General features: G+C 41.0%; 5 protein-coding genes, 1 long non-coding RNA gene and 1 pseudogene across 7 annotated transcripts in view; 4 read left to right on the top strand and 3 right to left on the bottom strand.

Moving 5' to 3' along the window:
- Positions 1-62,139: 62,139 nt before the first annotated feature.
- On the top strand, positions 62,140-174,484 carry REC114 (REC114 meiotic recombination protein). Its single transcript, XM_040227380.1, has 6 exons — positions 62,140-62,313; positions 93,999-94,088; positions 155,916-155,999; positions 163,525-163,713; positions 170,790-170,867; positions 173,457-174,484. Exons 1-6 carry the CDS (start codon positions 62,155-62,157, stop codon positions 173,619-173,621), a joined length of 765 nt encoding a protein of 254 aa, XP_040083314.1. The 5' UTR covers positions 62,140-62,154; the 3' UTR covers positions 173,622-174,484.
- LOC120853500 lies at positions 85,152-85,456 on the bottom strand (annotated as a pseudogene).
- LOC120853499 (proteasome subunit alpha type-2-like) lies at positions 153,117-154,012 on the top strand. Its single transcript, XM_040227381.1, has one exon. The coding sequence runs from the start codon at positions 153,129-153,131 to the stop codon at positions 153,831-153,833; it is 705 nt and encodes a 234-aa protein (XP_040083315.1). The 5' UTR covers positions 153,117-153,128; the 3' UTR covers positions 153,834-154,012.
- On the bottom strand, positions 170,759-173,460 carry LOC120853501. Its single transcript, XR_005718791.1, has 3 exons — positions 173,370-173,460; positions 172,350-172,707; positions 170,759-171,820 (listed from the first exon to the last, which is right to left on the bottom strand). It is a non-coding gene; the product is annotated as an uncharacterized LOC120853501 (long non-coding RNA).
- On the bottom strand, positions 173,704-240,437 carry NPTN (neuroplastin). Of its 2 annotated transcripts, none has more exons than XM_040227377.1 (9): positions 240,255-240,436; positions 207,286-207,633; positions 202,240-202,411; positions 198,566-198,660; positions 186,601-186,734; positions 183,187-183,460; positions 176,124-176,145; positions 175,232-175,306; positions 173,704-174,709 (listed from the first exon to the last, which is right to left on the bottom strand). In XM_040227377.1, exons 1-8 carry the CDS (start codon positions 240,343-240,345, stop codon positions 175,246-175,248), a joined length of 1,197 nt encoding a protein of 398 aa, XP_040083311.1. In that variant the 5' UTR covers positions 240,346-240,436; the 3' UTR covers positions 173,704-174,709; positions 175,232-175,245. The 2 variants fall into 2 exon arrangements, with proteins under 2 accessions (XP_040083311.1, XP_040083312.1); XM_040227378.1 differs by having other exon boundaries at positions 173,706-174,709; positions 176,124-176,133; positions 240,255-240,437.
- Positions 240,438-270,338: 29,901 nt separating this feature from the next.
- On the top strand, positions 270,339-270,998 carry LOC120853496 (NADH dehydrogenase [ubiquinone] iron-sulfur protein 6, mitochondrial-like). Its single transcript, XM_040227376.1, is given in 2 exon segments — positions 270,339-270,717; positions 270,720-270,998. Coding segments are annotated over 2 exon segments (384 nt in total). The 5' UTR covers positions 270,339-270,416; the 3' UTR covers positions 270,803-270,998.
- A 15,393-nt stretch (positions 270,999-286,391) lies between these two features.
- CD276 (CD276 molecule) overlaps positions 286,392-288,358 on the top strand; it is a 34,017-nt gene continuing 32,050 nt past the window's right edge. Inside the window, 1 exon segment of the mRNA XM_040227655.1 lies at positions 286,392-286,778. Within this exon segment, the coding sequence (XP_040083589.1) occupies positions 286,392-286,778 (387 nt within the window).

The following is a 288,358-nucleotide window of genomic DNA, read 5'->3' as shown; positions in this document are numbered from 1 at the left end:
CCCCAGCTTCTACTTCAAGACCCACCAACCACCTCAGCCTTTACCTCCAGTGCCCTCTGCTCTCTTGTTCCAGCCTCACAATCTTTTTTGATTGTCAAATTGGAAACACCAGCCCTGGGTCAGTGCAGCCACCCACCTTCTCTGAGGTTCTGGCCTACAGCAGCCCTGCCAAGGTGGCCAGGGAGAAAGCCACACAGCCACCCAACTCTGTTCTCGCTCAAGTTCGTTGTCTAGATGCCTCAGTGCAATCTGCCTGGCAACCCTGTTGTGTTTTCCTATCTACCTTGTCTTCATCAGTTACCAGTTCCCTACAGTGTTCAACCTCTCCCTGCAGGATCCTTCCCACCCACATTTAAACCTAAGCACGTCTTTTCTCTCCAAAAAAGGTCCTCCCTGAACTCCACTGTCACTTTCTCTCCTGGCCCTAATCTTCTTAAAGGGTGGTCTTCACTTGCCTTCCTTTCTCAACTGCCACTCATGCCAGGCAAGCTTGGCCTTGGAGTACAAAATTAAGCAGGGCAAAGGCTGACAGAGTTTGGTCAAGAGAACGCGCATTGGTCATAGCAAACACTCTTTTCCAACAACACAAGAGATGACTACACATGGACATCACCAAATGGTCAATACCGAAATCAGATTGATTATATTCTTTGTAGCCAAAGATGGAGAAGCTCTATACAGCCAGCAAAAACAAGACTTGGATCTGACAGGGGCTCAGATCATGAGCTCCGTATTGAAAAATTCAGGCGTAAATTGAAGAAAGTAGGAAAAACCACTAGGTTATTCAGGTAGACCTAAATCAAATCCCTTATGTCTATATAGTGGAGGTGATGAATAGTATCAGGGGATTAGATCTGGTAGACAGAATGCCTGAAGAGCTATGGATGGAGATTCGTAACATTGTACAGGAGACAGTGACCAAAACCATTCCAAAGAGAAAGAAATGCAAGAAGGCAAAGTGGTTGTCTGAGGAAACTTTACAAATTGCTGAGGGAAGAAGGGAAGCAAAAGGCAAGGAAGAAAGGGAAAGATATACCCATCTGAATGCAGAATTCCGGAGAATAGCAAGAACGGGAAAGACTAGAGGTCTCTTCAATAAAATTGGAGATATCAAGGGAACATTTCATGCAAGGATGGACACAATAAAGAACAGAAGTGGTAAGAACCTAAGAGAAGAAGAAGAGATTAAGAAGAGGTGGGGAGAATGCACAAAAGAACTATACAAAAAAGATCTTAATGACCTGGATAACCACAATGGTGTGGTCACTTACCTAGAGCCAGACATCCTGGAATATGAAGTCAAGTGAGCCTTAAGAAGTATTACTACAAACAAGGCTAGTGGAAGTGATAGAATTCCAGCTGAGCTATTTCAAATCCTAAAAAGTGCTGTTTGAGTGTTGCACTCAATATGCCAGAAAAATTGGAAAACTCAGCAGTGGCCACAGGGCTGGAAAAGGTCAATTTTCATTCCGATCCCAAAGAAGAGCAATGCCAAAGAATGTTCAAACCACCATACAATTGTGCTCATTTCATATGCTAGCAAAGTAATGCTCAAAATCCTTCAAGCTAGGCTTCAGCAGTTCATGAACCCAGAACTTCCACATGTACAAGCTGGGTTTCGAAGAGGCAGAGGAACCAGAGATCAAATTGCCAGCATCCACTGGATCATAGAGAAAGCAAAGGAATTTCAGAAAAGCATCTACTTCTGCTTCGTTGACTGTACTAAAGCCTTTGACTGTGTGGATCATGACAAACTGTGGAAAATTCTTAAAGAGATGGAAATACCAGACCACCTTACTTATCTCCTGAGAAACCTGAATGCAGGCCAAAAAGTAACAGTTAGAACCTTACGTGGAACAACTGACTGGTTCCAAACTGGGAAAGGAGTATGTTAAAGCCGTGTATTGTCACCCTGCTTATTTAACTTCTATGCAGAGTACATCATGAGAAATGCTGGGCTGGATGAAGCACAAGCTAGAATCAAGATTGCTGGGAGAAATATCAAGAACCTCAGATAGACAGATGACACTACCCTAAAGGCAGAAAGTGAAGAGAAACTAAAGAGCCTCTTGATGAAGATGAAAGAGGAGAGTGAAAAAGCTGGCTTAAAACTCAACATTCAAAAACACTAAGATCATGGCATCTGGTCCCATCACTTCATGGCAACAGAAGGAGAAAAAGTGGAAGCAGTGACAAATTTTATTTTCTTGTGCTCCAAAATCACTGCAGGCAGTGACTGCAACCTCGAAGTTAAAAGGCACTTGTTCCTTGGAAGGAAAGCTATGACAAACCTAGATGCATATTAAAAAGCAGAGACATCACTTTGCCGATAAAGGTCCATATAGTCAAAGCTATGGTTTTTCCAGCAGTCATGTACAGATGTGAGAGTTGGAGCACTGAAGAATTGATACTTTTGACTTGTGGTGCTGGAGAAGACTCTTGAGAGTCCCTTGGGCTGCAAGAAAATCAAACCAGTTAGTCCTAAAGGAAATCAACCCTGAGTATTCATTGGAAGGACTGATGCTGAAGCTCCAATATTCGGCCACCTGATATGAAGAGCTGACTCATTAGAAAAGACCCTGATGCTGGGAAAGATTGAGGGCAGGAGGAGAAGAGAGTGATAGAGGATGAGCTGGCTAGAAAACATCACTGACTCAATGGATGTGAAGTTTTGCAAACTCCAGGAGATAGTGAAAGACTGGGGAGCCTGGCATGCTGCAGTCAATGGGGTCACAAAGAATCAGAAAGGACTGAGCAACTCAACAACAGCAACTACTGCTCATTCCTTAGCCCACAGACTGGGCTTCATTACACATTGTGTCTTCAGCAAGGCCAAATCTACCTTTCATTCCTGTTCCTATGTGGCCCCTGAGCATCGTGTGATGCTGCTGACCACTCATCCTCCCCCATTCTCCTCCCTTGACTTCAGAAATACATATTCTTCTGATTTTCTTTCTATATCTCTGGCCAGTCCTTGATTTCCCTTGTGAGGGAAGAAGGCCTTTTTTTCTGGCTCTTCACCTGTTGGCATTTTTCCTAAGTCAGTTGCCAGCCCTTTCTTCTCTTGTGTGATCTGTATCGCTGGACATTCACATCCAAGCCTTCCCATCCTTGCCTTCAGCCCAGACCGCTCCCCTGGACTCTAGACCTGTTTGACCAATGGCCTCTTGGATGTCTTACAAGTACCCCTCCACCTGCTCTTCTCCAAAGACCCTCTGTTCTTCCCGCTCTGTGAAGATGCCAACATCTTTCCAGTGGATAAAGCCAGAAACCTGGGCATCATTCCTGATGTCTTCCTCCACCCCCCACTTCCCACATCCAATCAGTTCAAAAATCTTGCTATTTTTCTGTTAGAAGTATCTCTCAAATATATCTACTTCTTACCATGCCCAATGACACAACTTCAGATTATTTCTTGCCTAGGCTATGGCAGCAGCCTCATAACTGTTCTCCCCGCATCCAGCCTTGTGTTATTAGAATCCATTATCCACAATGCTGCCAGAGTGGTTTTCCAAAATGTAAAAATGGCTATGTTTACTGAAGACTCTTCAGTGACTTCCTCTGGAATTAGGATAAAAACCCAAAGTCTCTAACTTGGTAAGCAAGCTGCTTTTTAGCTTGGCTGACAGTAATTCCCCAGTCTTCCCTCTCAGCAATGCCCTCCTTACCCTGGCACCCTCCACCCATGCACACTCGTAGGCTTTCAGCTTGTGGTGATGGGGACTCTGTTGTTAATGGCTGAGCTGGTGATTATGGAGATGTCAGTTGTTGATGATTATGGTGATAACTTTAAAACATTGCCCACCGCATTTCAAAGGCAATCTTTGGAGGCAGACCCCATTCCACAGTGCTCCCTTGCTCCTATCTCCTATTTGTTTATGGGTGCCTGTCTCAGGACCATCTCCCCTGGGGATTATTTTAGGAGTCTCTGGTCAGGACTGTTGTCCCATGTTGACTCTTAGATATCAGCCCGAAGCTGCATCCAATGTGCATCTCTTTCCAGCCTTGAGCTGGGCTCAGCATGTTGCTGAAGTAGCAGCAGTAGCAATGATGGTAGAGGAGCAAGGTGATACATGAGGATGCAGCTGTTGACAGGACTTGGTGGGGAGACAGACAAGATCTGCCAGGGGACTGTAGGAAAGGGCTCCAGCCAGCTGTCTCTGCTGTGACTCTCTGTGATCAGCCTGCAGGGTGCTTTGTCCTCAGAAGCTTCGCTCGGTAGCCCTGACTAGCCGACTACCCTCCGTACACGTTCAGGACTGGTGACCTAACCCACTTCACGGGGCACTTGGTTTGTCAGGCTAGGGACCTGAGACTCTTGGTGTGGACAACATTACCGTTTATTTGCATTTCTAAATATGCATGAAGGTGATTTTCCTAAAGTGGGGAAGGTGGTTGGGGTTAGGAAGAAAGGAGATGATGAAAAGGCATCTGCCCCTGTGATGATCTGAATACCGGTCCCCGAAGATAATCACGTCCTAATCCCTGGAACCTTGTGAATGTTACCTTACATGATAAAACACACTTGGGAGATCTTGAATGTGGGGAGATTGTTTTTCATTTTCTGGGCAGGCCCTAAAAGCAGCTCTTATAGTGTCCTTATATAAGAGAGAGGCCGAAGGGGATTGACGCAGAACAAAAGGACAACATGACCCTGAAGTATGGTGCTATGCTGCTGGCTTTGACTATGGAGGAAGGGCCCACGAGCCAAGAGACACAACGTGGCACTAGAAGTTGGAAAAGGCAAGGATTCTCCACTAGAGCCTCTGGAGGGAGTACGGCCCTGCCAACGTCAGCCCAGGGAAACTGCTTTTGGACTTCTGGCCTGCAGAGCTGTGGGAGAACAAAGGCATCTTATTTCAGGCTAGCGGGTTTGCGGTCATTTGTTCCAGCGGTGATGGGAAACGAATGCAGTCCCTTCCTCTCTGTCCCCACGCCCCTCCCCCACGTCTCCCTCTGGAGTTGGGCTAATCCCCTTGGTGTTAGCTGGGAGGCCAGATACTGGGTGGTAGAGGAAGCCCAGTGCACTCTGGCTCCAGGGAATGGTGGCTTTGGGAACTTGGGAAGGGAGATGCCTCCTCAGAGCGGTAATCACACACAGGTCACTGTCGGAATGGCTTTGCTGGCAGCAGGCACTGAACTAGGACAGGAGAGGAAGAATTCTGAAGAAGCCATATGGGGATTGTGGCTGCTGGGGTGATGCTTCAGCATATGTGGGCTCCCTTTTTGGAACTCCCAGAAATACTTGTGGCAGAGGAGGAAGAGGGCAGAGGTCCTGTAGGTGCCAGAAGAAAAACAGCAGGAACTCTGGGTGATGGATGTTAATGGAACTTTATTTATAGTCCCAGACGGGAGGGTTTGATAACATTTGTGTTCTGTAGCTCTTCCAGCTGACTACACCCTCCCTGCCTTTATCCAAGGTAGCTGATTAAGCAAATAATGACTTGCAAACCCTTCTCATCCCTTTCCCCCTTTTTCTATTTAGTTTTCATCTTTTCTTTATAGAGTTGAAGAAATGCTTTCTATATTGGGGAGAATACTCCCTTTTTCTATCATCTATTGCTATAAATACTTATTCCCCTCACCCTGTTTGTTATTTAACTTTTGTTATGGAGTGTTTGTCAGGCAGAAATTTTCATTTTTATGAAGTGAAGCGTATCAGACTTTGCTTTTATGATCTCTGACCTAGATAACATACTTAAAGAGCTCCTCCCCACCTCAAGAAATACTCACATTCTCTTGTCTGTAAATGCACCTTCATACACACGTATAACCCATCTTCCTCCATTAATTAGCAATGCCTCTTTTCTTATATACTACATTTCTATACACATTTCTGGAGTCTATATATGCTCCATGATTTCCTTTCCTTGTGCTATTCCTATATTATTTCTTGCCCACCCCATTACTGTAATGTACTATTCTCTCTCTCTCTTTTTTTTTTTTTTTGGTTAAAAAAAGGAATCTCTATCCTCTACTCCTCATCTCTTTTAGAATTCTTCTATTTCTTTTACCAGATTAACCATAAAATTATTTGATTATATTAAAAATCATGCTGGTACTTTGAATTTATAAATTAATTTAGGAGGGATATATGTATATATATATATATCTTTATATCATGGCAAGAGGAAGGTCTATCTCTATTTAAATCTTTTTTGTGTCTAAGGAGCATCCTATGGTTTCAGCCCTGGTACAGCCTTTTCTCTCATTTTTGTTTCTTTTTGTTCATTTCTGTCAAGTTTGGGGAGGGTAGTTTTGTAAACCTGCATTTAAGCTACCATGATTCCAGAAGCCTTTAGATTTGCGCTGAATTGAGGGCGAAGGCGGGGATGATAAGCTGAAGCTGTGGGTGTGGGTGAAATTCAGAAGGAGAGTAAATGCTAAATGAGAGCAACAGAAGCTTGCAAGGCTCCAGCATTTATGGGAAAAGTGAAAGCAGTGGATGTGAATGAGAGCAGGCATGTGGAAAGGAGAGGTGAGAAACCAGCAGAGAGGTGTCAAGTAAGTCAGAGGAAGGGAACATTTCAAGAATGGCATAGTCAGTAGAGGCCAGTGTTCTGGCAGATGGTGGAGAATGACTGTGGTGGAGCCGTGGGCTGTGTTGGTTGTAGTTGGTTACTGGTAAGGTAACCTTATCATTTAGTATTTAAACTGGGACACTTGGAGAAGACTCTTGGACAATAGGAATAAACCAGGATTATTCCTGGCAAACTGGAACACATGGTGAGCCTGGCTGGTGGTGACCTCTGAGAAAGGGGTCTCAGTTGATGATGGCCAGGGTGCCCAGGTGCATGGGTTGATGAGTCAAGACAGTAAGAGTAGATTCTCACTTCTTTTCAGAGGTTTGGGTAATGACTTATATGCTATATGGAAAAGAATCTGAAAAAGAATGGATACATGTATATGTATAACTGAGTCACTTTGCTGCACACCTGAAATTAACACAACATTGTAAATCAACTGTACTCCAATAAATTTTTTTTTTAAGTTTGGCCAGAAAAGTAAGGAGAGAGTTGGGTCTTAGCTGCAGGGAAATTAAGATTGGAAGAGGGTTCATTTGCTTGTTGGTTTTGGAGTCTTGAGGAATTTGTCTGGGTAGGAAAAGAATTTAGTAAAGAGGGAGAGATTGAAGATGCAAGATATAGGCATGATAAATAATAAAGAGAAGACATATAGGAGGGGATAGAAGGAATATTAACAGCCCATGCAAGACATGAGTTGAGCTTGGACGAGAAGACAGTTCTGGTATATGAGAGGCAAATAAAATAATGCATGACAAACCAGTGAAAAGTTGAGGTGCAGAGAGAGAATTTGAAGGAATTCATTTAACTTCTTAAGAGTAGTGGCTGAGAAGGAGGGGGGCAAATTGATATCAGGCCAAAAGCCTCCAAGGTGGCGCTAGTGGTAAAGAACCCGCCTGCCAGAGCAGGAGATGTAAGAGACTTGGGTTTGATCCCTGACCGGGGAAGAAGGTCATGGCAACCCCCTCCAGCATTCTTGCCTGGAGAATCCCCATGGACAGAGGAACCTGGTGGGCTACAGTCCATAGGGTCGCAAACAGCTGGACATGACTGAAGTGACTTAGCATGCAAGCATGCACACAAAAGCCTCCAAAAGGAAAGGACTGGAAACATCTAACTTCTTCCCTTTCGAGATCAACATGGTCAGACTCTCTCTACTAGATAAGAATTGTTCTGAATGAGGTCCACTGGTGGTGGGAATTGATAGGCTGTCCAAACTCAGAGCCAAGTGCTAAGTTGTCAGGGTTCTGGCTTGTGTGTGTATAGAGCTGGAAGCCCCTCCCTCCTAGGCGCTTTGGCACATGGAGGGCCTGCCTCCATTGGAGAACTACCTTAGAGATCTCTTAGAAACCTGGACAGTGAGGACGTCACTGCTTTGGTGGACAAAGATGCTGAGACTGTACAGGACCACGTTCTACAGGGACACGTTGGGAGTAGCAACAGATCAGAGGCTCCAGTGCTCTTATCACCTGGCCTTGGATGTACCACCCTTTCAAGGAATTTGCTTGAGCAATTCAGGGTGGAGGATGAACTCAAGAGAGATACTGTATTTCTTTTTACTTCAGATGGGTTTAAGTGGTTAAACAAAAATGCTTATGAAATGTTCATCTAATTCATACCCCAACTTGATAAAGCAGGTTCATGTAATAGAATGGTATGCAGCCATTCAAAATGATATTAGGAAAAAAAATGCTTTGATAAAATGAAAAAATATTCAGGATGTGTTCATTGAGAAACTAGTATAAACACGACAATCTGATTTTTGAGAAGAATATGTAATAGGTCTAACTATGAACAGATGTTAGACTGTAGGAATATATACCAGGTAGCAGTGTGTATTTCTGGGTGGTACAATGTGGAATCAAGGGTGATTTTTCTTTGTATTTACCTTTATTTTCTAAATTTCCTATGATGTGCTTGTATTGCATTTTTGTTGTTGTTGTTGTTGTTGTTGGTAAGTTAAATAGCACGGTTATTTTGTGAAAAAATTGCCAAGCAACAATAGGGCCACACCTGAGCCAGAGGGAGGAATCTGTTGAGGGGCTAGTGGATGCCGTTGGATGCACTCTCTCCAGCTGCCCTCAGCATCTCCTCTTTCCAAAGGGGAAACAACCTGGCCAAATTTAGCACTTTACCCAGCCCAGTGCTGCTGGGTGCCACCCATGGGACACGTCCTAGAGGAGCTGTCCCACATTGCCCATCTGGGGCTCCACAGACAGCCCATCATCCTTGAGCCAGCATCTTCAATCCAGATGCCATAAATGAAAATTTCTCCCTCCTCCCACCCCTGCAGATGACTATGCTGAGCCCAAGACCAAAGAGAGAGGAGGTTTTAGGAAGGCTGAAATATTCAAGGGATTGTTGGAAGGAATAGACTGCTGTTTGCTGTGCTTGTGACTCTGATTACATGAATGCTGTGTTTTCCCCATTGTACGAAGCCTTGGTTGGACCAACAGACTGTGGACAGAGGAGCAAGAACTCTGTTACAGTCAGATATCTTCCATAGCTATATGGGAAAAAGTCACATGGCCAGATCAGAACCCAGCACTCAGAGGAAAGGCCCTTTCAGTTCTAGCCAGAGTCCTTGGAGGGTCCTATTCAGCATCCATCCTTGAGCTGGATGGTGAGCATGCTTATTCTGCCTTGGGATGTTGGCCCATCCTCCACATATCAATGACTGTGACTCAGGAGAAGCCTTTGGGCAGTTGCTGGGTTCAGAGGCTTTGTTCCAGGTCAGCCTATTTGGAGTTACTTCCTACCTATATCTGGCTGGTGTGTGTCAGGGCATAGTTGATGGATATGAGTGGGACTCTACTGGGCCATATGGAAAGGCCTGGGGGTTACCTGGCCCCCTGTTCTTTCCAGACTTCTGAGGTTTGGAACACAATCAGATGTCACCACATTTCCCATAGGAAGCCTGTGAGGCAGCCACAGACCTCTGCTTGGTGCAACAGGGCTTGTCTCCCAGGAAAAGCACCTTTGCTGAACAATAGGAGGAGTGAAATGGGCAAGTGATGAGAGAGGGGCCTCCCCTGACCCACTCCGTGTGTGTGTGTGTGTGTGTGTGTGTGTGTATACTCAGTCATGCCCAACTCTCTGCAATCCCATGGACTGTAGCCTACCGGTCTCCTCTGTCCATGGGATTTCCCAGGCAAGAATACTGGAATGGGTTGCCATTTCCTACTTCAGGGGGTCTTCCTGACCCAGGGATCGAACCCAAGTCTCTTGCATCTCCTGCATTGGCAGGCAGATTCTTTAATCTGTGCCACCTGGGAAGCCCAAGCCATCTCCATGCCAATATGAAATTCTTTGTCATCTTTGTTACCCGCTAGCTCTCTCTGATCTTCCCACAAAGGCAGCGAAGGAAATGGGCAATGTATCCCTGACTCATGACAGGCATTCCATAAATATTTGTTGAATAAATAAATGAGTGTGGTAGTGAATTAACGGAGAAGGCAATGGCACCCCACACCAGTACTCTTGCCTGGAAAATCCCATGGACGGAGGAGCCTGGTAGGCTGCAGTCCATGGGGTCGCTGAGTCAGACATAACTGAGTGACTTCACTTTTCACTTTCATGCATTGGAGAAGGAAATGACAACCCACTCCAGTGTTCTTGCCTGAAGAATCCAAGGGACGGGGGAGCCTAGTGGGCTGCTGTCTATGGGGTTGCACAGAGTCGGACACGACTGAAGCGACTTAGCAGCAGTAGCAGCAGTGAATTAATCAATTACCTAATTTCGTGGGCACAGAGGCCTTATGTGGATGGACAAGGAGATGTATTCTTTTTAGGATGGAGACAGTATATAAAAATACCTATGGTTTTTGGCCAGGATTAAAAAGAAAGACTCAGATAAGGTTTGTGACTGTGATTCAAAACTTTCCTGTATTAGTCATTTATATGTATTAATCATGGTACTTTAAATAATCTTTCCTTGGCAGCAGAACCATAGATTATCACATCCAATCAAGTCTAAGTCTCAGATAAGAAAACTAAGGTCCAGAAAGAGAAGAGAATGTCCAAAGCCACCAGGCTGATGGAATGAAGTGTGATTTAAGCCTCTTGGCTCCCACCCTGCAGGGCTCTTCCCACCCTCAATGCCTGTGGGATTGGGGTCTTCGGCTCCAGGAACGCAGTTTCTCTTATGAATAAATGTTGGTTGAATGCTTACTAGATGTTGCATACCTACTGTGTGTCAAGCAAGTCACTAGATGCTAGTGATGTGATATAACAGTAACTAGATCGTGCCTTGATAAGAGAAGAGACAGGCAGTTATGATAAGGAAGGTGTACCCAGCAAGGGGAGCATAGACTTGGGGTGAATGTTTGGGGTGGGGAGCAGACACTCCTGTTGGATGGAGCCTGTTTAGGGCCACCTCCCTAGCAATCCAGCATCACTCTCTCTCCAGCTCTCTGAGAAGCCTGGCTCCACGAGCCCAGGCACCCAGATAAGAGTCACAGCTTGGAGTCTAAGGGGACAGATAAGTGAGGCAGGCTGCTCAGATGGCGGGGGCCTCAGGCAGGGGTGTCAGGCTCCTGAAAAGGAAAGGACCTGCTGTCCTGTTTGAGGGGACTTGGTGGGGGAGGTGTGGACCCCACAGTGGAGGCCTGAGCTCCATGGCCCTCTCAGCAGCCTCTTCCCACAGGCAGTCAAACTGGGTTCTGCTCTTCAACCTTGAATCCATTTTGTTTCAAAGCCAAAACTTCTCTGCTGCTGCTGCTGCTAAGTCACTTCAGTCGTGTCCGACTCTGTGTGACCCCATAGACGGCAGCCCACCAGGCTCCCCCGTCCCTGGGATAAACTTCTCTAGGAGGTCCTAGATGTCTCCTCATCTTTCTGCTCTCCTTTTTCACCTCCATCCTCCCATTTTCTGCCTCTCCCTCTGTCTTAACAACTTACCTGCTCCTGCCTTATCAGCTAATCCTGAGTTGTTCCCTCCAGCCTTCTCAGCCTTGTTTGGATATCTCCTGAAACCCATTCTCTTCTGGGGAGGTTTGGAGGCAGAGACAGAGATGGAAAAAGAGGAACACCCATGACCCTCCTCCTCCTCCTCCCAGCCCTAACAGGAGGGCTAACCAAGGCAGGGGTCTTTGTGTCAGTTGCATCCCCCCAGGACAAGGAAGACATATTCACACTAGGTCATGGTTTGTTGTTTAGTCATTAAGTCGTGTCTGACTCTTTGCAACCCCACGGACTGTAGCCCACCAGGCTCCTCCGTCCATGGGATTTCCCAGGCAAGAATACCAGAGTGGGTTGCTATTTCTTTCTCCAAGGGATCTTCCTGATCCAGGGGTCAAACACAGATCTCCTGTATTGGCAGGCGGATTCTTTACCGCAGAGCCACCAGGGAAGGTCACGGATTAGAGGTTAATAAAGAACATTTATAGGGGCTTTCCTGGTGGTCCAGTGGTTAAGGCTGCACTTCCATTGCAGGAGGTGTGGGTTCAGTCCCTGGTCAGGGAACTAAGATCTTACATGGCTTGGAGTGCAGTCAGATATGTATATACATATATTTATATTTATAAAGGGAAACCAGCAGGGGACATTGAGAAACAGCGTGAAGCAGCTTCCGCCCCTGGCCTGAAGGGGCAAATGGAAGGAGCAGCTGCTGAGCCTGGAGTGAGGATGTGTCCAAAGAGGGCCACTTGACAGAAGCTGTGGCCTCTCACAGAGGGACAGAGCCCACCCACAGTGGCCTGGCAGGGAGGATGCCCTGGAACAAATGCCCCAGCCTGCCCTCTGGTCTTCTGTGGTACCCTCCAGTGAACAAATCCAACCAGAGGCCAGAGGGCAAGGGGATCCCCTGATGCAGTCCACAAGGTCAGCTTCTCAGACATGCCACAGTAGGGTGGAGAAGTGTGGAGAGCGGGTCTGGAGGGACCAACTGAAGGTCTCCAGTTCATCTGACTGTGTGCAGGGCACACAGTGCCACGTGGGTCATCTCATTTAATGGCCATGACAGTGCTCTGAGCTATGCATTATCCCCATTTTAGAGAGAAGGAATCAGAAAGTCAGAGAAATTAAGGAACTTACCCTGATCCTCAGCTAGAATACAGATTTGAACCAAGGCAGCTTGGCACCTAGCTTGTTGTTCTGTCTATGTCTTTGCTCAGAATCTGTTGAAACCAGTCAGATAGAATTATCTGCAGTGATGGGAGTATTCTATAACCATGCTACCCAATGCAGTAGCCAGTAGCCACATATGGCTCTTAAGCATGTGAAATGTGGCTATGTGACTAAGTGAGAACCTGAGTTTTAAATTTCATTTCACTTTAATTCATTTTTGTTTACATGGCCACATATGGCTACCATGTTGGACCAAACCTTGCTCTGTGGACCTTTGGCTGTTGGATCCTGGAGGGAAGAATTGCTCCCCATGTCACTCTGCAGCTCATAAAATTTGGAGGAGGGTGGATTGACTGTCAAAGTCATGGTGCTGCCGGTTGGGGTAGACATGGACAGAGAAAAGATGAAGAGGCGTTCAGCTGCCCTTCCCCATCTCAGGCTGAAGAAACTCATCAGATACATCCCTCCACCTTCACCTAGGCAGGAACACTCTTGGAGACAAGAGAACTGTGGGTCAGCAATACATTGGGAGGCAGGGTACTAAGGGAAAGGGAACAAAGACATCTGGTCACCTTCCTCAGTTAGACACGCTGGCTGCGGTAGGTCTGCTATTCTGAGATTTTACTGATACTGCCACTTGGCCTGAGGCAGGCCCCTGAGCACTTTTCATGCTTCTTGATCAGGACTTCTTAACTAGGCTTCTAGGGTTCCACGCCTTGTTCCAGCGGAGTCTCCTGAAATTGTGTTCAAAGATTCAGACTTGCACATGCATCTTCGTCTCTAGGAGAAGGCCCACAGATTCATTGCATTCCCAAAGGCATCCGAGACACACAGATAGGTGTGGAGCCCCTCATGCTGGGAGCAGTGCCTCCTGCTGGCCGGCCACTTCCCTCGAGGCCCGCCCTCCCCTCTGTGTTTCTTCCACTCCTGGGGCTCTGCTGGCAGCCTGTCCCCAGAGCCAGCTGGGGCCGTGTGCCTCTCTGCTCACCTGGACACAGTGGCGCGCCTCTATCGACTGCCCTATTTAGGAGCTGCTGAACTGACTGCAGAAACCAGGTCTGCATCCACCCCCTCCAGAGGTGGCCAGGCTTTGAGGTGGGGTGTGAGCAAAAGTCCTCTGAATCTCTGGGCTTATAGGAAGAAGCCTGAGTCCTAGAGTCAAAAAAAGAATTGCGCTTCACCCTGGATCTGCGCCTCCTTGACTGACAAGTTGATGAACCTCCCCCAAAACTCTGTTTCCTCATCTTTAAAATGGGGGGAATAATGCCTCCCTACAGGGGCATTGTGAGAATTAGCTGAGGTAATGGTTCTATAGCGCCAGGCACTCGATAAATGTTAGCTGTTATCTGGCACAACTGGATCCAGAAATTTTCTCCACAGTATTCCTGGCAGGAGGCTGTCCAGCTCTACCCAGGGAGCTGCGGAGTCCTGCGGCAGCCCAGGCCCCATTTGGACAGCTCTGACTGTGAGAAAGTCCTTACGTCAGTCAGGAACTCTTTGAGTTGAAGTGACAGAAATTCAACTCAAATGGCTCGCCAAAAAAGGGAATTATTGTTTTAAGAAATTGGGAAGGATAGGAATGGAGGTGACCTCCAGGGCTCTAGAGAGCCGAATAATGTTGTCAGGACTTTCCTTCTCTCCCTTTGCAGCTCTTGACTCTGTTTTTCCGTGTAACTAGGGAGAAGGCAGTCAACAGCTCTCAGCATATATCATCACATCGCTGTGAACCAGAAGACAGCCTCTTTCTCCCAGTGACCACACATCAGTTCACAGGGAATGGTTAACACAGACCAGCCTTGAATGACATGCCTATCCAGAGCCAGTCGCTGTGAGCAGTGTGTGTGCTGCTTGCTCAGTCATGTCCAACTCTTTGAGACCCGATGGACTGTAGCCCACCAGGCTCCTTTGTCCATGGAATTCTCCAGGCAAGAATACTGGAGTAGGTAGCCATTCCTTTCTCCAGGGGATCTTCCAGACTCAGACTGAACCCCAGTGTCCTGTATTGCAGACAGACTCTTTACCATCTGAGCCACCAGGGAAGCCCCAGCTATGATTGGACAGGCCCTGTCACGTGACTGAGGGATGGGAGATGGTGTCCTCTGCATGGTAGCCATGTTGGAACTGTGTGGAATGTGGGAGGATAGGGTCCCCAAAGGGAGGAAGGCTGTTTCTAGAAACCTATGGAAAATCAGTGGATGCTCACTACTCTTCCTTACATCGGGCTTGATCTTTGTCCTTCTGACAGCCTTCTGTTCAGCACCAGCCTTAGCTCTGTCCTCCTGTCCTGCATAAGACAAGGCTGTTCACTCTGCACAACCAGTTCCTCAGAGACATGAAGGGTCATTATGGCCTGCCCAATCTTCTTTTCTCCAAGCATAGTTGTTCTAGCTCCTCCATCTCTCCGAGTACGATGGGTTTCCAACCCCCTTCCTCCTCTGCTCCTGGGCAGAAGGCAACAATCTGGCAGAATGGGGGCTGGGCTTGAGAAGTAGCTTTTGGAATACTGATGAAAATAATGGGGACTTTACTTTCCCTTTGTGCAGGTCACTAGCGTGATGTTTTCTTTAGCTGCACAAAGGGAGGAAGGACAATGAAGAGAGAGAAAGTGGGTGAGCAGAGGGAGGAGGGTGAACAGGAGAAAAGAGAGGAGAGGAGAGAGGAAGGGAGGCAGAGGAAGCAGAAGGAAAGGAGCAGGGTAAAGCAGTGATGGGGATGAAGCTTCAGCACTCTAGAAGCTCTCAGGCTGGAAAGGGCCATCAGTTCCTGTCAAAGGCACCCAGCTTGTATGGCACAGACTGGACATGCAGAAGGCTGGGAGGTATTCCCCTGACAATTCTGAGGAGGCTTCCTGGAAGAAGGAGTCTTGAAGAAAGAGACTGCCAAGCCTGAGCCTGGCTCTGGAAACCATCTCTGATGGCCCAACCAGAGAGAAGGGGGCAGGTGGCAGGAGGGGAAAGGGCTTCCTTCTCATTGCCCCCACCCTACAGCCCGTTGTTCTCCCATTCCCAATTGGGCTGCTCTGCAGAGGTCACCCCTAGGCTAATGAGAAATCTTCCTGAAGTTTAAAACCAATTAAGCAACAAACGTCTTCTGATTAGTTATTTCTCTTGATGTGAATTTTAATGAAGTATCTTCTTTCCCCTCCCTCCCTCCCAAGTACCCTGGGGGTTAACCAGCCTTTGGTCTGCCTTGAAGAGCCCTCGGGGGTGTCTGGAAAGGCTAAAGAGGAAGGAGAGAGGGGCTAGGATGGGGTCCAAACATTTTTTCACAGCACAGCACGCTCCTCCACCAGTCAGCCTGCATTTCCCCTAATATCTCAGAGCTCCACTGTGTCCTAAGGCAGAGGCTGCTCTCAGAGGGGAAGGGGCAACAGGTGTGAGGGGGCACCGAGAGACAGTGGAATAGAGAGATGGCGAGATACAGCCTTGAACCTCTGCCAGCTCACTCTAGTCAGAGACTGCACACAGCGTGTAAAGTTAGCCCATGACAAAAGCTAGAAGTGCCTTGTGAAAGGCGTATGACTAGGTGGGGAGTGCCAAGCTGTGGAGTGGCACAGAGCTGGGGCCGGGGCTGCAAGAGAGGGCAGAGTGGTGCAGTGGGCAGAACTCAGTTCTATGGGGACACGCTGAGCAGCTGTGAACAGAGGAACCTCCCATTCTGGCTGCTTCTCCTTCTGGAAATGTAGAGATGTGGAGATGCTGGCTATTGCTTGGCTTTCCCTTGGGGACTCCTGTGACCTTCCCATGAGAAAACCCAATGGAAAGTTTAGTGTAAGCCAAAAGGAGACTGGGGTAGGGTAGTGAGGATGTGGGAGATGGCAGGGCATTTCTTCTTTTCTGCCCTGAACCCTTAGCAGGAGGACCCCCAGGACAGCATCTGTTGGACCCTATTCAGTTACACACACAGGCAGCAAACTGAGGTCCAAATATGCAGTTCTGTCTTCAGTATGCAGGAGGACCAGCTGCAGAGTCTCAGGGTCTAGCTCTCTCCATCCAAAAATGGGTATCCTCTAGGACAGTCATCCCCAATCTTTTTGGCACCAGGGATCAGTTTTGTGGAAGATAATTTTTCCATGGACCGGAGAGAGGAGAATGGTTTCAGGATGACTTAAGCACATTACATGTATTGTACACTTTCTTTCTATTATTATTACATCAGCTCCACTTCAGATCATCAGGCATTAGATCCCAGAGGTTGGGGACCCCTGCTCTAGGACCCTCCCCTAGAACCTAAAGCCCCTGGGGGTAGCTGAGACCCAGAAGGGTGCTCAGGAGTCTTGCTGAGCCTGCCTGTTTAGCCCCACACTCCTGACCACTCCTTCAAGCTGAGCAGAAAAGCTCTTTATTAAAGGGTGAATAAAGTCCATGGTGTCTGCTGATGGAAGGGAAAGGAGAAGAGCCTCTTGGGAGCTGCTGACAAAAGAAATAAAGATGGACTTTTCTGCAGATCCCTCTTCCCTATCTCCCTTTGCCTCTCACTTCTCAGAGTACCTCTCTCTCCTCTTCCTCTCCTCTCTGCCTCTCTCCCTCCCATCCTTTCTTTGTTCCCCAGCCATGTTGGCTTTGAGGGACAACTGGCTGAGGAGGTCTGAGGGATCTGAGCAGGCCCTGGACTCCCAGGGAAAGTCTGGTGAATCTCACAGTGATTCCCTGAAAGTCAGCCCTGCTGCCCAGGTCAGAGGAAAGGCATCATTTCTGGCTCAGGTATGGAGTGATGACAAATGTAGAGTGGCCACCTCTAAGCCCAGCCCCTTTGGCTTCCGTCTTGGGTACCAGGAGCCAGCCTAGCCCAGAAGTTTGGCTTCCGACCAGGGCTCTGCAGCCCAGAACTGGGGCCGACTGTTCCAGGTCTGAGATTTCTCTGGACTTGGCCCTGTGTCACCACTGAGCACCTGAGCCTCTCTGGTTGGCTTCACTGCCCCAGCTTTCTGGAACATGCTGGCTCTGTCCTCCTCATGCAAGTAGTGATGGATGAGGGGATGGATTGGTCAGGTCTCTTGGTGGCAAGGGAACCCAGGTCATACTACCTTGGGCACAGAAGAGACTTTACTGGTAGATGGGCTGGTCCCAGGTTGTCCCTCATGAAAAGCTGGCTGGAGTCACATATGGGATACTGGCAAAACATTCCAACCCGAAGAAGCATTGAACAGTCAACCTAGAGGGAGCAGGAATACCACTGGGCCTCAGGGACATTGAGCTCAAGTCTTGAATGCTGCCAGGAATCAGGGGCCTTACGTCTTCATTCCTGTCTCTGCTCCGATCTGACTATAGATCAACTTCCTACACCTCCTGAGCTTCATCCCTAACAGCCTTAGCTCCTTGAAAGAGATGAAGTCTTTATCTCAGTACCAGTTCAAAAAGTCCCAGAAAAGACATCAGACTGGCTCAGCTTGGGTGTTCCAGAGCTCCTGCCTCTGGAGCTCTCAACTATGGCCAGTGGACCAGGTAACAAATGGCAGCTCCCATGGGAACCCTATGGTGGAAAGGGAGAAGGAGCAATTTGCTAGAAGTGGTGGGGCTCTGCCCAGAAACTGGGAGGAGGAATGGAGAGTAGGTACCTACTTCACCTGCCCTGTCACTAGCGGGCCTGTGGAATATATTTGCCGTTCCTGTTATAGAAGTTTTGTGAATGTTACTCTCACCAGCTCTGGTTAGGGCCACAGACAAGCTGGATGTATCCCCTTCTCTCCTTTACGACTCCTAACTTGTCAACTTGCCTCATGGACTGCTCTCACCCGTCACCCCACATGTTGGCCCTGGTGACCCACACCTGCCATCTTGCCCTGGCATCCTCTCATCTTAGTCAGCTTTACTTGAAAGTGAAAGTAGTTGCTCAGTAGTTGCTTAGTTGCTCTGTTGCGTCTGACTCTTTGCAACCCCACGGACTTTGTAACCCCATGGTCCATGAAATTCTCCAGGCAGGAATACTAAAGTGCGTTGCCAGTCCCTTCTCCAGGGGATCTTCCCAACCCAGGGATCAAAACTGGGTCTTCTGCATTGCAGGCAGATTCTTTACCAACTGAGCCACCAGCAGTTGGGATAAAATTCGAAGATAAAAGCCTAGGATTTGAAGTTTGCTATACCTGAGTTTTGGAGAAGGCAATGGCACCCCACTCCAGTACCAGTACTCTTGCCTGGAAAATCCCATGGACAGAGGAGCCTGGTAGGCTGTAGTCCATGGGGTCGCTAAGAGTTGGACACGACTGAGCGACTTCACTTTCACTTTTCACTTTCATGCATTGGAGAAGGAAATGGCAACCCACTCCATTGTTCTTGCCTGGAGAATCCCAGGGACGGGGGAGTCTGGTGGGCTTCCGTCTATGGGGTTGCACAGAGTCAGACACGACTGAAGCGGCTTAGCAGCAGCAGCATACCTGAGTTTGAATTAAGTGTCACCATTTACTACCTATCAGATTTTTTTTGGCAGTGCCGCATGGTTTGTGGGATCCTAGTTTCCTGACCAAGGAATGAACCTGGGTCCCTGTGGTAGAAAGGCAGAATACTAACCACTAGACCACCAGGGAATTCCCTATCTATTAGATCTTAATTTCTATGAGGTCCTGATTTCTCACCTTTAAAATGAAGAAGATAATAGTACCTAATCAATGGGGTTATGGTACAGGTTATAAGAGCTAGTGGATGTAGGCTCTGGGCACCAAGTAGGCACTTAATAAGTGATAGCCTGAAGAAAAGCCATGCCAAGGTGTAGAGTCTTCTCAGCTTGTTTTTCAAGCAGCAGGACCACTGTACCAGAGCAGGAGCGATTTGTGGCTGGTGGTAAGGCTGGCGGAATTATCTTCCAGTTCCAGGCTCCTGGAAGCAGGCTGGGGGAGGGAATTTCAATCCACCTCCCCAGCTGAGTTCACACACATCCTTTCAGGCCAACCCTGGGAAGCCCCTTGTTTGCTGAGAGAAGGCCAAAGCCAAGCTGATAGCTCTCAGGCCTGCCAGTGGCCTCAGGGAAAGGACTGATTCCCTAGAGTCTGTCCTGAGAGCAGAGTGGATCAGGGGCCCTGGACACCTCTGTCCAGAGTAAGCTTCAACTTCCAAATGTTTCAGGCCACAGTGCACGTGCATGCCAAGTTGCTTCAGTCATGTCCAACTCTTTGCAACCCTATGGACCGTAGCCTGCTACACTCCTCTGTCCATGGGATTCTCCAGGCAAGAATACTAGAGTGGGTTGCCATGCCCTTCTCCAGAGGATCTTCCTGACCCGTGTCTCTTACATCTGCTTCGGGCCGCAGAGAAAACGCTGAACACAGGGTCCCATGGGACCATGGTCTGCTTCTGTGTTCAAAGCAGCCTTGTGCATCAACACCAGCTGCTGCTTCTGAGGAGCTGACCCTGACCAGGTATGGGGTATTGGCAAAACACATCACCCCCTCTTGTTTGGGCCAGCATCCTTGAGCTTCTGGATTGTAAGCATAGAAGTGATGGGTGAGTGGAGTACAGCTAGGAGGATCAAAGATGTGAGCACACACATGAACCCACACACTGCCGGCCCTGTGTGCAGAGGGAAACAGATGGCCAGGACCAGAAGCCCTACCTGAAGCCTCCCAGATGCCTAATAATAGTAATTGAGCTGTATTTACAGGGCACTCACCATGTACAAGGCTCTGGGATAACCTCTTCGCCTTCATGATTTCCGTGAATACTTTCCATGACCCCTAGAAGTGGGCATTAATATCTCTGTTTTACAGATGAAGGAATAGAGGCTCGAGGGTTGAGTAACTTGACCAAGGTCATATGGAATGTGGCAGGGCTAGCTTTCAACCTCAGATCTTTCTGATTTCATAGCTCTGTTATCTTACTGCCCACCCTGTATTTTAATAGACACAGTTTTCCAAAGGAGAGATTCAGAGGGGTCAGAGCATCCTCAGGTCAAATGCATGGTTCTTAGAGGGAGATCTGGAGAGGACCAGCTTCAAAATCCTTGGAGGAAGTTGCTGAAAATGCAAATTTTGGTGTCCCATCCCCTCCCTCCAGGTACCCCCTTTCTCTGGGAATTGAGTCAATGGAGTTAGGGGCCTGGGAATATGCATTTTAGCAAGCTGCCAACTCCCACAAAAATATCTTCCTGTCTCATTATAAAATAATGATACTGCTCATTGTAAGATCTCTGAGTCCACGTGGGGCTCAGGACTCTGTGTTTGCAATACATGCTCCAGGAGATACCTATGTTCACTAAGAGTTTGAAAACATTTGTTCAGGGATTTGAACATGTGGCCTTTCTTAGGTCAGTCCCAGGGATCTCTACAGTTTGGAATTTGGGAGAAGGGTGCTCCTTAAGCTCCAGCAGACACGGTTGTTGCTATTCTTCAATCCCTAAGTCGTGTCTGACTCTCTGTGACCCATGGACTCTAGCCCACCAGGCTTCTCTGTCCTCCACTATCTCATGGAGTTTGCTCAGATTCATGTCCATTGAGTTGGTGATGCTATCTCAGCATCTCACCCTCCGTTGCCCCCTTCTCCTTTTGCCTTCAGTCTTGCCCAGCATCAGGGTCTTTTCCAGTGAGTAGGCACTGTAGACCCAGGAGCACAAGAAGGGCAGAGAGAGTAGTGAGCGCTGCTTAGAAAAGGCAGCTCAGCTGGGCTTCCCTGTCTCTGAGGGGGAAGCCGCAGCAGCTTCTGCAGGAGCCCATCCTCCTCTGCTTCTCTGCCCAGGACCCTCTCCCTGGGAAGCCTGGGGCCATTCCGTGGATCCCTCCATACTGAGCTCCTCCCACACCATTCTGCTAGACTCACAAAGCATCTCTTCCAAGAATGTCCTCCCCTGGGTAATTGGACCCTCAGGCCATTGACATTTAAAGAAATGTTCTTGACCTTTTCAGCAGTTCCATAAAATCACAAAATAGAACTCTAAATATTACTGCAGACTCCTACTTGCCCAGACCCTGGCAAAGACTCATTTTCCAGGCCAACTAAAGAATAAGAGAAAATAGCAGAATTGCCTGGAACAAAAAAGGGGCTCTTCTCAAAACATCTCCTATTTGGTAATCATCCCATTAGGGACTGTTGTTATCTGCATCGGAACCCTGTCCTCCCCTGCCACCAGCACCATCAACATGCTCCCCCCACCATCAGCATGCATGATCACCCTCAGTCTGTTCCCATCATCGCCGTAATTACAGCATTCCCTAAAATACAGAGGACTGATGCTCTTGAATCTCCACAGTGTGAAAAATCTGCTTGTCTTCTAGATATCTGATCCAGGACCTTTCCCCACTTCTCTTCTTCCCCCATTGATATGGAACCAAATGAAACAACGGATAGGGAAGGACCAACTATTGGCTTTAGAGGGAAACACAAGAGAGGATAGAACCTTGGGAGGAGAGAATGAATGTGTTAAAGACATTTTGAACAAAATCAAGAAAGTTTAAATGTAGATTAGATGTTAGCTCAGGAACATCGCTTACATTTACACAGGTCAGACTAAGATCAGAAATATAATTCATACGTTTCAAAAAAACGTTTTGTCATCTAAGAAGGAATCTGCAGTCTGCAGGTCAGATTCAGCTCTTGGCCTGCTTTTGTATGACCCTTGGACTTCCCTGGTGGCTCAGAGGGTAAAGAATCCGCCCGCAATTCGGCAGACCCAGGTTTGATCCCTGAGTTGGGAAGATCTCCTGGAGAAGGGAAAGGCTACCCACTCCAGTATTCTGGCCTGGAGAATTCCTTGGACTGTATAGTCCTTGGGGTCACAAAGAGTTGGACATGACTGAGCCACTTTCACTTGAGTCCTTTTACATTTTTAAATAACAGCTCCGTTGAGATGTAATTCACACACCATAAAGTTCACCTTCTTGGAGTGTACAATTCACTGGTTTTCAGTATAGTCACAGAATTATACAATCATGACCACTAATTACAGAATATTTTATCACCCTCAAAAGAAATCTGTACCTATTAACAGTCACTTCCCATCCCCCTATACCACCAGTCCCTGACAACCCGTTATCTACTTTCTGTCTGTATGAATTTACTTATTCTTGACATTTCATCTAAATGGAATCACACACCATGTGACCTGTTCTACCTGAATTCTTTTACTTAGCATAATGTTTTTTTTAATTTTTTATTTGGAGGAAAATTGCTTTACAGTTTTGTGATGGTTTCTGCTCTACAACAAAGCAAATTAGCTATAATTATATATGTTTTATTATATACAGCTACTCCTTGAAAGGAAAGTTATGACCAACCTAGATAATATATTCAAAAGCAGGTCCGTCTAGTCAAGGCTATGGTTTTTCCAGTGGTCATGTATGGATGTGAGAGCTGTACTGTGAAGAAAGCTGAGCACCAAAGAATTGATGCTTTTGAAATGTGGTGTTGGAGAAGACTCTTGAGAGTCCCTTGGACTGCAAAGAGATCCAACCAGTCCATTCTGAAGGAGATCAACCCTGGGTGTTCTTTGGAAGGACTGATGCTAAAGCTGAAACTCCAATACTTTGGTCACCTCATGCAAAGAGTTGACTCACTGGGCAAGACTCTGATGCTGGGAGAGATTGGGGGCAGGAGGAGAAGGGGACGACAGAGGATGAGATGGCTGGATGGCATCACTGACTAGATGGACGTGAGTTTGAGTGAACTCCGGGAGTTGGTGATGGACAGGGAGGCCTGGCATGCTGTAATTCATGGGGTTGCAAAGAGTCAGACACGACTGAGCGACTGAACTGAACTGATCTAATATATACATTATATATAATATAATATATAAACAGCTATATATATATTAGTTGTAATTATATATATGTCACTTCCCTCTTGAGCCTCCCTCACCTCCCTGAGTGAGATGAATGGAGAAACTAGCGTAGACTAGCATAGAAAATAGCATACACTACCACGTGTAAAATAGATAACTGGTGAGAAGTTGCTGTATAACATAGGGGGCCCAGCCTGGTGCGCTGTGATGATCTAGAATATAATGTTTTTAAGATTAATCCATGCTGTCGCATGTGCCGTATACATAGTACATATGAATAATATTCCATTCTATGGATATAGATGTCATGTTTTCTGAAATCACTTCTGACATTGCATGTGTGGGTATTTTCTTGGATACCAAATACATGTCAATTTTCCACACCAACAACAAACCATTCTTAGATACCAACTGCAGGTCCAGACTTCAATTCAGTTCTGATGCTAACTATCTAGAGTTAGCACAGACCTCACAGTTTAAGGTCTCAGTCCCACAAGACCACCCCCATTTTATATTACCTTATTTTTAAAGATTTATTTACCTTTGGCTGCGCTGGTACTTCGTTGCTGCATTGGGCTTTCTCTAGCTGCTGTGAGCAGGCCTCTCATTGTAGCAGTTTCTCTTATAGAGCACGGGCTCTAGGTGCACAAGCTTCAGTAGTTGCAGCTGGTGGACTTAGTTGCTCCTCAAGACTGCCTGCATTTTAGATGCCAGCCACAAATGAAGTGCCCGGGTTACTAACACTTCTGACTACAAATTCAGGAGCTGACCTCCCTCAGGTTTGGCAAGTCACCAGAACAACTCATAGAAGTCAGGAAAATGCTTTGCTTATAATAACTGGCTTATTAGAAAGGCTGCAAATGAACAGCCAATTGGAAAAATGCATAGAGCAAAGTATAGAGTATAGGCAGTGAGGCATAGAGCTTCCATGCCTTCTCTAGGGGGCACCATCTTCCCAGTAGGTCATTGTATTCACCAACCCAGAAGCTCTCTGAATCTCCTGGCTCAAGAATTTTTACACTGAGATCTCTAGCTTCTCTGTCCTCCCCAGAGGTCAGAGGATGGGGCTGAAAGTTTTCCCTCTCTAACCATGTGTTAGGTCTTTTTGATGACTAACCCCATCTTGAAGCTATCTAGGGATTCCCACTTTGAGTCACTTCATTAGCATAAAATCATGTGTGGTCTAAAAGGTCTATAAAGAACAACAAACTATCACTCAGGACATTTCAAGAGTTATAGGAGCTCTGTGCCAGGAACAGGGGACAAAGACCAAGTGCATTTTTTATCATACCACAACATATCACATTTTGATTATCCGTTCATCAGCAGAAGGACATTTGGATTATTTCTGCCTTCTGACTATTATCAATAATGCTGCTGTAAATATTCACACACAAGTTTTTGTGGGGACGTATGTTTTCCATTTTCTTAGGTATACATCAAAGAATAGAATTGCTGGGTCATGTTTCACTTTTTGAGGAACTGCCAAATTGTTTTCCAAAGTTTGTACCTTTTACATTCCAACCAGCAATGTGCGATGGTTCCAAATTCTCCACATCTGTGTCAACACGTATTATTGTCTTTCTTATTTTAGCTATCCCAGTGGCTATAAAGTGGTATCTCTTTGTGGTTGGCTTTTAAATTTTTAAAGGGTTATAAAAGCTACAACCCTAGTGGCTCAGTTGGTAAATAATCTGTCTACAATGTGGGAGAGCTGGGTTTGATCCCTGGGTCAGGAGGATCCCCTGGAGAAGGAAATGGCAACCCACTCCAGTATTCTTGCCTGGAGAATTCCATGGACAGAGGAACCCGGCCAGCTACAGTCCATGAGGTTGCAAAGAGTCAGACACAACTGAGTGACTAACACTTTCACTTTCAAAAGCAAGCAACAAACAAAAACAGACTATAGAATAGAAACTATATGCTATATTAGGCCATTTTCTTAATCTAGATTTTTACAAAAAAGGGTTTCACACCCTTTGTCTGAAATATTCTAAATTATCTAAGGAAAAAGTACAAATATCAGGAATTTAAATCTAAATTATTTAGCTAAACTTGAAATTTTATTTTAAATATTCCATCTTAAGTATTTTTATAAAATATTCATAATTTTATACAGCAGAAATTAAAAACAATATTGTACTATACTTCAATTAAAATTTTTTTCAAAAAAAATATTCATGAGTATTCCCTGGTGATCTAGTGCTTAGGACTCAGTGCTCTCACTGCTGGGGCCTGGGCTTGATCCCTGGTCCAGGGAACTAAGATCTCTCAAGCTGCAATGTACAGCCAAAAAAATCACAGTTTCAGCATTCACTGTTTTTCTAGTTGCTAAAGTTAAGAATCAGCATCATATTTCAGGGATATCACATCTAGATCTAACATAAAAATTTAAGAGTAACACAAATTATTTAATTTTGCAAAACATTCCTCTTTCACCATGTACAACTATTGCAACTACTGTGCAAATTCATGAATGACTCCAGAACTGTGAACTAGACTATAAAGAGAAGCAAGAAAATGATCTCTTGGCACTACTAGGATGGATGTTCATTGTGTAAAATCTACCACATTCATGCTCTCTAAGAGGAAGGATTTGACAAGTTAATTAATTTGTCTTTACTTAAGTGCTTCTGCTGCTAAAATCCTGTGGGCTTTTGGCAGTGGACGCATCTCCAACCTTAAGAGCAGTATAGTTCAGATGTCTACTGAGTATTCAAATGCGAACCTTTTACCTAGAGGTTCTAAGGCAAAAAGGGTGGATAAGTTATTCCCTGGGGCTTGAAATGTGTTAGTTGTAAGAGTGGATGTTAGGGCTTTGGGTTACTTGTGCCAGATCACAGTGCTGTGTCTACAGGGGTAGAGGTGCCCATGCATTCCTTAATGAATTTATGTTCTGTGTGTTTGAAATACGTGGAAACCTCTAAAGAACAGGGACTAGTTCAGATCTGAAAGTAATATTGTATTATTATATCAGAAGATATTGAGGTATTATTATTAATTTGGCTAGGTGTAATAAGGATCTTATGGTAATTTTTAAAAGTCATCTGCTAACACAAGTATTTATGGATGAAATGAAATGATGTCTTGGATTTGCTGTATAATACTGCAGCAAAAAAAAAAAAATCAGGGAGATAGAGGAAATAAAATTGGCAAAGTATTAATATTAATCATTGTTGAAACTGGGTGACGATGTGAGGGTTCATTTTACCATTCACTCTACTTTTATGTGTTTGAAATCTTTCCTAATACAAAGTTAAAATAAGGACAAGAGGATTGTGGGGGAGAAGGGAGGGTACAGAGAGGTTCCTGCCTCCTGGGTCACACGCTTCTCTGCAGAGTAGAGGAGGAAAGCAGCAAGGTCACCCAGGAAGGGGCCCAGATCCAAGTATCTTTCCTAACAACCAGCTTCATAAAAGCAGGATGATAGCACTTTAACCCAGTAAAGGACTAATTAATCCTTTCCAGTATTCCAGCGGTGCATGCCACCACCTGACAGATGGTATGGCAATTTTGATGTACACTGTTCTAACCCTCCTTTCCACAAAGAAGGCTCTATTTAGGATCAGGTTACACCAAGAAGGGGCTTCCCAGATGACTCAGATGGTAAAGAAACTCCCTGCAATGTAGGAGACCTTGGTTCGATCCCTGAGTCGGGAAGATCCCCTGGAGAAAGGAATGGCTAAGAAAGGAAAGTGTTCTTGCCTGGAGAATTCCATGGACAGAGGATCCTGGCGGGCTATAGTCCATGTGGTGGCAAAGAGTCAGACACGACTGAGGGAGTAGAACTTTCATTTTCTATACCAAGAAGACTGAGGATTAGGAGACCAAGCGTGCCTGGACTAACAGATGACAGAAGAGTTCCTGAGAACTTAGGGGTTGACTGCCTTGGTGGCTCTTTTCCATATAATTTTAAAAATTAGAAGACTCCTCTGGTGGTCCAGTGGTTGAGAATCCACTTTGCAATGTTGGGAACGCAGTTTTGATCCCTGGTCGGGAAACTGATGCTGTGCAGCAACTAAGCCTGAATAGCACAACAAGAGAGTCTGCGCACTGCAACGAAAGATCCCACATGCCACAGCTAAGACCCAATGCAGCCAAAAAAAAAGAAAATAGGATATAGTTCAGGAACCAAAAAAAGTATATAATCAACATCCATGCACCTGCCACTCAGCGTGGCAAATCTTTAACATTTTGCCATCTTTACTTGATATCTTTTTAATAAATTGAAATAAAATATTAGGGATACAGCTGAAGCCATTATGAACTGTCTCCAATTCTCTTCTCTTCCCTTTCTCCTCCAAGGTAACCACTAGCTTGAATTTGGTGTTCATCACTCCTATGAACGTTTCACACCTAAACTATTTAGGTATGTATCTAGATATAAATAATAATTAGCACTGAATTGCCTACTTTTAAATTTCAAGTATCTTTTGCCAATTCGCTTTTTTTCCACTCACATTTTTACAAGATTTATCTGTGTGGATCCTGATTATATCACAATTTATTCAGTTATTCTTCGGTTGACGGGCATTTATGTCAACTCAAACATTTCTCTAACACAAACTATGCTAAAATGAAAATCGTTGTACATGTTTTCTCATGCACCTGTATGCAGCTGGAATTTTATATCATCGGTAGTAAAAGAATTGTTGATTTTTAGAGTGTACACATCTTATATTTAGTAACTTCTTCCCAAAGTAGATGTATGAGTGCATGTTGCACCAGACTTCTTAATTTTTGCCCTTCTGTTGAGTGTGACATGGTATGCCATATTGTTTCTTTTTTGTGTCACTGATTATTTGTGTGGTTGTGCATCTTTCCCCATGTATTGGTAACTGAAACTTCCTATTCTGTGAATTCTCTGTTCAGTCAGTTTTTCTCCATTGCATTTTTAGCCCTTTACTCATTGATTTGTAGGAGTTCTTTGTATCTTCTATACGTTGACCCTTGGTTGGTTTTATGTGTTGTGCAGATCTCCCAGTCAATAACTTGACTTCTTAATCATCATAGCTCTTTTGTACAAAAGTTCCTATTTTTTAATGTAGTTGAATTTATCTGATTTCCATTATTGTTAATGCTTTCCCCTCCCCCCTCTAACTTCAGACATGCTTTTCTACTCCAAGGTCACATAGATACTCTTTTATATTTTCCTCTGAAAGTTTTGAGGTTTTGACTTTCAAAATTAGATCTTTAATCCATCTGGAATTTATTTTTGTGTATGGTATGAGCTACAGTTCTTTTATATGAATACGACCAATGTTTTCAACAGCACTTCTCATTCAAAATTCTACTTCTATCATATATCAAACATCCATTTAGGCACAGACATGTTGATGGGCTCTCTATTATGTAGGGTTTTCAATTTGTTAATGTTTATTCCAGTAATACGCTCTCTTAACCACAATGTGTGCATGCCAAATCGCTATGGACTAGCCCGCCAAGCTCCTCTCTCCATGGGATTCTCCAGGCAAGAATACTGGAGTGGGTTGCCAGGCCCTGCTCCAGGGGATCCTCCTGAACCAGGGATCGAATTTGCATCTCCTTTGGCTCCTGCGTTGCTGGCAGATTCCTTACCACTGAGCTACTGGGGAAGCCCCTTAACTGCCATAGCTTTATACAAAATATTGATATCTAGTTGAGGAGTTCTCCCCTTCAAATTTTTCCCAGCTGCTTTTTATCCTTCAACATTCCATGTAAATGTTAGGATCAGAATGTTTAGTTTCACTAAAAACCTTATTGAAATTTTGCCTGAAAGTATATTGACTAAATTTGAGATAATTGCCGTCCTTATAATTTTGATTTTACCCCAATACAAATATATTTATTAATAATAAATATTATTAATAAATTAACTAAACAAATATTATAATTATCCAAATATAAATATTATATATTTGTATATAAAAATATGTACATACACGTATTTAGGTCTGTTTTTAAAATCTTTCCAATAGTGTTTTATAAAATGTTTTGATTAAGTTTATTCTTAATTACTGCTGCTGCTGTGTCGCTTCAGTCGTGTCCGACTCTGTGCGACCCCATAGACAGCAGCCCACCAGGCTCCCCCGTCCCTGGGATTCTCCAGGCAAGAACACTGGAGTGGGTTGCCATTTCCTTCTCCAATGCATGAAAGTGAAAAGTGAAAGAGAAGTCGTTCAGTCATGTCCGACTCTTAGCAACCCCATGGAATGCAGTCCACCAGGCTCTTTCATCCATGGGATTTTCCAGGCAAGAGTACTGGAGTGGGGTGCCATTGCCTTCTCCATTCTTAATTTCTAGTTTTTGTTTTGTTTTGTTCAGTTCAGTTCAGTTGCTCAGTCGTGTCCGACTCTTTGTGACCCCATGAATTGCAGCACACCAGGCCTCCCTGTCCATTACCATCTCCCGGAGTTCACTCAGACTCACGTCCATCGAGTCCATGATGCCATCCAGCCATCTCATCCTCTGTCGTCCCCTTCTCCTCCTGCCCCCAACCCCTCCCAGCATCAGAGTCTTTTCCAATGAGTCAACTCTTCGCATAAGGTGGCCAGAGTACTGGAGTTTCAGCTTTAGCATCATTCCTTCCAAAGAAATCCCAGGGTTGATCTCCTTCAGAATGGACTGGTTGGATCTCTTTGCAGTCCAAGGGACTCTCAAGAGTCTTCTCCAACACCACAGTTCAAAAGCATCAATTCTTCAGCGCTCAGCTTTCTTCACAGTCCAACTCTCACATCCATACATGACCACAGGAAAAACCATAGCCTTGACTAGATGGACCTTAGTCGGCAAAGTAATGTCTCTGCTTTTGAATATACTATCTAGGTTGGTCATAACTTTTCTTCCAAGGAGTAAGCGTCTTTTAATTTCATGGCCGCAGTCACCATCTGCAGTGATTTTGGAGCCCCCCAAAATAAAGTCTGACACTGTTTCCACTGTTTCCCCATCTATTTCTCATGAAGTGATGGGACCAGATGCCATGATCTTCGTTTTCTGAATGTTGAGCTTTAAGCCAACTTTTTCACTCTCCTCTTTCACTTTCATCAAGAGGCTTTTCAGCTCCTCTTTACTTTCTGCCATAAGGGTGGTGTCATCTGCATATCTGAGGTTATTGATATTTCTCCCGGCAATCTTGATTCCAGCTTGTGTTTCTTCCAGTCCAGCGTTTCTCATGATGTACTCTGCACAGAAGTTAAATAAGCAGGGTGACAATATACAGCCTTGATTCCTATTTGGAACCAGTCTGTTGTTCCATGTCCAGTTCTAACTGTTGCTTCCTGACCTGCATACAGATTTCTCAAGAGGCAGGTCAGGTGGTCTGGTATTCCCATCTCTCTCAGAATTTCCCACAGTTTATTGTGATCCACACAGTCAAAGGCTTTGGCATAGTCAATAAAGCAGAAATAGATGTTTTTCTGGAACTCTCTTGCTTTTTCCATGATCCAGCGGATATTGGCAATTTGATCTCTGGTTCCTCTGCCTTTTCTAAAACCAGCTTGAACATCAGGGAGTTCACAGTTCACGTATTGCTGAAGCCTGGCTTGGAGAATTTTGAGCATTACTTTACTAGCATGTGAGATGAGTGCAATTGTGTGGTAGTTTGAGCATTCTTTTGCATTGCCTTTCTTTGGAATTGGAATGAAAACTGACCTTTTCCAGTCCTGTGGCCACTGCTGAGTTTTCCAAATTTGCTGGCATATTGAGTGCAGCACTTTCACAGCATCATCTTTCAGGATTTGAAACAGCTCAACTGGAATTCCATCACCTCCACTAGCTTTGTTTGTTACTTATATTTTTAAACTATAATTTATAAATATTAATGCTACTGTATATGACTGAGGGTATTTTCATTTTCTTCTATTCTTAGTTCTAATAATTTAACTGCGGATTGTCTTAGATTTTTATATGAAAATAATTTTCCAATGCAAATTTCTTTGCCAAATAATGATAGTTTTGCTTCTTTATTTTTAATACATTATGACAGCTCTGTTAAAGGTATATATTTTTTTCTTTCCAAGATTTTTTTTCTTCTGCACTGGCTAGAACCTCACAGTACCTTATTGAAAAGAAGTCACATTAGTGGCCCTGCTTGTCTTATTCCTAACTTTAAAAGGAATGCTTTTTGTGCATTTGCTCTAGTTTTTTGGTTAATATCCTTTATCAGGTTGATGATGCTCTCTCCTAGACTTATTGTGCTAAGAGGGCTTTGGTTTTGTTTCTGTTTTTTTTTTTTTTTTTTTGTAAATCATGAGTGAGTGTTGAATCAACTGCTTTTTCTTTATCACTTAAGAGAGTCATTTTCTCTCATTAGGGAATTTTCTCCCCTAATGTGTTGATGGTTCTGAGTTTCAAAATTTTAGCATGGGCTTGTATGCATGCTAGATTCATCTGGCAAGGATGCAGGAGGATGGTGACTGCCACTATTAGAACAGCATGCATTTCCTCTTTCTTTAGTTCCAGTTAGAATTCATGATAATATAGATCAGGCCTCACTGACTCAGGCAGTGTCCTCAGGCTTCATAGATGCCTTTCTGAAGAACCATTTTTCCTCTCACTCAGAGAATGGAAGAATTTCTCTGAGCAGCACTCACATAAGCAGAAAACCCTTTTCCAGGGGTCCTTCTGCAAGTGGAAGCCCCCACTCTGTCGTGGGAGACATGCACCTTGAAAGCAGTAGGGCAAACTGAGTTGGAGGAAGGCTGGAATGGCACAGGGGTGGTGGTCAATAGGTAGATGGCTATAATGAGTGAGTCAGTACTCCATAAGGCCAGAGGTGCAGGAGATTGTTGTTCAGTCTCTAAGTCATGTCTGCCTCTTTGCAACCCCATGGACTGTAGCACACCAGGTTTCCCTGGGGAGGAGATAGGGAACAGAAAAATATGCAAGAAAAATATGCAAAAATAACCAAATATGCATGTGATTAAAAATATGTTAACCACATGGGGCTAATGACTGGACTCCAGATAAACCCTGGAATCCAAATATGGCCCAATAGCGAGAGAGAAGGAGGCAAAGCATTGGGGCAACATGGTGAGCACATTTTTATATGTTAAAGGGTTGAGGTGCTTCAGAGATTGCTTTATTTTGGCCCGTGAAAATGAATATATATGAAAATTCCTGCATCTGAAGGTCATGACTTTCATTTATATCTGTCATAAGGTCAGATAGTTTTGTTTCCTTTGATCACCTAGACCAGAACCTACTCCACGAAAGGCATTCTACCTTTCTAATATTTGTTAAATGGATGTTCACTGACAGTTGAGTGAAACCTGTACACAAAGCAGTCAGCACAAGGCCTGGCGCACAGTGATGCAGAAACCAGCATGGCAACTCTGGGTGCTGGTTGGAGAGCTGCTAGGTGAGTAGAGACCCTGAATGACTTTCTAGCCAAGTCTCAGGCCCAGAGTGTCTCCTTGACCAAGCGCAGGATGAGCGAGCGGGGGGAAAGGGCAGCTCCAGCCTCTCTGCCCTCCCCTCCCTGTGCACACCCTCTAAAGTGCAGTGGAGCCAGACAACAGAAAAGTGACAGGAGCACGGCAATTCACAGAGGCTGCTCTCCTCAGTCTGGCTTCCCCCAGCTCATCCTTATTTATTTCTGTTTCACTAAGAAAATGAGACACATACAAGCATGTGGGCTGCTTTCTCCTTTCCCAGGAGCTGTCAGCTTGCCTGTCAGAACTTATTCTTGCAAAACCATCAGTGATTAGAAAATACCGTGGTTGATCCCCTTTCCTTGGTGCCTCCAACAGAACTGCAAGAAAGCACGGATCACAATTTTCCCTCCTTCCCCTCCTGTTACCCATCTCCTCTCCATGTCCCTGCTGGGGAAGATTGGCCTCTCAACTTCCATTCTACCTTCTAGTTAGATTGATGAAAACCTAAAAGCTGTGTTTCTTAGACTCCTTTGCAGCTAAGCTCCTGGATTCAAAGTAGCTATCACCAATAAATGCTCTCAAATTACATTTGGAAATAAGAAGTGATGGGGAGGACTTCTTTCTGCTATGGCAGCAGCTAGACTCTGGCTTCTTGTGTCCAGTGTCCATATCTGTGGGATTAAAGTCCAGGTGTGGTATCTGTAGAGGGGGTAGCAATAGCGGGTTGCTGATAACTTCAGTGATGTGTTCGTTTATTCAGCAGTCTGGTGGCAGAACCCTGACGTCCACACCACAAATCTCTTCCCCAGACATACCTAATTCCTTGTATTAAATCTCCTTCTGGACAAAATACTTAGAGTGATTTCTGTTCATTGCACTGAACAGACTGATGCATCTGTCCTCTGCTAGATCCTCTAAGAACAGGCAGACCTCAGAAATACTGCAGGTTCAGTTCCAGACTACTGCAATAAAGCAAGTACGGCAATAAGGTGAGTCACAACAATTTTTTGGTTCCCCAGTGCACATAAAAGTTGTGTTGACACTATTGTCTATCAAGTGTACAATAGTATTATGTTTTTTAAAAATGTACATACCTTAATCAAAAATACCTGGGTTTCCCTCATGGTCCAGTGGTTAGGAATCTGCCTTTCAGTGCAAGGGACATCAGTTTGATCCCTGGTCAGGGAAGATCCCACATGCCATGGGGCAGCTAAGCCCGTGCACCACAACTACTGAGCTTCTGTGCTGCAGTTGCTGAAGCCTAGGTGTCTAGAGCCCGTGCTCTGCAGTAAGAGAAACCACTGCAATGAGAAGCCCATGCAACACAATCAGAGAAAGCCTATGTATAGCACTGAAGACCCAGCACAGCCAAAAACAAAACAAGGAAATAAATAGAAATTTAAAAAAATACTTTATTGCTAACCATGCTAACCATCATCTGGCCTTCCAAGTTGTAATCTTTTGCAATAGTAACTCAAAGATCACTGACCACATATCACCATCAAAAATATAATAGTGAAAAAATTTGAAATATTGTAAGAATTACCAAAATATGACCCCGATGACACTAAGTGAGCAAATGCTGTTGGAAAAATGGTCCCAGTAGATTTCCTCAATGTAGAGTTACCACAAACCTTCAGTTTGTCAAAAATATAATAAAGCAAAGGCTAAAATAGGTATGTTGGTATGAAACATTTTGCCCAGGAGAGATCTCATTTCAGTTCAATTCAGTCTGTATTGACCTCCTCTCTGTGCTCAGTCCATTTTCTTGGCCCTTGTCCTTAGGAAGTATCTAATCTGTCTAAAGCAGAGAAGACACTGGCACCCCACTCCAGTACTCTTGTCTGGAAAATCCCATGGACAAAGGAGCCTGGTAGGCTGTAGTCCATGGGGTTGCAAAGAGTCGGACATGACTGAGCAACTTCACTTTCACTTTTCACTTTCATGCATTGGAGAAGGAAATGGCAACCCACTCCAGTGTTCTTGCCTGGAGAATCCCAGGGACGGGGGAGCCTGGTGGGCTGCCGTCTATGGGGTTGCACAGAGTCGGACACGACTTAGTCGGTAGTGACTTAGCAGCAGCAGCAGCAGTAGTCTGTCTAAAGAAGAAACAGGTTCACACACAGCGGTCTATAATAATAGCTGCTGAAGGTACTGTTGAATTTTTCCATGCATTCTTCTTTATTTCTGATCACAACATTGTCAAGTAAGTGTATCAGGAATGCTTTTGGCCATAAGCATTAGAAAACCCTTCCACTTACTCAGACAAGTAAGGAGTTTATTTTTTCCCACATGAATGGGTTTTCAAGTTAGGAAACTCAGCACTGTCTGACTGGTTAAAGTCATTATGAAGAACTAATTTTCTTCTGAAAAGTGAAAGTGTTAGTCACTCAGCTGTGTCGGACTCTTTAAGACCTCATGGACTGTAGCCTGCCAGGCTCCTCTGTCCATGAGATTTCCCAGGCAAGGATACTGGAGTAGGTAGCCATTTCCTCCCTCAGGGGATCTTCCTGACGGATTGAACCTGGGTCTCCTGCATAGCAGGCAGATTCTTTACTGTCTGAGCCACCAGGAAAGCTCAATTTTCTTCTGTCTACCTGTTTTGCCACCATTAGTGTGTTTTTCTTTCTTGAATAGAATAGAATGGATGCTGCCCCTCCAGACATCCCATCCATGTTACAGACAGAAAGGGGATTGAGTGACACAAACTGTAACAGGTAAAAAGCAACAGCCTCCTCCTCGTCAGACATTGTCTTTTTTCAGAAGGGAAGCCCTCCCGGGGTCTTCTGCCTGCATCTCATCAGTAGAGCTATGTCATGTCATGGCCACATCTATCTGAAAAAGAAACCAAAATGTAAGTAATTCACTGACCAGTCTCTGTAGGAGAATAAGGCAGAAGATAATATGGTTGAAATGAATGCTGAATCAGGTGGCTGATTCAGGGTAGGTAGCTGCCAGGGCAGGTGTTGTCCAGATTTTCCAGATAAGGAAACTAAGGCTGAAAGAAGTCACATGATAAGCCTGAGTGAACTAAGAGAATGTGGACCACAGACAATATGTCAGTCTGTCCTGCAGAGATTTTGTGCATTGCGCAGAGAGAGGTGAAGGAGTACCCTTCATCAGTGTCTACCCCAGCCTTCTTGGCTCAATGTCCCTTGCGGTCATCCCCAGATCTTGGACAAGCAATATGGACTTGTAGAATTCTTGAGGCCACTGCATATCTCTTGAGAAACTGACCTTTCAGATGGTGGTGTTGGAGCATTACCATGGGGGTGTATGCTGCCAGCAGACCAAGGCCATATGCCAGTAAATTGTGTGGCGCCAGCAGGGAGCATCAGGGCTAACAGAGAATTGTGCTCATGGTTGAGTTGGTGTAGAGGTTGATTACAGCATTTGGGATAACTTAAAAGAGAAATGGTGAAGAGGAAATGGCTTGAGGAGGTAGAGGTGGAAGAAGAGTCTTTGTCCCTGTTGAACTGGCTTGGGCTTGAGTGGATAGAGAGACCTGGGGTGAACGGTAGTGCTGGAAAGGAGCACTGAGATAGTCCTGAGGTCAGTAGCTATTGTGGATGGTCTACTACAAGACCTCAAGGAAGGTAACTATGAGTTTTTGAAAGATTTAAGGAAGGCCTAAATAAAAAGAGATATATGCCATAGCCACAGACTGGAAGCCAATATTGTAAAACTAGAAATGCTCTTCCTAAACTGATCACTAGATTCAGTGCAATCCCAATTAAAATCACAAGATGCTTTTATGGAACATGGCAAGATGATTCGAAAATTTATGTGGAAATATAGAAAGTGAAGATTAACCAAGACATTCTTATAAAAGAACAAAATAAGGGAAATTGTTCGAGCAGATATCAAGATTTACTACGAAGTTACAGCAATTAAGACAGTATGATATTGGTGCCAAGATAGAGAATTGAGCCAGTGGAGTAGAATAGAGAACTCAGGAATAGCTTTTGCATGTATAGATACTGAATATATGAGAAAAATAATATTGCAGATTACTGGGGAAAACATGAGGAAAGAGAGGTGATCATGTAGATAGGTATCCATGTGTGTAAAAATCTGACTCTATTCCGATATCATCTATAAAATTTTTTTTTTATGAATTGAAACACTAGGTAGATTGGAGTCCTAAAAATTAAACATAGAATAATAAGGTATTTAAAAGATAATATGGGAGAATACCTTCATGACCTTAAAAGAGAAAATTATTCTACATTAAAAACTTCTGTTTATCAAAAGCACTATTAAGAGGGTGAATAAACAAGACATAGAGTGGAGGGAGATATTTTCCACACTTATAACTGACATTATATAAAGGACACCTACAAATCAATCAGAAAAGAACCTAATTTTAAAATGGGAAAGTACTCGAACAGACATGTAAAAAAGAAGTCAAAATGGTGAATATACTTAAGGAAAGGAATTCAGTCTTATTAGTAATCAAAAAATACAAATTAAAGCCACAGTGAGATTCTGTTACACATCCTTCATATGGGTTAAAAAAATTCTAAAGTCTGGCAGCATTAGGAATTGGCTAGGGTGGGGAACTCTCTTACACTGTTTTTTTTTTTTTCCATTGGGGTATAGTTGCTTTACAATGTTGTGTTAGTTTCTGCTATACAGTGAAGTGAATGAGCTATATGTATACATACGTCCCCTCCCTCTCGGATCACCTTCCCACCCTTCACCCACCCTACCCATCTAGGTCACCGCAGAGCACCAAGCTGAGCTCCCTGTGCTATACAGGAGGTTCCCACTAGCTGTCTGTTTACATATGGCAGTGCGCATACACCAGTCCCAATCTCCCAATTCATCCCCCCTCACCGTGTCCAAAAGTCTGTTCTCTACGTCTCTATTCCTGCCCTGCAAGTAGGTTCATCTGTACCCTTTTTCTAGATTCCACATATGAGAGTATAATTCTGGTGCAACCACTTTGCAAAACTGGCATATTTGAATAACATTAAAGATTTGCTAACCCTGTGACTCAGAAGTTCCTGAATAAGAAAGTACATGAGCAAAAATGTTCATAGCAGTATTGCTTTCAAAAGTATCAAACTGGAAACAACCCACATGTCCATCAACAGTAAAATGGATAAACTGTATTATATATTCAATGCATACAATGGAATAGTATACAGCAACAAAATGTACCCAGCTATTATACTCAACAACATAGATGAATCTCATGAACACAATTTAACCAAAAAAGCCAGAAACAAAGGAATAAATACTACATGATTTCATCCACATGACATTTAAAAACCAGCAAAACTAAACTACCTCAATCTAGGCTTGCATACTTAGGTAGGCTATGATCATTGTACATATCATGATAGTGTACCCCTCTTGGGGAAGAAGGGGGGATAATTAGAAAGGGACGTGTAAAGGTGCTCCAATGGTATTAGATATAGTTTCTCTTGACCTGTGTTGATTATCTGGGTGGTCACTACACGAGAATGATTAAAATCTACATTCATGTTTTATGTACTTCCCTGGGTATTACATTTCAGAATTATACTCAGAAAAGACTTTAAGAGACCTTCTGATTTAAGCCCATCCTCATTTTCTGATGAGGCAACTGAATCTGAGTGCTTTAAATGAGTCATCTAAGGCCATTAATTAGTAACCATCAGAACCAGGAATACCTTTTTGTCTCCAGGGTAAAGACTTTTCCATCTACTTTACATTTGTCTCAACTCAAACATCAGTAGTTCGGTTCAGAAAGGGTTAGCCACACAGCTGAGAGAAGGACATTTCTGGGTGACTTGGGTCATCACAAGGACAGGTAAAAAAGCCTCATTTTTCTCCTAGGGTCCCAGCCCCATGCTGATGGTCCAGGCAGTATTAAGCTGGGACTCCAGTATTAAGCTGGAAGCTTCACCCTGGTGTACTTAAGGATTCCGTTCAGTTCAGTCATTTAGCTGTGTCCAACTCTTTGTGACTCCACAGACTGCAGCATGCCAGGCTTCCCTATCCATCACCAATTCCCAGAGCTTGCTCAAACTCATCGAGTCGATGAAGCCATCTAACCATCTTATCTTCTGTTGTCCCGTTCTCCTCCTGCCTTCAGTCTTTTGCAAAAAGACCCATCAAGGTCTTTTCCAATGAGTCAGTTCTTTGCATCAGGTGGCCAAAGTATTGGAGCTTCAGCTTCAGCATCAGTACTTCCAATGAATATTCAGGACTGACTTCCTTTAGGATTGACTGATTTGATCTCCTTGAAGTCCAAGGGACTCTCAAGAGTCTTCTCCAACATCACAGTTCAAAATCATCAATTCTTCAGCACTCAGCTTTCTTTATGGTCCAACTCTCGCATCCATGACTACTGGAAAAACCATAGCTTTGACTATGCAGTCCTTTGTCAGTAAAATAATGTCTCTGCTTTTTAATATGCTCTCTAGGTTTGTCAGAACTTTTCTTCCAAGGAGCAAGTGCCTTTTAATTTCATGGCTGCAGTCACCATCCACAGTGATTTTGGAACCCAAGAAAATAAAATCTGTCACGGTTTCCCCATCTATTTGCCATGAAGTGATGGGACTGAATGCCATAATCTTAGTTTTCTGAATATTGAGTTTTAAGCCAATTTTTTCACTCTCCTCTTTCACTTCCATCAAGAGGCTCTTTAGTTCCTCTTCGCTTTCTGCCATAAGGGTAGTGTCACCTGCATATCTGAGGTTATTTCTCCCTGCAATCTAGATTCCAGCTTGTGCTTCATCTAGTCTGGCATTTTTCATGATGTACTCAGCATATAAGTTAAATAAGCAAGGTGACAATATACAGCCTTGACGTACTTCTTTCCTGATTTGGAACTAGTCCATTGTTCCATGTCTGGTTCTAACTGTTGCTTCTTGACCTGCATACAGATTTCTCAGGAGGCAGGTAAGGTGGTCTGGTATTCCCATCTCTTTAAGAATTTTTCACAGTTTGTTGTGATCCACGCAGTTTTATTTCTCTGCCCTGCTCCACATTCCCTGGATGACCCTTTTGGACCTAAAAGATATGGCTGGTGTAATCAGCTTTTGTGAATTATATGTTTTATTACCTCTCAGTCAAGAAGAGAACAATCTAAGAGACATACAGTATAAGCTCTGAGAGGACAAGAACCATATTAGACTTGTCCAAAAGGCACTATATTCCCAGTGTCCAGCACAGGGACTGGCACAAAGAAAGAGCTCCGGCAATACTGATTGGCCATTTGTTAAATGAGGGTTGGGTGGTCATTAATTGAATGGCCAGCCTAGGATAGCTGTTAAATAAGAAGGAGCTGGGAGTGAAATGGGGAGCTGAATAAAGGTCCCATTCTTTACCTAAGGCAGTCCATGATCAGTATATGGGCTTTGTAAGTAAGCCACCAGTGCTTGGGTGAGGGAGAGACTCATGTAGGTTATCTGGTTGAAGAAATCACATTGGAACTGTCTTGAAAGATAAACAGAAATTGATAATTGGCAAAAGAGAGTGGAAGATATTATAGCATGGGCAATGGCAGTGATGTGGGGAAACTCTAGCCAATTTTGGAGACAATGATTGGTTTGCCCTCAGCCAGTCATTAAGGTTGGAGGGTATCAATTCAGTCAGTGTGTCTCTCTGCCCTTTCTGACTTGGTATTCAGGAGAGCTTTGCCCCATGGCTCTCCCACATTCCACCTCGCTTGTGCAGGGAGAGGTCATGCTTCCTCTATAGGGTCCAGCCCAGCCCTTGTTGATTCCCATATTCTCTGTACCTGGAACAATGGCTGCCACCATTCTCAGGGCTGGTCCTTGACGCTCAATAACTAGTTCAGTGGCTTTGCCGAATCTGCCTTTAATCATCAAGTTCTCTGTCAGCAGTGTTTTTCCCTGTGACCATATGAATTCCAGATGACAGTTCTCCCATATGTCCTGGATTGTGTTTTTAACAAGTTGAAGTACACAGTTCCATCCTGGCTGTCTCTAAGGCCCCAATCCTTCTGCATTTGGTCCCCTGACCCCCCATATTTTCAGCAACCAACATAATTAATGTACTGTCTAATTTGTTTCCCCAGAACTGTGATTATGCTCAAGGTATCTCAAAGCTTTTTACAGTAATTACTGGGAAAAGGCTCGGAGAGTGCGAACTGTGCATGTGGAGTGAGCTGTCATCTGGCCCTTGGACACTTAGATATTAAAAATCTCTCCAACTGTGTCTGCCTTCATTTGCATTTCCAAATTTTTAGGTTAGAGGGCCTTTCAATTGATTGAATAATGGGTTAATGGCATCCTCGCTCTAATTAAATCGAGATTGTCTCTTTGTGAAAGTGCACACTTGATACTCTCTATCTGGATCATTCTAATTGCATTCTGAGAGGGTGCCATGGGAGCTCTGAAGAAGTGACTGTCCTGTGTGAGGGTAGAAACTCTAAGAGGGAGAGGAGCAGGTCTAGGAACACTTAGAGGCTCTCTGCTGCTGCTGCTGCTAAGTTGCTTCAGTCGTGTCCGACTCTGTGCGACCCCATAGACGGCAGCTGACCAGGCTCCACCGTCCCTGGGATTTTCCAGGCAAGAACACTGGAGTGGGTTGCCATTTCCTTCTCCAATGCATGAAAGTGAAAAGTGAAAGTAAAGTCGCTCAGTCGTGTCCGACTCTTCGAGACCCCATGGACTGCAGCCTACCAGGCTCCTTTGTCCATGGGATTTTCCAGGCAAGAGTACTGGAGTGGGGTGCCATTGCCTTCTCCAGAGGCTCTCTAGTACTGTGTATTCAGTGTTGCTATAAGACTTGGGAGAGCAGGGACATGCTCTTTCATGTCGAATCCCATACATTCCGTACCTTGAACAATGACTGCCACTGTTTCCAAGGCTGGTTCTTGATGCTCGATAACTAGTTCTTTTTTCAATTTTTATTTATTTTTAATTTTTTGGTTATGCTGCATGGCATGCTGGATCTTAGTTCCCCAGCCAGGGATTGAACTTCTGTCCCCTGCAGTGGAAGCATGGAGTTCCAACCATTGGACTACCAGGAAAGTCCCATTGATAACTAGTTCTTAAATGAATGAATGAACATTTGCAGCTGTGTTGTCATATTAACAATCCAGTGGGGTAGTCTGGATAGTCACTTGGATATAGTTTAAATCCCATATTTCAAGATATGATTTTCAGATCCAGAGCATGAGAAGGTTCTGGACATAGGAAAAACTAGGTTTAAACAGTTTCTATATTTCTCCAAATATTGAATATATGAATATGGTCCCAAAATGAGCATTCTGTTATAACGGGGGAGGCAATCTCAACAAACTCTTGCCTTGCTATTAGCCATCTCATTTCTTTGCTAGTTATTCCATATGTCAAAATCTTTTATGTGAAATCCTCTCCTGATACCAATTCTAGCTATCTGAAAACATATTGTCCCCTCTAGCCATTCATCTGTACACTTAACTCTAATCTGTTTTTCCCTTTAACCCTAATAATCCTTGACTGCAGAGAAAGACTCTGCTGTGGTGGGAAAAGTATTCTGAGTATGTCCACTACAAACACTTTGACAAAAAATATAACAACAAATATTATTTTTTAATGTGTGGTCTAGCTTACAAGAGAGAAAAGTGAATCTTTCATTAGCCATCAGGGGAATTCAAACTAAAACCACATCAAGATACCGTTTCACACCCACAAGGATGACTGTTGAAAAAACAAATACAAAATAACAAGTGTTGGTGGGATATAGAGAAATTGGAACCATTTTACATAACTGGTGAGAGTGTAAAATGGTGCAGCCACTGTGGGAAAGTTTGGCAGTTTCCCCAAAAGTCAAACATAGCATTATTATATTACCCAGGAATTCCATCCAAGAGGATTAGAAAGCATGTGTTCAAACAAAACCTTATGCACAGATGTTCATAACAGTATTATGCATAATAGTCAAAAAGTAGAAAGCACCTAAATGTCCATCAACTCAAACAGATAAACAAAGGATAGTCATGCAATGAAATGTTAGTACACTTTATCTCAGGTTGCCTTTTCCCTCCACAAAAGTTGATGACCAGATGTACCGCATAGAGTTCTGTCTGTTAGGAGGTTTATGGCCTTGAGTGGAGCTGTAATGGGTCAGCAGTACATCTTTGGCTCACAGCAACAAATCATTCATGAATGAGAATCAGGTTTTTAAAATTTTTTTATATTAGCTGGTCATGTAGAACTCCCCATGAGGTCTTAGGTCTGAGCTGAGGGAGAGGTATTAGTACCACAGAAGGAGGTGGCGTGGGGATTTGGAACACCTGATAGTGTCAATCATTTGAACTCTCCAGTTTTGTTTGAACTCAGTTCTCTCCTACGACTGATTACTGCTGTGCCTCTCAAGCTTGTGACTCAGTGGAAGTGATGGGATCCAACCTTCATAAGTTACATCGTCATCTGGTGCCCCATGGTCATATACTCTGTTTCTGCCAGGGCTCAGTGGCATGCCAGGAGCTGTTGCTTGAATGATGAACATCTCTCTGCTGCAGACAACATAGCTTTGAGTAGTCCAGAACCTCAAGAATTAGTACTGCTACTGTCTCCCGATAGAACTTGCCAGAGATTCCATGCAGCACCTTTATCTGCCACAGATATTTCTAGCCCCATTGACCTCTGTGGTTTATATGAGCCCAGAGCCTTTTGTGACAGCCTGGACCTACTGAAGCACCCTCTCTGACTCTAGGCTCCACTCAAAACCCAATTTTCTGATTCATCTGATAAATGGGACTGAATAATATTCCCAACCATGGTATGTGTTATCTCTAAAATCCAAAGAGACCTACCAAGGCCCCTTTTCAATGCTGGGGGTATAAGGTGCAATAGTTTCTCCTTTATTTTGGAGGGGGGCATTCCAGCACACCCCAGACTATTGGACCCCCAAATACTTTACAGTGTGTTAGGCCCCCTGAATGTTTATAGGATTTATCTTCTACCTTCTGGCACTCTGGTGCCTTACTAAGGGTTCTAGAATACTTATCATTCCCACTTACCAGCTCTAAGTAATATGATTTCATCAATAGAGTGAACCAATCACCATGAGGTTCTGTGGAGATTATCAAGGTGCCTCTGGACTACAATGAGACAGATGTGGGAGAAGTAATCTAGTTCTAGGGCAAGACTATGAATGTGTTCTTCTCTGTTGGAGGTTAATGCAAACTGCTGTTGATTTGCTTTTCTGATGGAGATTAAAAATAATACCTTCACCATTTCAGTAGATGCCTATCAAGTACCACAGGTTGTATTGATCTTCTCAGTAAAGATACTACATCTGGCATAACAGCTGGGATTGGGATTATAATTTGTTTAGATTTATGGTAAAAGCAATGAACCTGATTCATTTGATTTTTAGGTCCTTCAGGGTGGCACTAATCTCTGCTCTTCCATGCTGGATGCAGTATTATTTCTCATTTACTATCATGCCCAGGGGGCAGTGGTTTAAACCTTCCTTATTATAATGACTCCTGCCCCGCAGGCCAGAGAACAAGATGCTAAGTATATCTATCTCAATTATGCAATCAGAGACTGAGAAAATGGACTTGGGCCAGGACTCCATGTGATGCCTGGCCTCCACATACCCCATCCCTAGGCATGGGGACCATAATGGCATTTTGGGGGTCCCCATGATAGCAGTGTCAACTGAAATCCTATGTCCAGCAGCCTTCAAATATCTGGGTCTTCTCACTGCACTGTGTGCAATTACACCAGTGACTGTAGGTCCCTTTGGAGGAAGGGTTGGGAGAGTATCTGCTACATACTCTTGCTGCAGCACTGCAGGCTTCTTCTTCAACACAGCTCAGCCCCTTCGATCGTGTGCTCTAAAATCTGGCTCAGGTTTGGAAAATAGGTGAGAAATCATGACTTTTTTTTCATTGCAATCAACCTGCTGTTCACCCTTTACTGATTTATTTTGATCACAGTTAGTTAAGCCACATCTTCATTGGCTGTCCACTTCCTACCCTTAGAAACATCATTGTCTATTAGCCGCTGCCCTGATCCCCATGGATCAAGGCCCTTGATTTCCAACTGACTTTGATGTTCATTATGGTAATTACACCCGCATTGTCTCTGAAGTTAAGTGTTGCCTCCTGACCTCCCTATTCCAGAATTCTATCATCTCATCGACACTAGGGATGCCAGTTCTGCAGCAGCATCTCTTACCATCAACCCTGGCCTGTAGAAGACCAACAGCACTGAGCCCTCTCTCTAGCATATTCCTCATTGCCTTAATGATGGAAGTGTCTTCTGGGCCTTCCCAGGGAACACAGTCAACAGGAGAGCTCTCTGGCATTACATAAGTGCATTCAAATGCTTACCTCTTTGAGGGTTTTGACCTCCTCCTTAACACTCTGCCAGGGCATCTCCACCTTATTTCCTGTAGACCATCATTGATTCCAAGCTTCAAGGAGCCATTCCATCAGCTTATTAGTGCCAGCTCCAGGCATCCTTGCCATGATATCAAAGACAAAGTAATGGAAGGTCAGGGCTTCCCAGGCAGCACTAGTCGTAAAGAACCCACATGCCAATACAAGAGACATAAAAGACATAGATGGGTTTGATCCCTGGATCAGGAAGATCCCCTGGAGGAGGGCATGGTAACCCACTCCAGTATTCTTGCCTGGAAAATCCCATGGACAGAGGAGCCTGGCAGGCTACAGTCCACAGGGTCACACAGAGCCAGACACAATGGAAGAAAATTAGCACAGCATGGCACAATGGAAGTGTCTCCATATCATTAAATCTTCTATTACCAGCCTTATATCAAATCTTTCTGTCCAGTAATCTTGAGATCCATCTCCATATATATATTTTGTCATAGATTTGTCATGATCTGAAGCTCTTTGGGGGAATAATCTCTTTTATTACACAAAAAAGACAATATTTACCCCCTAAAGCCATGCTGAAACCCAACCCCAGTTATCAGTCTAGGGTTGGCAATGGAAAGCTACTCTCCTAGAAGTGTGGGGCACCCCTGCTAGTCCAGAGGAATCCAGGTTCTCAAAGGCATCTATCCAAATATGCCTATCCTATGTGTCAAGATCCTGATTTTATCTTACCAGGACCCTGATTTTAGCATAGATTTGTTAGGGCTATGAATTCATCTTCCTTCACAATCAGATCTTTGTCTGATTTTTAGCACAATCTGTCCTCTAGCTAAAGGTAATGAGAATCACTTTAAATATTGCCATGCAGGTTTGATGGACTTCACAATGTGTCTTGATTTGATAGTAGGCTGTCATGAACTTGTTATTTATGTTCCTTCTAGATTTCTATGGCAGTTAACCAACCACCTCTGCTTTTAGTTGCAAGAAATGTGAAACCCAAATTGAACTGGCTTGAAAAATAAAGGGGATCTACGGGTTCACATAGCTGAAAAGGACAGAGGTGAGTGGAGCTTCAGGGCTTATTTGGTTCAGGGGTTCATTGATGCTATTCCCCTTCAGAGTCTGGTTTCCTTCCCTCTTTCTGTTCTGCTTTCCAAGGCTCCAGCTTTATCCCAAGGGTGGCTCCCTTCATGGTGCCAAAGTGGCTGCAGAAGTTCTGGGCTTTGCATTTGCTTACCATAATGTGGTGTTGGAGAAGACTCTTGAGAGTCCCTTGGACTGCAAGGAGATCCAACCAGTCCATCCTAAAGGAGATCAGTCCTGGGTGTTCATTGGAAGGACTGATGATGAAGCTGAAATTCCAATACTCTGGCCACCTGATGCAAAGAGCTGACTCATTGGAAAAGACCCTAATGCTGGGAAAGATTGAGGGCAGGAGGAGAAGGGGACAACAGAGAATGAGATGGTTGGATGGCATCACCGACTCAATGGACATGGGTTTGGGTGGACTCCAGGAATTGGTGATGGACAGGGAGGCCTGGCATGCTGCGGTTCATGGGGTCTCAAAGAGCTGGACACGACTGAGTGACTGAACTGAACTGGACTGAACCATAATGTCCCAGGGAGAAGATCCCTCTGCAGGTAGCACTTTCAAAACAAGAGGAAGTTTCTTTCTCCTATGGCCCAGACAGTTGACACTTGAGTCTCATTGGTCATATTGTGTCACATCTCCATTTCTGAGTCATTATCCTGATTATCCCCAAATAATCAGGACCCACCCAAAGGAGATGGGCTACCATCAGGAGGGGGAGATGTCTGAAAAAAAAATCTTGGGTATTGCTAGAGTTGCTGGCTAGGCAGCTAACAGATAAAGATAGTTAAGCGTATTCCAAATTTTTACAAAGAAGTTGTATTTCTTTGGGAACTGAAGAAACCATAAATGTATAAACGTTCTTTGATATTCATAATAATACTGTTCTATATGCAACAAAAAATATCAAACTCCTTTTACTAGCCTTCTTCATAGTAATATATAGAATGAGGCCAGCATTCTAAAGTCAGACTTCACTTAATAATACAATTAGGGGTGATATTCAAAATATTTAATGAACAGCATGGCACAATTATACATCAGTCTGAGTGGTCACCCCATCAATCAGGGGATCATTGGCTCTTAACATTGCATCAGGGACCTCAGCAAAAATTATAGTCATTATCACTTAGCAGTCACTGTCAACACAGAGTACCACATCCAACCATCTGGTCTACCTTCAGTCACCAGTACTGGGCACCCCATTGTAGCCCAGGGTTCCTTACTGACACCCAGTCTTTCACCAAACTTGGACAGAGGATCCCCACAGCCAGATGCACACTTCAAGAGAGATCAGGACTGTTACTGTCAAACAAGAAGGGAAGTATGAGCTAAAGAGAATGAAAATAAAACTCAGCAGAAGCCTTCCTGGTCCTCTGTTGCATTTAGTGAAGAAAGACAGCATCACAGTCAAGAAAAGCCAGTGTCAAAATGAACCTGATCATTTGCAGCCATGTCGTCTTGGGTAAGCTACTCTGCCTTGCCAAGCTTCAACGTTCACATCTATAAGTAATACAAGAATTGCCTTGAAAATTGTTATGAACATTTGAGTTCAGTTCAGTCACTCAGTCGTGTCCAACTCTTTGCAACCTCATGGACTGCAGCCTGCCAGGCTTCCCTGTCCATCACCAACTCCCGGAGCTTGCTCAAACTCATGTCCATCGAGTTGGTGATGGTCTAATGAGCATTTAGAGGTAATGTAAATAAAAATGATCCCCTGGAGAAGGAAATGGCAATCCACTCCATTTCCCCATTCTTTCTGGGGAAATCCCATGGACAGAGGCGGCTGTCAGACACGACTTAGCAACTAAACGCACATGCACAAATAGAGTGTTTAGCTAAGTGCTAGACATTTTAGTTAATCATTGAGTTAAATGAACCTAAGTATCTGTTATTACCATCTCAAAGAGACTGGTTGGAAAACTTCAGAAAACTCAGTGATTAATTGTAGGATTAGTCCTCTGATTTCTAAAGTAAAGGAAACTCAGGCACAGACCTCTCCATCATTTCATCCCCATTTTGGGCTTGAACCATCCACTCATCCACGCTGCCCTGTCTCTATAAATATAATGGGCTGACAGCCACTAGTGCTGGAAACAACTCTTCCTGAACTGGAATTTCTGACAGCTAACTTCCACAAGCTGTTCATGAGTTATTTCAAGGGACATTTTGCTGTCAATCACTTACCCCTGAAGTGGACTGCACAGCCTGCTCTGCACCCAGGATCATAAGAGGGGCAGGAGCAACATTTGTTTCTTGGAAATTAGAACACTAGTTCATGACCCATAAAAGGAAGTTGAGAAAAGGACTGCGATGCTAAACAAGAAAAGGAAACTATTCTTATCAAGAACTCCATATATGTGAAGAATTATGTTACCTTGCAGGATCCTCAGAAGAATCCTGGGAAGCAGGTAATAGATTCCTATCTTACAGGTCTGGAAACTGAGGCTCAAAAATGATAATTTGCCCCATCTGGTAAAGGGAGGTGATAAATTTCAAGTCTGGGACTTTTGGGGTACAAAGTTCTTCCAGTATTTCTCAGAGGTTGTGCTATGGGTACGATTTTGTTTTGCACATTGTTTAGCAACTCTGTTCCCTGGGCGTTAAAGGTCACCAGCATGACCAGGTCATTGTAACAATTAAAATTGCCTCCACACATTTTCAAACCTCCCTTTGTGGAGGGGTGGGATGCCCCAGGCTGAGAACCATGCAGATAGACAGATTTATGGCAAATTTACCTGTAATAGAACAGCATCAGATTTCAGAATGGGATCCTGACAGAGAGTCAGAAGAGGGAGGAGAGTTGCAGACTCCCACACCTCGTGTGGAAATACATTTGTGAATCTGAGTGTGTGTCTTCCTACTTGGAGCCAGTAATGCTCCTCTAGGCATAGTGTGTGCATGCAAACCAATGTGTACGTGTGTGAAGCATGCCCTTGACTATAAAGAGTGTGAAATCCTAGCCTCCCGGGCCCCCTACTCTCTTCCTCCACATTCAGTCTCTTCTGTCCTACTGAATCCCCCTCCTAAATACATTGCATACACATTCCTGCTACCCTGCTCTTCATCAAGCCTGTTCATCTCTCATCTGGAACACTGCAATGGCCTTCCCTTTAGTTGTAGATACCACCTGTTCACTCTTCATACTGCTGCCAGCTTGATCTTTCTAAAAGGCAAATCGAAAGACCACATCACACTCTAACTCAAAATTCCTCAGTCACTGCCACTGCCTTTGCAGTTTTAGAAGCAGACCCTGTATCTAAATGAAATCTTCAAACAGAAGTGCAATATATAAAACAGATAAATGCAGGACTGCTCTGTTGAATTATGTAGACCCCTTAGCAAGGCATACAAGGTCTTTCATGATCTGTCCCCTGCTTACCTCTACAGCTGCTGCTGTTGCTAAGTTGCTTCAGTCATGTCCGACTCTGTGCGACACCATAGACGGCAGCCCACCAGGCTCCCCCGTCCCTGGGATTCTCCAGGCAAGAACACTGGAGTGGGTTGTCATTGCCTTCTCCAATGCATGAAAGTGAAAAGTGAAAGTGAAGTCGCTCAGTCGTGTCCGACCCTCAGCGACCCCATGGACTGCAGCCTACCAGGCTTCTCCGTCCATGGGATTTTCCAGGCAAGAGTACTGGAGTGGGGTGCCATTGCCTTCTACACCTCTTACATCTCTTAATTCTCTAGAATGGGTGTGGTTTGGTGGCTAAGTCAAACCACCTACATTCAAATTCTTTGCCACTTAGTAGCTGTGCATTGTGTATTGTTTTACATCTCTGTCCTTGCATTTCCTTACTGGTAAATGGGCTAATAGCACTTCATGGAGCTCTTTTAAGAATTAGAAGAGTTTATATTTGTGAAGCCCTTAAAACAATCCTGGCACATAGTGAACACTCAGTAACCGTGAGCTCTTATGACTTTCTTCTTTTAATTAAAAAAAAATCATTCATTTATTTGGTGCATTGGGTCTTATTTGCTGGCATTCAGGACCTTTTAGTTGTGGCACGTGGGGGATCTTTAGTTGCAGCATGAAGACTCTTAGTTGTGGCATGTGGGACCTAGTTCCCTGACCATGGAGTAAACCCAGGGCCTCTGCATTGGAGCGTGGAGCCTTAGCTACTGGCCCACCAGGGAAGTCCCTGACTTTCTTATATCTTACCCAGAGCTGCCCTAGATTCCAAATTCCCTGGTGGCTCAGACAGTTAAGAACCTTCCTGCAATGGGGAGACCAAGGTTTGATCCCTGGATCAGAAGGAAATGACTACCCACTCCAGTATTCTTGCCTGGAGAATTCTTTGGACAGAGGAGCCTGGTGGGCTATAGTCCATGGGGTCCCCAACAGTTGGACACGACTGAATGACTAACACTTTCATTTTTCACAAGTTCCCTAAAATGTCTTGCTACCCACTCTATTACTTTGTATACTGTATACGAGTGTGAGCAGTTGTGTGGGGCTTGACTATAAGACCTAGAGTCATGAGGCTACTCGTGGACTGATCTAGCATCAAAAAGCTCTCCAGGACTTGAGGGTACTCCAGGCACCAGAGGCTTTAGTCAGGTGCCCTCTTCTCTCTGAGCACAGGCTTCTACTCTGACTGGACAGCCCACTCTGTATTCTCTAAATTCTTAAGGAATTCAGTCTGATTGACTGAATTCAGTTTCCAGTGCCTGCTAATTGTGCAAAGCCCTTTGTGCCCAGTTACTGCATTAGACATTATCTACTTGTCAGGAGGTCATCTCTTGTGCCATCAGTGGCCACAGTACTTCAGAGAATGGCTTTGCTTTTCTTCTCTGAGTCAGATCTATGGATGAGGCAGTACAGCTGGAAGGGAGGTTGTGATCAGCCTTCTTGCATTATATCCTACAACCTCCACGGAATGGACACCTTCCCACCTTTCTGCCTGGCAAACTTTCCATTCACCTATCAAGTTTGAACCCAAGGACCACATATTTCTTGGGCCCCTCTTCTCTGATCCTCCCAGACAGAATTGGGTGCTGTTTTTATACATGCTGGACCTGGGTACAACTCTCCTTTGGAGGATTTGTCTTATCAACCTCTGTACTCCTGTCTGCCCTTTTTTCCCTCAGATACAATTCATATGCAACATTGTATTAGTTTTAGGTATGCATGACCATCTTTTCACAAGAATTCCTCTTGTGTCTCTACCACCTGGCACACAGTAGGTGCTTAACTAAAAACTTTATTAGTGAATGAAAGAAATTTAGGTATTTATGCAAAAGAAGGTAAATTTCTGCCCATGTTTGTTCCGTTTGCTCTATGTGTTGTTGTTCATGTGTCAGCTTCTCCAGGAACATGTCTTTGATCTCTTACCTTCCTGGACCTGAAAACATCATTCCTCTGTGCTCTGTGCTAAGTTTGTGTGGTACCCTGTAGTTGGTTTGTTTGTTTTTTCACATTTATCACCTAGGATGGAGACTTATTGCCTTATATTTGTCTTTTTGCCTAGAAGGGAGCTCACTGAGGGCAAGAAGTGGGACTTATTCATCTCTATAGCTCCTGTGTACCCAAGATACACAGGAGTATTTTGTGTACCCAAGATAATTCTTGAAATAGAGCAGGTGATCAATACATGTGTTTTGAATGAATGAATGAATATAAGCTTCAAAGTTATTCCAAAATAGCAGAAAATTCCCAACCCATTAGCTTAGTCTTTGCAATGTGATCTTCTTGCTGCAGACCTCCTTTTTTCATTGTGTTTAGTTCAGAGTAAAACTACTTATTTTCTTTTCTCATAGTTTTCACAATGTCCCAGAACATATTTCAACTGACTAGAGGGAGTGAGGGGATGGAAAAATATTTGTTAATGTTCTACTGTAAATAACTGAGACCCACTGTAAACTTCTTCAAAGTGGTTGTTGTATGACTGCTTTGCCTATACGAGGTCGCAGCACTCACAGTTGAATGATACATGGAATTCCTCTGCTATTCCTAGTTTCTTCCTGCTTCCTCCCTCCTTTGCAAACTCTCTGCCATTTCTAGTCTGACACATGTGCATTTTGCAAAATGCCAAGATGTTTTTGCAAAAAAAAAGCTTCTTTTCAATGCTTATTAGCTCAAAAACACTGATTCCTCATACCATGCATGAAAATAAATTTCAGATGTATTAGACCTAAATGTGAAACCAAACTGTAAAACTGTGAGAAGGGAATATAAGTAAATATCATTATGAGCTTCTAAGAAAAAAAGGATTTCTTAAATAAGGCACAAAAATTATGAACAATAAAGGAAAAAATTGATCTGAACCATTAAAAATAAAAACTAATTATCATGGACAAAGTTAGAACACAACTAAAACACCAGTAAAAATATTCACAACATATTTAACAGACAAAGGAAGAGTATCTAGAATATATGAAGAACTGCTATAAATTAATAACAAAAAGACACACTCAATATAAAATAGGCAAAGGAGCTGAACAAGGAATTCACATAAGAAGAAAACAAAATGGGCAGTGAGCTTATGAAGAGCTGCTTAATTTCACTAGTGATCAAGGAAATGGATATCTAAACAATAATGACTATTTGCAAAAATTAAAATCAGACAACATCAATATTGAAGAAGATGTGGAGAAATGTGAATTTTCAACAGTATGGACAATGGTTTAAATTAGTACAACTACATGAGAAAATAACTTGACAATTGCTAATAAAATTGGAAATGCACACATGTGATTGAGAAATAATATTTTTAGGTTTACACCCTAGAGAATAAATTACACATGGTTACATGGAAACACGTAAAAGAATAAAGGTGGTTTTTTTTTTTGTAATCATGATAAATTTGGGAACCTTTGATGTAACAGTGTAGCTGTCTGTGAAAGTCGCTCAGTTGTGTCCGACTTTTTGCGATCCCATAGACTGCATAGTCCATGGAATTCTCCAGACCAGAATACTGGAGTGGGTAGCCATTCCCTTCTCTAGGGGAATCTTCCCAACTCAGGGGTCAAATCTCGGTCTCCAAGCTGCAGGCAGATTCCTTACCCTCTGAGTCACCAGGGAAGCCCGTCATAGTGTAGATCCACCCACAAAGCAGAGACCAGGAAAATGTCTTGCTCGCAAGTTTTTAATTTGTTGATTCATTAATATAGAACTCAAAGCCAACAATACTATAACTCATGTCTGAAGGACGCTTATCTGTGCTTAGTCGCTCAGTTGTGTCCAACTCTTTGCAACCCCATGGACTGTAGTCCGCAAGGCTCCTGTGTCCATGTAAGAATACTGGAGTGGGTTGCCGTGCCCTCCTCCAGGGGATTTTCCCAACCCAGGTCTCCCGCATTGCAGGCAGGTTCTTTACTGTCTAAGCCACCAGGGAAGCCCAAACACACTTTCTTCATAAGGCACATCTCTGCCTGAGCTCCAGAACACCAGCCAGCACTTCAGCGTTATGCTTGGGAGTCATTTCAAACAGTGAAATCACCAACAAAAAGCATATAAATGTGAAAAACGTCACAGTAGGTAGACTACAAAAAGTACCCTAATTTATGATATGAGAGTTGAAACAAGAAGGCCGAGTGTTGCCTTGTTCCATCTTTGGTGGGACTACCAGGATCTGATGACTCAGAATTTTCCCCTCAATGTGTAAGTCTATGAAGGATCATAAAGGGGAGGCATATATTGATTGGGGGAGTTACAAGGAAAGTTAAATGAGTAGCCAAATTTGCAAATATAAAATCGTCAAATAAAGAGAATTGACTATATATGTAACAGTGGCTTTTCATGAAGTGAAGACATTCATATAACAAGCACCCAAGTTAAGAAATGAAACATTTCTAGCATCCCCTTGAGCTCTCTTTCAAGGATAACCACTCTCCTGACTTCTAACGTCATAGATTAGTAGTTGGTAGTATGGTTTGTTTTTTCTTTCACATTATATCAGTGTAAGCATGCACTGTGTACTCTTGTGTCCAGCTTTTTTCAGTATTATATTATCTGTATTATTATATAGGTTTCCCTGGTGGCTCAGCTGGTAAAGAATCCACCTGCAATGCAGAAGTAGGAGTTCCCTGCACTGGTTCGATCCCTGGGTTGGGAAGATCCCCTGGAGACGGGAAAGACTACTCACTCCAGTATTCTGGCCTGGAGAATTCCATGGACTGTATAGTCCATGGGGTGGCAAAGAGCTGGACACAACTGAGCAACTTTCACTTTCAATACAACTTTAATTGTTACATGTGATTTATAATATCTATGAATTATATTCATTCAATCTATGAATTATAATCATATTCATTTAAAAACAGTTTTGTCAGTCTGTGTTATTCAATTACATTTTTTCAGAAGTGAGCTTGTATTCTTATTGTTGCTTCTGTTGTCTTTCTTAGAATTAGATTTCCTCATGTGTTTTAGACTTTTGATTTTTAAGGTCATTTTAAGTGACTTTAAAGCAGGGAAATTCTCTGCTTCTTCATCTTTCCTTTTTTTTAATTAAAAAAAATTTATTGGAGCATAGTTGATTTACAATGTTGTGTTACTTTCTGCCATAGAAAGTGAATCAGTTATACATCCCTCTTTCCTTTACTTTCTAGGAGTGGAAGGGGTGTGCTCCTGCCTTCCTCTAACTCCCCAAGTCCCAGTCCAGAACCGATACAGGCACGTTTCAGCACCCCTCTCCTGCTGCAACCTGGGGCTATCCAGTCTCAGAGCCTGCAGGAGACTTGGCTCAGTTCCTGGTTGTGCTGTTGTGTCTGTTCTGCTGTCTCCTCAGGTTCCTATTGACCTGGAAACAGTTACACCAAGAGGCAGGGTGGCAGCCTTGCTAAGCCCCCTCAAAGAAGGGGCCCTGACACCTACTCCTGGCTCCATGCAGGGAGCCTGACTCTGTTCCCGCTTTGTGTGGAGCTGTTTGGCTCCTGTGTCTCTTTTGGAATGGGTCTCCCGCTACCATTGTCTGGATCCAGACTTGGAGCCCAGCATGCCCTTGGCTTTCACCCTTGCTCGCTGTTGTGAATTTCTGGTCCCAGAGATGCTTCCCTTGCCTTTGATCCCAGTTATCTCTTTTTGGTTATCTTTTAATATTCGACCTGTCCTTGCTGTTTCTGGAGATGGAAGAAGTTGTAGAGCAGTAAACAACTATATACTATGGTGCCTGGAAGTCCGTGTTGCTTTGCTTTACAAGGATAGCAAAGCCATTTTTATTCAGATCAATAAAGCACTGTTCAAGAGTCCCCATCTAGGTGGAAATACCCCCCAAGAGTCCATCAGCTGATAAATGGTAAACAGAATATGGTATACTTATATAATGGAGTATTCGTCAACCATTAAAGAAAATGAAGTACTGATGATACATGCAATTACATGGATGGACCTTGAAAATATACTAAGTAAAAGAAGCCAAACATGAAAGGCTGTCTGTTGAATAATGCTATTTATGTGAAATATCCAGAACAGGCAAATCCACAGAGACAGAAAGCAGACTGATGGCTTCCAGGAACTGGGGGAGCAGAACAGGGGAAATGACTGATAGGAGGTATGGTGTTTCCTTTTGGGGTGATGAGAATATCCCAAAACTAGATAGTGGTGAGGGTTTCACAGCATTGTAAATGGACTAAATGCCACTGAATTGCACACTTTATAATGGCTAAAATAATGAATTTTGTGTTATGTGAACTTTACCACAAGACAAAAAAAGAGTCTATGTTCCTCTGCACACCTTTCCTACTGCTCCCATTTGAATGTATCACTCCTTAATTGCACCAGCAGGATACCTGGTCTGTCCCTTTAGTGCGTATCTTCCACATTACATTGCAAATTACCTGTGTCTATCCCTCTGTCAGACTATAAACATTTTCAATAGAAGAGCTGTGTCCAATTCAGATTTGTTTCTCTGTTACCTTGCTTAGTGTCTGACACAGAGAAAGCCCAACAAATGCTTGCTGAATCAATGAATGAACAAATTACCTGAACTCAAACACAACCACTCAGAAAAAATAAAATCGCCCTTCCTCAGGGTCTCTCAATTTATTGTTAGAATGCTCCCCTGGGGAAAGGATTTTCACTTGTAAACATATTGTGACACTCTCAGGGCTGAAGCCTTCCCTGTGAGAAAACAGTGCAAGGTGCCCTGACCATTCCCTGGGGTCCCCTGAGAATGTTGACCTCCTGACTTCTGCCAGCCCTAACCTACCATCTGCTGGAGGTGCAACTGCAATGGCTGCAGACTCAAATATTCAAAATATTCTGAATAACGAAGCTCAGAAATGCTTCTGCTGAGTCATTCTCCAGCACAAAGCGTTTTCTTTATGAGGCTCTCATCTGTCCTCTGAGGCGTAAATTGCAAATATCGCAGCCTCACTCTTCAGAGGTGCGTTAAATGACTTCTCCTGGGTCAGGCAACAAATGATGGAATAAGTGATGCATCAAATTGGGAAAGACTTCAAGGGGGTCTTCCTGTCTATGCTCCTATATATGGTTACATATTTGTAGGCTTTGGGGTTGTAAACTTCCTGAACACACAGCTCTGAGACTGAGATTTTGAAGTACAAAAATTTCTTCTTCAACTTCAGCTTCACTGATATGAAGATGTTTCTTCTTGTTCCTCAAAATGACTTTTAAATTATCCCTTTCACTCTTCCATATTAAAATGTGCAATCTTTTTGTTAAAAATAATTGGGGACCTACCATGTGCCAGGAACTCTGGATTCCAACCTAAGTAAAACATAAACCCCCCCTTCAAAGTGGAAATTCATAGTCTTTCTCTAGGGTTTGCTTGAAGTTCCTCTTTCTGACTCTAGTCCAACTTGGTAAAATGTGCCCCTAAATCTACCAGCAGGCAAACATTTTACTAGCTTATTATTATTCTCTGTGTGTTTAATAAATGGAAAGAGTCTGTGTTAATCTCTCTTCATGTTGTGCCAATGATCAGCAACCTGTGGACAGGGTGGGATTGTCTGTGCCCAGTCATGTTGAAATCCCTTCAATTACCTGAAATGGAGCAGTTAGTTTTTGCCTGTGAAAGAAACAGAGCAGAAACCTGAAAATAATTGCTTTTTACCAGTGAGTGTAGAGTTCCATGGAAACATCCCCTTCTTACACAGCATCCCCAGGTCTGACATCATGGAGACACCTCACCTGGCTTGACTTATGGAAACAGGACTCTTCTGGGAAACCCCACAGACACCAGCAGTGCCTGCAGTTTCCAATCCCTGTGTGGTTCCTGGAGCTGTGGCTGAGGGACACAGCAGGCAGAGTAAAGATGTGTATTTCTCTATCATCTAGGAGACTGAAGCCATCATTTTCTTTGGTGTCTCATCCTCCTAGCAAGAGGGGATACATGGGGTCCCTAGCCTGTTTTGAAAAAGACACGCTAGAATTCTGAAACCAGCCCTGCAGCTTGCCTCCAATATCATGCTGACTACTCATGAGACAAGAATCTCTGTCATCATGCCACCTGCAAAATAGAGTTACACAGTAAAAGGATTCGGGATTTTTAAAAAAATGTTTAAAAAAGCTAGTAACAGTCTTCTAAGAGGGGATCAGAGTAACTCATAGTCACCTGTCATTCATGAGTCCTGATCACAAATACTGTTGTTCTAATGCTGTTGGTCAGCAAGGTATTGAAGGGTCTGCTTTGGATGTGACTTCTCTCCCCTCTTAATGCCTTTTGTATCATCATCTTGTGTGTGCCTAAATTATAGCTAAATATATGAAGGCAGGGAACTGTCTGCCTTGTTTGTCACTGTCGTAGTTTGGCTTCCCCGAGAAACAGATGCTGGGACAAAAATTTAAGTGCAAGCAATTTATTTGAGAGGAGATTACAGGAAACACTGGTAGGAGAGGGAGGCAGGGAAGCCAAAAAAAGAATCATTACCAAGAAGTTATATCATGGGTAACTGGAGCCTGATCCCACAGGTGAAGCCTGGGGAACGGGATATTACACAAATCTGAGTTGTCCCACCTGAGGAGTGAGGAAATTGGGGTATTTATATCCCAGTTTCCATCAGTCATTGGTTGAGGGCAGTTCCTGTATAATAGTAATTGTATGTCAATGCAAAAAAAGATGAACCTTAATTCTCACTTCACTTCATGCAAACAATTTAATGCAAGGAGGATCATATGTCTAGATGTAAAAGACAGAACTATAAACTTTTCAAATGCAAACATAGGAGAATATATGTACAGCCTCAAAGTAGTCACAGATTTCTTAGGCAGGACACAAAAAGCACTAAAAAAAAAACAACCTTAAAAATTAATAAAATTGACTTCATTCAGAATTAAATACTTCTGCTCTTTGGAAAACATTGTTAAGAAAATGAAAGGACAAGTAATAGAATGGGAAGAGTATTTTCAACCCATATGTCTAACAACAAACTTGTATCTAGAATATATAAAGAACCCCCTACAAATCGGTAATGATAAAGATTTGAACACATACTTTATGAAATAAAATACACAAATGGCCAGTAAGCTGTTTGAAATGGGGCTCAACATAATTCAGTATCAGGGAAATGCAAATTAAAACCACAGTGAGATGTTACTATAGGTCCACTAGAGTTGCTAAAACTGAAAGGACTTGCCATGCAAATGTCAGCATGGATAACTAGAACTCTCATATTTTGCTGGTAGGAGTACAAAATGGTACAACCACTGTGAAGAACTCTTTGGCAGTTTTTTATGGGGTTAAACATATCTATCTCTAGAAACCAGCAATTCCACTCCTTGGTATTTAATGAAGATAAATGACAGCACATCTTTACAAAAAAAGACTAATACAAAAAATGTTTACAACAGCTTAAAAACCCAAGCAAACCAAACAATTCAAATGCCCATCATCAAGTGAGGAACAAATCGTGATATAATCATGTAACAGAATGTTATTCATCACTATAAAGAAATGAACTACTGGTTTATACAACACGGATGAAGCTAAAAGACAAAATTACACTGAACAAAAGAAGCAGATATAAAAGAATATATCCTGTGGTTTTATACATATATATATATATATATATATGGCTTCCCAGGTAGCTCAGTGGTAATACAGGAGGTCCAGAAGATGTGGGTTCAGTCCCTGGGTTGGGAAGATCCCTTGGAGGAGGAAATGGCAACCCACTCCAGTATTCTTCCCTGGAAAATCCCATGGACAGAGGAACCTGGCGGACTGTAGTCCATGGGGTTGCAAAGAGTTGGACACAATGGAGTGACTGAGCACATACATAGATGTATATGTATAAAGTCCAGGAATAAAAAGGCTTATCTACAGTGATTAAAGTCAGACCAATGGAAAAAAATCAGACCAATGGTTGCCCCTGGGAGTAGGAGACTGACTGGAAGGAGGCACTCCTAAGGAAACTTGGTGCTCCAAGTTCGGAAATGTTCCGTATCTTTTCCAGATGGTGCTTATATGAATGTACACAGCTGTTAAAACTTGCCCAATTGAATATTTAAGATCTGTGTTTTTTATTGTATAAAATTATATCTTAATAAATATTACAGACATATCTTTAAAAAAGAAAACACAATGGCCATTAAAAACATGGATTAATTTGTGTTCTGTCTACCCCACCCCCGCAGCTACACAGTCGTAAGCTTCAGGTGGACAGAACATCTGTTTTATCTTCTGTATTCCCAGCACCTACTACAGTGTCTTGGATCTCTTGAATGCTCAAATCACATTTGTTAATATCAGAGGTTTTAAAGAGCCTCTGTGCATTGAGCTGTGGCTTTGTATCTCCCTCTGCAGACATGATCCATTCTTGGCAGACGCTGGTGGCCCCAGAAGCTCGAGCACAGGTGCATTGTCTAGGAAGGGAGCTTGCAGGTGGGAGCCCAGCAGGGCCCTGGGTGTCCTTGGGCACTGACAGGGTCCCAACTGTGAGCACCATCTGCTCCTATGAAGGGTGTCTGACAGCATCCAGCCAGGGACCTGGAAGGTGAGCGCCTCTGAGATCGAATATGAGGCTCCCATCCCCATCCTCCTGCCTATGGGGGTGCATGGAAAGTCACTTTAACCCCACAAACAGAAAGTACCCACACATGTACTGCTTTGTAATTTACCAAGAATTTTCCCACAGATGATCTTACTTTATACTCCTTAAGACCCTGGAAGATTGGTATTGGCTAACTCTGTTTCACAGAGAGGTAAAGTGACATCCCAAGGTCACACAGCTGGCAAGTGGTAGAATTGGGATTCAAACCAAGTTTCTAACCATTTACTACTATATTAAATGCAGTACTGCTGCGTCATTTAAGGACCTTCAGAAGCCATTTCTCAAATCTGACCCCTTCAAGCTCTACTGGACTAATAGAAAGATAACTAACAAATACCCCTTATCTTGAATGCAAGTTATTCTACATGTCCCTCAAAGATGAGCCTGCCTGGACCACCACTGTGATAGTGTCACTTCTCTATGTCAATTTTCCATACTCTTCACCATCTACCAAGTAAAATTCACTCTCCTTAGCTGCTGTTCAGTGCTCTTCTGCCTAACTCATCTTTGTGGCCTCATCTTCCTTAAAACCCCTTGCATTCTGGCTGGTTATGTCACTATCCTCATCTCTGCAACTTTGCTCTTCAACTTGCCCTCCACCTGGAATACCAGTTTCATCCATTTTCCCTTGGGATGCTTTTACTGCCCTTTCAAGTTGGGACTAAAATGCCACTGCCATTCCAGATTGTAGAGTTTTACATTACCTGAATCCTTAAAGCGACTTTCACTGGGCATTAATGTCAAATATCATGTACCTCTCTTTGTCTTCTTTATTAGATCTTAAGGTCCTAGAAGGCTAGATTCATGCCTAACATATTTCCATAACCCCTGTAGTTACTAACATAGCTGTATACTGTAGACATTTAAAGGTGTTTTGTTGAGTGAATAAATGACCACTTCTCCAACCATGGCCTATGCATTTAATACCCTTTTAAATGCGTGGTTTAAAATTTTTTTTTTGCATTTTAACTTTATATATTGGATTAACACAGCTTCCATCTTCCATACACGATGCTTCCAATTTGACGCAGCCTGCTGCTGCTGCTGCTGCTAAGTCGCATCAGTCGTGTCCAATTCCGTGCGACCCCATAGACCGCAGCCCACCAGGCTCCCCCTGGTCCCTGGGATTCTCCAGGCAAGAACACTGGAGTGGGTTGCCATTTCCTTCTCCAAAGCATGAAAGTGAAAAGTGAAAGTGAAGTCCCTCAGTCATGTCCTACTCTTAGCGACGCCATGGACTGTAGCCTACCAGGCTCCTCTGTCCATGGGATTTTCCAGGCAAGAGTACTGGAGTGGGTTGCCAGTGCCTTCTCCGGACCCAGCCTGCATAGATACCCAAATTCTTTGCAAGTGGGGTGGACTCAAGAAGAGATTGCAGAGTCCACAGTTCTTCACCGGCTGCACAAATTGCTTCTACTCTCAGGACATTATTTTGAATCTCCATCTATTCCGTGAGGGTAATAATCTCTGTTTTGCTTTACCACAAGGTTGTTGAGAGAACAAATAACAGATGTAGAAGTGCTTTGTTGATTATAAATCATTCAGAATTGTTACTGAGTTGCACCTGCTGTTTGAGCCTCCCCTTTCATCGTTGGCAACATCCCACCCATTTGCTCCTCTCTTTTAAAGAGAACTGGACCTTCTGGAGGGAATATGTCTAGGGGCCGCAGGAATATGGGTTTCCTGACTGGTGGGTGGAACTGGGGCTGTGTTTTGGTGGGGTTGAGGTGGGCAGGGCTGTGTCATCTGAAAGGCTGCTGTGAAAAAGGAAACCACACTTTCCACATAGCGCACAGAGCTAGCCTAGTCCCAGTGTGTAGAAATCACAAACCCAGTTATCAGAAAGGTGTCAGAGCGGCAAAAGATGTCCCGGGCTGCCTGACAGAAGTTGAGGGCCAACTACCATTTATAAGCGTCACAGTTCCACTTCAAGGTGGAAGTTACACCACTTCGCCCTCCACGACGAGAAGATGCTCAAGGCCCAGAGCTACGCCCTTAACCAGAGGACAACCCCGACTCCCCATCCGCCCCACCCTCACACGAGTCTCTGGGGCTTGTCCATTGGCTTCCACTCTGGGGGAGGGTGGGCCTTGGGTCAATTCGCTTTCTGATTGGTTAGCTGCACCGATTGACAGGCGTGCTGCAGCTGCCCAAGCCAGGAAGAGAAACATGGCGGAGGCGGGAAAAGAGCTCCCAGGTCTCGGGTTACCAGTAGGAGACGCGGCACAGTGGCCTTTGCAGCGGTATGGCCGCTTCATGCCCTCAGGCACTGGGGAGCCGCCTGGGCCTGGCCAGGAAGCTGGGACGGCTTCTTCCCCTACCTGGAAGGTGAGGCCTGAGGGCGGGAAGGGTTGGGAGGCTCTCACCCGGCGCAGGGAAAGACGGACGACTGCAGCCTGGTTCCTGAGGCACTGTGTCTCCTCCATTGGCAGGTGGATTCTTAACCACTGGCCCACCTAGGAAGCCCCTACCTTGTTTCAGTTCAGTTCAGTTCAGTTGCTCAGTTGTGTCCAACTCTTTGCGACCCCATGAATCGCAGCACGCCAGGCCTCCGTGTCCATCACCAACTCCTGGAGTTCACTCAGACTCACGTCCATCGAGTCAGTGACGCCATCCAGCCATCTCATCTGCTGTCGTCCCCTTCTCCTCCTGCCCCCAATCCCTCCCAGCATCAGAGTCTTTTCCAATGAGTCAACTCTTCACGTGAGGTGGCCAAAGTACTGGAGTTTCAGCTTTAGCATCATTCCTTCCAAAGAAATCCCAGGGTTGATCTCCTTCAGAATGGACTGGTTGGATCTCCTTGCAGTCCAAGGGACTCTCAAGAGTCTTCTCCAACACCACAGTTCAAAAGCATCAATTCTTCAGCGCTCAGCTTTCTTCACAGTACAGCTCTCACATCCATACATGATCACAGGAAAAACCATAGCCTTGACTAGACGGACCTTAGTTGGCAAAGTAATGTCTCTGCTTTTGAATATACTATCTAGGTTGGTCATAACTTTTCTTCTAAGGAGTAAGCGTCTTTTAATTTCATGGCTGCAGTCACCATCTGCAGTGATTCTGGAGCCCAAAAAAATAAAGTCTGACACTGTTTCCACTGTTTCCCCATCTATTTGCCATGAAGTGATGGGACTGGATGCCATGATCTTCGTTTTCTGAATGTTGAGCTTTAAGCCAACTTTTACACTCTCCTCTTTCACTTTCATCAAGAAGCTTTTTAGTTCCTCTTCACTTTCTTCCATAAGGGTGGTGTCATCTGCATATCTGAGGTTATTGATATTTCTCCCGGCAATCTTGATTCCAGCTTGTGTTTCTTCCAGTCCAGCGTTTCTCATGATGTACTCTGCATATCAGTTAAATAAGCAGGGTGACAATATACAGCCTTGATGTATTCCTTTTCCTATTTGGAACCAGTCTGTTGTTCCATGTCCAGTTCTAACTGTTGCTTCCTGACCTGCATACAGATATCTCAAGAGGCAGGTCAGGTGGTCTGGTATTCCCATCTCTCTCAGAATTTTCCAGTTTATTGTGATCCACACAGTCAAAGGCTTTGGCATAGTCAATAAAGCAGAAATTACCTTGTTTACCTTATCTTAAATTGGAGATAATAATGGTACCCACTGGGTAGTGTGGTTGTGAATATATATATAGTATATATGTGAATATATATATAGTATATATACTACCCCACTGGGTAGTATGGTAGGTGAATATATATATAAATCACTCAAACAGTGCCTCGTATAAAGTTATATAAGTGTTTACCGATATTATCATTATTGTTTTCGTTTGTCCTGGTGATATGTTTTAATGCCACGGGTTGATGATCATTCACTTCCTTTTGGTCTGGTTTCACTATTGGATGTGGACCCTGTGGTTTTGGATTGTGCATGTGTATGTATGTTGGTATGATTTGGGCAGCAGTGAGTAGGAGAAAAATAAGAGAGCATGAATATTTCAGGTAGAGGATACAACATGTGCAAAGGCCCTGCACCTGTACAACCTCAGAGAGTGTAATGTACAGACAAATAAGTCTGGTGCTTAGACAACAAGGGGTCAGATAACACGGGATGAGGTTGTCTAGAGAGGTAGGCAGGTACCTTATGAACAATGTCCTAAAACCAATAGGAAGTCACTAAAGGATTTTAAATTGGAGCATTTTCTTCTTTGAAAGATCACTCTGGTTGAAGAGTGGAGACAGAATTGGAGACGAATACAAGTAGAGTTCAGAGGATTCCCCTGGAGAAGGGATAGGTTACCCATTCCAGTATTCTTGGGCTTCCCTGGTGGCTCAGATGGTAAAGAATCCACCTGCAATGCGGGAGACCTGGGTTTGATCCCTGGGTTGGGAAGATCCCCTTAAGGGGGACATGGCAACCCTCTCCAGAATTCTTGCCTGGAGAATCCCCATGGACAGAGGAGCCTGGCGGACTACAGTCCATGGGGTCTCAGAATCGGACATGACTTAGCAACTAAGTAACAACAACAGATAGAGTCAGGAGGATCACTTAAAATGCTTTTGCAGTGTGGTGGGCAATAGCTGATAATGACTTAGGAGGGCAAGGGTGGGAGGATAGGGAGGGAGAATGGCAGTAGAGATGGGGAGACCGGGCATGTTAAAGCTATGTTTTGGAGGCCAAAATGACAGGACTTGGAGACTGACTGGATATGAGTGGTGAGAATAAAGAGCTCCTGGGTTTCTGGCGGGAGCAACTGGATTGGGAAACATTGGAGGAAGAACAGTGAAGGAAAGATCCAAGACTTCAGTTTCAGATGTATTGGGTTTAAATGCATTTGTGCAGCATCCAAGTGGAGATGTTGAATGGAAAAACATCTGGGCTGGAGATGTAAATGTGTCATCAACATGAAGGTGACATTTATAGTTAAGAGATGATACAAGATTTCAGGACCAAGCTTCAAGGTAGGTATAACAGGACAAGTAGAGGGAACCGAGTCCCTAAAGCAGATTGCCAAGGGTCAGAGAGTTGGGAGATACCAGGAAAAGGCAGATCCATCAAAGCTACAAAAGATTATTACAAGAGGGAGAGAACAATTAACTTTGTTGAATGATGCTGCAGAGTGAAGAATAATGATGACTAAGGTATGTCCATTGGATTTAGCAACATGAAGATCCTTAATGGTTTTTACCAAGAGAAGTTTCAGTAGAATGAAGGGGGTGGAAGCCAGATAGGGTGGCCTGAAGAGTAACTGGTAAGTGAGAAAGTGTGACCAATTTGTGTGGACAATTCTTCTGAGAGATTTGGCTGTAAATGTGAGTAGAGATGGGGCATAATTAATTGTTCACCAATTTCTAGACTATTAGAGCTAAGACCATTAAAAAAGGCATTAAATACTTAGTTGTATTCTGTAGAGCATATCCTGAGAAATTGTAGTAGTTGTTATTCAGTCACTAAGTCATGTCTGACTGTTCACAACCCCATGGACTGTAGCACTCCAGGCTCCTTTGTCCTCCACCTTCTCCCGGAGTTTGCTCAGATTCATGTCAGTGAGTCGGTGATGCTATCTAACCATCTCATCCTCTGCCCCCCACCACCACCCTTTTCCTTTTGCCTTCATCAGGGTTTTTCCCAGCATCAGGGTCTTTCCCAGCATCAGGGTCTTTTCTTCCAGCGTATCTTTTTGCCTTTAATACTGTCTATGGGGTTCTCCAGGCAAGAATACTGGAATGGGTTGCCTTTTCCTCCTCCAGTGGACCATGTTTTGTTAGAACTCATTATGACCTGTTTGTCTTGGGTGGTCCTGCAGGGCATGGCTCATATCTTCATTGAGTTATGGAAGCCACTTTTCCATAACAAAGCTGTGATCCATGAAGGGGAAGTTGTAGTATAGCTTGCAAATGCAAAATTGAATGAATAATGTTAGGTCAAAGAATCACTAATCTATAATAGGATCTTGAAAGAATGGAAACATTTGAGGACATAATTAATTGTTGAAATTGCCCAACAGGTTCCTTAATACCATCTCTTCACACCCTTATAATTCTTTCTCCTCAAGCATCTTTGTTGGGTGCACAGCCTCAGATGCAACTGGGTAACTATTAGACTCCTATCTTGCAACCTGGAGGTCAGGGACATTAGACCATTTTAAGGAGTTATTACATTTCTTTCCTCTTCTTTGCAAGGCTCTTTATAATTGCTTATAAGGAGCAGCACTTTTCAACAGTTTTCAAATGTTTGGCATAAAGCCACAGGTACAGTGACAAGAGATGAGGTTTGCTTTTGCAGTGCTTTTGAAAACTGAACATTTGTACTTTCCTTTGAATCTGTGCCGAACCATCCTACCTGCTGTGATCAGTTTCAGCCTAGGTCTGTCATTTTGGGAGGGAAAAACGAAAGAGAAAACAAGATTTGTTCTATTTTATGTGTTCTGTGCCTATTGTGCAATAGTAATGATAAAAGATGAGGCATCTAAAGTACTGCACTAAGTCCCATGTGAATTTCTTATTTTAAAAATGTGGTACCTGCAGTAAGAAAAAAAAATGTGTGTTAGGTAAAACATAAAAATATATTATTTTGGAGAATAGAATCATTCTGGTCTTTTTTTCTCTAGGGGACTTTTTAAGTTCAACCTTGGTTGAATCTATTTTGAGTTTTTTCATTTTTTCCTAAAATTGTGGGGAGAATCTGATTTCCTGCTACTGTTCTATATAGTTGTTTAATGACAAAGAAGACTTTCATCACAATGGGCACAGTGCTAAGGCAAAAATGTTGATTAAGAGAAAAAAATGAATAGTACAACAAGTTTAGTACTTCTAAGACTTTGAGTCATGGTTGAGAGGTAAGGTTAAGTCTGAGATATCTTAGACTATGGAATGTATATGTATATTGATTTATTTGTCTGAATTGAATTATTCTTATGAAAAGTTACTATCTGTAGATAAGCTAACCACAGTTTGGAAGCAAATAAACTTTTTTTTAAATTGAAGGATAATTGCTTTACAGAATTTTGTTGTTTTCTGTCAAACCTCAACATGAATCCTCTCCCTTTTGAACCTCCCTCCCCATTCCACCCCTCTAGGTTGATTCAGAACCCCTGTTTGACTTTCCTGAGCCATACAGCAAATTCCTGTTGGCTATCTGTTTTCATACGGTAATATAAGTTTCCACATTATTCTTTCCATATATCTCACCCTCACCTCCCCTCTCCCCATGTCCATAAGTCTATTCTCTGTCTGTTTCTCCATTGCTGCCCTGTAAATAAATTCTTCAGTACCATTTTTCTAGATTCCGTATATGTGCATTAGAATATGATATTTATCTTTCTCTTTCTGATTCACTTCACTCTGTTTAATAGGTTCTAGGTTCATCCACCTCATCAGAACTGACTCAAATGCGTTCCTTTTTATGGCTGAGTAGTAGTCTATTGTGAATATGTACCACAACTTCTTTATCCATTCATCTGTTGATGGGCCTCTTCTTGCTTCCATGTTCTAGCTATTGTAAACAGTGCTGCAGTGAACAATGGGATACATGTGTCTTTTTCAATCCTGGTTTCCTCAGGGTATATGCCTAGGAGTGGGATTGCTGGGTCATATGGTGGATTTATGGAGAAGGCCATGGCAACCCACTCCAGTACTCTTGCCTGGAAAATCTCATGGACGGAGGAGCCTGGTAGGCTGCAGTCCATGGGATCGCTGACGGTCAGACACGACTGAGCGACTTCACTTTCACTTTTCACTTTCATGCATTGGAGAAGGAAATGGCAACCCACTCCAGTGTTCTTGCCTGGAGAATCCCAGGGACAGAGTAGCCTGGTGGGCTGCCGTCTATGGGGTCGCACAGAGTCAGACATGACTGAAGTGACTTAGCAGCATGGTGGTTTTATTCCTAGTTTTTTAAGGAATCTCTATACTGTCTTCCACAGTGGCTGTATCAATTTACATTCCCACCGACAGTGCAAGAGCACAAATAAACTTTTTGTAATACTGCGAAAAAAGTGTGAAAAAAAATCAACACTTTAGAGACTTACTTGGTGGACCAGTGGCTAAGTCTCCCGGCTCCCAATGCAGGGGGCCCAGGTTCAACCCATGGTCAGAGAACTAGCTCTCACATGCCGCAACTAAGAGTTCCATGCCAAAGATCGAAGATTCTGCATCCTACAACTAAGACCCAGTCCAGTTAAATAAGTCAATATTTAAAAAATCAACAGTTTAGGACTGTGCTACTCAGATGTCAGTGTGCATATCCATCATTTTGTAAATCCTGACTTAGTAGGTCTGTTGTGGGCAGTGAAATTCTGTAGTTCTAACAAACTTCCAGGTGATACGGGCTATTGGTTCAAGGACCATACTTTGCAGAGTAGGAGTTTAGAAGACCCTGAATAAAATGGCAACCCTATAGTAAAATTAATAAAAATGAATTTGTGGGGTTATGAGGTAAGGCAATAAGATTAATAATGAATATGCAAATATTTTATTAATAGGGTTAATATTTAAACCATCTGTCATTTAAGTGGAATGAGCAAATTAAATACATCTTGAACTTGATTTTAATTCCTTACATCTGTTAGCCCAGCCTTTCTGAAAGAATTATCATAAATAATAACAGATTGGTCTGTTTTATGTATTTTATGGTTGAATGTAATTTAGTCTACTAATTTGAGAATAATTTTGAAAGGTGATGTTAATTGCAAGTTGCTTTTAAATTAAAGTTATACCACATTTTCCACACTCCAAGGATTTCTCAGACATGCCCTAATTGGTTGACACCGTCTTTTTTCCTTTCAAAAGGGGGAAAAAATCCTTTAGTTTTTATAGAAGGAACTTAAAATAATTGCCCTACTTAGAAGTTAACAAGAAATAGAAAATGAAGTTTGTACTTAAAATGAACTTTTAAATGCAGATTCAACATGAGATATACTTTGGGTCCTCTTAACAGCATCCTTTGTTTCTTTGTATTTCATGTGCCTACATATTACCTAGCATATGATAGGTGCTCAGTAAATATTTGACTGTGTGGTAGCTTACTTTTCTTAAGATAGTGTGATAATTATGATGTGATGATTTAGTTGCTCAGTTGCACCTGACTCTTGTGACCCCATGGACTGTAGCATGCCTGGTTCCTCTGTCCGTGGAATTTTTTAGGCAAGAATACTGGAGTGGGTTGCTATTTCCTTTTCCAGGGTATCTTCCAGACCCAGGATCGAACCTGGATCTCCTACATTGCTGGTGGTCTCCTGCATTGCAGGCAGATTCTTTACCGACTGATCTACCCAAGAAGATATTTCTACTATGATGTGATAGCTACTATTTATTGTTTATTTTGGTGTATTTCTTACAGCAGTCCTATGAAGCAAATGTTATTGTACCATTTTATAGATAAGGGAACTAAAACTCAGAGAGGTTCAGTGACTTCCCAGGAACACAGAGAACTTCAGAGAGAATTCACACCCTGGTTTTCATGCCTCTAAAACTTGTCCCTTTAACCACTATGCTGTTTGTCTTAGAACTGTTAATATTTCATATGGGAACTAGCAGTTCAGTAATATAGATGAGGAATTTTGAGATTAACACACAGGGTGAAAAATGATAAATGATTGTAGCTTTTTTTTTTTAAGGAAAGTTTAAGATTCAGTAAAACCCCAAGAAAATTATTTTTGAAAATAGTGAAGTAGTAGTTCTTCTTTGCCTACCTGGTAATTTTCGATTGGATGCCTGATGTGAATTTTGTCCTATTAGGTGCAGGATATTTTTGGATTCCTATAAATACTCTTGAGCTTTTTGCTAGGATAAGTTATTTGGAAGCAGTGTGATCCTTTCAAGTCTTGCTTTTGAGCTTTGTCAGGTGTGACCAGAGCAGCATTTGATCTGGAGATCGTTTTTTTTTCCCCTTCAACTCTTCAACATACATGCTCTACCCAGTGTCCTTACATTGTGAGATTTCTCTCTCTGGCTGATAAGAACAGACCCTATTCCCTGCTCTGTGTGAGCACTCAGAATTGTTCCTGAACTCCTTTCAGGTGGTTCTTTGCCCAGGCTCTGGGCATTTGCTCCCACATGTGTATATGCTGAAGATTTGAGGAGGGGTCTCTCTTGGTGTGGCGCTCTACTCTCCAAATCCCAGCTTGCAAACTCACCCTGGCCTTCCTGGACTTGAGACTCCGTCCCCTCCACTTAGGGACAGCTAGCAAGGCTCTGCCTGTGCTCCTTCTTGTAGTTTGGCCTGGAAACTTTCTCCAAGAAGTATTCTAGGTCAATGATAAGACCCACTTCCTTTTTTCTGTTATTTCTCAGGAATCGTGTCCTTTATTACTTGGTATCCAGTGTCTTAAAAACCGTTGTTTCCTTGTGCAGCTTTGTAGTTGTTTCAGGCAGGAAGGCAGATGGTCCCTGTTATATACAATAGTTTGACCAGAAGTGCACGTCCATAGTGGGCCATTTGATTCAGCCCCATTTTGTCATTTTCCAATTCAGTTCATCAATTCAACAAAAATTACTGAATTATCTACTGGGTACTTGTCATTTACTTGGTCACTAGAGAAGCTGTGGAACTATCCTTGTGTTGCATCACAGTCTTCAAATACTGGGGCACTTGAGTACAGGATTGCACGTAGGGTCTGGTCACTGAAGTGGTGTTTCTCAGGGCGCAGTGGGCAGACTGTTTTCACCAGTCCCTTGAGGCGCTGGCTGAAGATGCAGATTCATCGTTCCTGCGCTAGGCCTAAAATCAAAGTCTCTGAGGATGGCTCTCTAAGTGATTCTTAGGTACTGCAGTCTGTCTTCAGGCCCCGCTTCTGAAGGAAAGCTGAGGGAGAGGGAACAGTTGATAAAGTAATACTGATATTGTTCAATGATTTATAATTTATGTGTTAATTTCATAAACCTCTTCCCACCAGTTCTCACATTTAAGATCTCTGTTTAAGTCTTATTACCCTTTAATACACAAGAAGCTGAGCTGGGCTAGGCTAAATAGCTTGCCAAAGGTTTACCAAGGAGTGGAAGAACTGCTTCTAGAACTCTTGTCTTTAAGCCATTCTGCTGTACACTGCTGCTTCCTCCAGTGGTACCTCCTTTTATGAAGATGCAGAGGGGTCATCAAGAATTATTATTCTTTGATGTAGGTTGCTTTTTTAAAAAGTTGACAGATTATGTTGTTTTTATTAGTATTAAGATTGGCTGTGAATAACAGAAAATGCAAAATAACAACGGATTAAATAAAATGAAAGTTTATTATTTACATAACAGCACAGGGCTGGTATGATACTCCACAGTGTCAGGAAATGAGAATCCTTCTATTTTGTTCTCTGCTATGCATGGCTGTGGTCTCATAGTCCACAATAGAACTGATATTCTGTATGGCCTGGTGGAGGAAGGGATGAGGAAGTAGACAAAGGGTTCATACCTGCTGTACCGTAAGGAAGTTTCTGGTTAGTTGCTGCATGACACTTTCTGCTATAGCCAGAACTTAGACCTATGGTTGTCTTAACTATATGAACAGCTGGCATATGTAGTCTGAATTCCATGATATCATGTGTCCGTCTGAAAATCAGGGGCTCTCTTAGCATATATGAAAGAAAATGGTTATTGGAAAGCAACTGGAAGTCTCAGCTAAGAAATGACAACTTATTCCTGGTTGGAACTCAAAAAGCATTTCTAATAACAACAGCAACAAGCAAAAAAAACTTATTTAGTACATAATTACTGTATGTCAGTACCTATAAAGGTGATTGGCAGACACCTCCCAAATCTTTATTGAATCAAGGAATCAAGGTCAGGTATTCTGATAAGTATCTGATTTTGCATTATATCATTTAAGCTTCTGATGACCCTATGAGGTAGTTATTACTGTTTGTATTTTATAGATGAGGAAGTAAGTGTACTTGAAAGTTGCAAAACAAGGATTTGATCCTAAATCTTTCTATTCCAGATAGTGCCTTTTTTAAAAGTAGTAGTCATTAGTGTTGTTCACCAGATTATACTAAGACTGCATATCCCTGGTCTCTTGGAAGTTGTGTGTCATGTGACTGGTTTTGACCAGTGAAAGGTGAGCAGATGAGCAGAAGGTGCCTATGGAATGTGCAGGAGCTTTAAGAGCCAGTGGATGGTTCATCATCTTCTTTCTCTTTGCTACAGCATGGCAAGTATTGGCTGCCCTGTCAGGGTAAGTCCTCTAGTGAGAATGATAGGTAGTGTGAGGTAGGGCGGGAAGACAGGTAGGAGAAGGATGCATGGGTAGTGTGAGTGAGAAATAAAACCTTTTCTTTGGGGAGTTGTTAATTTCTACAGCACAATCTAGCCTACATCTGACTGATACAGAAATAATTTTTATAATTGTGGTTGTTTAATTGAATTGTATGTCACATACAGTATACATTGTAGATTGCTTAGGCTTTTGTGGAAGGATCTTCTAACAGATGTTCTAACATTTTTTTTTTCTTTTGACAAAATCATCACTTGTTCCAAAGTACCAGATTATAAATACATATTTCCAACTCTGTTCTCCTTAAAAAACAAAAAGTTAATTTGATTGTGTAACAGACATAGTTTTCATAGAGGCTATGGCTTGTTCGCAAACATTTAAGGTAGAATTTATCTAGGCAAATATTTTGAAGAATATTTTTTCAGTTTAGTGGTTGAAGAAGTCTCAGAAGTTATAGTTTAAAATGAGGTCCGAGAAAATAAAAATTCACTTATGTTTAGGATTTGTTCCCTGCCTGCTATGTGCCGGATACCGTTCAGGGCTCTGTTTAGAGATGATTAAAGCATCACCATTGGAAGATCTGACTTCCCTGGTGGCTCAGATGGTAAAGCGTCTGTCTACAAATGCGGGAGACCTGGGTTCGATCCCTGGGTTGGGAAGATCCCCTGGAGAAGGAAATGGCAATCCACTCCAGGACTATTGCCTGGAAAATCCCATGGACAGAGGAGCCTGGTAGGCTACAGTCCATGGGGTCGCAAAGAGTCGGACACAACTGAGTGACTTCACTGCATTGGAAGATCTAGCCAGTTAAGCTCAAGTACCTGCTTATTTGGAATACAGGGTGCTTTTCACCTAAAAATGACAATATGGCATCTGAGAAATAAAGTGTTTCTTTACCTCAGATTTAGAAAAACAGTTTGGATATTGGAACTGTTGTAGCTGTGAATGAACCTTGTTAGTGAATAAATAGAAGATAATGACTATGAAGATAGCGAGGCAGGTGCAGAGACCTAGGATAGTTGTGCCAGCGGAAGGTGCTGCTTTCTGGTATGCTGCTGCCAAAGTTGCTTCGGTCGTATCCAGCTCTTTGCAGCCCTATGGACCATAGCCCACCTGTCTGTGGGATTCTCCAGGCAAGAACACCAGAATGGATTGCCATTCCCTCCTCCAGAGGATCTTCCCGACCCAGGGATGGAACCTGCGTCTCTTATGTGTCCGGCTTTGGTAGGCAGGTTCTTTACCACTAGCGCCTCCTGGGAAACCCTACTTTCTAGTATAATTGATGATTTTTATAGTATTTATTAGTTTGGGAGATTTTCAAGGATTTCTAAATGTATTGGAGAAATGTCCTATAACTGTTTTATAGAAAGATCAATAACCAGAGGGTCCTTGAGTAGTAATCAGGACATAAAGATCTTATTCCTCTGTTGGAAGGTAGGTATTTGAGTAAATATATTCCACTTACAGCTAGTAATCAAGGTGAACAAGTGAACTTCAATAGCTAGGTTTAAAAGCACTTGAAAATTTTACAGTCATTAATTTTATTGGATATATGTGGTAAAAAGAAGGGGAATCACATTTCTTGCTCTAATGCATGAGATCATGTTTTTAGACTCTAAAGAAAAAACAAATTCCCCAGATATATTTTTTTGGTTTGGGTGTTATGCTCTTAATAATTGTGTGTGTTTTTGTTATTGTTAACACTTTGCATTTCTGTGAAACATCAAAACCAAAATACTGAATTTTACAGTTTGGTAATGGGTGTGTAGCAGGACCACTTTAATTAGCATAACATACCCTACAAGTTTGTTGAAATAATTTATGAGGCTCTTTAGCTACCAAGAGTGAGTAAGGAGGCAGCTAATAGTCTGCTTAACAACTTCACACATTTCTATACTTTATGGTGCATAAATCAACAGTTTGGGCCAGTGTAGCCTTTCATGTAAATATAATTTAAGTACATTTGAAGTACTTTTCTATATTTTCATATATTTCTTTTAATCTTTCTGCTAGTTTTAGATTAGTCCTATAGTACATTCTTGCAGAAATACATGAATTTAAAATAGAAGACTCTCTGATCATTTCACCAATATATTAATATAAGTTGTGCCTGAAAAGCCTGCTTGTGATAGGCACGCTCTGTATCTCAGTGTGTACTACTGTGTTGATGGCAAAATACTGCATAGCCAGAGGTCAGGTTGATGTAAATCTTTCTTTTCCCAGTTTTATTGCCATATAACTGACATTAACAGTGTATAAACTTAAGATGTACAAAATAATGATTTGATATATGTATATATTGTGAAATGATTGCCACAGTAAATTTAGTTAACCTCCATCACCTCACATAGTGACATGTTTTTCCCTTGTGATGAGAACTTTTAAAATCTATATTTAAAAAAATACAAATAAAAAATAAAAAGTAAGAATAAATAAATAAATTTAAAAAAAAATCTGTCAGCAATTTTCAAATATACAATACAGTATTGCTAGCTGCAGTCATGATGTTTTACATCTCCAGAACTTTTTTTTTTCCAGAACTTATTTATCATATAACTGGAAGTTTGTACCTTTTGACCACCCCTACCCATGTTGCTCACTACCCTCTATTTTTCACCAGTTTGTCCTGTTGTTGTGAATTTGTTTTTTTTTCTTTTTTAATTCCACTGTGATATCATCCAGTATTTGTCTTTCTCTGACTTATTTCACTTAGCATAATACTCTCAGGGTTCATTCATGTTGTCACAAATGGCAGGATTTGTTTCCTTTTTTTTAATGGCCCAGTAGTAGTCTACTGTGTATGTGTGTATCCACACCATATTTTTTTAATTCATTCATCTGTTGGTGGACACTTAAACAGTTAAATAATGCTGCAGTGAACCTAGGGGTACAGATACCTCTTTGAAATAGTGATTTTGTTTCCTTATGATGTATTCCACACAGAAGTAGAGTTGCTAGACCACGTGGTAGTTCTACTTTTAACTTTTTTTTTTTAGGAAGCTCAATACCGTTTTCCATGGTGGCTGTCCCAGTTTACACTCCCACCAGCAGTGCACAAGGGTTCCCTTTCTCTACATCCTACCAGCACTTGTTACCTCTTTGTCTTTTTGATAATATTAATAGCCATTCTGACAAACAGGAGGTGATATCTTATTGTGTTTTAGATTTTATTTCTCTGATGGTTAGTGATGTTGAGCACCTGTATCTGTTGGACTTGAACTAGTTCTTTAGAAAAATGTTTTTTCAGGTCCTTTTCCCATTTTAAAATTGAATTAATTGCTTTTATGCTATTAATTGGTATGAACTCCTTGTATATTTTTTAATATGAGCCCCATGTAAGTTAGGTGGTGTGCAAATATTTTCATCCAGAGCTTGTCTTTTCATTTTGTTGGTCATTTTTTGATGTACAGAAGTTTGTTGGTTTGATGTAGTTTCAGTTGTTTATTTTTGCTTTTGTTGCTTGTGCTTTTTTTAATATCCAAAAAAAAATCATTGCTGGGACCAGAGTCAAGGAGCTTTTTCCCGTTGTTTTCTTCTAGAAGTTTTATGGTATCAGGTCTTACATTGAAGTCTTTAACTCATTTTGAGTTAAATTTGTTAAATTTGTGAGTGATGTAAGATAGGGGTCTAGTTTCATTATTTTACATGTGAGTATCCAATTTTCCCAGTATCGTTTATTGAAGAGACTTGTCTTTTCTCCATTGAGTATTCTTGGCTCCCTTGTCAAGTATTAGTTGATTTGTATATAAATGGGTTTATTTCTGGGTTCTCTGTTGTGTTCCATTGGTTTATGTGTCTGTTTTTTTTTTCCTGTGCCATAATACTGTTTTGATGTCCTAAATCTTAAGCCACTAGAAAGAGAAGATATGAATGTGATGTTCTGACACCTTAAAATGATCTTTTTCTGTGACGACTTTATCATTAAAAATAGCTTTTTAAAAAATTTTCTGTTGTGCTAATGTGAACATTGCAGCAAAATGCTAAATTATCACCCATTAAAAATATTTCTCAAGAGCCATAAATAAGTAAGTTTTTTCTCAGATTCCTGGATTGTATTAGGCATTATAATATTTGGAATTTCTCGGATGGGTTAGGTTACTTCATGTAGTACCCTACTACATGTAAGCTGAATGCTTTTCTTACCGTTGCTTCTGCTTAATCAACAAAAAATCCTTAGGTAAAGCTTCTGATTATGCTTGAATTTCTTTAATAAAGGTAGATAGAAGAGTATAGTAGACTCACACATCCATATTAACAGCTTCAACAGTTACCAACTCATGGTCAATCTAGCTTCATTGACATTCTTTCCAGGTCCATCATGTTATTTTTTTAAATATTTACTTATTTATTTGACTGTGCCTGGTGTTGGTTGCAGCATATGGGATCTAGTTCCCTGACCAGAGATGGAACCTGGGCCCTCTGTACTGGGAGCATGGAGTCTTAACCACTGGACCACCAGGGCAGTCCCCATTATGTTATTTTGAAGCACATCTCAGCCATCTTACCGTTTCATCAAATATTTTAGTTTATATCTCTAAAAGATAGAAACTTTAAGAACCCCACAATCATAATACCATTTTTTACTCTAAAAAAAAAAGTTCCTTGATATTATCAAATAGTCAGTGCTCAAATTTCTAATAGTCTAATAAGTTTAATAATTCTTTTAAACAGGACCATACATAGTGATTGATTAGTATTTGTTTTAATCTTTGAGGTTTCTTCCTATGTCTTCCTGATCTACCTCTCTTCCTTCCTTGCAATTTATTTGTTGAAGAAACTGAGTTCTGAAGAGTTTCTGACTTTATGATTTTGTGACTGCATCTCTGGAGTACAATTAATGTGATCCTTAGTTCTCTGTATTTCTTGTGAATTGATAAATGAGTCCAGAGGCTTGATAAAATTCAGATTCAGTTTTTTTTGTTTTGGGGGTTTTATGGCTAGACTACCTGGTGCTGCTGCTGCTAAGTCGCTTCAGTCATGTCCAACTCTGTGCGACCCCATAAACGGCAGCCCACCAGGCTCCTCCGTCCCTGGGATTTTCCAGGCAAGAACACTGGAGTGGGTTGCCATTTCCTTCTCCAGTGCATGAAAGTAACTACCTATTAGAAGTGTGTAACGCCTATCCATGTCTCTGGAGTTGCAGCTGTTGCAGCACAACGTTGTTTTTGTTGTTCAGTCTCTCAGTCATGACCACTCTTTGCGACCCCAGGGACTGCAGCACACCAGGCTTCCCTGTCCTTCACCATCTCCTGGAGCTTGCTCAAACTCATGTCCATTAAGTCAGTGAGGCCACCCAACCATCTGGTCCTCTGTTGTCCCCTTCTCCTCCTGCCTTCAATCTTTCCCAGCATCAGGGTCTTTTCTAATCAATTGGCTCTTCACATCAGGTGGCCAGAGTATTGGAGCTTCAGCATCAGTCTTTCCAATGAATATTCAGGGTTGATTTTCTTTAGGATTGACTGGTTTGATCTCCTTACTGTCAGGGACTCTCAAGAGTCTTCTTCAACACCACAGTTCAAAGGCATGAATGCTTGGGCATTCAGCCTTCTTTATGGGCCAAATGTCACATCCATACCTGACTACTGGAAAAACCATAGCTTTGACTATAATACCTTTGTCTGCAAAGTAATATCTCTGCTTTTTAATATGCTATCTAGGTTGGTCACGGCTTTTCTTCAAGGAGCAAGTGTCTTTTAATTTCATGGCTGCAGTCACCATCTGCAGTGATTTTGGAGCCCAAGAAAATAGTCTGTCACTGTTTCCATTGTTTCCCCATCTGTTTGCTATGAAGTGATGGAACTGGATGCCGTGATCTTCGTTTTCTCAATGTTGAGTTTTAAGCCAGCTTTTTCACTCTCCTCTTTCACTTTTATCAAGAGGCTGCTTAGTTCCTCTTCGCTTTCTACCATAAGGGTGGTGTCATCTTTGTATCTCTGGTTATTGATATTTCTCCCTGCAATCTTGTTTTCAGCTTGTGTTTCTTCCAGCCCAGTGTTTCTCATGATGTACTCTGCATATAATTTAAATAAGCGGGGTGACAGTATACAGCCCTGATGTACTGCTTTCCCAATTTGGAACCAGTCTGTTGTTCCATGTCCAGTTCTGTTGCTTCTTGACCTGCATACACATTTCTCAGGAGGCAGGTCAGCTGCTCTGGTATTCCCATCTCTTTAAGAATTTTCCACAGTTTGTTGTGATCCACACAGTCAAAGGCTGTAGCATAGTCAATGAAACAGAAGTAGGTAATTGTTCTGCTATTTGTTTAATCATTGCCTTTACTCCGTCTGTTTCTCTTCTTCCATTTTAGCTCCTGTTTTTAAGGTTTGTTCTCCTGTGGCTGAGTCTTTGTTCCACATTATCTTGTACATGTGATTTCTTCCTCTTTGTAGTTACGCTCTGTGTTTCTGAATATTTCTCCTACTTGATCGTTCAGACCATTAATTTGGTCTCACCAGTGTCCATCCATTCTTCAGTTAAGCTACTGAATTTTTATATTTTATTTGTAAAGCATGTTTCTAGCTCCAAGACTCATTAAATGTTATTTATAATAATTATTATTTTTTGGCTCAAGTTGTTGTTGATCTCCTGCTGCAGTTTTTTTTTTTTTCTTTTTTACTGCTAGGAGCCACATGTTCTGTGTTTTCTGTTTGTTCTTTGTCTCTTTAGTCTATTTGATATGTTGTTATTTTCCTTAACTTATGCCTTTTCTTACCTTTGGGGCTCAAGCCCAATATACCTTACATGTTAAATGTTGGAAAGTGCATGAGTCTCACCTTCTAGATCTTCTGCAGAGGAGTACAAAGAACTCAGCTGAGTAAGTTGCCCAGCTCCACTATGACTCCTTAGAGGCTGGGAGAGCATTTGGAATTTCAGAATACACAGGCTAATCTTCTGGCGTAATCGACCAATTTCTATTGGTTAAACTCTCTCCCAAGAACTGGGGCATTCCTGCCTTTGCCCTCTGGCTACTTGCTTAGGCTTGGGTCTCCACTCTCAACAAGGGGGAAAACACACCAGCTCTTTTCATCTGGATTCTGAGACTCAGCCCACTTTTCTAGCCCACTTGGATGCTTATTGTAATAACTCTTGCCTGGAAAATCCCATGGACAGAGGAGCCTGGTAGGCTGCCGTCCATGGGGTCGCTAAGAGTTGGTCATGACTAAGCGACTTCACTTTCACTTTTCACTTTCATGCATTGGAGAAGGAAATGGCAATCCACTCCAGTATTCTTGCCTGGAGAATCCCAGGGACAGAGGAGCCTAGTGGGCTGCCATCTATGGGGTCACACAGAGTCGGACACGACTGAAGCAACTTAGCAGCAGCAGCAGCAGCAAGGAAAGGTAATTGGTGTTTGGGTTGGGTTTGGGAAGGGAAGACTGCAGGAATGCAATCAAATTATATTTTTTCTTGAACCTCTTAGAAGTCTTAGATTAGACATTTTCAAGCTCTGCTGCTGCTGCTGCTAAGTCGCTTCAGTCGTGTCCGACTCTGTGTGACCCCATAGACGGAAGCCCACCAGGCTCCCCCGTCCCTGGGATTCTCCAGGCAAGAACACTGGAGTGGGTTGCCATTTCCTTCTCCAATGCATGAAAGTGAAAAGTGAAAGGGAAGTCGCTCAGTCGTGTCCGACTTAGCGACCCCATGGACGGCAGCCTACCCAGCTCCTTCGTCCATGGGATATTCTAGGCAAGAGTACTGGAGTGGGGTGCCATTGCCTTCTCCGTTTCAAGCTCAACATACTGTATAAATATCTTTTAGATGAAATATTGCAAAATGTATGAAAAACAGTAACTGCGGAATCACCAGAAATCTTCAAATCTTTTTGCTCAAGCCTCACCTCAGTGATGCCCACATTGACTACCCTATTTATATAGTAACATCCATGCCCTGTCTTTAAAACCCCCCCACCTCTTACCCTGCTTTGTTTGTTCTTTAGTGCCTAGCACTTTCTTATATACCAGATAATTTACTTATTTATTTATGTTCAGTGGTGTGTCTAGAACATCTGAAGCCCAAAATGGATAATTTTTAACACTTTCCTCTCCTAAATGATGAAATTATTTTCACAAAAATTTCACAAATAAAATTATTTATTATGCAAACAGCAAAAATTCTTTGATTGAGATTCATTTTCATAAGCATGGCAGTAAGATAACTAAGGAAAAGGAAATGCACACTATAGTATAAGGCAGGAAAAGAAAGCACAAATGCTCAGCCAGTTGTTCTTATATCTATTGAACAGCTAAATGTTTGAACTTTGCTTCTTTGGTTAGAGGCTGATATTTTATGTAATTAATTTATTTGAGAAGTGATTTTAAAAAGTAAAACTGAAAATCTCCACGGGTACAATTTAGGCAACTAATGATAAAATTGCTGATATGTTTTATTCTCTTTTTGTTATTTAGTTTGGAAACATTTAACAGTTTTTAAAGAATAATATTTTAATATTAAAAGCATTATTCAAATTTAGTAAAATATTTTGAGTGTGAACTAAAATTTGCACTTGCCAAACAAAAACATTCTACCTTGTTGCTTGCACTTTGGTTGTTTTAAAATTTTAAACACAAATATAAATGCCAAAGAGAAGGTTCCATGAAATGACAGCTTTCTAGTAACTCAGGTTTTGTTTCCTAGTCTTTATAATCCCTGTGCTGTCATTGTTTATTTTGAATCTATGATTTAAATGTAGAAGAATGTTGTACCACAGGGTTGAAATGAAGTGCATCCTGAGAAAGGCTTTGAGACAAGAACTTTGCAGCAAGCTTGAAGTATATCAAAGCCTTGTGAGCTTCTCTTGAAGCAGATATATGTGGTTAAGTCTGCATATATGTGTGCCAACTTGATAACTGGGAGTTTTCCAGATGAATGTCTATGTAGGAAACAAAGTTTATTAAAGAATAAATAATAAAAATCTGAAAATTTGAATCTTAGGTAATGTATTGTTTAAACTCAGCAGTTGTTTAGAACTTAGATCGACAAAAGATTTTTTTCAGGGAGGGGTATTTCATCAGTGACACTGATTAGACTTGCTAGCATTGGGCGGTAATAAAGAGCAGCTGCTTTTTAGTGAGTTCCACTCTTGTTTATAGATGCTCAACAAAGCATTGCTTGCTGCCTGCACCGGGGTTGACAGCTCTCACCCTCCCACTCTTACTATGCCACTGATTACACTTACTGTTTCCTATTGTATGTACCTTGTCTGCACGTCATCCTGCATTAGATCCAGGAGGGCAGCTCATGTTTTGTTCAGTGATGTAGCCCATCTAAAAAAATGCTTCTGAGCGTCAGTTAGGTGCTCAGTAAATATTTATTGAATGAGCAGATGAATCAATGAAGCGGTCAAGGATATTCCTTTCTATGTTTTTTTTTTTCTTTCTTTCCCAAACTCTTAGAGAGCAATACATAGTAGGTACTTGTTAACTGACTGACCTAAACACTTGGTTTACGGCCTCTTTTTTGGACCCTTGAGTTTCCACATGAATTCTAGAATCAGCTTGTTAATTTCTTCAAAAGAATTTAAGATTTTATTATTGCTGTAACAAATTGCCACAGACTTAGTGACTTAAAAAAAACCCCAAACTTTGTTTGTTTACACTTTGCTTACAGTTCTGGAGGTCAGAAGTCTAAAACAGGTCTTAAAAGGCTAAAATTAGGGTGTCAGCAGGGCTCCATTTCTTCCGGAGGCTTTAGGGGAGACTGTTTCTTCCCTGTTCCAGCTTCTAGAGGCTACCTGAGTTCCTTGCCTTCTACTACCCTTCCACCTTCAAAGCCAGCAATCACGTTTCCTTCTTTGACTCTCAACTCTTCTGCCTCCTTCTTTCCCTTATAGGGACTGTTAGGATTCCACTGGGCCCGTCTGGAAAATCCAGAATACTTTCTTGTCTCTAGATCCTTAACTTAATCACATCTGCAAAGTCCCCTTTGCCATGTAAGATAAGATATTTAGAGATTCCAGGGATAATGTCAGGAAGCTTTGGTGGGGATTATTATTCTGCCTATGTCAGCATTTGCAGCATTTAATGATATTAAAATTTCCTACCTGTGAACAAAGTGTCTCTCTCCATATATTTACTGTATATTAAATTTCTGTCAGTTTTCAGCTTGTAGATCTTTTATTCTTTTTGTCATATTTATGTTAATACCTAACTAGTTCATATTTTTCATGCTGTTGTAAATTTTGATGTTTTTAAAATCCCAGATTCCAGTTGTGCTTTACTAGTTTGTATATATTTAGTTTTCATTTATTGATTTTGTATTCTGTAGTTGTTCTAAAATTCATTTGTTAGTTCTAGGGAAGTAAATTGGATTTTCTATATAAATGATCTTGTTATCTGTGAATTAAGATAGTTAAGACAGTTTTTCATCTTTCTTTCTAGTCTGAGTGCTTTTTATTTCTTTTTCTTGCCTAATTTCAGTGGTTAGAACTTCCAATACAGTGTCAAATAGAAGTGGTGATATTCTTGTCCCTTATCTTAGAGAGAAAGCTTTTAGTCTTTCACTGTTAATCATGATGCTAACTATAGTTTTTTCATAAATGCCCTTCATCAACTTGAGGAAGTTCCTTCTATTCCTGGTTTGCTGATTTTTTTTTTTTTTAACTCGGGAATGGATACTGAATATTGTCAAATGTCTTTTGTATATGCGTTCATTTATTGAGCAGTGATCCTGTGATTTTTCTTTTTTAGTTTATTAACATGGTGAATTACATTCAGTTCAAAATAATTCCTAATTTCTTTCTTAATTTCTTATTTACCCATGGGTTATTTAGAAGTTCAGTTCAGTCACTCAGCGGTGTCCCACTCTTTGCGACCCCATGGACTGCAGCATGCCAGGCTTTCGTGTCCATCACCAACTCCCAGAGCTTACTCTAACTCATGTCCATTGAGTCAGTGATGCCATCCAACCATCTCATCCTCTCTTGTCCCCTTCTCCTCCTGCCTTCAATCTTTCCCAGTATCAGGGTCTTTTCCAGTGAGTCAGTTCTTCACATCAGGTGGCCAAAGTATTGGAGTTTCAGCTTCAGCATCAGTGCTTCCAGTGAATATCCAGGACTGATTTCCTTTAGAATGGACTGGTTGGATCTCCTTGCAGTCCAAGAGATTCTCAAGAGTCTTCACCAACACCACAGTTCAAAAGCATAATTGTTCAGTGCTCAGCTTTCTTTATAGTCCAACTTTATAGTATTTAGAAGTACATTGTCTAGTTCCAAAATATTTGGGAACCTTTTCAGAGATCTTTCTGTTTCTGATTTCTAACTTAATTTGTGCTCAGAGAACATGCTTTAAAATTTACTAAGACTTGTTTTATGGCCCAGAGTTTGGTCTATGTTGTAAATGCTCTGTGTACACTTGAGAAGAATATATATTTTGCTGATATTGAGCGGTGCCTTGCTGTGCTTAGTTACTTTCGTGCCTGACTCTTTGTAACCCCATGGACTGTAGCCCGACAGGCTCCTCTGTCCGTGGAGATTCTCCAGGTAAGAATATTGGAGTGGGTTGCCATGCCCTCTTCCAGGGGATCTTCCCAACCCAGGAATCAAACCCAGGTCTCCCACGTTGCAGGCAGATTCTTTACCATTTGAGCCACCGAAGAAGTACAAGAATACTGGAGTGGGTAGCCTATCCCTTCTCCATGGGATCTTCCCGACCCAGGAGTTGAACCAGGTCTCCTGCATTGCAGGTGGATTCTTTACCAGCCGAGCTACCAGGGAAGCCCATTGCTGTTGAGTGGAGTTTTGTGTAAATGCCCGGTCGTGTTGGTTGGTAGTGCTGTTTAAGTCTACTATATGCTTGCTAACTTTCTGTGTACTTGTCAGTTATTGAGAGTGGGTGTTGAAATCTGACTGTACTTGTGGATTTGTTTACTTTTCCTTACAGTTCTATCAATTATTGCTTCATGTATTTTTATGGTTTTTTACAAATATTTTGTTTATTTTAATGAAGCTGGTACAGATGATGTCCATTTAAAACCTATGTATCCCAGGCCAAAAAGTATAAATAAAGTGTTCTGTTATATATACTTCTGCATGAATAACTTCAACTGCTAATGAAAATTAGAACTTTTCTGAGATCTTTTGACAAGATTTTTCTTTCATCTTAAAATGCTTTCTTTTAGTGAAGCCATCTTTGGAGTTAGTCATTATTCTCACCACCTCTGTCATCTTGATGCCAACCTGGTATTCCGCTTCTTTTGGTCCAGACCCTCAGATGTTACCCTGGAGAAGGAAATGGCAACCCACATTCTTGCCTGGAAAATTCCATGGACGGAGGAGCCTGGTAGGCTATAGTCCATGGGGTCACAAAGAGTCGGACACGACTGAGCAACTTCACTTTCTTTCTTTCTCAGATGTTAAAAGTAGGTTCAAGTTAAAGAAAGGTCATTTTTCCACAGTTCAGTTTTCTGAAAGACTTCCGTCTCCCACTGAAAGTCGTAGACTGGGAGTGAAGCAGTCACATGCCACAGGATTGATTGGAAAGTCATTATATAACACTTGAAATAGTTGATCTTATGTATCACAAGCCTGCAAATCCACAATTCTGGGAAAGGTGGCCTCTCTGTGCCACATATAGTTTTTAAAAAGGAGAGTGCAGTATGAAGGGGGGCTGAGATTTGATTGGGCTTCCCAGGTGGTGCAGTGGTAAAGAATCTGCCTGCCAGTGCAGGAGATGCTGGTTCTGTCCTTGGGTCGGGAATATCCCCTGAAGTAGGAAATGGCAAGCCATTCCAGTATTCTTGCCTGGAAAACTCCACAGACAGGGGAGCCTGGGGGGCTACAGTCCACGGAGTTGCAAAGAGTAGTTAGACATGGCTGAGCATGCATGTATGAGGTTTGATCACCAAATCAGCACAATGAAGACAAGCAATAACAAATAATAGACACTAGAATTCAAATCACTAGATACCTTACAGAGAGGGGGTGCCAGTTTTCAATTCTGGTTTAAACACCACATTATAGAAGCACTATTTTAAAAAATAAAAAAGGATTAAGGGAAAAGAAAAAAAGAATATCTAAACCATTGAATGACCCCTTGTTTGTTCCTGATAAACTTCAATCACATCTTCTCCTTTCAATCCCAGGTCTTTTGGAGTATGACTATCATCAGTGCTCTGGCCTTCAAACAAAACCCGGTTGAATTCGTGTGAATTCCCTGTCTTTGACAGTTGCTTCTTTGAGTTTCTTGAGATATGTCATCATTTTTCACTTTGAAGTGAATCTCACTGCTATCCTATCTAGTAACTTTGAGTTTAATATGTTCTCCTCTCTTCTTATCCCCCAAGTCCTCAATTGAAGATTTTGCCTTCTGGTCAGACATGATGATGGTGGCGTCCCTTGCTGTCTCTGCACAGCAGTGGCCTGGGTAGGCAGAACCTTGCCTGCTTCATGTATTTTTAAGTTCTTATTGGTGATGTAAATGTTTAGGGTAATTATGTCTCTTGATTAATTGACTCCTTATCATTATAAGATGATCTTTTTTAGACCTTTTGATGGTCTTGCCTGAAATTAATATAGCTATTCTAGCTTTCTTTTGACTAGTATTCAGTTCAGTTCAGTTCAGTCTCTCAGTCGTGTCTGACTCTTGACCCCATGAATGGCAGCACACCAGGCCTCTCTGTCCATTACCAACTCCCAGAGCCTACCCAAACTCATGTCCATTGAGTTGGTGATGCCATCCAACCATCTCATCCTCTGTCGTCCCCTTCTCCTCCTGCCCTCAGTCTTTCCCAGCATCAGGGTCTTTTCAGATGAATTAGCTCTTCGCATCAGGTGGCCAAAGTATTGGAGTTTCAGCTTCAACATCAGTCCTTCCAATGAACACCCAGGACTGATCTCCTTTAGGATGGACTGGTTGGAGCTCCTTGCAGTCCAAGGGACTCTCAAGAGCCTTCCCCAACACCACAGTGTTAGCAGTGTGTATTTTTCTCACCTTTTTGTTTTTTATATGTTTATATTCATATATAGTTGTGCCCTGTCTTCTCATCTTGTTTTCAGATTGTCTTTTATTGACATGTCTAAACCATTTACATTTTATGTGGTCATTGAGAGGGTTAGGTGTAAGTAGTCTTGGTATTTTCTTTGTCTTTGTCCCACTTGTTCTTCCTTTTATATTCCTTTTATTTTGGATTCATTAAATATTGTTTTTAACCCCTTATATCCATCTACTTTTAAAGGAGATATGTAGACAGATAAATAAGTAAATACAAAAAAAAAAACAGAATTGGTAAGAATTGGTGTGATTGGGCATAGTCGTGGAGAAGACTTGGACCCATTCTGTTGACCAGTGCCAGCTGCAGGCGCTGCAGTTTTCAGTGTATCTCATCAATTTGCTGAGCATACCTCTCAGATATTATGGTTTCGCCAGGATTCAGAATTCAGTCTGTAGTAGATCAGACTGGCAGCAGACCACCAAACAGTGACCCCAGTCTTTTTTGGTTCAAGTTTGGCTTTGGGAAATACTTTGGAACTTCTTAGTCCAACCACTGAGCTGGTCATCGCCAGTTGTCATATAAAACCTACTTTTCATTGCACGTTACAATCCAATTGAGAAATGGTCCATTGTTACCGTGTAGAATAAGAGGAGATGACACTTCAAAACGATGATTATTTTGATTTTCAGTGAGCTCACGAGGCACCCACTTACCAAGCATTTTCACCTTTCCAATTTGCTTCAAATGTCTAATGACTGGAGAATGGTTGACGGTGAGTTCTTCAGCAACTTCTTGTGTGGTTGTAAGAGGATCAGCTTCTATGATTCTCTCAATTGGTCACTGTCAACTTCTGCTGGCCGGCCACTGCCCTCCTGATCTTCAAGGCTCTCATCTTTGCAAAACTTCTTGAACCACCACCACACTGTACATTCTGTAGCAGTTCCTGGGCCAAATGCTTTGTTGATGTTGTAAGTTGTCCCCACTGCTTTATGACCAATTTTGAGCACAAATAAGAAAATTGCTTGAATTTACATTTTGTCTAACATCATTTCCTTAGTTTTAAAATAAAAAGTGAACAGTAAGTAATGTCTTTAGCAAAAAACAGTGATAAATGTGCATTAAAATGATGTATAATATAATCACATTTAAGAATTACTGCAGTATGAAATGGTAAAGTTCAACTGTGCAAAACTGCAATTACTTTTGCACCAACCTAATACCTGATTTGGATAATGGGGCAGGGAGTTGTTGGCAGTTTTCGGTAGGATGGTCAGGAAAGGTGTTACTTGGAAATATGATATTTAAGCAAAGGCCTTGAAAAAGATCAAAGAATGAGTCATGTGGATCTAGGAGGAGACAATTTCAGATAGAACAGCGATTGTAAAATCCCTGAGCTTTATAATCATGAATGTGTCTAGCAGGTTCAAGGAGCAGCAAATAGGCCAGTGCAGCCAGAGCAGCATGGCCAAAGGGACATGAGAGCAGAGAGATATTGGAGGGTTACATTGAGGAGCATCTTGCATGAGTCTCTGAAAGAGATAGAAAGCTGCTATTGGGTTTTGAGCTAGAAATGACATGACCTGACTTAGGTTTTAAAAGGATCACTCTAGAAGATGGTACTTTAGGACATTAGTCCACCATCTTCTTGGATCCCTGGCTTGCTGAATAAAGTCTCTGTTCCTTGCCAAAAAAAGGACCACTCTGGCTACTGTAATGAGAATAAAATGTGTTGGAAAGGGAGAGCAAGAATAGAAACTGGAAAGCCAGTTAGGAGGTTATTATAATAATCCAGCTAGAGATGATGCTAACTCAGACCAGACTTGTGAGAAGTGGTTAGATTCTGCATATTTGGAAGGACTTGTTCTTGGATGTGGGTATGCAAAAAGTACAGGATTCAAGAATGATTCCACAGTTTGACCTAACAAAATGGAAGTATAGAATTATATTCTGAGGTAGGAGGTGGGAAAACTGTGGGAGTCAGAAGCCTACAGCAGTCTGGTCCATGGTAGATGTCTTGTGCATGCAGCCTTGCAACCTCCCCTTTTGGCTATAAAGAGTGGGCCTTGGACCTGGAACACTTACTTAGCAAGAGATAGAGTTCTCACAGCCTGTGCTTCTAAGCATCATATGGCACCTGGCCAGCTGCAGTGCTGTATCTGTCCCCTGGGGAGACAAGGAGGAGTCATTTTGCTACAGCCATGAGGGGTGAGTACTGGCCAGCTGCCCTCCATGGCCGCCTAGAGAGATTTGCTGGCCATGGGGAAACCAGCCTCTAGTACTGAGCTTGATCAAGTGCTGTTTCCTCCACTGCTTGACTGTTGTTTTCCATGGTGACTCCAGTACCATGATACAGTGAGCAGAAGTGTTTGGCCTTCTACTTCTGGTGACAGGCAACAGATGCCACTTGCTTGACAGTTTGTGAATATTGAATGAATGGGAAGATTTGGATGTCAAGTTAAGGGCTGTTAATTTTGAGATGATGGACTGTTAAGTAGAGATGTTGAGTGGCCAAATTAGGTGTAAAAGTTTGGGAACATTCCTGGTGATCCAGTGGTTAAGACTGTGATTCCTACTGCTTGGGGAGCTAAGATCCTACACACCACATGGCACAGCCAAATAAAAAAGATGTAAAAGTTAGAAGGTCAGGGGAGAAAAAAAAATGTTAAAATTATTTGGAAAGAATTGTCATCTGCATAAATGAGCATTTCTGTCCAACAAGAAACATATATAAAAATGTTCTAAACAGCATTATTTGCAGTAGATTTACACTGGAAAACAATATTCATCAACAGAATAATGAAAAAATAAATTGTGGTATAGTCATAGAATGGTATTTTACAGTAATGATAATGAACTCAGGTACATGCAACATGGATGAAGCTAGACATTAAAAGAATTCTCTAAGATTCCATTCGTATAAATAAAACTAAACCATGGTGTTAGAAGTCAGGATAAATATTATCTTAGGGGGAGGAGGGAGCAGGTAGTGATTGGGAGATAGCACTAGAGTAATTTCTGGACGTATGTATGTGTTAGTTGCTCAGTCATGTCCAACTCTTTGCGACCCCGTGGAGTGTAGCCTGTAAGGCTCCTTCTTCCATGGGATTTTCCAGGCAAGAATATTGGAGTGGGTGGCCATTTCCTGCTCCAGGGGATCTTCCCCACCCAGGGATCGAGCCCACATCTCTTGCATTACAGGCAGACTTTACCGACTGAGCCACCATCTCAGTAGTGATTGTGTGTTTGCTTTATCATCTGTCATTGAACTGTTCACTTAAGTGCTGAGCACTTTGGGGGACATATGTTATAGTTCTTTTAAAAAAAATGTTTAAATGTCATGTTAGAATATTGCCTCCCAAAGAATTTGTTTCAGGCTCCAGTTTCAATAGCTATGCTTGATTGCTAGCCATCCTTGCCGTTTTAAGTGTTCATGAAAATTACAAGGTAGTCTGTTTAAACTATGATGGAAGAGCATTATACAAATAACTGAATTCCTAATATTGGGAAAGAGGCTGAATAACAACCACTGAGGGAAATAGTGCAGGGCTTAGCATACCTTCTTTGACATCCAGAATGTTACTTGATTTTTAAATTTGGAATTTAAAGGGAATTAGAAAAAAGTCTAATTTTCCCCATCAGTCTCTCCCATCAGGAAGTTTCCATAAGCCTCTTATCCTTATCCATCAGAGGGCAGACAGGATGAAAATCACAATCATAGAAAACTAACCAAACTGATCACATGGATCACAGCCTTGTCTAATTCAATGAAACTATGAGCCATACCGGGTAGGGCCACCCAAGATGGACAAGTCATGGTAGAGAGTTCTGACAAAACATGGTCCCCTGGGAATGGCAAACCACTTCAGTATTCTTGCCTTGAGAACCCCATGAACAGCATGAAAAGGCAAAAATATAGGACACTGAAAGATGAACTCCCCAGGTTGGTAGGTGCCCAGTATACTGCTGGAGATCGGTGGAGAAATAACTCCAGAAAGAATGAAGAGATGGAGCCAAAGCAAAAACACCACCCAGTTGTGGGTGTGACTGGTGATGGAAGTAAAGTCTGATGCTATAAAGAGCAGTATTGCATAGGAACCTGGAATGTTAGGTCCATGAATCAAGGCAGATTGAAAGTGGTCAAACAGGAGATGGCAAGAGTGAACGTCGACATTCTAGGAATCAGCGAACTAAAATGGACTGGAATGGATGAATTTAATTCAGATGACTATTATATCTACTACTATGGGCAAGAATCCCTTAGAAGAAATGGAGTAGCCATCATAGTAAACAAAAGAGCCCGAAATGCAGTACTTGGATGCAATCTCAAAAATGACAAATGATCTCTGTTCATTTCCAAGGCAAACCATTCAGTATCATGGTAATCCAAGTCTATGCCCCAAACAGTAATGCTGAAGAAGCTGAAGTTGAATGGTTCTATGAAGACCTACAAGACCTTCTAGAACTAACACCCCAAAAGATGTCCTTTTCATTATAGGGGACTGGAATGCAAAAGTAGGAAGTCAAGAGATACCTGAAGTAACGGGCAGATTTGCCCCTGGAATATAAAATGAAGCAGGGCAAAGGCTAACAGAGTTTTGCAAAGATAATGCACTGCTCAAACACCCTCAGCAATATATGAGAAGACTCTACACATGGACACCACCAGATGATCAATACAGAAATCAGATTGATTATATTCTTTGCAGCCAAAGATGGAGAAGCTCTATACAATCAGCAAAAACAAGACCGGGATCTGACTGTGGCTCAGATCATGAACTCCTTATTGCGAAATTCAGACTTAAATTGAAGAAAGTAGGGAAAACCACCAGACCATTCAGGCATGACATAAATCAAATCCCTTACAATTATACAGTGGAAGTGACAAATAGATTCAAGGGTTTAGATCTGATAGAGTGCCTGAAGAACTGTGGAAAGAGGTTCGTGACATTGTACAGGAGGCAGTGATGAAGACCATCCCCAAGAAAAAGAAATGCAAAAAGGCAAAATGGTTGTCTGAGGAGGCCTTGCAAATAGCTATGAAAAGAAGAGAAGCAAAAGGCAAAGGAGAAAAGGAAACATATACCCATTTGAGTGCAGAGTTCCAAGGAATAGCAAGGAGAGATAAGAAAGCCTTCCTCAGTGATCAAAAAAATAGAGGAAAAAATAGACTGGGAAAGATTAGAGAGCTCTTCATGAAAATTTGAGATACTAAGGGAACATTTCATGCAAAGATGGGCACAATAAAGGACAGAAATCGTATGGACCTAACAGAAGCAGAAGATATTAAGAAGAGGTGGCAAGAATACACAGAAGAATTATACAAAAAAGATCTTCACGACCCAGATAACCACGATGGTGTGGTCACTCACCTAGAGCCAGACATCCTGGAATACAAAGTCAAGTGGGCCTTAGGAAACATCACTATGAACAAAGCTGGTGGAGGTGATGGAATTCCAGTTGAGCTATTTCAAATCCTAGAAGATGATACTGTGAAAATGCTACACTCAGTATGCAAGCAAATTTGGAAAACTCAGCAATGGCCACAGGACTGGAAAAGGTCAGTTTTCATTCTAATTCCAGAGAAAGGCAATGCCAAAGAATATTCAAACTACTGCACAATTGCCCTCATCTCACACACTAGCAAGTAATGCTCAAAATTATCCAAGCTAGGCTTCAGTAGTACATGAACTGTGAACTTGCAGATATTCAAGCTGGATTTAGAAAAGGTAAAGGAACCAGAGATTAAATTGCCAACATCCACTGGGTCATCAAAAAAGCAAGAGAGTTCCAGAAAAACGTCTACTTCTGCTTTCTTGACTATGCCAAAGCTTTTGACAGTGTGGATCACAACAAACTGTGGAAAATTCTTCAAGAGATGGGAATACCAGACCACCTGACCTGCCTGCTGAGAAATCTGTATACAGATTAAGAAGCAACAGTTAGAAGTGGATGTGGAGTGGTTCCAAATCGGGAAAGGAGTACATCAAGGCTGTATATTGTCACCCTGCTTATTTAACTGATATGCAGAGTACATCATGCAAAATGCCAGGCTGGAAGAAGTACAGCTAGAATCAAGATTGCCGGGAGAAATAGCAATAACCTCAGATATGCAGATGACACCACCCTTATGGCAGAAAGTAAAGAGGAACTAAAGAGCCTCTTGATGAAACTGAAAGAAGAGAGTGAAAAAGTTGGCTTAAAACTCAACACAGAAAGTGAAGATCATGGATCCAGTCCCATCACTTCATGGCAAAAGATGGGGAAACAGTGGAAACAGTGACAGACTCTATTTTCAGGGGGCTCCAAAATCACTGCAGATGGTTACTGCAGCCATGAAATTAAAAGACGCTTGCTCCTTGGAAGGAAAGCTATGACCAACCTAGACAGCAGATTAAAAACCAGAGACATTACTTTGCCAACAAAGGTCTGTCTAGTCAAAGCTATGGTTTTTCCAGTAGTCATGTATGGATGTGAGAGTTTGACTATAAAGAAAGCTGATGGTGAAGAATTGATGCTTTTGAACTGTGGTGTTGGAAAAGACTCTTGAGAGTCCCTTGGACTGCAAGGAGATCCAACCAGCCTATCCTAAAGAAAATCAGTCCTGAATATTCATTGGAAGGACTGATGCTGAAGCTGAAACTCCAGCACTGTGGTCAACACTGATGCGAAGAACTGACTCACTAGAAAAGACCCTGATGACTGGGAGAATGGCATCGAAACATGTATAATATCATGTAAGAATCGAATTTCCAGTCTATGTCCAATGCAGGATATGGCACGCTTGGGGCTGGTACGCGGGGATGACCCAGAGAGATGTTGTGGGGAGGGGGGTGGGAGGGGGGTTCATGTTTGGAAACGCATGTACACCCGTGGTGGATTCATATCAATGTATGCCAAAACCAATACAGAATTGTAAAGTAAAAAAAATTTAAAAAAAGAAAAAAAGAAAAGACCCTGATGCTGGGAAAGATTGAAGGTGGGAGGAGAAGGAAATAACAGAGGATGAGATGGTTGGATGGCATCACCGACTCAATGGACATGAGTTTGAGTAAGCTCCGGGAGTTGGTGATGGACAGGGAAGCCTGGCGTGCTGCAGTCCATGGGGTCGCAAAGAATCAGACATGACTGAGCAACTGAACTGAACTGAGAGAAAAGTCAGTAGGAAATCTTGAGTATCTATGAGTTATTTTGCTTTAATTGTCTCAACTCTCTACCACAACTGTTGAATATATCTAGCAATATAAAATATAATGGGAGTAAATGCACAGTCTTATGTTTAGGTTCAGATGAAGAAAGTAAAAGTGTGATTTACCAACATAGATGATGAAGTTTCAGGAGGTTTTGTTGATGTGATCACTCTTCAGTGGGATTACCCCCACACAAGATTAACGTGAAATAGCAGGCTTCATTATGCAAGTAATGGGAGAAAATGAAATCACACCAAGAGTATTATGGTCAGTTTAGGGTATCCTGTTTTTAAGAGTGACATTACAAATTAAATCCCATCTCAAGAAAAACACCAGATTTTGAGAGGTTATGAAAATGGAGTATATGGCTGAAGAAACACACTCTGTAGTCTGACAACAACTTGTAAGATATTAGTCCCATGTTACAGAAAGGAAATTCAGGCTCAAAGATAATGATTTATTAAAATGTAATTCGAAAGTGGTTGACTCAGGCTCCATATCTCTCAATTCCTGATTTAGTATTGTTGTTTTAAAATATTGGTTTTAGTTATATTTTTTTAAAAGCTTGGTTTTTAACCCCGATATGAGGAGAAACTTGAAACTTTAGGGGAATGATTACAGATTAAATGAGGGAAAGGGAACATTTAGATTGGAAGATCAATGTGAGAAGATAGTTTGGTTTTAACTATCAAAACTAACTAACAGAAATGTCTTAAATACATTTTTCTCTTTCTTTTTCAAGGTTTTTGACTCCAGTGAAGAATCTGGGCATCTTGTTCTCACCATAGTTATATCGGGGCATTTCTTCATTTCCCAAGGACAGACACTGTTGGTAGGTTTTATGCATATAATATGCATATATGGATATATTTCTTTGTAAGGTTTACATTAATTTTGTATCCTTAAGGTTCTTCAGTCTCATTGAAATTTATCAGGTTCAACAAATTAAGCATTATTGAATGTTCTATAACAGAAATAAAAAGACATAGTATTTCCTGCCATTAAAGGGATTTTAGGGTTTTCTTGGGAGTCAAAGTGGATCAAAGGGTTAAGATTAATCAATATTATAAAGGATTCTTCATTGGAAAGATTGGGTTGAAGACAGGTTAGATTTATAGAGAAATGGATGGAGAGTTTTCCAGATAAAGAACGTGTGCAGAGGAATTGTTGTTTAGTAACTGCCTTGCTCTCAGTTGGTTGTTGTCGGCTTCCGATGGCCTGCTGCTATGCTTCTCATCTTTAAGGCTCTTATCTCCTTTGCAAAACTTCTTGAACCACCAGTGCATCAGGCTAAGTGCGTTGTTGATGTTTCAAGTTGTCTCTATTGCTTTACAACCCATTTTGAACACAAATGAAAACTTTGCTCAAATTTGCTTTTTGTCTTACATCATTTCTATAGTCTAAAATAAATAGGAAAAAAACACAAATAATAAGTCACTGAAAAGTGAAAGTTGCTCAGTCATGTCCGACACTGCGACACCATGGACTGTAGCCCGCTAGACTCCTCTGTCCAGGGAATTCTCCAGGCAAGAATACTTGCCTGGTAGCTCAGACAGTAAGGAGTCTGCCTACAATGCAGGAAACCCAGGTTCAATCCCTGGATCAGGAAGATCCCCTGAAGAAGGGAAAGGCCACCCACTCCAGCATTCTTGGCTGGAGAATTCCCTGGACAGAGGAGCCTGGCAGGCCACAGTCTGTGGAGTTGCAAAGAGTCAGACATGACCAAGTGACTAACACTTTCACTTCCACTTCAGTAAGTTATTAGCAAAAAACTTAAAGCAAGAAATGCACATTAAAGTGATGTATAACATAACCACATTTACTTAAGAATGTATTCCAATATCAAACGGCAAAGTTGAGCAGTGCAAAACTGCAGCTACTTTTGTACCAACCTAATAATTCCCTGTGCTATACAATAAATCTTTGTTCTTTATCTGTTTTATATATTGTAGTTTTATCTGCTAATCCCAAACTCCTAATTTATCCTCTCATCTTTCCCATTTGGTAACCATGATTTGTTTTCTATGTCTGTGAGTCTGTTTGTAAGTTTGTTTATATCGTATTTTAGATTCAACATGTAAGTGATTTATGATATTTGATTTACTTCACTTAGTATCATAATCTCTAGATTCATCCCTGTTGCTGCAGATGGCACAATTTCACTCTTCTTATGGCTGAGTAATATTCTGTTATATCTTGGCTGCTGTGAACATAGGGGTGCAAGTACCCATTAGTAGAATTGCTAGATCGTATGGTTCTATATTTTAGTTTTCTGAGGAACCTCCATACTGTTTTCACCAACTTACATATATGTGCAACATGTACCAAACAGCAGACATCTCAACAGTGATACTGTTGCACCAACTTACATTCCCACCAACAGTGCAGGAAGATTCCCTTTACTCCACCCTCTCTCTGGCATTTGTTATTTGTTGACTTTTTAATGATGGCCATTCTGACCAGTGTGAAGTGATACTTCATTGTAGTTTGGCTTTGGCGTTTCTCTCATAAGTAGTGATAGTGATTCTGAGCATCTTTTTCACGTGTCTGGCTATCTGTCTTTGGAGAAATGTTTGTTTCTAAATTGGGTCGTTTGGTTTTTTGTTGTTGTTGAGTTATATTATCTGTTGGTATATTTTGGAGATTAAACTCTTGTTGGTCGCATCATTTGAAAATGTTTTTTCCCATTCCATAGGTTGTATTTTCATTTTTTAATGCATTGATTCGGTCCCATTTGTTTTTGTTTTCATTGCCTTAGGAGACTGACCTAAGAAAACATTGCTACGATTTATGTCAGAGAATATTTTGCCTCTGCTCTCTTCTAGTTTTATGGTGTCATATCTGATATTTAAGTCTTTTAATGGCCTTTGTTTTAAAGTCTGTTTTGTCTGATATGAGTATCGCTACCCCTGCTTTCCTGTCACTTCTGTTTGCATGAAATATATCTTTTTCTATTTCCTCACTTTCAATCTATGAGTTTCCTTCACCTTAAAATGGGTCTCTAGTAGGCAACATATTGTAGGCTCTTATTTTATATCTAGCCTGCCACTCTGTATCTTTTATTGGAGCACTTAGTTCATTGAAATTTAAAGTAATTATTGATGGATATGTATTTATTAACATTTTAAATCTTGTTTTCCAAAAGCTCTAATTTTATAAAAATGCCTAACATTTAAAATGTTTTTTATTCTGAATACACATAAACACAGACATATCATAGAAAACTTATGGAATAAAGAAATATATAAAGGAAAAGTAAAAATCTCCTTGTTTGAAGGTTCATTTTTTTTAAATTGAAGTACAGTTGATTTACATTATGTTAGTCTCAGGTATATGACAAAGTGATTCAGTTATTTATTTTTTTTCAGATTATCTTCCCATTATAGGTTATTACAAGATATTGAATGTAGTTCCCTGTGCTGTACAGTAAATCCTTGTTGCTTTTCTGTCTTAAATATGGTAGTGTATATATGTTAATCTCGTGCTCCTAATTTATCCTTCTCTCCCCCTTCACCTTTGGTGACCGTAAGTTTGTTTTCTGTGTCTGTTAGTCTGTGTCTGTTTGGTGAATAAATTCATTTAATTGTCTTTCTCTATCTGACTTACTTCACTTGGTATGATAACTTCTACATCTATTCATGTTGCTACAAATGGCAAAAATTCATTCTTTTTATGGGCCAAGTAATATCCATTGGGTGTACTGGATCTTTATCCATTCATGTGTCGACAGACGTTTAGGTTGCTTCCACGTCTTGGCTGTTGTAAATAGTGTTGCTATGACCATTGATGTACATACATCTTTTCAAATTAGAGTTTTCATTTTCTCTGGATATATGCCCAGGAGTGTGATTGCTGGATCATATGGTAACTATTTTTAGTTTTTTAAGGAATCTCTATACTGTTTTCCATAGTGGCTGTCCCACTTTACATTCTCACCAACAGTACAGGAGTGTTCCCTTTTCTCCACATCCTCTACAGCATTTATTATTTGTAGGTTGAAAGTTTACGTTTGAATTGGTATTTAGAAACAAAATGAGTAGAGAAACAAGATAGTTATTAATTTCCAGTCAAAGAAATTGTACAAGAAAAGAAATATAAGAGAAGGCTATTACATCATTTAGCTGTGATTGATATCTATATTGACATAATAAATTTGTGTAGATATTTACTGACTACGCAGACATAATATATTCATTTAACAAATGTTTATTGAGCAATTACTGTATGCTTGGCATTGTTCTAGGTGCTAGGGATACAGCAGTGAGCAACAAAAGCAAAAATCCCTGTCATGATGGAGTGTCATCATTCTAGTGGGGACAAGCAGTAATAAATAGGTCAAATATATTTAAAAGATATGAATTTTTAGTGAATCCCTTACACGTTCTCTTATAATATGGCAGCATCCCACAGTTGTATACTGTGACAATTCATCTCGTCACTCTAGTGGAAGATACCTTTATCTTTGAATGTGAGATGACCTGCAGAGGCATCTTTGTGTTCCTTGTTATTTTTAAAATTCTAGCACTACTTGGACAGTTGTACTTTATAAGCTGCTATTAGGGCTTATATCAGCTGCCAAGAGACAAGATTTCTTGTTTAACTTTGAAAGTAGGATATTCCAGATGGTGAACTGATGGATGTCTAGCACAAACTAATTCTCCTTGTCAGTATCATGGATCTTTGCTGAATGGTGACATTAATGCAGTTTGGCTTCCTCAGACATAGGGTCCCATCCTACTCTTGTCTCTGCTCCATTCTTTTGCACCAATAGTAGTAGTTGTTACAAACTTTATATCATACTTGGAATGATTTTTGCACAGCAGTAACAAGACCAAGTTTATAAAATTCTAAGACATCACTGTTGAGATGTCTGCCGTTTGGTACATGTTGCACATATGTGTATAACTTAGTATTTTAAAAAGTCTTCTTTAAACACTTTCAAAAGTTACCTTTATTAAGTTATAATTTACATAAAGTAAAATTCACTAATTTTAAGTGTTCAGTTTGATGTGTTTTGATGAACATATGTATTTGTATAACCACCAATCATGATATAGGACATTTCAATTAATACAGAAAGTTTCCTTGTGCTTCTTTGTAGTTCGTTCTCTCCGCCCACCATTGGCATCTAGCAAAACCACTGATCTGCTTTCTGTCACCATAGATTTGCCTTTTCTTGAATTTCATATAAATAAAATCATACAATATGTAGTCCTTTTGTGTCCAGTTTCTTCCACTTAGTGTAATACTTTTGAGAGTCATCCATATCGTTCCTTCTTTTCTTTTTTTTTTAATTAATTAATTTATTTTTTTAATTTTACTTTACAATTCTGTATTGGTTTTGCCATACATTGACGTTGAATAGTATTCTGTTATGTGGATAAGCCTAATTTGTTTATCCATTCAGTTTTTGATAGACATTGGGTTGTTTCCATTTTTTTACTATTATGAATGATGCTGGTATAAACATTTGTGTACAGCCTTTTGTTTCATTTTTCTTTAGTAAATTCCCAAGAGGGGAACCGTTGCTGGATCTTATGGTACATCTGTGTTTATAAGAAACCGCAAAGCTGTTTTTCAGGGTTGCTTGCCTACAAGCAGTGTATGAGGGTTCTGGTTGTTCCATGTCCTCACTGACACTTGGTATTGTCAAGTTTAACTATTTAACTGTTCTTGTACATACGTAGCAGTATCTCATGATGGTTTTAATTTTAATTTCCTTAAAGGCTAATGATATTGACCATCTTTTTGTGTGTATTTACCATTTGTGTATTTTATTAAAGTGTCTTGTTTCTTATTCCGGTGTTTAGTTGAATTGTCTTTTCATATTTTTTTTCCTTTTTTCACATTTCTTTTAAAAAATTTTTATATCAGAGATAGGTGATTAACAATGTTGTGTTAGTTTCAGGTGTACAGCAAAGTTATTGAGTTATACATATATGTTACCTATTCCTTTTTCAGATTCTTTTCCCAGTTTAGGTTGTTATACAGTATTGAGCAGCGTCCCCTGTGCTGTGCAGTAGGTCCTTGTTGGTTATCTGTTCTAAACGCAGTAGTGAGGACAGGCCAATCCCAGACTCCCAATCTGTCTGTCCCTGCCACAGTTGCCCCTGGCAACAGTAAGTTTGTTCTAAGTCTGTGAGTATGTTTATGTTTTGTAAACAACTTCACATGTATCATTTCTTGTACATTCTGCATGTAAGTGATATCACGTGGTATTTGTCTTTGTCTGACTTCGCTTAGTATGATTATCTCCAGGTCCACCATCTGTGTTGCTGCAGATAGTGTGATTTCTTCTTTCAGTGGCTGATTTCCATTCTTTTATTCCATTGTGTGCATATGTACCACATCCTTTTTATCTGTCAGTGGCCGCAGGGGTTGCTTCCGGGTCTTGGCCATTGTAGTCAGTGCTGCAGTGAACATTATGCTGCATGTGATCCTTTCAAACCGTGTTCTCTGGATATATGTTCAGGAGTGGGATTGCTAGATCGTTCGGTAGCTCAATTTTTAGTTTCCCAAGGAACTCCATACTGCTCTCCGTAGTGGAGATACCAGTTTATGTTCTCACCAACAGCGTCAGAGGGTCCCCTTTTCTCCCCACCCTCTCCAGCATTCATTGTTTGTAGATTTTTTGACAGTGGCCATTCTAACTGGTGTGAGGTGGTATCTCATGGTAGTTTTGATTTGCATTTCTCAGTTCTTATTCTGATTATAGCTGTTTTATCAGAAATGTGTTCTGCAAATATTTCATCCAGTCTGTGGTTTACCTTTTCATTTCTTAACAGTGTCTTTTGATGAGCCAAAGCCTAAAATTTTAATGAAGTCCTGTTTTATTCTCTTTGTATGCTATGTAAGAAATTTCCATCTACTCTGAAATTGTAATGATATTTTTCTATGTTTTCTTCTGGAAATTTTATGATTTTAGCCCTTACATTTAGACCTATAGCCCATTATGATTTTTTGTAACATTTCATAACATTAATGTTTATTATTATTTTGTAGAGTATCCTTTCTTCTCTTCAATTAAAGCAATATGGTATTGAAAACATTACTGTTATGGAACATAATAATGGATTTTAGGGAACCTACTTCTGGAAACTTTGAATTAATTTTTAATATATTGTGAGGGATAAGGGTCTGGGTTAATTTTTTTCATACATATATAACATTTGCCCCAGCATCATTTATTGCAAAGTCTATTTGTCATTGAAGTTACCTTGGCACCATTTTTAAAAATCAGTTTGCTGTGTTTGTGTGGGTCTATTTCTAGACTTTCTTTTCTCTTCTATTGACCTAAATGTCTGTTCTTTCTCTAATAACATACTGTCTTGATTACTTTAGCTTTGTTGTAATTTTTGAAATTGGTAGTGTAATTCCTCCATGTTCTTTCTCTAAGTTGTTCTGTTATTTGCATTTCCATTTAAATTTTAGAGTCGGCCTTCCTGCAAAAAAGCCTGCTGGGTTTTTGATTGGAATTCCTTTGAATATATAAATCATCTTGGGGAGAATTGACATCTTAATAGAATCTTCTGACCCATGAACATGTTATAACTCTCCATTTATTTATATCTTTTATTTATTCCATTTATTCATAAACTCTCTCGGCAGTGAATTTGTAGTTTTCACAATAGGTCTTATGACATATTTAGCTAAATTTGTCCACAAATACTTTATAGTTAGGTTAAAATAGAATTTTTTAAAATCTCAATATCTAATAATTTGTTGCTAATGAGCAAAAATATATTTGAATTTTTTCATGTTCACCTTATATCCTGTGATCTTGCTGAAGTCATTTATTCTTCAGCTTTTTTGTAGGTGTTTTGTCGTTTTTTCTACATAGGTGGTCTGTTGTCTAAATAGACAGTTTTACATTCCTCCTTTCCGTCTACATACTCTGCCCACCTCCCTGCTCTTTGCTTCCAAGATTGCACTGGCTAGGATATCCATTATGATGTTGAATGGAAATAGTGAGAGTTGGTACCCTTGTCCTGTTCCTGGTCTTGGGAGAAAAGCATTCAGTCTTCACCAGTAAGTACAGTGTTAGCGGTAGGGGTTTTGTCAGTAACCCTTTATGAGATTGGGGAAGTTACCTTCTGTTTTAGGTTGCTGAGAGTTTTCAATCATGAATAGGGGTTGAATTTTGTTGAATGATGTTTCTGTATTTATTGAGAAGTTTTTTTCCTCTTTTTAGTTCTGTTGATGTTAAAAACTTTAAAAATATTTAGCTCTTACAGATCAATGTTTATTATAGAAATTGTATTTTTACATTATGTAGATGTGTGTATAAAAACAATAACACACATTTAAAAAAACTTTTTGGAAAAAATCTTGATGCTGAGAAAGATTGAAGGCAAAAGGAGAAGAGGGCAGCAGAGGATGAGATGGTTAAATAGCATTACCAACTCAATGGATATGAATTGTAGCAAACTCTGGGAGATAGTGAAGGACAGAGAAGGCTGGTGTGCTGCAGTCCATGGAGGGGGGGTTGCAAAGAGTCAGACACAACTTAGCAACTGAACCACAACATTTAAAAAACATTTTGCCCCTAAATCAAAGGATAGTTTTGTCAGTTTATACAGTGTAGTCAATATTTTCTGGATTCCACAAGAACCAACACATAGAAGAGGAAACATTTTCAGATTATAGCACATTTCATTTGCAGTTTTGTGTTGGTATTACATTTACATGCCCTCTCCCTTCATACTAATCTGGATTGTGATATATTTTTAGAATTTTTCCCATAAAAGGTAGGGACAGGATAGCCATGGAAAGTTTTAGCCACTTCCTTTTTAGTATGAGAATCTAATTATTGGCATGGGTTAAAATGCACTGTATTTATACTATCAAATTTTGTAGAAGCTGCACAACTCCTCCCCCCAAAAAAGTACAAACTCACTTTTTTCAGAAAGATTAATTGCTCAGGCCTGGTAACAGCTCCCTCTGAGATGTTATTTTATCGAAATCCAAACAGGCTTTGAGCTCTCTGCTTCGACTTGGGCAGCTATTTAGATTTGATTTCCCTTAAACTTCATAGTTCTTTGCCACCTCCTGTGAGGTCCATGGGAACTTAATGCTTCAGATTAAACTGTAGCTTGGTACAGTAGTACCATAGGTTTCCATTTTGCCTGTTAAATTAGCACCTGCATCCATGTAAGAACATTATTGCCAAAAAGCTTCATTCAGAACCACCACTAGGCCATTCTGTTGTTACTTATTTCAAAGGGTTGGTACAGCCAAAGGGCTGAGAGACATTGACTCCATCTTCAGTCTACCATAGCCCAAGTTCAACTGGATTCCCCTTTCCAGTCTTGGATTTTAAACAGATTCTCTCTTATATATTGTGGGCTTTTAAACTTTGTTTTTAATCCTGATAAAATACACACACATGAAACTTAGCATCTTCACCATTGTTAAGTATACATGAAGTACATTCACATTTTGTGCAGTCATCGCCAATTCAGAATATCTCCAGAATTCATCTTGAAAAACTGAAACTCTGTACTCATTAAATAACTCCTATCACCTCTCTCCCAGCTTAGCCCCTGGCAACAGACAGGCTACTTTCTGTCTCTGAATGTGACTACTTTAGTTACCTCATGTATGTAGAATCATACCGTCTTTGTCTTTTTGTGACTGGCTTATGTCACTGAGTACAGTGTCCTCAAGATTCATTTAGTTAAAGTGTGTGTCAGAATTTCCTTCTTTCTTAAGGCTGAATAATATTCCGTTGCATGTATATACCACATGCTGTTTATCCATTCTTCTGTTGATGGACACTAGGTTTGTTTCCACCTTTTGCCTATTGTGAGTAATGCTGCTGTGAACATGGGTGTTTAAATATCTCTTTGAGACTCTGATTTCAATTCTTTTGGGTATATACCCAGAAGGGTTATTGGAACATAGGGTAATTCTGTTTTTTGAGGAACTACCATACTTTTTTCCCACAGTGGCTACCCTATTTTACAGTCCCATCAACAGTGCACAAAGATTCCAGTGTCTCTACATCCTCACTTATGGTTGTTATTTTCTTGGTTTTTTTTTTTTAAATTATAGTATATAATTGACATATACCATGATTAGTTTCAGGCATACAGTGGTTCGATATTTTGTACATTGCAAAATGATCACCACAATAATCTAGTTAACATCCATCACCTTCCATAGTTAACAAATTTTTTTTCTTATGACGAGAACTTGTAAGATCTGTTTTCTTATAGCAACTTTTGAATATGCAATATAGCACAGATCTTCCTTAATATGTGATTATGTCCTGATAAACCCATCATAAATTTAAAATATTCATTCAGAAATTGATTTAATCACCTAGCCTACTAAACATTATGGCTTAGCCTTATTGTTGTTGTTCAGTCACTCAGTCATTCCAACTCTTTGTGACCCCTTGGACTGCAGCACACCAGGCTTCCCTGTCCTTCACCATCTCCTGTAGCTTGCTTAAACTGACGTCCATTGAGTCAGTGATGCCATCTAACCATCTCATCCTCTGTTGCCTCTTCTCCTGCCTTCAGTCTTTCCCAGCATTGGTCTTACCCAGTGAATTGGCTCTTTGCATCAGGTGGCCAAAGTATTGGAGCTTCAACATCAGTCCTTCCAATAAATATTCAGGGTTTAGGAATGACTGGTTTGATCTCCTTGCTGTCCAAGGGACTCTCAAGAGTCTTCTCCACACAGTCTGAAAGCATCGATTATTTGGCGCTCAGCCTTCTTTATGGTCCTACTCTCACATCCATATACAACTACTGGAAAAACCATAGTTTTGACTATATGGACCTTTGTCAGCAAAGTAAAGTCTTTGCTTTTTAATATGCTGTCTAGGTTTGTCATATTTTTTCTTCCAAGGAGTCATAGCTTTCTTCCAAGGAGCAAGGATCTTTTAATTTCAGTAGCTTAGCCTAGCCTATGGGAGAAGGCAAGGGCACCCCACTCCAGTACTCTTGCCTGGAAAATCCCATGGAAGGAGGAGCCTGATAGGCTGCAGTCCATGGGGTCGCTAAGAGTCAGACATGACTGAGTGACTTCACTTTCACTTTTCACTTTGATGCATTGGAGAAGGAAATGGCAACCCCCTCCAGTGTTCTTGCCTGGAGAATCCCAGGGACGGGGGAGCCTGGTGGGCTGCCGTCTATGGGGTCACACAGAGTCAGACACGACTGAAGCAACTTAGCAGCAGCAGCGCCTCACCTATCTTTAATGTACTGAGAACATTTACATTTGCCTACAGCTTACTCCTTGGAAGGAAAGTTATGACCAACCTAGATAGCATATTGAAAAGCAGAGACATTACTTTGCCAACAAAGGTCCATATAGTCAAGTCTATGGTTTTTCCAGTGGTCATGTATGGATGTGAGAGTTGGACTGTGAAGAAAGCTGAGCACCAAAGAATTGATGCTTCTGAACTGTGGTGTTGGAGAAGACTAGAGAGTCCCTTGGACTGCAAGGAGATCCAACCAGTCCGTTCTAAAGGAGATCAGCCCTGGGTGTTCTTTGGAAGGACTGATGCTAAAGCTGAAACTCCAGTACTTTGGCCACCTCATGTGAAGAGTTGCCTCATTGGAAAAGACTCTGATGCTGGGAGGGATTGGGGGCAGGAGGAGAAGGGGACGACAGAGGATGAGATGGCTGGATCACCGACTCAATGGATATGAGTTTGAGTGAACTCCTGGATGGTGATGGACAGGGAGGCCTGACATGCTGCAATTCATGGGGTCGCAGAGTTGGACACGACTGAGTGACTGAACCAAACTGAAGAGCTTGTGAAAATCATCTTAACACAAAGCATATTTTGTAAAGTGTTGAATATCTCATGTAATTTATTGAATTCTGCACTGAAAGTGAAAAACAGAATGATTTTAAGTGTATTGGTTGTATATCCTCATAATCAAGTAGTATTTGGGGGAGCTACAGCTCACTGTCACTGCCAGGCATCACGAGAGAGTACTGTACAGCATATTGATAGCATGGGGGGAAGATCAAAATTCAAAGTACAGTTTTACTGGATTTATATTGCTTTTGTACCACAATAAAGTCAAATTGTTAAACTGAATCATCATAAGTTGGCAACTGTCTGTATTATTAACTGTAGTCACCTTGGTATACCTTACATCCCCAGGACTTCAGTTTAGTTCAGTTCAGTCGCTCAGTTGTGTCCAACTCTTTGTGACCTCATGGACTGCAGCACGCCAGGCCTCCTTGTCCATCACCAACTCCCAGAGTTTACTCAAACTCATGTCCATTGAGTCAGTGATGCCATCCAACTATCTCATCCTCTGTGGTCCCCTTCTCCTCCTGCCTTCAATCTTTCCCAGCATCAGGGTCTTTTCAGATGAATCAGTTCTTCGCATCAGGTGGCCAGAGTATTGGAGTTTCAGCTTCATCAGTCAGCATCCCCAGGACTTACTTATTTTATAACTGGAAGTTTGAGTCTTTTGATCCCTTTTACCATTTCTCCCACTCCTGACCCCAGCCCTGGCAATTGCTAATTTAGTTGCTGTATCTATAAGCTTGTTCCTTTGTTTTTATTTTTAGATTCCATGTATAAGTAAGATCATACAGTATTTGTCTTAGTCTGAATTAATTCACTTAGCATGATGCCCTCAAGGTGCTTTCACGTTGCAGATGACAAGATTTCATTTCTTTATGGACTGAATAATAGTCCATTGTATATGTAAACCACATCTTCTTTATTCATTCATTGATGGCACTTGAGGTTGTTTCCATATCTTGGCTGTTAAAAATAATGCTGCAGTGAACATGGGGTACATATATTTTTTTCAAGATAGAATTTTAATTTCCTTCAAATAAGTACTTTGTGGGATTGCTAAAGCATATGGTTCTATTTTTAATCTTTAATTTAAAAGTTCTATTTTTAGATTTTTGAGGAACTTCCATAGTATTTTCCTCATCAGTTCACACTTCCACCAACAGTGCACAAAGGTTTCCTTTTCTCCACATCATTGCTAATACTTGTTATTTCTTGGCTTTTTCATTATAGACATTCTAACAGCTATGAGTTGATACCTCATTGTGGTTTTGATTTGCATTTTCCTAATGATAAAATCACTGCAGATGGTGATTGCAGCCATGAAATTAAAAGACGCTTACTCCTTGGAAGAAAAGTTATGACCAACCTAGATAGTATATTCAAAAGCAGAGACATTACTTTGCCGACTAAGGTCCGTCTAGTCAAGGCTACGGTTTTTCCAGTGGTCATGTATGGATGTGAGAGTTGGACTGTGAAGAAGGCTTAGCGCTGAAGAATTGATGCTTTTGAACTGTGGTATTGGAGAAGACTCTTGAGAGTCCCTTGGACTACAAGGAGATCCAACCAGTCCATTCTGAAGGAGATCAACCCTGGGATTTCTTTGGAAGGAATGATGCTAAAGCTGAAACTCCAGTACTTTGGCCACCTCATGCAAAGAGTTGACTCATTGGAAAAGACTCTGATACTGGGAGGGATTGGGGGCAGGAGGAGAAAGGGACGACAGAGGATGAGATGGCTGGATGGCATCACTGACTCGATGGATGTGAGTCTGAGTGAACTCCGGGAGATGGTGATGGACAGGGAGGCCTGGCATGCTGCGATTCATGGGGTCGCAAAGAGTCAGACACGACTGAGCAACTGAACTGAACTAACTGAATGATAAGTGATGTTGAGCATCTTTTAATATGCCTGCTGGCCATCAGTATGTCCTCTAGGGAAATATTTCTGTTCAGATCTCTGCTTATTTCTTAATTAGATTGTTTGGGGTTTTTTGCTATTGAATTGTAGGAGTTCTTTATGTTTGGGTATTAACCTTTATCAGATATATGATTTGCAAATATTTTCTCCTATTAGCATGTTACCTTTTCATTTTGTTGATGGTTTCCTTTGTTGTGAAGAAACTTTTTAGTTTGATGATGTAGCCCTACTTGTTCATTTTTACTTTTGTTGCTTTTGCTTTTGATGTCAGATTCAAAAAATTATCACCAAGACCTTTGTCAAGGAGCTTACTATAAATATCTGTTTTCTTCTTAGAGTTTTATGGTTTCAGGCCTTATATTCAAGTCTTTAATCTATTTTAAGTTATTTTTTGTTTATGGTGTAAAATAATCGTCCAGTTTCATTCTTTTCCATGTGGCTGTCCAGTTTTCCCAATACCGTTTATTAAGGGACTGTCCTTTCCCCAGTGTGTATTCTTGGCTCATTTGTGGTAAATTAGTTGATCGTATATGCTGGGTTTGTTTCTGAGCTTACTATTCTGTTTCATTGACCTATGTATCTTCTTTTTATGCCAATATCATACTGTTTAATTATTATAGCTTTGTAATATAGTTCAAAATCAGGGTATATGGTACCTCTAGCTTTGACCTTCTTTCTCAAGATTGCTTTGGCTATTCAGGGTATTTTGTGGTTTCATTAAAATTTGGAGATTGTTCTACTTACATAAAAAGTGCCACTAGAATTTTGATAGGGATTGCATTGAATATGTAGATTGCTTTGGTTACTGTGGACATTTTAACATTTTTAGTTCTTCCAATCCATAAGCATGGACTCTTTCCATTTATTTGTGTCTTCTTTTTCATTATGTCTTACAGTTTTCAGTATACATGTCTTTAACCTCCTTGGTTAAATTTATTCCTAGGTATTTTATTCTTTTTGATGCAATTGTAAATGAGTTTTGTAATTTCTCTTTCTGGTAGTTTATTATTAGCATGTAGAAATGCAGCAGATTTTTATATGCTGATATTGTATCCCCTAGCTTTATTGGATTAATTTATTAGTCCTAACAGTTTTTTGGTGGAGTTTTGAGGGTTTTCTGTACAATATCATGTCATCTGCAAACAGAGATAATTTTACTTCTTCCTTTCCAAGATGAATGCCTTTTTCTTTTTGTTTCCTAACTGATCTGGCTAGGACTTCCACTACAATAAGTCCCCTGCATATGAACCTTCAAGTTGTGAACTTCCAAAGATGCACATGTGTGTTCCATCAACATCAGGTAGGCGTGAAACAGCAGCTTGCCCCGCCCCCATCTCCTAGAGCTGAGGATCCTTCAGCTCTGCCGTCTCCCACCTCCTCTCATTCCTCCAGTCAGTAACTCTTCTTGCCTGTTCACTTGATGCTAGCCCCCATGCCAGCTGTTGTACTGTACTGCTGTGCTTTTCAATGTACTATAAGATTAAATTTTTTTTAAATTTTTGTGTGTTTTTTTATGATTTCTGTGAAAAGTATTTTAAACCTATTATAGTGCAATACTATTGAGCTGATTGTGTTAGTTGGGTATCTAGGCTAACTTTGTTGGACTTACAAAGGTACTCTCAGAACAGAATGTGTTCATAAGTAGGGGACTTACTGTACTATGTTGAATAAAAGTGGCTATAGAGCAGGCACCCTTGTGTTGTTCCTAACCTTAGATGGAAAGTTTTCAGCTTTTATCATTGAGTGTGATGTTAGCTGTGGGTTTGTTATATTTGCCCTTTATTATGTTGAAGAATATTCTTTCTATACCCACTTCGTTGAGAGTTTTTTTTTTAAGTCGTAAATGGATGTTGAATTTTGTCAAATACTTTTTCTGGATATATTAAGATGATCTGTTGATTTTTATCCTTCATTTTAATGTGGTGTATCACATTGCTTTGCAGATGTTGAACCATCCTTGCATCCCTAAAATAAATCCCTCTTGATTGTGATGTATGATCCTTTTGACATATTATTGAATTAGGCTTGCTAATGTTTTGTTGAGGATGTTTACATCTCCATTCATCGGGGATAGTAGCCTGTGATTTTCTTTTCTTGTGGCATCCTTGTCTGGTTTTGGTAGCAGGATAATGCTAGCCTCATAAAATGAGTCTGCAAATGTTGCCTTTTTGGTTTTTGGAACCTCTTCTTCTATTTTCTGGAAGAGTTTGAGAAGGTTTGATATTAATTCTTTAAACGTTTGATAGAATTCACCAGTGAAGTCATCTGATCCTGATGGATTATTTTTTAAGCGGTTTTTAATTACTGGTTTGATCTCACTAGTAGCTGATTTGTTCAGATTTTCTGTTTTTCATGACTCAGTATTGGTAGGTTGTCTAGGAATTCTCATCTAGGTTGTCCAGGTTGTTGGCATCTAATTGTGCATTACGTTGCTCAGATGTAGTTCTTAATGACCCTTTGTATCTCCCTGGTGTCAGTTGTCTCTCCTTTCATTTCTGATTTTCTTTGAGTCTTCTTTTTCTTCTTGAGTGTTGAAGCCAGCTACAGGTTTGTTGATTTTGTGTGTCTTTTCAAAGAACCAGCTCTTAGTTTCATTGATATTTTTTCCTGTTGTCTTCTTAGTCTCCCCTTTTTCAGTTATTTTTAACAGTAGCCATTATAATGGGTGTAAGGTCATACCTCATTGCTTTTCCTTAATAATTGGTGATATTGAACATCTTTTCATTTGCTAGCTTGCAATTTGTTTATCTTCTTGGGAGAAATGCTTATTCTGGTCTTTGCCTGTTTTCTGATTGGGTTTTTGTTATTGTTGAACTTAACTGTGGGATTCGGTTTTTAAAACTATGATATGTCTCCAAACATACACACACACACATACAGTTAAGCTGGTGAATGCAGGTGTTTTTTATTTTTGGTTTTTCCTAGGTTCCACATGATTTTCTTCTTCTTTCAGCTTGCATTGAGGGCAGGATGAGCCCTGTGAGCCTTTTTAAAGCTAGGGACGTGGAGCTGTGGCTTTTCTGGGGCACAGGGTTCTGTACCGTGCTCATGCAGCCACCCTTAAGTATAAGATTGCTCTTGCCACCTGCTTCTTCGCTACCCTCTCAGTCCTGCTTGGCTCCTCCTGTCCAGGTGCTGGAGTTACTGATCATGTGAACTTACCCTTCAGTGAGCTGCCATCGGTTTCCTTTCTCTCAAACCCCTTTTTTAAAATGTGGACTTCATAACTTCTTTTGGAATAGTTCTCTACATTTAAAAACATATTCTGGACTTCCTGGTGGTCCAGTGGCAAAGAATTTACCTGCCAATGGAGGGGACATGGGTTCAATCCCTGGTCCAGGAAGATCCCACATACCATGGGGCAGCTAAGCTCGTGCACAACTACTGAAGCCTGTGCACCCAGTTGCCCATGCCCCGCAACAAGAGAAGCCACTCCAGTGAAGAGCCTGTGCACCACGGCCAGAGAGTAGTTTCCACTCGCCGCAAGTAGAGAAAGCCCATGCGCAGCCCTGAAGACCCAGCACAGCTAAACAGATAAATAATAAATAAATAAAATTTAAAAAACCTATTCTGTTTACAATTATAAATCTATAAAGATCTGCCTTTTATCAGCATCTCCCTTCTCAACTCAGAAGTTGCAGAATGCAGAGTCTTAAGCTAAGGTTCTTAAAGATAGCCAAAGTGAAAGTCACTCAGTCATGTCCAACTCTTTGCGAACCCATGGACTATACGGTCCGTGGAATTCTCCAGACCAGATTGGAGTGGGTAGCTTTTCCCTTCTCCGGGGGATCTTCCCAACCCAGGTATTGAATCCAGGTCTCCCACATTGCAGGCGGTTTCTTTACCAGCTGAAACACAAGGGAAGCCCAAGAATACTGGAGTGGGTAGCCTATCCCTTCTCCAGGGGATCTTCCCAACCAAGGAATTGAACTGGGGTCTCCTGCATTGCAGGCTGATTCCTTACCAACTGAGCTATCAGGGAAGCAAAGATAGCCAAATGGGGGAAATTATTCTCTAATACTCACTTTAGCCTCTGTTTCCAGGCATTCCCTTTTATCTCAGTTGGTTCTGATCCAGCCCAAGTGTCTTCACCTAAAAAAAATTATGTCTGTAACAAGAAGTTAAATGGCCTTGAGACAATTTTAATTCTATTTTCTTGGGAAATACAGGTCATCCTGGAAATGGGGTTCATAGTTTTTGGTTTGTCTTACTTTTCACATTCAGCTCAAATATTCTTCCCAAAGGAATAGATTGTTTAACAGTGAAAATGTTATATTCCTATTTAAGTGAGCTCTGGAACTGTCAAACATTAATTTTAACTCAGTTAATTTTACAAAATATTTGTCCAATCTCTTTAACAAGTGGTGCTGGGAAAACTGGTCAACCACTTGTAAAAGAATGAAACTAGAACACTTTCTAACACCATACACAAAAATAAACTCAAAATGATTAAAGATCTAAATGTAAGACCAGAAACTATAACGCTCCTAGAGGAAAACAAAGGCAAAACACTCTGACATAAATCACAACAGGATCCTCTATGATCCACCTCCCAGAGTAATGGAAATAAAAGCAAAAATAAACAAATAGGGCCTAATTAAACTTGAAAGCTTTTGCACAATGAAGGAAACTATAAGCAAGGTGAAAAGACAGCCTTCAGAATGGGAGAAAATAATAGCAAACAAAGAAACTGACAAAGAATTAATCTCAAAAATATACAAGCAGCTCATGCAGCTCAGTTCCAGAAAAATAAACAACCCAATCAAAAAATGGGCCAAAGAACTAAACAGACATTTCTCCAAAGAAGACATATGATGGCTAACAAACATGAAAAGATGCTCAACATCACTCATTATCAGAGAAATGCAAATCAAAAGCACAATGAGGTACCATCTCACCCCGGTCAGAATGGCTGCTATCAAAAAGTCTACAAACAATAAATGTTGGAGAGGGTACAGAGAAAAGGGAACCCTCTTACACTGTTGGTGGGAATGCAAACTAGTACAGCCACTATGGAGAACAGTGTGGAGATTCCTTAAAAAACTGGAAATAGAACTGCCATACATCTCAGCAATCCCACTGCTGGGCATACACACCGAGGAAAGCAGAAATGAAAGAGACACATGTACCCCAATGTTCATCGCAGCACTGTTTATAATAGCCAGGACACGGAAGCAACCTAGATGTCCATCAGCAGATGAACGGATAAGAAAGCTGTGCTACATACACACAATGGAGTATTACTCAGCCATTTAAAAGAACGCATTTGAATCAGTTCTAATGAGGCGGATGAAACTGGAGCCGATTATACAGAGTGAAGTAAGTCAGAAAGAAAAACACCAAAACAGTATATTAACACATACATATGGAATTTAGAAAGATGGTAATGATGACCCTATATGCGAGATGGCAAAAGGGACACAGATGTAAAGGACAGACTTTTAGACTCTGTAGGAGAAGGCGAGGTGGGGATGATTTGAGAGAATACCACTGAAACATGTATATTACCATATGGAAAGAGATTGCCAGTCCAGGTTCGATGCATGAGACGGGGTGCTCAGGGCCGGTGCACTGGGATGACCCTGAGTGATGGGTTGGGGAGGGAGGTGGGAGGGGGTTCAGGATGGGGACACATGTACACCCATGGCTGATTCATGTCAATGTATGGCAAAAACCACTACAATACTGTAAAGTAATTAGCCTCCAATTAAGATAAATAAATTAATTTTAAAAAATATTTGTCCAAATCACAGTCTTAATTTCAAAGTTTCCTGAGAGGAAAAATTTGGCACAAACTTTTAAAATCAAGTAAATTCTTTAAATTAGAACTGGTCTTTGGTCACTTCTTCAGGAAGGATCAAGGAAGACAAAGTCCTCCCTAATTTTATTATTACCCATGTCTCACTTTTAAAACTACTGGCATCAGTTAATACCAGGTTTTTGTGTGTTATTTCTCCTGCAGAAAGAGTTGGGCTAGCAAGAGTTAATAAAGCATTTTGCTGCTCTGTTTTTGTACTTTCCCCCATTAAACACATTTCAGCTCTTATGCATTCCTGGTCTGAAGAGTTGCTGACTACCCTTCCCAGAGCCATGTGAGAGTGACTCTCCTCCACATCCCCTGGCTTTTCAGCTTCCTTGGGGGATCTGTGATCATCCTCCCCACCTTAGTGAGGTGCCAGGTGAATTAGGCCTTAGACTATCTTATCTTTCCTCTTTTCAATTATTCACTGGGCTCAACTTTTCAGAGGTAAAGAGAACAGTCTGTGAACTCCACTCCGTGACTACTGCAGGGAAAAACTCACATAAGTGCTCTCATCTCTCTCGTCTCCACCCATATTTTCTTCACTTGTCTTCCCAATATTCCTTCCAAACTTTAAACGAGGGTGGTGGTATGTCTGTGCCAGTCCAATCTCACTTCTGATGCCAACTGATGTATTTCAGATGAATGAAGGGAGAAAGCACATTCATACACAGTGGAGTTACATTAATTTCCTTAATTAATTGGCAAAGGCAGTAGAATCTTATTAAAAGCAAGGTGATCACTCATGGCAGCAGTAGATACAGTGAATCTCAGCAGAGCTTTCCCTGACCCTGTTGTCTGATGACACCATTTTTGCCAGGCTCTGGAAAAACCTCTTTTTTCCTAAGCCATAGCCTTTTTATACTTGGGATTCATGTTGATGTTCAGTCACCAAGTCATGATCAACTCTTTGCAATCCCATGGACTATAGCATTCCAGGCTCCTCTGTCCTCCACTATCTCTTGGATTTTGTTCAAATTCATGTCCATTGAGTCAGTGATACTATCTAACCATCAGGTGGCCAAAGTATTGGAGCTTCAGCAACAGTCCTTCCAGTGAATATTCAGGGTTGATTTCCTTTAGGATTGACTGGTTTGATCTTCCTGCAGTCCAAGGGACTCTCAAGAGTCTTCTCTAACACCACAGTTTGAAAGCATCAATTCTTTGGCACTCAGCCTGTTATGCCCAAGTCGTGAAATCTCCCAGTGACCACCAGGGAGCCGATATCCGATGCAAAAGCAAGAGAGTTTTTATTACCAAGCTCGAGCTGGGGCTCCCACCGATACCGACGCAGCCGCTATAGGGAGAAGCCCCGAGCTCTGGGTTTCATTGCTTATATAGGGTATTCTCGCGCAAAAAATTTGAAAAACGGGAGTTTCCGGGTTGGGAGACATCTAACTGGTTACCTTCTGTGGAAGGGTTATGTGTTGGGTTCTGATTGGTTTTCATTTCCCGGGCTTGCCACGGGTTCTGATTGGTCCCAGGGTGGTGGGGTGAGGTTAAGGGATTTCCAAAAAGCTCTTTTCCGGGAATTTTTACAAAATGGAGTCTTCTTTAACAAAATGGAGTAGCTTAGGTCCTTCAAGCCTTCTTTATGGTCCAACTCTTACATCCGTACATGACTACTGGAAAAACCATAGCTTTGACTATACGGACCTTTGTTGGCAAAGTGATGTCTCTGATTTTTAATACCCTGTCTAGATTCGTCATAGCTCTCCTTCCAGTGAGCAAGCATCTTTTAATTTCGTGGCTGCAGTCACCATCTGCAGTGATTTTGGAGCCCAAGAAAATAAAACCTGTCACTTCTTCCATTTTTACCCATTTGCCATGAAGTGATGGGACCAGATGCCATGATCTTAGTTTTTTGAATGTTGAGTTTTAAGCCAGCTTTTTCACTCTCTTCTTTCACCCTTATCAAAAGACTCTTTAGTTCCTCTTTGCTTTCTGCTGTTAAAGAGGTATCATATGCATATTTGAGGTTGTTAATATTTCTCCCGGCAGTCTTGATTGCAGCTTGTGATTCATCCAGCCCAGCATTTTGCACAGTATACTCTGCATATAAGTTAAATAAGCAGGGTGACATTATATACAGTCTTGATGTACTCCTTTCCCAATTTGGAACCAGTCAGTTGTTTCATGTCCAATTCTAACTGTTGTTTCTTGACCTGCGTACAGGTTTCTCAGGAGGCAGGTCAGGTAGTCTATCTAGTACTCCTATCTGTTTAAAAATTTTCCACTGTTTGTTTTGACCCACATAGTCAAAGGCCTTACCGCAGTCAATGAAGCAGAGGTAGATATTTATGTGGAACTCTTGCTTTCTCCATGATCCAATGAATGATGGCTGTTTAATTTCTCTGCCTCTTGGAAACCCAGCTTGTACATCTGGAACTTAGTTCACATACTGTTGAAGCCTAACTGGAAGGATTTTGAGCATAACTTTGCTAGCATGTGAAATGAGAACAATTGTATGGTAGTTCCAACATTCTTTGGCATTGCCCTTCTTTGGAATTAGAATGAAAACTGACCTTTTTCAGTCCTGTGGCCACTGCTGAATTTTCCAGTTTGCTGACATATTGAGTGCAGCACTTTAATAGTATCATCTTTTAGGATTTTAAATAGCTCAACTGGAATCCCATCACCTCCAGTAGCTTTGTTCATAGTAACGCTTCCTAAGGCCTACTTGACTTCACTCTCCATGATGTCTGACTCTAGCTGAGCGACCACACCATCATGGTTATCTAGATTATTAAAACATTTTTATATAATTCTTCTGTGTATTCTTACCACCTCTTCTTAACAGCTTCTGCTTCTGTTAGGTCCTTACCATTTCTGTCCTTTATTGTACCCATCCTTTCATGAATTGTTTGCTTGATATTACGTTTTCTTGGAGAGACCACTAGTCTTTCCCATTCTGTTGTTTCCTGCTTTCTTTGCAGTATTCATTTAAGAAGGCCTTCTTAGCTCTCCTTGCTTTTCTCTGAAACTCCGCATCCAGCTGGGTATGTCTTTCCCTTTCTCCTTTGCCTTTCACTTTTCTTCCTCAGTTATCTGTAAAGCCTCCTCAGATAGTCACTTTACCTTCTTGCATTTCTTTTCCTGGGGGAAGGTTTTGGTCCCTGCCTCCTATACAATGTTACAAACCTCTGTCCGTAGTTATTCAGTAAAAAGACGTGGAGCTGACTGTGGCTCATCTCATGAGCTCCTTACTACAAATTTCAGGCTTAAATTGAAGAAAGCAGGGATTCCTGTTATCATTCCAGAAAAATGTATCCATTAGCTTCTGACTAAAGGGATGTTTACAAGCATTGAGTTCACATCTAAATCATTTTCTAAAGTTGAAAGCTGTCAGTCCTCAGGTGTTTCTGTAAGGTTTTCAGCATCCTGGAAATCCACATTATTTATTGAGTTACTAGGGTTTTGTTGTTGGTATTATTGGCATTATCTCTCTAGAGTAAGAATATTCTATCTTTAAATGTATGTTGAGATGTTTTTTCTTGATTTGTCATTGGCTTTTTTGAAAATGAGTTTCGTTGGAATATACTTACGCACATTAAATGTACTGATTGAGTTCATTGAGTGTTGATCAATGTATACAACAGTGTAAACCACCACCAGAGTCATGATATGAAACATTTCTTTCATCGCCAAAAACTTTTTCATACCTTGTCACCCCTAGCCCCAGGCAACTGTTTTGTCTTTTTCCTCTGCTTTCTGTCACTACAGATTAGTTTTGCCTTTGCTAACAGTCGATATAAACAGAACTATATAGTTATTACTCTTTTGTGTCTGGCTTCTTTTATACAACACAGTGTTTCCAAGTCTTGTTCATGCTGTTGTGTGTATCATGTCCTCTCTTGTTGCTGATTAGAATGTCATTTTATGAGTGGTATCACATTTGTTTATCCATTCACCTGTTGATGGATATTGGGTCATTTCTGGTTTGGGGCAATTATGAGTAAAGCTGCAGTGAACATTTATATACATGAAGTCTTTGTGTGGACATATGTTTTCATTTCCCGTGGATAAAACCTGAGAATGAAATTGCTAGGTTGCATGGTAAGTGAGTATCTAACTTCATAAGGAACTGCTCTACTCTTCCTCAAAGTGACTGCATGGTTTTGCTTTCCCAACAGATCTGTTTGATAGTCCATGTTATTCTGTACTCTTGCTAGCAAGCACTTTGTATTATCAATTTTTATAGTTTTAGGTATTCTAATATCTGGGTAATGGTATGTCATTGTGGTTTAATTCTCATTTTCTGGATGACTAATGAAGCACATCTTTCATATGCTTGTTTGCCAGGTTAAGAAACAAAACATTTTATTGAGGTATAGTTGACATTGTAACAATATATCAGTTTCAGGTATGCAACATAATGTTGGTGTGTATTGTCATACATAACAATACATACACTGGTATGTATTGTCTAATAATCACCACAATACGTCTAGCTAACATCTCTCACTCTACATGGTTATAAATTTTTTTCCTTATGATAAGAACTTTTAAGATAGCAACTCTTAGCAACTTTCACATTCTCAATACAGTATTGTGCAACTGTAGCCACCATGCTGTATGTTACATCCCCATCACTTATTTATTTTTTAACTGGAAATTTGTACCTAAGAAACAGAGCATTTTGAGAAGCCCACAAACCTCTCTTGTGTTCCCTTCCAGTCACTATTATAGACCACCACTTTCCCAAAGGCTAACCACCATTCTGACCTCTAAAAGAACAGATTACTTTTGCCTGTTTTTGGACTTTGTATAAAGTGAATAATACAGGACTCTCCTCTGTCTGGGTTCTTTCATTCTTTATATATATATATATATAATATAAATTATTATTGTTTGCATTTATAGATTGTTCATGCTCTTTTTGGAATATATCACAATTTGCTTAGAAGTTGTATTGTTGATGTTTGAGTTACTTCCAGTTTTTAGCTGTTAGAAGTATACTGCTGTGAACATCTTAGTATATCTCTTTTGGTAAACACTTGTTGGAGAAGACTCTTCAGAGTCCCTTGGACTGCAAAGAGATCCAACCAGTCCATCCTGAAGGAAATCAGCCCTCTGTGTTCATTGGAAGGACAGATGTTGAAGCTGAAACTTCAATATTGATTTTGGCCACCTGATGCAAAGAGCTGACTCATTTGAAAAGACCTTGATATTGGGAAAGATTGAAGGCAGGAGGAGAAGGGGACGACAGAGAATGAGATGGTTAGATAGCATCACCACCTCAGTGAACATGAGTCTGGGTAAACTCCGGGAGTTGGTGATGGACAGGGAGGCCTGGCGTGCTGTGGTTCATGAGGTCTCAAAGAGTCAGACATGACTGAACAACTCGACTGACTGACTTATATGACCAGGAGCAAAATGGATGAGTTTGAAGCAAAATGGATGAGTTACAGAACACTTCTCAAACTTTAATGTTCATCATAATTACCTGAACTCTTAGTAAAATGCTGAATATGAATCAGCAGGTTTGGGGTGTGGTCTGAGATTTCAGTATTTCTAACAAATTCCCAGGTGATGCTTTGTTACCAGTCCATGGACATCCTCAGAGTGAACGTTCAGAGAGTATGCCTACATTAAGCCTTGGGAGGTACTGCCAGAGAGCTTCCCAAGGTGACTGTGCCAGTTTACACTCCCACTAATAATGTATGAAAGCACTCCACGTTCTTGACAAAACTTGGTATTTTGTTTTAATTTTGGCAATTTGAGTAGGTGTGTAGTGATATCTCATTTTGGATTGAATTTGTATTTTTCTTATTACAAATGAAATTGTATGTCTTTCTTACGTTAATTGGTCATCTGGATATTATCTTTTGTCAACTGTCTGTTGAAATCCTCTCATTTTTCTATTAGGTTTTCATTGATACAGTTCTTGCTTCTGTTACTACATTTTTATTCCCCTTTTATGCTTTTTATTATTCTTTTTTTTTAATTTTATTGTTTTACTTTACAATACTGTATTGGTTTTGCCATACATTGACATGAATCCACCACAGGTGTACATGAGTTCCCAACCCTGAACCCCCCTCCCATCATCCTCCCCATATCATCTCTCTGGGTCATCCCAGTGCACTGTGATCACATTTTTCTTCTTATTATGACTTATTTCTTCCAACTCTTACTGATTTTTGTCTCAGTCTTAGCCAAACCTCAGTTTGTTATTCCAATATCGGATCTTTCATCTCTTGTCTCAAAAAAAAGACAGTTTTTAGGAATTTTGTTAAATTTCACACAGGCAGTTTTAATTAAAACTTACTTCTGTTTCTCGATTTTTTTTCCCCCCTCAATGGGTGTTTTGCTACGGTGGTATGCTATAGTTACTCATCCCCTTCCTGCTGCTTCTGCCCACTGTTCATGGGAGAGATTCTTAATTGCCTAGATCATCATTTGGTGTACTGCCGTACATGTCCTGGGGCACTTGTTTCCGGTGCCCTTGGTTGGTGGTGGTAAAATGGATTCCAGCTGGAGGGATTCTTATTTTTTCCCTATGGACCTCCTTTTCCCTAGCTCTTGTCCTTCTTAATGGTGTTTTTGCCGATATTGCTTGTGCTTTCTCTCTGAGTGACAGCACTTCTTTTCAGGAAGATAAGTCACTAGTTGACTCTTGACATTGTTCTTCCATCCAAATCTATCTAACATGTCTTACAGAAATTCTTCAACAGTTTCGTCATGTGAATGGCATCCATTCCTAGCTTCCAGTGTTGATGTAGTTCTCTCCTATTTTAGACTTGTTTTGGCGTTTTAAATGTGCTGGGGTGAAAGTGTGAGTTAAATGCCCATATTCAAGAGGTTCTCATCCCTAGAAGTATAAAACCTTTTAGGTTATTTTTCTAATTTTTTCTGACTAAAACAGTATTCTGCCAAAGTATACCTTTTCTCCTTTGCATTTTTCTGCAAGATTTGGTTGTTCGTGATATTTCCGATGAGCTTATGTCTCAGTAGTTGGGTGATCTATTGTCAGTGGGCTGCTGCTGCTGCTGCTAAGTCACTTCAGTCATGTCCGACTCTTTGTGACCCCATAGACAGCAGCCCGCCAGGCTCCCCCGTCCCTGGGATTCTCCAGGCAAAACACTGGAGTGGGTTGTCAGTGGGCTAGAATATCCAAATACAAATCAAGAACATTTATGTAGATAAAAGTAATCTGCTTACTATATTGGATCTGACAGATGAGGCACTCTAATTGGGTGATCTTTGACCTAAACCTGAGCTACTTTGTTATACCAAGTGTTTTGTGGAAAGTGAGTGTGTATCTCTAGCTTCACTGATACGGTAATGACTCTGATAGGGAATTTAAGGCCTTATCTAGCCTGCTTTGCTTTTAAAACTATAATTATACTTTTGTTCTGTAGCACATCATTGTGGTCTATGTATTTTTTATCCTTTCTTCAGAGACTAATTACTGACAATTTTTTAAAGTGCTTCTATTTTATATTTAATATGAAAATCCTAAGCATACGAAGCCACTGATACTGACCATTTCTTCTTTTTCTCATCTTTTCTCTAAAGTGAGTCATAAGTTGGGAATAATACTTTTGAAAAACATTAGCTACTCACAAAGAGTTACTTTGGCACTTAAAACCCAAGTGCCTTCCCCTCCTTCTTTTTTCATTTCCTAATATCTCAGAGTCAAATTTGCCAGATTTCATAGATTGTGTCTTTATTTTTAGAGCTCCCATTTTAGTTTACAAGATTTGTAGTTTGGAAGGAAAAGTGCCTCTTGGGGGCTAACTTCTGGTCGATTTTTATTGCATAATGTTGAAAGTCTCCATTAATGTGTAGCTCGCCAGATATCTGTAATATGTTTTACTATCAATGTCATAACTTCAAACAGACCATTGTAAATACCATGGTCTTAAATTTTCTTTTACAGTACAAAAAAAAGTCTTTAAAAAGTTTCCTTCTTATCATTTTTGAATGTAACAAAGTAATTCTTATATGTCCCTATTACCCTCTTATCAAATTATGTGGCATGAGTTTGGTCATAGTTCTCAGCTAGGCTTTTGGATTTCCTTATCTTGTTAAGACATTATAGAATTTAGTCTTTCTGAAAACACATCTTTGGTATAAATTTTTTTCCCCCACATTGTTCAAGTCTACACTAGTTGCAATGGAATCAACTTTACTTGGATTCCTTTAAAATAGCAAATCTTTTATTATTATTATTGGAGACCATTTCCTAATATCTAGTAATTTTTTAGATCACTAATATTAGCTTCCCTAGTAGGTGGGTTTCCCTCGTAGTTCAGCTGGTAAAGAATCTGCCTGCAATGCAGGAGACCCTGGTTTGATTCTTGGGTTGGGAAGATCCCCTGGAGGAGGGCATGGCAACCCACTCCAGTATCCTTGCCTGGAAAATCCTATGGACAGAGAAGTCTGGCAGGCTGCAGTCCATGGGGTCACAGAGTCGGACACAACTGAGTGACTAAACACAGCAATATTAGCAAAGAAACAATGAGCAGATTTTACTTTGACTGTTACTGTTAATACTTAAACTCTTCTTTTTAAACCTTTAAAGCAGTTTAATACTTGTGAATGTTTTAATAGTTTGGTGGAACTTGTTCAGTTCAGTTCAGTCACTCAGTTGTGTTGGACTCTTTGCGACCCCATGAATCGCAGCACACCAGGCCTCCCTGTCTATCACCACCTCCCGGAGTTCACTCAAACTCGCGTCCATCGAGTCGGTGATGCCATCCAGCCATCTCATCCTCTGTCGTCCCCTTCTCCTCCTGCCCCCAATCCCTCCCAGCATCAGAGTCTTTTCCAATGAGTCAACTCTTTGCATGAGGTGACCAAAGTACTGGAGTTTCAGCTTTAGCATCATTCCTTCCAAAGAACACCTAGGACTGATCTCCTTCAGAATGGACTGGTTGGATCTCCTTGCAGTCCAAGGGACTCTTAAGCGTCTTCTCCAACACCACAGTTCAAAAGCATCAATTCTTCGGCGCTCAGCTTTCTTCACAGTCCAACTCTCACATCCACACATGACTACTGGGAAAACCATAGACTTGACTAGATGGACCTTTGTTGGCAAAGTAATGTCTCTGCTTTTGAATATGCTGTCTAGGTTGGTCATAACTTTTCTTCCAAGGAGTAAGCATCTTTTAATTTCATGGTGGAACTTGTTAAGGAGGCACAAATTTATATACTTGAAGCCAAGAAAATGCAGTCAGTTCCAAATGAGGTTTAGATTATAAGCACCAGCACCATAATCTTAAAAAGAAATCTTTTTTATTTGGAAATAATTTCAGACTTGCAAAAAAGTTGCAGAAATTCTACATGGAATTCCCATATAGCTTTCACCCAGCTTCCCCTTAACATTTAACATTTGTTGTTCAGTCACTTAGTCGTGTCCAGCTCTTTTTCGACCGCATGAACTGTAGCCCTCTGTCCCTGGGATTTGCTAGGCAAGTATACTGGAGAGCGTTGCCATTTCCTTCTCCAGGGGATTTTTGTGACCCAGGAATTGAGCCTGCATCTCCTCCTTTGGCAGGCAGATTCTTTACCGCTGAGCCACCTGGGAAGCCCACATTTAACACAGGACGGTGACCAAAAGCAGGAAGTGGACCTTGGCACAACACCATTAATTAACAGATCTCGTTCTTGTTTCGCCAGCTGTTCCACCGTCCTTTCATTGGCCCAGGGTCCACCCCAAGATCCCACACTGCATTTAGTTGCCATGTCTCCTCGAGCTCCTCTAGTCTGGGACAGTTCTTCAGTCTTTGTCATTTATGACTTCTCCTGGACAGTTATTTTGTTGAATGTCTCTGAAAGACAGAGATGTTTGACCTTTCTCAGTTCATCATCCTAGACAGTACATGATGTGGATATGTCTCATTACCGGTGATGGTCACCTTGATTACTTGGTTAAGGTGGTATCTACCAGCTTTCTCCATTGTTATGTAATTGTAACGTTATTGTTTCTCCCTTTAGAATTAATAAATGTCTTTTGGAGGGACATTCTGAGGTACCCAAGTTGCCTGTTTCTCATCGTACTTCTGTCCATTCATTTTAGCATCCTTCGATGATTCTTGCTTGCAGTGGTTATTTCTCTGGTGTTTGTCAAATGGTAACTTTATGATTTTTTTCTACACTTAGTAGTTGAAATTCCCTTATTTTTTAAAAAAGGTTTTCCCTTATTTATTTATTTATTCATTTGATTATATCAGTATGGACTCATGGATATTCACTTTATTCTGTAGATTGCTGTTTATTTTGTCACTAACACAACCTTCTGAGTTAGACTATCAGGATTTTTAAATTTCCTCATGTGCCGTAAAATTCAACTTTGGGTAAGATATCTAAATATTCTTGCCCTCACTCCCTTCAGCCATAAAATTGCTGTATACAAAATAGTTTTCCAAACTATAAAATGTGATACAAATGGTAATAGTGTCAATTATTTTAAAAGCCTGTGGTTATTTAGAGATCAAAGGCTGTTTTCAGGGGCAGCCTTGAGAGTTAATTCCTTTAGACTGTTCACCGATTTCTACAGGGAGGACCAAGAATGAAGGTAACCAGAAGAAAGCCAGAAATGAATTATAGAAATACAAAGCAGCATGGATTCTCACATTCTGCCGTACAGTAAACACCTTCTCAATTCCCTAGAGTATTACGCAATAGTAAGTGTATTTCTTTGACTATTAGTTTTGAAAACTCCCTTGTTTCATGTAACAAAATATATCACCAACTTAAACGTGGCTTAGAAAAACAACATTAACTTAATTTTTCCTGCACCTCAAACTGTTGTTTGGTTTGGAAATGTTATTTACCGTTGATGTACTTTATTAACGGATGTATGAAGCACACAGAGCCATAAGGTGTTGTGGATGCTACTACTTTTGGCTTTTTTTCCCGGATTTGTTTTGTGAGTCTTTTTAGATAGTGGTGACAATACTGTGTGCAGAAGTCCTTGATGTGACTTTCTCTTATTTGGTTTCTGAATCAATATATAAATGCCCAGGATCATTTATTCCTCCATTCTGTTTGCTCTAGGTGTTTGGAGGATCTACTGAATGCTAAATTTGTGGTTTAAGATTTTATTTTATTTTTTGTCTTTGGGGATGAAGGTTTTATTTCCTCCTGTCAAAACAATCAGGCAAAAAATAGTAGACAGAGCTGCTAAGTAGGTCGACTTGCCTGAGCATGGTGAGGTGGCAAATTCTAATGAGATTTCCTGACTTCAGCAGTTACTAGTGCTGGGAACAGAGGGTAGAAATAGCAGTATTTGGACTGCAAATAGTCAAGGAAGGATAAATGAGATTCCACTTTGTTCAACATTTGTAACTGAGGAAACAGAAGATTTCACACCATGGAGTGTTTTTTTTTTTCTATTTCATGTTAACAAATATGGCCAAATAAAGGCATGAACCCAGAATGAGATAAAGAGATCACAGCAAATGATTATATTAATGGGCATTGGCTGTTTCAGTTGCCATCTTCTGTGTTCTTGTGCAGGAGACTAGACTTGCCACCTTGCTGAATGTGTATGTTTATGAGAGCTAGAAAGAAGTACAGAAGCTATCAAAGGTTGCTGTTTTGTGCCAGTTATTTGTAGGATGGATGTTTTATAAAATCCACAGAGACCTCAAAATCAACAATAAATGCTGTGAACTTCAAACTTTGTGGTTTAGCTTAGCTTTTGGTTTTAGCTTGGAGTTTCATCTTTAGTTTTTTGAAACTTGGTTTCTGGCTGTTTACGTGTTTGCACGGTGGCACTCAGCCAAGCTCTCCCCGTTGTCTCTGCCGTTCTAACCTGGTCTACACCGTGAGGACATCAGGCTCTTATGGAACACCTACTAAGGTGTTGACACTGCTAAGTCAGTTTACTCCGATTCCTTTCATTTAGTGGAACTGAAACCCCTTATGAGGAGGAAGTACTGTGGAAAAATATTTTTTAATTGCTGCAAGCCCATGTGGAAAATTTTTAAATAGAAATATTAAATATTCACACAGAAGTTCAGTTTGTTGCTGTCAAATTCAGCCCTTCATGCTGAATCATTTGGCTTGGTTGACAAAGAATGACTGGATAATTTTTAATAAATTATATTTAAAAACAAAATATCTTTAGCACTTATGTTCCCTTCATCTTTATTACCACTCTCTCAAGTTTAGGCCCTCATTATTGCTCTTCTTTTTTAATTAAAAGTTTATTTTGAAATAATTATAGATTTTAGGCCCTGCTCATCTTCTGCCGGGGTTATTTCAGTAGCCTTCCACTCATCACCTCTCATCTCTTATTTAGTGTCTGTACTGTTTTCTGAGTAATCATTCTAAAACCCAAGTCTGATCAGATCATTCTCTCCCTTATGGTTGCTTCAGTGGCTTGCAGTTGCCTTAGGATTCTTGGGTAGAATGCAAGGACTTTAGTGATCTGGACCCTGCCTGAATTTTCTGTCTTTAACTCTTGCACTTCCTCAAATGACTTTTGATTCCATGGAAACTGTAGTTTTTCTTGTCACCTTTGCCTTTTAAATTTCTCTGCCTGACATGCTCTTGTTTTGCCTTTTAAATTTCTCTGCCTGATATGCTCTTATTTGTCTCACTGATTAGCTCTTATTCATGCTTCAAGATATAAGTTAAACTTTTTATTCTAGATATTGTCAAACACACACAAAAGTAAAGAGGATAGTATAATGAACACCCATGCATCCATCACCCAACTGCAGTACTAACAGCAAATCTTTCACCTTTTTTTTCCAGTCAGTCTTCACTGGAGCCTCCATGACCTCCCTGGCAACATGAGCTGTTCTTGTCCTGTGTTCCCCCCATTCTGCTCTTAGAAGCCTTCTAAGCTGATGTAGTTGGGCCATGCCATGCTCAGTCCCTACGTTGTGTTCGTCTCTTTGCGACCCCATGGACTGTAGTCCACCAGGTTCCTCTGTCCATGGGACTCTCCAGGCAAGAATTCTGGAATGGGTTGCCATTCCCTTCTCCAAGGGATCTTCCCAACCCAGGGGTTGAACTTGCATCTCCTGCATCACAGAAACCCCTTGTGTTTCCATATTATGGCTGAAAATGTAAAAAGCATAAAAATTTATAGGAAGGTCCAAAATAAATGATGAAGGTTTATCCTGTGGGTCTTTCCAGTCTTACTGAGGAAGGACAGCGTTGATTCACTTTTAAGAAAGCTGATTTCATGGTTTATGTTTCAAAATAAATGTTTCATTTAATGGAGAGCAGATGGAAAGATGCAGTGTAATCATTGGAGCAGTAAATACTTAAATATATACAATTCAGGAAGAGTGTATTTTCTTGTGAAATGAGTTTTGTTAAGATCGTATTCTGTAAATACGCTCAGGATTTAGGAGAGTTCTGCTGTGAAAAGTACTGCACTAAGAGTGAAGTTAGGAAGGAGAGAAGGTAATTTTGATTCACGAGGCTGCGTGCTGGTGCGCCCAGTCTCTGGAGTCCTGTCCGACTCTTTGCCACCTGTGAGCTCCTCTGTCCATGAGATTGTCCAGGCCAGAATACTGAAGTGGGTTGCCACGCCCTCCTCCAGGGGACCTCCCCTGCCCAGGGATTGAACCCACATCTCCTGTGTCTCCTACATGGCAGGTGGGTTCTTTACTCACTGAGCCGCCTGGGAAGCCCATACAGACTCTAACATTCTATATACTTTGTGGACTCCATGTCATTATTAAGAAACAAATATTATGGAAAAAATGAAAATAGCAAGCTGAAGACTAAATTTCCACAGTAACATTTTATCCCACTAATTAAGGTTAGATTCCACTTAAAGTTTTAGTACTGAAAATCTGTTAGAGAATTAAAAATATTGAAAATTTTCTGTTAATTTTGTGTTGATTTGGTGAAATTCTGGCCAGTTATTTAGATTACCATTCTCTCCCTGCCAAAACTATTTGAAGACTATTATTTGAAAAAGGATGATCTCTTCAAGGCATATGTTGATAGTGAAGTTAAGTAATTTTGCTTTTTTCATTTACAAGGAATTACAGAAGATTTAAGGGTTATTTAAAGATACTTTATTATGAAAATAGTTCAAATATAAAAATGTAGGGAAAAAATAAAACGCCTTGCACCCAGCTTCAAGCAGTCTAATGTTTTTCTACATTTGCATCAATTCTTACTGAAATCGATTACATTGACTAGAGAAATGCAAATTTAAACACCAATGACATACCATTATATGTCTATTAGAATGGCCAAGATCAAAGCAAAACTACAATAGGAACTGTTTGTAAGGATACAGAATAGATGGAGTTCTCACACTTTGCTGTTGGGAATTCAGAATCATGCAAGGGCTTAGGCAAAGAGTTTGGCAGTTTCTTGTAAAGTTAAATATATGCTTACCGTATGACCTAACTGAAGGCCCTTAGATATTTACTCAAATGAAATGGAAACCGATTTTCGCATGAAAATTGGTTCACAAATGCTTACAGCAGCTTTATTTATCACCCTAAACTGGAAAGAACACAAAGTCTCTCAGTCACTGAATGTATAAACAAAACTGTGGTACATCCAGGTAGTCTTCTCAGCTGATGCACACAGCAGCGTAGATGAATCTTGAGTGCATTTGGCAAGTAAAAGAAGCCAGCAGAGGAGAGGGCCTACTGTGCGGTTCCCTCTACCTGACGTTTTGCTGTGGTTGTTTGTCAAGCTCATAGAACTGTAAATTTTAAAATGTAGATTTTGCTGTATGTGAATTACAACTTAATAGTTATGACTTAATTTTCTCCCATCTTTTAAGGGTATAACAAAAACATTTATAGAAAAAGTGCTATAATGCCTGGAATTCACTTCAGATTTGGCAGTTGAACTATAGATTAAATAAAATTGGCTATGAATGAGTTGTTGTTGGATTGAAGGATGAGTGCATGAATTGTTTTACTGTTCTCTCTACTTCTTTATGTGCTTGAAATGCCCTGTAATAAAAAACTTTTAGTGTTGCTTATCTGATAGATGTGGAATGGGATCTCATGTTTAAAGTTTTTATTTTCCTAATTATAGTGAGCTTTAGCATTTTTTTAGATTAGCAACTCAGGATTCCTCATCTGTGAGTTGCCTTTTTTTGGTACCATGTCCATTTTCACATTAGCTTGTTTGTTTTTTACTCATCAGTGTTAGACCTATACACATTCTGGATATTAGTCCTTTGACATGGACTAGTATATGGGTTGCAGATTGCTTTTCCCAGCGTGTCATTCAGTTCAGTTCAGTTGCTCAGTCGTGTCCAACTGTTTGCAACCCTTTGGACTGAAGCACACCAGGCTTCGCTGTCCATCACCAATTCTCAGAGCTTGCTCCAAACTCATATCCATTGAGTCAGTGATGCCATCCAACCATCTCATCTTCTGTCTTCCCCTTCTCCTCCTGCCTTCAATCTTTCCCAGCATCAGGGTCTTTTCTAAGGAGTCAGCTCTTCACATCAGGTGGCCAAAGTATTGGAGTTTCAGCTTCAGCATCAGTCCCTACAATGAATATTCGGGACTGATTTCCTTTAAGATTGACTGGTTTGATCTCCTTGCAGTCCACAGGACTCTCCAAGAGTCTTCTCTGAAACCACAGTTCAAAAGCATCAATTCTTCGGCACTCAGCTTTTTTATAGTCCAACTCTCACATCCATGCATGACTACTGGAAAAACCATAGTTTTGACTAGACAACCTTTGTCGGCAAGGTAATGTCTCTGCTTTTTAATACGTTGTCTAGGTTGGTCATAGCTTTTCGTCCAAGGAGCAACCGTCTTAATTTCATGGCTGCAGTCACCATCTGCAGTCATTTTGGAGCCCAAGAAAATAAAGTCTGTCACTGTTTCCATTGTTTCCTCATCTATTGCCATGAAGTGATGGGACTGCATGCCATGATCTTTGTTTTTTGAATGTTGAATTTTAAGCCAACTTTTTCAGTCTCCTCTTTCACTTTCATCAAGAGCCTGTTCAGTTCTTCTTCACTTTCTGCTGTAAGGGTGATGTCATCAGCATATCTGAGGTTATTGATATTTCTCCTGGCAATCTTGATTCCAGCTTGTGCTTCATCCAGCCCGGCATTTTGCATGATGTACTCTGCATATAAGTTAAATAAGCAGGGTGACAATATACAGCCTTGACGTACTCCTTTCCTGATTTGGAACCAGTCCATTGTTCTATGTCCGGTTCTAGTTGTTGCTTCCTGACCTGCATACAGACTTCTCAGAAGGCAGGTCAGGTGGTCTGGTATTCCCATCTCTTTAAGAATTTTCCACAATTTGTTGTGATCCACACAGTCAAAGGCTTTGGCATGGTCAATAAAACAGAAGTAGATGTTTTTCTTTGTAGCCGAAGATGGAGAAGCTCTATACAGTCAGCAAAGACAAGACCGGGAGCTGACTATGGCTCAGATCATGAACTCCTTATTGCCAAATTCGGACTTAAATTGAAGAAAATAGGGAAAACCACTAGACCATTCAGCCGTGACCTAAATTGAATCCCTTACGATTATACAGTGAAAGTGACAAATACATTCAAGGGATTAGATCTGATTACAGAGTGCCTGAAAAACTATGGATGGAGGTTCGTGACATTGTACAGGAGGCAGTGATGAAGACCATCCCCAAGACAAGTGTGTCACCGGTGTATTGTGGTTAGTTTAGGGTGGCTTTACCGGCACATAAGTTTCCAGTTTTTACATAGGTGGATTTATCAGTGTATTTGTGTTTTGTGCTATTATATCTTGCTTCAGAAATGCTTCTGCAGAAATATTTTCATATCCATTTGTTTTTCAGTCTTTCTGGAATTTCTTTTTGTGTATAGTGTGTTGTAGGAACACAGAGTTGTTTTTTTTTTCTATATGGATAACCAGTTGTCTATATACTGTCCTTCTCTTACTGTTCATCCTTGGGCTGCCCGCAGACGTTGGTTACCTTTCTGGGCCATGGTCTTGCTTGGCAGGAAGAATCCTAGCTTTACCTTCCTGCTCAGAACTAGCAGTTGTTTCCCCTTCCCTTGAGTTTCTTTAGATAGCTTGAGATTTATGCTCTTTAGCTTTGTTTCCCCTCAAAGTTTGGAAACTGGTCATTTAAAATTCTTCCTCAGAAATATATTTTTGGAGGAAGGCAGGGAGAGGAGCAGATTACTGCTTATTTTACACATTGGGCTGCCCTGGAATGATCTGTTTACATTGCTTTTTGTTATTTATTAGAGCATTAATTATACATATACGCTGCATAAAAAAATCTTACGGATTTTGTTAGAGAATATAAACCTTTTAGTGTATTCTATTTTAATTCGGATTAAGAAACCCTGGACCTTGGGCTGTCTAAATTTCTACAACAAAATTTCATTCTTTTCTGTAGCCAAACTAAATCACACTCTGCTCCTTGGTCATGCCACATTCCTTCCTCCTCTGAGCATCTGTGTCTGCTCTCCTCATTTTCCAGGATGACTTTTCGCCCCCTCTCTGCTTCGTGTTACCTCGCTCACTAGTGTGTGCGTTCTCATTGTCATACTTATCTTTTAATTGCACTTGCCTTGCACTGTTCCTACAGTGTAGCAGGAGCCCCTGAGTGAGTGAGCCTACATTCACTGTTTGTGGTGGTCTTCATGTATCAAAGTTTTAAATTTCTCTATGATTTGATTTGGCATTTGGTCAGTTTGTTTACCAGTTAGATATGTATGTGTTATTGGTTAGGTCCTACTATGTATACTTAAGTCCATTCTGAAGGAGATCAACCCTGGGATTTCTTTGGAAGGAATGATGCTAAAGCTGAAGCTCCAGTACTTTGGCCACCTCATGCGAAGAGTTGACTCATTGGAAAAGACTCTGATGCTGGGAGGGATTGGGGGCAGGAGGAGAAGGGGCAGCCAGAGGATGAGATGGCTGGATGGCATCACTGACTCGATGGACGTGAGTCTGAGTGAACCCCGGGAGTTGGTGATGGACAGGGAGGCCTGGCGTGCTGCGGTTCATGGGGTCACAAAGAGTTGGACACAACTGAGCGACTGAACTGAGCTGAACTGAACCTATTTATCTCAAATTTGCTGGATCCACCAAGATTCTTATGAAAATAGTTTTTTTCTTCCTGTTGCTGTGTATATGAATTTTCTGATCATCTGTTTGGTGCAAGCTAGTTGGGATCCTTTTACAATTATTATTTTTTAACCAATGCCCTTTGTCCTAAACAGAGCCATTTCTTATCCAGTGTTCAGCTCTGGTTCTCTGTCTTAACGTGGTTATAGTTCATAGAAAAATTCTGATTATATCTGTTTATTGTAGCTCTTTAACGTTGTACTCTTAAATTTGAAAAAGCTTTCTTTTTATTTTTATTCCTACTGATGGAGCATTTGAGGAGGGCATGCCTGAGAAATGTGGTTTGTATAGAGAACATCCTTTCCAAACTGAAAAGAATTAATGCCCCACTGCTGTTTTTTTTCTTCTCATAAATAAATGTTTTTGTATTGATTTAGTCTTTTTATGCAGAAAACTTACAGTAGGTCCATAAATTAGAGTTAAGGAAAGCTTTGTTATTTCTTAGAAGCTAAAAGCTTTCCTGTTTGCACTTGGTCTTTTGTCACACACATTTTCTAATAATGGAAGATAGAGAACTGAGAAATAGGACTCTGAATTGTGACCCTTCTCTTTTTGAAAAAGCTCTGCCGCATTGTCTTATTTCTGTTTTTAATGTCACTCAGTATTATCTAAGCTGCACTGAAATAGGAAGAGGTGGCATTATACCTAGCTCAGCTGGCTCACTGCACTGTTATAATTACTACTACTTGTGAAATTTAAAAGTTTAAAGTTTAAAAAGATGCCTGTGGTGTAGATACAACATGGCTGAAGTGCCACTAGGAATGATTTCAATGGAAGTGCTATATTTAGTACTTTAGGACTAGATCGGAAATTAATATCAGCAGTGAATAATGTGGGTATACTTGGTTATAGTTTAATTCAGCCATATTTATTTCTTTATCAAAACTAAATCCATTCATTTGTAGAATCATTGTTACAGCAGTAAATCTTTGAGGGTATAAATGTAAATGAATGAAAGTGAAAGAAAGTGAAGTCTCTCAGTTATGTCTGAACTCTATGCAACCCCATGGACTGTAGGCTACCAGGCTCCTCTGTCCATGGGGTTTTCCAGGCAAGAGTGCTGAAGTGGGTCGCCATTTCCTTCTCCAGGGAATCTTCCCGACCCAGGGAATAAGTGACGGGGTTTTGTAAATCCTGTCTTACTTATATGCCTGAGAAACCGATGACCGTGTCAAACTTAGGTGCCCCTTAGGAGATCAAGAGCGATACAGGTTTAAGAGAAGGTACTTATATAAATTTCTCTACTAACTTCATAAGTTAGAAACTTAGAAAGGATTTTCTAAATTACCGAGGAGAAGATCAAGAGGTACTGACTGTATAAATGTGGGAAACTTTAGCATGCCCAATAAAATCCATTGTTGTTGCTCCGTCTCCTAGTCGTGTCTGGCTCTGTGCGACCTCGTGGACTGCAGTACGCCTGGCCTTCCTGTCCCTCACCATCTGCCAGAGTTTGCCCAAGTTCATGTCATTGCATCGGTGATGTCATCCAGTCCTCTCATTCTCTGACACCCTCTTCTCCTTCTGCTCTCAATCTTCCTCAGCATCAGGGTTTTTTGCAATGAGTCGACTCGTCACATCAGGTGACCAAAATATTGGAGCTTCAGCTTCAGCCTCAATCCTTCCAGTGAGGATTCAGGGTTGATTTCCTTTAAGATTGACTGGTTTGATCCCCTTGTTCTCACAGCAAGTATACTGGGGTGGTTTGCCATGCACTTCTCTAGTGGATCACGTTTTGTCAGACCTCTTTACTGTGACCTGTCCGTCTTGGGGTGGCCCTATAGGGCCATAGCTTCCCTGAGTTACACGAGCCCCTTCGCCATGACAAGGCAGTGATCCATGAAGGGGATAAAATCCATAACAAACCAAAAACAATTTAAAGTGGTGTAAGGAAGGCCACTCTAAATCAGATATAGAAACCCAGAATCTATAAAAAATTGATAAAGTTTTGCTGTATTAAAAAAATAAAAATTTTCTGCATGGATAAAATGGCCATAAAGTTTTTTTTTAAAAAAAAAAAAAAAAGAAGATACATGACAAACTAAAAAAAAATTTTTCAAGTTAAGACCAAGTGTTCATTTCTTGGATTATATAAAGGATGTGAACAGTTCAGTTAATAATAAATTATAACCCCGTTTGAAATGGACAAAGGATATAGAAAGATTATCCACGGAAATGGAGACTATGTATGTGTACACTTTAGATAAAATATATCATGTATGTATATCTGCTTATTTATGTAGAGGCTTTATAAAAACTTGGTTTCAGTGGTTGCTCAGGGAGGGGGCGTGGGTGGCTGAGGACAGAGTAAAGAAGAGGACTTACTAATTTTTAATTTACCATTTTACAAAATTGGTTTTAAATGAGTATTACCATAGATAAGCACAGTCCAATAGAAATACTTCTGATGATGAAAATTCTTACTGTCCAGTATGGTAATAGCCACATGTGCCTTTGGAATCAGCTTTTGGAATATGGTTAGTTTAACCGAGGAGCTGAGTTTTTAATCTCATTAAATTTATTATTTTTAATTGAAGTATAGTTACTAAACTTTAGGGGCTTCCCTGGTGGCTTAGAGGGTAAAGCATCTGCCTGCAATGCAGGACACCCAGGTTTGATCCCTGGGTTGGGAAGATCCCCTGGAGAAGGAAATGGCACCCCACTCCAGTATTCTTGCCTGGAGAATCCCATAGATGGAGGGGCCTGGTAGGCTACAGTCCATGGGGTTGCAGAGAGTCAGACACGACTGAGCGACTTCACTTTCCTTTTCCTTTAGAGTTACTATATTATGATACAGGTATACAGTATGGTGGTTCACAATTTTTAAAGGCTATACTCCATTTATAGTTATTATAAAATATTGGCTCTGTTCTGTGTTGTACAGTATATCCTTATAGCTTACCTTGTACTTGATAGTTTGTAACTCCCAACCCTAAGCCATGTGTAACCCCTCCTCCCTCCCTACTAGTAGCCGTTGGTTTGTGCTCCGTATCTTAGAGTCTGCCTGTTTATTGTTATGTTCACCACTGTCTTGTACCTTTTAGATCACACATGTAAGTGATATCATGCAGTATTTGTCTTTCTCTGACTTTATTTCACTTAGCATAATACCGTCCAAGTCCATCCTTTCCTTGTTGCTGCAGATGGCAGAATTTCATTCTTTCTTATGGCCGAGTAGTATATATTGTTGGAGAAGGAAATGGCAACCCACTCCAGTTTTCTTGCTTGGAGAATCCTGTGGACGGAGGAGCCTGTTGGGCTGCTGCCATAGGGTTGCAGAGTTGGACACGATTGAAGTGACTTAGCATGCATGCATGCATTGGAGAAGGAAATGGCAACCCACTCCAGTGTTCTTGCCTGGAGAGTCCCAGGGGCGGGGGAGCCTGGTGGGCTGCCGTCTCGGGGGTCGCACAGAGTCAGACACGACTGAAGCGACTTAGCAGCAGCAGCAGTATATATTGTAGTAGTATATGTATGTTGTATAAATACACCACATTCTCTTTATCCATTTGTCTTTTGATGGATGCTTAGATTGCTTCCGTATCTTAATGATTGTAAATAATGCTGCTGTGAACATTGGGGAGCATGTATCTTTTTGAATTAGTGTTGTTGGTTTTTTTTTTTTTGAGATATGCATCCAGGAGTAGAATTGCTGGGTCTTACGGTAGTTCTTTTATTATTTCGAGAAATCTCCATACTGTTTTTTACAGTTGCTGCACTAATTTACATTCCCACCAAGTGTATGAGGGTTCCTTTTTCTCCACATCTCACCAACATTTGTTATGTATGTTCTTTTTGATGATACCTATTCTGACAGGTGTGAGGCGATATCTCATGGTGGTTTTGTGTTTCCCTGATGATTAGTAATGCTGAGCTTCTTCTCATATGCCAGTTGGCCATCTGCATTTCAAAGAGGATCTACTCTTTACTTGAAATGCTTTTTAACATATATGCATATGTATACATAAGATATATTACTCTATCTTATGTATACATATGCATATGTGTATTTTTTATGTTAAAACAGAGATACAGAAACATTTCCCAGGGAGACAAGATTGCTACCAGGCTGAGTCCTAAGAAAAAGTAAACTAAGGTAGACCAGCAAAACTTTGGAAAATATATTGATGAATAAAGTACGTCATGCCTTGGAAATGAGACAGCATTCTGAGCCGAGCCTTACCCAAAGAGAAGTTGCGAAGGATTTGTATAAGCCCCCAAGGTGCTATAGTTTTCTGAGACCACACCTATGGATTCCACTGCTCCCAACAGTTTTTAGGGGGCAGGGATTGAGAGAACTTCACCAGAGCAGAGGTGTCTTCTATGTCTTAAGAGATTTCAGGTCCTTAATAGTCCTTAGGATTTCTTGGCAGTTTATGATCTTCAAGAGTCTTCTGTTTATAAACTAGATATGTAGGTGTCTATATACTTCACCCTTCCCACTTCTTCCTTTGCACACCGTAGAAAAGAGCTGGGTTTTATGCTGAGATAAATAGTGTTACCAAATTCTCAAGCCTGTGTGCCTGATGCACCGTGAGGCCCATCGATACTAAACGTTAGAGTTTGGAACAGAGAAAGATTCCTACAAGGAGATGAGCACTCATGCCCTAGAACCCCAAAGTTACTGAAAGCTTTCAGCAAGCCGCTTTCAAAGCAAAAGGTGAGGGAGAGGTGTGATTGGTTGTTGCAGACTTCTTGAGGTCAGGTCATGGTCGGGTAACGATGTTCCTGTAAACCTCTACCAGATGAATGTTATTCTCTGTCCTGACCAGAAAGGGCAAAGTCCCAAGGCACAGCTTCCACCCTCCAAGGTCCTGGTCCTGACGAAGGGGAGGCAGAGCTCAGCTGGCAGCTCCTTCAAGGCCAGGTTCCCACATCCTGCCCAGCTGTCGTCCCTGAGGGAGCCAGGCATCCAACCCAGACTGGCCCTCAGTCTCCTCAGGCTGCACAAGTGGGAGACCCCCGGTATCACAGACTGCAGCCCAGGCAGGCGGCCATTGCTGGTAGGTCGCAGAGACAGGGATGAGACTTGGGTCATGGCTAATGGAGGGCCTTAGTGAGGGCTCTGGAGCTCTGTAGGATATAGTCCCCAGTCTCTTCCCTGGGCCCTCCAACTCACCCACTGGCCCAAGGCTGGGTGAGCAGTAGGGGCCTCCAGGAAAAGACCTGAATCTGCCTCTTACCTCACTCTCCACCTGATGACCACCACACCACTAAGCCTTGACTGAACCACTTCCCCAGTGGTCCCTCATTGACAGTTGCCAGTGGGCAGGGCCCACTGTGGCGCTGACCAGTAGCTGAGCAGGACACTAACAGGCGCTCATTGACGGTTGGTTGCTTGCTTGTGGGTGAGGCCCACTGAGGCTGAGCAATAGCTGAGCAAACCTTGTTCCCTAGCAACAGGTGCAGAGTAATGAGGCACAGCAATGGCTGCCTGCTAAGGGCTGTGCTCATCTTGCTCTGTTACAGGAGGACATTTTTGAAGGATTCTAAGCAGGGGAGTGACAGTTGTGATTTTTTTAATGAAAATGATCTTCTCACAGTTGTGCAGCAAAACGGCTGGATGGGCAAGAAGATACTTTAGGAAGCTAGTTACTAAATTAAGAAAATGGTGGCTGGTACTCAGATGATTGGAGTCGATTCAGTGGGTTGATTGAGATATTAAAGGTGGAATCAGTAACTAGTGGCAGATTGGAAATGGCAGTGGTAGAGAGGAGAGTGACGGGGAACGTCTAGGTTTCTGGCTCAGCTGAAGGTGGCATCCTTCCTTCTGGTTAGGGGACTCCAGAGGAGAGCCAGGCTGGCAGCGAGTGTGTGTGATTACTACAGCTCTGGTTCTGGACAGTCAGAATTTGAGGTGTCTTTGAGACACTCAAGCAGAGATGTCAGTTCCATAAACATTCTCTTTACTGTTTAACAGTTAAAGGGGTTCTTTGAAGGTCAGAGAGAGGTCTGCACTAGCGATAAGATTTGGGAATCACAGGCATTTAAATAGTAATTGAGGCTGTGGATGTGGTGAGAATATCCCGGGGAGGGGATAAAAAAAGATGAACAATGGAAAGAGGAGGTTGAGGAGATTGAGATAGCAAAGGAGGTGGCAGAGAAGGAGCTGTCAGGGACAGGAGGAAAGCTGGGAGAGTGTGGGGTCACAGAAGCCAAGGCAGCCGTGTTTCAAAAAGGAAAGGGGGTCAGCTATGGTGAATACTGCCAAGACATTGAGTAGCAGTAACGTTTTTAAAATGAGCTAATTAGTGTGTTGTTAAACAAGAAGATGTGGAATTTTGAAAATGGTGTGACAATTGGACAGGGAAATCTGGATAGATAATTGAACTCTTAAAAAGAGAATTATGTTTGCTGTAATCCATGTATTAATTAAATTCTTTGGGTTGCAAATAACAGAAACCCAACTCAATCTCCTTTAAACAAAATGACTTATTGCCCTGTGGAATTCTCATGTCCAAGGATAGGAGTGGCCCCTGGGACCTTGAATCTAGGGGCTCTAACAGTATCATTAGCTGTGTAGCTGTGTGTCTCTGTGTCTCTGTCTTTATCTCTCAGCTCTGCTTTCCTCTAAGGAAGGATTTCTCCTGGTGGTCCCTGGCAACTTAAGGCCTTTTTTTAATCCTTACAATTCTAATGGAAAGAGTATCCCTCCTTCCCAGTTTTGGCAACAAACTCAGGGTTTACTTGGATTTTTCTCATTTATATCATAGGCTTATCCATAAACTAATCACCTGGGTCAGAAGCAATTAGACATGCTGACAGGTGAGGCCTGAGTCACCTCTCACCCCTGGATCTGGGCCCGCTAAGAAAGTCCGTCTTGTCTGAATCACATGGGTTATGAACAAGGTGATTTCCCAAAGGAGGGTCAAGGTGTGTTCCCTGAAGAAGGAAGAAGGTGCGCTGGGCAGGTGGGACAACACACATCTACTTCAACCGTAAAATAAGCCTTTGGCTCAGTATATTGGAATAACCGCCTCTGCAGTGTGTTTTGTAGGCAACTTTTCGGCACAAAAGATGACTAGATCTCTCTGTTACTATAACTTATAGAAAGGGCCCCTGGGTCTGATTCTTATGGCTAGCGAAAGGTAATTATTTTTGCTCCATGTACTGCTACCCATTTGGGAAGCTGAATAATAACTAATCTTCACCAAGTATTTGAGTAGATGTTTAATATCACCAGTCATTAGAGAAATGCAGATCAAAACCATGAGGACAATCACCTCACATAAGTCAGGATGACCACTATAAAACAACAAGCAGAAAATAATAAATGTTTATTAGGATTTGGAGAAATTGGACCCCTGGTTTACTGTTAGCAGGGCTGTAAAATGGTGACTGCAGCCTTGCAATTAAAAGACACTTGCTCCTTGAAAAAAAGCTATGACAAACCTAGATAGCATATTCAAAAGCAGAGACAGTACTTTGCCGACAAAGGTCTATATGTATACTCAAAGCTATGGTTTTTCCCGTAGTCGTGTTTGAATGTGAGAGTTGGACCATAAAGAAAGTTGAATGCCAAAGAATTCATGCCTTTGCACTGTGGTGTTGGAGAAGACTCTTGAGAGTCCCTGGACAGCAAGGAGATCCAACCAGTCTATCCTAAAGGGAATCAGTCCTGAATACTCATTGGAAGGACTAATGCTGAAGCTGAACCTCAAATACTTTAGCCACCTAATTAGAAGAGCTGACTCATTAGAAAAGACCCTAATGCTGGGAAAGATTGAAGGAGATGACAGAGGATGAGATGGTTGGATGATATTACTGACCTGATGGACTTGAGTTTGAGCAAGCTCTCGGAGAGGGTGAAGGACAGGGAAGCCTGGCATGCTGCAGCCCGCGGTGTCGCAGAGAGTCGGACAGGACTGAGAGACTGAACAACAGCAACAGCAACAACCTGTGACCCAGCGGTTCTACTTCTGGGTACATATCTGAAGGAATTGAAAGCAGGGGGCCTCAGAGATATTTGTGCACCCATGTTTTATCAGCATTATTCACAGTAGATAGGCAGAAGGTGGAAGCAACCCATGTATCCATCAACAAATGAGTGGATAAACGAAAATGTGGTGTATCCGACAATAGAATAATATTCATCCTTAGGAAGGAAGGGAAGTCTGGCACATGCTACAACAGGAATGAACGTCAGACATTATGCTAAGTGAAACACGCCTGTCCCAATAACATAAACACTATATGATTCCACTTCTGTGAGGTCCTCAGGGTAGTCAAATTTATGGAGACAGAAAGGAAAATGGTGGTTTCCCGGGGGAGGGAGGAAAGGAGGGTGTATGGTTTAAAGGGTGCAGAATTTCAGTTTTGTAAGATAAGAAGGTTCTGGGGATATGTTGTACAACAGTGTGAATGTACGTGGTACCACTTGACCATACACTTAAAAATGATTGTGATGGTTTTATGTATTTTTTGTCACAATTTAAAATTTAAAGACATATTGACTAATTCAGCAAATTATATAGATTTCCTTAAGGAACTCTTAAGGACATTTTGCAGTAAGGATTGGTACATATAGCCAAAGCCATGGAAATGTTAGGGGTTCAATTTATCAGAAGCTGTGCGTAGCACACCACCACTACCACCTTGTTCCATTTTGTGCTGGATATACCTCTGAACCAAATGGTAGCTTTACTTTGCAATGGCTTTGATAGATTTGTATGACCCACTTACCCTCATTTTCCTAGCCTTATATAGTTCAGTTGTGTTGTGTTGTCTGTAACTACCTTTTTTAAAAGAATACTTCAAATCTAGTTCCTGGGAGTTTGTAATTCATCATTATATTTGTTTATAAGAAATCAATCCATGCCTTCTTTTATGTCATTGAACATTTTTATTCATTCAGCAATAAATGCCTATTGAATATCACTCTTTTTTAAAATTTTACTTTTATTGAGGTATAATTGCATTAACATTTTATTAGTTTCAGGTATATGACGTACTGATTTGATGTTTGTATACACTGAGAAATGATCACCACAATAATCTGGTTAAGCATCTGTCATCTTACACAGTTAAATTATTTTTTCTTCTGATGCAAACTTTCAAGATCTACTATCTTAGCAACTTTCAAACATACTATAGAATATTATTAACTGTGGTTACCGTGGTATACATTACATCTTCATGACTTGTTTCATAGCTGGAAATTAGTACCTTTTGACCCTCTTCAAGCATGTGAATGTTATTCTTGAACTAAGAGAAGTGTGTATGTGGGCCTCACTCTCAAGGGACTCATGGACCAGAAAGCTGCATAGGACAGAGGGGTGTGTGCTGCAGCGAGTGTGCACAAGGTATAAAGAAAGTAAATGACTGGGATAAACTTTAAAAGTTTCTTAATGTACAAAAAAAATACTTAAGAAAAAGTAGACAAATCCAGTCTTGGTGGGAAATTTTAATGTACCTCTCTTAATAGCAAACAGTGGAGCAGACAAAAGTCAGTAAGCACTAGAGTATAAAACAATGAACAGTCTTGACCTAATCAACATACATACAACACTGTACCCAAAATGATTGCATGCACATTTTAAAGTATGTAGAACATAAGTGCCAAAGTCAAGTATTTGTTAGTCTAAGGAGTGCTTAGAGGACATTTTGTAGTCTTTATAAAACTATATTGTTGTTCAGTTGCTCAGTTATGTCCGATCCTGTGACGCCACAGAGTGCAGCACCCAGGCTTCCCCATCCTTCACTATCTCCCAGAGCTTGCTCAAACTCATGTCCGTTGAGTCGATGATGCCATCCAACCGTCTCACCCTCTGTCATCCCCTTCTCCTCCTGTCCTCAGTGTTTCCCAGCATCAGGGTCTTTTCCAGTGAGTCGGCTTTTCAAATATTCAGCATTGATTTCCTTTAGGATTGACTGGTTTGATCTCCTTGCTGTCCAGGGGACTCTCAAGAGTCTTCTCCAGCACTACAGTTTGAAAGCATCAGTTCTTCAGCACTCAGCCTTCTTTACGGCCCAACTCTCCATGATGAGTCAGTTAGTTCAGTTGCTCAGTCCTGTGCAACTCTGTGACCCCCATGGACTGCAGCACGCCTGGCTTCCCTGTCCATCACCAACACCTGGAGCTTGCTCAGACTCATGTCCATTGATTCAGTGATGCCATCCAACCATCATATCCTCTGTCATCCCCTTCTCCTACTGCCTTAAATCTTTCCCAGTATCAGGGTCTTTTCTAATGAGTCACTTCGTCACATCAGGTGGCCAAAGTATTGGAGCTGCAGCTTCAGCATCAGTCCTTCCAATGAATATTCAGGACTGATTTCCCTTAGGATTGACTGGTTTGATCTCCTTTTTGTCCAAGGGACTCTCAAGAGTCTTCTCCAACACCACAGTTCAAAAGCATCAATTCTTTGGCACTCAGCTTTCTGTATAGTCCAACTCTCACATCTATACATAACTACTGGAGAAACCATAGCTTTGACTGTATGGACCTTTGTTGGCAAGGTAACATCTTTGCTTTTTTATTATGCTGTCTATGTTGGTCATAGCTTTTCTTCCAAGGAGCAAGCATCTTTTAATTTCATGGCTGCAGTCACCATCTGCAGTGATTTTGGAGCCCAAGAAAATAAAGTCTGTCACTGTTTCCATTGTTTCCTCATCTATTTGCCATGAAGTGATGGAACCAGATGCCATGATCTTTGTTTTTTGAATGTTGAGCTTTCAGCCAGCTTTTTTACTCTCCTCTTTCACTTTCATCAAGAGGTTCTTTAGTTCTTCTTTGCTTTCTGCCATAAGGGTGGTGTCATCTGCATATCTGAGGTTGTTGATATTTCTCCTGGCAATCTTGATTCCAGCTTATGCTTCATCCAGCCCGACATTTTGCATGATGTACTCTGCATATAAGTTAAATAAGCAGGGTGACAATATACAGCCTTGATGTACTTGTTTCCCAATTTGGAACCAGTCCAGTGTTCCATGTCTGGTTCTAACTGTTGCTTCTTGACCTGCATACAAATTTCTTAGGAGGCAGGTCAGGTGGTCTGGTATTCCTGTCTCAAGAATTTTCCACAGTTTGTTGTGATCCACACAGTCAAAGGCTTTGACATAGTCAAGAAAGCAGAAATAGATGTTTTTCTGGAACTCTCTTGCTTTTTCAGTGATCCAACAGATGTTGGTAATTTGATCTCTGGTTCCTCTGCCTTTTCTAAATCCACCTTGAACACCTGCTAGTTCACGGTTCACGTACTGCTGAAGCCTGGCCTGAAGAATTTTGAGCATTATTTTACCAGCGTGTGAGATGAGTGCAATTGTGCGGTAGTTTGAACATTCTTTGGCATTGCATTTCTTTGGGATTGGAATGAAAACTGACCTTTTCCAATCCTGTGGCCACTGCTGAGTTTTCCAAATTTGTTGGCATATTGAGTGCAGCACTTTCACAGCATTATCTTTTAGGACTTGAAATAGCTCAACTGGAATTCCATCACCTCCACTACCTTTGTTCATAGTGATGCTTCCTAAGGCCCACTTGACTTCGCATTCCAGGATGTCTGGCTCTAGGTGAGCGATCACACCATCGTGGTTATCTGGGTCGTGAAGATCTTTTTTGTATAGTTCTTCTGTGTATTCTTGCCACCTCTTCTTAGTATCTTCTGCTTCTGTTAGGCCATACCATTTCCATCCATTATTGTGCCCATCTTTGCATGAAATGTTCCCTTGGTATCTCTAATTTTCTTGAAGAGATCTCTTGTCTTTCCCATTCTGTTGTTTTCCTCTATTTCTTTGCATTGATCACTGAGGATCACTTTCTTATCTCTCCTTGCTATTCTTTGGAACGCTGCATTCAAATGGACATATCTTTCCTTTTCTCCTTTGCCTTTCACTTTTCTTCTTTTCTCAGCTATTTTTGATGCCTCCTCAGACAACCATTTTGCCTTTTTGCATTTCTTTTTCTTGGGGATCATCTTGATCACTGCTTCCTGTACAATGTCACGCCTCTATCCATAATTCTTCAGGCACTTTGTTTCTTAGATCTAATCTACATGATAAGAAAAGATGAAAGACTGAAAATCAGTGATTTAAACTTAGAGTTTAAATTGTTGGAAAAATAGCACGTCAAGTGTAAAGAAAACAGAAGGGAAGAAACAGAGAAGAAATCAATGAATTAGAAAGCAAATATAGAAAAATAACCAACAAAGCCAAAAATAAGTGCTTTAAAGATTAACAAAATTGATGAGCCCTAACAAAGACTGATTTTTTAAAAACTAGAGAAAATGTAGTATTAAAAATCAAAAGGGGGATACCACTTGAAGAGCGTTAAACATTAAAGAAATTAAAATAAGATACTTTTAACATCTTTATATCATGCAATTTGGTTGTTTGGATGAAATGTATAAATTTCTTGAAAAATACAACTTACCAAAACAGAAAAAAAAATAGAAAATTTAAGTAATACAGTATTTATTAAGAAAACAAATTCCATTATTTAAGACCTTCCCATGAAGAAAACCTCAAGGCCCATCATTTTTCTGGCAAATTCTTTCAGACATTTAAGGAAGAACTAATACTAGTCTCATACAAACTCTTGCAGACAACAGAAGAAGAAGGAAGTTCCTAATTTTTCTTATAAGAAAGATATCAAAAGAATAATTTACAGAAATATATTACAGGAGAACCTCTCTTACCTTTTTGTGAATGTAAAAGTCTTTAATGTAACATTAGCAAATTGAATACATAAAAAGGATAATATGTTACAACAAAGTAGGTTTTTTCTCTTTTTAAAATAAATTTATTTTAATTGGAGGCTAATTCCTTTACAATATTGTAGTGGTTTTTGCCAAACATCGACATGAATCAGCCACGGGCACACATGTGTTCCCCATCCAGAACCCCCCTCCCACCTCCCCATCATATCCCCCAGGGTCATCCCAGTGCACCAGCCAAAAGTAGGTGTTTTCAAGTATGCAAGGATAGCTTAATATTTTAAAAAATCAATGTATTTCACCACGTTGACAGAAACGAGAAGAATTATGTGAACATTTTGATAGATTAAACTTTTCGACTCAACTGAAGAGGCCCCTTTCAAAGGCTTTGCCTGTCTCCCAGCCCCTGTCTTGGTGGTGTTATCTGTGCACACATTCTTTCAGCCACATATGGAGCAGTTTGTACTTGTTGAATCCTAAGTTATTTCTTGCCTCTATCTTTGCTCGTGTTGTACTACCTCTTCTTAATCTAGTAATTTAGACTTATCCTTCAGAAGTCAGCCCAGGATCCTGGGAAGATGTTGGCAGCACAGTCTCCCCTCCCCTTATATACAGTAAAAGGCCTTTGGATAACTTCTACCTCCACAGTCAATATGTAGAACATTTTTGTAACCCTTAAAAGGAGAAAATTTTTCTGTAAATATCCCCTACATCTAATCCTAGGTAATTACTGACCTATCTGCTTTCTGTAGAAAATAAAGATTAAATTTGTATTTCCTAGAGTTTCACATAATCAGAATCATATAATACAAACTCTTACGTGTCTGGCTTTTCTCAGCTAGTATGTTTTTGAGGTTCACCCATGTTATTGTAGCTCATTCTCTCTTACTGCAGAGTTGTATTCCATCTGATGTATAGTCTATAGATTATCCAAGTACATGTTCCTGGACCTTTGAGGTGTTTCTAATTTGAGGCTTTTATGAATAAAGCTATCATGAACATTACTGTACAAGTTTCCTTTTTTTTTTTTTTCAGTGTATAAGGTTTTGTGTAGATATGTATTTTCTTTTTCCCTGGGAAAATTCCTAAGAGTGAAATTGCTGGATAGTATGGTAAGTTTGTTTTATACTTTATAAGGAACTGCCAGATTGTTTTCCAAAGTAGTTGTGTACCATTATAAACTGACCAGCAATGCATGAGTATTCCAGCTGCTTCTTATCCTAGGCAACAATTGGTATTGTTAATCTTTTTTAATTTTAGCTTACCTGTTGGGTTTGTAATGGTATCTCATTGTGATTTCAATTGACATTTCTCTGATAATGAATGTTGAGTATATTTTAAGGTGTTTATTAGCCATTAATACCTCCTCTTTCGTATTGGGATGATCAAAAGGAAACACTTCATTTGTTATCTTTTTATCAGTTTTTCCTTTTACCTGTTGAGTTGTTTGTCAGAGTTTTTATTTTTTAAATTAATTTTTTTTGGAGTATAGTTGCTTTACAGTGTGTGTTGGTTTCTACTGTGTAGCAGAATGACAACCGTAGGTGTTCATATATCTCCTCCCTGTTGGGCTTCCCCATCCAGGCCCCACAGAACATCAACTGTGCTATACAGTCTGTTCTCGCTGGTTATTTAATGCCTAGTATCAAGCGTATGTGTATTAAGTCTCAGTCTCCCAGTTCTTCCCACCCCCTCCTCCCCCTTGATGTCCATATATTTGTTCTCTACGTCTGTGTCTCTGTTTCTGCTTTGCAAATAAGGTCATCTATACCATTTTTCTAGATTTGACATATATGTGTTAATATGTATTTGTTTTTCTCTTTCTGACTTACTTCACTCTGTGTGACACTTCCTAGGTTCCTTCATGTCTCTGCAAATAGCCCAGTTTCACACCATTTTATGGCTGAGTAATGTCCCACTGTATGTGTGTATCCTCTGCTGACGGACGTGTAGGTTGCTTCCGTGTCCTGCTATTGTAAACAGTGCCGCTGTGAACACTGGGGTATATGTGTCTTTTTGAATTCTGGTTTTTTCTCTGGATATTCTGTCAGAGGTTTTTAAAATATATATATTCTGAATTTTAAGACCTTTATTTGATGTATGTACTGTGAACATTTTCACCCATACTATGGCTTACTTTTTGATCTTCTTAATGTTGTCTTTGGAGGAGCTAAAGATTTAAATTTTTCAGTTCAGTTTATGAAATGTTGCCTCATGGTTCATACTTTCTGTGTCCTATAAAATAAATCTTTGCCTGTAATTTATTTATTAGGCCTGAATTTATTTTCAGTTAATTTTTATACATGGTGTGAGGTAAGGGTCAAGGGTTTTTTCCCCCATATTAATAATTTACTTGTCCCAATACCATTTTTTTTTTCTCCAGAAGTAAGGTTCCTGGATAATATGGGAGTTCTATTTTTAATTTTTTTTTTAATTTATTTTCATTTGTTTAAAAGACTGTACTTTCTTTATTGAACTAATGTGGCACTTTTATTGAAATTAATTGCCCATGTTTGTGAGGGTCTGTTTCTGGAGTCTCTTCTGTGACATGACATGCCTATTCTTATGCCAAAACCATACTGTCTTGATTACTCTAATTTTATAGAGCTCTTGAAACTAGTTGTGTAAATCTTTCAATTCTGCCATTTTCAAGCTTATTCTACGTCTTTTGTGTGTTCATGTGAATTTTAGAGTCAGATCTATAAATTTCTACAAGGTTTTAACTGGGATTTCCTTAAGTCTGTATGTCACCTTGGAGAGAGTTAAATCTTAACACTGTCATAATCTAGTCTAAGAACATGTATATGCCCCCCTTTGTTTAGGGCTCACTTCATTTGTTACCTTTTTATCAAGCATCACAGCCCTGCACTACCTGCTTTCCATTGTCTGACCATTTCCATTGTCTGTCGTTTGTCCAGGTTTCTAGTTGTTTATGAGAGAAGTATAATTTTTGACTCTCATATTCCTTCTTGGCCAGAAATGGCATCGTAGCTTTTAAATCTTCTCAAAGTGTTAGTCACTTAGTTGTGTCCAACTCTTTGTGACCCCATGGACTGTGTAGCCCACCGGGCTTCTCTGTCCATGGCATTTTCCAGGCAAGAATACTAGAGTGGGTAGCCATTCCCTTCAAACCTAGGTCTCCTGAGTTGCAGCAGACTCTTTACCATCTGAACCACCATGCAAGCCCTGAATCCTCTTAGAAAATGAAGTCGCTCAGTCGTGTCCGACTCTGCAATTCCTGTACTGTAGCCCACCAAGCTCCTCTGTCCTTGGGATTCTCCAGGCAAGAGTACTGGAGTGGGGTGCCATTTCCTTCTCATTTAGAGGATTAATGACCCAGTTTCTTCAAAAAAAAAAGAAAGAAAAGTAAGGAGAAAAAAAGAGATGAAAGAAAGAATCAGTAGTTTACCAGACTTACGAGACATATTAATCGTCATAGTATGTAGATCATATTTGGACCCCTATTCAAAAAAATGAAGCAGTGTAAAATAAAATCAGAAACATGAACAGTGATAAAGACATTTGATGGTATTATGGAGTTGTGAAATAAGATTGACCATATTATGAAAACTGTGACTGGAAGATGAGTGCGTGGTAGTTCGTTATACTGTTTTCTGTACTGTCATAAATGTTTGAAAATCTATTTTGCAAACTTAAACATAAATTATTTCAAAATAAAAGTCTCTTAAAATCGCTTAAGGGGTTATTTCCTCTGGACCTCATCATCCAATGCCTCTTTTCCGCGCTTCTGCAGACACATGAACTTGCCACGTTTGTTTTGTTTGTTCCTGCTGAATGGTTTGATTGATTTCCTCAAACTATTGGTCCCTGGGGGTGGGGGCCATGTGTTATTTGACTTGGAATCATAGAATCTGGTACATAACTGGCACATGTTAGATCCTTAATAAATATTTTTGGAACAAATTGTGACTTTTCATGGCATATTGTGATTTCTAGATGTTAAACATTCTAAAATGTGGTCTTTGTTTTGTTGACATTATTCATTAATATTTATTTATCTTACACCTTCAAAACAGCCTGTATTTCAGCATGAAGCCAAACTGTTTATATACCTCTTACAAATCAGGAAAATATAACTCTAAATTGAGGCAGGTTATTGAATGGGTGTGTGTTTGAACTGAGATAGGGTTGTGTTTATCCTCATGGGATGTGTGGTGTAGTTCTTTCCAAGTAAGACAATTATTTCTTCTCCAAGTACAGTATTGTGTATTTCTAAATGTAATGAAAAATGTCCATATTCAAATCTAAGATCAAAATCTATCCTCATACCAACTATAAATTATTTTTTGTTACTTATTTTTTGTTCTTTATTTGCTTAATAAATAGCGATTGGTTGTGATTATAGACATTTTAAGATTAAAAAATCCAATTCTGTTGCTTGCTTTCTTCATTCTGCACATCACCTTCATATTCTGTAGCAGCTCCCTTATCATGGATATTTTCTTTCCTGTTTTCAGTGTAATTTGAACCTCACAAACCCTGAGCTCCAAGGAAAGTGAGTCAGAAAAACAATCATGATGGTTAAGTCAGAGTCTCCTTTTCCAGTAAGTCACCTGGCACCTCAGTGCTTCACATCCATGGTACCTTTTGGTACCCTGGGCTTGGGCACTCACTTGTATTGTGAATTGTCAAATGGTTAGTCATCAAGTTATTTTTGTAACCATATTCTCCTGTGCTCTTTTCCTCTCATTCAGAGTATTTGTAGCAAATGTGAGCACTTTCTCTTGTTATTTCCTTAAAAGTTAAATGCTGTGTTTTCTTTAGGGCCCTTACAATCATATCTAGCATGGTTTTAAAGCTATTTACCTAGCTAAATGCCAGCGACCACAATGATGCCCTCTTGACTTGCTTCCTCAAACTAGTAGGTGAAGTCAGACCTGAGAGGTTTCTAAAGCACTAGAGAAAGTGGCTCAATGACAGTATCAACACCAAGGGAAACAGGCTTGGTTACGGTGAGGACACAGGTAGTTTTCCCCACCAGCCCTGTCTACATCTAATCTCTGCGTCCGTTTATTTACGTCCTTTTCTCTCTTACTTCGTTGGCTTCATTTTGGTTTCAGTTCAGTTCAGTCGCTCAGTCGTGTCCGACTCTTTGCGACCCCATGAACTGCAGCACGCCAGGCCTCCCTGTCCATCACAATTCCCGGAGTCCACCCAAACCCATGTCCATCAAGTCGGTGATGCCATCCAACCGTCTCATCCTCTGTCATCCCCTTCTCCTCCTGCCCTCAATTCTTCCCAGCATCAGGGTCTTTTCAAATGAGTCAGCTCATTGCATCAGGTGGCCAAAGTATTGGAGTTTCAGCTTCAACATCAGTCCTTCCAATGAACACCCAGGACTGATCTCCTTTAGGATGGACTGGTTGGATCTCCTTGCAGTCCAAGGGACTCTCAAGAGTCTTCTCCAACACCACAGTTCAAAAGCATCAGCTTCTTCTGCAGTCAGCTTTCTTGAGAGTCCAACTCTCACATCCATACATGACCACAGGAAAAACCATAGCCTTGACTAGACGGACCTTAGTCGGCAAAGTAATGTCTCTGCTTTTGAATATGCTATCTAGGTTGGTCATAACTTTCCTTCCAAGGAGTAAGCGTCTTTTAATTTCATGGCTGCAATCACCATCTGCAGTGATTTTAGAGCCCAGAAAAATAAAGTCTGACACCGTTTCCATTGTTTCCCCATTTATTTCCCATGAAGTGATGGGACCAGATGCCATGATCTTAGTTTACTAAATGGAGCTTTAAGCCAACTTTTTCACTCTTCTCTTTCACTTTCATCAAGAGGCTCTTTAGTTCTTCTTCACTTTCTGCCATAAGAGTGGTGTCATCTGTATACCTGAGGTTATTGATATTTCTCCCAGCAATCTTGATCCCAGCTTGTGTTTCTTCCAGTCCAGCGTTTCTCATGATGTACTCTGCATATAAGTTAAATAAGCAGGGTGACAATATACAGCCTTGACGTACTCCTTTTCCTATTTGGAACCAGTCTGTTGTTCCATGTCCAGTTCTAACTGTTGCTTCCTGACCTGCATATAGGTTTCTCAAGAGGCAGGTTAGGTGGTCTGGTATTCCCATCTCTTTCAGAATTTTCCACAGTTTATTATGATCATTTTGGTTTATCTTTATAATAACTTGTAACTCTTACTTATAATGACAGGGACCAAGGAGAACATGGATAACTAAAATCTGGAAATGAAGTTCATAATTGATACTACTTGAAAGTCAAAGCCTGAGGCTCTCTTTATATAAAAGTGCAGTGTGACCCCCACCTTGGAGTCGTGTGGTGTTCTGGCCACTGCACCTCAAGGAGACTGCAGAGCTGGACAGCATGAGGGGATGGGTCAAAGTATGATTGGAGGAAATAGGGGGTGTCAGCGATTGGCATTCTTTTTTTATTCAACAGGTATGCAAGATACAAAGATGAATGTTCTCCAGAGTTTTCGATAAAGGGGTAACTAGAAGGGGAGGGACAGAATGACAGACAGGTACACAGACATTACAGTGCCCAGCATCTCCTGACTGCTGGTCTCAGTGCAGATTTTTAGCCCTTATTTTTATGCTGTCCCTGGATATCACCTGATTGCTGACCATTCTTCACTAGAAAGTCCCACTCCTCTAAGCTTCCACACTCCTCATCCTCGACTCGAGTTCTGGCTATTGGCTTCTGTTCTTTTTGTCTTATAATAAATTTGGTATTTCCTAGAGTATTCCACTTCTCTTCCTTCCCATTATCAATTCCAAACCATTTTTCTGCCCCGGCACTTTCAGGGCATTTGGCAGACTCATCAATTAACAGTGGGTTCCTTTGGCTGGGTGGGGGGACAGCATCCCAGGCGAGCTCCCTGGGTGAGTGTCATGCATCCTCCCTTCCTTTGGGGCAGCTTCTGGGTCTTTTTTAAACCCTAGCACAGTGGCTGGCCATAGCAGGAGCTCAGAGACGGTGTGTGTTTCAGTAGCAGCAGGTGCAGTGTGCTGTGGGAGCACAGAGCAAGTCACTTAACTGAGAAAGTTAGAAAATGTGGCACAGAGGAGCCATCTCCTTAAAGGAGATTCCAAGAGGTGGATTTTCAAAGATAAGGAGATCAACTATTAAAATGTAGGAATGTATGAATGACAGGTAGTTAGGTATACAGACTTCCTTTTACTAAATCCCAAAACATTAGAATGAAAAAGCTCTTTCTGAATCTTGAATAAGATGAAGTGTAAATTTAAAAAAAAAGCAAAATATTCTACATCATTGGACAGGTAATAAATTTGTGGATCTCATTCCCAAGAAACTACATTGGCATGAAATATTTTGTTGATTTTCATGAAATTTCATTCTTTCATTCAGTAAAACTTGCTGAATCATCTTTTAAGTGTCAAAGATTATAATGAGTGTTATATGTATCGTGGTTGTGATTGTTTAGTTACTAAGTCGTGTCCGACTCTTTGCAACCCCATGGACTGTAACCCTCCAGGCTCCTCTGTCCATGGGATTCTCCAGGCAGGAATACTGGAGTGGGTTGCCATTTTCTTCTCCAGGGGATCTTCCCTACCCAGGGATTGAACACAAGTCTCCTGCCTTGGCAGGCATATTCTTTACCACTGAGCCACCAAGGTTTCCCATTGTATGTATAATAGTAAGCAAAACAAACGTGGCCCCTGCCTGTCTGGGCTAATAGTCTAGTGAAAAAATAGGCGTTAAACAATCAACACACACACACGTACACACAAACTGATAAGTGCTATGAAAGAAAAAAGTCTGGTGCTGTTGGAAAGTGTCCTAGGGTTACCCAGCTGAGATTTGGGTTAGGGTGAAATGAACAGTGGTTAGAGGTTAACTTGGTAAAAAGTTGGGGAGAAGAGGCAGAGGGAAGAGATGTGTGAAGTTCTAAGGAAGGGTGGTTTGGCTAAGCTGAAGAGTGAGAGCCATAAGATGGCTCATCTCAAAGGTGTTGTCAGGGAGGAAGGCCATACTTGTTCCTGCACAGCCACTCCAGAGTCCTGAACTGAGGGGCTGCAGGAGCTAATCTAGTGACATTTGCTAAACATTGCAATAGTTCCCAAGGATTCAAGGGGTAGTAAGACACAGTACTCTTGCCTGGAAAATCTCATGGACGGAGGAGCCTGGTGGGCTGCAGTCCATGGGGTTGCTAAGAGTCGGACACGACTGAGCAATGTCACTTTCACTTTTCACTTTCATGCATTGGAGAAGGAAATGACAACCCACTCCAGTGTTCTTGCCTGGAGAATCCCAGGGATGGGGCAGCCTGGTGGGCTGCCATCTATGGGGTCGCACAGAGACAGACACGACTGAACCGACTTAGCAGCAGCAGCAGCAAGACACATTCTAGAACCTGCCTTGCACTGCCTAGGGATTCCTCCTCATTCTTATCAGGGACAAAGAAATGTAACTAATTACAGTATAGCATGGTAAGTACAAGATCCTGAGAGAGCATAGAATTCTGAGAGGTCAGCCAGCTTTGCCTTGTGGGGTTTGGTTGGGATAAAGTGGGGTTTTAAAAGACCAGTGAAAAAGGAAGGCCACTTCAGGAACAAGCTCTACAACAAAATCAGTGTGTGAGGAGGGATTGGCTCTCTGAGACCTGGGCATTGGCTGGTGTTGAGGGAGCAGCGAGGAAAGAGCAGTGAGGAAAGAAGCCTAGTGGGATGCCAGGTTGATCACTCGGGGTGGTGACTGGGATGTGTGATGCCACACATGGAGGCAGCCGCATGGAACGGCAGTGTCTGTGGAGAAAACTCTCCCAACCTGGCTGAGCTTACATGGAGGGATGTGTGAGCTAGCCAAGTGAAGTCTCAGGGGACCCACAGTGGACTAGAGGGAGGAAGTCAGAGGACTAGAGGAAGTCAGGCCAGGGCCAGGGACGGCTCATCTATTTTCTAATAAACTTTTTATTCTAGAAGAGCTTTGGATTTACAGAATAGTTGTAAAGATAGTACAGAGTTCCCATAGATGGATTTATTTAGGTCCTGCTTTCATCTCTTCCTTGAGTTTATGCCATATTGGAATGAGAATTCTTGTTTACCCAAATATTCCCACATGCATGCATAGGAGGCTTAATGTGGTTGAAAAGTCAAAACAATATAAAAAGATACATAGTAAAAAATCTTACTTCAACCTCTGCCCCATCCTACTGTTCACTCTCACTCCCTACAGATAATGATCTTTATTAGTTTCTTGTGTACTCATCCTTCCAGTTTTTATAATGTTGTTGTTATTGTTCAGTCGCTAAGCTGTGACTGACTCTTTTGCGTGCCCGCCAGCCTTCGCTGCCCCTAGAATTTTCCAGGTAAGAATACTGCAGTAGGTTGCCATTTCCTTCTCCCTGACTCAGGGGTCAGATCCAGAGCCTGCATTGGCAGGCAGATTCTTTACCACTGAGTCACCAGGGAAGCCCTTTTAAAATGTAAATGCAAGCAGATAATAAGAGTATACCTTGTATGTTCCCTACTTTCCTTATACAAAGATACCACATCAAGGACATTGTTCTGTAGCTTGCTTTCCAGCAGAGCAGTGTACCTCACAGATCAACACATAAAGACCTGCACTGTCCGGGAAGGGAGCTGTAGGCCAGCGGTGGCTACTGAGCACTTGAAATGTGACTGGTACAACTGAAAAACAGAATTTTAACTTTTATTTAAAATTTAGGGGTCTTCGGGTAAAGATGGCGGAGTGTGGTTACAGCTTTTCGCTGACTACGTTCAGCCCGTCTGGTAAACTTGTCCAGATAGAATATGCTTTGGCTGCTGTAGCTGGAGGAGCTCCTTCAGTGGGAATTAAAGCTGCAAATGGTGTGGACTTGGCAACTGAGAAGAAACAGAAATCCATTCTGTATGATGAGCGAAGTGTCCACAAAGTGGAACTAATCACCAAGCATATAGGTTTGGTGTATAGTGGCATGGGCCCAGATTACAGGGTACTTGTGCACAGAGCTCGAAAACTAGCTCAACAGTACTGTCTCGTTTACCAAGAACCCATTCCCACAGCTCAGCTGGTCCAGAGAGTAGCTTCTGTGATGCAGGAATACACCCAGTCAGGTGGTGTTCGCCCATTTGGAGTTTCTTTACTTATCTGTGGTTGGAATGAGGGACGGCCATATTTATTTCAGTCAGATCCATCTGGAGCTTACTTTGCCTGGAAAGCCACAGCAATGGGAAAGAACTATGTGAATGGGAAGACTTTCCTTGAGAAAAGATATAATGAAGATCTGGAACTTGAAGATGCCATTCATACAGCCATATTAACCCTAAAGGAAAGCTTTGAAGGGCAGATGACAGAAGATAATATAGAAGTTGGAATCTGCAACGAAGCCGGATTTAGGAGGCTTACCCCAACTGAAGTTAAGGATTATTTGGCTGCCATTGCATAATAATGCAAATAATGAAGTGACTGAAAATCCAGAATTTCAGATAACTTCTCTACTTAAACATGTTTAAAGTACGTTTTGTTTTGCAGACTTTTTGCATACTTATTTCTACATGGTTTGATGGACGGATGTTTTTAAAATGAGACTTATAAATCATAATAAACTCTTAAATTAAAAAAAAATTAGGTTTAAAAATTAAAGTACTGTAAAATATTTTCCCACTAAACTCTATTGATTTGGTAGGATTGCATTTCACGTTAGCCATTTAAAATACAGCATCTCAGCTGAGATGTGATATAAGTGTGAATCACACACTGGATTTCAAAGACTTAGTACCAAAAAAAAGAGAATATAAACTATCTTAATAATGTTTTACAGTATTTGATCATGTTTTGATATATTAGTTGCTCAGTCATGTCTGACTCTTTATGACCCCATGAACTGTAGCCCACCAGGCTCCTCTGTCCATGGGATTCTCCAGGCCAAGAATACTGGAGTGGGTTGCCATTTCCTACTCCATTTTGATGTATTAAATTAAATACTAAAATTTTACCAGTTTATTTATGTCTTTAAAATGTAGCTAGTAGACAGTGTAAAATTACATAGGTGGCTCAAATTACACTTCTACTGGACAGCACTGATCTAGAGCGTCATGTTTTTTTTACAGTTGTTTAGTATGTCATTGCATAGAGTATCATACTGTAACCAGTCCACTGTTGACATATACTTGAGTTGTTTCCAATCTTCTACCATTAAAAATATGGAAATGCTTAACCCCATCCATGCATCACTTCGTATGTGCAAACTGCTCTGTGAAGGGAATCCTCAGTCCAGCAGAGGCTGCTGGTTGAAGAGTAGAAGCATTCATAATTCTGATAGCACCATGTTGCCTCCATAAGACTGTGCCAGTTTGCACTCCCCCTAGCAATGTGTGTGCACCAGTCTCCCACATACTTCCATTTTAAACAACAGTTTCTACATGTTGGAGATAATAATGAATATGTTTCTTTTTGCTGATTCTGAGAGAGTTTTAAAAAGAAATCACAAATGGTTTGCCTGACTTGTTTTTTCATTACTGAAAAAAAAAAAAAAGACTCCTATTAATGATAGAATTCTTAGAATCAACATTTTAGAATGGTCTTTCTTTTTTTTTTTCCTTTAAAAAAATGTCAAGAAATTAGCCTACAGTTTTCCTGAACAACAAATTTCTTTGCAGGTTGTAGCTTTCATCATATTCAAATCTAGGAAGGGAGATTTGATGAGTTCAGAAACCTTTTTTGTAAAGAGCTGTAGACATCTCGCGTCCCTCCAGCGCCCCCACTGGCTGTGGTGGACTAACACTAAGGCAAATGCAGTAGCTCGATTCTGTATACTGTCGGTTTATCAGTTCCCCGAGTGGGTTATTAGTACTAAATGCTAAGTACTTCTCATGAGCAGCCATAGTCATTAGGCAGCCCATTCTGTTTACATATTAGTGAGCTACAGAAATGTCTATCTTGACACCTTTAGGGTCCAGCAGTTGTCCCTCCCTTGAGATTTATGTGCCCTCCCTCTACTGCTCTGCCTTTTTTGTTTTTTTCAGATTGAAATGAGTAACTAGACATTCAGCATCGCAAACCAAATTGCTTCCGTTTTTCCATTCATAGGAATCTGAAAATAAGATTCTCATGAAGAGAAATCTCACTCTATAGTTGGGGATGTGGCAGATAACTTAATGAATTAGTATAATGGAAACCTTTGGCTTCCAGGAATTATAAACTTGTATTTTGCCAAATCCTAGAGGCGTAACATTGTATTTTATAACAAATATCTTTAATGGTTTGTTGATTTTCAATTTGAAAAGGTTAAGAAAAGCAATACAAGCTGAGACTGTTAATGTTGATCATGATTGAGGAAGAGCACTGAGAAACTGGGATTCATTGGAAGGGCCATCCTTGGCAGTTGGTGATACTGAGTCATTTCTATTGTGCTTAAGTTATAGAATAACTAAATAGACAACTTTCTAATACAAAGGAGCAGCATCACAACTATTCTTCATGTCTCTTTTGCTTCTGTTGCTAATTTTGCTTAATTATTTTGTTTCAGGAGGGATTTTCACTCATTGGTAGCAAGAACTGGTTGAAGATTGTAAGACGCATGGATTGTCTGTTGTTTGGAACAACAATAAAGGTAAGATTCTGTGTGGTGAACTGTTTTTAAGCAACTGTTCATACACTTCTCATCTGCTAAGTGAGTATGGGAGTGGGTGCAGGAGCTTCTCTTTGCAGGTGAAATGGTACTGGGAAGAACACATTTGTTTAAGAAAGGTTTGCATTCTGAGCAAAACATGAAACAAGGACTGTCACGAGGCAGAAGCACAGTTAATAAGGGGACGATGCTGCAGAACCAGGGCTGTGATTGCTTTGTCAATACCTGCCTGGCAGAGCTCTGCGACCATTCTCCATCTCCTTGAACAAATTGGGAGAAGGTGGAGTTACATCATTGCTTGTCTTGCTATTTAGATTTTAAAGGTGGTGTGCTTTCAAATGCTTCACTGAATGTCTTTTCATTTTTCTCTCTTTAATACTAAATAATAATTTCCTTTTTATTTGCTTTCTTGGCTGTATTAAACATAAAGAATGATCCTCATGAAAGCAACATGAAAACTAGTCACCTGTATTATTTTCTTTCAGAAATAACTGTAAAAACCAATCTGTTAACATTCACTGACTAGATAATAACTGAAGTTCAGGTAAAAGATCCTAATTTTTATTGGGCTCATAAACTGAGAGTTGAAAGGTCTTCAAGAGCACCAGCCACTCCAGAGGCTCCCCAGAGAATTCAGAGGGTCCATGAACTGCATGGATTTTCACTGACCTTTAACTGAAATTTATAATTTCGTTCAACAGTGCTTGTTGGCATCAGACCACATTTGCACCAGTAGAAATCACTTTTTAGCTATTTCAGATATCTTCAATGTCATTTATGCTCATCACACCCCAATGTTGTGGTGGTTAGTCCTGCTGCTGGATCTTTTTATTGAGTACGTTAATAAGGAAGCATATATCTTATTAGAGTATAAATTAGTGTTAATAGTGTGATAAATTATCTAAGTATACTTCAGTATAATTGGTTTCCTTTGAACTCGTATATTTTATGTGATTAAAAACATTTTTCTGAGAAGGGGTCCTCTGGCTTCATCTGACTGCCAAAGGGGTCTGAAGCACACACTCAAAACATTCAGGAGCCCGTTTTCATTTTACATGTGAGGGGACTGAATTCAACATAAGCCAGTAGCCAACTAGCTATCAGAAAACTGGACCACCCATTGGTCTCCTGACTCCTATCGATGGTGTCACGTTGAATGAATGTATGTGTCTTGTAAAAAGTTATATTATGCCACGTGTCTGATATTTGAGTTTTAATTTTTTTTCTGTTATTAAATTTTTTTAAATAACTATAAAGGGGAAAATAATTTGACTGCTCAAAAAAATCACTAACATTTTAAAGTTTTTTCTAGGCATATATATTGTATCAGTCAGAATAATGTTCAGATGCATGTGACCAAAATTCCAGGTGTAATGGCCCCACCCTGCAAAATAAAGGGTTATTTTTTTCACTAAATAGAAAAGCCAGAAGCAGGCAGTTGCTGGCAGTTGGCTCAGCAGCTCCGCTGTGCCAAAGTCAATGCCTTTGCAATTCTCTTGGCCTTGCCTCCACATTTTCAAAATGGCTACTACAGCTCTGTCATATTTCCATTCATGGGAAACCAGCTTCATCTGTTCCTTTTATAAGGAAAGCATAAACTTCCCTGTAAGGCTTTCTACCTCCATAGTCCCTGAAAGATGTCTGCTTTTGTCTCAGGGACCAGAACAGTGTAATGTGGTCATCCCGATCTGCCAAGATTAGCCAATGAACGTTTGGCTTATCCAGCCTCTGGTATGGATTGCCTCATGGCGGTGAACAGTGTCTGCCATAAATATAATTTATAATTTGGGGATTGTGGTTTACAAAGGGCTTTGTATCCTGCTTTCCTCACTTAACATTGTATCTGGAACATTATACCAAGGCATATAGTCTTTGAGACATGATTTTCCGTGACTACCTAGTATTTTTATTGTTTGGATGTCCCATGAATTGGTTAACAAATTCTTGATTTTTCAGTATTGTAAAAATGTTTTGATTTTCATTAGGATTTATTTACAGAGTTCTTGAGATGAAAGTACTAGAAGTATGAATGTGTATTTCACAGATGTGCCCTCTGGATAGGTCGTTCCTGTTTCTACAACACTGATGATCTGTAAAAATGCCTATTTGTCCAAGTCCTCTCCAACAGGGTGATATAATTTAAATTTAAAAACTAATTTCTAATTTGATAAGCAAAAATGAGCATCTTCCTTTAATTTTCATTTCTTTGGTAACTAGTGAGAATGAATATTTTTGTGTGTGTTTGTTAGCCAGCCATCTGTATTTCTTCTGTGAATCACCATCTACCGCTTTTGCCTAATTTTTCTCTTCAAAGTCTTTACTCTTTATGTGTAGAGATTACATGTTAAATACATGTTACATGTATTTTGTGTAGTTACATAATTTTAAAAGTGATTATGTATATACCATATACTTTATATGTATATTTTTAAATATTCAAGTTTAGGATCCTTTTGCCTGTTGTTATTGGAATGGTATTCTTTATCCAAAGATATTTCTAGCTGTCTAGTACTAGATTTTTTCTGAATTATTTTAAATTTAGCCTCCTTACTAAACTGCTATTAGCTCTGGTAATTTAATTTCTAGGAAAGTAATTTTATAATCTGCAAACAAGGATAATTTTCTTCCCATAGTTTATACTTACTACTTTTCTCACCTTACTGGATTATCTAGATCTTCCAGAACACTGTAATTTGACAGTTATACAGTCATCCTTGACATCTTGCTGACTTGAATGGGAACAAGTGTGTAGACATTAAGAATATTTCTGCCTGTTGATTGGATATTCTTTACCATGTTAGGGAGATACTATAGTTTATTCAACTATAGTTTATTTACTAAAACTTTTATCAGGATTACATATTAAATTTTAACTCCTATCAAGATCATTATTTGTTTCACTTTTTTAAATCCTTTGATATATTAATACTGAGCCAACACACTGTTATTTTTGCCTTATTTGGCAAAGGGTATACAACGTTTTTGTTTCTTACCTTGGATAACTTGTAGTTATAAGTATTGCAAAACAAACATTTTTCTATAAATTGATAAATAGAAATATTTAGAAATAAAATGTTTGTTCCTTTAACAGAAATTTAACATAAATTCAAGGGGCAATAAAGATTATGTTTCTTTTCTCTTTGGCTGAAATAAGTAGATTGTAAAAGATCTGCCTATTTGTAATATGAGCTTCTTTTTTATTCAGTAATTGTAATCAAAATGATCTTGGCTGATTGGCTAACAGTCGACATTTAATTCCTTATGTGAAAAGACTGATTCAAAGGAATAATCCTAAACTACTGTTGTAACTCACCTCCAATAACTCACCAAAGAATATTTTCATGGTTCTCTTTGGCCTCAGCTTTGAGTATCACCTCTTGGTTTCAAAACAAAGGATCAAAGAAAACGTGAAGTCCTTTTTCCATACTCCCCCACCCCCAATTTCTACTTAGAGGAATTCACTGCTAGTGGGGGGTAAACTGCTCCAGTTGAGGTCCTAGTGATGATGGGAAATTCTTACAGATCTGGGTGATGAATCTAAAACCAGCAGGAAGACATGGCCATGTTTGTGAGGATTCTCACACCTCCTCGGCTGTCTTCCTATGTGGTGCTGACTGGGCCCATGCCTTCGTGTTGCTGATACCCTGATACATTAGCTACAGAGCCTGCAGCTTAAGATCTCTGTATGGAGATGCCATTCACACTTGTGAGTCAGTATTTAATGGGCCCAATGTTTCCCAGAAGGTGAAGCCTCATTTTCTTGTGTGTACATGAAGATAAGTGTAAAGAGATAAACACTTATCCTTAATGTTTGTTTCTTCACGGAGTTTTCTATTAGTTGTAAGAACATAAGTATTTTGAAGGAGGGTGGGAACGCTTTAACATATGTCACCACTTTTGTTGTTGTTCTTCAGCCACTAAGTTGTGTCCAACTCTTTGCGACCCCATGGACGTCAGGCTTCCCTGTCCTTTACTATCTCCTGGATCTGCTCTCTTCTCTCTCCTTCATTAAGTGGCTCTTTAGTTCCTCTTTGCTTTCTGCCATTAAGGTGGTGTCATCTGCATATCTGAGATTATTGATATTTCTCCTGGCAATCTTGATTCCAGCTTGTGATTCATTCAGCCCAGCGTTTCACATGATGTACTGTGAAATAAATAAGCAGGGTGATTAATATACAGCCTTGGCATACTCCTTTCCCAATTTTGAACCAGCTGTTCCATGTCTGGTTCTAACTGTTGCCTCTTGACCTGTGTACAGGTTTCTCAGGAGGCAGGTAACATGGTCTGGTATTCCCAACTCTCAGAATTTTCTAGTTTGTTTTGATTCTACAGTCAACGGCTTTAGTGTAGTCAATGAAGCAGATGTTTTACTGGAATTAGCTTGCTTTTTCTATGACGCAGTGGATGTTGGCAATTTGATCTCTGGTTTTTCTGTCTTTTCTAAATCCAGCTTGTACATCTGGGAATTCTTGGTTCACGTACTGCTGAAGCCGGACTTGAAGGATTTTGAGCATTACCTTGCTAGCATGGGAAATGAGTGCAATTGTGCAGTAGTTTGAACATTCTTTGGCACAGCCCTTCTTATGATTGGAATGAAAACTGACCTTTTCCAGTCCTGTGGCCATTGCTCACTTTTCCAAATTTGCTAGCCTATTGAACACAGCAGTTTCACAGCATCATCTTTTAGTATTGGAAATAGCTCAGCTGGAATTCCATCACTTCCATTAGCTTTATTCATAATAATGCTTCCTAAGTCCATCCTAAAGGAGATCAGCCCTGGGTGTTCTTTGGAAGAAATGATGCTAAAGCTGAAACTCCAGTACTTTGGCCACCTCATGCGAAGAGTTGACTCACTGGAAAAGACTGATGCTGGGAGGGATTGGGGGCAGGAGGAAAAGGGGACGACAGAGGATGAAATGGATGGATGGCATCACCGACTCAATGGATGTAAGTCTGAGTGAACTCCGGGAGTTGGTGATGGACAGGGAGGCCTGGTGTGCTGCGATTCATGGGGTCGCAGAGTTGGACACGACTGAGCGACTGAACTGAACTGAAGCCTCACTTGACTTCACATTCCAGGATGTCTGGTTCAAGGTGAATGACCACACCATCATGGTTATCTGGGTCATTAAGGCCTTTTTTTGGTACAATTCTGTGTGTTCTTGCCACCTCTTCTTAATATCTTCTGCTTTTGTTAGGTCCATACCATTTCTGTCCTTTATTGTGCCCATCTTTGCATGAAATGTTCCCTTGGTAACTCTATAATTTTCTTGAAGGCACTTAAAATATAGTAATTTGGGGGACTCCCTGGCTTCCCAGTGGTTAGGACTCTGTGCTTTCACCGCTGAGGGCCCAGGTTTAATCCCTGTCTGGGAAACTAAAGACCTCACAAGCCATGTGGCATGGCCAGTAGTTTCCTTAGATGATAGATACCAGAGACTGTCTATTTGGGACAGTTCATGGCCATTGTATATGCATGAAAGACTTTCATTTCACAAGGAGCTCTTTCTTTTAATTCTGGCATAAAAAGAAATTGCCTCCAGATTTTCAACCTAGGAGTCCTTTGGTTGACCAAGTGGCAGGTTTCCTGTTGTGGTATCTTGATGCTAAGGACGTGGGATGAAGATGTAGCTCATTTTCAGATTTCTCCTGATGTACCTTGGCTTTATCTTGGGGCCACATGTATTGAAGTGGTATTTCTGGTTTCGGATGATAAGTTCAAATTCTGTCTGAGAATTTTATAGAAGGAACATGGAGCAAGTCAACAGTTACACTATCAGACATACAACTTTCCTTGTCATTTCCTGGAACTACATTCCAAAGAAACACTAACTGTCCAAACTCATTGTTGTGTACACTCACATAGATAGATAGCTCCAGACAAGTGGTCTGAAATTTTTGCCCTGCTCATATACTTAATCTGTTCTGTATATAGTTTTCTATCCTATCTAGCGATGAGGTGCAATTTTTTATGTGACTACTTCTCAAAAGGTTGATTACAGAATCATCATGGAAATAGCTGATACAAAGGTGCTACATAGAGATGTCCCTGTTTGCAGTCTAAACTAGGGAGAGGTGGAAATAGCTAATTAATTGTAAACAAGAAAGCTCAGTTTCACAGAAGATTCATAGAATTAGCAAAAACTCAATGTGGAGTTCTCTTTATCAGTTCTTCCCCATTCCTTCAGGGAAGTTAGCTTTCAAAGACTCTTGATAATTTGGGGATTATTCATCCAAGAGAAAAATGGCTAAGGAAATGAATAGGCAATACTCAAAAGTATTCATATTTTTTCATTGTTGGAGGGGGCAATGATAATGGATTACCTTTATACTCAGGGGAAGAAATTTAATGAATTAAAAAATGAAGAGAACCCAAGAGAGGCAGTGAAGGGGCAGCAGTGTCGATGGACACGCCACCTTACCACTGCCTGGCCATGCCGAGTTTCCTGTATCCTAAAGACGTGGTTTTGCTTGATGGTTTTATCTAAAAATTTAAATCGTGTAAATTGTGAACAAGAAAATCAAGGATTTCTGCTTACAGCAACTTTCAGGATTTTGTTAACTGTAGTTAGAAACATTTTCCAGTTAGTAATGTGATTTGTGTATTTAAAAAATACAAAATGCTATTACTGTGCTAGCATCTGAATTTCTTTACAGAAGAAATTGAATAAAGGTACACAATACATATCACCTATTTTGGGAGGCTTTTGGATAAGCTGAGTCTGCTAAAACTAGACAAGATATCAGACTAGGAAAAAAGGAAACTACTTCTGTTAAAATAATAGGTTCATTGTTGTTATTGATACAATTTAGTTCTATTTTTAAACTTACAGTAAAATAAATTTGATGTAGTTGCCACACTTAAAAATTTTAATTGCATCTCTCCCACATTTGCTGGTTTGCCAGGGGATATAAATCATACAGCTAATTAAAGGCAGCACGTGATTGATTGGTCTGTGTGATTTGTAGGAAGTCTGGCCTCTTTAAGGATAAAAGGGCACTGCAAATTAATGAGATACATTGGCTGTTAGCGTTTGCCTGTCCCCAGATCCCCAGTTTTGTTTTTCAGATTCACTGGCTTGTTTAATGTGGTATCTCTCTGGCTAGCTCTTCTATATACTCAGGTTTGGAAATTTTTGTTCAGCCAGGACTGTTAGCTTCACTGATTCTCCACCTAAGCAATCAGACGGTATGCAATCTTTGTTCCAAAGTAAGATGAAACATGGATCTTTTACTGCAGCCAGTATAGCAACCTTCCTAGTCTTTATGATGGGCTTTTCCATTTTTGCTGATGTCAGTCCCTTGAAGGAAATGAATAGATTATGAGGCACACCTCCCAAAAGGGAAAAGAAAACTAATGGCTTTTCTATGCCCATATCAACAGTCTAGGGTAACTGCTCCCTTATTGACACCCCTTCCCCTGCAAACAAAGGGAAGACCCCACAGTAAATAGAAGTAAAGTGATATGACGAGGGTTGCTGAGGATAACTTTTGATTTATCACACAGAACAAGAGTCGTATGTTCCGGGTACAGTTTAGTGGAAGCTCCAGAGAGCAGGCACTGGAACACTGCTACAGCTGCGTGCAGAACCTAGCCCAGTACATCACCGTCCAGGTGCCCGACGGAATCAGCCAGTTCAGGCCAAGCCCTGGCCAAGGGAAGGGCTGTGTGCAGAGCATCCTGCCACAGTATGGCGTAAGTACGCAAGCAGGCGGATCAGAAACCTGAGAAGGGAATGCTCTGTGGGGGCCAAAACCACAGTGGGATTTGCCGAGTCCACCACACTTGTCGCCTAAAGATATCTAAGGTTGACCGACTGACTTGTATTGACATACATATAATTATGGTGTTAGTTTCAGGCATACAATATAGTGATTTGATATTTTTATACATTACAAAATGATCGCAACATCTAGTTACCATCTGTCAGCACACAAAAGCATTGCAGTATTACTGACTATATTCCCTGTGCTGTACATTATATCCCTATGACTCATTTGTTTTTAATTTTTTAAAGAAGGCTTCCTTAGTTCTCGCTGCCCTGGGTCTTCAGTGCTGGGCGGGCTGGTCTCCTCTGGCTGCCGGGAGCGGGCTTCTCACTGCAGCAGCCTCTCGTGGCAGAGCACAGCCTCTAGGCGCGTGGGCTTCAGAAGGTGTGGCCCATGAGCTTAGCTGCTCCACCGCATGTGGGGGCCCAGACCAGGGCCCGCAGCCCTGTCCCGGGAATTGGCAGGGGGACTCTTAACCCCGGGACCACTAGGGAAGCCCATTCATTGGTAACTGAAGTTTGTGATTCACAATCTCAGTCACCTGGTTTGCCTATCCCGCCAGGTCTGCAGCCATGTTTGTTCTCTGTGTTTACGAGTCATTTTATATTTGTTTTTAGATACTACATATTTTATTGTGTATATATTGGGTGGGCCAAAAAGTTCATGCAGCTTTTTCTGTAACATCATAGGGAAAAACCTAAATGAACTTTTTGGCCCACCCTGTATATACACACACACCTCATTTTTGTATATATTCCAGTGTGTGTGTGTATACATATACACACACATACCTCATCTTTATCCAGTCATTTATTGACAGACACTTAGTTGTTTCTATATCTTGGCCACTGTAAACAATGCTGCAGTAAACATAAGGGGGAAATATCTTTTTGAATTAGTTTTTGTTTTCTTTGGATAAATAACCAGAAGTGGAACTATCAGATCATATGATAATTGTTTTTAATTTTTAGAGAAACCACCATACTGTTTTCCATAGTAGGTACCAATTTATATTCCCACCAGCAGTGCATAAGGGTTCCCTTTTCTCCACATCCTCACCAACACTTATTTCTTGTCTTTCTGATGACAGCCATTCTGACAGTTGTGAGGTACTATCTTGTGGTTTGGTTTGCAGTTCCCTGATGATGAGTGACGTTGAGCATCTTTTCATTTGCCTCAGGCAAGGGCAACAAAAGCAAAAAATAAACAAATGGGACTAAATCCAACTAAAAAGCTTCGCATAGTAAAGAAAATCATCAACAGAACAAAATGTTTCAACACGTGGAAGACCTGTACAACCCAGTGAGTGGGAGAAGGTATTTGCAAATGATACATCCAGTAGAGGGTTAATACCCAAAATAACAAGAACTCATACAACTCAGTATCAAATAAAACAATCTGATTAAAAAATGGGCAGAGGACTTGAATAGACATTATTCCAGAGAAGACACTGAGTTATTTTTTTAATTCAAGGTTGATTCTCACTGTAGGTACATATAAGGCTAGAAATTAGATTAGCTGGGAGTCTCAGGTATATCATGGGTGTTACTATAGTAGAGTGGTTCTCAGAGTATGATCCATGGACCCTTCCCTGATACCTTTTCAGGAATCCACAAAGTCCACATTATTTTTGCCATAATACTCACATATTATTTGTCTCTTCCTGCATTGATACTTGTTATTTAATGGGACAGAAACAGTGTGAGCAAAGCTGCTCTCACCTTAGCATAGATCAAGGCAGTGGCAGCTAGCTGTACCAGTAGTCATGTTCTTTCTTCACTGTCACTGCAGTAAGAACCAACAAAACCATCTGCGTTCTGAAGCACGATAGCTTCCTCCTAGGAAAGCACCTGTATGACAGCACTGGGTACTGAACCAGCTTCTCTTTATGGAACACCATTATTACTTAACAACAGATGAACTATGATTATTTAGATTTGGGTGGCTAGTGGACATTTTCTCAAGTGAATGTAGTTACTTCAAGTAACTACAAGAAAAGTACTTCAAGAAAACAATTGATAGTATTTATTGACAATGATGAAATAACCTTTCCAAGTGAAAATTAGGATCTTGGAAAACTTGTACCTGCCACTTGAGCTTCACAGCTTCCTAACCCAGAAGACTTTCTTGATGGTATGGGTAATGAACATGATTTTTAAAATAACTACATCACAAAATGTTCCAACACGTGGAAGACCTGTACAACCCAGTGAACCAGTATTTTTCAAGTGGCAAATACATGGTGCTACAAAACCACACATGGACGAAAGATCCGAAGTGTGAGCTCAATCACTGGATTCTGTTTGTTTTTGTGCCTGTTAACTTCCCTCACCTGTTTCTCTATTTTACTGTCCCATTCCCCTCTCCTGTTTATTCTGTCTTTGAGTCTAGTTGTTTATCCATGCCTTTTAATTTCCACATATAAGTGAAAGCATACAGTACTTGTCTTTCTATGATTTACTTCACTTAGCATAATATCTTCTAAGTCCATCCATTTTGTCACAAGTGACAAGATCTCTTTTATGGCTGAATAACCACATTCTCTTTATCCAGTCATCTATCAATAGACACTTAGGGTTAATCTGCTCCCACATCCTGGCTACTGTGAATATTGCTGCAGTGAACACAGGGGTGCATATATCTTTTTGAATATTTTCATTTTCTTTGGAAAAATACCCAGAACTGGGATTACTGTATCATACGCTAGTCCTGTTTGTTGTTGTTTTTTAATTTCTCTTCAATAAATGGTGTTGGGGAAAACTGGACTTTCTCATACCATATAAAATCATACAAAAATAAAATCAAAAGGGATTAAAGACTTAAATGTAAGGCCTGAAACCATAAAACTCCTAGAAAACATAGGCAGTACACTTTTTGACATCTTGGCAATATTTTTATGGATCTCCTCAAGCAAGGGAAATAAAAGCAAAACTAAAAAAAAAAATCACTGTTTTTTGTGATCACTGTTGCACCGCAAGGGAAGCTATTAACAAAATTAAGAAGGCTGCCTACTAAGTGGGAGAAGATATTTACAAATGGTATATCTGATAAAGGGTTACTATTCAAAATATTCAAAAGAACTCATACAAATCAACATTTAAAAAAAAATTATAAAATGGACAGAAGGCCTGAATAGACATTTTTCCAAAGACATACAGATAGCTAGCAGACACGTGAAAAGATGCTAGTGTCACTTATCATCAGGGAAATGCAAATCAAAACCACAATGAGATATCCTCACACCTATCACAGTGGCTCTTGTCAAAAAGACAAGGCATGGAGAAAAGGGGACCCTTGGCGCACTCTTGGTGGGAATGTAAACCGGCACAACTGCTATGGAAACCAGTCCAGAGATTCCACAGACCAAAGGATTTTAATATAACGAGTATAAAAAGTTCATTGCTATGATTTAAGATTCTGTGTTGAAACTAGCCTTTAAGAAACTATCACTTGTTGAATTTTGATGTCAGATCAAAGAGTATCCACAATTAGCTGAAAACATTTTTAAAAAATAACTTTTTCCATCTATATATCTGTATGAAGCCAGATTTTATGTACTTCAACCAAAGCAACATGTTGTCAGATTGAGTGCAGAAGTAGATATGAGAGTCCAGCTAGATATTAAAAGAGAATAGCAAAAATTATATTTTTGTTAGGAAAGTTATTTTCATTAATGTTTTTAATACTAACATATAATAGATTTTTAATTTTAAATGAATATTTAAAACTTTTAATTCCTGACATATAAATATCAGATAGATGTAACTCAAAAGCTGTCTGAGGGCCTCAGTAGTTTGTAGGAATGTAAAGGAGTCTTGTGATAAAACTTTTGAGAATCAGTTACAGAATTTCTCCTGCAGGTACATCTTCAAGCATTTAGTCCCACATGCTGCTAGCATAAGCTACCTCTGCTCTTAGGATGAAATTCCAGTTTCAGGCTGGGTTTTTTATTTTCTATTTTGAGCAATGACTTTCCAAACCTGGCTTTCCATTACTTCATCCTGAAAGTTCCCCTTAAACTAACTGGGCCAAGACAATTCATTTTTACTGTTTTATCACCAACTTTCTTTTCATAGCGTATCTGGGGCAAACAGATTTTATATTATTTATCATAAAAAGTTTTTCTTTAAACAAGTACTGTATGGTTTCCCTTTGATTATATTTAGTTTGCCATATCATATTTTAATGTTTAAGAATTCTTCCCGTTCATTTGTTTCTGCATGACTTTTTGTGAACATGTCTTAACACTAAAGCTGGTTTTCTTACAAACCTTGGATCTAATTTAAAACATTCTGCCTCATCAGCTTCTATTAAGAATCCCCTCTCTAAAAATGGAATGATGTGGCTTATTATAAGATACTTTGTTGCTTAACGATCCTTTACCCCTTAAATAGATCACCTTTCTTTGTAGGTGTCACTGACCAGCTATTAGACTGAGATTATAGTACCCAGTGCATGCATGGGGTGCAATAGGAACCAAACAGGGTCCCAGAATTTGGGAACTAGGTCCGGAATGCCCCATAAAGGTAATGATATACATGACATATATATAGTAAAGACATACACACATCAGGGTAGAACCTAAATACAACTATCTAAGTATGAAAAGAAAAACTGAAACAGTACCTTAAAGTAGGCTGTGGGTCGTTAACTACAGTGGCAGATGAAGGCCCTGGCTCTCTATTTAAGCTCATCCCAAACACCAAGGTAGAAACATCCCCAAAGTGGCTAGAAAATGTTCATGTCTTTTCTTGATTCTGTATTCAAGGCCTCCTTGGATCTATAGTTTGGTGTTCTGGGTAGATGAGATGTAGAGTGTTGTACAAAAGACCATAGGCTTTGGAATCCAAATGGATTTAGGTTTGAATCCTTGCCCTGTTAGTAGCTATGTGTTCTCATGCAAGTCACTTACCATGTAGTGAGACCGAAATTCTGTCTATAAAGCACCTAGGACAATTCCTGGCAAATACTTAAGAGGATTCATTATTACTGCCAGTCCTGTTACCTTTTCAGATCTGCCTTGCTTTGCAGGTGAACAAATAAGCATACCAGTCTTTTATTATCAAGGGTCAGCACTCACCAGTCAGTAGGGCCATAGTGAGATGAGGTGTCTGAGGCTACAGAGCAGGAGACGAAAACTCCTAAGGCTTGCCCTTAGCTGCTGCTGTTCAAATTTGGTATCATGCTCCCTTTTTCAGAATCCAGCTCCAGAGGTGCAAGCTCTGGCCAAGCTTTAAGAGGCCTCCTCATTCAGGTGTCTTTTTCCCAGTACCTGTATTACTTTTGTCTAAAATAATTTTTTTTTTTTTTTTTGCCAATTAAAGGTAATTCCGTATCTTTTTATTTCAGGTTCTTGAGTCACTTCCTGGCTTGCCTCTGCCTTGTAATTTTGCTAATTGTGGCCTAACCAGGTGTTTCTCAACCTGAGGGCTTCTGAGGCAACCCAGCCTATGACAGTTCCTAGTTCTTCCTCTGTTAGCACTAGAAGTCCAGGAGGTGGCAGCCAAGGGCTCACTCCTGTGTGCATAGCACCTGCCATCTGTGTGCACTCAGGTGGACTGTCCAGTCCTTAGAGCCATCCTACTGACTTCCACTGCTTCCATCACATTTGGCTGTAGATCAGTGGCATATGAATTTTGGTTAGTCTTTCCTAGTTGTTTGAAAACATGGTGTGAGCTGAACTGATGTCTCCTAGGAAAACTTCAGAGCTGGAAGAAACACTAGGCAGTGGAATCGGACTTTTCTAGATGAAGGAAAATGGGGTTTGCCCAAGGATTCCAGACTCAGTAAAGCCTCTGACCTTTTAGCTCATTTAGTATTCCTGACTAGTTTTCTTTCCTTTGTTTTTCTTCCTCTCGGTCCCACCACCCCATTTTTGGTGCCTCCAGATACAGATTTCTGCTAACACCCACTGAAATTAGCAGGACATTTACTTTGGCAGTCAGAACATACTGCTGATACACATCTTCCAGGGAGGGTCTTGGATTCTCCCTGTGTGATACCACCAGCTCACAACTGTCTGCAGATTAGTACTTTAAGTGCCACTGCTATCCAGAACACAACTAAGCCTGCAGACATGTGGCTAGGAAAGAAGGGTGGTGGGGCTCTTGGAGAAGCTTTTTTTAGGTAGAAGCAGCCTCTTATGCCTCCAGGCTTTCTCCTACACCTTGTTCATTCTGTTTGCCTAGAAAACATCCTGAGTTCCTCTCAAGAACAGCCCCTCCCATAAGAAGTAGCTCGGGCTCTGGAGCATTCCTACCCCTCGTGCTTGTTAACACACACACCCTTCCTGTACTGCCCTCCACTGCAAGCCTGAAGTCTTACACTCCCCTCCATGCCAGCACTTCCTCAGCTGCATTCAAGCTGTCTTACTTGCTAGATTCTTACTGGGTTGTGGGTTCTTGCGGGCCAGACCTCTAGCTTGTTTCCTGTGGCTCCCTTCCTTTTTTCATCCCAATGTCGACACAGTAGACACAACATTGTTGAATGAATATATCTGGGAATTTTACTAACAGAAGAACTTATTCATAACCTCAGAAATGTCTAAAATGAGATTTTTTAAAAAGTTACAAGATATGGTTATCTTGCAACTATAGTGTTTCCCCTGCCCCCATTTTGCTTTTCTACAAGGAACGTGTATATTACCCGAGTAATAATTTATAGAAGGTGACAAATCATGATTATCAGAAGCTGGGCAATATCCACTGCCCTCCAGTACCAGCACATGGTCCTGGACTGGGCCTCTTAAGACAGAAGTATACCATGGTGTCAGGCAGGAAAAGGCGTTACCAGCCTGTGAGACATAAGGAACGCCAGGCACAGGACAGGCGCCTCAAATTTTATCTCTGTATCTCTGCTGTGGTAAAGCAGATAACAGCCAAGCTTAAACCAGGACAGACTACACCCACAATGACTTTAGAACCTTTACTGATTTTAACGTTAACGCATGTGTTCCGCTTCTTCAGTCAGCCAGTCTCCTAACTGCACGTTGTTTCACTGCAGAACTCAGAGCAGCAGCGGTGGGTACCAGCTGGCACAAGCAGTCCAGGAGGAAGGAGCTCAGTGGCCGGGGTAGCTCAGGTGGGGCCTATTTCCATATTCAGTTTTCATGTCAGGAAAAACAGTGATCCCAAAGAATTTTGTATCCCTCTGTTCAATCCACTGTTCTAGAATAGTAACTTAAAATGTTACTATAGAAGATGATAAAGACAGAGACAGGCCATTTCCACCTATACTTGTTGTGAGATTAGACATGATGGCACATACTGAAGAACCATCTTCCTGAGGAAATAAAAGAAAGTGGTCTATAATGGTAGACTTTAAACATGTGAGATGAAAAATTTATTCACCACCTTCCTAAAAGAGGAATAAAGCTAAGAATTTCAGTTTAACTTTGGAAATGAAATTTGGAAACTCTTCTAAGACAACTAGCAATATGAATTTTAAGTCGGATCAACCATGGTTTCTGTAGGGGCAGATCTTCAGTGTGAGGATCTCAGGTTAAGGATGTATGGAGCCCCAGGAAGACTCCACTCTGTTACCACAGAACTGGACATGGCCTCTCCACTTGAATTTTGCTGTTACCAAACACTCTTGCAGAACTATTTAGGCTCAGGGTTCCTGAGGCTGGTCTCCTCACTGCGTTCCCTGCTGTGCGTGACAGCAGGTTCTCAGCCAACAGTTTATGCTTTCCCTAAAATCCTGCATGGAATTCATCAATATCCAGTTTCCATAAATCTCCTTTCTACTTTGCTAGCAGTGGTGTAAGAAAGACGATATGGGTTGTTTTCTCCACCTGGCACACCACTCAGGCAAAATAAATGGGCAGTCACAGATTTTAAAACTTGAAAATTAAGACTAAATTAAGAATTCATGTCTATTTCTTTTAGTAAGTCAGCAACTATTGACAGAAAAAATTTAGAAACCTCGTTGATCAGAAGCAGGGCAGACTTCATAGTTCCCGGTTTGTAACCTTGTTTTCTCCACCAGGATTATAGGTTAACTGAATCAGAGTGACTAAGCCACAGAAAAGCCTGAGCAGAGCAGGGTGTGATATCCTTACTCAGGAAGTATCAGTTGTTACAAAAGACGAACCTTGGCCCAGTTTATTTACATTATATAGAACCATGTATAAAGAAAGCATCAGGCTAGAAGCTCGGATATGTTACTTGTTTGCTATAACCTTCTAGACAAGTCATTCTTTGAATATAAATGGGTAAAATTCTTTGAAAGCAATTTAGCAATGTAGATAAAATTCAGTATCTTATTACCTATAATACCATTTCATCTACACAAATATACATACAAAGATATTTGTCAGTAATTTTAATAGTAACAAAATAGGAAACAATTATCCACTAATGGGATACTGAGTGGTTAAAAAGGGCCATAACCATAAGTGGGATAAAATATAGTCAATAAAAAGTGATGTCTGTCTGAATCTGCTGACAGTGGAAGATATTCATAGTACATTGTTTTTTAAAGGGTACAAAACAGCACACATGATTTGACTTTTGCAGTAAAGACATACACACAAAATAAGTTTGGAAGGAGACACGCTACCATGTTAATAGTGGCTCTCGCTGGAGAACAGGCTTCATTTGACTTTCATTTTCTTCTTTCTACCTTTAGACAGTCTGAAAAGCTGGTTTGAATTTAGAAAAGTCAGTTTCTATTATAGATAGTTCCTTGAGAAATGTCAACTGTATACATATACACCAAACCATGCAATCCATGGAAAGGGTAGAAAACCTACCTACCTAGTAGAATTAACATGAGGAGTGAATAAGAAGGCTAAGTCAAGGCTCAGAAGTAGGTGGACCACACATGGAGCTGAAGCAGTCTTCATTGCTTGGGTCGGTGCATCTTTTGCCTAATCTTCCAAACTGCCAAGCACGGTCAGACTTTTCTTTGAACTCTCCTAATGTTTAAATATTGGCAGCTTAGTCAACTGATTTTAAAATACTACAGGTTACCAAAGAAGACAGAGAGATGACAAATAAGTATGTGAAAAGCGTGCAGTATTACATGACATCATTTATATGACATTCCGGAAACGGCAAAACTATATACAGTGTGGAGGACAGATCATAGTTGCTAAGAGTTGAGGGTTTGACAATAAGAGTAGATAGCAATGAGGGAATTTCTGGGGGTGATGGAAATGTTCTGCCTTGATTGTAGCAATGGACACAGGCCTCTACTTGTCAAGCCTCATGGACAGAACCAGAGAAAGACAGCGAGCTGTGTCCTTGGGATAGTCAGTTTGTAACCTTTATTACATTCAGAATCGAATTTTCATATGATGAACAGCTCACACTCATTCTTCCACCTATTAGGTGGGAAGGATGAACTAAGTGGAGTTCATTCATTGATAGACTTCTCAATCTACAAACTTAATCAGCACTGTACTCTTCATTAAAGCGGTCAGTATCTTTGCAAATCACTTTATTAGTATACTTGAAATACTTAAGGATACAAGTTTATCTCACTTTGTATGTATATTTAGAAACATTATATAAAGGAACTTGGAACTTGCAAAGCTAATTAACACTAATTTTTGGTGTCTTACTTCCCAAATCTTACCTTAAGGCAGTTTTTCTGTGTTCTAGTATTCAGGCTGTTGCTTTCCTCTGTAATCTCTAATAAACTACTCTTTTGGAATCCCCACAGTCTCTCATGGCATCAGAGGAGCTGCCACTTGTGTATGAACAATCTGCATGGAAAGCGGAAGGGTTAGGCCCCTTTCTACGCTTGTGCCTCATGGATCAGAACTTCCCGGCATTTGTGGAAGAAGTGGAAAAGGAACTAAAAAAGCTGACAGGGCTGAGTGATTAAGTCTGTGTACATACAGAAATTGGGAGCAATGGGAAAAAAGGCTTCCTCCTAAGATTACAGAGAATAAAGAGTATTATTCCAACACCTTTTATCAGTTTTATTTTTAAAAACAGGTGAATCCACTTTTTTTTTTACATCATTGCACTTCAGCAATTACACAAAACACAAGTACATGCATCTACCAATTATGCACCGCGTGAGAACCCTGCTGGGCGTGAAAATCTACACTCAATCAATGAAAAAATACAGTGTCAACCTCAAAGAATAACTAGTTGCATAGAATACCATGCTTTAACATTTCAAGATCATTGAAAACAAAAGGTAAATTATAAAAGTCTGCCTTAACTGAATGTACAGTTAGGTTTTAACACATCATTGCAAAAGGATTTAGGAATTTACATGATTTAACAAAAGAAAAAATAATCACTTTAAAAGCAATCATACATATATACTGTAATTCATTATATCCATTCAGTGAACTGTTCCAGCTTCTTATTAAAGTCATGTTAAGCCCTTAAAATTATAGATTTCAGTTTATATTACTCATCTTTATGTACCAGAACTGAACAGTTTCCTCATCTGACAACATACAATAAGGAATGAGTATCAGCAGCTTAAAAATGAAACAAGCATTTATTTTGGATTTCTCCCACCCCCAAAAATATAAATATATATATATATATTTATATACTGTATATATCTGTATGTTTTGCGGTACTTTACAAAAATGTATCACTAGATGGCAGCAGTGCATTTTAGAGCTTTGCCAATTTAACAGCTTCATTAAGTAAAAAATGGCGCATGCATGATCTGACCCTCAGTGGTCACCTTTTCACTTCTATTTAAATATTTTAACAAAAAAATAAAAGCAACATTCACAGCACATCAAGCCCAAAATAGTTTACACCTTCTACACTGAAGCATTGTTTAAAATGTACCTGGCTAGATCACCCTTACAGGAGAGGCTAAATAAGGCATGCTTTAGACAGTCATCGTGGTGCTGCTCACTTCAAAGGGGAAAGAACCAAAGAGGTCCAAGCAGAAAATTTAGCAGGTCATGGTGCCACCAGTTTCAGGAACCTAAAGATCTGTGAAGAAAGTAGAAATTAAAAGGGAACATACACTATTACTTAATAGTACACCAAGCAACACATAAAGCTTTGGTTCAAACAGCATGCTCAGGGATGTGGTGTGAAATTCTGATCTCCATGTGCCTAAGCAGTAGGCACTCTGGCCCAGCTGTGCCTGGCCACCATTTCTGCCTTGCCCCCAGAAGCAAAGTGGGACCAACTGGCCTCAGGAATAATCCACCTAAGAAGGTGACAATTTAACTTTTACCTCTTTTTAAAGAAGTAAAGTGGTAAGGTGATGCTTTGAAACATCATACACACTCTGAAAATCATCTATGTTTTTTACAACTCAGCTGAAAATGTTCCTTTCCAGTTGCTTCACTGGACAGACAACTTGTTCCATCAGTATTGGAAGCTCTGAAATCAACTGAAAGATCTTGCAACATAACATCAGCTATTGAAGACTTTGTGATAAAGTCAAAAGAGGCACATTCATTTGAATATAACTTAAAACTTCTAAAATTAGAAGTCCATACTTACATTATAAGTAGTATTTAATTTGTGTTTCTCTGGCGCAAGTTTTTATCTTTGTGATTGTTGGTAGAGTTGGTTTTCCTTTGGAGGAAAAATTGCATTACAAGAGTTAAACTCAAGGTCAGTAGTAACTTTTCAAAGTATAACACATGGAAATACAGGGACTCTTTCACTTACTGCCATCCCTGGTATAGTAAGAAATTTTACTGCACGATATTAATACACAATTAATACACCCTGTATAAAGTGCCTACAACCTTAATCGATCCTTTTGACTCCCAAGGCAGATAATACCCAGGTAACATGGGCTTTGATTTATAAACTATAATTACGACAAAAGTGAGTGATTAGTTTTTTCTCTACTTAAAACCACTGTCTTGTCTCTTCTTAATTATATACAGGCAGTGCTGTGCTCTCTGGCACTTAACTAATTTGGGCACACTTCTGCCTCTGACTTCTTAGTCCCCAGCTCTATGAAAGACTGCAAATCTTGGACTGATTCAAAATTTGTAGTTCTGTCTCTCTTGAATACCCACAATTTAATGGAGCCAGGCAGTTTATCCATGCTATAGTCTAACTTGAATAAAACCTGACGCCTCAGATATAATGGTCATTTCCCCCACACTATCAATTTAAACATATGGAGTGTTCAAAATTTTAAACATTTTTTTTGCATGGTATTCTACTTTATATTGCTACTAAGAACAAAACTGTACAGCCTGTCCTGGGAGTCAAAGGGCTATCAGTCAGCTCCATGTCCAGCCAAGAAGTCTACACTGCAACATTGCTTTCCATTCACTGTCTTCCCCTACAATCTGAGCTATGCCCTTTAATTAAACTGTAAATATAAAATAACCCAACCAGAAACTACTGAACCAAAGTCCAACGAAGTACTTACATTGGCCCAGCTGGTTCATCGTCTACACAGGTATCCAGGTTTTAATAATCCATTGAGAGACAGGAGAAGAAGGGAGAAAACTGTGAGACTCTGCATCAGGGTTAATAGAACAGCAAACGGCAAGTGGCAAACATGGCTATTCATAGCATTTATTCAAGGCCATTCCATCTGGAGGTGCAAAACACTCATGGAGTTATTATTTCTAGATTCAGGTTTTTAATGGCAGGTATGTTGTTTCAATGGTTTTAGTTAACACTTTGAATGCTTGTCATGAAAAACTGCAACTGTAGCGGACAGATAGGCTGCAATATTATTATACTCATCTTGTCCCCAAGTTCCAGTGGTTCACTCTTAAATAGATGAGAAGACAAACCAACATTTCAGTTGTAAAATCCTGCTGTTTGTTTTCTTGTGGTGAAGGCATGCATAGTTTTGACTCTATCCTGCAAAGTAAGATGGATGTGTATGTGCCATACGTTTAGCCACACATCCTCTCTTCCCCACAGGACACTGTTCTTGCTGTTCTGTAATCTTTACGAGAGTCTAGTCTGGAGAATAAGATAGAGGAAGCCACAACAGTTCAACCTAATAGTGGGTCAGTCAGGCTGGGCTGTGGCAGCAGCAAGTGTATGCAGACCAGAAGATGCTCTATGACAGACCAGAGAAAGCTGAGTAGTGCTGACATCTCTCTAGAAAAGACTTCAGACAGAAAAATAGGCTCATTCTTGTGCCCTGGCCAAAACCAGAACCCAGATGAGCCATGAGTTATCTTTTTTTTTTTTAATCAAAACACTTACATTATCTGAGTTTAGGTGCCTTCTTAAATTGGTATTTTCTGATTCTGATTTACTAAGTTTTTTACCAAGTTTTTTACCAAGTTTTTCACCAAGTTTTTCTTCCCTGGTTCAACTAAGGGCAACTTGGTTCCCTTTAATCAGGGTTATATGTGTGTGTGTATATATGTGCGTGTGTGCGTGTGTGTGTGTGTGTGTGTATATATATATGTACACAGACACACAAGATTTTTTAAAAGGCCCATAAAGGTGGGGGAACAAGTTAAGTGCTCTTAGTTTCTTTTTATTGTACAAAAGTCAGGTAGACTAAATGATTCAGAACTGAAGGCTTCTAGAAAAACTCTCAGCAGGATTCCACAAGGGGGCTTGGTGCACATGAAGCAGTTATGGAGATTACAGTCTCAGTGTAGGCATCTGCAGGAGCACACGTCAGGAGTAATGTCTGTCAGAGGGAGACATTGCTCCACCTGTTCCTTCGAGGCAACGGAGAGGCAAAGCCACCGCCAGCACACACAGTGACTGGAGCAAAAAAGATTTCAAAAAAAAAAAACAAAACAAAAAATAACAAAAAATAACAAAAACAGAAACAAAACTAACCACAAACCGATGACTTATCAGCCAAAACAATAGGCTAGTGACACACCAGTGTCCACAGGATTCTACTACTAAAAACAGCACACTATTGAACAGTACAGAGAACGCACTAAGACTTAAGACACCCAAGACAGCTGTGCGCTGTTATACGGTGGAATTGTACAGAGATGCATCGGGCACTGAGACACACGAGCCTGGCCTGGATCCTCAGCGCAACCGCCCAACGCTCTCAGCGCCCCGGCCACGCCAGCTCAGCTACATGCTAGGAACTAAGCACTGCAGGACTGACGGGGGCAGACGAAGAGTATTTTCAGTGCTCTGGTTGTGTACCCGAAAACACAAAATTTTAAAGCAAGATAGCTGATTCAAGAATATCACCAATCTACTCCCAATTTTAAGAGAAAAAAAAGCAGGGGAGAGGGAATCGCGATCCCGCCAAGCTCATCTTTTCAAAGAGTGACACTGTCAGCACCAACCCAAGCACTTCACACCATGAGCTTTTCTTTCTTCAGTAATGTGGATGTATGTACACCCTGGTGCCTGACTAATAACGTCATTTCCCAGCCCAACAAGCCGATTAACGTGCAAAAGGGCTGCATGAAAGGGTTTTAGCAAGAGTGGCTCTCGTGTAGCTGCCACCATGCCTGCAAGTGGGAGCAGCTGCTGTTCACAATAGTGTCTACATCTCACAGCCCCTTCGTCTCTCTCCCCAAATTCACTTTCACATTTACAAGGAACAAAGAGCCTCAAGTCTCCCATTTCCCTAACCTGAACCACTATCTGCAGTACCACTCTCTCTTTACAGGTCAAACAAAATAACAACTTGACCTCTAACAGGGAAATCGGCAGAGAGGGAAAGAACAGAACTACAGAAAAAAGGTACGAAAATTAAAGTAAATGAGGATTAAACAGCAAACTGAAATCCAAATTAGTTGTGAAAGTGAATGAAGTAAACTTGAAGAAAAGTGTTAACATTATGAACTGTGCATCGTATAGACTGAAGCGGAGATTAAACAAACTCCAAAAGCATGCATATCACTCACTTACCACCATGTTTTAAGGGTTTGATGCAATTGAGGGGGGAAAAAAAAGAAGTCATAGTAACCGACAAGTATCAACATACCCCCAAACCCTCAGGCCAAAAGACAGCCACTTAAACAATGACTATTCTCTCCAGCTGGGTATTACTCACAGCCACTGACTAGATGAGGAAGAGGGCTGGGGGATAATGGAAACAAGATGCTTCTGGAATCCATCTTATGAGTGAAGTTCCTGGTGGGGCTGTTTCACGCACTGATTCAGCTAAATGTTGTCTACCCAATTGAATGCACTAGAACCCTCACTCCCCTTCGCCTACATTGCCCCAGAATCTGGAAGGGTGCTCTGTGATGCCTAGTAAATAGCAGCTTACTTGATATACCACCATCTCAAAAAAGATGGCTTTAATGTCAAAATGAGTTGATTGGTCAAAGCTCCTTTTTCACTGCCTCATCTCACTGAGGATGAGGTTTTTATGGTTTCTAAAACCACTTAAATTTTGCCAGATCTCAGCAGAGTAGCACAAAACCCAAGAAAGATTAACAATTACTTCCAATTTGCTTCCTTGTTCAGTCCTATTATATTTTCTTCAAAGGTAACTTGTTACTGGCTCAGATGACCCCTGCTTAAGAGACAACACGTGTTTCACATATCATTTTTTAAATTCCTATTTCTTTCCCAACATTCCTGGCCTTTGTAAAGCTTCATATGCTACCAATGTTTTGATCATCTAATTGATTTTGGCACATTAGACTAGCTCTTAATTCTGAAGTGTCAAAGAGAGTTTGGATATATCACAGCCACTAAAAATGGTTCCCACAAAACTGCAAATATCTTTCGTACCAGTAACTTAAAGGAAAAGTGCCTATACTCGCTTATAAAGGTTATCTCCCTAATGGTGAATGTAGAAGACTCTTTTTGATGCCAACACTTTTCTTAAATCAGCTTCTGTTTTCATTCAAGGTCAGTAAAATGTGCAGTAGAACTGAAGGCCCCAACAGCTGAGCAGGCTCACTCCCCATCTCTTCAGGGTACTGGGGAGAGCTGAAAGCATACTCTATTCACCCTCTGGGTTCAGTCAGCAGGAAACCAACACAGAAGGTGTGCTCCAAACATGTGTCCAGCAGTAAGGTGGATAGAAGACTAGAGGGATGCTAGTCGTATTTAGTCTTTTTAGAGAAATATCATTTAACATTTTCAAAGAATGTAGTCAGGAGGTGAGTAAACAAAAAACAAAGCCCTCACTTGGTTCCATGATTCATCTGTTACTAAAAATATCGGCAGTAAAAGGTGACAAGCAGATAATCTACGTACAAGACAACCTACTGGGGCACTAATCCTCAAAGACACCATAATAGGGACCCAAGGGATTTAGATATAAGTTTCACTTACAAAATGTCCTAAAAATACTCCACTTTTTCTAGTAGACAAAAAGTCATGGGCCTTTGAAAGCTGCTAAACCTTAACCCTAAGTATTTTCTATGTGAGAAATTTAAGGCAGTATTTGCTTTTCTAGTGAAACTTAGGCTGAACTATGTAAGTTGAAATTTGTGTGTTTCTATACTTCTGTATTATTCACTTAGTGCTTTTCTAATATAGTGCTAAGTTACAAAAAACTCACAAACTGCCCAAATATGAATACTATGACTTTTATATAAACTTTTTTCATATAAAAAAGGTTGAGTTAGAAATACATTATTGCTGTATCTTGAGAATAGTATAACCATTGGCAGAGAAAAAGCATGTCAGGCCTCTTTAAAAAAAAACAAAACAATTTTCACAATGGTATAAGTAAGTCAACACAGAGCTATGAACGGTCATTTGATAGGTAAAAAATTTATCACCTCTAAAATTCCAAATCTGTATCAGGTATAATGTACCTCTTCATTCATTCCCAAAAGGAGTGTATGCATATATCTGTATGTAAATCTGAGGCAGGGCAGATGGGAGGAAAGCACATGAGGTGAGTTTGCTCTTGTGAATTGCACAGGAGTTGAGGGGAAACTGGCTAAAGAAGAAAAAGACACAGCATAAGGAAAAGTCATGGAGGAACTTTTTTAAAAAAATTACTTCCAGAAGAAAAGAAAAAAGGGGAGGGCAGGAATAGGGAGGAGTCTGAGAAAAAGAGGGAGGAAGACAAAGGAGAAAACTATGGGATGGAAATGCTCAAGCAAGGGCAAGGGACATGACAGAGAATGGAGCCTGGACCGTGCTGGCTATCAGGGCGGGAATGGAAAGAAGGCAAACACTGCAATAATCCCAGTATCCCAGATTTTTCACCCCAATTCCACAACAAAGTAAAAGCCGCTTGCATCACAGCATTTTTCTAAGACACTAGAGCAAGAAGGTTTTACTTTGCACTTACCCTGCAGTCATCTCTTTTACATAGGATTCATTCATTCTCCATAATAATTTATCTTAAAAGAAGTATTTTCCCCTTAGGAAGCTGTTCATGAGTTTTGCTGGCCACAGATGTCTCTTATTAGAAACTGATCCCCATTTGTGTTCAACAGCCATAGAGCTCTTAAAAAAAAAGATAGCTGCTACCTTGGGCAGGTGCTTGCAGTTGTCGGAATCAATGCTAACCATTCCTCAGGTTAGCACTGAGGTCTTCCATACATGCTGGGACAGCAACCTGGTAAGTGAAATGGCTTCTTGCAAAAACGACTAGAATCTGACAGGGACAGGCTAAGCCAATGTGTCACTCTGCCAACAGAGGGGCAGCCAACCTTGTCTTAAAAGTTAAAAAATCAAGTTTTGAAGCTCATTTTTACCTTTTTCTACTGACTTTTTGCAGCTCAACCTTTCTAAAACAGAAGCCAAGAAAGGTGATATTTAACAAAGCAAAACCATTCAGAGGGAATGAAAAACCTCTTTTCAGGAGTGAGACAAAACCACTCCTAGTAAGCCAACACTGAAAACACACTGACAGGAAACTCTTCCCATTTACTCTCAGATCTAAACATAGATCTGCTTTGGAAGTCCTACTTTGTAATAAAGAGAAATATCGAGAAACAAGCATTACTCATACACAATAAGCCTAAGAAAGCAGTATTTACTTCATAGAATAGCAGTTCTGTGGACCCAAGAGAAGGAAAGTAAAAAATTCCAGGAAACTCTTGGTCGCACAGAACAAGCCCAGGAATTTACAAAGGCCTGTCTGCTTCCAGCTGAGTCCATCCCATTCCTCCATCTAGTTCATTGCTAAATGTACACTTGGATGGAAATCCAAATACACTGTTAGTTTCAACAAGAAACCTTGTCACCAACCTCACTACAATCCTCCCTCTACCGAGTACAAGCAAAGAGACTGAGGAGCTGCTGAGCAAAGAGGAAAAGAACGGGAGGTGGCTGCTGCGCTCAGGTATGTCCTTCCAGAGAACCTGAAGCCACTGTCGTGCCTGCAGGGCTGCACTCCTTCTAAGGGGGCACCAGACCTCCCTTAGCATTCCCCACGGACACACACGGCAGGCAGTGCACCCTGCTGGCCAGCCACAAGAACAGACAACTCTCTGGGGCAGGGCACAGCACTCCAGGACACGACCATGGGCCCAGAACAGCCAGACTGGAGTTGACAACCTCCCCGTCACCCAAAGCTGGCCTCCACTCAGCCTAGGGGCACACTCTTCCAGTCCAATCAGTGACAGGCAAGTGTGATCATGGTTGGCTGGTCAATTATTTGTTTTTGCTGATGATGTTATAGGGCTGGAGGATGGAGCTGCGGAGCTAGTTAGGAATCTGAAGTACTATGGGTGCAAGTCTTAATCAGTAGTCTCCCCTGCCAATTACAATCAGAGTTAGAAATGGAAGATCCGTAACAAAAAACAAAAACTTCCAGAACCTTTTCTGACTCTAAGTATGTCTATCAATGTAAGATTCTTGTTCTTTCCAATGCCTAACAATTGGCTGTAGTTCTGCTGCTATTATTCAATCCCTTCTCTGACCCTGGGCCAGCCTGAGAGTGCCACCTTGGGCAGGGATGCCAGGCGGTACTGCTTACCTATTTGTTCTAACTGGGGGTGGTGATGCGTCAGATGCTCTCCACCATTCTTTGTGAGACAGACAAAAAGGCCAAATGGCAGGGGCCTGCTTCACCAGGAACCTTGAAAACCTTCTGAAGGGGCCAACCAAGGGAACCAAAGGGTGACCTGTTCCCATGGCTTTTCCCAAAAATAGTTTGACTGGACTGGTGCAGTTACCTATAGGGGCTATACCAGGCAACCATGTGACAACCAATCAGATACCTTAAATCTGCCTGAAAAGGCCAGGTGGCCTGCGATCTTGGGGTGGCTTCTAGGCTTGACTTGGATTCTCCTCAAGCTCAATCTGCCTGATGATCTGTATTGGAGGAGGACAGAGCTGAACAAAGAGACTGACAACTGCCCATTCCCCACAAGGGGCCTGAAGGGCAGAAAGGACTGGGGTTCGAGAACACCCACATGGAAGGACAGAGCTAATAATTATAGTTCAAAGTGGCTAATCTTAGGGGTAGGGGGGTGAGGAACCAGTGTAAGAATTTTTCCTTCTCTCCTTTTGGGACTGAATCCCAACATCCTTATAGTCTTCTCTGGGTGCTTGGAAACCACCCCCAAGGAACCAGCCCCAACATTACAGCTATTTTGTAGGGATGCTCTTACCGTCAGGAACTTCATCTGGCCTCTTCCTCTTTTCATATACAACAATGATCACCACAAGGATGATGATTTCTGCCAGAATTCCCAAGAAAGGCCAGAGTGGGGCCAGGTGGCTCCGTACCCTGAGGATGGTGACAACGGAGGCAGAGCCAATGGAGTTGGTAGCATTACATTCATACTCGCCAGGGTCTTCTGTGATCTGGAGGTTAGTGATGCTCAGCTCAGTGTAATTTTCCCTGTTGATGATGATGAAGCGGCCAGAGGTATTGACAATATCCTACTCAGGAGCAGAAAAAGTGAGAACACACAAAGATCAAAGTAGGTGAATTAGTGTCCAACACAGGGTGAGACTATTCTCTATCCTTAGCAAAACACTGAACAGGATCAGGGAGCAGTGTCTAGGGTCATTTTTGTCCAAGGAACTTTGAATACTTGATCACTGACTTCCCTTCAATCTCAACAACAACCACTCAATAAGCTTCTAGCAGAATCAGGACTTCGCCAATTTTAATGAAGGGACATCCTTCCCTGCAGACCCAGAAAAGATGACTTAATCTAGATGTTGCTCCAAACACCAGATAAGAACTCCATAACCAGAAAGAGGATGGAGAAAGGGTGTGAACTCCGTGGTCAGGTATGTATCTGGTAACATCAGGCCTATTTAATGACTTCAGATTCAGCACTACTTCACACCTGGTGAATTCTGGAAAGTTTCCCTAAACTTCCTCTAGAAACAATGCTAATAACTTGCTACTAGTCAGAATGGAGGAAATTCAGAACTTCCACTTCCTTTCAGAATTACAAGGTTAAAAGAAAGAGATTATTTACTAATATATGCTACATGTTTTATATCCAACCTAAGAGGAAGGTGAGAAAGGGAAAGATGACATAAAAATGACCTCCAGAGGGAACCAGACTTCCAAAGAGATGGTTCCAGGAACGTGTAAGAAGCGCCAACAGAGGGTATGTATAGAGCCACACTGCACTGAGTGAGTGGACACTGCTGGAAAGAGTCAAGGAAAGTTGGAGAAGAGCTAACATTTAAACTAGACTGTGGGAGAGGAGAGCTGACCAAGCAAGACAGGAATGCTCCAGGCATGTGTAGGAAGGCAGGGGTGAGAGTATGACCAGGTGTTTGGGTGGAACTGGGACAGGTTTGCAGCTCTGATCTCATGGGATACTAGCAGGGGAAAAATCTGACTCTTGTGTCAGTTCACATGCAGCCACTAAAACGTAATCAGAAACAGTAGAGAAGAAAGGTCAATATAATCCCCAGAATGATATCTAGCTATAGCATAAATCATGTCTACATTTAAGTATGGGTTTGGCTAAAATGAGAAATTCATAGCCTTCAAAATTAAGAGTTATTCTGTGAAACTTCAACCCTAGGATTTAAAAAGCTGCCAACTCCTCTAACTCTTGCTCTACTCCTTCACTAATTCCACATTTCTCAGTTATGATCTTTGGTCCACAAGCCTTCAAAGGGTTTTTAAATTTTTATTTTATTTTCAACTGGAGGATAGTTACTTTACAATATTGTGATGGTTTCTGCCATACATCAGCATGAATCAGTCATTGGTATACACGTCTCCTCCCTCTTAAACTGTCCTCCCAACTCCTTCTGGATCCTACCCCCTCTAGGTTGTCACAGAGCACCAGCCTTTGGATTTCCTGCATCATACAGCAAATTCACACTGGCTATCTATTTTACATAATGTATATATTTCAATACTACTCTCTCAAGTCATCCCACCCTCTCCCTCCCTCTCTGTGACCGTAAGTCTGTTCTTTATGTCTGTGTTTCCACTGCTGTCCTGCAGATAGGATCATCAGTATCATCTTTCTAGATTCCATATATATGTGTTAATATATGATATTTGTTTTTCTCTTTCTGACTGACTTCACTCTGTATAATATGCTCTAGGTTCATCCACCTCATTAGAACTGATTCAAATGGGTTCCTTTTTATAGCTGAGTAATATTCCATTGTGTATATGTACCCCAATTTCTTTATCCATTCATCTGTTGATGGACATCTAGGTTGCTTCCATGTCTTAGCTATTGTAAATAGTGCTGCAATGAACACTGGAGTACATGTGTCTTTTTCAATTACGGTTTCCTGAGGGTACATGCCCAGTAGTGGGATTAGTGGGTCATATGATAGTTTTATTCCTAGTTTTTTAAGCAATCTCCATACTGTTTTCCATAATGGCTGTATCAATTTGCATCCCCACGAACAGTGCAAGATGCACGCCCTCCCCAGCATTTACTGCTTGTAGACTTTTTTGATGATGGCCATTCTGACCAGTGTGAGATGATACCTCAATGTAGTTTTGATTTGCATTTCTTTAGTAATAAGCAAGGTTGAGCACCTTTTCATGTGTTCTTTAGCCACCTTTATGTCTTCTTTGGAGAAATGTCTGTTTAGTTCTTCTGCCCACTTTTTGATTGGGTTGTTTTTCTGATACTGAGCTGTGTAAGTTGCCATGTATATTTTGGAGATTAATTTATTAATCTTTATTAGTTGTTTCATTTCCTATTTTCTCCCATTCTGAGAGCTGTCTTTTCACCTTGCTTATAGTTTCAAAGGGTATTTTTTAAGTACTATCATATGCAAGGAACTTTTGTGGCTTCGCCACCAATTTACCTTGGTTAATATTTATAATCTTTCTAAAGAACCTGGATTACATGATCTCTAGGGTCCCTTCTGATTCTGAAGACCGACAATCAAAGAAGATGCCTGAAAAGTAGAGTTCTAGGCATACAAAGCCTGGAGAAGAATGTATGGCATCCCATCTGAGAGAACAGGAGATTGGTCAAGCATTAATCAAAAGTCTAAAGTTTTGACTCTCCCAATATCATCAGGAGTCATCCCATAGATTGGAAAAGATGTTTCCTTTGACCTTTTCTGGAGCAGATACTGTCAGATTTCCAATGTCTAAGGCTGCCAGTGGGCCTCCTTAGATTGTCTCAAATCCTAATCAGTAATTTAATGTTTCAGGAATATATAATACTATTAACTGCTCTTATTGCCTTGCCTTTCCCAAAAATCAAGAAAAACACATTAAGACCACTTCAAGAACAATATTTTATCTAGGATAAATGGACTAGAATAATAGTAAAATTTTAAGACTGGGGCTAGTTCTTCTTGGTGTCTTATCTTGAAGGCAAAGAGCCAAGCCTTTTACCAGACAGCTTTAATAAATTCATAGGTAAGGAAGGGATTCCATGCTAAGCAGAGACTATTGGTGCCCTTCAAATTTGTGATATAACCATGACCCCAGAAAGGGTGACCCAAGCCATGGCAGCTGGTAAGGCAGGTTGCAGAAACTTGTCCAGATGTCTGGAGCACCCCAGGAGAAACTCCAGCAACCACAGACACCCATATATAGAGGACCAGGGCTGCCTCCTACTCACCACGAGCATACCATTCTCCTTCTTGTGCCATGTCCACTCTGGGTGGGGGTAGCCAACTGACTTGCAGTACATCATGGCATCCTGCCCTTCATTCTTGTTCTCACTCCGTTTATGGCCAGTGATGTCAGGAGCAGCTGTGAGAAAGTGTGGAATACAGTTACCATGGGAGCCTATGCTGAACAAGATACAAAGCCCCAACTACTGGCTCAGAGCCCTGCTTCTTAGTCAGTCTTTAGACTCACCCTCATATTCAGCTTTGATAACATGCATTTCAGGTCAGAACAGAGCAATGGAACCAATCCCATGCCCTAACCTCCCACCCACCAAAGCAGGTACCAGGATTACTATATGTGAAGCTCTACTAATAATATGGGTGGTTCTACAACCTACTGGAAGACAATACAGGTGCAACTGCATAAATTAAGCCATCCTTTAAAGAAATGCAAACAGAAGTTATTATCTTCTCTGCCAGTCATGGTTTTTTCTCACAACACCTGCATGAGCAGTAATTATGTATTATATCAAATGCTATACATTATGTTAAGGAAATGAGAGAGCCCTGAGATCAAACACCTAAAATCAAGTCCTATTGTAAGGTATATAAAAACAATAAATGATGAATGCTTAGAGAAGCTACCCAAGAATATCAATAGCCAAGGCTCTCCCAGAAAAGAGGAAATCCAGCAAACTAGTCTTCACAAGAGAAGAAAGAAATGAACAGGAAATTCAACCAGTGTCTCATGAGGTTGTTTTAACGACTTAAGAATCTGATTTATATACCTGATTTGCAATTATCTCAATGAACCAAATCTTGGGGAAATTTCCAGACATGCTGGAAGCTGTTGGTCTCTGCTTTTCATGATCATTTAGGAAGAAATAAATAGCATATGTGGTTTAAATATTAGAGAAAGTTCAAGGACCCAAGAAGCCTGAGATGACAGCTAATTCTTTGAATTTGGCCTTCTTTGATCTTAACTATAAATTCCCACCTTACCACATCAGTTCTACTAATCTGAAAGCAATAAAACTCAAAGTAGGCCAGACATCACTTTGTTGGCCAAAATAGGAAAGAGAATCAATAGGCCTGGTCCAAATTCCAGTTTTGCAAGTTATTTAATTATTCTATGCTTGAATTTTTTTTTTTATGCTTGAATTTTATACCCATTATCAGATGGAGTTATTTCTAGCCCCTGCCTACATTCAGTGTCTTGCACAGACAGATAGATGTCATTTTGAGACTGTAAAAGCCTATATAATTATACCATGGGCTGAATCTCATGTTTTCCTTCTGATTGGCTTGGTTTTTCTCGGCTTAAAAATAATCCAATGTCCTGGTCCTCTCAGACTGTGCTTCCTAGACCACCTCCTGAGGCACCTGGATAGAAAAAGAACGAGCAAGGCCCCAAGCCACCTCTACAACCTGACAAATGAAAGCCTGGTCATTACCACTCAGTGTGAGGTGTTTTCCAGATAGGATATTATAAAGGAAATGTCTTTTTGTTTTCCCAGGCACAATTCCTCACTACAGAAGGGAATGAGTCAGGCTGGCTCAAGTTCTCAACATGCCAAATTTCTCCCACAGTGAATCAGTCACCTCTCAGGCCTAATGTTTAACCTGGTCACTCTTCCTCAGAGCTTTCTGCAGTCAGTAAATATTAAGAACGTCTTAAAAGAAGGCAATGGCAACCTACTCCAGTACTCTTGCCTGGAAAATCCCATGGGCCAAGGAGCCTGGTAGGCTGCAGTCCATGGGGTTGCTAAGACTCGGACACACCTGAGTGACTTCACTTTCACTTTTCACTTTCATTCACTGGAGAAGGAAATGGCAACCCACTCCAGTGTCCTTGCCTGGAGAATCCCAGGGACAGGGGAGCCTGGTGGGCTGCCATCTATGAGGTCACACAGAGTCGGACACGACTGAAGCGACTTAGCAGCAGCAGCAACAAGCACACCAAGAAGCAAGCTCCACAGCATACTAACACACCATCATGGGGGAGCAGGGAGACACAATAAGCAGAAGAGCTACCACACTGTACCTCTAGTATGTTTCATTCATTGGACAAACATTTGTTGAGCACTCATCATATGCCAAATTTGTCACAGAGTGGCAGGGGAAGGCCTTTCTGATGAGGTGAATTTTAGCAGAGTCATGAAAAAAATAAAGGAGTAAGCCACATGTATCTGCAGGAAGAACACTCCAAGTAGAGGGAAAGGCAAAAGCTTTGGGGCAGAAGTGTGCTTGTTATGTGTAACAAACAGCATGGAGGAATTGGCTGAAACAGTAACCAACAGGGGATGATGGTAAGAGATTAAATCAGAGAATAGAGCCTAGATTGGATAGGACTTTGTAGGACGATGAAATTACTTTGGCATTTACTCTGTGTCAGCTGGGAAGCCACTGGTAAATACTAAGTGTAGGTATGAAATTATCTGCATGTTTTTTTTTGTTTGTTTTGTTTTTTATCTGCATGTTTTAACAGGCTCCCTCTGGCTACTATGTGGACAACTGTAGAGAGAGGATAGTGGAAATAAGATCAATTAGGAGGTTCTGAAAGCAATCCAGAAAGGGGGAGGTTTGGATGAAGGCAGCAGCGGTAAAAGTGAGAAATTCTGGATATTTTATAGGTTAATATATTTGTTAATGGACTGAATGTAGAAAGTGAGAGAAAAAGGAGCCAAGCATGACCTCAAGGTTTCTGGTCTGAGTAACTTTAAGAATAGAATTGCCAGTTACTGAGATGAGGAAGACTGCAGAAGAATTAGCATGGGTTTTTTTGTTGTTGGTGGTTTGTTTTTATTTTGTTCTGCTTATGGATAGAGCAATGATGGTAGTAAAAAAACAGGAGTTCAAAGTTTAGGAAATGTTAAGTTTAGGACTTATTTAACATCCAAGTGAAGTTGTCAAGTAGGCAGCTGAGTATCAAGTCCAGAGCTCAGGGAAATGGTTGAGATATAACTTTCAGAAATTAGTTTACATGTGATGTTTTTTTTCCCACTTTCATTCTCCTTTGCCCCACAGAGAATACTCAACTCTATTTACTCTGGCCCAGTTAAGTACTTCCCTGTTAGGTCAGTTGATAAAGAATCTGCCTGCAACGCAGCAGACCTCAGTTTGATTCCTGAGTCGGGAAGAGTCGCTGGAGAAAGGATAGGCTACCCACTCCAGTATTTTGGCCTGGAGAATTCCATAGACTCGATAGTCCATGGGGTCACAAAGAGCTGGACACGACTGAGTGACTCTCACTTTCAGTTACTTGACTAATTCCAATAGTGCTGTGCATTCAGCAACCTCAGATTTTGCCTTGGAGACTCATCCCCAAGATTATACGTAAGAATCACTTAGAAGGCTAAAACCTGAGTTGGTTTATGGCTATACAGTCTCTAAAAAGCTACTACTCTTGAAGACCAAGACCTGGGTTTTGGTCTTTCACTCCTGCCTTGGTGCTCAGGTTGAAAATACCACACCCTCCTTTCATTCATCTACTTCCAGATTCTACAGAGGCTTCTATTTACAGATGGGAAGGTCCCTTAAAGGCTATCAGATGCTGAGACAATAGGAATTTAATGCACCTGCCCCCCACCCTTTGTTGGCCATGTTTACATAGTAAAGCCTGCAAGTTTTCATAGTTAGATCTACTGCTGCGTTCTCAACTCAACAAAGAATACTGAGTGAAGTTTAGGAATAATATCCCCTCTTCCTAATGTACTCAAAAGAAAAATGCCCTGATTATTCACCCTTGGATTGGTTGAAGTATCACTAGTATACTAAGCAGACAGGAAATTAATGCAGGTTACATCACTTTACCCTTATAAGGAATGATTATAACAACTATCACTTCAGCCTTTGGGTCAATGAAGTAGGTCACTTCTCTGTTCTTTAGGGGAGCTGCTCAATCAGAAAGCCTGTTCTTGCCCCACCAGCTGAGCTAGATGGCAGACTAACAGCAAGAAAGGTAACTGAACTTTCAGAACACATGTCAGCAGTGGTCAAAGAAGCGGACTCTTAGGGCACAGAGTCTACATCTTAAATAGTTCACAAATTATTTGATTTTCTTCCCTTCAAGAGGTGGAGCCTAATTTCCCTCCCCTTGAGTGTGGGCTGGACTTAGTGACCTGATTCTAAAGAATAAAATATAGCATATGTTATACATACATATATTTATAAAATGTTTTTTATATATGTATGTATATATATTAAAATGTGTACAACTTTGGAAACTAGTTCACAAAATACAAAGTGGCTTTGTGTGCACACATATGCTGTTTCTCTCTTTCTCCTGGTCACACACTCTGGGGGGAGGTTAGCTGCCATACTGGGAAGACACTCGACAGGCCATGGAGAGGCCCACATAGTGAGGAATTAAGGCCTTCTACACAGTCACTGAGGCAGTCATCTAGGAAACAATCCTCCAGCCCCAGCCAACAACCTGAGAGACCCTGAGTCAGAACCACCCCACTAATGTGCTCCAGAATTCCTGACCCACATAAACTGTGAGGTAATAAATATTTATTGTTTTAAGCTACTTATTTTGGGGATAACTTATTATGCAGCAGCCGCTGCTGCTAAGTCACTTGTGTCCAACTCTGTGTGACCCCATAGACGGCAGCCCACCAGGCTCTGCTGTCCCTGGGATTTTTCAGGCAAGAACACTGGAGTGGGTTGCTGTGGGATTTTCCAGGCAAGAGTACTGGAGTGGGGTGCCATTGCCTTCTCAGTATTAACCAGCAACAGATTAATATAATCACCCAATGATGCAGATATTACCCCATTTTTATAGATTAGAAAACTCAAGTTTGGTAAAGTTATTTAAGATCTAAAATTATACTGCTAATAAAAAGTAAAGCCAAAATCCAAATTCAGGGATGTCTGATTCCAGAGGCCATGTTCTTTGTTCTTTACCAAACAGGACAGGAAATAAACCAAACTAGAACAGAGTCCACAAACAATAAAAATATACAACATGCATTACTGGTAACTGCAAAGCAAACTGCCCAAATGTTTTCTTTGCTTGCAGATGTATTAGAACACTCTAGACCCAAGGAGGGACTGATCTATTTGCTATAATTTAACTACTGTACTTTATATAATGTAAAGTGTCTTGGACTTCAAGCAGAGAAATTTGGCTCTATTGAGGCTTTATATGGAAGAAAAGTTATGACCAACCTAGATAGTATATTCAAAAGCAGAGACATTACTTGGCCGACTAAGGTCCGTCTAGTCAAAGCTATGGTTTTTCCTGTGGTCATATATGGATGTGAGAGTTGGACTGTGAGGAAGGCTGAGCACCCAAGAATTGATGCTTTTGAACTGTGGTGTTGGAGAAGACTCTTGAGGGTCCCTTGGACTGCAAGGAGATCCAACCAGTCCATTCTGAAGGAGATCAGTCCTGGGTGTTCTTTGGAAGGAATGATGCTAAAGCTGAAACTCCAGTACTCTGGCCACCTCATGCAAAGAGGTGACTCATTGGAAAAGACTCTGATGCTGGGAGGGATTGGGGGCAGGAGGAGAAGGGGACAACCGAGGATGAGATGGCTGGATGGCATCACGGACTCAATGGACATGAGTCTGAGTGAACTCCGGGAAATGGTGATGGACAGGGAGGCCTGGCGTGCTGCAATTCATGGGGTCACAAAGAGTCGGACACAACTGAGCGACTGGACTGAACTGAACTGAGTAACCCAAGGTAGGTCATTTAAAATCCTTTGAGTTTCAGTATTTACTTCTGTAAAATGGGAATAAAATTCTCAAAATTCACAGAGGTCTTATGAGGATTAATTTACATCTCTCTATCAATCTAGCATACTATTGGAGCCCAGTGTCAAAAATAAATATTTAAACTTCATTTTCAGTCAGGGAAAGTTTAGGCTAAGGCAGGTGTTATAAGTTCTAAGAAATCAAAGAAATGCTGAATATTACGTCTTCTCCCTGTTTGCTGATATAAACAGGACTCTCGTTTATAGCTCTAATAAAGTTTACTCATGTCAGATACTGACAAATTATATTGAATAATGGCCTATTTATATTGATTATGGTGCCTCGCCTTATATGGGCTTGCCATTTAATAAGGAACTACTTAAACGGGTCCTGTTGGTCTGCAGGTAGGTCTGAGGAGCTGAACAGAGCAAATACTGCTTACTTCACTTTACCTTTTCAGGAAGGCACAGCTTAGGTGTAGCAAAGAAGTAATGGATCTTTAAAAGAGATCATAGACCCACTTGGAAATTAACTCATGATCTGGCCTTATTAGCTATATTCTCTAAATCCCATGGATTATTGGATGGACCCTTCCAGGGTCCTGATGAATGGCAACACTGGGGTTCCAAGTCTTAAGTTACCCACCAATACCTGACCCAATCTCATTATCTGGGCCTTTGGCTGAGGACAAATGCATGTTCCTCAGTACCTTCTGCTGCCTAAGCTTCAGGCACTTAAGAGAAAAACATCCAGCTTCTCTGCTAGGCTGGTGGATATACAGTGTCAACTTAGGCAATGGAGGTATTTTTAGCTGAAGCGAAGAACTGACTCGTCAGAAAAGACCCTGATGCTGGGAAAGATTGAAGGCAGGAAGAAAAGGGGATGACAGAGGAATGAGATGGTTGGATGGCATCACCGACTTGATGGACCTAAGTTTGAGTAAGCTCCGGGAGTTGGTGATGAACAGGGAAGCCTGGCATGCTGTAATCCATGGGATTGCAAAGAGTCAGACATGACCGAGTGACTGAACTGAACCGAAGGTTAAATAGTTAACACAACAGAGCTGAGATAGGGATCAAGGTATGGGGCCCCTTACCTGCACTGCTCATTTAGTGCTCATTTTTCAAAGCACATTCATAATCCTGCAACTCATTTTCAGAGAAACTCCATCCTTAAAAGATACAGTGTCTCACCATACAATACACTGATACTATAGAGATGGTCTCTCTGCTTCCTTCAGGCAACCTATCAAATCCCAGAAACACCTCAAATTTTATAGGCAAAAACAGAAGTTTGGCTGAAGGTAGACGGAGAGTTAAGATTTACTGCTAGCCAAGGGCCAAGCCCAAGAAGCAATACAAGATGGCCGAGACAGAAGCAAGAAAGATGTTGGCTTTTTGGCTCAACAATTATACAGAGCAGATTCATCACTGACTGTGAAGACTAGAGCAGTCTGGGTCTAGTGCTGCCTTCTGCGTATGAGGCTTTTCCTTTTCCTGCAGGTGAAACCACTGGGTAGGAGGCACTGAAGTCTCCACTAAGACACTATAGTCATCTGGAGTGTTTTTAATAAGCCTGATGCCTAGGCCACATTTCAGATACCTTAAAATCATGTTTGAGAACCGCTGCTCTAACACTTTTCCTGGCCTCAGTGTCTGAGGGGATTAGAGGGAGTGTCTGAGACAGGGAGATGTATGTTTGGAAGTACAGGGGTCACTGAGGTGATAGCTGCAAGGTTAAGAACCTGACAGTCACTACTATTAGGAAAAGAAGCTTAGAAATCCTTCACTAACCCAGCTTCTCATCTGTGTCCATATAAGGAAACCACAGACCTTTAGAGCCTTATAGAACCTTCAAGATCATCTACCTCAGCCTACTTCATCATATACTTGGAGAGTCTGAGGCCCAAAAAAGGAATGTTGACTAGTCAGGGTCATGGCAAGTTTTTAACAGCAGGGTCAGGATTAGAACCCATTTCTTCTCTCAGTCAATACCTTTCACTGTTATTTAATATGTTCTGAACACAGCAGTGTGGTGTAATGCTTAGGAACGTGTGCTGTGGCATGAGTGTGCTTGGGGTGAGGAGGCTGGCTCCACTGGTTGACTCTGTCACATTGAGCAAGTCATTCAATGCCCTTGAGCCTCAATTTTCTCACCTGGAAAGTAGAGAGAATAATGGCATTTACCTCAGAGTGTTGTGAAGACTACAAGAGAGGAGCAGGACAAGTAATGTACTTGGCACGGTACCCAGCACACAGTAAGCAGCAGCAATGTTAGCTGTTCTTAGTCTTATAACAATGAAGTAGGTCAGGGTAGCACCCTGAAGAGAGGAAAAGAAGGAACAGGTATGGTTATTTGGGCTGTGGCTGATGTCCAAAATGTTCAAGCAGCTCTGCTTTCAGAGACTTTTCAAGTCAGGGCAATTCTGAGACAACCAGCTTTGACATCAGCTTGAACTTAACCAGGACACAACCTCAAAGCATCTTCACCTAGAAGATGAACTAGCTGCCCATCAAACAAACAAATGAGCACAAAAACACTCTGCATGCTGAAAGTGCTGTACAAATGTGAGAGATGTATTATTACTCTTAATAATGATATTTGTCACCATCACCATACAGTCTGCCTCGGCCAGTTTGAACTTTGATATATCAGTCATAAGTCCATGCAACGGAATAAGAAGCAGGGAGTCAGGACAAGGTCACTCACAGAAACCCTAAGATTTAGTCATAAGATTCAAACAGAAAGAAAGCTAATGAATAGGGACAAGAAAAACAAGATCAATCTTGGCTCTCATTGTCACCAAAAGACTAAACTCATTTAAAATGCCCAATGAGCAGCGAGGCATAATGATGGGCTTAATAAGACACCAGACCCAAACCTTCTTGGTGCTGGGATGGACCTTCACAAGAGGTGATGGCATGTCTGTTGCAGAGAATTTGAAGACCACCAAAATCCTTTTCTGAAAACAGCAAGAATACTCAAACTCCTTGTTTGTTGGGTTAATCAAAATGATTTACTCAAACTCCTTGTTTGTTGGGTTAATCAAAATGATTAAAGGGTGAGGACAGGGTCTGGGAGTCATAAGAGGTATTTCTTTAACTTTGTAAACTACATAGAAAATTTTAACTGGTTTTTGTGAGCACACTTTTTTAATTTCAGAAAAACAAGTAAGATGAAAAGAGAGGGAATAAGGGCTAGAAAAGCTGAAAACTTTCAGGGACAGAAAATTCAATATTCATTCACAAATGCTGTATGGGTACGGTGTGGAGTCCCTGGAAGACAGAGACTCTGAGGAGTCCAAAGGCTCAAAAAGGAAGGAGAAGATCCCAAGACAGGCTGTTTATGGGACAGAGGTCGTCCTACAAGGTCTAGTCATCACTGTTCCCTCTCCCCCGCCAGCCCTGCTCCACCTTCCTCCCCCAGCATCTGCTCGGGTCACCTGCCAAATACCTAAGAAATGTAATCCTCAACAGTAATAGTATCTTCTTGTTTACACTGTGCCTCATGCTTGTACTTTGAAAAAAGAGAAAGAAAGAACAAACTCTACTTCAGGTGCAAGGCCTCCCCTACTACATGTATATACAATCATCCCCAAAATTCCTTTCTCAACAGGCATCTACAGATTAGGGTAGAAAAGCACTGCCACCTCAGGTCTGTTTCCAAATATGTGTCCCTCCCTGTGGTTCCTTCAGCCTTTTCTTTTGTACATAACAAGTAACTCAAGATTTGGTCATGTGACATACAATGCCTTGTCCCTGGCTAGTCTAAGTCCTTAACTCCCCACAGGGCTGAGGCCAAACACCACCTTGGGAAGTTCTCAACTGCAGGGAAAGCCAGATAGGGAAGAAGGGGTCTGAGTGTACAGTAAGTGCTAACAAAATATATACGTATAGGCTGAATTATATTGCCCTTAAATGCCAATTTAGTTAAAACCACAAATTAAGATTATGAATCTCCTTTTGGCAGAGGTCACTTACATTTCCTGAAAATCCCCTGAATTACTCTGTTCTTGAGTACCACCACCTCTTGCCTATTACTTAGTAGAGTTTTTATAAATCATTATAGCTATAAAAAGATAACTCTCTTATCCCACCCTAGTGGAACTGAGAAAAAAAAAACAAGAGTTTACATGAAAATGTTTTGAGAATAACCCACACACTACTCTCAATTCAAGGCAATTTTCTACCTGAACCACAATCAGGGGCTAGTTTCAAATATGATCCTGAGTCTCTGGAAAACCTTTTTAAACTTACATAAGAAAAGTCAAATGTTCAGGCTTTACCAGAACAAACTATCTCTAACCCAAAAGACATTAAGTGTTCAGCTGTTTTCCATCCAGGTGTCAGGGGAGAGTAGGAAGAGAGAATAACTAGAATTCCATATGTATTTTCTTAACAGACTAACATATCTGCCCAAGCTAGTTACAGAGTATGTTTCAGCATTATATAAAACAGAATTCTCTTAAGGTCTACTTCTTTAAAATTAGGGTGTTAATACCACCTGCCCAATCCTCCTCACAGGACTATTATACAGTACAAATGCAATAGAGCACAGTACATGCCTTCACTATGGTGAGATACTGTGTATGCTGTAACTTCCTCAGAAGACACTCCTGCCTGCAGCTTCCAGACCACTTCCCTGCCAAACAGAATGTGAGGAAATATGCCTCTGGGGCATCTGAACCCCACCTTCTCAAGCGTCCAACCAACGGAAAAATAACCTCTCTCCACTCTTGAAAGGGCCGCATAGAAATTATTAACTTCTAATCAATATGATCAGAGTTAGTCAAGACTTGCAATTGTATGTAATTTATTCTTTAGGCTTGGAGAGCTTGATTAACTAGACACACCACTTTCCCTCCCTCACCTGTCCTGATCTGTTTCCTCTGCACTTGAACTTTGTGCCAAAGGCTCAGTCTGGAATGCTGCAGGGCCTTAACTCTCTTAAAGAGGAGTCAAAGGAGTCAAACACCTACCCATGTAGCTCAGCTCATCTGGGTGGGGAAGGGCCCTTGGCTGGTTTAGAGAAAATGTTTTCTCACACCTTCATCCTATGTTGAACAAAATATGGCATTCTTTAAAAACAGAGATAAACCCAGATCTCTCAAAGAAAAGCCACGGAGTTAATCTAATCCTAGGTTCTCTGGTCTGTGTGGGCTGTAAGCATGCCACTGTGACTCAATCCCTGCAGGCGTTTAGAATTCAATCTAGCCACCAGAGGCATTGCCCATCCTTACGTCAACAAGGACACAAGTCAGGGCAAGTGTCACCAAGACGCTACTTTCATTTAGTAACACCATGTAATAGAAACTGACTGTGTCCAAGCTTTTTTTTTTTTTTGAGTCCAAATTTTTAGTCTTCCAAATATTTTAAGGAAAATCTGAATACCTGTTATATATAGACCATTCCCATTTCCTAAATTAATCCATCCAGTTTCTAGAGATCACCCTATAGATTCAGACAAGTTTGTGTCCTTTCTAAGCTAAAATGAAAAGGCCTGGAAAATACCCTCATCTCTTCAGTCTGACCTCAAACAGTAGCTCTGCCTCTCCATGGTCATTTTATAAAATGGAAAAACGTGGCGATGGGAGTCAAGACTTGGGTTCCATGCTATCATAGCGTTGCCAGTGGTTTTCACTTTTCTGGGCCTCAGTTGCTTCTTTGAAATAATACAGGAAAGTTGGGTTAAATGTTAGTTGGCTCTAAGTCTTACAGTTCTACTGGCCTTCCGTGCAACTTCCAACTACAATCTCATCTTTAGATGCCAGGCACCCAGAGGTTCTATTAAAATTCTAATGAATTACCTACAAATAGTTTATGTTCACCCTGCACACTGTACTTTGCCAAATCCTGCTGGCACATTGGAGATAACTACACAATAATACTTAAAAGGCACTATTCTAAGAGCTTTACCTAAGGATGAACCATATGAAGCTGCCAACACTGAAGTATTTTTTAAACTACAAAAACAGCAACTTCAACTTATTTATTCCCTCTAACCAACCCATGTGCCATGTGGTAGGTTTTACAAAAGAGGACAACAGAAGCAAAGAGAAGTTAAATAACTTGCCACAGTCATGCAGCTAGATGGTGGGGTTTGGATTTAAACCCAGGCAGCTGAGCTCCTGAGTCTTCAGTCCTAACCATAACATTATATACTGCCTCCCATAATGAAAACAAGAAAAGCTTGAAGACTGGAAGCCCAAGCCAAGATAGTGTCTCAGAAGGAGAGTGAGAGGCTCACGCCGCAGCCTCTGTTGGGTTGTACCTTTTACTTCAATGGTGGCATTTGCCTTAGGAGCACTGAGAAACTGATATACACAGTGGTATTCGCCTGAATCCTCAGCTCTCGGCTTATTGATCCTGCAGAGATGAGAAGAAAAATCAAGTGAGGAAGCTGGGAACAGTCAAAATACACAATAAAAGGAGAATGAAAGGGGCAACCAGGGACCCTGCTCTCCAAATTGTGCCCCTGCTCTCCAAATTGTGCCCCTGCATGCAACTCACTTCCTCATAACTATAAGCAAAAACCTCCCTCTGTGTACTAATGATTTACTCCTTACTAGATGCCAGAAATACAGAGATGGTTCCTAACCTTAAGATATTTCAGTCTATTGGAGAAATATACTACAAAAAAAGTAATCAGAACAGCTGTAACAAAGTACTAAAATCTACACTTAGATACAAAAGATGGGCCCATCACCAAAAAGTTCTTGCGCACCTTGTGGTTCCAAGTCAAATAAATAAGAGCAGAAAGAAAGCATCTGTTTCTGCACTTTCCTGAAGAGTTTGTTTTAGTGGTACTGTTCTTCCTACCCTGTATTTCACTAGCATGCTTTTCAGTAAGTCTAATAACAGAATAGGATCGGCGGGGGGAAAATAATCTGCCATCAGAGCACCAGCCACAGAGATGCAGCTCAACTCTTTTGGGTACAGCTAGAACTCCAGGGCTTTGCATGATCTGGCCCTTCCCTAGTGTCATCTCAGCCACTTTCTAGCCCTGCAGGTCTCTTTTCAGTTTTTCAATGTGCTGAACTTGTTCCTAGCTCAGAACTCTGACAAAGGATGCTCTGTTCTATACAAAGCTAGTCCCACTATTCTTCATCTCCCTAACTCCTTTTCCATCAGTCTCGGCTTACATGTCATTTCCTCCCACCTCCAATCTAAATGACATCCCTGTCCCTGACATTCTCTCATACTACACTATAACCCTTCACAGTACTTATCACAATGTCTAATTATTTATGTGATTGCTTGATGAATGCCTGTTTTCTCCATAGACCAAGTTCTATGAGGACAGGCATTGTTAATTTGGTGCACAATTCTATACCCAGCACATAACCTAGTGCCTAGAATATAGTAGAAAAATGAATGAACACAAACAAGAGTGAACAACTACGCACAGATCCAGACCAAGTTAAGCAGAGTGAAAGGAAGGACTGTGAGAAGTGTGTGTGATGAGAACAGTACTTCTTCTGAATTCTAAAGGGTGATCCTAAACAAGCTTTCGTGGTCCTGAAAGTCAGCTTATCAGCTAACTGCACACTGGCCTACATACACCACCACCCCAAACATGTGCAGAAAGGCTAGTGTGTAATTACAGAAAACAGAGAAACATCAGCTTCCAGATGAGAATATAAATATTGTTTCACTCCTACTCTTCTGCTCAACGGTTAAAACATGATACTTGTGATAACCAAATCTCCACTGCATTAGTTAACGTCTGAAAAACTCCTAACCTCAAAACACTGGCCAAACGCATTTATCCATCTTACTGTTCATCTCAAAAAAGAAACAAGTTAAGAGACTATGAATGAGCAGAGACACAGCCCATTCACAAGACTGTCTCAGCATACCCATAGCAGCATAAGATTCCAAGAGGAGCCGTCAATAGTCTTCTCAAATTGACACAAATGACTATTCTTACATCAATATGCTCCCAACAAGAAAACAGATGCAAGTCAGTTGCTCTTAGTAATGTTCCCAGAGTTAGAAGGGGGAGGAGGAGAAGCAGCAGCAGCAGCAGCAATATCTTCAGGGTTTAGATTTATTGTACTAAGTTGAGAAGATGATTCTCAAACTATGGGCCACGCCAGTGGGCTCAAAATCTCCTCACAACATTTCCTTCAACTAGCTATTGGGAAGCAACGAAAGTAAATCAAAAACGTCCCCTGCAGGCTAAGCACAAGCACGGTTTGTGACGGGCTCCACTGCTGACTTATGAGGTGGCCCAAAGGTCTCCTCAGCTGTTACTCTACAAAATGTGAGTTGTTACTCTACAGATTCCCCAAAACACTCATGACAATGCAGAACACCCTGGAAAGCCTCAAATAGGCTGAGGAAAGAAGAGGCATTCTATAAAATCAGGTTCAAACTTTATACAAAGTTACAGCTCAAAACTTTAGGGGTAACATAGTGCAAGACCCAAGAGGAATATGATGGGATATCTGGTATCTTTAAAGAGGTATTATTTAAAAAAACAAACTTGCAAAACTAATGGACAGACCAAGAATAGATGCCTTTTATTCCACCCAATATTGCTATTCAATTAACCTTTTCCAAACTATGAGGACATATCTCAGGCTATATTTCCAATTTTATATCAGAAGAAACTACAGTGGAAAACAGACTAACTACCTTGCTACAAAATGGTATAGCACAACAGAAAAACAAACAAAAATCCCAAATGATCTAGATTCTAAAGAGTCAGAAGACCTGGAACCTAGGCTTGGTTCTGCAACTTATTAGACACAGTACGTGGCCTTGAAAGGAGTTAAGCGTTATTACTCTTTGAGTCCCAGTTTTCTTACCTGAAAAAAGAGGAAGAGGATCCACAAATTAATGTGAGTCAATTATTTAAGGGATCTGCTGCTGCTGCTGCTGCTGCTGCTGCTGCTGCTGCTAAGTCGCTTCAGTTTTGTCCGACTCTGTGCGACCCCATAGAAGGCAGCCCACCAGGCTTCCCCGTCTCTGGGATTTTCCAGGCAAGAATACTGGAGTGGGTTGCCACTTCCTTCTCCAATGCATGAAAGTGAAAAGTGAAAGTGAAGTCGCTCAGTCGTGCCCGACTTCGTGACCCCATGGACTGCAGCCTACCAGGCTCCTCCATTCATGGGATTTTCCAGGCAAGAGTACTGGAGTGGGGTGCCAATGCCTTCTCCGTAAGGGATATGAAATGATCTCAATTCTGCAAAATACTGCAGAATATCCTTGCTATCACTGGGTACAAAAGTTTTCCTGGTCTCACTCCAGTGCACTCTTTAGTCGCACTGCATCATCCTGCCAAACAGGATTAGCTGATCCTTTTCAACTAGGAACAAACTATCCTGAAAGGTGAGGTGCCATGTGTTCTAGATATTTCAAAATGTACCAAATCGTTGGGTGCTGGATAACTTCAGCCAGCAAATATCCCCCTTTCACCAAAGGGCAATTACAGGGTACCATCCTTTTCCAGATCACTAATGAGCCCTATATCCACCGGGCCTGATGAGGTTATGGTCATAATAAACACTCCTAAAAGCTAACTCACTAGGAAATCTACTCAGTGGGAAGAATACTTATGGTAATCTTGCTCTAAGAATCCTAGATCAGATTTCAGTCTGATTCTTCAACCCACTGGATTAAGTCAAGAGACCTGCATTCTAATTGTGGCTTTTTTATTGACTAGCATTACTACCCCAAGCAAATCACTCCTGATGCCCTCAGTTGCTGTTATCATAAGGAAGAGATCTTTTATGGCTCTCAAACCTGGTTGCTCATTAGAAATTACTTGGAAATCCATGGAAATTCTAGCCTCACCCCAGATATACTCTGGATTAGACTCTCTAGAGGAGGACCATATATATCATGGCTCTCCCACATAACTTAATTACAGGTTATGAATGTGAAGTAAATTCAACCATGTAACCTCTCATCTTCCCAGGAGATGCTAGCCCCTCTCACCTGTATTCCATGTTGCTGGCATTCTTACGAGTGGCAGTCAGTTCTACCCCATTCTTTGTCCAGTAGCTGTATGTAAGGGTGTGCGAGTTGGAGGTGAGGTTACACTGCAGGGTAACAGAGGGCGCAGGGCTTTCTCGAATAATGACTTCTTCACTGGTGACAATCCTTGGTTCTGTAATAAGAGTGCACAATGATCGGGAGCCAGAGTTCCATTCTCCGTAGCCCTGGCCTGAGAGTAGGATGGGGTAGGCTGGGGAGACTAGAAGAGGGAGGGCAGACAGGACCACATGAGGAATTTCACTTTACCACTTTGGAGGAAGTCAATAAAGGAAAAACAATGATTATAAGCAAATGATCACTAGCGCAGACAACAGCCTGAAGACCAGCTGGCCTAGACGTGAAAAGAATGGGAGTATTATGGATGCTTGTACTGGCAACAATTCACTTATGCATTTGAATACCATCATTTTTTGAGATAAGAACCACCAACCAATTTGGCTTCAATTAAAAAACCAGGCTCCACCTTGCAATTCTGAAGACAAAGGCAGTATCATTTAGATAACTAATAAACTTCCTATGGAGTCACTAGGCCTTGAAACAGTAATAGTTACAATTAGGTAATACATGTATGGCTTTCCCACATTTAAATCTGATAAATCTATAGCAAACCAGCCATGGCCATTAATTATGTAGAAAAAGACAATATAGATCTTAAAGGCAAATTTCCTGCCGAAAGTCTATTGCATTTTCCAAATTTTGCCGAGAGAAAATTCCTAAGGAACCGTCAGTTCTTCTCTCCAGCCCATATTCTACTCCAAAGACAAAATATTTTCAGAACTGCACTTTAAAATATTTTTCATTCTAAGATAATCATAACTAGAATGTAGTATATGCTGGTATTATGGGCTCCTAGAATTTTAGAGCTGAAAGGCTTTTAGGGTTCAATGAATCCCAGTCTTTAAGAGCTAAAAAGGTAAAAATTACTTGTGCAAGGCCATAATTATTATTAGCGACAAAGCTGGGCCTAGAAAACACATCTGACCAAATTCTTTATCCCTCCCCCTCCAAGCCAAAAGCACCCCCATAACACTTTCCACCCTAGAGAAATTATATACTTCATCTTCAGGTTCTACCTGGGCTTACATAACCTGGGATCACTCATTTAGTATCTACAAAAATAAACTGTGTCAAATGTTATAATACATTGAGCAGAAATATTTTAAGGCACACTGTATCAATACCATTCCTGAAAGGTTCATCTTTACAGCACTTTGAATTCCATCACTATATTAAAGTCAAGAAGTCTGTTTGTCGTCTTTTCTTGTTATCATTTTTAATCATTTCCCATGGTTAGTTCTTTTTCTACTTTAGGTCAATCATTCTCAAGTAAAGTTAAAATCTTTTCCAATCCACAATCAGAGCTATTTGCTCTTTAACTTTTTTCCCAATTATTTCCTAGAAATCCTTGACTAACTTTTCATTTTCCTACACTTGGCTTCTTCCTGTCTACAACTCTCTAGCAGCTCCCTGACACCATTTTATACACGTATAGTGCTGACTCTATAATTCTTAAAGACAAAACTCTCTCCCTCCCTCTTCACTTGAACCAAGCTTTGTTCATTGTGCAGGAAGGGAGAGAGGATGGAGAAGTCATGGGACACTTGAAAAGTGTAATGCCCAAGCACCTCCTAATCAATGCAACATTTCTGACTGTAGAGCTCATATTGTCAAAGAAAAATATTGTGATAAAGCAAATCCTCAAGTTTGCTCAAGTAAATTGGTTCTCATTATTTTCCAACTTTAGCAAAAGGATAGTGGTTATCTTCCAATCAGCACTGGTCCTTATCGGTAACACCAAACAGGGTCTCTATGTACAGATAATGGAGGCATAGCAGCCACTAAGACAGAAGCAGATGCATGTAAACACATTAGCGCAGTGGTGTCCCATGGTTTCCAAAACACACTGGACAGAAGCCAAATCCCTGGGCCTTAAGTCGAGCAGAACAGCTGCAAACCCTGCAATGGAAGGCGCACATACACCATCAGCAGAAAGCATCACAATTCCAGGAAAATCAAAACCAAGCAAAAACAAAAGAGATAAAGAGAACCAGTACTCCACAGAAATTAAAAAATATAAAGGCAACATTAAAACCCAAACACACTTTTAGTTTTTTATTGAATTTTTATTATCCAATTTTATTTTCTGTCCCATTTGGGACTTGTCTTCTGGTTCTTCCTCTCAGACTGCACTGAGAAAGGGTAAACTTTGAGGCCCAGAGCTTCAAGATGTTTAAATTATAAGGAGGCCAAAGTAAATGCTACTCTTACCTGTGGTGATGCAAATGACCACTGCAGCTCAGGGAGATTAAGAAGTTGATGAAAGCAACCTGGTGAACTTTCTGCCAATAATTCTCAGAAGGCAAAGGAAAGCACATTTTCCCTTAGGTGTTAAAGATCCAGGAGAGAGTCAGCAGGGAGCAAGTCGATAATTTTAGTAGGTTTAAATATGATTCTGCACCATAGGAGGGTCGTGAGGTGGCGTAACCTCCCTCCTATAATTGCTATGTATGGAAACCGGTACTAGACCAAGGTCTTTGGTCACAGTGCCACAACTGCATTCTGCACCAGGATGAAGGTGGGGCTTTTATTTCCGATCAAACATTGGTGGTCGAGCATTACTCATGACAGTCCAAGAGAGATGAACATTCAGGAGAAGCTCAAAATTCTTATTTGCCATCTATTCCTATTTAGAAGCGCTGGTTCAGAGACCCTTACCCTAGTCATCATTCATATGTAGAACATGCTACGGACAGAGAGAGAACCTACAAACTGGGCACACTTCTCCTACTGCCAGGAGGTCATCCTTAGAAAATTTCAACTTCCCCTTGGAGACAAATGTCATTGAGGATGCTGAATCATAGAACAGTCCAATTAGAGTGGAATTCAGGGTGTTTAAAAAATGAATGAAGACGATTAGCTCTCTGAATCAGTTAACTAGGATTAACTGATTTATAGGGAAGTCTGGGGAGAATCTAAACTAGCCAGGGTTTGGTTCAATCACATGCAGACACCCTTAAGTTAGGAAACTTATTTCTAAGGAAACTGGGAGACTGCTATATACTCTCGAGAATGAGAGGCAGGTACCCCAAAGACTCATCTTCTTTCAGCCCCAAGGCATGACCTTTTAACTGTGAGTCCACTTGAGTCAGGCTCCTACAAGTACAAGTACCAAATGCCCAGCCCAGTCCATGCCTACAAACTTCTGCAGACCTTTGTGGCCATCTGGGTAACTCTGCTCTTACAAGGAAAGGAGCATGGGGGCAGGAGAAGGAGGCGTGCAAGGGGAAAAAAAAATTATTAAATAAAAGAAAAATCACTGGGTTAATGTTCCCCATTTTCACATAGACAAAGTTTTCTTTTTCCCTTTCCAGAAGCAGGTTCTCTGATTCAACAGTGCCAACTGCAGCAGCCTCTTCTACCTCTCCTCGAAGTCCTCTTCATAGGCATCTCCTGAGCTGCTATAAAGAACAGACAGCTAACTTGCTACTTTCCACAGGAGATTCAAGGCCCATTTCAAATGACCCCCTGTGTTATTACCAACATCCTCATAAATGTATTTCACTGTTTTTATTTAATCTCTCTAAGTCAGTCAGTTCTTTAAACCAGAATTGGCTCTAGGGGCTCTGAGTCCCTGAAAAGAAGGTGAAAAACCCAGAGGATCTTTCCATTAAATGGAGAATGCTTCCTCAATTACAAGCAGGACAGATGTGGGCTAAAAGTCTTCCTGGTCAGAAGCACTGGCTCTGTGGTAGCTTCTCCCTTCCTCTCCTTCCTACCACACACGCAGTTAACACTATTCAGAAAGAGATGGCCACAAAAGCTCCTGTATCTGGTTTCTCACTTGTACCTGCTACTACAGGATGAAAAGAAGGGTTCTGAGCCAACTGCTCCCCTCACTCTTACCACTCAGAGGAACAGGGTTAGAATTTAGTTTCCTCTTTTTCTTTTTTCAAGACACAAGAAAAGGCCAGTATGAATGGCTTCCAAACTACTTCTGGGGTTGCCAGCCTCTGGGATGGTAGTGTGGCACTGACTACTGTGTCAATAGTCAGTCATCAAACTGTCAACAGATCCAACTCTGACTTTGAAACAGTATGATGGGATTTAAAAGAAAAATACTGTGCAGCTTAGTGTCATCTAGTTCCTAACAGCAAGACATATGGAGAAAACCTAAGGCCGCTGCTCTTTAGAGAATAGGAGACTAGATGGGCAGGACCATGAGGAATATGCTGCTGCAGTGGAGGGCTGTTATCAGAGAAGCACATGCCACTGTTTCAGAAAAGAAAAAGAGCTAGAACTATGGAAATATCCAAGCTTACATGCCACCCAACAACCAAAACACATCACCACACCACACCCATGGCAACATTCCCACCATAGACAGGATGACACCAAGTCACAGTGAGGGAAGAGGCTGGGCAGACACAAACTTAAAACCACAGAGGTGAAGGCAGCTACTCAGAGAGCTTCAAACAGATGCACAGAAAAATAAAAAATAGTTAGATTGGGGAGAGAAATAAAAATAGAAAGGCACCAGGTAATAAATCAGCAAAAAGATAGCAGGAACCCTGCTACAGAATTCAAGGGGAGGGAGAGAAGTGACCCAACGCTACCCTGGCGCGACTGCCTGGCTTCGCGAGCTTCGAGAGTCTTTGTCGTTAGCCTCCCCAGTTCTCCCCCCACCTCTTCCCAATGCAGATGATTTTGGACAATCACAGATTTCCCAAGTTCTTTGTTCCTGAGGAGAGAGACACAGAGAAGGGTTGGGGGGTAAGCGAGGTCAAGAGGACAGCAAAGATACAAAAAAAAAAAAGTTGCCACAGATATTTTCATACACTACAACCAGAAGGGTCATGGGTTTGAAAAAACGAAGACAAGGGGTGGGGAGAGTGATCATACTGGGGAAGAGGGAAAGGAAGCAGAGGGAAGGGTCAGCGGGCCACCTCTAGTGACTACAGGACTGCTACCGTAGGGTGCTGGACTCACTCTGAAGGACGCTTATGGTAGCCTGGGCTCGAATCCATGTTATGGAAGGGTTTTGCCTCAAGTCATTCCTCTTGGGGTCGTTGCTGGCCCTGCACTCGTAAGTCCCAGAGTCCTCCAAGGTGAGCCGGGTAATTCTCAGCACACTCACGCCGTTTGACCCGTAGGCGGTGTTTACGGTGACACGGCGCTTCCGAGCACCGTCCCACAGCTGTCTGAAAGACTCTGCCCGGTTGACTTCTGCGTACCACCACTGGATCTCTGGCGTGGGGCTCCCGACCACGTCACAGTACAGCTCAAAGGCGTCCCCAGTGAGCTTAGTTTCTGACATGGGCGACTTGACAAACCCAGCTAGAGGGAGGGGGAGCAGGAATGCAGTGACAGGCCAATCAGAAAAAAAGAAGAATCAACAGGTGTTAATAGTAATTTAAAGAAAAGAAAAGAAAAAAAGCAAATGAGTTGCAAAGAACAAAAAGGATTCATTTTTAAACTATAAAGAGACAGTAAATAGCATTTCATACAAGCTTTTAGAAGAAGAACCACCCTGGGAAGCTTATGAAGCAAAGGCAGGCTAATTACAAGCTGGGGCAGCCCAGGTGCTGGCCAGGCAGAAGCAAGCCCACTGGAAAGCATTTTAGCAATGGGCCCAGCCGGTAGGAATGAGAAAGCCTTGGGTCTCAGGGAAGTCTCTTTCCATAGAACACAAACCATTACCTTTTCAAACTCAGGCAAGTGATGAAAGATAACCGGAAGTGGCAATAGGTTTACATGCCAAGTCAGGATCTCTCTTTTGGATGGGTGAACACTTGGTTAGAAATGCAATGTCTTTTATGGGTCACAACAAGAAGCGTTAATGACCTACTGACACCTTCTTTTGGGAGTCAGAGTCCAAATCTCACCTGAAAGGCTAGCAAATTTCTCACTCATGCAGGATCCTATCCTGAATTCAGGTTAGACTTTCCCGCATCCTCTTCTTCCGTGGGCCCATGGCAAACAAATAACCCCGTTGTTTGTGAAGCAGCCTCTATCTGAAAGCAAACCCTCTGGTACAGGAGAGCAAGACAGTCTGTATTTCAGAGTGAGAATTACTATCGGGGTCAGCTTAGGAGTGGAACCAACAGTAACTCAACTTATTGCCAGCGTCTGGAGGGACTATTCCCTCCACAATCCCATAAATTTATAAACCAGAAAAGTCTCCTGAAAAGTCAGTCTTAAAAATAACCATGACACAAAAACAAAAACCGAACCAGAACAACAAACAAAAAAATCCATGGCATCTGACAGGCTCTCTTCACATTCTTTAGTTGCCTGGTTCCTAGAGGCCAGCTCAAAAAGAATGAAAACTGTACAATGATGTATTAAACTAAACTCTATGGTAAAGGCTAGGCCTCACCAACATTGCCAGGAATTGCCCAGGAACTTAAGGTTGATGTCTACCTCCACTTGCCCATAATTTGTTTGAGGTTACACTTGTGTAAGATAAGGTGGCAATGGCAAAGAGAGAGCAAAAAAAAATCCAGACTTATTGGAAGAACTTGGAATGGAGTCCATATCACAGTGCAAGCATACTCTCTCTCACCCATTTACTCCACCAAGGGTCCATTCAGCATTTCTACCAATTCAGGCTAAAAGGTACTAATAATTCAATATCTAAAGTACAGGCAAGAAGCTATAAGAGGGAACTCTGAGTCGCCGGGCAATTTCTCTTGGGCCCAAGCCAGATCCTCTGCAATGAGCAGAGTAAGGCCAGTATCTACCAACATCAGGTTAAGAACATTTCAGAGGAGAAGTATGAATTAAATGGAACAGTTTCCCTACAGACCAAAAGCCAAGGATATAATGGGATTGCTGAAAATGGAGGTTGCTAAGTGGAAATTTTTCTGTTTATATCCACTGCATATTTGCCTTTGGAGATAAACTCTACACCATGGACCTCAGAACCCTATGGGAAATACTACACTTACTCAAGTAGATGTCAAGAACTCCAAATTCATACTAGTCTTTCAACTGATAAAAAATTCAGAATCTGGGAAGGATAGGAAAGCAGTCATTAACAGCCTCAGATTAACTGTTCTGCCTTCAAAATGACATGCCTAAACTACCTTTTGAGACCGGATATCAGTTCCCTGAAAGGAACTAATAATGAGAGGCCCCAAAAAGCCAAAAATATATCATTCTCAGGTGCAGGGGAAGTTTCAGAATTCCAGAAAGAAGACACCAAGCCATTGCATGCAAAGCTGAGCTCACTTTCAGATAAAAGGGTACCCAAGGAGCTATGTTTTAGCTTTCACACTATCTTTTCATTCATTTTACTACTGGCTCAGTCACTAAAGAAAACTATTTATCAGTAAATCCCTAGAAAGGAGAAAAAAGTATTATTCTCCTTTAATCATACTCTTGATCATTAAGTGGAATTCACAAATGCTCTTATTCTCACATTCTCTGTGAACTGGGGGAATTTGTGTCCCCTTGAATGATGGGATAATGTGCCTAATTATGCTCTAGAAATACGTTGTTAGTGGATTTCTCCTTTTTTCTCCCTTCTTCTGAATTGCACTTCAAAACAAGCTTAGATCTAAGCCTATTCAATTTACTGACCATGCTATGTAGAAGGAATACCTGCAAGTATGTCCAGAACCACCGAGAACCCATCCAATTTCAAAATAATCATAAATCCCAAGACACCACAATTCAAAGACAGTGGAGACACAGTCTGAACACAATTCTCCACTGCCCAGAATGAAGAAAGTCACTCAAACCAACACTGCAACTTCTGGACAAGACTTACTTCTAAGGAAGTGCTGATCTGATTTAGTTTAGTTTTCTTCTTGTATACAGGGAAGGGGACCAAGTCAAAAATGTTCCTTGATTATCGACTAGTAAATTATATTATATATATTTAGGGCTTCCCTTGTGGCTCAGCGACAGAGAGTCTGCCTGCAATGCAGGAGACATGGGTTCGATCCCTGGGTCAGAAAGATCCCCTCGGAGAAGTGAGTGGCAACCCACTCCAGCACTGGGAAATCTCATGGACAGAGGAGCCTGAAGGGCTATACAGTACATGAGGTTGCAAGAGAGTCAGCTAAACAAAAACAACAATGATATATATTTAAGCAAACTTATCTAAAAACAAAAGTAAAAATCTCTTAAAACAATGACAACAGACATCTATCTGTGCTTTGAGGGGTATTATTTATTATTATTAGACATGTATATCAATAGATAACATTTTCTAAGTATGTGTTATGTGTTAGACAATGTGCTAAGCACTTTTATATTATCTCATTTAATCTTCACAACATAGCACAGATGCAATTATAATCCCCTTAAAAGATGTGGAAACCAAGGTCCAAAAAAGTTGAGTACTTTTCCCGCAGTTACAAGCTAACAGTGAAGAGTCTAGACTGGAATTCAGGTGTGTCCAAAGTATGGTCTCTTAACACCACAACTACAGTCAATGTGTCTCCCTAAGCCAGAAAAGTTACAGATATTTTGGTCACCACTTAAATATAATTAATTAATTCTGCCTATGAAAAGTCAAGACTCCTCCACTGGAACATGCAGCACACTATGATGACTAATCCTTAAAATTATAATTATTAAAGAATAGAGACAGAATAGCACAAGGATCAAAGAAATCCTAAAGCAATTATGCGAATGTGAGTGAGTGGGGGGCGGGGGGACGGTGGGAAAGGGTAGAGAAGAGTGAGAAAACAAAAGATGGTTCAGAAGCAAGACTTTCCCCACAGTTCTGATGGTTCTACCACCCTGCTCTTAAGAAGCCTAGCTTCATAGAAAGGAGCTTAAAAAACATTAAAGGCATTTCTCGTGTTGTAGTTAGTGGCCAAATTACTAAAGGGCAGCACCTAAAATATTTATGAAACAGTTTACAAAGTGCTTTCACACATATCACATCTCATTTTGTTCACATAAATTCACAAGGTTCATAGGTCAAGTGCAGAGATAGGTTCATGATTTGATCAAGATCACTTAGGTAGCTAATCCTGAGTGGAGCGGGGATCAAAACAGAGATCTTCAGCTTTTAGTGTACCATTCTTTCCAAAAAAAACACACTGCCTCTAAATAAAACAAGTAGGGAATTCCTTGATAGCTGAACACTCATCAAAAATCATGAAAACAGATCTATTTCTCCTCCTAGCAATAGGGAAAAGAAAAGAAAAAAAAAATGCTCTCTCTATACAGTACTGTGGAATCACAGCAAGGCAAAGTTATTAGCAACCATCTACCTCATTATCCACCCAAAATTAGCTCTAATTCAGGAGAAGAGAAGAACCAGCTCTCAGCAGCAGCAGGAGGCAAGGCAGCTCACAGCCTGACTCACTGCCCTGCCTTTCATTACCAACGGCTTTCAAACAAATACATGCCCTCAACGTGAGAGCACATACTGCTGAAAGTCAGGAGACCAGGAAAAGCATCTGTTTGATTTCCAGGTCAAAGCTCATCCAATATTTTGGAAAAAGCCTAATTTCAGAAAAACAACCTCTGGCCCCCTCTCTACCAGCATCTCCATCCACTGTAACAGGTAAATGGGCTCAGAACTCAAACAGGTTTGACAAAGTACTAATATCAGCTCCTTCAGTTCAACAATGATAAAGAGGGAAGCCAGAGTGGTCACTAGTTTTGTGGGAGGGAGGAACTAGAAACTGAGTGTGGAGGAGGGTGGCCGGCATAGTATTAAAAAATGAAGACAGTAAAACCAGGAAAAGCCTAAAGTAAAACTGTAACTGGGGATGGGACGAGAAGATGACAGCTGGGGCTAGCAGCCGGAGAAAAGGAGGAGCTCTCTGGCAGGGAAAACTGCATGTGTAGATATGTAGCAGAGGGTGAGAAGAAGGGAACACAGAAGAACAAGTTGAGCCTAATCCCAAGAAAACTGCTTTTACATATGCCCTAAGGAAGCAAAAATGCTATCCTAGCCCCATACAAGAGGGACCATCAGTGATTTTTTTTACAGCCAATATTCTCATTTTCCTCCAGGGCTATCAGTGAACAGACAGTAAGATTCACTTATATTCCTCTCTCAGCTGACTACTGCCAAGGCCGGGCCTTTAAATTTAGCCTGTTTCTGTCACCTTTAAAAAAAAAAAAAAAAACAGCTGTTCCCTTCAAGCCCCTCTCCACTACTAATTCCCTGTGGGTGGCTCATGCTGTTCTTTCCTTCGTGCCTCATAAAAAAGAGGAAATAACAGCCAAGAACACAAGAGAGCTTCTCTCCCCCTCCCCCATTCACTCATATCAAGCACCCCAAAAAGAAGACAGACTCAGAACACGGCAGACTGGTATCCAGCTTCAGTTATAGGTATGGTATTTTAAATCTAAGTGACTCTTGACTGCAATAAGCCTGCCTATTCTTACTGCTTAATTTAATCCTTAACACTATCCCTCAACACCAAAGATAGGTCCTAAGTCCACAGGCACTCATTCTGTGTGTTAAAACCAAGTGTAAGGCAGGCCTGAGGCCATGAGAGTGGATGAAAATGGGGTAACCTCATTCTCCACAGCAAGAAGGAGGTATATGGGTCTCATTTCATGGACCAGTCTGATCTGCAGGTGAGAGACAGCAGCAATTACAAAGCATTTTCCAAAGTCACACCTATTCCTTTAACAGCTATCTCTATCAAGGAGTCATGACAAAGGCTTAGAAATTAAGATCTTCTCCATTCACCAGCTTCTAATCCAGGGCCATCCTTTATTCCAAAATTATAGCATCCAAATGGCTAAAACAATCTGTTTTAGCATATTTTAGTCAGCCTTCTGTTCTGAGAAATAGGAGACTATGTAGTTTAGTGGATAAAAGTAGCAAACTCTAAATCTGGATTACTTGGAGGTGCTGTCACTAATTGTATGACCTTAGGCAAATGACCTAACCTCTGAGCTTCTCCCTAATCTGTAGGCTGGACTAATAATAGTAGCAACCTCAAAGAGTTATTGTGAGGATTACTTGAAATTGACATACAGCTTAAAAAAGTACCTGGCACCTAGTAAGCACTCAAGAAGGTTAGCCATTATTCTATGTCTCCACAGAAATTATGCTGAACAAGCCATATGCAGCAGCCTTCAGCACTGTTCCAACAACAGTCTGGGAAGTAGAAATTTTCTCTTAAAGGAGCTCCAACTTAGAATCCAACTTCATCAATAAACAGCATAAAATTAATTTTAACCTTAAAAATTAAGGTTAAAAATAAGAACCAGAATGGAAATATTAATTGCAGAAGGCAATGAAAGAGTTGAGTATTCTTCATTCCTTCCTATCCTCAGAGCAAACTAAAAATAAGGGGAGTGGTAACAGAAGTGTGGACTCAAGGAATTAGCAAATGTTATTACAGAGTTACAAATCATTCAATCTAAGATAATGAACAATATGGAAAGCCCCAAAGTAATGAGAATAAAAAGAGGCAGTACAAGATTCTCCTTTAAAAAAACAAAAAGTAAATTGGCCTACTAATTATAAATTAAGCTGCTTGGCAATAATATATGGGAAGATACTGGATATCAAGCAGACCAAACTGTAAATTCACAAAAATGGTAGTTACAGGATTTTGATCATATCAGGTTATTTTTTTAAGAAGAGTCAGCTTTTGAGTCAGTACCTCCACAACTTAAATTCTCTTAACTTTGAGCAGTTTCTTCAAGCAGGAATGATGCCACTTAAGGTAGTTGTAGAAGTCATGTGATATATATGGAAGAGATCTGTAGGTTCTACAAATGTTAAGTTACTTTAGATTAGACAAGAAATAGGCATTCAATATGACTGATCTTCATTCAACACAAATTTTCATTCAGTCCTCCTGTCAATTCCCTTTCATAAGCTAAACAAGCATGACCTATCAAGATCCATGGGACTAAAACTCAGTGACACACACACACAAGAAGGCACAGTATGATTAAAAGGGACTTTCCTGGGGGCTCAGCTGTAAAGAATCTGTCTGCAACGCAGGAGATGTGGGTTCCATCCCTCGGTCAGAAAGATCTCCTAGAGAAGGAAATGGCAACCTACTCCAGTATTCTTGCCTGGGAAATCCCCTGGACAGAAGAGTCTGGAGGGCCACAGTCCATGGGGTCGCAAAGAATCAGACATTACTTAGCGACTAAACAATGATGATTAAAAAAAAAAAAAAAAGTCACAGGCTTGTCTCTTACCAGAAAATACACACCAAAATTTGCATATGATATAGGGAGAGATGTCCCAGACACCAGGTTAAACACTGAGTTTTGACTGTATTGCTACTGGATGTGTGGAGAGATAAGGGTCTCTCTATTTAAATTGAGAGCTCACCTTATAAGGATATGAGCCATGGTTTACAACATCTGGGTTGGTTTCTTCAACTTCTTCAAACTCAGTCTCCTCATCTGAAAAATGGGGATAATAATTCCTACCTTCTTCATAAGGTCATGGTGAGGTTCATATGAACAATGTAATAAAGTTACTTTGTAACCTATAGAACTAAAAATGTAATAATAATATAAGATGGCTGTTTTATGCAAGCATTCTACTCTAATTTAAAGGATGATCTAAATCATTTCTGGGTATTCTACTGAAGTACCTCAAAAACACTGTGGGGTGAAAAAGTTGGGGGGACAGAACTCAAAGACTCACCCGGGGGATGGGAGTTGTTCATTACACTTTTTCTGAATTTTTCCAAACGAAAAAAGTATGAAAACCAATGACCCAGAGAATTTCAACATGTTTTAAATAGAAAGGGGCATTAAATAAAGTAAGACTGCCAGCATTAAATTTTTAAAAATTAGAATACTGGTTTAAAAAAAAAGAGGGTCTTATAAAAACAGAACTTGACACCAAATCTAAGAAATAAGGACTGGAAATTTTTAACAGCAGAGAGAACAATCAGCTCACCCTTCCTGCATTTCTTCATGCATATCCAACATGCTCCAGGCAGGGAGCTCAGTAACATCACATATGTCCCAGAATATCCTCAAATGGCCAATAAGAAATTGAAAACTCTGCTTATAGGCTATCCATCATAAAATCCTAGCCACTGAGTCTATGCCTTTACTAATAATGCAGTAAACAGCTTCATTATTATAGACAGTCCTTGAGACCAACAACACTTCTTCCTCACATCAGGGAGGAAAGAGGCATTTTAACTTAATCTTGAGCAAAGAAAGTGAAGTTAAATATAGATAAGGGCCCATCTGGACTGTGACATCAAAATGACCATAACCTTAGTTTTCAACTAAGGATGTGTCCAAGGGGAAAAATGCAGTAGCCACAAACTGCTGTCAAGCTAATCTTTTCAGGAACTGCAGAAAATCTACTTTTTAACTCTACAAACAGTACTCAACTGTTAATACACAAAGGAAAAAAGCTAGTTTTGCTAGCCATTAAAAACCACAGATGTTTCATCCAAAGGAAACAGACAATGCATACATACCAACAGTATCTCAAAGAACATTCTTAATGAAAGGTCTGGTTTCAAACAATGAAACCCTTACATATTTAAGCAAACCCTAACAAAAGCTCTTATCCCAAGAGATGGTGAAAACTACCTGTGGGCCAACAGAAACACACACCCAAATGGAATTTTGAAGCCAGAAACAATGTTTCTGGAGAAGAGACACAGTAACAGAGTATTTGAAGAGTGTGCCTCAACTGACCCTTCACTTAGGATTATTAAAGACAAAATGAAAACAATATTCTGGAAAGGTTGAATACTCCAGTGAAATAAACCATTCTCAAAAGCAAGGAGGAAGTGGAGGGGCATTCCCTGACAGTCTAGTGGTTAGGACTCCATGCTTTCACTGCTAAGATTTCAGTATCTGGTCAGGGAACTAAGATCCCATAGGACTTGTAGCCACTGCCAAAAACAAAAACAAACCAGTAAAACTAAGAGAAAAATACATTATGTGATCCTTACTTACACCACTAAAAGCCATGGGCAATTAGTAATCTCCACTAATTATTTTCTTTGCAAATTTCTGTATTAGACAAGTGAAATTTGCAGAAAAAGTAATTAAGTAAAGATTACACAATTTATTTTTCTTTTAGGTTACTAGTTTTTCTTCTCAGGTGGCACAGTGGTAAAGTATCTGCCAGTCAATGCAGGAGACACGGGTTTGATCCCTGGGTGGGGAAGATCCCCTGGAGAAGAAAATGCCGCTCCGGTATCCTTGCCTAGGAAATCCCATGGACAGAGGAGCCTGGTGGGCTACAGTCCGGGAGGTCTTAAAAGAGTGAGACAGGACTGAGGATGCATAGCACCATCACAGATTCAATGTAACTTTTGATAATGAGCTCACTCACTTGTCCCTGACAACATACCAACATACCAACAACCAGGATTTAAATATCAAAAATAACACAATTCAGCATATTCTTCCAGAGGATAATACGATTTATCTCACTCTTTCATCCTCATAAAGCGCATAAGAATGACAGCAAACACAAGTAGTTGGAGCTGATAGTATGAATTTAATCTAGAAGATATTTTAACTAAAGAGGTAAAAAGTCCCTCTCCTACCTTCTTTTAAATAGCCATTCCCAGAAGCCGGAATCAAACACTTCGCACACAGGAAAATTCAATCTTTGAATCACATCCCAAGATGTTAGGCAATAAAGTCAGTTACAGACTTCCCAGCTGATGAATTACTTTCAAAGTATAAATAGTTTATAGTAGAAATCACACCGGGAACTTTGTTATTATATATTAAAGGCAATACTTTCTTTAGATGGCAAAATCCTAGAGCAGTGATTTTTTTAAACTATCATGCATCAGAATTACCTGTTAAAACACAGATTGCTGGGCTCCATCCCTGGAAATTCTCATTCAGCAGATCTGGAATGGGGCTTAGGAATAGGCATTTGTAACAAATTCTCAGATGCTGCTGGTATTGGTGGTTCGTAGACCACACGTCAACAACTACTGTCTTAGAGAGTCTGAAACTGCTAAATTTTTAGCTTTTTCAAACAGAAGAAAATAGGGGCAAAGGAACCACACAGATGTTTCTGAAACCATTTAAAGACTCTCCTAGTAATGAGTCTGATTCATAACCAAAAGAAGGAATGTGGGCAAAATGGTTTCTTAAAAAGTGTCACTCACTATGACTTCATAACAATGACTTTTATCTAATATTTGTTCAACTTATCTGTAAGCTGAGAGAAAGTTACTGAGGGCTTACTTAGCAAGGACTGTGCACAGGGACAACTAAAATAAACCTTGTTCCTAAAGGGACTTAATTTTGTAAAACATGAGACAGAAAAACAATTACAATACAATTGGCAAAGGCCACTTTTATAATAGACATGTGAAAGACAACAAAATCATAAAATAAGTTACTAATTTTACTGAGGGGAGAGGGCGGATATATGCATAGAAACCTCAGGCATAAAATCTGAATGTAGCCTTGTCAGCTGGGGGACGAGGCCTTGCTCTAGCCAAAAGGAAATAGTTTTGAATACAGTATTGAGAAGTGGTAGAAATAATTAGTTCTAAACAAAGCTAAAAAAATTCAACATTTTTTGAGTGATTTTACATGCCAAGCCCTTGTCAAATGTTCATGCTACTCATAAAAATAAGGTATTTATAGCCTCAAGGCCTCACAATTTAGGGAAAGTGACAAGCATCTTACAGGCTAAGAGCTTGGACTTCTTTCAACAGAATAAGTGATATGACAGATCTGACTGGTGGCTGTATGAAGAATGGATCCAAACTGGGAAAGGAGTTAGGAAACTCATTCACTAATTCAAATGAAAAATGAGTCTGAACTAGTTCAGAGAAGCTGTAGAAATGGTGAGAAGATGACGGATTTAAGACATGTTTACAGGATAGAATTAACTGAAACTACTGACTATGGTGTGGAGAGTGATACTATAAATGGAATAAAGGAAGGCAAGCTGAGAATTGGCTTTGGAGACACACAGGATGGGCTATGCTGGTGAGATGTTCAGATATTATCATAAAAAACATATACATGGATCTGGTATTCAGGAGAGAATCAGAGGCTACAAATACACACTTGGGAATTATCAGCTTAGGTGGAAGCCATGGGAAGAGATAAGATCACTCAGAGGATGAAAAGGAACTGAGGATGGAACTTTCTACATAACTAACAGTTCTTTCCAATGATTCACCACTGAATGTAATGTACTTTTATTAGGATAAAATACACCAAAATAGGAATTAATCCTATTATCTGGACAATCCTGTTATCTGGACAATACTTCACGTGAATAATTTATTATCCTGCTTTGGAAGACTAACAGGGGTCTTTTCATGGTTCTGCTGTCAGGGACTCAGATTCTAACACAGCATCCATGCCAGAAGCTCCCACAGCAGCATTAGACTTTACTTACTGTGTAATGCTATTAGCCTTAACAAAGAATCCTTAACCTTTCATAAAAATAGCACCTATCTGGTTCCAAAGAGAATCTTGGGAAATGCTTTTCCTCTGAAAAAGCTAACACTTAATCCCAAACAAATTTTCTCAACTTTTAAAAAAGGAAAATGTACAATCTTAGCCTAAAGCCCAAGGCTAAACCAACTCTCACCCTGCACGCTGCAGCAGAGACTGAAATGAAACAAAGCCAACATGCCACAGACCAAGTGATTCCAGAGGAAAAGAAAAAACCAAGAATTATAGTTCTTATTTAACGCTGTGATAAAAGTTCATTAAGTTTGTGATGTTTATGTCCTTTTTCCTGCCTTCTAGTCCTCCTCAATGTTTCTTTAAATATTAACCAGATATGATTTTGGAAAGTAAGGACTGTAACACACAAGCAAGAGTTTCTTCACTTCAACAATGGCACAGAATGGGAAATTTCCTTCCCCACTCTGGGCCTCAATGATCCCTAAATTTAAAATTTTGAGGATACGCAATAGAACTACACTGAGTTTTATTTTCACATTTTTTTTACAAGGATTTATGAAAAGAGACAAATTTTACTCCTTTAACTATGGACCATATTAACAATATGTTGAAACTGAAACTTTCCCATTACTTAAAATTGTGATGGTGGCAAAATGTATACGAGTCCAAGCATCACCATGGAGAAGGCAATGGCACCTCACTCTAGCACTCTTGCCTGGAAAATCCCATGGATGGAGGAACCTGGTGGGCTGCAGTCCATGGGGTCGCTAAGAGTCGCTAAGAGTCGGACACAACCGAGTGACTTCACTTTCACTTTTCACTTTCATGCACTGGAGAAGGAAATGGCAACCCACTCCAGTGTTCTTGCCTGGAGAATCCCAGGGACGGGGGAGCCTGGTGGGCTGCCGTCTATGGGGTCGCACTGAGTCAGACACGACTGAAGTGACTTAGCAAGCATCACCGACTTGATGGATGTGAGTTTGAGTGAATTCCGGGAGTTGGTGATGGACAAGGAGGCCTGGCATGCTACAGTTCATGGGGTCGCAAAGAGTCAGAGACGACTGAGCGACTGAACTGAACTGAAGCAATGTTTATGTTCTTTTTCCTGCCATCTGGTCCGCTTCAATATTTCTGCAACTATTAACCAGATATGATTTTGGAAAATAAGGACAGCAACACAGGCAAGCGACCAAGAGATTCTCTACTTCAACAATGACACAGAATGTCTCTAATTTTGTATCCCCACAATACCTTGCTATACATATTACACTCAATAATATTTGTTAAATCAATGGTGAGAAAACAATTCTCACTCACCAAGAATTAACCTTAAAATTCTTTCATTAAATTTAACCTATTAACAACTTAAAATGTACTAGTAATTATGTTAATGAACAGTAAAATAAATGAAACCGTCTTTCTTAGATTAGCGGAGTTTTTCATATCAGAGCCATTTTTCTGAGTATCAACAGAATCATAAATTTTAGGAGACCAAGCTATGGCATATTTGAATTTATCAGAGAGTCCCTAGAAGTTTCTTATTAGAAAAAAAAAATCCCTAATGTCAGTTTGTTTACTTGCTATACATCCATTAATCCTCATTTTTTGTTGTTCAGTTGCTAAGTCGTGTGTGACTCTTTATGACCCTATTAACTATAGCATGCCAGGCTTCTCTGTCCGTCACTATCCCCCTGAGTTTGCTCAAACTCATGTCCATTGAGTCAATCTTTGAGTTACATCCCAAGATGTTAGGTAATATAGTCAGTTACAATCAAAGATCTTTTAATCCTAGTAGGCAAGGAAGTAAAATTGAGTGTAAAAGATTTCTCATTTGAGATTTTACTTTATAGTTAGACTGCAACTTTCATATTCTTTTTCAAATTAGGTAATGATGTTGCCTATCATCAATTCTAAAAAGGAAGTACTTCTAGAATCAAAAACAGCCTAGAAATCTCCTTCTTTGAAATGATAACCTTTAAGAAAAACATCTGTGGGGAAGGGGCAGGGAGTAGGACATTTTATAACTATTCTTTTTTCTATTTTAAGAACACTCAAAATAGATTACTAAACGCATAACTGAACATCTCTGAAACCAAATTATTATACCAGGAGCTAAGTTTTACTGATGTTCACATATGTCAGGCACCGGGCAAAGTATATCATACAATTTAATTCACTACCCCTTAAGATTGTACTGTCATTCTACAGATGTGCAGAGGCCGGATGCATTCTCTGGTAGTTACAATTCCAGAGTTCAAAACACTATATTAAACTATCATTAACAGAAATGTTTTGTTTACTATGAACAATTAGAACTAACATCCTACATACATTATTTAATTCAAAAACATTTTATATTAGAATGACGATCACACAGTATGTTCTACTTCTTTCTCATAGACATTATCAGTTCAGGCTTTTATCACTACACAGCCATCTCCAATTATCTGTTATCTCTATGGAAACTGTGTGGGCCTGTGAGCTTAAAAAGTATTTGACATTACTGTGACTTACTGTTTTAAGCTGGCACTCCTAAATAGTAAACTGGAACTTAGTGGTAGATCTCTAGTTCTTACTGGCAGATCTTCAAGGTGGTTGCTACCCCTAAGATTTTCTTCCCATTAAGGGATGAAAAGGAATAGCACTTTCAATCCTTTTCCAAGCAGAGTCTCAACAGCACACCTCTGTATTCTTCTATTTGCATTTGGATTTCAAAACTCAGGACAAATGACAGGTAGCTCTTTCTCACAAAGAAGCTTACAAACTTTGCAATAAAAATTATTTTACCAAGTACACTTTGCATAGGATGATTATGCTTATGGCTGTCTAATAAGACTGTCTTAAAAGGATCATCCTTTCTTTTGGTCTTATTTCAACTGTGGACACATGTATTAGTAAAAATATTTCAATTGTCTACTCTGCAAAGTATCCACAGATACCAAGACTGCCCAAGCAGACTGTAAACCAAAGGTAAGAAACATCCTTGTGCAAAAACTTCAGAAGTAGGTCTACAAAGGGGTCATCTATTTCAATAATTTTAAAACCCAGCTCCTTGGGCCCTAAGGATTCTTTGGAACAGTTAGTGGATTCCTTCTCCCCCAAACAGCTCTACATTTATCTAATTAAAAATTAAGGTTCTATTTTTTAAATAAGAAAAAACTTGCTACAGTTTGAAAATTCCTAAATCTAATTCTCACCCCAATCTAACACTTAGATATCATAGTCCAAAGAGGCTTAGAATGTAGCTGAAAACCCTTACTAGAATCCAAAATTCCTGATTCCTGTTCACAAATGTTCTATCTACTAAAATCTGCTCCCTCCTCAATTCCTCTGGAAATTCCAATATTCAGTCAACAATCCAAAACTATTCTCTCATAATTACTTAATTACACTCTTATCATTTTGTTTCAGTCTTCATTATCTCATAACTCCACAACTAGATACTACCTGCACCTCCACAATGAGCGGAAGGATCAGGTTACATTACTTACCTCCTGCCCCAAACACAGGCAGTATGCTTCTCTTGAAAAGGGATAGCAAAACTGTATACAGTACGCTTCCATTAAAAATTAGCAGAGTTGTCCCAGGAATTATTTACATGCCAAATAGTAAATGTATAAACATTTAAGATTTTCACCAAAAAAATATGACTGAGTATAAAAATACAGCAATATATTGTTCTTCTTCCATTTAATGAAGCTTTTCCTTGTTTGGAATGAGAAAGGTCCTCTCAGTGAGCCAATTTCTTATCAAGAATTCAGTCATCATCAACATAATTCCCTTCAGTGACAATAATAACAGATATATCCTAGAGACTCCATACATTAATATAAATGAAAGGATCTGTCACTCCAATTACTATACTTAAAAAATGAAGGCTATAAATATGAAAATGAATTATAACATAATTAATACAGGGGCTTCCCAGGTGGCTCAGTGGTAAAGAATTTGCCTGCAATGCAGTAAGCCCAGGCTGGATACCTGGTCGGGAAGATCCCCTGGAAGAGTGCATGGCAATCCACTCCAGTATTCTTGCCTGGGAAATCCCATGGAGAGAAGAGCCTGGTGGGCTACATACAGGGCATGGGGTCGCAAAGAGATGGACACAATTTAGTGACTAAACAATCACAACAAAGCACTACAGTCTGTAAGTGTTCATGTTTTTAAAGGACAAGCTTTGAAAAGAAACACAACAAACTACTAACAGCGCTTATCCTGAGGAATGGGAATCGAGGGGTGAAAGGAAGAACTTTAATATTTTACCTATAATACCTAAGTATTATTTGAAATTATGTTAATCAAGTCCTTTCCTAATTTTCCAGTAACTTTCCTTTTTCAAAAGAGAGATGATATGGGGAGGGAGGTGGGAGGGGGGTTCAGGATTGGGAACTCATGTGCACCCGTGGTGGATTCATGTCAATGTATGGCAAAACCAATACAGTATTATAAAGTAAAATAAAAATAAATAAATTAATTAAAAAAATAAATTTTTTTAAAAATAAAATAAAATAAAATTTAAGTTAAATAATTCCATGTCAAAATGTTGTTTAATCACTATTCAAGGTAGGAACAGTCAGCCTCTCTGCCTCTAATACTGCCTCCAGTAGTTAGCTATATTTATTCTCTGAAATTTCAACCTGATGAAAACTTCATTACCTTTTAGGCAGAGATAGCTCACAAGCTTATGTATTTGGTTACTGGAGGTTCGCTTGGTACTACTGGGCCTGTCAGGTTTTTCCAATGGTGTATTTTGCGAGTTAAAGACAATACACTTCTTGAGCTTTTTTCAGTGGCAAATGGACAATACTGCAGAATGGTAAGGTGACACTCTTAAGACACTACTAAAAACATGTCCCACTCAAATTCTTTCCCATTCTGATTTTAAACAGCTGGTAAAATATACACACCTGTTACTGAAATACAAATGCCAGCAAGCTCATACTTCTGGCTATTTCTGAGCAGTTTTCACTTACTACTCTGTATACTCTAATTTTTTTTCCTTTAATGCACATCAAAATTTGTCTTTTCATCCTACAGCTGTAAAATCTGATTACCACTAACACTACCCCCAACCCATAATTGAATTTTAATGTCTACCTGCAACTGAGTAGCAAATTACATGCTCCATGGGCAGACATTTCAGAATGTTTCATGTGCACTCCACAGTTAAGAGGCAGTCTTGCAGGGAAGCACTAAAATTTACCAGCCCACAGCAAGTACCTCACAGGTTACAATCAATATTCATTACCAGCTGCCTGCCTGAAGTTCCTTCTGCCTTGATGTCCCCAGTTCCTTCAGGAATTAATTTCCTTTGTAACTGGCCTCAAAGACTACCTAAGCTGTTTCTGAAAAATATGGACTTTATACAACCCTGTGGGGATTAAAAAAGCATGTTAGAAAAATCTCAGTAAACACCTACTAGGAAAAGCAAAGAGTCGGACACGACTGAGGGAATGAACTGAACTGAACTGAGGAAAAGCAAAAATACCCAGAAGTCAGTATGCAAATGTATCAGCTCAAAACATCAGTCAACTAAACAAAATTTTGTGTATTAGAAGTATAATAGAATTTGTTACCCCTCTGTCTCAAAGGGATTCAAATAAAACAGGACAAGGAGTTTAAAAGTGCCAAATGAAAAAAAAAAAAAATTAAAATAAAAGTGCCAAATGTTTATCTAGAAACAACTGAAAATACCAGAAAGGACAGGACTAAGTAGAGATGGGTAAAAAACACTGAAGTTACGATGTGTGTGCTAGTTGCTCTGTCGTATCTGACTCTTTGCAACCCCATGGACTATAGCCTGCCAGGCTCCTCTGTCCACGGAATTCTCCAGGCAAGAATACTGGAGTGGGTTGTCAAGCGGGGAGAGGGGGACTTATAAAAAATAATATAATTTAAAAAAATAATAATAATAATATATACTTATCACTATAACATAAGGCTCAAAATAATATTGTGGAGGAAAACAAAGATGAACAACAGAAGTAAGAAGAACAGGAACAAGGAAATAAAGCACAAGTGTTGCTTTAACCATTTGGCTCAGAGGTTAAAGCGTCTGCCTGGAATGCAGGAGACCCAGGTTGGATCCCTAGGTCGGGAAGATCCCCTGGAGAAGGAAATGGCAACCCACTCCAGTACTCTTGCCTGGAGAATCCCATGGAGGGAGGAGCCTGGTAGGCTACTAGTCATGGGGTCACAAAGAGTCGGACACGACTGAGCGACTTCACTTCACTGGAGAAAAATAAAAGTTTAAAAAATTTCTGCTGCTAAAGTATGAAAACAAAATATACAACAAGATGTATATGCCTCAAAAGGTTTTTTACACTTACCAAGAAACTGTAGAGCTTTCAAGACACTGGGCAAATGAAAGAAAATCATAAATCAGTTTCCTAGTAAAAATCATGTTGCTAAATTTCTAGCTCAAGCAACAAATATAAAAGTATGTCACTTCTATGGCATAATCTAATTTTGAAGGTGCAATAGGGTACTGTAATACTATCAAAATTACCTGCTCCAACATTACTTCAAAAATAAATATCATGCTAAATAAAGATCATTGCTCTGCTAAGATTAAAGCTAACTTGAAAGACTAAGGAGGCTAATCTACTGAGATAGTTTGGAATCTACACGTTTATAGCGTTATAAGCATCAGGCTCCAAACAGCTTAAAATCATCAGGCTCCAAATACCTTAAGTGGTAGGTAAGTTGTGCATTAACCTAAAAATTTCATTTTAATTACTTCCCTGTTTCTGTTGAAAGTAAGAAGTCTAATATCCCCCATATTAGAGATTTCATATTTCTTAATCATTTCACTGTAAGTATAGCTAGCTTTCAAACAGGTTAAAAAGTAAAGCAAGATTCCATTATATATGCATTAATATATAGTTGTTTTTCTCTTTCTGACTTACTTCACTCTATGTAACAGGCTCTATAACATCCAACTCACTAGAGCTGACTCAAATCTGTTCCTTTTTATGGCTGAGTAATATTCCATCCAGATCAGCCCTGGGATTTCTTTGGAAGGAATGATGCTAAAGCTGAAACTCCAGTACTTTGGCCACCTCATGTGAAGAGTTGACTCACTGGAAAAGACTCTGATGCTGGGAGGGATTGGGGGCAGGAGGAGAAGGGGACGACAGAGGATGAGATGGCTGGATGGCATCACGGACTCGATGGACATGAGTCTGAGTGAACTCCAGGAGATGGTGATGGACAGGGAGGCCTGGCGTGCTGTGATTCATGGGGTTGCAAAGAGTTGAACACGACTGAGCAACTGAACTGAACTGAATATTCCACTGTATATATGTACTACAACTTCTTTATCCATTCATTTGTCGATGGACATCTAGTGGACACAGCAGGGGAAGGAGAGGGTGGGACAAATTGAAAGAGTGTCATTGAAACATATACACTATCATATGTAAGTGAAGTGAAAGTCGCTCAGTTGTGTCCAACTCTTTGTGGCCCCATGGACTATACAGTTCATGGAATTCTCCAGGCCAGAATACTGGAATAGCCTTTCCCTTCTCCAGGAGATCTTCCCAACCCAGGGATGGAACCCAGGTCTCGCGCATTGCAGGCAGATTCTTTACCAGCTGAGCCACCAGGGAAGCCCAATCATATGTAAAATATGTAGCTAATGGGAAGTTGCTATATAACACAGGGAGCTCAACCTGATACTCTGTGACAATCTAGAAAGGGGAGGTGGGGTGGCGGGGTAGGAGGGAGGCCCAAGAGGGAAGGGACATATGTATACTATGGCTGATTCACACTGTTGTATGGCAAAAACCAACAATGTAAAGCAATTATCTTTCAATTAAAAATAAAATTTTAAAAAGTAAACCAAGATAACTGAAGGCTATTAGTGACAAAAAATCTTATCAAGCACATTCTTGTGTCAGCTATCATGCTAGTTGATTTATGCATGCTGTTCATTCTAACCTGTGAGATGTGTATTATTCCAAATAAACAGATGAGTAAACAGAGTAAGAGAGTTAGCAAAAATCAAGACTCCAATCCAATCTCTTAGGCTTCAAAATCTGTAACATAATTCTTTGGTGACAAGGACACAAAACGGGGGGCCACTGACAGTCTTACATGACCAGCACAGTATTTTTTTTTTAAGTACCTTATTTTGTATTGGGGTATAGCCGATTAACAATGTTGTAAGTTTCAGGTGCTGCAAAGCCACTGAGCCATACATACATATGCTGCTGTTGTTCAGTCACTAAGTTATGCCCGACTGTTTGCAACCCCAGGGACTGCAGCAAGACAGGTGTCCCTGTTCCTCACCATCTCCCGGACTTTACCAGGGTTCATGTTCATACATATGTGTGTATCCATTCTCCCCTAAACTCCCCTCCCATCCAGGTTGCCAGATAACACTGAGCAGAGTTCCATGTTCTACATTGTAGGACCCGTACAGTACTTTTAAAAGTCCAGTATTCAGTCAAAGAATATTCTATCATATTCTCCACTTCAGCAAACAGTACTTGCCTAGCTCCTATGGTAAACAAGTTGGCATCCCTGCCTTAATACATGTCAACAAAGACAATAAAAACAAGGCATCAGCTGCTCTCCTTGCCTTTCCATTCCTAGAAGAGGTGTGGTTTTGACCAGAGGTTGTCTCAGGAACCAGGCACTATAACACTTTATCAGAGGATACTTAAGTGCAGGCACAAAATGGAGATGTTCTCAACTGAAGCTGCTCTGACTTTTACAAAGCATGTAAAGTTGTAGGTGTATTTTTGGTTAACACAATAATTTGGATATCATTAATAGCCTGGGCTGGGACCAGGGATCTTCAATATCCCACAAAGTATCTTGCACAACAAAGAATTTCCCTCTTTCTACACAGCTTTCAAACGGTATTCAAGATGAACACTTAGTCTGAGCCTAGAATCTAACTCTTTTCTAAATATACCATAAAGTATTCTTGCACGGTTTTCACTGTCAATTTTTCAGGAATGAAGTTACTATGTAAAGTGAGGATGGCTGCTCAATGCTTAGTCACTCAGTCATGTCCAACTCTTTGCAACCACAAAGACTGTAGCCTGCCAGGTTCCTCTATCCATGGAAAATTTCCAGGCCAGAATACAAGAGTGAGTTGCCATTTCCTACTCCAGGGGATCTTCCTGACTCAAAGATCGAACCTGTGTCTCTTGCATCTACTGTACTGGCAGGATTCTTTACCACTGCACCACCTGGGAAGTTTATCAAGGATTATAAGAAATTCAATATTGACCTTCCCTAGTAGAGGGGGATAATTCAGTGAAAAGGCCAGTCTGGTAACACTCATCTAAAAACCCATATTTTATGATATGATAGAGTCATAACCAAACCTGAAATAATCTGGCCCTTTTCACTAGAACTTTATTTTCCTCTTCACTTTGCTATGAAACTACAAGAGTTGTAGTTAGCATATGAAAAGTAAACAACTTAAAAGTACCTGTCTTATAATTCAAAGCTATCCCTATGTGACTTGCTACAGTAAAGCAGTTTATAAAGCATTTTCCATATATTACTAGCTTATCCCATAAAACCCCTACAGATTAAGTATTACACTAATTTTAAAAAGAGAAACCACAGGAACTTAAACAGAAGTAGAATCCAGAGCTACTGCCAAATTGGGCACCCTTTTCCATTCAACTACACTGTCCCAGAAGGCGATCTAATAGGTTTTATTTACATTTCACATTTACAACAGTGACAGATGATCAATTTACTTACCCAGTACTATGGTCTCCAACTCAGTTTAGGCATCAAATTAAAATATACTAATGTTCAGATTATCAATTCACTTACCCAGTACTATGGTCTCCAACTCAGTTTAGGCACCAAATTTAAAATATACTAATGTTCTAGTTTCATAAAACCATGGGTTATTTTTAATACTTTGTTAAACTACCTTAAATATATTTCAAATAAACATGTATAAGAATAGTTAAGTAATGAAGTCGTTCAGTCGTGTCCGACTCTTCGACCCCGTGGACTGTAGTCATCAGGCTCCTCTGTCCATGGGATTTTCCAGGCAATAGTCCTGGAGTGGGTTGCCATTTCTTTCTCCAGGGGATCTTCCCAACCCAGGGCTCGAACCCGGGTCTCCCGCATTGTAGACAGACGCTTTACCATCTGAGCCACCAGGGAAGCCATAAGAATAGTTATGATGATCTTTATACTACTTAATACTTAGTATCATTAACCCTGGAGGCTAGTACACTGTTCAATTCTTATCATTCTTATAGCCACCTCATCCCAGACCACAACAAAAGGACAGGAAGTAGATCTCTTATACTGAAAGACTGACACACAGCAACACACCTCCAACCAAAAGACTTTATAATAAAGCTCATGAAACCATGATTTTTTCTTAGTACTGAAATTTAACTATAAAGAAATTATATCCCACATACACGTTCCCTAATTCTCTGAATCAGGTGGTTATAATTAAGCAAGTTAAAAATTATTCTGAACCCACTAAGAAGAAAAGGGTGTGGGCAGTCATATCTTCATTCATTTCTTTTCTTCTTCCAAGACAGGAAAGCAAATATGTTCCAAAACCCTAAGGGAAAACTGGAAGGGATGATCTTTGCACGAAGAGCCCCATCTTTATCATATACCCTCAAACAACAGTGTCCTAAATTTTAAAATACTCTAGCTAAGGAGGGGCTTCCCTGGTAGCTCAGCTGGTAAAGAATCTGCCAGCTGATTCTTGAATAGTTCATAGCAAAGTGAAGAGGAAAATAAAGTTCTAATGAAAAGGGCCAGATTATTTCAGGTTTGGTTATGACTCTATCATATCATAAAATATGCGTTTTCAGATGATTGTTACCAGACTGGCCTTTTCACTGAATTATCCCCCTCTACTAGGGAAGGTCGATGATTGTATTTCTTGAATGCAGGAGACCCCAGTTCCATTCCTGAGTCAGGAAGATCTGCGGGAGAAGGGACAGACTACCCACTCCGGTAATCTTGGGCTTCCCTGGTGGCTCAGCTGGTAAAGAATCCACCTGCAATGATGGAGAGCTGGGTTTGATCCCTGGGTTAGGAAGATCCCTGTAGAAGGAAAAGGCTACCCACTCCAGTATTCTGGCCTGGAGAATTTCGTGGACTACATGTATAGTCCATGAGGTCACAAAGAGTCAGACACTACTTAGTGACTTTCACTTTTCACTTAGGTAAGAAGAGAAAAGGGGAACTGCGGGGAAAAAAAAGCCTGAGACTCTCACCTCACCTTAAAATAGTTTTAATTTTTAAAAGAATAAATGAAAAACTGTCAAATATAAGATAGAAGAATTGCAAAAATATATATAGAAATGTGATGTAACAGTGGCTCGGAGGTTAAAGCATCTGCCTGGAATGCAGGAGACCCGGGTTCAATCCCTGGGTTGGGAAGATTCCCCTGGAAAAGGAAATGGCAACCCACTCCAGAACTCTTGCCTGGAGAATCCCAAGGAGGGAGGAGCCTGGTAGGCTACAGTCCATAGGGTCACAAAGAGTCGGACATGACTAAGTGACTTCACTTTCACTTTTCAAAGTACATTTACTCATACAGAATTTGCAATGTAACATGATTTTGCTCATATTAAATCTACTTCTTAAAGGTTTCTTTGAATACACAATACAGGTCTTTCCTGTAGATCAAATGGTAAAGAATCTGCCTGCAATGCAGGAGACCCAGGTTTGATCTCTGGGTCGGGAAGATCCTCTGGAGAAGGGAATAGCAATCTACTCTAGGATTATTGCCTGGAGAATTCCATGGACAGAGGAGCCTGGGGATCTTTACAGTCTGTGGAACTCCAAAGAGTTGGACACGACTGAGTGACTCTAACACTACTTTAATACACAAAAACTTATCAAATTACAAGACTCTTTATTATGGAAGGTAAAAATAGCAAAAAAGACATTTTTCTAGGATCACCAGATGTGCCAAATAAAAATTCCTCATTATTTTTCTGAAATTCAAATATAACTGGGCATCCCGCATTTTGATCTGGCAACCCTATACTCTTTCAGATAATTAAAATGAGCTCCCATCTTCACCAAAGTATTGCAGCACCCTCTCCACTCATAAAACAGGCTGGGGTTTCTATCACAGCAGTATTTTGACTGATAAAGCCTTAAGAATTAATCTGAAGTGCTCACTTCCTGATAAGCCTTTCTTAACAGCTAAAATGGACCTAATTTCTAAGAGCCAAAGGTTAAACTTTTACTAGGCTCCAGTCTAATGAATGAACTCTTATGAAGCTTATGCTTCTATGTGTTAAACAGACATTGGGAAAATTTCAGTTTTTTATAACTAAACAAAAAGAAGTTGCTTATGAAGGTTGTAATAAACAGAATTCTGTTTAAAGTATTACCAGCAGGTCTTAAAAGCTACTTTAATGGATTCCAAAATTAATCTACTATTTTTCTTGAATCATAATCACAGAAATTTAGAGCTAGAAACAAATTAATTTTTGACCCTTAAAAAGTTCTGGAAAGGGAATTCCCTGGCAGGCCAGGGGTTAGGACTCTGTATTTTCACCACAGAAGGCCTGCGTTCAGTTCCAGGTGGAGAAGACATTACCCCAAGCCAAAGGGCACAGCCAAAAAAAAAAACCTTTCTGCAAAATCCATCTCATTGCCTATTCATTCCCATAGAGGTTTTTTTTCTCCTACTGAGCTCCTAAACAAGTACTAGATGTAACAAAAAGAGATATTCTATTTTATGAGGTCCCTATCAACCCGTTCTTTGCCCTACTTATTATAACGGCTCTGATTATAAGTGAGTGCAAATAACTATTCTGCTAGTTGCATTTAAATCATCTTCTTAATACTAAACCTATGCTTTTTCTTCCCAGTGGTCTAGGCCACTGCTCTTTGATACAGCCCATCCATCTTTGGAGACTACCTAATTCCCTTACTTCATTTACACTGCTACCTTGAAGGTATTAATAGATAATCACATCCCCCTAGTGCTCCCTTTTCCTAAATTTAGCTCCTTCAGGTTTTTCTCCTGTCTTATGCTACCATCAGCGTAGAACTATCTGCATCTTTTCCTAAATGTGGTTGGAATACATTGATAACTATTTGGACTTCAATCCTAGTAAGAAAACAGAAACCATAATTTTGATACGTGATCACTATCTTATTTGTCTAAGAGTAATTCAATGACATTTCACTGCACGTTACTTGAAACCTCTTTATACTTGCTCTTTTCCAGGTAGCAGCCCTTTCTGGTTTGCATTAAAGCCATTTATCTCATCTTTCTTGATGAATTATTTGAGATTCAGGATTAATGATATAATTTCAATGCTGGAGCTGTTTAGCTATTTTTTTCTACTTGGTCCACAATGGCTTCCAACCTGTTAAACTTATAAAATTGAAAAATCCTAATTTAAATTTAACATTTTCATTCAGTCTATGGATTGAAAATTACTTCAAAAGTAGTTGGCAACACAGGACAAGACATCTTGCCTTTTTTTCCTTCAAGTAGCAGTGATATCTAAAGACAAGAAAATAAACTTGCTACTCTAGTATCTTACATGAAAGGCAAATAATTCTTCAGTGATGGTTCTGCTTCCCTCTCCCTTCCTTCCCTTGGCCAGTGTTCAAGTTACTCTGTACTCACCAGAAATGTGCCTCAAACAACAGCATCAGAGTAAGCATTCAGCTCGGAAAAAACAGCAGCGTTCCAGTCTTGTACTCAACCAATAACTCAAAGGTAGGGCTAGGGAATAATGACTATTAGCTCTAATTTAAAAGAAAGGACAACCAAACATGATATTCAAATTATTATAGCCTTCCCTTTTTCGGAAATTCAAATGGGATGGAAGAATCAATATTATATAAGTAATGGGTAATGTATTGTTAAACAGTGCTGTATTCTCTTTACTAACAATGACTAATAACAGTACATGTTGATATTACAGATATATGCCTTGTGAAAATCCTTATTATGCTTATAAAAATCATATTGCTCCACAGTACCTGGTATATGTAAATAAAATAAAACTACTCCATACGTGACAATGCTCTGGCTTTCAAACATGAATCTCAAAGCCTGTTAATGAATTATGAAATCAATTTAGAATGTAACAATAATTTCCTTTAAATATATTACAGCATAAGGAAAGGTATTGTTTCACAAAACATTACATATTTCTACATATACTTAGTCACAAATAAAACCTATTTATCTGGGTCAAAAGTTTGAAAGTCTTTTGCTAAAGAACTTTTATATTTTTAAAGTCATTACAACATGATTGTATGCGAACCAAATTATTTCTACATTATGAATATAAGCTAATCCTTAACTACATTTCAACACCTAGAAAATTTTAATTTGTAATGTTAATTTTTCAGGTTATTTTTAAATTAATAAGCAGCAAGGATGTGGCTGATAACTACTGACACTAGATGATGATTATATGGACGTTTATTACATTACTCATTCTACTTTTTAAAGTTTGAAATTCTGACAAAAATGTACAAAAGAAAAAATAGGAAATGGACCTAACCAATTTATAGTAAAATAATGAATAAATTTATAATCTGAGACTTTGACACTCTGTTTCTAAGGAATAACAATCTACAAACTTCCTCAGACTTAATTCAAGTAATGCTTGGGTTTACCCATTCAAGTATAACGAACAGGTTTAAAGGTCTTTAAAAAATGCATAAGGGACAGGAAAAATTAATTCAAAAATAGAAAGCAAAGCTCCTCAAATGATAACATAAAGACACAATTAGTTAAGTGTGCTTCACTGTCTTTTCATTGCCTCTTCAGTAGCCAACTACTTTTCAACCAACAGAGAAAACACAAAATATCTACCTACCAGGGGGAGTGATTTTCATTTCTTAATTGTTTCATTCACACTGGCAATTTTCCCAGCAAGTTTAATATGCGATCTCTATAAGATACACCGTTCTGCCTTCCCTGAAACATAAACTACAAGTGTCATCTGAAACAGGTTTACAGGCAGTTGGATTTCAAAACAGTGGATGCCTCAAAGTCAGTTTTCCTTAATTTCAAAAAAGTAAGTTTCTAAACTTCATTAAAACAAAGCATTCTCTCTCTAGGCCTTGTAAACGGTAAGGTTAATAGAACTGTGTGATTTTAAGTTTCCCTGGAGAAGGAAATGGCAATCCATTCCAGAACTCTTGCCTGGAAAATCCCATGGACAGAGGAGCCTGATAGGCCACAGTCCACGGGGTCGCAAAGAGTCGGCTGAGCGACTTCATTTCACTTCACTGCATATGAAACTGGAGAAGGAAATGGCAGCCCACTCCAGTGTTCTTGCCTGGAGAATCCTAGGGACGGGGGAGCCTGGTGGGCTGCCGTCTCTGGGGTTGCACAGAGCTGGACACAACTGAAGCTACTTTGCAACTTAGCAGCATAGGAAACATTTTGCCTTGTTAGTATTCTATCAGAAAGGACTTGACCTGTCTTGTATTTTATATTTAATCATCTCTAGAATGAGTATACGTTTGAAATTGATTAAAATTATTGGTACAATTTAGAACTTAATGTTTTCTAATAATAGTTTTACATAATATATAGAATCTTGACACCTTCAGAGTGACTTCAAGTCATCTCATTCTGTTTCGCTGTCTAGTTAGTTTGAAGCAATACTTGGGTGTAACAATGATATAAGTCAAGACAAAGCAAAGGGAAGCAAAGCACATCCAAGCTGACATACTTCTGCAAAAAACCATTACTATACTGTAAGGTTTCAGGATGTGGAAAAGTTAGTCTTAAGACATTCCATAATTGTTTTCAGAAATGCAAAAGAAAAAGGAACTTAATACAGCTTTAATGAAAAGGTAAGACTGGGTTTTTTAATTTGAAACACAACAGAAACAGGAAACAAAACAACCAACCAGTAGATGTCTGAGGGACATCAAATAAATCTACAACTAACTTACTGTATGCAAATATCTAGATACTTAGGGGAACTCTTTAAACATTTAGTAAACCCCGTTTCCACACAGACCAATTAAAAGTTCTCAATGATAAGAAAAAAATAACCTCAAGTTAATTAGGTTTGACTATTAAACATCTGTCTTTGCATATATACAAAAACAAACAATAAAAACTTAGGCTACTTTCGATTTTAGATTACACAGTAAACCTGAATTGTACAAATCTTGACTCTTGAATAAATTCTTGAAAAACATAAAATTTACTTGTGTATTCAACTTTTTTAATGTACATATCAATACCTCTGGAATAATGCTTTTACATAGATCACTACAATATTTTACTTTAAATTCAGTGAGAAGTTTACTTTTCTATATAAAAGCTTATAGAATGTAATAGTTTATTTTCAACTAGTTTTACTGGAGAGGTTTCCTGCCTTTACAAAGCTAATCCTTCTTAACTAAAATTAGGAATTCAGGGGAAAAAAATCCATCAAAACCTCACAATTTAAAAATGCATTATCTAAGGTGCTTAAAATTAAGCTCCATATCATCGATGGCATTTATAAAAATTCATGTAAAATGACAGTGTTTTGTTTAAAGAGGTACACTGAAAGCAAGGCCAACTGTTCTCAGGAGATGATTTTTCATCATTACATATTTTAATTTTGATGTACGGATTTACTCCAGAGGACCCTGGTCTTTTCTAACAGATTCTATTTATCCAGATGCTCATCAAAGATTCATTTCTCATTTCTTGCTTCCTGTTTCTTCCATGTACTAGAACTATAGCCTTTCTTCTGCCTTTTCTCTCAGAACTTCATTCTCCACCTTTGATCCCGCCCAGAATGTGCTCACTGTAAAGAGACTGCCTCAGACACTTTTTCATAGAATTCTCTTTTCCAAAATTTCTTTGCAAAATTTTATTCAAGCTTTCATTGAACATCTCCTGTGTGATATCCCAATCATTCCTTACTTTTCTACATGCTTCATTTGTACAGATATGAACACCTTATCTTCTTCCCAAACTGTCTTGTAAAAATACCTTTACATGGACCCAGCAAAAATTTCAGATTTTAAATATGAAATATCTTAACTTTGAAAAAACAGCTCAAACTAAATAAATGAAAAACAATGTCCAAACTGCCAGAGCAGTTTTCTACTCATATCTGGTTATCTTTGCAGACCCGTTAAATATTTATTTTTATTTTAAAAATATGAATAAAGACAACACAATGACATTTTGCCTTTTATTAATGTCTAAATGTATACTCCACAAGAGAAAATGTTTCCCATCAAAATTGTATTAATGAGAAAAATCAAGGAATTACTTTAAGACAAAGCAGTCTAATTTTTCATGAGGATCTGTATAACTCACAGAAAACCAGACCTGTAATGAACTTCAATCTTAATTTATGCCAAATGTTTGGACTGTGGGGCACATTTACATGTAAAGGCTTTTATTGTCTTTTGCTGTTTTAAACCATGGTATACTAACAGGGTAAGCTCTGTTATGTCAGGCAACACAAAAACCTAACTGCATCTCTTTTCTAATTTGAATCCAGGAACCCTGAAAAGCAAAGACTAACAGCCCAGAAACAAATCCTGATGTTGTAACATGGCCTTTCCACCCTGGTCCCCTGACCAATTTCTCGTGCCTGGGTGCTTCATTACATCAGTAGTGACACTGCTGTCAGTTGCATGAGGGTCTGGAGGCTTATGATCTCCTTAGGAAATGCTAATGAATTTCAAGGCAAACAATTTCTTCTGGTCATTTAAAATCTCTTTTTGGACTAATTATGTTAAGATTTGTTGCTTGATACTTGGCATGTCATTTGTGCCACAGCTGCCATAGATACCATGTCTTCCATTGCTCATTTTAGTTCACCCAAAGGAGAGATGCACAATCAACAGCAAATGTCTAAAAACATACTCAAGGAGAGAAAACTGCCAAACCACTGAAGCAAACAGCACTTGACAGAAAAGAAAAAGATTCATGAATCATCTCATGCAAATACTGGCATTTTTACACAATGTTCACAACTATCTAATATCATCCAAGCAAAATGGTTTCTTAAAATTTAGATCATTAATAATAAAATTCATTAGATCCATTTTCTCCCACTAAACAGTGTTATCTATTTTTATATTTTCAATATGAATATATTACATTTTCACACTTCACATGCACTCATCAGCTAACACCTCCAACACTTCACTGTGGTCCAGGCACTACATTCTATTTCTCTTATTCACAACAAGATATTTAGTTCACTGAAACAAAACAAAAACATGAAATCTCCCAGACAATGAAATGGAAATATGAACTTCCTCACCAGAATCTACAAATGCACACGCAACACAGCTGGTCACTTTTCTAAAAAAAGTTACATAAGCAAAAAGCACAAATCTGGAGCCTTCAAATGCCCTATTTAACTTTATTCAAGATGACAGTGAGCAGCATTAACAAAGCTCAATATATACACAAAGAAAAATAAGTAATTAATAATGGTATTTCTAAAGGATAATAATAGTAAATAGCTAACATTTACTCACTATAGTAAGCAAACAGTACATATAGTACTGTTATGATACACTCAGTACATATAGTACTGTTATGCTACATATAGTAAAGTAGCATATGTTACATATAGTAACATATGTTACATATAGTAAAGTGTTACATATAGTAAAAATTTACTCCCCAAAAACTAATTATAGGCCAGGCAGAAATCTAAGTGCTTTAAAACTGTTTCATTTAATTCTCACATCATCCCTAGTGGACTGCATTATTATAAACCCCATTTTACAGATGATAAAACTGAGACTTGGAAGTAGTAAGCATATTACCCAAGGTCACTCAGTCCAAGAGATGGGGCTCAAACCCAGGTCTATCAGGATCCAAAGTCTGTGCTCTTGACCATCATATAATACTGTCTGGTTTACACTAAACTCAATTTTCATTTCAGTCTAAAGCTTTCAAAGTCTTACCAGGAAGTTTATTTTTTAGGTCAGGCTTCTTCCTTTAAAATGACACCTTAAATAAGCATTTTACTTGAAACTATGATCCTACAAGTCTATATCTGGATGGGAAACAAATTCTATCTGAATGAAAAGCCCTGCATCTCTCTGGTAATGGATCACAGCTAGAGGAGACCTTAAGGGTCATCTAATTCAAATTCTTCACTTTAGGAATAATGCAACAGACCTTTTGAAAAGCATCTATACTCAATCTAAACTACCACATACTTAAACCAGAAATACTTCAAGGTTTGGGGAGGTTTCTTTTTTAAAGTCATCATTTTAAATAGATAATCCAACTTTTCAAGTTCATCTAGAACACAGTATCCACTTCTGAAACACTATAAGAAAATACAAACCCCAAGACATGAGGTCAGACTACTGAAGAGCTATTACCAATAGAAAACTTTAATCTTACAGACATGCTATAAAAAGGCATCCTTACCTATATGGACTCAAACTCAAAAAACAGCCTTTTCTTCTTGAATTAAATTTACATTCATTTGGGTCAACTACAAGCTCAGCTTCACTTCACGAGTCACGTGACTGAATTCAAGCTCATTTCAAGGAAAAGGCTGCACTATGCTGTATTTAGAACACATATCACTGAGAATAGCCAGATGAGTCTTCATAGGCCTATGCAAAAGCCTTGCTTTAGTTGCTAAGAAACTACAATTTCACTGTATTATAAATTTTCTAAGAAGCTGTGTGCCAGCACAGAGATTAAACTTGTTAAGATCAAAAATCTCTCGCCTATTGTGCCTAATGAAACCTTGCTTTTCCCACAAACTGAATAGCTGAAATTATTGGTAACACAGACTAAAAACTGATAAGACAAATCAGACCAACTCTTCCTTGCCTTCCACAGTGGCCTCATGCTTTGGAGTGTAAAATATCCAATATGCTTCACGTATTCAATGCTAGAAATAGAAGAATGTTTCCTTCCTGACCCCTGCAGTGATCATTCAAAGCCATGAAGCATACATAAGATTTTATTTGTATGATTTGGTACAACAAACACTTAGATTTAACTGATGCTTTTTTGACCTTGACTGATATATTTTCAGTGTAATCTTCAGCATTGTAAGCATGCATTCTCCTTAGAACGCTTAACTCCATTAGCTTTATCACTGATTTTATTTTTTAATGAAAGCCATTTTAATTTCAGCTATTCCAACAAGAGTAATTTTAAACTATTCTAGCATAACAAAGAAACACCAAAGAATTAGCAAAAAGAATTTACAGTTCACTCTCCAGTAAAGTCATGAATGAGTTCAACCTCACAATTTTTTTCCTAGAAAAATATTTTTGAAATTTCTTAAAGGCTGTCACAAGAGCAGAAACTGGTTCACAATACTTCTAATCTCATCTCTAAAAGATTGATTCAGCAGCTGAATTTTAACACATATCTTTAACAATCAGAATCTTTTTTGTCTAGATCCCCCGTCACCACGCTTCCCCACCATGTATCCATCTTCTCTAAAGGATTTCAGTTCAAAAGCCAGTTCAATTATCTTCAGTTCAATCATCTCCTTTCCACTGTACCCTGAACACATCCCAGGGACTACTCTGACGTTCCTCAGAAATAATGTCTCTTCTGTTTTGAAACTTTTCGACCTTAAAAACACACTTCCCTCCATCTCCCTCTCTCCATGCCGGCCCTCAATCCCACCACTGCAGTTTCAGCTGTGTGAAAGGCCCAACCAACATCATACAGCACTTGCCAAAACTCAGCTCCTCCCTTCCCTAATATATCCTCCACACTGCAAACCAACATTACACCCCCGGCTTCCTGCATTTTACTCCCTTCCCTTATTTTCTGTCTTCCCCCACTTCCATTTCTATAGCCAGGCATCCTTATTTCTCCAACAAATAATTCCCCCTACCTCAGTTTCAACCCTTTCTCCCCATCCTCTGCTCGTTTTTCCTCTCCTTATTTAGAAACTCCTTTTTGCTCTCCCAGCCACTACCCTAGAATGCCCAACACTCCACCCTCCTTAGCAAACCGAGCCCTCTTCCCCCACTTCGTTTCCAGCTTCTGCTGCTCCTCTTTCCAAATCCCCTACTGCAGTCAACCCACTACCTCGGCTTCCCACCCACCTTCCCTCCACCTCCACAGCCAAGGCTCCCTGATTCCTTACCCCCTCCTCAGGGCTCTAGTACTCTGCTCAGTATTCTTCAGGACTCCCTTCCCCCAACGTCTCTTATTATTTTTTAAGGATGTCACCAGTCTTACAGGGCCCCAGAAGAACCTTGGACGACCCCAGCGCCCGGGACCCCCGTTCATCTGTGGAGCCTGACACCACTCTCTGTCACCTTAAACACAAATGTCGGTCTTGTGCAGCCTTTAAACGCTGCACCCCTTCCTCATCCGCCCCCGCTACTCCAGCTCCTCAGGTCGGCCTCTTCGGGGACCCCTCCCCGACTCGGAGCGACGAGCCCCAAGATGTGGAGCCTCTATATCAGCAACACCTCAAGCTCTTATCGGACGCCCCCACCTCTCGGACAGGCGCCTCTGGTTCTCACACCCGCGCGCCTCTTCGAACTCGCGACCGGCATTTGGTCCTGTCGGGCCCGCAGCACCTCAGACTTCGACCAGCCCCCTTTCCCGGACTCCGCCACCTCCTCCGGCCCCGAAATGCCCTCTCCGGCCGCCACCGTCCCTCAGCCCCCGCCCGGCCGGCCCCCGGCGCCCTGCTTACCGTTCTGAGCGGCGCCTGGCCCTGGGAGGAGGGAGCCAGAAACCAGCAACAGCGAGAGGGCCAGGGCACTGGGGAGCGACGAGCCCGACATCCTCCCTGCAGAAGACGGAACAGCGAATGGGCCGGGGCCGGAGCCGGGGCCGGGGAAGGGAGGGGAGGGAGGGAGGGGGCGGGCGAGTGCGCCAGGAAGAGAGCGAGGGAGGCAGCCGTGGCAGGGCTCCGTCCTTCCCCGTCCTCCTCCTACCGCCGCAGCGCCCAAGCCTCGCGAGACCTTCGCTCCGGGCCGTGGGCGGCTGAGGAGCGACAGCATCAAGGCTCGCGAGAAGAGGCAGGCTCAATCGATCCCCCGCCCCTCGGACTCCGCGTCCCCGCCCCTGCAGAGGCTGATTGGCCTAGCGGGAGATGGGTCACGTGCCAACGGCGCTTCTGGCCACGTGACGGTTCGAGGCGGGGCTCCTCCGGCAGTCTTGGCCCTGGGGAACCGAGAATTCTGTTCTGCTGATTCCTCTGTGAAGTCGGAGCTCCCATAAATAAGAGGAAGCTTTGAGAATATATTTCCTCCGCCCATCCTGCCTTTCATTAGTTGGAGCTCTTGGCTGCAAAATTTAATGCACCACCGGCCTTACTCTTATTGTTCCCTATCAAACTCCTATTATTTCTTCCTTCTGGACTTCCTTCTGGACTTTAACCTTAGACCTGTTCCTGGCATCTGGCTTCAACCTCCCACTTTAACCCCCTGTATTAACCTTCTAGGCTAAGTGGTGCACTCCCCGTGCCTGGTATTCCCTTGTGCTTTACTGCTTCGACATCTCCCTCTGCGTGAAATGTCCTCCTTTTCTTCGCCCTTCTATTCCCCCGCCCCCATTTTGGCCTTATTTTAACTACCTAAAATCTCAGGCCTGAAAATCAACTAGACTAATTGCTCGTTAGGCAGTTTGGGCACTAAATTCTACAAGGAAGTCAACATGTATTAACTATACGAAATATCTTCAGAAGTATTTTTGTGCAGCAAACATTGAGTACTTACTGTGTGCCGTGAAACCTACGTGAAAAAGTGGTCCCTACTATCACGAAGTTCACAACCCAGCTTATTAGAAGAGCAAGGAAGAGGGCAAATGACTGCACAGCAAAACGACCCATTGGAAAGGAGCCAGCTGGGTGCTCTGGCAGTGTCACTACTGTTTGGATGGAAGTTTGGGGAATGCCCTTTCTAAGGGTATTTTTGGTACAACCTGAGCATCATCAGTCCTTGGTTGCTAAAGGAGTTTCTGGGTCTTAGCTCATCCCTGACTCAGAGCAGACATCCAGGGGAGTGTCTGTGGAATGAAACTGAGAGGGGCCAAGTAAGCAGTCCTGGTGACCTGACTCAATTTGAAGTGAAAACTTGAAAAATCTGGAAGAAGGAGCATTCACCATGACCTTCACTCAAGCCAAAGTGGTCTCAAGCTTTCAGGGTGAACCAGACACCTGGTGGTTCCAGCCTGAGCTTTCAAGCAAGCTACAACTATGGCGCATTGTTGACCTAAATGAAGCATTATCCTTCAAGACTTCAGGTGAGTGAGTGATAAAAAGCTTGGCATGTGTCTTTGGACAAAGGCCATTGTGCAGACAGCTCTGGTTGGAGGGCTGCAGGGCTCCTGGTGAGACCAGGATTTTCAGCTGATGGGAGTTTTGATGGGATGCAACCATCCTGCCTCATCATGAAAATCTGTATCTGATGGGGAGACTTTCAACAAGGAATCCTTACAGAACAATGGTGCTCGTTTAGTGGGTTGGGAAATTGAGACTGAGAGAGGCATAAATTACCCAGGATCTGAATGGTTTTGGTAGTCATTACTACCAAAAAAATCTGGTTTGCCTTTCCTTTCCCTCTTGAAGGGGGGAATGGCATGTGACTTGCTTCCACCAGGCCAGTGAAAAGTGACATGCATCGTTTTTAAGTAGAAGGATTTCTTTTCAGTTGAAGACACCAGAGCATACTCTCTTCCCTGCATGGAGATCAGTGATCATGATCACTGGCATGTGTCAAAATGAAGCTTACGTCAGCCTGGGTTCCTAAGTTAGCATGAAAACCCCAGACCTCCCGCCAAACTGGTAGTTCCTATTGACTTAAGCTACTGAGATTCAGAGGTGTTTTCTCTTGCATAACTTGGACTATTCTGGTTAGGGAAAACAAGTCCACCCCATACTACCACCACCATCTACTAACTGTGGCTTGGACAAGTGACCTGTCCCTCTGGATCCTATTTATCTGTCAAATGATGTTAATGATAGTATTGATACATACTTAACTCATATGATTTAAGAGCAGTAAATGACTAAATTTATGTACAATGTTTAGATTGGTTTCTGGTTCATGTAAACACTCAAATGTTGGTGATAATGATAAATACTATTGCTGCTGCTGCTGCTGCTACAATATTAACTCCAGCCCCTCTGCTCTTCCCACTGTGTCATGCTTCTTACAAAAAGTGATTCAGGAAGAAAATTTTAAAGTACAGTGTTACCATCAACTCTAAAAACCTGCAGTTATGAGGAATCTTTTTACCTAGAAGAAAAGTCATCAAATCCCATGATAGTAGCTGTGGTTTCAGACCTCCTTTTAGGGGGGAAAAAAAAATCTTATAACTCAGTACATTTTTTAAAGGAATCTAGGACTGATGCTGAAGCTGAAGCTCCAGTACTTGACTACCTGATGCGAAGAGCCGACTCATTAGAAAAAACTCTAATTTGGGGAAAGATGGAGGACAGGAGGAAAAGAGGGCGAGAGAGGATGAGATGTTGGATGGCATCATCGACTCGATGGACATGAGTCTGAGCAAATTCCAAGAGATAGTGAAGGACAGGGAACCCTGGTGTGCCGAAGTCCATGGGGTTACAAAGAATTGGACACAGCTGAGCCCACTGAACAACAAGGAATTTAAGTTTTCCCTCTTTCTTAAGGTTTATATTACACATAAACATTCTCTCTACAGGTATGTGCAGCTGTGTGGGAGGATGGCTGAACTCCTTGTAATATCTCATAAGAGACTTAGAGGTCCTCAGGGCTCAGGCTAAAACACATTTTCCTGGCCTCCAGGGACTGCTTGAAGTGAAGTGAAGTGAAGTGAAAGTCACTCAGTCATGTCCAACTCTTCGTGACCTCATGGACCACAGTCCATGGAATTCTCCAGACCAAAAATACTGGAGTGGCTAGCCTTTCCCTTCTCCAGGGGATTTTCCCATCCCAGGGACTGCTTGGAGATCTGGTTTTCCAGTATTGATAGTGCCTCTTAGTGGCAAGATAGAGCATTCCCAATTGAAAGGCTTTCCTGGTTTGGTTGGTTGATTGATTTGTTTTTGGTGTGGTTCATTGTCTTTGGAAGGATGCAAGTGTTAATAGAGTTTGACATTGCACTTCTCTATGGTTTCCCTACTCCTTTCTCTGCAAAGATTTGCTCTTTCCATTCAGATATACCACCCTGCCCATCTTGATTGCTGTCATCTTCTGACCCACCAAAGTAATTTTTCCCCTGCTCCTTCCAACTCTTAGCACAATCATTGAACTCTGGGTGAGTTCAGTATTCATGTTTATGATCTAGTCAATACCTTGGTCTCTTATCTCCAAAACCTTCTCAACTGAGCCACCACTTCCATGGTTACACCCTCAACATTTTAGTGATCCATAAAAGGCTCCATCTTTGGAATATGAAAATATAATAGCTCTCACTTTCCATTTACTCTCCTGTCCTTTCAGTTCCATGTTCTAGAACCTCATTTGCTGTCATTCTTCAATCTCATTGAGACCACTAATCCATTAATCCCACAAATTCTCATTGTCCATTCTTCACTTCCCTCCTGGTCCAATTTAGAGTCCAAGATTCATCATTATAATTGTTTCCTTACTCACCTTACTCTCCAACATTCTTTCCTAGAAAAACCACAACCTGGCTAAGCAACCTCTGAGATGAGGTTTCACACCATGTGCTTGAGCAGCTGAATGTTGCCTGAGAAAAAAATCATACAGAGAATGACATCATTTTAAATTCATGGTCTCAAACCTCAAATGCATACTCAACACCACCCAGAAATCCTACTCTTTCATTTGAAGTAAGCGTGAATTTGCAACTGCAATGGTCACATGCAAGAAATGCTCATTTCTTTCACTTCTTTGAATGAAATTTAATCCATTCTGAGCACCTTTCTGCCAAGAAGACAAGAAATTCAATTTTGGTCATAATGAGCCTCCCTCTCTACCTCCCAGAATAATAGGAAATTTCTAGGGTTTTATCTGGTCCAAGACATTACTGAGTTTTTTGGTGTGACTTTTTTTTTTTTTTTAAGTTCACTCTGGTCACTCACTGCTGGTGTCTGCATGGCCCAGACCCACATGATCCCTTGAAAGTGAATGGTTTGATACTTCCCATCACTCCCCTCACCAGCCTCACCCTACACCCCACTCCTTTTGTGTTCTTTATGATTGCTCTGCTCCCTTGGCACCTTTGTACATTCTGTTCTCTTTGCCTGGAATGCTCAACCCCCATCCTCTTTACCTGGTCTACTTCTCATCCGTCAGATGTCAGCTTCAAATCATCCCTCCTTAATATGAAAAATTAAAACCATAATGAGATACCACTTCACAAACATACTCAAATTTAATAATTTTCTAAAAACTGACAGTACCAAATGTTGGTGGGGATATAAAGCAACTGGAACTCCCATACATATACTGCTGGTATTCATACAAAAATAGCAGAACTACTTTGGAGAACTATTTGGCAGCTTCTCATTAAGTATATATATCTAATCTATGACCAGGAATTCTATTCTTGTATCCCTACTGCCTAAAAGAAATGAAAACATATTCTCACAAAATAATTTAAACAGGAATGTTCATAGCAGCTTCATTCATAATACCCAAAACAAGAAACAATCCAAACATTCATCAACAGGGTGATTGGATAAACAAACTTGGTATATTCATACAATGGAGTACTATTCACCAATTAAAAAAGAATGAACCACATGCAATAGAAAGAATTTAAAAAATGAATAATAAAAAGACTAATAAAAGTAATAATAAATATAATAATACTAAAAGAATGATACATGCAATTATATGGATGAATTCAGAAGTGTAATACTGAGAGAAATGAGACCAAAAAAGGTATATACTGTATAATTCTACTTATATAAAATTCTGAAGTAGGCAAAACTAATATATATTAATAGAAATTGAATCAGTTTCAGTGTTTTCCTGGGAGACTGACTGGAAAGGATCATGTGGGAATTTTCCATTGATGGAAACTTTCTATGTCTTGAAGTGGGTGATGATTTCACTGGGTGTGCATTTGTCACAATTCATTGAAATTATACCTCAGTCAAAAATGTGCAAAACAAAACTGTCCATTGTTAAGGAAGACTTTTCTGGGCTCCATAACTCAATTAAACCTTGGTATAATATACACCCATTGCTCCATTTGCCTCTTTTTGGTATCGCTTATCACAGTTAGGATTTTACATTTATTTGTGCAGTTATTTGACTCACACCTGTCTCAGTTTCTAGACTTCTAAGAGGAGGAAACCGTGACCAACTTATTCACCACTGAATCTCCAGTGCCTAACACAGTATTTGCCATTCATGGGGTATTTAGTGACTAGCTCATGAGTAAATAGATGAGTCACATAGCTGGACCCAGAACCTGGGACTCCTCTCTCTCGGTCCAGTGCTCCTTCCACTCTGCCGTTCCAAAGAGACTCCAGCAATTGCCAAGGATGACCACCTCTCAGTGCTTCCTTTCCCTGTACCATTAAAAACTGTTATCAAACCTTGTGTGATGAGTTAACATATCTCCATATCCAATCTCCCCATCTAGAACATGAGCTCATTTTAAAACCCTTTTAAAGTTTTTCACAGCTTACAAGGCTTTTCTACATTCAATATCCCATCATTTTACTTGGTCACCAAAACTCCATTTCATAAGCAAGATGACTAAGGCTCAGAAAAGAGAACAACTTATTCAGTATCCTCAGTTGGCAGGTAATAAAACCAAATAGAATTTGAATCCAGATCTTTTGGACTGACTCCAAAGGGAAAATGCTGAGGGTGGCTATCATCATCTTGAAGAAGTCAGTCTCTCCTAAGATGACCCTCTTCAGATTCATGAATCTTATCTGAGGATGAAGTAATCTCCTTGGGCAAGGTCTGCTGAGGTTGGCATAAGATTGGCTCATCTCCTGGCCTAGAGTTTTGGCTGCTCATCATTTCTTCAGAAGGCACTTGGGGTACCACCTCTGCTATGATGACCAGTGCTAGGACAGGACAGGGCAACTTAACAGCAACTTAACAGCTTGTGTTAAAGATGGGCTTTTGGGGTCAATATATAAGCCCCTTTTAATCCCCGCTCAAGTATGGACACAACTAAAACAGACATAGGAGTCTGTGTCCCCCTTTATTTTATATATATAAATGAGTCAGACACAATGGAGCATACACACGTACATATATTTATATATATAATTATGTATATGTATTTAAAATCTCTGGGCTGTATAATACAATATTATATGTACATATATGCAAATAGAAAAATATGTGGGTCCCATCTTCAGAGATTTCAACTTAATTGATCTGGAGTGAGGCCCAGCATGTGCAGCCGCGTGATGTGCTCTAATGTGCTGTAATGCCTGCTTCTCAAACTTTGATATACATTAGGTCACCTGGGAACTCTAAGAAAATCCAAGTCCTTAGACTGCACCAATTAATTCAGAATCTCTGGAGGGGCGATCCAAGCGTCAGTTTTAAGAATCCACAGATGATGCCAATATGCAGCTAAAATTAAGAACAAGTGTTCAAATGCAATCTTGGGGAAAAAAAATCTAAGTATGTAGCAGAATGACAAAGAAGACTTAAAACACAGATTTCTGGGCCGCATTGTCTTGAGGGGGTCATAGCTGGCTTATTAAATTAAGAAATGCAGATTATGACCTGTGACTGAGGAGGGACTAACCACCCAAACAGGGGCAGCAGGCAGCTCTCTCAGTATCTGAGCTCCACTTTGAGGAAGTGAAAATCCTGGATGGTTTTGACTGAAAGCACAGTTTCAATATATTCACACAAAGGAAGTCAAGGTACAAGATTTAGTACTTCACAAGTTCCAGAAACAGGGATTGGGGGAAATGATGAATGAGAGGAAGGGCACTTCTCCGTCTCAGGACAAGAGGGAGCAGGAGAGAACAGGGTAGCAAGCACTTAACTCCTTACAAGGTGGTTGGGGCAGAAGTCACTAACTTTTCTTGGCCTCAACTCTAAGTGGTTATTTTAAAAGGTGCCCCAGGAAAAGCAAAGTGGGAACTCGTGGTGGGGATCCTAAACTCAAGCTCTCATCTTATTGTTCAGAGTCTAAGTGTAAGAACAGTTGTTATACTGTAAAGCGCTTAGATAACAGTTCACAATAGCTGTTTTCTCATCACACTCACCCTCAGAGGTTCAGAGTCAGTAGGCCTGGGGGCATGGGGCACTGATAATCTGCATTTCTAACAAACTCTCAGGTGATGATGGTGCTCTAGGTTTGGAGACCTCCACAAGACAAAGTGGACTTCCTTGGTGGCCCAGTGGTCAGAATTTGCCTTGCAATGCAGGGGATACAGAATTTGATCCCTGGTCCTGGAAGATCCCACATCCTGTGGAACAACTAAGCCCAAGCGCTAGAGCCCATGGGCCACAGGTATTGAGTCAGAGCACTGAGAGCCCATGCTCTGCAACAAGAGAAGCCACGGCAATGAGAAGGCCATGCACCACAACTAGAGAGTAGCCCCCACTTGCCACAACTAGAGAAAGCCCACATGCAGCAACGAAGACCCAGTGCAGCCAAAAAATAAATACATTAAAAAGTTTTTAAACATTTTTTTAAAGGAGGATTATTAGGTTCTGGTTTTAAAGGGGATAGAGTCTGCAACACTAGAGCTAGCATCAGAATGCCCAAGTTGCTTCTAGGTCCCTGATCTTCCCACTGTTGGGAATGAATTGGGAAACACATGTCCAGTGTCTCCATGTTAATAATTATAGTGGTAACAGCGTGTCTCTTCAGTATTGTCCCTTTTTCCTGAGAAATGCTCTGGTCCACATGGCTTTAATCAGACCACTTCTTTTTTGCAAGACCCCTTTCCCCTGTTTTGTTCAAGGGAGCTCTCGAGACTCCAGCAAGGCCACTCAGAAGCCCTGGGAAATTTTTGGATTAAAATTTAGAAAGGACAGTATCTCACTTATATCCTCAGTGATATGAACAATGAGATGTGAGACTTGAGGTGTCAGTGGCTAGAAGTCCTGTCATATGTAAGAAACCAGTCTGCAGAAAGAGGATCAAGCTGACAGACAAGAAATAAGGATGTTCCCTTTCCACTGTGAGTTCATGGAGGGGCATTATTTACTGTTTTATTCCCCAGTATCTAGAATAGTAAATGTGGGCTTCCCTGGTGACTCAGATGGTAAAGAATCTGCCTGCAATGTAGGAGACCCAAGTTGGATCCCTGGCTTGGGAAGTTCCTCTGAAGAAGGCAATGGCTATCCACTCCAGTATTCTTGCCTGGAGAATTTCATGGATGGAGTAGCCTGGCAGGCTATAATCCATGGGGTCGCAAAGTCAGACATGACTTAGCAACTAATGAACCAGTATACCAGCATAGTAAATGGCACAAAGAAGCATGTCATTAAATGTTATAAACAGTTTTATTAAGGTATAATTAACAGACAACAAATTACACATATTTAAAGTATACTATTTGATAAGTTTTGGCATATTTATACACCAGTGAAATCCCTATCATTTGTCTCCCCCAGAAGTTTCCATGTGCCTCTGTATAGTCCCTCCTCCCATCTCTCCCCACCTACCCCAGATAACCACTGATCTCTCTGTCACTGTAAGTTTGCTTCTTTTAGAGTTTTATATAAGTGGAACCATATGATATGTATTATTTTTTGACAGCTACATAATTATTTCAAGATTCACCCATATTGTTATGTGTCAGTAGTTTTCTTTCTATTTTTGTCTGCACTGGGTTTTCGTTGATGTGCAGACTCTTCTCTCGCTGCAGCGAGTAGGGGCTACTCTCTAGTTGCAATGCAGGCTTCTCATTCCAGGGGCTTCTCCTTTTGCAGAGCATACGCTCTAGGGCCCTGGCTTCAGTAGTCGTGGTGCATGGCCTCTAGAGCACAGGCTCAGTAGTTGTGGCGCACAGGCTTAGTTACTCCGCATCATGTGGGATCTTCCCTGACCAGGGATTGAATCTGTGTCTCCTGCATTGGCAAGTGGATTCTTTAGCACTGAGCCCCACCAGGGAAGCCCAATACTTCCTTCTTTATTGTGAGTAGTATTTCACAGTACAGATAAATCACAACTGGTTTATCCATTCACCTGTTGATCAACTACTAGGTTGTTATCAGGTAATGCCTATTACAAATAAAGCTCCATGAACATTTATGCAAGACTCTGTTTGGACATATGCTTTCATTTCTCTTGGATAAATGCCTAGGTGTGGAATGATTGGATCATATGGTAGGTGTATGATTAATTTTTAAGAAACTGCCAAACTGCTGTCCAAAGTTGGTTGTACCATTATGTTCCCAGTGGCATTTGAGACTTCTGGTTCTTTTATACTAACACTTCACAAGGTCAGTCTCTTATGTTTTAGTCATTTTAATAGGTATGTGGTAAACCATGTGGCTTTAGTTTGCATTTCCCTCATGATTAATGACATTGAACATCTTTCAATGTACTTATTGGCAATTCACTTATCTTCTTTGGTGAAATGTTTACTAACATCTTGCCCATTTTTAATTGAGTTTTCTTATTATTGAGTGCTAAGAATTCTCTATATATTCTAAATGTAAATCAGATGTATGTTTTACAAACATTTTCCTCCATTTTCTACCCTGCTTTTCATTTTCATAATAGTGCCTTTTGAAGAGCAAAAGTTTTTAATTTTGATTAAATCGATTTATCAATGTATTCTTTTAATGTTTATTTTTTAATGCCCTATCCAAGAAATCTTTGCCCAACCCAAAGACATAAAGATTTTCTCCTGTGTTTTTTTCTGGAAGCCTTACTGTGTGGATCACAATAAACTGTGGAAAATTCTGAAAGAGATGGGAATACCAGACCACCTGACCTGCCTCTTGAGAAATCTGTATGCAGGTCAGGAAGCAACAGTTAGAACTGGACATGGAACAACAGACTGGTTCCAAATAGGAAAAGGAGTACATCAAGGCTGTATATTGTCACCCTGCTTATTTAACTTATATGCAGAGTACATCATGAGAAACGCTGGACTGGAAGAAGCACAAGCTGGAATCAAGATTGCCAGGAGAAATATCAATACCCTCAGATGTGCAGATGACACCACCCTTATGGCAGAAAGTGAAGAGGAGCTAAAAAGCCTCTTGATGAAAGTGAAAGAGGAGAGTGAAAAATTTGGCTTAAAGCTCAACATTCAGAAAACAAAGATCATGGCATCCAGTCCCATCACTTCATGGGAAATAGACGGGGAAACAGTGGAAACAGTGTCAGACTTTATTTTTTGGGGCTCCAAAATCACTGCAGATGGTGATTGCAGCCATGAAATTAAAACACGCTTACTCCTTGGAAGAAAAGTTATGACCAACCTAGATAGCATATTCAAAAGCAGAGACATTACTTTGCCGACTAAGGTCCGTCTAGTCAAGGCTATGGTTTTTCCAGTGGTCACGTATGGATGTGAGAGTTGGATTGTGAAGAAGGCTGAGTACCGAAGAATTGATGCTTTTGAACTGTGGTGTTGGAGAAGACTCTTGAGAGTCCCTTGGACTGCAAGGAGATCCAACCAGTCCATTCTAAAGGAGATCAGCCCTGGGATTTCTTTGGAAGGAATGATGCTGAAGCTGAAACTCGGCCACCTCATGTGAAGAGTTGACTCATTGGAAAAGACTCTGATGCTGGGAGGGATTGGGGGCAGGAGGAGAAAGGGACGACCGAGGATTAGATGGCTGGGTGGCATCACGAACTCGATGGACATGAGTCTGAGTGAACTCTGGGAGATGGTGATGAACAGGGAGGCCTGGTGTGCTGTGATTCATGGGGTCGCAAAGAGTCGGACACAACTGAGCGACTGAACTGAACTAAGTTTAAGCTCTTGCATTTATGTCTATGATCCATTCAGAATTAATTTTTGTATATAGTAGGAGGTAAGGATCAAGACTTCTTTTTTTTAAGGCAGTTGTTGAAAATACTATCCTATCCCCATTGAATTACCTCGGCATCTTTGTTGTGAATCAGTTGTCCATATATGTGTTGTCTATTTCTGGTTTCTATTGTGTTCCACTGATCTATGTGTGTAGCCTTCTACCGAACTATGGCTTGACTCCTATAAATTTATTCCAAGCCTTAAAATGAGATAGAGAAAATCCTTTGGGAATAATAAACATGTAAATATTAAAAAGTTTTTTCTTATTTTAAAATATCTTTAAAATATAATTGACTATTTAAAGCAAAAATAATAATGTATTGTGGGGTTTATTGCTTATGTAGAAGTGAAATGTATGACAACAATAATATTAAGGGCTTGGGTGAGGAAAGATGAATATACTGATTTAAGGTTTTCACACTTTACATGTGAAGTGATATAATATTGTTTGGAGGAAATCTGTGATTAACTAAAACTTTTATGGCATAACTACTAAAAAACAAAAGAGATAGAGTTAATAAACAATAGTGAGAATAAAATAGAATCTTAAAATATACTCAATTCAAAAGAAGGCAAGAAAGAAGGAAAACAAAGAAAAAAATGGGTCAAAGAGAAAACAAATAGTAATATGATAGATTAAAACCCATTCAAATTAATAGTTATATTAAAGGTATGTACTCCAATTAGAAGACAGAGATTGTCAGATTAAATAAAATAAAAAACAAGACCCACCTATATGCTATCTATAAGAAAGCCACTTCAAATATAAAGACACAGATAAGTTTAAAGTAAAAGAATTTTAAAAGTATCCTGTGCAGACAAGAATTAAAGGAAAATTAGAATGGCTATATTAATATCAGACAAAATAGACTTCAGAAGGATAAATAATACTAAGGAGTAATAGAAACATTGCATAATAATAATGGAGTCCTCACCCAGAGTGCATAATCTGAGAGGGTATGTACATGCAAATAGAGCTTTGTAATACATGAAATAAAATCTGATAAAACTGAAGGATGAAAGACAAGTCCAAAATTATAGTTAGAGATTTCAACACTTCTCTTTCAGTGATTGATAGAACAAGTAGATAGAAAAATCTATAAGCATAGAGAAAACTTGTATAACACTATCCATCTACTGGACCTAATGGTTTTCATACAACACTTTACCTAAAAGAGCAGAATATGCATTCTTTCCAAGTACACATCACTAAGATGGCCTATGTTTGAGGCTATAAAACACATCTCAACAAATTTACAAGCATTGAAATCATACAAAGTATGGTGGTGGTGGTGATTTAGTCACTAAGTTGTGCTCGACTCTTGCAACCCCATGGTCTCTAGCCCACCAGGCTCCTCTGTACATGGGATTTTCCAGGCAAAAATACTGGAATTGGTTGCCATTTCCTTCTCCAGGGGATCTTTCCAACCCAGGGATCAAACCTGTGTCTCCTGCAATGCAGGCAGATCCTTTAGTAACTGAGCCACCAAGCCATAAAGAAATATGTTACAAGTGAATGAGACAAAGATATCTGAAAAATTCTCCAAATAATTGGAAATTGAACACTATACTTCCAAAATAACACAAGAAGAAATTATAATGGAAGTTTAAAATATATTTGAGTGGTCTGTTACATTTTTAAAAGGCTTAAAAATAAGAAAAAGTATTTATTATATTTATACTGACATATTTACCATTTCTAGAACTCTTCATTCTTATGTAAAAATCCAAATTTACATCTGGTATCATTTTTTTCTGCCTAATAAACTTTAACATTTGTTACAGTGGTGATTTGCTAGTGATAAATTTTCCAGGCTTTTGTCTCTTTTGGAAGGCATTTTTGTCAGGTACAAAATTCCAAATTGACAGGTTTTTTTTTTTTCAATCCATGAAAGATGTCATTGCCTATATTCTAGTTTGCAATGTTTCTGATGAGAAATCTGTAATTCTTGCTATTGTTCCTCTAAACGTATGTGTCTTTTTGTTTCTGGATGCTCTTAAAATTTTCTCTTTATCACTGTTTCTTCAGCAATTCAATTATATTGGGCCTTGCTGTTTGTGGGTTTGTTTCTTTATACTTGGAGTTCATTGAGCTTCTTAGCTTTGTAGGTTTATAGCTTTCATCAAATTTGGAAAATAAGCCATTATTTCTTCTAATAAATTTCTTTCTACCTTCCCTTTGCAACTCAGATTATACCTACTTTAGATCACTTAATAGTGTCTTATAGGATTACTAGGCTCTGTTCATTTTTTCCCCCAGTTTTTTCTTTTCTCTGTGTGCTCAATTCTGGACAGCTTATGTTCTTTTTGTCTTCACATGTGCTGATCTCTTTTCTTCTTCAGTATTAAATCTGCTCTTAATCCAATCCTAGACAGATTTCACTTCAGGTCACTGTGTTTTTCACCTGCAGAAGCTCCACTTGGGTCTTTATATATTTTTCATTTGTCTCCTCATTATTTTTGTATTTTACTTTACATATTGAACATATTTATAAGATTTACAATAGCTATTTTAAGGTCCTTGTCTGCTATTCCATCATCCCTGTCTTTTCTGAGTTTATTTCTATTGATCATTTTTTCTCCTGGCTTTGTGTCATTGTTTTCCTGCTAATTTGTATGCCTGGTCATTTTCCTTACATGTGCTACATGATAACTTGTTTTATGCTGCATTTTGTTGTTTTTTTTTTTAAGCATGTTGGGTTCTGTTTATATTGGTAACTAATGACAACCTACTGTATAGTGCAAGGAACCCTACTCAGTGCTCTATAATAACCTAAATGGGAAAGAAATCTGAAAAAGAGGATTATATATGTATAGCTGACTCACTTTTCTGTACAAGAAAAACTAATACAACATAGTAAAGCAACTATAATCCAAAAAAATTTTTTTTAATTATTGTGGATCAATTTGATCTTTTTGAGGCTTGCTTTTCTGAGTTGTCATAACATCAGAGCAGTTGATGTTTATTCCCCAGGTTTATTAAAACCTTCTGTTAAGGTGTTCTTCTTCTGAGGATGCCTCTCATTTTACAGTCTTTCCATTCTGGCCGGTGAGAACAAAAACTAGTCCCAGCTGTGTGTGAGCTCCAGGAACTATTCAGCATATTGTTTGCCAGTGGTTCTTTCCCCAGCCTTCTGATTTCACCCTAGTCATGTGCAGCTTAGACTCAGCCAGAGACTAGTCTCAAGTATCCTTCTGCTGATCCTAGAGCAGCAGTCCCCAACTTTTTTGGTACCAGGGACAGGTTTTATGGAAGACAGCTGGGAAACGGTGTTCAGGCGGTAATGCGAGTGATGGACAGCAATGGGGAGCAGCATATGAAGCTTCACTCCCTCACCCACCCTTCACCTTCTGCTATGCAGCCCAGTTCCTAACAGGCCTCAGACCAGTACTGGTCTGCAGACTGAGGTTTAGGGTTCCCTGCTCTAGAGCTTTCTGTTTGCATAACTTCCTCCTTTCCAGTATTCAGTTCAGTTCAGTCGCTCAGTCATGTCCGACTCTTTGCGACCCCATGAATCGCAGCACACCAGGCCTCCCTGTCCATCACCAACTCCTGGAGTTCACTCAGACTTACGTCCATCGAGTCAGCGATGCCATCCAGCCATCTCGTCCCTTGTTGTCCCCTTTCCCTCCTGCCCCCAATCCCTCCCAGCATCAGAGTCTTTTCCAATGAGTCAACTCTTTACATGAGGTGGCCAAAGTACTGGAGTTTCAGCTTTAGCATCATTCCTTCCAAAGAACACCCAGGACTGATCTCCTTTAAAGTGGACTGGTTGGATCTCCTTGCAGTCCAAGGGACTCTCAAGAGTCTTCTCCAACACCACAGTTCAAACGCGTCAATTCTTTGGTGCTCAGCTTTCTTCACAGTACAACTCTCACATCCATACATGACCACTGGAAAAACCATAGCCTTGACTAGACGGACCTTTGTTGGCAAAGTAATGTCTCTGCTTTTCAATATGCTATCTAGGTTGGTCATAGCTTTTCTTCCAAGGGGTAAGTGTCTTTTAATTTAATGGCTGCAGTCACCATCTGCAGTGATTTTGGAGCCCAAAAAAATAAAGTCTGACACTGTTTCCACTGTTTCCCCATCTATTTCCAATGAAGTGATGGGACTGGATGCCATGATCTTTGTTTTCTGAATGTTGAGCTTTAAGCCAACTTTTTCACTCTCCTCTTTCACTTTCATCAAGAGGCTTTTTAGCTCCTCTTCAGTTTCTGCCATATGGGTGGTGTCATCTGCATATCTGAGGTTATTGATATTTCTCCCGGCAATCTTGATTCCAGCTTGTGTTTCTTCCAGTCCAGCGTTTCTCATGATGTACTCTGCATATAAGTTAAATAATCAGGGTGACAATATACAGCCTTGACGTACTCCTTTTCCTATCTGGAACCAGTCTGTTGTTCCATGTCCAGTTCTAACTGTTGCTTCCTGACCTGCATACAGATTTCTCAAGAGGCAGGTCAGGTGGTCTGGTATTCCCATCTCTTTCAGAATTTTCCACAGTTTATTGTGATCCACACAGTCAAAAGCTTTGGCATAGTCCCCCAAAAATTCTAGCCATGATGGCCTTTCCAAATTCAAATCTCTGTTTCTTCAACTTGGCAATACCAATTCTGGTTGAGTTCTCCCTTCCTGCACTGAGAAAACTTCATCAGGGCAGTAAGTTGGGAAAATATTAGGACTCACAATGTTTGTTTCCCTTCTCAGTCCCGTGCTATGTGTTCAACTTATATTTCCTTCTTTACAAGATCAGTAATACAAACCATAAAGAAGGCTGAGCACTGAAGAATTGATGCTCTCAAATTGTGGCACCAGAGAAGACTCTTGAGGGTCCCTTGGACTGCAAGGAGATCAAAGAAGTCAATTCTAAAGGAAATCAACCCTGAATATTCATTGAAAGGACTGATGCTGAAGTTGAACCTCCAATACTTTGGCCACCTGATACAAAGAGCCTGATACATCAGAGTCGTTGGTAAAGACCCTGATGCCAAGAAAGACTGAAGGCAAAAGGAGAAGGGAGTGGTAGACAGCATCATCAACTCAATGGGCATGAGTTTGAACAAACTCCAGGATATAGCAAAGGACAAGGAAGACTGGCATGCTGCAATCAATGGGGTCACAAAGAGTCAGACACAATTTAGCTACTGAATAACAATGACCCAGTAATCCCACTCCTGGGCATATACCCTGAGAAAACCACAATTCAAAAAAATACGTGTACCCCAAATGTTCATTGCAGCATTATTTTCAATAGCCAGGATGTGGAAGCAACCCAAATAGATGTCCATTGACAGATGAATGGATAAAGAAGTTGTGGTACATGTATACAATGGAATATTACTCATCCATAAAAAAGAATGAATTTGAGTCAATTGCAGTGAGGTGGATGAGATTAGAGCCTGTTATACAGAGTGAAATAAGTCAGAAAGAGAAAAATATTGTATATTAACACATATATAGGGAATCTAGAAAAATAGGACCGATGAATGTATTTGCAGGCATGGAATGGAGACACAGATATAGAGAATGGACTTGTGTACACAGCAGGGGAAGGAGAGGATGGGACAAACTGAGAAAGTAGCATTAACATATATACACTATCATGTGTAAAATAGATAGCTAGTGGGAAGCTGCTGTAGAACACAGAGAGCCCACGCTGGTGCTCTGTGACAACCTAGAGGGATGGGATGGTGGGGTGGTGAGAGAGGCTTCAGAAGGAGGGGATATATATAATTATGATGGTTTCACATTGTTGTATGGTGAAACCAATACAACATTGTAAAGCATTTTCCTCTATTAAAAAAAGAAAAGTTGGTTAATTAAATATTAGCAGGTAAAAAAAAATGATAATCTGTTTCATTTTGCTAGTGATTGGCTCAGAAATGTGAGTCAGTTTTGGGTAATAAGACATAAGGATAAATTAATAAAAGGCTTCTGGTAAAGATTTTCTTATTCCTAAGAGGAAAGAAACACAGGAAATCATCTAAAATTGTGACAGTCATCTTGCTATCAGCTTGAGACTAAGAGATGGCAGAACGCAGATATGGAAAGAACCTGGGCTCCAGATGGTATCATGGAGTTAATAAATCAACTAATTCTGGAACCCCCTATATCAGGACTTTCTGTTTCCTTATTGCTTAAGCCCATTTCTGTTTCTTAGAAATGAAATAATGTTTTATATGGAAAACAACATTGGATGCTTGCCCAATGTTTTTTTCTCTTTTTAAATGCATGTCAGTAATATTGTTTTGTTCTTCTATTGCTACCTTTTCATAGCCACATATTCTTACTTTACGGATGCAGTTTGCTTGACTATCTTCGAGAACGATAATTTAAATATTTTAAAAATTCTGTTTCCTAAATTAACTGTTTCCTCTAGGGTTGAATGTCCTATTTGTTCATCTTGGTTCTTCTCTTCTATGCTGTTGGTTTCCCTAATGTCTAATGATTCTTAATTATCTATTTATATCTTTAATGCAAGACTAGGTTGATATATAGCTTTTTTATAGTCATTCTCTTAATAATTGAAGCTATATTTCCACAACTGCTATCTCTCCTTCACTGCAGGATTGGTGAAAGTCTCTAGGTAAGAAACAGTCAGAAAAGTTCATAAAGTGGCTAAAAAAGGGAAGACTTTACTCAAGGTGAGTGCTTTATTTTAATCATGAGTGGACTGCATTTTAAATTTTCTTTCTTCTTTCCTCCTTAAATGTTGTGAATTTAAACACTTGTCTTCCACGTAATCTGATTCTCTGGTCCCAAGACCCAACTGGGAGTCCCCCTCAGGCAGATTTTGCAATTTGATTAGAGAGTGGTAATCATGGCTTTATCCTGAGGCCAAACACTGCAGCCGGCTGCTCTATATATAGAGGAGATGATGACTGGCTGAGTTTTCCAGGGCAGACCTTTAATTAGTTACCCATGGTCCACTCATGCTCCCTGTCCTTGTTAACTCTTTGAAGCTCTTTGAGAAAAATACATCTCTAACTTACGTCTTAAATTACTGCTATATTTGCTTAGCATGTGATTTGCTCTGCTGTGCTTTCTCCATCGATTGCATGCTATCTTCATTAATTGAACTTTGCTTTTGTGGGCCTTTGGTGCATCGGACTGAATTAATCCTCAGTTCACAGTAACCAGTTATCGTCAGTCTACAATATTCCATCATCATCATCTATTGGTACTGCTATTGGTACTATTACTATTATTTATTTTGGTCTTCATGCAATATTCCAACTTTTTTTCTTTTTTAATTTTTTGGTCATGCCAGGCAGCATGCAGGACCTTAGTTCCTCTGCCAGGGGTCAAACCCACACCCTCTGTGGTGGAAGAACAGAGTCTTAACCACTGCAACACCAGGGAAGTCCCATCAACCCCTATTCTTCTTCTTCTTCTTTTTTTTTTTTTCTATTCTTCTTTATAGGAAGACTTTATTTTTACTTCATGTATTTTTAGGGCTTCTCTGATGGCTCAGGGAGTAAAGAAACCACCTGCAATTTAGGAGACCCAGAAGACATGGGTTCAATCCCTGGGTCAGGAAGATTCCCCTAAAGGAGGAAAATGGCAACCCACTCCAGAATTCTTACCTGAAAAATTCCACAGACAGAGGAGCCTGGCAGGCTACAATCCAAAGGGTCTCAACTGAGTCAGACACAAATGAATGACTAAGCATTTATGTATTTTTAACTTACATAAATGGTACTAAAAAGATTTGTTTCTTTATTCAATCAACACTGTTAAATATATACCCACTATATTCTATAAATATACAATTAATGCTTTAGAGTGCAATCTAGTAGTCCATCATAATCCTCCACTCCATTTGTTTATTTATTTTTCCATGTTGAATACCTAGGTTACCTACAACTCTCTACTTCCACAAACACTTCATAGGGATTCTTATTTCCCCATATATTTCAATATTTGGTATTCTTATACTTTCTAATTTTTGCCCATCTGAGGGACATGAAGTAGTATTTCATTGCTGTTTTATGTTTCTTGAGCATCTCTTCTCATCTACAGGTTAACCATTTGGATTTTCCCATCTGCAAATTGCCTGTTAGTCAGGATATCCTAGATTATGCTACTTAAAAAATGTTTTTGGCTTAAAAAAAGGAAATGTTTATTTTCTGTTTTTGCTACATGTCCATAGTGATTGTCAGGGGAGCTCCAGTCCTTAGCCACTCAGGGACCAGGGGTGTTGAAGCAGCCATAATCTTGGACACTGCCAGTCATTATGCCAGAGGAAAAGAGAACATGATGATTCAGGCATTGGCTCTGGAGCTTCCACCCGGAAATGATACAAATCATTTCCACTCACATTTCTTGGCCATGACTAGTTACATGACCACATTTAACCTCAAGAATATGGGAAAATACAATCCTACTGTCCAGAAGGAGAACTGAAAATATTTGGTAACCAAGCATCATCTGTCCTTCTAGTCAACAAATATTCAGGTTTTTTTCCCCCCTTCATAAGATACACCCTTCCCTACCTAACGGAATTGTCTAAACATTGTTAAGTAGGGAAATTTTTTCCTTCTACTCTTTTAGGTTCTCGCTGGGGCTCCTGTAACAAAAGACGGATTAACAAAAGAAAAACAAACAGAAGGTTATTCCCATGAATATTTCATATATATACATGGGAGAAACTCAAGGTAGAGTAACTCAGGGAGGGGGTTAGAACTTCAGCTTATATAGCATCTTCAACAAAGAACAATAAATTCATAGAAAAATGACAGAACAAAGGAAATTTCTTAGGCTTCCTAGGGCAAACTGCAGGAAGGTAAATATACAGGGAATTAATGGTAGGCAGAGGCTAGTTAGTAAATTTATTATGTAGATTCCTCTGGTGTTTCCTGATTGATAGGGTCTAAAGTTACCTCTGGTGATTAGTTTTTGTTCTTATTCATAAAGAAGGGAGAGGGGACACCGTTGAAAATTTATATCCTGCTTTAAGGCAAGTAGGAAGAGGGCAGGGAACTATTTTTGTATTTGCTTCTTTTCCACTGACTTCAGCTCAATTCAGTCCTTTTGCCAAAGTGGCATGTTGAGGTAACATATTTTGGTTTACTGTATATTCCATACAGTCATACCCACCTTCTATTCATATGTTCCTTGGGGGATGCATATGTTCCTTGCTTTGACCCAGGTTTCCTTCCATGGGGGTAGCTACCTTGTCCTTTATTCTTTGCAACCCCTGGTTCTACCTTCTGGAAGATTTTTCCCTCTCCATCATCTTCTTTGGCCTTATCTGATGTAGGCATCAACACATTTCCTGTCCATTGATGGTTGCAGGCCCTAGGGTCATTTTAAGGTTCAAAGGGTCACAGACTTTTAAAGTTAACACTTAAATTTTTTTGGCAATACAATGCTCTGTAAAACACAGTAGCTTTGTTATTTATTTGATTCCAGTCAGTTCCATATGACAGAGCTCATCCACAGTTATTTTTTAAATGAACTTGGATTTGCTACATTATTTCTTTCTTATCCAGTTCCCACCCCTTCCCTTTCCCTTAATTGCAAATAAGGTATTCAGCTTTTATGGAAGAGCTGCACATTTAGACTCTTTCCTGGGAGCTCTTTTGTCCAATCAAAAGGACTTACCAGATACCTCACCTTTAGTTGGACCCTCAAATTGAGACATCTTCATCCATTCAGAAGTTTTTATGACTGGATAAAATGGCCATAAACTTGACTTGATCCTTGACCAAAAGCTGAGCCTTTTTTTTTTTTTAATTGTTTATCTGGTTGTGCAGTATTTAGGATCTAGTTTCCTGACCAGGGATCAAACCTGGGTGCCCTGCGTTGGAAGCTCAGAGTCTTAACTGGACCTCCAGGAAAGTCCCAATGCTGAGTTGTTAATTGGCTTTTGACCTTTCAAGTCCTTCTCATTTTCCTTGAGAAGCAGTTGAGAAGCAGTTACCACTTCCAACTTCACAAGAGCCCAATTTTCTGGCCCCTCTCCATTTCCTTCCATTCCTGCTTGGAAACATGTCAATTATTTTCTGAGACAGTCAACAGACACTAATGCTTGCTACTATCTTCTTTTCCCCTCAGGTTAAAAGTGTATAAGGTGTAAGGACCTACCTTCCAAGTTATTGCAGGTGGCAATTTTACCCAATAGTTTGCCGCAAAATAACACGAACTGCTATCTTCAAACACGTGCTCACAGTGTCCTCACCATCTGCTGACCAGTTTTAAGTCATTGCACAAATTTTAGCTAATATTGTTTGGTAGGACCCCACTTCTGTATCAGTCAGGATAAACTAAATTACACTAATATGACAGACAACCATGAAATCTTAACAGTTCAAAGCTACAAAGCAGTATTTCTGGGTCACTGCGAGTCAGCAGGAGTCTCCACTTATCAGAGCCGCTCAGAAACCCAGGCTAATGGAATCACCACTATCACTAATACTGCCTGTCCGGACACCAAAGAGGGGAAAAATGTGGTAAACTGCACAATGGCTCTGCTTCTGCAGAACCATTTAAGGACTTTAAGTTCTGCTTAGAAGTGACACTCGTCACTTCCAAAGAAATTTTACTGAAATTAAGCAAGTTACGTCACACCTAACTTCATGGAGACAGGAAAGTGTAATCGTACCAAAATCCCAGGAGGGAAATGAGAAATATTTGGTGACAAGCTGTTCACCAGACTTATCTCTGAGAAGTCATTTCCTCCTTTGCATCTGTTCTTCATCCTCCAACTTTTTTCACATAACTGCTACTGCTACTAGGTCACTTCAGTCGTGTCCGACTCTGTGCAACCCCATAGATGGCAGCCCACCAGGCTCCCCCATCCCTGGGATTCTCCAAGCAAGAACACTGGAGTGGGTTGCCATTTCCTTCTCCAGTGCATGAAAGTGAAAAATGAAAGTGAAAAAGTGAAGTCGCTCAGTCATGTCTGACTCTTAGCGACCCCGTGGACTGCAGCCTACCAGGCTCCTCCATCCATGGGATTTTCCAGGCAAGAGTACTGGAGTGGGGTGCCATTGCCTTCTCCTTCACATGACTATTGCTTCAATAATTAGAAAGTTTTTGTTTTTTTTTAAGGGCCCATTGGTTCATGAAGAGATGAAGGTTTTTGTAAAAGTTGACAGAAATGTATTGGGACTCATACACATATACTACTATATATAAAAAATAGATAACTAATAAAAATACTTTGGTCATCTGATGCAAAGAACTGACTCATTGGAAAAGACCCTGATGCTGGGAAAAATTGAAGGCAGGAGAAGGGGATAACAGAGGATGAGATGGTTGGATGGCATCACCAGCTCAATGGACATGAGTTTGAGCAAGCTCTGGGAGTTATGATGGACAGGGAAGCCTGGCGTGCTGCAGTCCATGGGGTCTCAAAGAGTCAGACATGACTGAGTGACTGAACTGACTGAACTGAATAAGAGCCCACTGTATAGCACAGGGAACTCAATACTCTGTAATGACCTATATGCGAAAAGTGTCTAAATAGAGTGGATATATGTATGTGTATAACTGATTCACTTTGCTGTATAGCAGAAACTAACGCAATAATATAAATCAACTATATCCCAATAAAAATTAATAAAAAAATAAACAACAAAAAAAGAAAAATATTTGGTGAGTGGAAGTAATGACTACCAATCTCATAAACTTTGTCCATTTTTATTCTGGTTCCTATTATTTTCTTGTTACTTGTTAGAGGTCTGTAGGGTCTAGAAGATATTTCTGCCTCATCAGTTTTAAATGTTGAAATGATCTTCTCTCCACCACTCAGCTGTTAACTTTGTCGATGGTGTCCTTCACTGAGCAGAAATCCTTTATGCTAATGTAGATAAGTCATCAGTTTTTTCCAGATTAAATTGTCTGCATTGGAGATCTTGTTTAAGAAATCGTTTCCCATCCCAAGGTCACAAGATGTGATATATATACTTTCCACACTCAGATTTTATATATATCTAAATAATTCATTTTTAAGGGTATAGAGATCTTTTATCATAATCCATAAAATGAGTCAATATTCTCAAAATTCATTATTTTTTCACTGATTTCTGATTCCATCTTTGTTATATTTAAAACTTATTGATATCTGTTTCTGTTCCATTGAACTATTTATTTGCTTCCACTCCAGCTCTAAAATGGTACTATAGTTTTGTATAATATGTAAATACACATTAGGGAGAATTTGTGCTTTTTTTTTTTTAGAATTTGTGCTTTTCCTCAAAGTTTTTAGTTATCTATGATCTTCTATTCTTTCCTATACATTTCAGAATCAATTTATTAAGTTTCTAGATTATTTCTGATAGAAATTCTACTCAAAGTATTGTTAATTTGAAGGATAATTTACATCTTTGTGGTGTTAAAATATCCCACTCTTTAACATGGTATATCCTTCCAAACATCTGGTCTTCATTTATGTCTTTCACTAGAGATTTAAAGCTTTTCTTGTATGTTCTTTGATAGATTAATTTCTATAAATATTATATAGTGCTTATTGCTATTGTGAATGTGATCTGAGTTTATATTACATAGTCAGGTTGTTAACAAATGATACAGAGAAATGCTGCTGCTGCTACTGCTAAGTTGCTTCAATCATGTCCAACTCTGTATGACCCGATAGACGGAAGCCCACCAGGCTCCTCCATCCCTGGGACTCTCTAGGCAAGAACACTGGAGTGGGTTGCCATTTCCTTCTCCAATGCATGAAAATGAAAAGTGAAAGTGAAGTCACTAAGTCGTGCCCAGCTCATAGCGACCCCATGGACTGCAGCCAACCAGGCTCCTCCGTCCTTGGGATTTTCCAGGCAAGAGTACTGGAGTGGGTTCCCATTGAGGAATGCTACTGACTTTAAATTTTTGTTACTGTTGCAACTGGCTTTACTAATGTAAAAAATTATCAGATATTCTGTTGAGTTTTCTATGCATATGATCACATTTATCCTTTGAAAATAATTATATTCTCTCTCTTCTCCAAACCTTAAATCTCTTTCTTCACTTTTTAATTTGTGTTCTTCTAATGCTAAGGTTGAACAGAGGTAGGGATATTATTCATCCTTGGCTTGTTCATAATTTTAAATGCCTTCAATAAGCATGTTTTTTGAGGTGTAAATTATATTTAGTGAAAATCATAGATCTTCAATGGACTCTTTAATCAATTTTGTTGGAAACAGATATTTGTTCACCTCAGAATGTCCCCTTGTGCTCCTTCACAATCTCTCGCCTCTCCAGAAGCAACTATTCCAATTTTTATAATTATGTTATGTCAATTTTGTCTATTCTAGAATTTCACGTGAATGGAATAATAATCAGTTCAGTTCAATCGCTCAGTCGTGTCCGACTCTTTGCGACCCCATGAATCGCAGCACGCCAGGCCTCGCTGTCCATCACCAACTCCCGGAGTTCACTCACACTCACGTCCATCGAGTCAGTGATGCCATCCAGCCATCTCATCCTCTGTCGTCCCCTTCTCTTCCTGCCCCCAATCCCTCCCAACATCAGAGTCTTTTCAATGAGTCAGCTCTTCACATGAGCTGGCCAAAGTATTGGAGTTTCAGCTTTAGCATCATTCCTTCCAAAGAAATCCCAGGACTGATCTCCTTCAGAATGGACTGGTTGGATCTCCTTGCAGTCCAAAGGACTCTCAAGAGTCTTCTCCAACACCACAGTTCAAAAGCATCAATTCTTTGGCGCTCAGCCTTCTTCACAGTCCAGCTCTCACATCCATACATGACCACTGGAAAAACCATAGCCTTGACTAGACAGACCTTTGTCGGCAAAGTAATGTCTCTGCTTTTGAATATACTATCTAGGTTGGTCATAACTTTTCTTCCAAGGAGTAAGCGTCTTTTAATTTCATGGCTGCAGTCACCATCTGCAGTGATTTTGGAGCCCAAAAACATAAAGTCTGACACTGTTTCTACTGTTTCCCCATCTATTTCCCATGAAGTGATGGGACCGGATGCCATGATCTTCATTTTCTAAATGTTGAGCTTTAAGCCAACTTTTTCACTCTCCTCTTTCACTTTCATCAAGAGGCTTTTTAGCTCCTCTTCACTTTCTGCCATAAGGATGGTGTCATCTGCATATCTGAGAGTACTGATATTTCTCCAGCAATCTTGATTCCAGCCTGTGTTTCTTCCAGGCCAGCGTTTCTCATGATGTACTCTGCATATAAGTTAAATAAGCAGGGTGACAATATACAGCCTTGATGTACTCCTTTTTCTATTTGGAACCAGTCTGTTGTTCCATGTCCAGTTCTAACTGTTGCTTCCTGACCTGCATACAGATTTCTCAAGAGGCAGGTCAGGTGGTCTGGTATTCCCATCTCTTTCAGAATTTTCCACAGTTTATTGTGATCCACACAGTCAAAGGCTTTGGCATAGTCAATAAAGCAGAAATAGATGTTTTTCTGGAACTCTCTTGCTTTTTCCATGATCCAGCGGATGTTGGCAATTTGATCTCTGGTTCCTCTGCCTTTTCTAAAACCAGCTTGAACATCAGGAAGTTCATGGTTCACGTATTGCTGAAGGTTGGCTTGGGGAATTTTGAGCATTACTTCACTAGCATGTGAGATGAGTACAATTGTGCGGTAGTTTGAGCATTCTTTGGCATTGCCTTTCTTTGGGATTGGAATGAAAACTGACCTTTTCCAGTCCTGTGGCCACTGCTGAGTTTTCCAAATTTGCTGGCATATTGAGTGCAGCACTTGCACAGCATCATCTTTCAGGATTTGAAATAGCTCAACTGGAATTCCATCACCTCCACTAGCTTTGTTCGTAGTGATGCTTTCTAAGGCCCACTTGACTTCACATTCCAGGATGTCTGGCTGTAAGTGAGTGATCACACCATCATGATTATCTGGGTTGTGAAGATCTTTGTACAGTTCTTCCGTGTATTCTTGCCACCTCTTCTTAATATCGTCTGCTTCTGTTAGGTCCATACCATTTCTGTCCTTTATCGAGCCCATCTTTGCATGAAATGTTCCCTTGGTATCTCTAATTTTCTTGAAGAGATCTCTAGTCTTTCCCATTCTTTTCTTTTCCTCTATTTCTTTGCGTTGATCGCTGAAGAAGGCTTTCTTATCTCTCCTTGCTATTCTTTGGAACTCTGCATTCAGATGCTTATATCTTTCCTTTTCTCCTTGGCTTTTTGCTTCTCTTCTTTTCACAGCTATTTGTAAGGCCTCCCCAGACAGCCATTTTGCTTTTTTGCATTTCTTTTCCATGGGATGGTCTTGATCCCTGTCTCCTGTACAATGTCACGAACCTCATTCCATAGTTCATCAGGCACTCTATCTATCAGATCTAGGCCCTTAAATCTATTTCTCACTTCCACTGTATAATCATAAGGGATTTGATTTAGGTCATACCTGAATGGTCTAGTGGTTTTCCCTACTTTCTTCAATTTGAGTCTGAATTTGGTAATATGGAGTTCATTATCTGAGCCACAGTCAGCTCCTGGTCTTGTTTTTGTCGACTGTATAGAGCTTCTCCATCTTTGGCTGCAAAGAATATAATCAATCTGATTTCAGTGTTGGTAAAGTATAATAAATACCTTTTAGAGAACTGTTTCTGAGAAACAACTGTGACTTTATTCTTGAAGGATTCAATGTGAGTAACATTCCCAAGATCTCTAGTCTTTCCATTCACTTTAACCTTCTCTTATGGAAACCGTTCAGAATTTCTGTGAGTAAGGTTCAAATTAAATTTCCAGGTTGACTTTCTTGGGCTTCTTGTCTTTCTTCAGTACCATCTTGGAGACTGGCCTCTTGATCTCCCCTTGGCTTTTTTTCCCTAATATTTGTTTTATTTTATTTGGCTGGATCAGGTGTTAGTTGCAGCATGAAGGATCTTCAGTCTTCACTGTGGCATGTGGACTCTTAGTTTCAGCATGTGGGACCCAGTTCCCTGTCCAGGGAATCAAACTCAGGCCCCCTGCATTGGGAGCGTGGAGTCCTAGTCACTGGACCACCATGGAAGTCCCTTGCCTATTTTCTTGATGGTGCTTTCTGATGAATAGAAATTTTAAATTTTGATGCAGTCCAATTAATCAATCTTTTATGGTTTCTACCTCTGGATCCTTCCTAAGAATTCTCTGCCTACCCAGAGGTCACAAAAATATTCCCCTAGCACTTCTAGTAGCTTTATTATTTTAGCTCTTATGTTTCAGCCTATAATCCGACTCAAATTGGGTTTTGTATATAGTGTGAGGTAGGGGTTGAGGTCCTTTACTTCTCATATGGATATCCAATTTTTCTAGCATCATTTATTAAGGATATTTTCCTTTCCCTATTGAGTTTGCTTTGTCATTTTAATAAAAAATCATTTGTTTGTATATATGTGGATCTATATCTGGACTCTCTTATTTGATTCCATTAGTTTATTTGACCATCCATTCTCCTGTGGCATATTATTTTGGCCACACTTTGGGTTTTTCTTTTTTCCTTTTTTTGCCTGAAAAATGTCATTATTTTGCTTTCATATTTTTAAAAGTTTTTACTGGGGTATAGTTGATTTACAATGTTGTGTTAGTTTTGGGTGTAGAGCAAAGTGAATCAGTTATACATATACATATAGCCATTCATTTTAAGATTCTTTTCCCATATAGGCCATTACAAAGTTTTGAGTAGAGTTCCCTGTGTTATACAGTAGGATCTCATTAATTATCTATTTTATATATAACAGTGTGTATTCGTCAATCCCAGTCTCCCAATTTACCCTCCCTGCTTTCATATTTTAAAGGGTATTTTTGTTGGAGATAGAATTACATTTGCAGGTTGTGTTTTTCTTTCAGCACCTTAAGAAAGGTCATTCAATTTCTGCAGCTTCCAAAATTTTCATGCAAAATGATCAAATCTTACTGTTGCTCCTTTGAAAGTACATCAGTTCAGTTCAGTTCAGTCGCTCAGTCATGTCTGACTCTTTGCAACCCCATGAATTGCAGCACGCCAGGCTTCCCTGTCCATCACCAACTCCTGGAGTTTACTCAAACTTATCGAGTTGGTGATGCCATCCAGCCATCTCATCATGTGTCGTCTGTCCCCTTCTCCTCCTGCCCCCAATCCCTCCCAACATCAGAGTCTTTCCAATGAGTCAGCTCTTCGCAGGAGGTGGCCAAAGTATTGGAGTTTCAGCTTTAGCATCAGTCCTTCCAATGAACACCAGGACTGATCTCCTTCAGAATGGACTGGTTGGATCTCCTTGCAGTCCAAGGGACTCTCAAGAGTCTTCTCCAACACCACAGTTCAAAAGCATCAATTCTTCGGCACTTAGCTTTCTTCACGGTCCAACTATCACATCCATACATGACCACTGGAAAACTATAGCCTTGACTAGACGGACCTTTGTTGGCAAAGTAATGTCTCTGCTTTTGAATATGCTATCTAGGTTGGTCATAACTTTTCTTCCAAGGAGTAAGCGTGTTTTAATTTCATGGCTGCAATCACCATCTGCAGTGATTTTGGAGCCCCCCAAAATAAAGTCTGACATTGTTTCCACTATTTCCCCATCTATTTCCCATGAAGTGATGGGACTGGATGCCATGATCTTCGTTTTCTGAATGTTGAGCTTTAAGCCAACTTTTTTGCTCTCTTCTTTCACTTTCATCAAGAGGCTTTTTAGCTCCTCTTCACTTTCTGCCATAAGGGTGGTGTCATCTGCATATCTGAGGGTATTGATATTTCTCCTTGCAATCTTGATTCCAGCTTGTGCTTCCTCCAGCCCAGCGTTTCTCATGATGTACTCTGCATATAAGTTAAATAAGCAGGGTGACAATATACAGCCTTGATGTACTCCTTTTCCTATTTGGAACCAGTCTGTTGTTCATATCCAGTTCTGTTGCTTCCTGACCTGCATATAGGTTTCTCAGGAGGCAGGTCAGGTGGTCTGGTATTCCCATCTCTTTCAGAATTTTCCACAGTTTATTGTGATCCACACAGTCAAAGGCTTTGGCATAGTCAATAAAGCAGAAATAGATGTTTTTCTGGAACTCTCTTGCTTTTTCCATGATCCAGTGGATGTTGGCAATTTGATCTCTGGTTCCTCTGCTTTTTTCTAAAACCAGCTTGAACATCTGGAAGTTCATGGTTCATGTACTGCTGAAGCCTGGCTTGGAGAATTTTGAGCATTACTTTACTAGCGTGTGAGATGAGTGTGTAATTCGTCTTTATTGTCTGGCTACTTTTTACTTAGCTACTGGTTTACTTAGCTACTTGGCTGCTTATTTATTCTCTGGCTACTGGTTACTTAGCTTTGGCTTTCAGCCATTTGACTAAGTATTTAGGCATTATTTTCTTTGTATCTGTCCTACTTGGGTTTTACCAAGTATCTTGAATCTATACATTGATATCTTTGATCAGTTTTGGAAAGTTCTCCAACTTTGCTTCTAACTCATTCTCTCCATCCTCTCTGCTTGGATTCCAGTTTCACTATGTGTAAACCTTTGATTGTGTCTTGCGTGTCTCTTCTTTCCATTGTTTTTTCTCTGTAGGCTTCAGTTTGGATAATTTATATTGACCTTTGGGTTTACCAATTCTGTTTGTTGCTGTTAAATCCATCAGTGAGTTTGTAATTTCAGAAATTATACTTTGCAGCTCCAGAAAAAGTCCATTTGATATTTTTACAGATTACAATTCTCTGCTAAAGTATTCTTTTTAACAATTTTGTCATACTTTCCATTTTCCCCTTCAACATATTTGAAATAGTTCTTTAAAAATGCCTTGTCTGAGGCAATTGAAATACATGCAAAAATAAACAAATAGAACCTAATCAAACTTACACGTTTTTGTACAACAAAGGAAACCAGAAACAAAATGAAAAGATGACCTGGGAGAAAATATTTGCTAATGATGAAACCAATAAATGCTTAATTTCCAAAACATACAAGCAGCTCATACATTTCAATAACAAACAAACAAAAAAATAACAAGCAAAAAATGGGCAGCAACTTCCCTGGTGGTCCAGGGGCTGGGACCCTGTATCCCAATGTCTGGCAAGGTGGTGGCAGCAGTGACCTTCCTCTGGCTGCTGGACCAGGGCAGCCTGGTGGCATGGAGCCTGCCCAGGGGCACCAGCTGCTTCAGTGTGCAGTCCTCACTAGCTGGTGAGGAGGTCATGCACACTGGCCAGTTTTATGATCATAACAACTATAGGCAACTTCCATTTGTAGGTTGTCAGAAAGAAGTAAATGAAAACTCTCCCACTGATCTGATAGCAGAGCAGCCTGTGAGTGAAGTCAGAAGGCAGGTGGTATCTTGTGACAGGAATGAAGGGATCCAAGGCCAGCCACACTGTACATAAACTTGGACAAAGAAACAAAGGTGGCAACATGTAGCTGCTGTGGACTATGTTGCAGACAGCACCATCACTAGGGGGATACACGGGGGTACTTCAGTGATGGAGTGAATCAGGAGACCCTTAGAGCTGTATGCATTGCCTCACTAGTGTTGAATAAAGGGTGTTGTTCGCAAAGAAAAAAATCATAAAAAGCTTGTGTAACTGGAAAATATGGGTCAACTGTGGGTCTTCTTCTATTATCTTTTTTTCTCCTGAGCACATATGATCACTTTTTCCTCCCTTTTCACATGCCTTATAATTCTTTATTGTACACTAGAGATCTGCCAGGTGGCGCTAGTGGTAAAGAACCCACCTGCCAATGCAGAAGACCTAAAAGACGCAGGTTCAATTCCTGGATGGGGAAGATCTCCTGGAGGAGGGCATGGCAACCCACTCCAGTATTCTTGCCTGAAGAATCCCATGGACAGAGGAGCCTGGTGGGATACGGTCCATACAGTCGCAAAGAGTTGGACAGGACGGTAGCAACTTAGCCTGCATGCAGAGATCTTACACATATGAACTAAGACGGAAGAATTTTCCCTAGATAGGTCTTACCCTTTCTATATTATGTGGATAAGATATGGTGCCAATCACAACAGTGTGATTAGAAAATAAACTAGATTGAGGTTGGGTTCTAGTTCTTTTTGACTCAGTCTCCCTCTGGTTTGATTGAGAGCTAGTCATGTCTTTATTTCCATCGTCATAAGACACCGTGGGGAATTTGTTTATGCCTTTAAGAGATTTGATTAGCCTCCAAATCAATACAGCTTCAAAATTTGGCAAATATCGAGACTAGCTGTGTGTTTGACACAACCACCGCCTTCCTCTAGCAGGACTTTGTCTCCTAAGCACTGTGAATCTGTGGGGAAATTTCACTTTCTTATTCTACACCCTTTCTGCTACACAGTTCCCCCAGCCTCCTGTGTCACTCATTGAAAAGTGAAAATGTTAGTCACTCAGTCATGTCTGACTCTTTGCGACCCCATGGACTGTAGCCCACAAGGCTCCTCTGTTCCTGGAGTTCTCCAGGCAAGAATACTGGCATGGATAGCCATTCCCTTCTCCAGGGGATCTTCCTGACACAGGGATCTAGCCCGGGTCTCCTGCAGCAAATGTTCTGTGAAAGAAGACTGGCTATGCTGCAAAGGTGCTTTTCAATCAAAGGCTCCGTATTTTTAATTAAGGAAAATAATTTGACATTGTGTCTTAAAATACTTTATCTTGCTTCTTTTTCTGAGACTCCAGTTGAATGCATGTCATCCACTCCCCTTTTGGCATCCATACCTCTTAACTTCTCTGTATCCTCTGTGATATATTTTATGTTGACTTTTGTCATTTGCCTAATCTTGCAACACTCTCGTCTGTTCTTTGGCCAAATACATTCTGCTGCTTACCCCAGTTATTTCCTTCAATGATTACACTTGTCATTCCCAGTATTGCTAGTTATTTTTTTAATAATTGCTCTTCTTGCTTTATATTTACAATGCTTCTCTTATGCCTTGAAAGGATATATGTATTGTTCTTAATGTAAATTCTTCTACCCAGTCTGTTCATTTCACTTCTGTGATAGTCATTCCTTTGTTGGTTGTTTTTGGTTCAGAGCTCATGTCTCCTTGGAAGTATCAGCTCTCTCAGCCAATAATGTGGACGTTGGAAGGAGGAGTGAGATTAAAGACCAGATTCCTGCTTTGACTCCTCCTGCTGAATTTATAAGGGGAGCGCCTCAGGGTGCAGAGCCTCTGAGCATCTGTTTCCTGTTTATCAATGACCACAGGACCCTGCCTTTCAAAGAACACGTTTGAACTCTGCCCTAGTCACTCCTCTTTCCTAAGAGCTGCCTCTCTGTGTAGTCATTTTTCCCAATCAAGGTGTGGGGGAAGAAGGAGAGACTGTTCCACGGCTGCCTGCCAGCCTTTGTTTGTTGAATCTATTTCTCACCCCTGTTGTTGTTTAGGCACTAAGTTGTGTCCAACTCTTTGGAACCCCATTGACTGTAGCCTGCCAGGCTCCTCTGTCCATGGGATTTTCTGGGCAAGAGTACTGGAGTGGGTTGCCATTCCCTTCTCCAGGGGATCTTCCTGACCCAGACATGGAACTTCCATCCCCTGCATTGGCAGGTGGATTCTTTACCACTTAGCTGCCAGGGAAGCCCATTTCTCACCCTAGCTGGCTCCAAAACTGCCTTTGAGGTTACCTTGCCATTTGCAGCTGGAGTTATATTGGTGTAATATTGGTGTTTTCTGCCCATAGAAGTGGAAAGGCAGATTATTGTGGAGGAGAAAAAATCTGCAACTAGAAAGTCTTCCCCTAGATTCTCATCCATCCATGATATCTGACTTTCTCCACCTCTAATTTGCATATCCACGCAGACTGAGACCTGTCTTGACTTCTATTTCTCCAAGTTTGATTCTGGGATACATCACTCCTCTTTCATTAGACGGTGTCTTCAGGGCTGAATTCAGGGGAGGAAACCCTCAGTTTACTTAATTCAGCATTAAGATGGAAATCTGAAACCTCCTGCTTTCCATTTTCTAGAAATTTCCCAATAGTTTTGGTCTCCCAATGGCTCTTCATCTTATTTTCTATTATGTATTGGTTACTTTAAAAGTTGATTGTATATCTGCTCTGTCATTTCAAATGCAAGGCTATATTCTGAAAGCCTTCCTTCTCTTATTTTGAAGGATCTCCTGCTTGTTAAGAAGCTGGGGTCTCATCTTCCCTCTCCCTAGCTTTCCCATCTGTAACATGGGACCAAATGGACTAGGTGGTATTTGCGGGCCTTCCCCTTCTCTTGTGCTATGACTTCAAGGATTACGCCTGGCTATTGTTTGGCTTGTTTCCTTCTTTACATTTCACATTCGTTTAGAAATGTGGGTGGGGGCACCACATTCTCCCTGATCTCACTCTGGTCATGAGAAGTCAAAATGAAGAGCTGAGAAACAAAGGCAGTTTCCTCTTATAAGAAAAGCATGAACCATCTACAAAAACAATTCCAAAATGAACCACCAGGCTAGATGAACAGAGGACTATCCTGAGAAATGTAAAACTGGTGGCAAGGAGATAATTTAAGGATTTATTATTCCCAAAGCAAAAGCAGACTTCCAAATTACCTTTTATCTTTTTTTCCAAAAGCCCCACTGAGAGCTCCCAGGAGCTGCTAATAACTAATGTGAGATCATAACTCCCTAGGAGATAGATGTCTCTGTGTGACCTGTGATGTCAGAAAACAGGGTGGTAACTTGAATAACCTCCAAGTATCTCGCCTGTCAAATACGCAGTGGTGTCCCTTTGTAAGGGCAGAAACCATGAATATTGGAAGAGCTAAAATCCATTCTGGGAAGGTTTGGGGGAGTTGGGAAGAGCTCACTGTCTCTTAGATCTAATTTTGACTTGTATTTGGTTATTCAACCTGTAGTCCCATGAGTCCCATACCCAGACTCATGACCATTAAGACATGAGTCTGACAGTTGAAAAAGTGAGAGGGCTGAGGTGGTGGTGTGGGCTTTGAGGTCCAAGAATGAGGCACAGGCAGGCTTCACTCCTTGCCATCCATGATTTTAGGTATCATAAGGCCACAAACTATTGACCAAGGACCTCAGCTCAACCCTCATATACATATGGGGAAAGTGAGGCTAAGAGAGGTCAGGGACTTCCCTGATGTCACAAAGAGAGTCAGCAGCTGACTTAGAACTCAAGGCCTCTTACTCCCATTCAGGAGTCTGATACCTGTACCTAGGTGCCTTAGGTAAGTTCCTGAAGTTTCTAAGATCCCACTGAGTTTGAGGGAGACCCTGAGTCAGACCTAGAACAAGGGCTAATTAAACATGTATTACTACTACTGCATAGATGCTGTGCTGTGCTACAGGAATCTTCATTCATGACTGAAGAGCTTGTTCCCAACACTCATAGCATTTCTGCAGGAAGATAGCTCTCAGTTGTAAGTCTTCTTTGGGAATTGTTTTTGAAGAGAGTAACCTGGATCAGGCCATTCCCCCTTCCCAGGAGACCCACATCCAATGGTTGAACAGTGCTTGCGTACAAAAGACCAGCCCTGGCCCTAACACAAGATAATGCTAAAGAGGTCATCCCAGCTTCAGAGTGCCCCATGGGGCTGGCTGAGGCCATTCTTGAGCCTATATTGTGGCCCAACATCTCTCTCTGCCCAGTTCTTTTCTTCTTCAGGCGTTGAGCACAAAAGCATCCCTAATGAACTTCCTGGGTGCTAATCTCCATATTAGAGTCTGCATCCCAGGAATCTGTCCTGTCACACTTGGGTTGAATTACAATCATAATCAAGAAGCCAGATCTTGAGAAGGAGCTGAGGTCAGGTGGCTTCAGTCATGTCAGGGGAGCAGCTGAAACAAGATGGGTCAGGAGGTAAGGTACAGACTCTGAACCTGGAGATCTGGAGTCCTGCCTCCCCCTAGCAGCCATCTGCCCTGCTGTAATCTTGCCTGCAAACCCCTAAACAGATAAGGGAGGGGAAGAGTATGTGTGATTATTGCTGTTCCAAACTTTCATCTTTCGTCCCTGTTTAAAAACCATACTGGACTTCCTGGTGGCCCAGTGATTAGGAAGCTGCCTGCCAATGCAGGGAACATGGGTTGGATCCAGGAAGATTCCACATGCTGCAGGGGAGCGACGGAGCCCAAGTGCGCCACAGCTGTTGAGCTGACGCACCTACAGCTTATGCTCCACAACAAGAGAAGCCACCACAGTGAGAAGCCCATGCACCACAGCAGAGAAGAGCCCCCCTCCCTTAAACTAGAGAGAGCCTAGTCAAAGACTCAGAAACCCCGGGTCAGACTCAGCTTTTACCCTGGAGAATTCTGAGCAGAGGAATGACTTAATTTGCCTGTGTTTAAGAGGATTTCTCTGGACCCTTCCCTGACCTCCACAGCCCCAGTCCACACTGCTTTCCCCTCTTCTCTCCTCCCACTTCCTCCTCCAGCTCCAAGTATTGAGGAGTATCCTCGTGGACCTAGGGCGGGGATTGGCGTGGGCGGGGGGGTGGAGCGGGGGCGGGGTGGTGGTGGGGGTGCGTGGGATCTTTCCACTTATCACCAGAAGGGGGCGCAGGGTAGCAAATGCTATGTCAACCATGGAGGGAAAAACTTGGGGTTGGGCGGGGGGAGCAGGGAATTTGGAGGCAAACTTAGTTCCTTCTTAGGGCTTCCCTCGTAGCTCTGTTGGTAAAGAATCTGCCTGCAATTCAGGAGACCGGGATTTGATTCCTGGATAGGGAAAATTCCCCTGAAGGAGGAAATGGCAACCCACTCCAGTATCTCGCCTGGAGAATCTCATGGACAAAGCAACCTGCAGGCTACAGTCCATGGGGTTGCAAGAGTCAGACACGACTTAACAACCACCACCATTAGTCCCTTCTTGGCTTTGCAGACCATTTGTTTGTGGCAATAGCTTCATTAGCCCTGCCTGCTACAGGGCTAAGGGGGAAATTCTCCTGATGCTCTCAGAAGTGGCTGGCTGCAGGGGAGCCTGAGGTGGATTCTTTTGGAGGAAAAAGAGACAGAGACCCTGAACAGATGACCCACTCTTCCCCCACCCCCGCCACCACATGGCCAGTCCCTGGCAGGGCTGGGAGGTGAGCCTTGGTGTCCTGGCTTCCAGCGTATTGTACTGTCTACACCTCAGTCCTGCCAGCCAGGGTTAAGGCATTTGCTCCAGAGTTCAATTATTCTTTCAGCTACAAGATGTAGGGTGGGTACAGGAGGAGCAGGGGCGAGGAACCTGGAGGTCAATAAGCCTGGGTCCCTGCCCCGAGGGAGCTCTCAAATGTTTATGCAGATAAAGCATGAGACAAGCAGAGAACACTGTGGGCAAGGCACGTCAGATCCAATCAGGGTTGAAGTTGGCACCTGCATCCTGAGGGCAACTTATGGGAGAAAGTAACCGATCTGTCCAGTTTGAGAGAACCTTTTCTGATAGACTTCCTTTCCCTGAGGGGAGGGAGTACTTAGGGTGGAGGGTGTGGAGTGATGGAGAGGAACACATTTTGACAGCAATGCTGGCCCCATCAGAATGATGAAGGGCTGGTGGGGAAACTTGTAGGGTGAGGGGAGGAACTTGTTGGCTGGTGTCATTCCTCAGAGGTATCACCCCTCTCCCTGAATGGACAGTCTTTGCTGCTGCTAAAGCTCCTTATTGAAAACCTGAGGCTGATCACCATTTGTCTGTGGAGGTGCCAGGTTTCCTCGAAAAGTCTGGTTGTAGAGATTTCTTTAGAAGTTGTGTTTGTGATGATCTCATCTTGGGAAATGAGGAAAGGAGAAGAGATGCCAAATACGTTATTGTGCTGAAAGTCCTGTTTTTAGAAAACAAATGCAAGATTGAATGCATTAGCCACTGCCAGCCACAAACGTGGAAAAAGCAGTTAAGCCAATGAGGAGTAATGCCCCACATTTGATGTGGGAATCTTGGGTGAGGCGGGAGGAAAGCCTGGTTTCCATCAGCGGTGTGAGTGGGGAGGGAGGGGCCCTGTACCAGGACTGAGCCTTGGTCACTGACTGGAGCTGTTGCAGCTCACATAATTTGTCTCAGTTGTTTTCCCCAGGAGCAGGGACCCAGTGGAGACCTAGCAGTTGCCAAGACATGGTCCAAGAGTGGTCACTTCCATCACACACTGTATTTCTCCCAAAGAGAGGGCCACTGGGACTGAGAGAAGGCAGGGAGGGAAAGGGGGCCAGTTGTGACCCAGAAATTAGGGATGGACATCAAGAACTGGCAGGTTAAGAATGACCCATCAGGGTGACTTTCCTGGTGGTCCAGGGAGTAAGACTCTGTGTTCCCACTGCAGGGAGTCCGGGTTCCATCCACGGTCAGGGAACTAGATCCCACACACCAAAACTAGGAACCTCACATGTCGCATCCAAGATCCCCTGTCGCCGCAACCAAGATCCCGTGCAGTCAAAACAGACAAACAGGACTTCCCTGGGGGTACAATGGATGGGGCTCTGCTTGCCAATGCAGGGGACACAGTTTCCATTCCTGATCTGGGAAGAGTCCATATGCCACAGAGCAACGAGGCCCACAGGCCACAACTACAGAAGCCCGTGCACCTAGAGTCTACGCTCTGCAACTGGAGAGGCACCACAGTGAGAAACCCCGTGCACGGCAACCAGAGAGCAGCCCCTGCTCACCGCAACTAGAGAAAGCAACGAAGACCCACCACAACCAAAAATGAAATTAATTAAAAAAAATTTTTTAAAGGAAGGACTCATCAAGGAGGATTGGATGAATTGTTCTCATCACTGGGGCAGTGACACTTTTCCTTGTGTCCCCATCCGGACTGGGACTATGATAAGATGCACACTGTTTCAAGCCCAACTAAAACCAAACAGCAATGTTAATACCTACAATTTAACACCTGGATTGAGATAAGGACTGCTGGATTTCAAGAGGTTTATCCACCGTCTTTCTTACAAGGATCTCCACTGCTGACTCTGGATGCTGGGCCCTTTGTTCTCTGTGCCTTGTTCGTCCAGCTGGAAGTCTTCCTCTTCCTCTTCTGTGCTCTCTTCTCCGAATGTCATAGGTCAAACCTAACAGCGGGGCCAGGGTGAGGGCGCCATGTATGAGGCACTTATGACGCAACTTGAAGGAGGTGCTGGCTCTCAGGGTCGTGCAAGGGCTAAGTGATTTGAAGTTATTAAAACAAAACAACTCCCAATGTGATGACAGATTTCCCCTGGCATTATGGTGCGGTTTTTAATGTTCTTGTTTTGTTCTTTAATTCTGGCCCAAACCTCCTGTTGGGAGGACAACCCTGACCCTCCAGCAGCAGGACACAGAATCTGAGATAGATTCCTAGGACTAGGAGCACTGTAAGCCTGGGCTACAGAGAAGGAAGAGGGAGCTGAACGGCTCTACCTAGGACAGCTAATAAAGAAGGGATGGCGGGCTGGGTGAAGGCAAATGGTTATACAAGCCTGGTTAGGGTATGTGTGTGTGTGTGTGTGTTGGGGGAGAACTGTTCCTGGATGATCTTCCAGCGAGGATCGGTTCTTCTGTTTTTTCAGGCTGTTCCTGTTACTTTGCTGGCCAGAAGCTTCCAGCTGGAAGTATTTGAATCTAGACACCCGAAAAGTGAAAGTGTTGGTAGCTCAGTTATGTCTGACTCTTTGCGACCCCATGGATTATAGCCCATCAGGTTCCCCAGTCCATGGCATTCTCCAGGCAAGAATACTGGAGTGGGTTGTCATTCCCTTCTCCAGGGGATTTTCCCAACCAGGGATCTAACCCAGATCTCCTGCATTGCCAGCAGATTCTTTACTGTCTGAGTCACCAGTGAAGCCCGGGCACCTGAAGTCTACTCTAATACCCAAGTGCCAGAAATAAGAAACTTCTAGCAGGAACCTGCAGTGGTCACTATGTACCATGTTCAACCCCATACTGGATCTGCCCATTCAGGGAAATGGAGTTGACCTAGCCTGGGCTGGCTGGCCTGCTCCAGATGGCAGCGCTGGGAACCCTAAATGAGTGGGTGGGGCGGGTTGGGAGTTGCGGCCTTTGCCAAGATATCAAGGACTTGAGGCCTGAAAACACAGACAACTCAGGGGTGATGTGCAACAGTCAGCCAGAGTGAGGGGGGCCAATGCCAAGACACGGGTGTCACAGGGACCCTCAGGGAAAAAGTGCTGAATGGGCCTTAAACCCCCGCTTCAAAGCCAGGTTAAGGAATCCAGCTGCTGAACTTGAGAGTATTCAGACAGATGTGGGAGACTTCTGTCCTTTTGTATGTCAAAGGAGGCAAAAGGAAGTTGTCTTTGAATTTCACCATAAACTCAGAATTTCTGTCCCGGGGAAACTAATAAGAGGGTCAGAACACCCCCTCCCTTTGCCAAAATGGTGGTCTGATGTTCTTTACAGGTATCCTAGGGAGGACAAGATTATGGAAGGTCACCATTCCTCTGTTACTGAGCATGGCCCCACCCATCAGAATAAGACCCAGTTTCTCCCTCGGTCAGTCTCTCCCATCAGGAAGCTTCCATAAGCCTCTTATCCTTATCCGTCAGAGGGCAGACAGAATGAAAACCACAATCACAGAAAACTAACCAAACCGATCAACTCAGTGAAACTATGAGCCATGCCATGTATGGCCACCCAAGATGGACCGGTCATGGTGGAGAGTTGTGACAAACGTGGTCCCCTGGAGAAGGGTATGGCAAATCACTTCAGTATTCTTGCCTTGAGAACCCCAAGAACAGCATGAAAAGGCAAAAACAGAGGACACTGAAAGATGAACTCCCCAGGTTGGTAGGTGCCCAGTATGCTACGGGAGATCAGTGGAGAAATAACTCCAGGAAGAATGAAGAGATGGAGCTAAAGCAAAAATAAAACCCAGCTGTGGATATGACTGCTGATGGAAGTGAAGTCTGATACTCTAAAGAGCAATATTGCATAGGAACCTGGAATGTTAGGTCCATGAATCAAGGCAAATTGGAAGTGGTCAAACAGGAGATGGCAAGAGTGAATGTCAACATTTTAGGAATCAGCAATATAAAATGGACTGGAATGGGTGAATTTAACTCAGATGACCATTATATCTACTACTGTGGGCAAGAATCCCTTAGAAGAAATAGAGTAGCCATCAGAGTAAACAAGAGTCCAAAATGCAGTACTTGGAAGAAATCTCAAAAATGACAGAATGATCGCTGTTCATCTCCGAAGCAAACCATTCAATATCACAGTAATCCAAGTCTATGCCCTGACCAGTAATGCTTAAGAAGCTGAATTTGAAAGGTTCTATGAAGACCTACAAAACTTTTTAGAACTAATACCCAAAAAAGATGTCCTTTTCATTATAGGGGACTGGAATGCAAAAGTAGGAAGTCAAGAGATACCTGGAGTAACAGGTAAATTTGGCCTTGGAGTACAAAACAAAGCAGGTCAAAGTCTAAAAGAGTTTTGCCAAGAAAATGCACTGGTCACAGGAAACACCCTCTTCCAACAACACAAGAGAAGACTCTACACATGGACACCACCAGATGATCAATACCGAAATCAGATTGATTTTATTCTTTGCAGCCAAAGATGGAGAAGCTCTATACAGTCAGCAAAAACAAGACCAGGAGCTGACTGTGGCTCAGATCATGAACTCTTTATTGCAAAATTCAGACTGAAAATGAAGTAAGTAGGGAAAACCACTGGATCATTCAGGCATGACCTAAATCAAATCCCTTACGATCATACAGTGGAAGTGACAAATAGATTAGATGTGATAGACAGAGTGCCTGAAGAACTATGGACAGAGGTTTCTGACATTGTGCAGGAGGCAGTGATCAAGACCATCTCCAAGAAAAAGAAATGCAAAAAGGCAAAATGGTTGTCTGAGGAGGCCTTACAAACAGATGAGAAAAGAAGAGAAATGAAAGGCAAAGGAGAAAAGGAAAGATATACCCATTTGAATGCAGTTCCAAAGAATAGCAAGGAGGGATAAGAAAGCCTTCCTCAGTGATCAATCAAAGAAATAAAGGAAAAGAACAGAATGGGAAAGACTAGAGATCTCCTCAAGAAAATTAGAGATACCAAGGGAACATTTCATGCAAAGATGGGCACAGTAAAGGACAGAAACGGTATGGACCTAACAAAAGCAGAAGATATTAAGAAGAGGTGGCAAGAATACACAGAAGAACTATACAAAAAAAGATCTTCATGACCCAGATAACCACAATGGTGTGATCACTCACCTAGAGCCAGACATCCTGGAATGCGAAGTCAAGTGGGCCTTAGGAAGCATCACTATGAACAAAGGTAGTGGAGGTGATGGAATTCCAGTTGAGCTATTTCAAATCCTAGAAGATGATGCTGTGAAAGTGCTGCACTCAATATGCCAGCAAATTTGGAAAACTCAGCAATGGCCACAGGACTGGAAAAGGTCAGTTTTCATTCCAATCCCTAAGAAAGGCAATGCCAAAGAATGTTCAAACTACCACACAATTGCACTCATCTCACACACTGGTAGAATAATCCTCAAAATTCTTCAAGCCAGGCCTCAATAGTACGTGAGCCATGAACTTGCAGATGATCAAGCTGGATTTAGAAAAGGCAGAGGAACCAGAGATCAAATTGCCAACATCTGTTGGATCATTGAAAAAGAAATAGAGTTCCAGAAAAATATCTACTTCTGCTTTCTTAACTATATCAAAGCCTTTGACTGTGTGGATCACAACAAACTGTGGAAAATTCTTCAAGAGATGGGAATACCAGATCACCTGACCTGCCTCCTGAGAAATCTGTATGCAGGTCAAGAAGCAACAGTTAGAACTGGACATGGAAAAACAGACTGGTTCCAAATCAAGAAAGGAGTACATCCAGGCTGTATATTGTCACCCTGCTTATTTAACTTATATGCAGAGTACATCATGAGAAATGCTGGGCTGGATGAAGCACAAGCTGGAATTAAGATTGCCAACAGAAATATCAATAACCTAAGATTTGCAGGTGACACCACCTTTATGGCAGAAAGTGAAGAGGAACTAAAGAGCCTTTTGATGAAAGTGAAAGAGGAGAGTGAAAAAGTTGGCTTAAAGCTCAACATTCAGAAAACTAAGATCATGGCATTCAGTCCCATCACCTCATGGCAAATAGATGGGGAAACAATGGAAACAGTGACAATTTTTTTTAACTCCAAAATCACTGTAGATGGTGACTGTAGCCATGCAATTAAAAGACGCTTGCTCCTTGGAAGAAAAGTTATGAACAACCTAGAGAGCATATTAAAAACAGAGACATTACTTTGCCAACAAAGGTCTGTCTAGTCAAAGCTATGGTTTTTCCAGTAGTCGTGTATGGATGTGAGAGTTGTACTATCAAGAAAGCTGAGTGCCGAAGAAATGATGCTTTTGAACTGTGGTGTTGGAGAAGACTCTTGAGAGTCCCTTGGACTGTAAGGAGATCCAACCAGTCAATCCTAAAGGAAATCAATCCTGAAAATTCATTGAAAGAACTAATACTGAAGTTGAAACCCCAATACTTTGGCCACCTGATGCAAAGAACTGACTCCTTGGTAAAGACCCTGAAGCTGGGAAAGATTGAAGGCAGGAGGAGAAGGGGACGACAGAGATGAGATGGTTGGATGGCATCACTGACTCGATGGACATGAGTTTGAGTAAACTCCTGGAGGTGGTGATGGACAGGGAGGCCTGGCGTGCTGCAGTCCATAGGGTCGCAGAGTCGGACGTGACTGAACTGAACTGACTGACCATTCCTCCCTCATCAGTGCTGAGTGAGCAGTGGCAACTCAAGGACCAGGCCAAGGGCTGGAGCAATCTGGGGTCAGGGGGCTGCTCTGCAATGCCTGCAGGAGCCAGGCTCCTTCTGCCTTTCTCCTGTGCCTCCCTTATTTAGCTTCTGTCTGCATAGTTGCAAGATGGTTGCTTTACTGTTTTGGTTTTGTGTCTGCATTTCAGGCACAGGAGAGAAAGAAGAGTAATTAAAGGCAAAAGGCAAGGTTCATGCCAGCTAAAACCGCTCTTTTCTATTTTTTTAATTGTGGGAAAATATACATAAAAATTATCTTAGCCACTTTTAAGTGTATAGTTCAGTAGTAAGTACATTCACATTGTTGTGCAGTCAATCTCCAGTCTCAGAACTTCCCTGGTGGTCCTGTGGCTAAGACTCTCCACTCCCAATGCAGGGGGTCAGAGTTTGATCCTTGGTCAGGGAACTAGATCCCATATGCAGCAACTAAGTTCGAATGCTATAACTACAGATCCTGCATCCTGCGACTAAGACCTGATACAGTCAAATAAATAAATATTTTTTAAAATCTCCTGTACCCATTAAACAATAACTCCCTATTTTCCCTTTCCCAGTCTCTGGCAACCACCATTCTGCTTTGTTTCTATGAATTGGACCACATTAATACCTCATATAAGCAGACTTATATAATATTTGTCTTTCTATGGCTGGCCTTTTTCACTTAGCACAATATCCTCAAGGTTCATCCATGTTGTATCATATGTCAGAATTTCCTTCCTTTTTAAGGCTGAATAATATTCCATTATACACATTACCAGGCTCTCCTGGTAGCTCAGCTGGTAAAGAATCCACCTGCAACGCAGGGGACCTTGGTTCGATCCCTGGGTTGGGATGATCCCCTGGATGAAGGGAATGGCTACCCACTCCAGTATTCTGGCCTGGAGAATTCCATGAACAGAGGAGCCTGCCAGGCTACAGTCTATGAGGTCCCAAAGAGTTGAACACAACTCTGTGATTTTCACTTTAGTGTAATTTAGTGAAAGAGCAACTTTCACTAAATACACATTACCACATTTTATTTATCCATTCATCTATCAAAGGACACTTGCATTTCTTCTACCCTTTGGCTATTATGAATAATGTTGCTATGAACATGGGGATGCAAATATCTCTGATACCCTAATTTCAATTCTTTATGAATATATACCCAGAATTATAACTGTTGGATTCTATGGTAATTCTATCTTTAGTTTTTTGAGGAACCACCATGCTGTCTTCCATAGTACCAGCCCTTTAACAAAGGGCTTTCCCTGAAGCTCGATCTCATTGGCCATCTTAGATCATGTGACCACCTCTAGCGGCAAGGGAGTCTGAGAAAGGATGTATTTTTAATTGGGCACAGAACAAACATTCCCTGACCTGAGGAGATTCCTGTGTGCTGGGATGGTTCAGGTGTTTATGTCCAGGAGCAAGTGTCCGAGTCACAGCTGAGCCTGTCCTAGAGACACTCCACCTATCCCCTACCCACAGTGTTTGCCCTTTCTGGGGGGAAATCAACACCCTCTTAAGGCACTGCTGCAGGAATGTCAGCTAGTACTTGTTTCCGTCCCTCCTGAGCTGTTCTCTCAAGCAACAATTAAAGTCTTCCCACCAACCCCTACCAAGTGTAAACTGCCCTGTGCTGTTCCTTCACTGTCCATCACAGCTAAGTCGTGCCTTCCCTGCCAGACTATAAGTCCTCTGGGACAGGACCGGTGTTACCACCTTGGGGCACAAAGCACAGGGCTGACTCCTGGTGGAGGGACAGAGAGCGAATTCCTCTAGACCAGTTCTAAGTCCTGCAGCAGGGCTCCTGGATCTCACAACTCAGGGGCACCTCTCCAGGGGATGCTTCTCCCCTAGATTTTGGGGCCTAATAAGGGCCACTCATCTTGAGAAGAACCATGAAGTCAGGCCCAGGCTATACAGGGCCTGACAGGGCAGGGAGGAGCAGGGAGGGGAGGCTGATGACCTTCAAGCACTCTGGACCAGATGGCCTGCCTTGACCCCCCAATCTCTGCCCCATCCCTAGGAGCAATCACACAGACACCAACACAGACACAGCCACTATCAAACTTACTTTCAGATCACATGTGCACTTAGATGCAGAGTTACACATGTTCACAAATACACACACCCATGCATCACTCACACACACACACACACACACACACACACACTACAATTAAGTTTGAATTCAACATTTAGATTCAAGGAGGGCAAATCTTAGTTCCTCCACTTAATGGTTGGATATCCTTAAGTAAGTTACCTCTCTCCTTGTGCCTTAATTTCCATATTTGTGAACATGAGGATAATATTAATAATAGCATTTACCTCACTGAGTTGTGGGCTTTCCTGGTGGCTCAGATGGTAAAGATCTACCTGCAATGCTGGAGACCTGGGTTCGATTCCTGGGTTGGGAAGATCCCCTGGAGGAGGGCACGACAACCCACTCTATTATTCTTGCCTGGAGAATCCCATGGACAGAGAAGTCTGGCAGGCTACAGTCCCTGGGGTCACAAAGAGTCAGACATGACTGAGCGACTAAGCATAGCACTGAGTTGTGAAGATGAAATTAGATAAAGTGGTAAAGTGCTTAAAACAGTGGCTGACCGAGATGCATATGTATTCATACACATTTCCTAAGCCCTCTCCCATTTTGTTGCTGCCACTTGGTGGTGGACCTAGCTGTAAAACAACGTAGGGTTTCTTTTATCTCTCTGAGGCTCAATTTTCCCACCTGTAAAACAGGGATAATATTACCTTCCTGGTCCAGTTGCTTTGAGGATCTAAACAGGCCCAACATGGAAAACTCCTAGCCTCCTCTCTGGCCCACAGAAGTCTGCTGCACCTTAGCTATTACTGTCTGTAACTGATGGAGAACAGGTCAGAGAACAGGTGCAGGGGAGGGATGAGCCAAGGCAAAGGCCTGACCCCCATCACCCTGCAGGCTGGAGGTCCAAGCCTGATCCAGCCCCATCTCCTCCCAGGCTGGAGCTGAATCCTGGAAAGACAGAGCCTCAGATCAGGGTCGGAGGTGGTCAGGGCTGTCCCACCTTTGGGAGCCTGGGGTGGCCACTAGCCTGGCATGGGGCTGGGGGCAGGGCCAGCCTGGTGGCTGTGGGTGGAAGGAAAAAAGGAAAACCAGCTCAGTGGAAATTACCCTGCGGTTGGCTCAGGCGCCCACGACACACTGTATTTATAGAGAGCTCCCTGCCGCTCTTAATGCCCCACAGTCGAATTAACCCTTTCCAGGCCGCGGTACCAGCCTGGTGCCAGAGGAGAACACTGGACTGAGAAGTCAGCCAGCCAGATCCGAGCTCTGGCTCTGCTGCCAGCGGCCTGGAGCAGGACCCCGAGGGGGCGATGACCGTCCAGCTATCCCCTAGCAGAAAACAAACTCCGGATCTTGGGAGGGTGGGTCACGGTGGGGGGTGGGCGGGGATCAGACTAGCACTCCTTTACCAGCGCGCCCGCGTGGGTCTGGACCCGGGGCAGGGGCGGGTCCCGGCCGGTGCCCTGCCCAGCGGGCGGGCTGCGGCCTCGGCCCTAAACCGCGGCCGCGGGGCCAATCCGGCCTCTGGGGCGCACCCGGGCCGCCTTTCCGGGCCCGCGGCTTCCTCCAGCCCGCCCCGCCCCTCGGACTCCCGAGGCCGCCCCCGGCCCCCATTCGGGCCCGGCCTCGCGGCGGCGGCGGCGGCAACTCGGCAGCGCTCCGCCGCGTCCCCGAGTCCCGGGAGTCGGCGCGGCGCGGTGAGTGCTTGCGTGGCGGGCCCGGCGCTGATCGGGGCGGCCTTTGTCTGCGGCCGAGCCCGGCCCCGGGCCGCCGGGCAGCGGGCCTGCTGCAGGATGGCTGGAGCGGGCGGTGAGCCCCCTCCCTCGCAGGGCGCCCCCGCCCCAGCCCTCTCCCCCTGTCGGGGCTGGCCGCGGCGCCGGGAGCACGTTGGACCCCGGATCTGGGGCCCGGAGGCGGCTGGGGCTGCCAGAATCCAATCCCACCCCCAGCCCTGCCTCCCCTTCCCCTGGCCGGCGGGGCCTGAGCACTGTGGGACCTGCCTTCACCCGGGAATCCGCTCGAGGAGGAGGCTGGGCGGGTGATTGTGACCGCGGAGGCCCTGGGTTTGCAGAGGAACAGAGGCAGATCTGTCATTGTGTTGATGATTCTGGAAAGCTTCACTATCTGGAAAGCCGCTATCTGGAGCTAGGAGTGAAGCGGAGTCTCCCCGGGGCCCTGTAGAGGAACACACCGTGACCTGATCACCAGCTCTGAGGAGGGGGAGCTGCCAGGGAGAGGAGGGCCAAGGGTTGGATAGGGGAGGGGGCCCCCTCTGCTTGGCCCAGAGAAATGGAGTGGGCGACTGGAGACTTCCATAGGTAGCAGTGGGCATGCGGGAGACAGATTCAGAGAAGGACAGACAGGGACGGCTGGCCTGGGTGAAGGGATGAATAGGTGTGCGGGTAGGGGGCAGAGCACAGGGAGCAGGGATGGGGCATTTGGGGCTTGGGAAATCTCAGGGAGATGATGGGTGGGGTGGGATGGAGAGGAGGTGGAAGATGTGGTGGAGGGAAGGTGGGGACCCAGGGTGGAGGCCCAAGTCCTCTATTGCTGCTTAGCTAGCGAATTGGCAGGTTTGGGGGCCTAAGGCAATGAACTGCCAGAAAAGGGGATTTATTTCTAAGCCAAACCTAGCCTAATGAGAAATGCGTGATGGATGACTCAGATATGGGATCTATCATTGAGGAAAACAGTAAGCAAATAGGAAAGCAAAACCCATTGGAGAGTTGAGAGGGTTTGTTTGACTTAATTGAGAAAAACTACTTAGGTTCAAATTGGATGTAGATAATTATAAATGAGTCTGATTTCATCATTAAATGAAGGCCCTAGGTCTTTTTCTTTCATGCCTGTCTTTAGCAATTTGCTTCTATATTAGAAAGTAATGAAGCTGTTCTGTTTTTAAGAGAGTTCTTTATTTAGTTCAGCCTCTTCTGTGACTCCCTCTTGCCTCCTAGAAGTTCCTAGGAAACCTGAGGCTGTGCAGCCTTCCTGTAATTTCGGGGTCTGCACACAGGTGGGTGCTTTTGGAGACTGAGGGAAACTGAAGTCTAAACTTGAAATTGAACTCTAAACATGTCCAGTTGGTTGGTCTGATCTGAGTGGCAGAGCTCTGAGGCTGTGGGTATGAGTGGTGGCTTATATTTCCAGCTCTTTTGGAAATGGGAATAATTTGGGTGAGTGTATTTTTCTGATATTTAGAGTTCCTGAGATTAGAACGAATACTTATGTTAATCATTGATCGTGGAAATCTTTCTCCCCTGTATTATGCACATCACAG

The sequence above is a fragment of the Oryx dammah genome, unplaced genomic scaffold (genome assembly GCF_014754425.2).
Source record: "Oryx dammah isolate SB20612 unplaced genomic scaffold, SCBI_Odam_1.1 HiC_scaffold_26, whole genome shotgun sequence".
Lineage (NCBI taxonomy): Eukaryota > Metazoa > Chordata > Mammalia > Artiodactyla > Bovidae > Oryx > Oryx dammah.
The sequence above is the reverse complement of the archived record's forward strand: the minus strand, read 5'-3'. Positions and strand labels throughout refer to the sequence as shown.

Excerpts from the sequence above, each read along its gene's own strand:
- NPTN (XM_040227377.1), bottom strand. The coding sequence starts at position 240,345 with ATGTCGGGCTCGTCGCTCCCCAGTGCCCTGGCCCTCTCGCTGTTGCTG. Across the intron at positions 207,634-240,254 it reads GCCAGGCGCCGCTCAGAACG|CTGGGTTTGTCAAGTCGCCC; the intron begins GTAAGCAGGGCG and ends CCCTCCCTCTAG. Across the intron at positions 186,735-198,565 it reads TGCCACCATTGAAGTAAAAG|CTGCTCCTGACATCACTGGC; the intron begins GTACAACCCAAC and ends ACTTTCTCACAG.
- LOC120853499 (XM_040227381.1), top strand. The coding sequence starts at position 153,129 with ATGGCGGAGTGTGGTTACAGCTTTTCGCTGACTACGTTCAGCCCGTCT.
- REC114 (XM_040227380.1), top strand. The coding sequence starts at position 62,155 with ATGGCGGAGGCGGGAAAAGAGCTCCCAGGTCTCGGGTTACCAGTAGGA. Across the intron at positions 94,089-155,915 it reads CCCAAGGACAGACACTGTTG|GAGGGATTTTCACTCATTGG; the intron begins GTAGGTTTTATG and ends ATTTTGTTTCAG. Across the intron at positions 170,868-173,456 it reads CAGTGGCCGGGGTAGCTCAG|TCTCTCATGGCATCAGAGGA; the intron begins GTGGGGCCTATT and ends GAATCCCCACAG.